A 254,062-nucleotide genomic window follows, 5' to 3' on the forward strand; every position below is an offset into this window, starting at 1 on the left:
TGATCCCTTCCTGCATAAGCACTTCCATAGTAATAATTTATTATGAATTCTCACGGTAAAAAAAAAAGGCCATTGAAACTGAATTTAATTATTAATATGATAAATAAAAATATATATCAAACTATTGTACATAAAGAAGCCTTTTGACTATATATAGGTATATTATGTATGCTAGAAAAATAGATAAGGAATAGATTCTAGTATGCTCTCACTCGGAAGTAGATCAACATGTCCAGTATTTTTTGCTATGTGAAAAGGTGATTTAGAAATTCTATCCGTTTATCAAACTATTGTACATAAAGAAGCCTTTTGACTACATATAGGTATATTATGTATGCTAGAAAAATAGATAGGGAAAAGATTCTAGCATGCTCTCACCCGGAAGTAGATCAACTTGCCCAGTATTTTTTGCTGTGGAAAGGTGATTTAGAAATTCTATCCGTTGAATATAAATTGTCATTGAAAAAAAAGTGAAAGAAAATTTTGAACTAATAATCATACATTCTCCTCTAAAAAAAAGAAAAAATACAATTATTCTGAGAAATATAAGGAGAAGATTGGATTATCCCTCTATGTATAAGCACTTCCACAATAATAATATTTTATTTATTCTCATTCTCATTTTTTTTGCCATTGAAATTGAATTTAAATTATTAATATGATAAAAATAGATATGAAAAATATTCCAGCATGCCCTCGCCCGAAAGTAGATCAAAATGCCCAATATATTTTGCTATGTGGAAAGGTGATTTAGGAATTCTAATTGTTTAATATAAATTGTCAATGAAAAAAAAAATGAATTTATTTTTAACCAATAACCTCACATTTCCCTCTAAAAAAACAAAGAAAAAAAATACAATTATTTCAATCAATATAAGAAGGATAAAATTGGATTATCCCTTCATGCATAAGTACTTCCACAATAACAATATTTTATGTTTTTTCATGCACATATTTTTTTTGCCATTGAAATTGAATTAAAATTATTAATATATATATATATATATATATATATATATATATATATATATATATATATATATATATATATATAAGACTATTGTATATACAAAAATTCTTTTGACTACATATATGTATATTATTTATGCTATAAAAAATAGGTAGGAAATGATATGTGAATGCCTTCATTCCGAAGTAGATCAACATGCCTAGTATTTTTTCGCTATGTAGAAAGGTGATTTAGAAATTCTATTCGTTGAATATCAATTGTTATTGAAAAAATGTAAGTGAAAGAAAATTTCGAACCAATAACCGTACATTTTTCTCTAAAAAAAAAAAGAAAAAGAAAAAATACGATTATTTTGAGTAATATAAGAAGGAGAAGTTTGGATTATCTCTTCGTGCATAAGCACTTCCATAATAACAATATTTTAGGAAGTTTCACACTAAAAAAGGAAATTGTCATTGAAATTGAATTTACATTATTAATATGATAAATACAAATATTCATGATATGTCTATTTTAAACTCTGGTATATACAATAATCCTTTGACGAGATACGAGTACAACATGTATGCTATAAAAAATAGATAAGGAAAAAGATTCGAGAATGCTCTCACCCGGAAGTAGACCAACATGCAATTCATTTTTGACTAGGAGGAAAGACTATTTTGAAATTCTAAAAGTTGAATGTAAATTGTCATTGAGAAAAATAAGTGGAAGAAAATTGCGAACCAATAACCCCACTGCTCGCTAAAAAAAGAAAAGGAAAAAATACAATTATTTTGAGCAGTATAAGAGGGAGAAATTGGATTATCCCTCCATGCATAAACACTTCCATAGTAAAAATATTTTATGAATTCTCCCTCTAAAAAAAAATGGTCTTTGAAATTGAATTTAAATTGTTAATATGATGTAAATATCTATTTCAAGCTATTGTATATACAAGAAGCCATTTAACTAAATATATAGGAAAGAAGATTCTAGCATTCCCTCACTCAGAAGTAGATCGGCATGTTCTGTATTTTTTGCTATGTGAAAAGATGATTTGGTAATTCTAACCATTAAATGTATTTTCATTGAAAAAAGCAAGTGGAAGAAAATTTTGAACTAATAATCACGCACTCCCCCCTGAAAACAAGAAAAGAAAAAAAATATAAATATATTGAGCAATATAAGAAGGAAAAAATTGGAATATCCCTCTATTCATAAGCACTTCACAGTAACAATATTTCATGAATTCTTGTACTCAAATCTTTTTTTTTTTTTACCATTAAAGTTGAATTTAAATTATTAATATGATAAATACAAATATTCACGATTTATCTATTTTAAACTATCTTATATACAAGAGGCCTTTTGATTATATATAGGTATATCTTTTTTTTTTTTGTTGGACAAAAGAAGGGCCCGTAGACCCAAATCAATTGAAAAGACGAGAAGTTCCTAACAATACCCAAATCAATTGATTATATATAGGTATATCATGTATGCTATAAAAATAGATAGGAAAAAAGATTCAAGCATGCCCTCATCAGAAGTAGATTAACATACATGCTTAGTACTTTTTGCTATGTGTAAGGGTGATTTGGATATTATGGCCATTAAATCTAAATTGTCATTGAAAAAAGCAAGTGGGAGAAAATTTCAAACCAATACCCATGTTACTCCAAAAAATAGTATAAGCAAAAAGAAATTCTAATTATTTGTGTAATATAAGGGGGAGAAAATTGGATTATACCTCCATTCATAAGCACTTCACATAAACAACATTTTATGATTTTTCACACTCAAAAATTTTTTCCCATTGAAATTGAATTTAAGTTTTTAATATCATAAATACAAATATTCATGATATATCTATTTCAAACTATTGTATATACAAGAAGCCTTTTGACTACATATAAATATATTATGTACCTAATAAAAATAGATAGGAAAAAAGATTATAGCATGCCCTTACCTAGAAGTAGATCTACATGTCCTATATTTTATGCTATGTGGAAGGGTGATTTGAAAATTCTAACCGTTGAATTTTACAAACAATATGGGTTGACCACAGGCCAAATTTTAGATTGAGACTCAATATATCCTGCAGGCATATCCTTTTGTTTATGTCCTTGCACCTGACATAGTATCTTGGTAATTCTTGATTTTTTTAATACTTTCTATTATCATTTGGCAAACTTGGATTAGACTAATACTTGATAGATGAACAAAGGACCTTGGAGTCTACCTATATACAAAATTTCAGCCCCACCTAGATTGCCAAATGGCAGTTTTTGGAGGGTAATCTATTCTACTTCCGGATGGGGTGTGTCGTTCCCCCGCTCCCAAATAGATACACAATATCTCATGATATAGTTGAGAGTTTTTTTTTTGGTAAGAATGATACATTTGAGAGTTGACCTTATTTATAAATGAAAAAAGAGATTAGGAAGTTACATGAAATTGCACTGCTCTAATTTGAATACTGGAAAAGGCTTAAAAATTAAAATGAATCATTTTCAATCAATTTCCTCTTTTTACTATTGATGAGGGTGAAAACTGTGGGGGGATGTTGGTCGTCCAATGGATGGACCTGCAACCAAAAGGATGAGCACAAGAGGGGATCAAAGATTATTCCGAGGAGATCTTTTGATGCCTAATTCAGTTTTCAAAATAACCAATCAAAGGTGAAATACTCAGTGTGAGCGAGAGAGTAAGAGAGTTCAAGATTGGATCATTTTCCATGGGGTCCTTGCTCCTTATTTGTAGAGGGATCAGAGGATTAGTCTGACCTGACATACTGGGACCATCAGAGTCTTTTGGCCTCTGCAGGATCGGTTCGAGCGTGCCAACATTAAATGCCTGGTCAGACCTGACAATGGAGACAATTATATTAAATGCTGGGTCAGGCCCGCTAATGGGGCGCCTGAGCTTTTTGGTGGGTGTAGGATCAGCTCGGTCGTACTAGCATTAAATGTCTCCATATCATATCATATCTTGGTTGTAGAGATGGGACGTACCAGGGACGTGAAAGGGATGGGCTCGTCTCCAAGCCTTCAGTAATAAATACTCTGCCCCCTGTCCCATCCTAACATTTGTGATAGGTGTAGGTCTGCAACCTATGGACTGGTGCTCCATAGCCCCTAGAAAATTGGCTATAATATCATGATTCGCTTTGAATTTGCCAAGTGTCGGTCATCCACAGATTGGATTATTCTTGGTATATCAACTATCATTTGGCTTTGGTGACAAATCTATTCTTTTTGGGGGAGCTCACTTCCTACATGCAGTGGTAGGAACTTTTCCTATACATCCCTACTCTAAAAGCCAACAATTACTACATGGTTGATCAAATGGACCACAAATTTTATAGATAGGTAAATCCCTAGGTCTCTTACTCAAATGACAAGTTTAAGCTCTATCAAACTCCATGTGGCAAACCATAGCTTTAAAATTCCAGTGTTATGGGAGAGTGCACAATAAATTTGAGAATGACTAGCTAGGTATCCATGGCTTTTATCCAACCACTAGAATAGTCACTTCAACTGTCCACGTGGTAAGGTGTGTAAGGAAAGGTTCCTACCATGGGGTCCAAAACCCCTTTTCTTTTTTTTCCTCTTTCTTTTTATACTTCTTATCTCTTTATTTCGTTGTCTTAAACTTCTTTAGTTTTCTTCCAATGCATAAGTTGTAAGTTTTTTTTTTTTTCCTCTCTTCTTTAAAAGAATAACATAATATGTATTTATGCATAAAAAATAATAATATGTATTTCAAAGAGACATTCATGAAAGTCTTTACAACCTTGCATAGTAGATTCATTAGTTTTAACTAACGAAGATAAAATTATTAAAAATTTAATACTTTTAGAAGGGTTTTTCCACTGCCTGTGTTAAAATAAGTTAATTTTATTTTTAGTTGCACCTATATTTGCTATGTGAAGGATAAGAGGTTGATGGTGTCATTTTGACCATTTGAAAGACAAGTATCCTTTAATATGTTCACTTGTACTTTTAGTGATTCATTTTTTTTTATGGAAGACACTTCTATGGGTGTATTTAAAAATTGACATCTTCTTTTAATTGCCCTTTATCTTATCCTCAAAAATTCCTTAAGACAGAGACATAAAAGGGGTTTTAAAAATAATTTAAAAGTGATATATCATTATGTCATTATCAAAATGTGTCATTGTTATGCACATTTTTCAAGTATACATCTGAATGTTACTATTACTCTTATTAGAAAAAACTGTATATCATAATACAACATAACAACTAAGTCTTATCCCAACTAAATGGGATTGACTAAAAAAAATTATGTATCATACTAAAAAGACAAATAAAAAAATTACAATTTATTTGAGACATTGAGGGGTGTTATAGGAAATTCTTTTTTCAAAAGACAAATTAAATTTACTTTAAATGGATCGATCCAATAAGTTTATTGGGGTGGCTCACCAATTTTAGCGACGTGGTGGGATGATGTGGCAATTTGACTATAGGTTAGATATGTATGGGGTTTGATTAGTCATGATGATTAATTTTAGGATTAATTTTATCAAATACTCTCCTGTGTTTTAGCATGCATCCTTCTATTTTTCAGTTGTCCATATATGCCCATGCACTTCTATCAAAAATAAAAACTAAAAAAAATATGCTCATGCACCCTCTTGCAATTCCTAGATTTCAAGGCATTATTTTGCCACTTGGGAATTCTGCTTGGATTGAAACTTAACATATTGGCTAGAGCCCCATTTGATATGTCAACAACAACAACAACAACAATAACTCAGTTTTATACCAACTAAAATGGAGTCGGCTACATGTATCTTTGCAAAGAAAAAATATTATTAATAAAAGTAAATAAGGAAAAGAACACAACAACTACACTACACTCAGTCATATACACACTACATGTGGTCGGCTACACGGATCCTTGCCCTCCAGTCAACTCTATTCGGCATCATACTTGAGACAAGGCCTAGCCTATGGATGTCTTTCCTCACCACTTATCATATGATCATTTTAGACTTGCCCTTAGTTCTTTCAGTACCTTCAATTTGAAAATTGGGATATCCAATTGCCTCCGTTGAACATGGCCATGCCACCTCAAACAACTTTCATGTAACTTATCTTGGATTGAGACTACTCCTAAATTAGCTCTAATATGATCATTCCGTATTTTATCCTTCATGGTTTGACCACTCATCCATCTCAGTATCCTCATATCCGCTACACTTAATTTATATATATGATGCTTCTTAACCACCCAGCACTTTGCGCCATACATCATAGTTGGTCTTATGACTGTCCTATAAAATTTTCCTTTAAACTTTAAAGGAATTTGTCAGTCACTTTGGATGCCCCTCTCGACTTCATCCATCCTACTATAACTTTTTTTGAGATATTTGCTTCTATATCGACTTCATTATTGATGATAGATCCTAGATACAAAAAATGATCACTTTGCGGAATCTCCATCTCATCAACTTTCATGCTCTTATTATTCGTCTAGGAATTACTAAAGTTACACACCATATACTCCGTCTCCGTTCTACTTGTCTTAAAACCTTTAGATTCCAAAGTTGATATCCATAACTTCAGTTTGATATTCTAGTTTTTGTCTCATCCACCAAAACAATGTCAACAACAAAAAACATGCACCAAAGATATTCATCTTGGATGTCTCTGGCTAACTCATCCATGATAGTGCAAACAAATAAGAGCTTAAAGCTGAATTTGATCTAACCCAACTATAATTGGGAATTCATTACCGTGACCCCCTACAGTTCTTACACTAGTCATCACACCATCATACATATCTTTAATTATGTCCGCATATTTACTTGAAACACTTCTCTTCTCTAGCACATGCCAGATTAAATCTCTAGGAACTCTATCACTACATTGAACCTTGATGTAACCTAACTGTAATTGGGAATCACTTCAGTGCCCCAAGACAGCTCGTCTTGATTAACTTAGCTCTTTTTAATTTATGTATCTTTTCAATCATTTTCAAACCTCCTATTATGATAATATGGTGAAGCCTAATAAAATGGAAACTGCCTTAATTATTGCATGTTAGTTACCTTTTGCATTTACTTGGTAACTAGACTCTAATTTTTATGAAAGCAAGTGTTCATCATATTCTTTCAATAAGGGTTATAATTTTATACTTTATTTGGAATGAAAGACATTTGGTTCTTCAAGAGCAAGAGCGCCCAAATCCTTTTACCTATTTTATCCAACATTAAATGTTGGGTCTGCATTCTACCTTCTACATCACCATCTAATCCTCGTGCACTTCCTCATCCAGATTCAGCGCTGTTACCTATCAAAAGTTTTAAGGACACTTGTGAGGTCAGTTGGGCAACAATTTTATCAGTTGACATCAGCATTTTGCCCCTCCTCCCATTTGATTATGGTTGTGTAGATCTACAGACGAAACTGAAGGAAAAGCTATTGAACAAGGATTACGAGCAACAACAACAACAGGCATCAATTACCTAGAAGTACAGACAGATTCTGCTTCAATAATGTTTTGATCAGTTTAAGAATGTAATTATTTAAAAGGTCACAAGGGAAGTAGTTCTTGCTTATGGGTGTCAAAACCAAACTGAAACCGTTTAAACTGAAAATATGAATCCTTTTAATAAATGTTTCGATTTTGGTTTCAAATTTGAGACTGTTTAGTTAAACGGTTTAAATCGAATTGAACTGTTTAAAACCAATTGATATATACATAATAAATTAAGTCATTTATGATTAAAATAAATAACTATGGTAAGAAAAAAAAATCCCGCTAAAAAATTAAGAGACATTCAAACCTTTTGAATAAAAAATTAAAACATACACAAAATTATAACCTTACAACTATTATAAGAAAACATATAACAATAATCAATTCGATTCCATGTTAAGTATACATCTATTTGTATAAAAAAATTAAAACAAATGCAAAATTATAACTTTACAATTATTAAAAGAAAACATATAACAATAACCAATTCAATTCAATGTTAAAGTTTACATCTATATCAATGAAGGGTGTTAAACGGTCCAAATCCAGTGTAAACGGTTTCGGTTTCAACGGTTTCAACTTAAATGATTTCAGTTTCAACGATTTTTTAGTTTTAGATGAATCTAAACGGTGTAAATGGTTTTAAACGGTTTTTTTTATTTTTTATTCAAACGACTTCTTTCTCTTTTACTTTTTTACGCATACTCTAATTGATAAGTCTCGAACTACTAAGACAGTTGCCGTGGTTTCGGACCAATTTCTGCATTTTGTAATGCTCCTTAGTTTTTAATATATTTTTCTTTGCAAAAAAAAAAAAAGATGGAAACTTTTTTATTTTATTATGAATACAAAAGATGATGAAGACATGTCTATCGAGGATTAAGTTCATGGTATTGGTCACCGGCGAAACCGATACATGTATCAAATAACTTTGCCCCCAAGGTTCCAATACATGTTTTTAATTATTTTTCCCTCTAGATTTTTGTACCACCCATCTGCTATTAGTCATGGCTGATCTGATAACGATTACTATATCTCTAATGTTTACAGAGTTTTTTGTTTTAACAAGAAAAAATCAATTCATTCAAACGTGACGAACACATAGTTGTTGGGATACATGATTTTATCAATCCAAGTGAAATTGGGCCAAACTATCATACACATCACCTACAAGAACTTCTTAACTAGGAAGTCTATAATTCTATTAACCTCTTTAGAAACATATTGAGAAGTTACAATCTCGAAAATAGTTGACTAGATAGAGAGGCGATGTGTACAAAGTTAGGTAGCCATGAATTTTGCTATATGGGATTTCTTGCTGGGCTAACGCGTGCTTTTATTTTATATAGGGGTAAGGCTTTTCTTCGTTTAGTAATTTTAGGCTTTGGGAGAATTTGTAGAAGGGAGATGTGACAACTACAATAATAAAAAACAATTTTGGAACACTCAATGAAGAATCCCCATTTACATAATTTTTTTTAGTAAGAACTAATATCTAATACCTCTACTAACTAATAAATATTTTTTATTAAACTAATAAATACAAGATTCTATGCTGTTTATTATTTATTTTTCTTAATCTCGTATTATGAAGATTTTAATTGAAGTTATCAATAGCGAAATTGGTCGTGAGATGCCTTGCAATAATTGTGCCCTTCTAAAGATACTTTAGCCTCAATACAAAGAATAGATCAAAGTTTAAAAATCAAATACACATTAGTAGGAAAGCTACCATCCTAGCTAGTAGGAATAGTCTATATCAAATGGTGACCTACTTGGTGCAACTAACGAATCCAAGACTTTCTAGATCCACTCCTCACGTGGGGACGGTCTCCGGCCACCCCATCCACATTGTTCAGAATTTAGCTCGTCTCCAGGGAGTTCAGCACACCCAGGGTGCTGTCAACCGTTGAGCTGTGCCGCATATATCCCTAGGCGTGCGCTGAGATGTGTGCGGCACAGCTCAGTCGTTGGATGCCCCTTGGCAACAACCTGGGCACACGCCTCCCTGGAGACGATCCTGATCCCATTGTTCATGGGATGTGGGTCTCGTGTGCCAGAGGTGGGTCCTACATCTCATGTACGGTGTAGTTTGGATGGGAATCGTCCCCATGTGGGGAGCGGATCCAAACCCGCTACGTACTGTTGGCCACTTGCTAGATCACCAAATTAATCAATCGGAACTGAGTGGAAAGAAATCTTATGATCCATAATCATTTTCACACTTTTAATGGACTGATAAATATTGCTTCACTTCAATGAAGAAAAACTTTTTCAATCTCTCTCTCTCTCTCTCTCTCTCAATGTTTGGGGGCACAGGAAGCGCTCAGACACATGGGGGTGGGCAAAATGATCGCCCCACCCCCTAAATGGTCGAAATGACTGCCACTTTCCGTCCTGCCCCATGTGTTTGGGTGCAACCTGCACCCCGTGTACTCCCAGGTAGAGAACATCGCCCAATATATATATCAAACCCTCATGTCTATTTGATTCCTTTGGGCTCTCAAAAATTTTATTTTCTAATCAAAGACAAATTTAATTTACAGAATTAAAATAGTGTATGCCTTGTTCTCTAGTCCTTCCAGTACTACGGGTGCTCAAATCCATTCTTTGGTTTAACTACTATGATTTAATTGGATATCTCCTCCAAACTTAAAACTCTCATTCATTGGGAGGGAATTCTTGCATTTCTGTTGCAGCAAATTTGAATAACATTTCACATTGGAACTCTTCTGCACGTGCTACACTTTTAGAACTGTTCTTGGCATTTGAGGATACTCTTCAGATTCGAAGGTTAATTATATAACCAATCAATGAAGCCCAAGTCAAATAAAGGGATAACAACTAATTAAGCACTCAACCAATCGGACCTGATGGAATAAGCATTTTAAGTAATGGAGCAACAAAAGTGGGTTCCCACTAGTAAAGGCAAAAGTGGATTCCCATTAGCAAAATCTGTGTAAGGCCTTGTCACCTTTGCATGAAATGGATATTAATACGTCATTTCCCATCCTAGCACAATACGTTAACATCTCCATAAAAGTCATAAGTTGATTATTACAGACAATAATTAAGCAATAGAAAGTTAACCAAAAAAGTTCTATAATTCCATAAAAACTTTAAAACACCTCCATGCTCATGTTGTATTTTCTTGCTTTGGAATGAGCTTCTTCATCCCCGCATAAGAGGTCCAAACTTCAATTACTCGGTGTTCCATCTGCAAACTTGTCTTGACTCTTTTTAGAAAAGAGAAAATTCGTCTTTTATTTATTTATTTATTTTTATTTTTACACAAATCATACACCAATCCCAAAAAATTAACCGACTTTTAGGATCATAAAATAATAGATACATCCGATATGGAACTAAACCCCATTTTACATTATGCTCTAAGCAACGATATATCTCATATAGGACTTTTGTTCTTTTTTTTGGTAAAACTATATCTCATATAGATACATTATATCTTTTTCTGTTATACAATTATAAGCTATAGATAATAGCATGGGCCTTGGCGTGGCGGTTTGGCAATGCTCACCTAAGAGTTAGTTAGTGGGTCAATAACTCTCAATGTGTACCCGCGCTTAGCATATGCAACAATTAAGTATTAATGTTTCCTGCTTTCCAGGAATTATATGTGGTCCTCTTGGGCCCATTTCTACTCCTCTGTGGGCCCCTTGCTCAAAAATAAATTCTCCCATATAGTAGTAATGAAAAGATGAAAATTTGATCAATGTTGAGCTCGTCTATCAACCATTGGATCAGCATGGAATCCACATGGCGGCTTGTGAGTTGAGTGTAGCACGATGGTCGCTCAACCCCAACCCACAAACGAGCTCAATCCATGAAAAAGGTTTTCAATAATTGCTAGCGCAATTGATTAGTGTTGGTAGGATGTCTTATATTCTGTCACATGGGTTTGTGGGCTGATTCTGAAGGACCGTTAAAAGCCAGTAGGGCCCAAGGGCCTCAAATTGGTTTGCCCTACGTGTTATCTTCGTTACATGGGATAATTCAAGAAATTTGTATCTCTTTGTTTCCCTATAAATTGTTGTGATGAGGTGCTATTAGAGTTATTGAGAATTCTTTGTATACAAAGAGGCATGACCACAAGAGGTTGTAACCCTATTCTCCATTGTTAGTGAAAACCACCCTCATCTCTCCATAGACCTAAGCATCTTAACGAACCACGTAAATCCATGTATTGTGTGATTATTTGTTTGCTATTTTCATCTGTTTTCTACATCGTTATAGGATTTTGTTTCTACAATTAGTACTCTGCTAGTAGAGTGCAGCATCACAGGAAGTCACAGGTTTGATTCTCCTGTCTTCACGGTGTGTAATTTAAGGTACCCCTCTTCCTACTTTGCGCCCCCCCCCCCTCTCTAGTCTATTTAGTCAAAGTCTCATTGGGTAATGATAGGTAGGTAGAACGAACAAAAGAAAAAATGGTTTCCTCCATAATAAAGGAAATCTTCCTTCACCATTGGTAATTTCTACCATAAGGAGCTGATTTGATCACTAACGATTGGATGCCTAGTACATCTCTTAGATGTTGTCAAGATTTTCTAAAAAAAATCTTGCAAACCCTAATCAGAATAACTTGTAAAGATCCTACAGAAGATCATGCCAATCAGCAAAATCCAATGATGATATGATTTTGGAGTCCCGATTCTTTCTGTACGATTTCGTAGCAACATGCACCATTTTTCTTCAACAAATGCCCCTTTAAACACTCTTATAATGACAATATGCATGGGCATTTATGGAAGAAAAAAAAGTCGTGTCATCAGGAAACCATACATAAAGCCTTCACATACGAGGAGCTGATCAGGGCTCATGATTTTGGGGTGCCCATCTGAGCATAAGCAGCCCGCTTGAAGGTTCTTCAAGTTGTACTGCTAGAACGGTTCTGAAGAAGATATGAATTAAGAATTATGATGATATTTGAGCCTTCGAGGTACTTGCATATAGAGCATTAATGTCCTCATAGTTCTGCTACATAGAAGGCCAGAATGTGAATAAAATTCGTTCCTAGAGGAAAATGCAAATGCATTCAAATGTGTGTGTGTGTGTGTGAGAGAGAGAGCATTCATATGTGTGTGTGTTAGGTACTTGATCGATAGGTTAAAAACTCCAGAGCTGATGGAACACGTTAAATCAAACCCCTTAACTTATCTTATACTAGGTTGGCTCAATTTAGCGTTCATACACTAGAGTGGGTCCCATTAGGAACATAACAGACCACCATGCTTCCGTAGCTGTCATCCTCCACGGCTCTCAATTTGGCAGTAGGTAGCCATTTCCAAGGGGTCCACCCTGTTCCAGGTTTTTTTCCTAACAGCAAGTGGCCCTTTCTTGACAGCTTTCACTCTACTCTAGGTAACCTTTTCCATGATTCGAACCCATGACATGGTGACTGGCTCTGATACCACTTGTGTGTGTGTGTGTGTGTACAAGAGAGAGAGAGAGAGAGAGAGAGAGAGAGAGAGAGAGAGAGAGAGATGGACTTATTTTCTGAAGTAAATTTGATGGGCTACACAATGATCTGTTGGTGTTTGGATTTACACTTGACAGGAGTCAGATAGCTGACTTCAAGAACGAATTTGTTGATAAATATTGAAAAGTTTTACACCAGCTGCTGCTGTCAATGAAGTATAACTGTCAGGGAATATAGTACATAGGATTTGGAAGCTTGAAGGAACGATTTGACATGCAATCACCTAGTAAATCACTCCATTGGTCTCCAGAGTTCCCCAGAATCCTATATCCTTCTTTCACCATCTCACTCCTCTTCTCTGACTTGTATAGAGTTGCAGTTTTTCCATGGTCCTCCAAGGCTCTACATAAGTAGGAAATGTAAATTAACATTCGAAAGTCTTGAATGTGTAGCATAGCACATCCATTTCTGAGTCTTAAATGCCATTAGAAATAAATAAAATGATGAACAGTGTCAAGATTTAGATCCTCAAAATTTCTGAACATCTAAAACAAAAATGCTAATCACAAAACCATTTCCCAAACATCAATACCAGATGGAAGAGGTACTGCACATTTATTTGTATGATAGAACTGTGACAAAATACGAATTTGCAATAGATATTAGACCAATATTGTTGAAGACAACTGGAAATTGAAGACCAAATCAAAGGGAACCAAGTCGCCTGTAAGTTCCATAACAGAAAATTTCTATCAAACCATAGCCATTGGCACATTTTAAGACTGTAAATTCTTTATTTTTTCCACTGGGAGAAATTGATTGGGAAACCTGCACAACTGAGGGAAGCGCATATACAGAGGGTGAAGCAGGAATTGATACCAGGTTGATCCTATGAGTAATAAACCTTGCCAACTGAGCTAGCCAGCAACCTCAAGACTGCAAATTCTTGTTTCTGGGGAGTTTGAAGAACTGAGAAGCCAGGAGCTCTGCACAAAAATTTCAAATAGACTTGCAACTGGAAATTATATAGCTTTGTCCAATGAATCTCTACATGAATCAATAATCCAAGGATGTCCTAGCTAGTATACATGCTCTGTTCACAAGCTATGACACTACATTTTGCTTGTGTCAGAGGAACAAAAGTATAAATATCAATTTCTAAATTAGTGAGATAATCAGTCTTGAGTGATAATGGTCACAATCTTAAGTATTGTAGAAGATTGAAAGGCCAAGACCATTCCCATATGACAATGATGATTGTAAATAATATCCTGGATTTCATCTAGTAAGCAGATCAAATTCATGCTGATACAGTTCATGTAACATTTGTAATAGCCAATTCAGTTTTGGCTTCCATTTCACCAAGACATGCAATATCCAACCCTTAGAATTTAGTAACACAGAAATACTTTGAAAGCAACAAGGGTTCTTAACAAGTATCCATTGGACCCCGAAATGACACACTAGAAGAATCTTTTGGGTCTTCCAATATCAATATGTTGATTGTTTTGTTCCTGTATCTTCCAAATGGGAAAAGATCTCTGAGAGCTGTTTCACAGATCTGAAAGAGAGTACTTGGGTTCTCCCCAAAACTTAAAAGTGTATCATAAATAACTAATCTAAACTTTCACATAAGATCCTAAATGAGGAGGGTCTTCGCATACTGAGTGTATGTTTACAGCATTCTATTTCACTAGTGTGGTGTTTAAACCTTTTGTGGTCAACAATAACGAAAGAACCAAACTGCAGAAAGATTCCAACGTATAATCCTTATAAATTCCTGAACTAATGTGAGGAAACTCAGATCTTCGAATAACCATTGTTACTAATCCTCATTCACCTCTATAGATAGGTACTACTTGGCCATCACCACTATTTGCAGCACAAACGCTTGATATGTAGTTCATTGATCTAATTGAACTCCCAATTGAGCCCCTAATGAAAATATCTTTTGATTCACCAAATGGTATAACCATTTATATTGAGTTTCATGACTAAGTTAAATCATTTTAAGCAACAACAAAAAATGTCCAATTGTTCCAACTTCCAACACAGAATATTCTACTAAAGGAGGCAAATTCCAATCGAAAAGAAGTTTCCTTACCTTAATATAAGCTTGTCCCAATCCCGAAATCCTGCATTTCTTAAATTCTCAACAGTAACAGTCCTCTGGCTTTCACTCCTCCCTGTCAACAAGAAGACCTTGAATCCAAATCCCAAGACCTCATCATACAACTTCAAACTTAACTCTATGGCAGGCGCAGCAGCATTTTGTACCCATTTATCAAACTCACGCGAATCAAAAACCTCCAAACTACATTTTCATCCAAACAGAAGCAAAAGAATCAATTTCTTGCAAAACCCATCACCTCAATTAAACAAAATTCACAGAAGCAACATCAGAAAAAATAACAGTTTAACCAAAATCTATTTCTACAAGTAAAGGTGAAGATTAAAGAATGAAACTCACCCGAACCCATGGTCGGAATAATACGGAATATTTGAGAGCAGCGTCTCATCGATATCGAAAACCCAGGCATCCATCCCATCTCCAGCAAGCTGAAGGCTCCTCGCGTAGCTACCCGCCTCCATGGAGACCCTTTCAAGATCAAACCTGTAAGCTTTGCTTGTCATGTAATCCTTCACATAGCCAGCACATTCGAGCGGTACCGTCTTCCATGGGTTTAGGTTATTAGCTTCAACTGCAAACCTCCAGCTCGTACACTGTAACTGCTGCTCATCATCTTCTGATCCTTTCAATTGGATTTCATGGGTTTCAGGGTATTCGAGGATTAACGGTCTAGGAAGAAGTTGGGAGTCAAATTTCTCTTCCGCAGAAGCAATTGAAAAGAGACCCAACAAGAGAAAAACTCCCAAACGACGATTCATGGAAGAAAGAATAAGGAAGAAGTCTTAACAATTCAAGGCCGTACAGATCAGAATTTAAGGAAGGATTCAACAGAAGAACAAAAGGAAAGAGTTGGGTTTTCAGAGTTGGTCTGGTTCAAGGCATTCGTTTCTTCATTTGAACAGTTCTCCCGTTCTGAATGCTTGAAGAGAGAAAGACAGATAGAGAGATAACGTAAGAGTAAAGGAAGAACGAAGGGATTGTTTCAGCCTTTAAAAGGTTAACGGAATTTGAATTGTCAGATAGCCGAGGAGGGAAAGGAGACAACAATTTCCCAGAACATGAAAACGTCCACGACAGAAAGAAGGAAAGATTCAGTGGAAACAGCTTTATGGTAGTTAGGCTCTTATGACCGTTAGATTAAGGATAGAAGTGTATCAGAGGGATTGTACACCAGTCAATCAATGCTTGGTTTTTTTGGTCAATCAATGCTTGGTAGACCCATAGAAAAGGGCGACGCATATTCTTGGGTATAATACAAATTTTAAGAGGGAAAACTACAATATGAAAGTAATTTATGGGGCAAAAGATAGATACCTGGTAGCGTAGCACCTGCACTAATGTGGGGGCCAATAAGAACACATGCAGGATCAAATGAGTATTTTTTAGTTCATTGGGGTTAAACGGTGTTTTTGCATGGTTTTGTGTCTAGACACAGGAATCATACGACTGATTAACATTCTTTTCCCTAATTTATGATGTTAATTAACTCTAGTGATGGATACCATTGATTGTCGTATAACCAGTGATTGGGACTACTGTGAGGGAGGGGACTTGATCATATCACATAAGAGAAAAGGGCATCTAGGGGCATGTATGACAATACTCCCATGTGTCAACAAACATTATAGGCAACCCCCTAAAAAAATGACAAAATTGCCGACAATTCATTGGTCCATTTTTTTGATAGTGGCTCTCACATTAGGATTTTCCTTTAATATATTTTTGGATGATGTAGATAGATATAATACATGTATGATAAGAAAAATACTAATTTATTGAATAATTAGGGGAGTTGTTAATTCTTAAATGCTTTAAGATAACCTAATCTTCTTTTTTTTTTTTTTTTTTTTTTTTATAGATAAGAACCAAGGATATTTAAACTCATGAACTCTTAATTATGAGGTACGGTGTTGGTCTTTGCCATCTGAGCTACCTCTTGGGGTTTAGATAACCTAATCTTGATAATAATATAACTTTTTAAGCTATGTAGAGGATTCATCTTCGAAGATCAATTGTTGAATTGGCTGTAAACCTCAATAGATTAGTCACATATCAAATTATTATGAGTGCAAAGTTTTCTTTACAACCCACTCTCACTGATTAATGGATAAATGTGCATAAAACCAGTATGAGCTAAGGTCAGGAAAAACTATACAAGTCCTCTCTCCATTTGCCTACTCTTCTTCATCATACAAGATTCTAGTGTAATCAGTTTTTGTTGGGAGTTACAAAGGTATAGTCTTATATCGGTTATTTAGAATCTTGAATGTGTCTTAATATATCCTCGATCGGACCATTTTCACATAATACCTAAAGGTTTTGAGTTAAACCCTTCAATGGTTTCCCTGATGAGATGAGGAGGAGAAGCATCAATCAAAACACAAGTGTTGAATATGGATGGAGAACCAACACCAGGTTAATCAGTTTCAATGGTCACCAACATAACAGACCCCTTCTCCATCACATATCCTTGAGAGGCCATCATGGGTATCATGGATATCACACATCTTTCATAGACTGGAATCTACTCTTCAATCAATAAAATTTCTATTAGGAAAAAAAAGAAAAGAAATATTGATCTTTTTATGAACTAAAAGGTTGGGTAGTTAGGGGATGATGCACTAGGGGCCACAAGGGACTTGGGTACCCCAGTACCTTAGGGTGGGGGGGTCCAGACAAAAGGGGCTTACCTTTTGTTGATCACAATGCCACTGTCTCCTTCTTACATTGTTCACTCATTCCTTTCCCTAATCCCCCAGTTGGAAAGGAATAAAAACCCGGAATTGGATTCGAGATTAGAATCGATCAGAATTATTCGATTCAAATCGATTAAAATTGGCATTTCAATCCAACTTGGAGGATTCGATCCTGATTTTTAAATCACTGCCTGCGGATCTAGGATTGTTGACTTAAAAGAAATAAAATAGTTTTTGAAACATGAGGAAGTTTGATATTGATCTCCTTTTCAAAGGAGGCCAGCGCTCAGGAGATGTCTAGAGGGATGAACATCTAACGATTGAACTGTATCGCACACATCCCAAAGGAATTGGACTCCCTGAAAAGGAGCCGGATCTGAAAGTTTGAGTCTAGTTAAAACATTGTTCTGAGGGGATGATGTCGATGACCAAATAATAGACAAGGAAAACTAGCTGAAATAAAGTCTCAGATATAATAATAATAATAATTATGATACAATCCTATTGATAATAAATTACACCACTATCACCGTCCATGATGATGGGCTGATGACTACTTCCCACCCACTTGGAGGGACTTTTGGATAAAGTCAAACATTGTGAGTGCTGCTCCACATCATTCACTCTCTGTCTGACTCTCTTCCCTAGTTTAAGTTTCAAGGCTTTAATTCTCTTGCAATTAACTTAAGACAGTGCTTAATAAAGCGGACATTCTTTTTCCACGTGGCCGGAAACTACTGGTCCTAGACTTCCCACATAAGAGAACTGGATATGTCCAGACATGACAGGGTTAGGGATAGAAAATGAAAACCATAAGTGAGGACTTCAGTAGTCCATTTCAATGTGAAATCTAGTTGAAGTTGCACCCACGGGTTACTACAAGTTTAGTAAAGCCAGACACTATGAAGGAACAACAAACAAAAAAAAAAGGCTTCAATACCATTCTGGTTGTTTCACAAGTGCACTTTTAAGGGATGATTTGGTATGATTTCTGTTTTAATTTCATGGGATGATTGCAGTGGAGTGATTTGACCGATTGATTCAAAATCTATTTCATTTCATTGAAATTCGTCTCGTCTCCCTTTTATTGTAGAAAGAGATTTCACTGAAGCCGGGGCTCGAGTGTGGTTAGCGAACTGTCTAAGCAAGTTCCATGTTGATAAAATTCTTAGGCCAATGTATCGGGATTTGTTATCCTAAATTTCAGACACATGCCGAGATTCTAATTTAGAAGTTGTTTGGTTTGGTTTCTACACCTTATTTCATGAAATTGAAATCAGATTTCAGTGAAATTCTGAAATAGGTGAGAAGCTTTTTCATATCGAAATTGAAATTACATTCACTCGTATTCTTTGATGAGCACATAGTTAATTTGATGTGCACAGTAGTAAACCACCACCACTACTGCCGCTACCACCCTCTGCCAAAGAAATATAGAGAATCTATTCTTAGAAATTGAACTACAACAGTTTTATTATTCTTGAAATATTTCAGATTGATGCAGCCAAAACAATTTCAATGTCTTGATAAAAAAAATCTATTAATTGATTATTTCAATGAAATCAATCTGAAATTGAAATCGAAATCATACCAAATCAGCCCTAACAAATGAGGGAAAATTCATTTACACAGTCCATTCAGATAAGGTTTAACATTTTGAGTCACGTGTTCTCGTGGATAATTTTATTTTTTTTAATTTATGGAGCTATATGGACATTTCATTTTGGTTATTAACACTGGAATTAGTTGTACACCTCATGGATTAGTCACATTTCAAATTTCAAATTCAATCAAATACCTTCTCATGTATGCCCATGAATCCTTGCATTTATCAACCATCCATGTATAACCATGAATTCTTGCATTTTTCAATCATCCATGTATGTCTGCACTCTCTTGCAGTCCTCAGGTTTTTAAAGTGTTATTTTACTACTTGGTGATATCCATTTGAGCTGAAACTTGACATGTAGGTAAAGGACCTTACCTTAGGATCTTTCTGTCCACAAATAGAGAGACAGATAGCTTCATGGATTAGGGCAGGTCCCCATTTCTTGCACTTAGATCAGGAATATAGTGCTAGATTTAAAATCCAGCCTGTCGCCATTCCTTTCATGGTTTGAAAAGTTAGAATCAGATCGGTCAAATCGGCCAAGCCCGATCCCGATCCTGATTCCTGTCGATCCAAATCAACCAACCCAAGAAAGGTTTCTACAGTTCCTAACAATTCCGGCTGACTAGAATCAACTGAGGCCAATCCCATTCCCAATTCCTCTTGAAGCTTGATTCCTTGTGACAATGGTCTTGTACAGCACAGGCAAGAAGTGAAAGGTTTCAAAGTTATTACTGCAAAGGTCATCGAAGATTATGGTTCGATTCTATATCTCATTGGACAAACAAGGCTAACTTTGAACTACTGCAACATTGGGCTACATAATTTCTTAATTATGTGATGATCAGAAGAAAAGGAAGAAGCTAAGAAGATAGAAAAATGATTAAAAATTTTCAGACCTCCCAAAACAGCAAGTTAACCAGGTTCTCACAACATGTTTCCATTGATTTGAAAGTAAGGGCCTTTTCATAGTCAAAACTGTGAGAGAAGCAGGGTAACAAGACAACCAGGCTCAGGCCGTGGACGGGTGAAAGCTGGCCATTCACATTAGTCTCTTTTTGGTTTCTTTCTTTTTAATAGCAGCTCTCACATTTGAAAGGGCAACCACAAACACATTGATTGCCATCATTTTGCTCTCTGCAATTTCTGACAGGTCATACCAAGAATCTTCACCTGAAATCTTTTAATGGATACCAATAAATCTGCATAGAAACTACAGTGGATTGTGTACAATTTTCTGTTTCTAAAATTTAAAAATAAAATGACAAGGAAAAAATATAGAGTGAATACAAATTCCAACAAGTTAGAACCATCCATCAAAGTTGGGAGCACAATTGCAATTACCCATCAGAAAATAAAATATAAACACCAACAACAACAACAACAAAAAAAAAACAAAAAACTGATGGCTATATGGGTTGAACTCGAGTTTAGTGTATATGTTTTATCCCTGTCTTTCGTCGATTCCGTCTCTTCTCAAAGTTGCGCATAAGCAATCTAATGGAAAGCTGCTACTTCTTCCTTAAAATGATTCAGTAGCTCCTCCATGCTTTTGACAGAATGATCTGCCTTGTCTCTAACCCTTACACTGACCTGCAGGCATCAGGAAGAATTTTATATAAAATCTGGAATCTCAAGCAATAAGATTATTGGGCTCATGTAGTTACATTTTAGGAAAACCAAGTTCCGCACCATACAGTTTATGTGCTTGAATTCTATGAATTCTATGAATTCTATGACCTAGTATTAACTGTCTATTCATGTCTTTCTACCATTTTTTGAAGCATCTCATTTTAGCAGCATACAGTCTATTCAAGTCTTGAAATCAGTTTTAATCTGCTCTCGTTCTATGTAATTGATTATCATTTTATTTTCAGATATGAGCCAAATGGAAAAAAAAGAAGTTAGTTTATGCTTTCCAAAAAAACAGAAGAAAAAGGGGGGGGGGGAAATAAAAGAAGAGATTAAAAACATAGAAGGGAGTACATAAAGTTCTCTTCCAGACTTTAATGCAGTGCCGATTAATATTTCTTATCGTATCCTGCCTACAGAACCAAGATAGAAAATGAAACAGTTGGATACACAGAACTGATAAGGCAAATTGGTTTGCCCCAAAGATTCCTCAATGCATCATGCAACATGTGAATCCATCAATGAAGTGAAAAGCACTAAAGCTATCAATGCATGTAATATCTTAAAACATATAAATGGCAGGCATCAAGGCAAAATAAAGGCAAGATTCTGTCCCAGGTCCGAGGAACTGCTACTGACAGACTTTACCAGCAAAACACATTGGCACCTTCTAACATTTTCAAAATGTTCAGGGGAGCAACATAAACACTACCCGTGCCCCATTAATATGTTAGACTAACACACACATATATTGAATCATTATATTAACAAACCAACATTTTGAAAGGAAAGAGTGGTGGAATAAAACCTGTCCAGTGTTTGCTTCTTCCTCGCCAACAACCAGGATATAGTTGTATTGTGCCAACTGAGCTTCTCGTACCTGCAAAGAGGCCATCAAGTACTTGGATGAGTCGAAAGATGCCTCGAACACCATTTAGAAAAGAAAAGGGGAGTGACAAAAAGGCATGTGGGGTTTTGTAAATAAAAGGCGGGAAAAGATTTTTGCAGCGGTGTTAAGATCCATAATCTGCATGGGGAGATGATTAGGATTTTGCATATCAACAGTAGTTAGTAGTATGGAGCCTCCAAGGCACCCCCTTGAGCACACCAGCTAATCAATTGGAAACCCTGTTTGTTTTATGTTTTGTAATTTATAGCTACATAAGACCTTACCAATCTGTAATGTTTTTGAAAGCTATATTCTTAGCTTTCAGATAGAAGGCCTGTAGGAGAAGCCCTTCATCAACAAATAAGGAATAATATTCAAACTGCAAAGTGGATTAGCTTTGTTCTATAAAATCCCTTATATGAGATGAATCACATCATAAGAACATCTCATACATAAGCACAAACATGCAGAGTACAAACTTGACTAAATTTCCATGTTTTAACATTTTTTTTCAAACTTAACCCACCCCCCCTCCCCTCAAAAAAATTGTTAAACTAAGTACCCAAACAACAATCTCTCCCCCAGTGAAAAGCACATTCAGAGGGAATCAGGGGGAAAAAATCTGAATGAATTTTAAATAAAATTTGATCCATGAAATTTTTCTTCACACTTATCAGAAGAAAAAAAGGAAGGAAAACAAATCCATCCTTACTAGTACATTTAACTCAACATTGGAATCTTTAAATTGTCATATCTAACACATTCAACTATTTCAGAAACATTTTTGGCACCTTCCATTTTCACTTTTCAACACTGAGTGGACAAATATTCTCTATCACTATCTATATTTGTTTAGGAATTAAAAGGCAAGAAATACAGAAAACAGAATCAGCAATGGAAGCAGGATTCGATACAAGATTTTGAAGTTAGAACAAAATGAACTAAATTTAGACCCACCTTCACCCAATGAGTAAATAATAAGTCAATTTACCTTTTTCTGAATCTTTCTATCTGTGGTATCAACATCAACATAATAACCCGCTCGATGAATGCTATCCCGTACCTACGAAAATATATCAGCCGAGAGAAATAATATCACTGAGAATTCTGGATCATACAAATAGTTCAGACAGAATACACAGGTCAAAAATAATAATAGCTATCCACATACATCTTGGCCATGGAACTACCTTATCTTCTGGTAGTTTATTTGCCTTCATAGCAATTCTGACAGATGCCAGAAATGCATATGTGCATGTGTGTGTGTCCACGTGTTTCAGATTCTGGTATGTTGGAGGTCCTTCTGGGTCACCTGACCAACCTCCAAGTCAGACTACCTGCTAACTAATTCAATGAGTTTGAGAGTTTGAAGAGTGGGTCTCAGCCTCTCAGGTTGGCGTTGGCCCGTCTATTTATGTGATTGGTAGACGGGTAAGTTCATACCACAATATTGGGCCAGATCTTAGAATAACACGTAGAGCTCCAATATTTTTCTCAAAGAAAAGAAATTACATTAAAGAAAACAATATTTAACTAAGGGAAAATCTGTTTGTAACCGAGGTGGTTACAACTGAAGTTGCACCCTCTCTTTCTTGTCCAACGTTAGATGCTCAATGCCTTTGCCACCTTAGGGATTAATAGATCATTGTGGTGTATGACAAAAGAAAAGGTTAAAACTCAAACCCAATGATATTCCGTAGGGGTATTTATGTAATTCTGTATTAACAATGAGCGGAGGCAGCAAGAGGTCATGATAGAGTGGAAACTGGCCAGGAATGGCAGGAAGTTATAGTTAGTGGTTAGAAATGGGGAATGAAAAATCTGTAATTTGGTTCTTGAAATTTCATTGGCTCGTTGAATATGGTGGTTAGTTTTGATGCTTTTGCTTTCCACCGTAGGAGTTTTGAGTTAAAAATGAAGAGCTTGTCCGTATGTATGAGAATAGGCTCACTGATGCTGGATATATCATTATCAAGCTTGTATCGACCAACAACCATGATGACTGTTGTAATCTTCTGAAACAGAAATGGTGAATGGTTCCCCAGAAAGATAGGTAAACAAGGTAACCCAAGAAAGAGGACTGTATGAGAATAGTCTCTCTCTCTCCATTAGCCAACACAGCCCAGATAGGTTCCCTTCTCTAACAGTCCTCTTTCTCTCTCTCCCTTTCCGCAGCAGAGCAGATCTCAGGGACGTCTCTTGATGAGTACATTTATGTGTGAATCTTAGGTACATAAAGCATGCATTTTCATACTTGGAACAGTGCTACTCGGGTGTTTTGTCTTTGTTTTCAGGTTGTAGGTCAATTCAAGTGGAAGAGAAGGACATTCTGGAAAAGAAGCTACTTTTGGAGCTAAAGTGTGAAGAAAGTCAAAAGTCAAAGATTGGTCAAAGATTCCATCCACATTAGCAAGAGACGTCAACTTCGAAGTCAAAAGTTCAAGTTTCAAGTTTCATGCACTTGTGCGGGCCGGGCCCCTGAGAAAGAGAGATAAGGGCATAATGGTAGTTTGGATGATTTTGGAAATCTCCGGAACATATCGAATATGGGGTTCGTTGTTAGTGCACTTTTTGTTCTTGGGTAGAGTCGTTTCGGAGTCAGGATGGAGAGATATAGCCAAAGAGAGGATTTTGACTAAGTTGGAATTTAGATTGACTTTTGGATTTAAATAAATCCAAAATTAAAATTTCACCCCAAATCACTCACGGTTCCCATATCCCACGATTTTCTCTCTTTCCTACAATCCCTCTCTCATCCCAACTCTCTTAATCCCCATACCGTATCTCTCTTCTATCCCTCCTCTAATTCCACCAAAGCCTCTCTCTCCCATGTCACCAATCCCTCATCTTTTCCTAACTCTCCATTAAATATCCGATCTCTCCTCCACGGTTGAGCTCTCTCTAGCGGATTCTAGTTTTTTAGTTTTTTTTTTTATTCTCAAGTTCTCATTCTCTTCCATAACCGATTGTCTTCTTTTTTTTTCTTCTTATTTTCGGCTTAGATATCTTATGTAATCAGGGTTCATCTTATTGTAACTTTAATTCTTAGATTCATTGTTAGGTTAATTTCATCTCCCTTTCCCCCCTTTGATCATATGTGTAATTTTCATTAAACACTTTGGTAATTTGTTCTTCAATATTGGATGCGGCTTCAAGTGATGGTGTTAAAGTGAATGGATTTGTCTTCATTGGAGTTATTCGAATCAGCTAAGTTCTTCTTCTTTTAAATTTCAGTTTTAGTAATTTCCATGTCTTTTTCTCCATCAATCCTTCCTTCCCTCTTCATTGCTTTCATGGCTAGCTAAACCCCTCCTCTTGGGAGTGGGTAAAACCGTGAGAGAAGGAAGAATTGATGGCTAGCATTGTTTATGTGATTAATGGACATGATCAATATTGGACTCACAATGAATGACTGCCCACAGCTTGTATGTCATTCCAAGGGGAACTATATACATGTTCGTTAGCTGTATCCATTGTGACACCATTATGTTCGTGTATTTTTTTATTTACATTGTATGTTGTATGAGTGCTATTTTCATAGGATATGTTAGCCGTATATGAGCCGCGCCGCATATCTTATAGACCTAGGATGTATGCATGCTTTGCCCTAATATGCTAGTCATTGATCTGCCCTAATTCTCATGGTGGAACCCATTCCCAAGTGACTTTCTTACTTTTAATTCATCCATTCCCTTAGCAGTTGCCCTAGTTTCTATTTTTAATTTGTTAACTTGGTAATTTAGTTGCTTCTATATTTGCTAGTTTCCATATATAGGTTGTTTCCAAATTTGGTAAGTTGTACACTTCGTCTTAATTAAAAGTGAAAATTTATTCAAGGTTGACCTCCTCGTGTTCGACCTGTAGCTACGATTGACCCGTACGCTTGCGGTATTATTTTAAACTCAAACAAGTTTTTGGCGCCGTTGCCGGGGAGGTGACGCTTGTTTAGTTTCTAATTTTAATTGATTCGTAGTGTTTTTCTTTTTTTATTATTTCTACAATATAATATTAAAAAAAAAACCGTGAGCTTTGAGGAGTGCCCTAACTTCGGATTGTGGCTTTTGTATGCTTGTTTGGGTGAGGAATTCTAAGCATTGTTTGGAAAGAGTAGAGGTTCCAACCATGGGTGAGGAAGGACAGAGGCAACCTATGACCCTTAGGGACCGCTTTTATCCCGCACGGGCTGCACAACCCTCATGCATTCGCTTACCTGCCGCCCAAGGAAACAATTATGAGCTTAAATCTAATTTCATTAGTATTGAAGATGCATATTTGTTTCTTAGAGAGTTTGAGGAGGTTTGTGTGCTCATTAAGATGCAACAATTGACTGATGATGCGGTTAAGTTGAGATTCATCACCTTTGCACCTAAGGATCAAGCCAAAAAGTGGCTCTATGATTTACCTAGAGACTCAATAATTACATGGGATCAATTCACAGTTGTCTTCCTAAAGTTCTTTCCCTTGCATAAGACCAATAGGATTAGAAATGACATTCTGCAGTTCAGACAGAGACCAAACAAATCCTTCTCCAAATTCATGGAGAGATTCAACAACCTTCTTCAAGAGTGTCCTCACCATGGCCTAGATACTTGGCATCTGTGCCAAATCATCTATGAGGGTATAGATTATCAAACCAAGCAGTTAGTGGAATCCATATGCCCAACTGGATTCACATCATTCACCGATGAAATTCAAGCTTGGGAGTTTTTGGTTGACTTAGCAGACAAGACCAGAGAGTGGGAATCCACTCAAGAAAATGAAAACTCTGGTAAGGGATTTTTGGTAGAGGAAACTGTAGCCAAAGAGGCTCAGTTGGACAGTCTTATTAGAAGACTGGAAGCCATAGTGAACAAGGAACCTTCCTCGATAAATCAAGTTTGTTAGACCGCCCCTTTGTGTAGTGGGTACCAATCCTCATCACATGTGATGGAGGAGTGTCCTAATATGTCTAGTGGGCATGGAAGCTCTGAGAGTATGCTTGTAATGAACAATCCTTATAGTGGAACCTATAACCCTGGGTGGAGAAATCACCCTAACTTCTCATGGAACCAAGGCCCCAATCAAGTTGGCCCATCTACATTCCAGCCTCCAATTGAAAGTCAGTTTGCTCCCCAGCAGACTAACCCTAGATTTGTCCCCCCTCCCAACAATCTCCGACCCACACCACCAACCCAATTGATGAATAAGCAACCACCTGGATTTCTGAAAAATAGTGGTGAGTATACCAGGATAAATTTCCTTGAGAAGAGTATAGAGCTTCTCATGAGCACATTCATGACCAGCCAACATAATATGGAGAGGCAAATCTCTCAACTGGCCAATACTCTCCATGAAAGGGAAAAAGGTAAGATGCCGAGTCAATCAGATCCGAACCCTAGGACATCTGTGCCCCATCCACCTTACACCCAGCTGAACTCTATCCATCAGAGTCCACACTACTCAGAACCCTCTTGTCAATGTAATGCCATATATGCTCTGAGGAGTGGATGTGAGTACCAACAAGAGGTTCCAATTCAACCAACTCCTGTAACTTCTGAGCCTCCTATTGATGTTGTGAATGTTCCCATCCACCACCCATTGTAAGTGCCCTACATGACCATCCCATAGTTGTGATTGACCAGCTCCCTGTCCAAGGTTCGTCTGATGAACCTATAGTAGTTAATGAAGAGAAACCTGAAGAGCCACCTGAGAAGACTTATGTCCCTAAGGCTCCATTTCCCAATAGGCTTAAAAGCAATAAAAAGGATGCAATAACTGAAAAGGTTTTAAATGTCTTAAAAAATGTGCAAGTTAACATCCCTCTTTTAGATGCTATTTCCCCGGTACCTACCTATGCAAAAGTCCTCAAGGACTTGAGTACTCAGAAAAGGAAAACCAATGTACCTAAGAAAGCCTTTCTAACTGCCAAGGTGAGCTTAGTTCTGTCGCAACAGACTGTGGCTAAGTATAAGATCCTGGTTGCCCAACTATCTCATGTATGATTGATAACACTAGAATTGACCATGCCCTTCTTGATCTGGGAGCAAGTGTCAATCTCTTGCCATATTCGGTGTACCAACAATTAGGGTTAGGAGACCTTAAGCCAACATCTATCACATTACAATTGGTAAATAGATCAGTCAAGACTCCCAAGGGAGTAATTGAGGATGTGTTATTAAAGGTTAGGGAATTTCTTTTTCCCGTGGATTTCATAGTCCTAGATACCCAACTTGTGACCAATATCAAAGGCCAAATCCCGATTATCCTTAGTAGACCTTTCTTAGCGACTAACAATGCTTAGATCAATTGTAGGAATGGTCTTATGAGGCCATCTTTTGGGAATGCATCTAGTGATTTTAATATCTTTAGATTGGGAAAGCAACCATGCTTAGATGAAGACGTGCATCTAATTTTTGAACCACCTGATTAGGTTGCAACTGCTCTTAACACAAGTATCAATCAATGTCTAGAGGACTTGCATCAATCCACGTATGGGGGAGAGCCTTCTAACTTGTGGACCAAGCCACCACCTGTTGAGCCAGATGGCAATCTGTCTACTTCTCTTCCCAAGTCACCACCAGTGGAACCGCCTGATAAGGAACAAGAAGTGTTGTCCCAACAACACAGTGGGGGCACTGTAATATTTGATCCAGGTAAGGATACAAACTCTACAATCTCTAGCACATCTCTTAATTCCTCTCTCATGTCACTTTCTTCACCACATTCTTACGAGGTCATGGATTTCCATGCACTTCCTTATTTTGAGCCACCATGATTATATATGGTAAGACCACCCCCCGTTATCCTTGTTTTTCTTTTTTTCATGTATTGAGGACACTGCATAATTTAAGTATTTGAATTTGTAGTCTTTACTTTGGTTCGAGATGAGTTTTGTAGCCTCTCCGATTTATTTTTTTTTAAAGACTTTGACAGCATCCAAATACCCTGCACTTTGAAGTAATAAAAATTCCCCAATAAGGAAGGGAGTTAGAATATATCTCAAGGTGGGATTTTAAAACAATTAAGTACAATCAAAAGCATTGTCTACTGAGGGAGCCGATTTTGTTAGTCGTCTTGTTTACACGAGTTTTTGTTAGGAGTTAAGGCTGGACCGTGGCACATTTGCATTATATATTTGATTGAAAACAAAAAAAAGAAAAAAACATTTTACTCTTTGATCCAGTCTTGGCTTGTAGCCTATTTGGCTTGAGTAAGTAAGCCCGAGGGGTGTTTTACACCTAATTCCTTAAAGCCGTCTGGTTTGAGAGTAATTGGCCTAAAGCTCACTACAAGAGCCACCTAGAAAGCTTAAGAGGTCAAAACATTGCACGGATTGGAGTAGTATGTGCTGGAAAAAAAGAAGAAGTTTGAACTCATACTGCATCAATTTCTAAAGCCACAAAGTGGCAATCAAAAGATATATGCGCAAAGAATCTACTCCAACACTGCTTAGTAACTTGGGTGTCTGGTGCAAGCCCTGCATGTCATTCAAGCCAAACGTAGTAGAGGAACATTTGAGTTCAATACTTGGAAATATATGGCAAAGTGAAATCAAATTGAAATTGAGATTGTGCATGTGCTTAAAGGTTCTACCAAAACTCCGAGCTGAAGTCTTTTGTAGCCTAGATAACCTACTCAATCTAATCTCGAGGGAAAATAATGTGACCAATCTAAATCCTGAAGTTTCCCTAATTTAGATGTGTGACAATTCTCCAACTCAGAGTGGGATAATAAAGTTCAAATATGGGGGAATATCTAAAAAATCTCAAAGTAAATTATTTTTATCTTGGAGCGGCTGCATTCTCTACCTTGGCCATAGCATGAATTTACAAATTGAATTTTGTGTGTATATTCACTGCAAACACTCACGAGACACAACTCGTCCACTAGGGGTAACCTAAGGATTTAAAGGCTTGTTGAACATGCTAAGTGCAATCGTGATTCTTACGAAAGTGAGTTAGGGCTTTTTGTTTTTTTTGCTCGAGGACAAGCAAAGTCTAAGTATGGGGGAATCTGATGAGCACATTTATGTGTGAATCTTAGGTACATAAAGCATGCATTTTCATACTTGGAACAGTGCTACTCGGGTGTTTTGTCTTTGTTTTCAAGTTGTAGGTCAATCCAAGTGGAAGAGAAGGAAATTCTGGAAAAGAAGCTACTTTTGGAGCTAAAGTGTGAAGAAAGTCAAAAGTCAAAGGTTGGTCAAAGATTCCATCCACATAAGCAAGAGACGTCAACTTCGAAGTCAAGAGTTCAAGTTTCATGCACTTGTGCAGGCCGGGCCCCTGAGAAAGAGAGATAAGGGCATAATGGTAGTTTGGATGATTTTGGAAATCTCCGGAACATATTGAATATGGGGTTCGTTGTTGGTGCACATTTTGTTCTTGGGTCAAGTCGTTTCGAAGTCAAGATGGAGAGACATAGCCAAAGAGAGGATTTTGACTAAGTTGGAATTTAGATTGACTTTTGGATTTAAATAAAATCCAAAATTAAAATTTCACCCCAAATCACTCACGGTTCCCATATCCCACGGTTTTCTCTCTTTCCTACAATCCCTCTCTCATCCCAACTCTCTTAATCCCCATACCGTATCTTTCTCCTATCCCTCCTCTAATTCCACCAAAGCCTCTCTCTCCCATGTCACCAATCCCTTGTCTTTTCCCAACTCTTCATTAAATATCCGATCTTTCCTCCACGGTTGAGTTCTCTCTAGTGGATTCTAGTTTTTTTGTTTTTCTTTTTTTAAATTTCAAGTTCTCGTTCTCTTCCATACCCGATTGTCTTCTTCTTTTATTTTCTTATTTTCGGTTTAGATATCTTATGTAATCAGGGTTCATCTTATGTAACTTTAATTCTTAGATTCATTATTAGGTTAATTTCATCTCCCTTTCCCCCCTTCGATCATATGTGTAGTTTTCATTAAACACTTTGGTAATTTGTTCTTCAATATTGGATGCGGCTTCAAGTGATGGTGTTAAAGTGAATGGATTTGTCTTTATTGGAGTTATTCGAATCAGCTAAGTTCTTCTTCTTTTAAAATTCAGTTTGAGTAATTTCCATGTCTTTTTCTCCATCAATCCTTCCTTCCCTCTTCATTGCTATCATGGCTAGCTAAACCCCTCCTCTTGGGAGTGGGTGAAACCATGAGAGAAGGAAGAATTGATGGTTAGCATTGTTTATGTGATTAATGGACATGATCAATATTGGACTTACAATGGATGACTCTGCCCACAGCTTGTATGTCATTCCCAGGAGAACTATATACATGTTCGTTAGCCGTATCCATTGTGACACCATTATGTTCATGTATTTTTTTGTTTACATTGTATGTTGTAAGAGCGTTATTTTCATATGATATGTTAGCCATATATGAGCCGCGTCGCATATCTTATAGACCTAGGATGTATGCATGCTTTGCCCTAATATGCTAATCACTGATTTGCCCTAATTCTCATGGTGGAACCCTTTCCCAAGTGACTTTCTTACTTTTAATTCATCCATTCCCTTAGCGGTTGCCCTAGTTTCTATTTTTAATTTGTTAACTTGGGTAATTTAGTTGCTTCTATATTTTGCTAGTTTCCATAATTGGTAGTTTCCATATATAGGTTGTTTCCATATTTGGTAAGTTGTACATTTCGCCTTAATTAAAAGTGGAATTTATTCAAGGTTGACCTCCTCGTGTTCGACCCGTAGCTACGATTGACCCGTACATGAACATAATGGTGTCACAATGGATACGGCTAACGAACATGTATATAGTTCCCCTTGGAATGACATACAAGCTGTGGGCAGTCATCCATTGTAAGTCCAATATTGATCATGTCCATTAATCATATAAACAATGCTAGCCATCAATAAGAGGAGGGGTTTAGCTAGCCATGAAATCAATAAAGAGTGAAGGAAGGATTGATGGAAAAAAAGACATGGAAATTACTAAAACTGAAATTTAAAAGAATAAGAACTTAGCTGATTCGAATAACTCCAATAAAGACAAATCCATTCACTTCGACACCATCACTTGAAGCCGCATCCAATAATGAAGAACAAATTACCAAAGTGTTTAATGAAAATTACACATATGATCAAAGGGCGGAAAGGGAGATGAAATTAACCTAACAATGAATCTAAGAATTAAAGTTACATAAGATGAACATTGATTACATAAGATATCTAAACCGAAAATAAGAAGAAAAAAAAGAAAAAGACAATCGGGTATGGAAGAGAACAAGAACTTGAGAATAAAAAAAAAAAAAGGAAAAAACTAGAATCCGCCAGAGAGAGCTCAACCGTGGAGGAGAGATCGGATATTTAATGGAGAGTTGGGAAAAGACGAGGGATTGGTGATATGGGAGAGAGAGGCTTTGGAGGAATTAGAGGAGGGATAGGAGAGAGATACGATATGGGGATTAAGAGAGTTGGGATGAGAGAGGGATTGTAGGAAAGAGAGAAAACCGTGGGATATGGGAACCGTGAGTGATTTGGGGTGAAATTTTAATTTTGGATTTATTTAAATCCAAAAGTCAATCTAAATTCCAACTCAGTCAAAATCCTCTCTTTGGCTATTTCTCTCCATCCTGACTCCAAAACGACTCGACCCAAGAACGAAAAGTGCACCAAATAATTCTAGGAACACATAGAACCCCATATTCAATATGTTCCAGAGATTTCCAAAATTATCAAAATTACCATTATGCCCTTATCTAGGGGTGTAAATGAATAGCCGAAATCCGTTTCCGTATCCGTTTAGCACTATCCAAATCCGTCCGAAAGCTAAACGGATGCAGATACGTTTACAGCCCTACCCTTCTCTCTTTCTCAGGGGCCCAGCCCGCACAAGTGCATGAAACTTGAACTCTTGACTTCGAAGTTGACGTCTCTTGCTTATGTGGATGGAATCTTTGACCAACCTTTGACTTTTAACCAGAAGTTTGACTTTTGACTTTCTTCACACTTTAACTCCAAAAGTAGCTTCTTTTCCAGAATTTCCTTCTCTTCCACTTGGATTGACCTACAACCTGAAAACAAAGACAAAACACCCGAGTAGCATTGTTCCAAGTATGAAAATGTATGCTTTATGTACCTAAGATTCACACATAAAAGTGCTCATCAGATTCCCCCATACTTAGACTTTGCTTGTCCTCGAGCAAAAAAAACAAAAAACCCTAACTAACTTTTGTAGGAATCACGATTGCACTTAACATGTGCAACAAGCCTATAAACCCCTAGGTTACCCCTAGTGGACGAGTTGTGTCCCGTGAGTGTTTGCAGTGAATATACACACAAAATTCAATTTGTAAATCCATACTATGGCCAAGGTAGAGAATGTAGCTGCTCCAAGATAAAAATAATTTACTTTGAGATTTTCTAGATATTCCCCCACACTTGAATTTTATTATCCCACTCTGAGTTGGAGAATTGTCACACATCTAAATTAGGGAAAGTTCAAGATTTAGATTGGTCACACTATTTTCCCTCGAGATTAGATCTAGTAGGTCATCTAGGCTACAAAAGACTTCAGCTCGGAGTTTTGATAGAACCTTTAAGCACATGCACAATCTCAGTGACACTTTGATTTCACTTTGCCATATATTTCCAAGTATTGAACTCAAATGTTCCTCTACTACGTTTGGCTTGAATGACATGCAGGGCTGGCACCCGACACCCAAGTTACTAAGCAGTGTTGGAGTAGATTCTCAGTGCATATATCTTTTGATTGCCACTTTTTTGTAGCTTTAGAAATTGATGCAATATGAGTTCAAACTTCTTTTTTTTTTTTTTCAGCACATACTACTACAATCCGTGCATTGACAGAGGGGAGGTCAATGGGGCTACCCCCAAGTTTCTCATGGCTGAATCTGACCACATTGAAGTCCTCACTTAGGCACCAGGGGAGGGATCCAACTTGTGGAGCAAGGACGAGATCAGCCCATAAGGAGGCCCTTTCGGAGACATGATTGAAGGTATAGACAATGGAAAGAAAGGAAGAAGAGGAGGAGTTGCGGAGGGAGATTTGGAGATGAAAGATTTGGGGGAGGGGGGGGGGGAGGAGGAGATAGAGATGCGAAGATTAGAGGGATTCCAAAGAATCCAAATGCGGCCATTAGGGCAGAGGGAGTAGTTAGAGAGGAAAGACCAGGAGGGGGCGATGGAAGAAGCGATGCAGGAGGCATTCTCCTAGAACTCTCGTTTCCAAAAGGAAACAAAAATCAAGATGGTAGGATTTGATGAAGGAGCGGATATCAGCATGTTTTGCCAGGGAATTAAGACCCCAGACATTCCAAATGATACCTTTAAACATGGAAAAAGGAGGGGAAGTTAAGAAACATACCCAGGTGGAGGGAGGGTGAGAGGGCGACGGAAAGCTTATATGCCGACAGTAGTAAGCTCAGAGTGGGACCAGAGAGGGAGAGGGGGCTGAGGCAAGAACGGGAGAGGTAGAAGAATGGTTAGGAAGGATTGGCAGGTCGGCTAGCCAGTAATAGGTTCAAGGTTGAGAACCGGGCCAGAAGGAGAGGGGTTTTGGATGGTATGGACCAGCCTAGAGAAAGATTGGTTCAAAGATACGAAGTAGGTTTGGGTCACATGGTTAAAAGAGGGGAAGGAGGTCAAGTGGTTAGACAAAGGGAGGAGAGAGAGGGAAGTGGAATGGGTCGAGGGGTCCGCCTGGGGAACCGGAGAGACAGGGTACAGGTTAGAATCTAGGGTGGGGCCAAAGGAGTGAGGGAGGGGAAGGTCGAGGGGATAAGAGGGGAAAAAGAGTTAGGTAGGAGAGGGAATAAGAAGGGCTAACAAAAGGGAGAGAGCTCAAAGTGGAATGGTCTGCAGGGACAGGCAGAGGACAGATCACAACAGAAGTTGCCAGGCTAGGGTCAGGTTCAGACGAGGAAGAAGGGTTAACCAAGGGAAAGGGGTGCTGCGATGGTAACAGCTCGCAGAAAAGGGGGAGAAGGGAGGCCAGGGCGAGTCAGCAAACAATTTCCTTCTTGGGAAAGGCTTTGGCGCAAGGACCAAGAGTTGGACAAACCTTCTGGCGTAGCAACGGGGACCTCTGGGTAATTTAGGGAAGCTTGAGAGGAGACCATTGGATTGTTTGAGTACGGAGGTTGCAAGGAAGTGACAGTGGCATCGATCTAGGGAAACTCTTCAGGGTGAGTAGTGGGGAGCAGGTCGGAAGTATGGCCAAGGGGAGAGCCAGATGCAGGTTTTTCTCGGTGACATCGGAGGCGGCGGCATTGCTTTCTTCTTCCTCTACTAGGCTCACGGCAACAGTCGGGGAGATGTGGCAGAGTTGGATACCTGGAAGCACCTGTGTTGAGGCAGTAGCTCAGGAACCAGCGTCTGGGGGATGGATGATTCTGCTGAAGTAGTGGAAGGGGCAGGGTTTTGAGCCGAGGGGATGCAGCAAGTCGCAGTGTTGGTGGAAAGCTTAGAAGAACAACTTTTAGTGGGGTGGCCAAAGACTTTGCATATGAAACACTGAGGAGGTAACCAGTCATAGTGAACCAGTTGTTGGAAGTTGAATCCATCATCATCTTCCAGTGATCGAAGATGGAGGAGGGCAATCTGCTGAGACTTCTCTGCAGATTCTAGCAAATCCGAGACGATCCATGTTTTTCGTATGATCATCAGTATAAAGGGGTTAACCGATAACAGAGCTGATGATGCTTACAGCATAAGAACTCCAAAAAAAAAAAAGAGAAATTGTCGCTCAGATTTCCATTTTTCTTTGCAAATTGCAACGAAATACTGTCGGGCGCTTGAAACAAGAAGAGAAATTGAAAGAGAAGAGGGAGGACCTGGTTGGTTGGGATGCGTAAAGTCCTTTTCTACCCTTTAAACCAAGGAATCTTAGTCATTTAAGTCATTTAACACTATTACGTGTGAAATGAAATCATTCACCCATATATTAAAAGTGAAACCAGTTATGTTGGGGGGCATATAAAATCCAGTTACAAATTTTGTTTGTAACCTGCTTGGTTACAAATAGACAAACTGATGCAGATCTTAAGACTTATGTTCGAAAGAAGAAGAAGAAGAAGTCCAAGCTTTAAGTAGTTATTAGAGCTGTTAGTAGTTAGTATATTTCTTTACTTAGTTTTATTTTGATGTAATTAGTGTTTTTAAATTGAAACGGGTCATATTGTTGGTTCAATTTGAGTCATGTTGGGTCAGTGGTCATGTGATCACTCGAGTGATCATGTGACTTAGTTTATTTTTCATATTTTAGTGGTCATGTGACAACTTAATGGTCCCCCAACTCCTCTCCACAGTTTTGGAGAGAGTAGTGTTGATGTAAGTAGAATCGGCCAGGGGTTTCTACTCCAAGGCTGAATAGGAAAAAGGCCTTTTGGCCCCGCATTATAAATAATGGGGCTCTTCTTTACATCACACTTTTAAAAATTTAACTTTTCAGCTGCCGCTGCAACTTGTCTTCTTCAAAGAGAATTGTCTTGCGTTTGATCAAGGCTGATGGAATCAGTGTTTGATCCGATTGACACCTTACGGTGGGAAGCCCGGGTGGTTCATGGTCATAGTTATCAAGGCGGGAAGGCGTCCATGGCGTTTTAAAAATCAAGCTGACACAGCAATGGCAAGGCGCCCCCCTAGGCGTCCAAGGCGACCAAGGAGCCTGGACGCCATGGCGTCGCCTTGATAACTATGTTCGTGGTTGGGAAGCGAAAACAGAAGTACAAAAGGATATAACTCTTACCTAGGTAAGCCTAAAACCTAAGCCCTAATGTCACGGCCTTAGACCTTTCTAAACAACCGCTCTGGCACTTAGAACTCACACCAACACTAAGTCAACATTACTTCACTCCTTGAGGGACTTGGGAAGAGAACTTAGAGAACACAAGAGAGAACTTGAAAGAATGAACTTGTATTGCTCTAAAGATTTGAGTACAATGCTTGGGTAGCTCACTTGCTTGGTGCCTTGGCCAAATGAAGCCACCTCTATTTATAAGCAACCAAGAACCCAAGGAATTCCTAAGATCTTTACACGTGTCATCTATCCAATGGTTAGGAAATTTCTAATCTAAGGGATTAGAACCTTCCCACCTCTTTTGTGGAGGATTCTAGCTACTTAGAAAACTCTAGAAGTCTCCTCCTTCCTTACCTATTTACAAGGTTTCTCTAGAAGCTTCTCTAGAACCTTCCTTAACTTTCCTTGCTTCTAGAGGTTCTAGAATATTTCTAGACTCTCTTCAAGTGTAGAGAGTTCTAGGTCATGGACTTGGTCTTAGGCCCATGTCCAAGTTCATGGGCTTGCAAGCTAGGCCCATGGGCCTTTGTTGAGCGGGCTGTGACACTAAGCTTTATAAGTAACCAAGCCCGAGAGAGAGTAATAAAGGTTAGACCTCAATCAGACAATAACTGAAAATAAAATAGAAAGAGAATATAGTCAAGAAAAATATAGTTCATGCTATTCTTGTAATCAAGATGACGAATGCTGAATTAGAAAACTAAGAAAGTTCAAAATAACATCCAGTAAATCTATTACTGATTCTCCATACCTGCAGGGCGTATGGTTCAGATTTCTGTGAAACAGGGCAAACAATTGCCTGGCGTGGACTAAGCCAGAAGGGCCATTTTCCTTTGTAGTGCTCCAAAAGTATAGCAAACATACGCTCAACAGAACCTAGGATGGCTCTGTGTATCATAACAGGTCTCTCCCTCTTAGTTTCATCCTCTGCTGAGAAAGACAAATTGAAACGAGCAGGGAGCTGAAAGTCCAGCTGCAACCAAATGATCCTTAAAAATAAAAAAACCAAGTATTTTTTTTTCAGATAAAAGTGCAAAATAAAAATCAAAACCCAATGTGCTATTGTTAGTAACACCTTTTTCTTTTTTCTTTTCTTTTCTTTTTTTTTGGATAGAGAACTGAAGAAATTTCATTAATGCATAGAAAACCTAAGAGCATAAGCATGCATTTTGTCAATATTCAGTAACCTGTAACGTGGCACACTGAAATTTCCTCTTTAGAGCATCGAAAACACTAATGTCAATCTTCGGCCCATAAAATGCACCATCTCCTTCATTGATCTGTGAAACATTGCTCAAATAAGAAGCTAAACAGGAAGTAATTCTAAAAATAATATATATGGGACAAATGTAGAAAACTGAAATTGCCAACCAAACTCCACAGAAATACCAATTCCATGATGGAAGTAGTCTCATTTTTTTTTTTGGGGGTGGGAGTGGGGGGAGGAGAGAGATGGGGTTCACAGGTTGGATTTGGGTCAACTAAATTTGGTGTCTTCACAGTTATCTTTGAGACAAAGAAGTGTCTAGTTCGAGCATGCCCAGGCAACCAGGATGCAGAGCAGCCTATACATAACATGCTTTTGTTTGGGTGCACAAATTGAAAGACATAACAAAAAGACTAGCAACATTAACAAAATTGACATTGGAGGCTAATATACAGCCAGAAAGAGGGCAAGGAATCAAAGATGGATGTAACAAATGCAAATTCAACTCTATATCCTAAGCAAAATGATGAACAATGTATATAATGTCCAAGCAACTTCGACAGAGAATAAAAGGAGTGCTATTACCTGCCATGGCCTACCAAACTCATTCAGTGCTTCTGACAAAGCTTTCTCAGCTAGTTCCCATGTTTCTAAATCTCCTAGGTATTTCTCTGGCCGCTACATTACATAAGAGTTGAGATTAAAGATCTGAAAAGCTTTAGTTATTCATTCACATCATACATTGCTTCTCTTTCTCAAATCATAATATAGGAGGATAAATGAGGATTCAAGAGGATGACATAATAAGTACCTTCTCTTTGAGGGGGGGGAGGAGGGGGGAGAAAAAACAAAAGCAAGAAAATTGTATCTAAATCGTAGTACTCAGTCAAGTGTTATATCTGAGCAGACAACACAATATGTCCACATATACACATAAATCTACTAGTACATAAATTTATGAGGTAAAAGAATCTAGCAATATTATATCTGAACAACTGTTTCTGCATGAATCTCAAGTCAACAAATTTTTGGCAAGTGCACACACACACGCACACACACAACTTTGAATAGTAGGCACACACACAACTTTGAATAGTAGGCCTATTCCACAATATGGATAGAAAGAGAAAGGAACAAATTTGGAATAAGCTGAACTAAGGCTATGTTTTGATGCCAAGAATAGACATAATAAGACAAAAATCATGATGATGCAATATGATTGATTTATGTGTCTATCTCTCTCCTCAAATTCGAATTTGTTTGAATTTTTTCTTTTCTTTTCTTTTCTTAACATCCAAACATAGCCTAAAAGAGGTGGAGGAAATTCCCTAAAGTTTGTCAAGTTAATGGTGAATAAGTAAAATTTCTTAAAAGAACTATATAAAAATAGAAATATTTGAAGTGGAAACTACTCCTATGGCATGAATGCAGCAATGAAGATGACTGTAAATGAATAAAAGATCAAGTAGTTAGAGCGAAAACCACCAATAGCATAACAGATCTTTCTAATCAATTGAAAGTTAATAAATGATGCACAACAAGGTAAAGACAAGGAGAAACTTTCATACCGTTGATAGCTCTAGCTCAAATGTGAACCCAAATACATCATAACAATAATTTATAAACTCCAAGACGCTCCTAACTTCATCTTTTATCTGAAAATTAGTCAAAGCAGTAACCCTGATCATTAAACAATAAAATAAGACTCATTCATAAGTAGACGATGCACATCAACAAACTTAAAGTCACCTGAGACTCCCTACAAAAGATATGAGCATCATCCTGTAGGAGAATGAAGGAGATTGTGTGTCAGACTCAATAAATTCAATAAAAAATCATATGATAAAATTGTTTGAAAAAAAAATTAAAAAAAATACATAAATTAAATATTAATGAGTGGTTAAGTTTGGTGACCAAGAAGTATGACAGAGCAATTCATTTTCATCATCATGATTTAATCATCAGCAAAAAAAAGAGAATTAATATGAGCACATAATTGAAGTAGAATGGACAATGAGGGGGTGATCTATGGATTTGGGTGATTGATGCAAAATTCCGTTAAAACTAAAAGATAAATTCACAAGGCAGCAATAAAACCAGCCTTCTTTATGAAGAAGAAGTCTGGCAAATAAAAGAACATACAGAGATGAGGATGTTGGATAATGAGTGGCAAGACTAAAATTAAAAGAAATGCATCGACCAAAAGTGAATGCATTTTCCTAGGAGTAGCAACAATTGGTGACAAGAAGTAGGACAGTAAAGTGGTATGATTTGACAAAATGCAAAAATGACTAATGCATGCTGCAAGAATAAAGAGCGACATCACGCAGTTCCAAGGTATTTTAAAAGAAAAGGAAATAGAGAGGAGAAGAATAACACCAAATGAAGTAGTGAAAAAAATATATTGTCTTAACTACAGTGGAGTGCAGAGCTGGATTTTTCGTGACTGACACCGGGCAGTGGGGATGAGAGTTCTTTGAATTGAGTTGAGGTGATATGAGAATCCTGAGATTCTTAGAAAGGATAGAAATAGAAACAAACACATTTGCAAGGACCGAGGAGTAACAGGCTAACAGCAATATGCAATAAGTAAAGGAAAGACAAATTGGTTAAGTTATGTACAACAAAATATAGCAAATTCACTTGAACAAAGTATTGACTATAATATGAAGATGATGCTGTTTCCTAGTCTTGAAATTAACTTACTTTTTACTGTATGTAGCAGTTATCCATTAGAAAAAGCAATAGTAATGACTCACTATGAGGAAATAATGATAATAATAATCAGATCAAACAAAATAGAAGACAGATGCGGAGTATATCAAGAAAGGAAAGAGGGCAGGAAGGGATAAGTAGCACACTATTATTGCTCTACTTAAATAAAATTGCTATTTAAAAATAAAAGAAAAATACAAGAGGAAGAAGGCTATTTGAGATTGGAGGAAAAAAGATATTCCTAAAATGTTCTAGCAACCAATATTAACAAAAGTTGAATTAGGGACAAAGATAAGTACATTATTTAGAATTTAAAATACTGAGAGAAGTATTCCCTCGGTTACTTAGGTGTAAAATCCCAATTCCCAAAAGACATGTCATCCTCATCAGTTCAATGACTAGTCGGGCTTAATATATGCGGCCAGTGAACTTCAGGATCTGAACAATTCAAAAAGAATTTCCCAACTTCAATCCAAGTGTACCACCATGTTATTAAAAACAAGACTAATAACAGTACCTGCTGAAATCTCCTGACACGTGTTAACCCAGTAAGAGCACCACTAGCCTCATTCCGATGCAGAACTCCAAAATCAGCAAGGCGTAGAGGTAATTCTAGAATACCATCCATAAATAGTAAAGGGAATTATTGGAAAACAGCAATAAATAAAGACATAAAGAAATGAGAATAGAGAAGTATCAAAGAAGGTTAATTAAAGGAAACAGAAATATTTTTTCATGCACATAGACATACTATCAAGTTAGATAACTAAAAGGATGTGCATACTAGGATGGTAGAATTATGCATGCCTTCATATTGCCCATATAATATTGCATCATGGCCGAAAGGTAAATGAAGGTGCAATTAAATCTTAACATCCTATATATACCATAATTTTTATCAAACTGACCAAAGCGAACTCAACTCATTTAAAAAAATAGAATTGTGTATTCAGTGTTTATCCATTCATATGATGGAAGACTATCTGATAAACCAGAATTGAAATCCACAGATTAAAAAAAAAAATTAGTGGTCCCCCCCTCCCCTCTTAGGTTTTTTTCCCATAATGAATACGAACTTTATTAGAAAGATGAACTGAGTATATCAGCCAAGGCAAACATAAAGCCCATGGACTGATAAAGGCAGCACATCTCCTATTACTTTTAGGGGTTAATTGTGCAGAAGTTAGGCACATTCAACTGCAAGTGCTACACTAATTACCATACCCAACAAAAAGGAAAAGTCTTACCACACAAGTAATAGAAAAATTCCATGTAGGCTGGCTACATAAAAGAATCAAGGTTTCACCCAATTGGCACCACACTGTTAAGATTGTCCATGAATGAGGTTAGTTTCAGGATTCCGTTGAGCAGCATATACAGGATCCCAGCAATTGAATCAACCAATCAAGTCCAGTTTAAAATGGTAGAAATCATGCACAAGTTAGTTCATAGATTTCAACAGTAAGCACCATGCTTACAAAAAAGCAATGCTGCCTCAGAATCCATAAAAAATATCACTGATAAAAGAAAGCTATATAATTACTTATCCCGGAAAAAAAAAGTGAATAATTATACTCACAAAGTCAACAAAATTTTAACAGAAAGTTTACCTCTGTAGGAACGAACTCTATGGTCAAACATCAAGCAGTGCCCAGGACAATTCATTGGCTTAAGTCCGAATTCTTGTTTCTCAATCTGCTCAAAACATGATACATTATTACACCAAAGAAACAAAATCTGGATAGGTAAAAAAACAGTAAACAGACGCTACCCGCAAGTAAGTAACAGAAAAGGCATATTAAGCAACTAGAAACAAATATTTGAACCAAGAATTAAACAAGTTCAGAAGTAGTAATATGAACCTAAAAAATACTTGAAGTTACTTCCTTGCAGCTAGGGTTAAAATAGATCCATTAAATTACTTGCAAGATGCATCAACCTAAAAAAGAATTAGCCACTGGACACAAAAGCGAAGTTTTTTTTCCTTTGGGGTTTGGAGAAGTAGAAAATATCAGGACTGTAAAACACTAAATCCTATTTTCATCTTCATTATCTTCTTTTCTTTCTTTTCTTTTTTTTTTTTTTTTTTTCCATCTTTGTGTTTCTCTTTTACGTTTCACTCTTCCTTAGAATGTGATGAAAGGATAGAGTATAACAAGTTCATGAACAAGTGAGTTCAGTATTCTGAGGGGACAAATAGAAAATTTCACCTCAAATAAGAACATGTTCTCTTTGTAGTTAGCAGCATGACCAGATGTCTCCCAAAGTTGCATATTGTACATGTTTGGTGTTAAAACCTGTAAAAGAGAACAATGCACCTAACATAAGCTTAAATACCTTTTAATAGATTGATAAAAGTGGACATTGTACTCACCTCTTGGTAACCTCTCTCCCTATACTGAGTACGTATGAATTCCATTAACTTGTTATAAACTCTAGTGCCATAGGGAAGGAAGAACCAACTTCCTGGGCTGACATGTCAAAGGAAATCTAATCAATGGTTGCCAACGACAACATCCACTCCATGAGGTATATTACAAGATAAACTAGGATTCGGTTCATCACCTAAGTGGATGACAAAAGAAAAGCTCTTGTTTTGCCCCCAATAATCTGTGGTCATACTTCTTCGCTTCTTCCAGTTGGGTAAGGTACTCCTGCATAAAAGACAACAGTTAAGGGTTCAAATGTGGAAAATAATAGAAGAGTCCAAATAACAAGACGATAACCATTATACAAAAGACTACAATTAATACCGTTTATGAAGTGTGTTACTTTAAGAGATGACAAAATTGAATAGCTGAATATGGTCATGGACAATTTTAAAGCTAATACTAATAGTTACCACAACCAAGGAGGGGGCGAGAAGCCGAGAACGTAGTAGAATAACCCAAAAAATGAGATTTTTTTTTTCTTTTGGGGGGGGGGGGGGGGGGGAGGAGAATGTACTAAAATAACCCAAAACTAAAACAATTGCCATGTAATGAAAAATTACAACAGAAAATTGACACTTGTGCACTATTGTGCTACTGTCAAATGCATGAAAATATATAATCGATGCCCCCACATCTAATCAATCATAGGCATTATGAAACAAAAACTACATGTACAAAAGACCAGCTTTACATTGATGTCCCAACATCTAAAAGACATGTTTATCCCAAGAAAACGTAAAAATACAACAAACCTTCAGACGCTTGGAATCTGGATAAGATATCCCATAAACTCTCTGTAAACTTTCACGCTCCTTTTTCCCCCTCCAGTAAGCTGAAGAAGCCTGGAGATTGCAACAACAACATTAACACAAACAGCATATGCACAAGCAAATAGCTAATGTTTCCACTATTCTATGTCAAGTGCTGTTCATCACCTTTAAACAAGCAAATGCCTTGACAAAAGATGTGTTTGGAATATGGGGTCCACGGCAGAGATCAACTAAGGGCCCACATCGGTATACAGTGATGGTCTTGTCTTCAGGCAATTCATTAATGATCTCAATCTGGATAAGAAGGTTAGTTTCTTAGCCTTGTCCACAAGAACATCCACATGGAAATACAAATATCAAGAAAGAAATATTTGCAGCATAATTAAAAGTGTCAGGAAAAACACCTTAAAATTATTATCAGAAAACAACTCAAGAGCCTGTTTTCGTGTCACCTCAATGCGCTCAAAAGGCTGTTTTTCCTGCAATATAGAGGATAGTAACAAGTAAATTTCATAGAACGCAAGCATTTAAAAGACAACGAATAATTCTTAAGGTACAAAAAAAATGATAGTTAGCCCATCAAATGCTCAGAATCAGAACTTGTGGACCAGTCAATGAAGCCAATTCTTTGGCAAGTTAAGTCAACAGTTCAGGTGAATTATCTACCTTAAAAAAAATCTTGAATCGGCCTATATTTTCAAGAGTAGGGAGTCTGTCACTGTAGGTATCAAAATACTGCATTCTATTAAGCAAAACTATCTGATCAACACCTCAATGATACCTCTATATCAGGCCATTAGGTAAAAACAATTACAATTACAATATTTTAGGCAAACATGCAAAAGGCATTCAAACCCTTATTCCAATTCTCTATGAACAACTAGGTAACCAACAAACAAAGCAACATTTTTCTACCAGGAAAAGGGGAGGGATCAAATCAATATAAAACTGAAAGCAATCACAGAAAATTGCATTCCTCTAATTTTTATCTTATTTTGGGTAAAGAAAGCAGCAATTTAAGAGCATGTATATGTGATTGAATTATTAAAGGTACAAAAGGGTGCACTAAGGACAGGGATGTCAGACAAAACAATATCCAATTAACTGCAACAAGGGTCAAATACTGAAGATAAAAACAAAAACAAAAAATTTGTGTTACTATTGAAGTTAAACAGTAAAGAATGAATGCGGCGAATAAAGGTACTGAAATAATAAGCCCTCCGAGAGAATACTTTAAAAGCTGCAACATTTTTCTTAGGCATCATAAATGAGGATCTACTAATTGCAATGAAAAGTATATCAATTATTTTCTGAGCAAGCCTTAGATAGGCTGGGATATCCAAGACCAAAAGGGGAGTCGTCCAATCCCTGGTTTTAAGGATCGGTGCATATCGTACCGTATCAGCTGATACAGATCAGTACCAGTGAGTATGGATACGACATGATAAGATACCAATACGATACTTAAAAACAATTGTATCAACAGATACAGATCAATACAGGTAAGATACACTCGATACACCCCCCCCCCTTGAAACCTGCAAAACAAAAACCGAGAGCAACCTAAGGCCTAGGCAACTTGTTTATCTCTTTGATCTGAGTTGGGAACATCATCTAGCATAAAAAAAGATCCTAACCTTCACCATTTCAACAAGTTTTGAGGATTTACAATACTCAAATCATGCATGAAAACAAATTTGCATGAAAAAAGTGTACTTTTTTTTTTTTTGGCATCACGAGATTTGGTAAAAAAAAAACCAACTAAAATCCTTGCATCAAACTGATATATATATAGAGAGAGAGAGAGACATTGCATGATTAGGTATTGTATGCTTCAAAATTGTCTTTTGCATGTATCCTAAGCACATTCATGCGTTTCTTGACCATTTCCATACATATCTTACGTGACTACGTCTTTCCAGTACGATATAATACGCTTCTTAAAATTACCCTTCCGATACGATACTTGATACAAGTATACAACAACAACAACAACAACGTAGCCCTATCCCAACTAAATGGGGTCAGCTACACCGATCCTTACCCTCTAATCAACTCTATTCAAGGTCATACTTGATACAAAGCCTCAGTTATACATGTCTTTCCTCACCACTTCTCCTAGGGTCATTTTAGGCATGCCCCTGACTCTTTTAGTTCCTTCAAGCTGAATCAAATCACTCTTCGGTACTAAAGCATCCAAAGGCCTCAGTTGAATATGAGCAAGCCACCTCAATCGACTTTCTCATAGCTTATCATGTATCGGAACTACTCCCAAATCAGCTCTAATATGATCATTCCTTACTATATCCTTCCTAGTTTTACCACGCATCCATCTCAACATCCTCATCTCCGCTACACTGAGTATATCTACATGATGCTTCTTAACTGCCCAATATTCTGTACCATACATCATAGCCAATCATATGACTGTCCTATAACATTTACTTTATGTTTTAAAAGAATACATCAATCATAAAAGACTCCAAACGCATCTCTCCATTTCATCCATTTTATTTTAATTCTCTATAAAGCATCATCCTCTATATCACATTTTATTTATGATTGAACCCAAATACCTAAAATAATCACTTTGTGGAATCTCCCTCATCAATTTTCACCACCTCATTATCCTTCCTAGTGTAACAAAATCATATACTTCGTCTTCGTTCTACTTATCTCAAAACCGTTTGATTCCAAGGTTGATCTCCAGAATTCCAACTTGGCGCTAATCCATCTCTTGTCTCATTCACCAAAATAATATCATTAGCAAAAAGCATACACCAAGGAACCTCATCTTGAATGTCTTGGTTAAATCATCCGATAAGCACAAACAAATAAGGGCTTAAAGCTGATCCTTGATGTAACCCAATTGTAATTGGGAATTCACTACCTTGACCCTCCACTGTTCTTATATTAGTCACCACACTATATCTTTAATTATATATCCACATATCTACTTGCAACACTTCTCTTCTCTAGTACTTGCTAGATTAACTCTCCAAGGACTTTGTCACAAGCTTTTTCTAGGTCAATAAAGACCATATGGAGATCCTTCTTGCAATCTCTAAATCGTTCAATGAGTATCCTAAGTAACTAAATAGCTTCTATCATGGATCTTCCTAGCATAAAACCAAATTGGTTCTCTGTAATAGTAGTTTCTTGTCTCAGGTGGAATTCAATGACCCCTCCCATTATTTCATAGTGTGACTCATTAGTTTAATGCCTCTAGTTATTGTAGCTCTGAATATCACCTTTATTTTTGTAGTGTGACTCATTAGTTTTATGCCTCTATAGTTATTGTAGCTCTGAATATCACCTTTATTTTTGTAAATTGGAACCACAATGCTTTTTCTTCATTCATCTGGCATCTTCCCTGTGCTCCTAATCTTATTAAACAACTTAGTCAGCCAAGATAAACCACAGATTCCTAAGCTCTTCCACATTTCCATTGGGACCTCATCCGGCCTCTGGTGCCTTGCCTATTTTCATCCTCCATAAAGCATTTTTTACTTCAGACTCCCTAATTTTTCATACATATCTACGACATGTGGTGTCTTGATGGGCAATGCAATCTTCCAAGACACTATTACCCAAAATGTCTTCACTTAATAGGTTATAAAAATAATCTTTCCATCTCTCCTTAATGTCCTCATCCCTTATTAGTACTTTAAAATCTTTATTTTTAATACATTTAACATGGTCAAGATATCTACTCTTCCTTTCCCTCATTCTAGCTATCTTATAGATAGCTTTTTCCCTTCCTTTATGCTCAGGTTGTTATATAGATCTTAATAATTCTCCACCCTTGCTTTTCCCACTTTAAACCTTGGTCCAATCTGCAAAAAGTGAGTATGCCAAGTTCATTTGGCACATAGCATCCTAAACTCATCCAGATTCACTGAGGAAGTATATGTGCGTGGGGTTCTCCCACAGACTGTCCAGCATTTCCTACAGTTTTATCCTTCTTACAAAGAATCGATCTTTGGAGAGTCCAATGGGTTTTAATTGAAAAAACAATTTAGGTTCAACATGCAAGTCTTTCAACCTTTTTTTTTTTTTTAACTGACAGATTAAATTGATCCTACAACAAATCTCAAAAGGCTACTAAATACAACCACTTCCTAAAATGGAAATATGGAATCGATTTCTACTCCCAAAATATGAGGAAAGAAGAGGAGATGAGAGAGAACAGTCCTCAATCGTGAGGGACTGTTTCTGCGCTAAAACAGGGGATGGGGAAAAGAAGACCAGATAAAAATGAATAAGAAGAAGAAAGAAAGAAGGAATAGGGAGGAGAAGGCCACACAGCCAGCACCCAAACAACTCAATACTCAAATCAATTCATTCTCAATCTCTAACTGAAATCCATCGTAGATACAAGCTATATAAAAGAAGAACACCCAACTAACAAAGGAAACCTATTTAACTAGGAAACTGGTGACCTACCCAAATAAAATATTACATGATTATCCCAATAAAAATAAATAAAAAAGGGCATACCAAGATCTAATTAGTAAAGATCATGTAAGTTATTTGATCTTACATCATAATCATGCCACAACAGCTACATCATAAGCTCTTCACAAAAAAAGGCAGACAAAAGTGCAATACAAGTTATTGCAAACCAAGATCTAATTAGTAAAGATCAGATTCACTTCCGATCCCCAAACAGAGGTCTCAGATTCACTCCTGAGCCCCAAACGGAGGTCTCAGATAAAATTATGCTGATAAACATGCAATATAAGTTACTGCTAACCAAATAGCGACATCAAGTTATTGGGGACCAGACATCATAAGGTTGTTGTAGACCAGATAAATTGCATTATTGTAGAATACCATCTTCATAGATAAAATTGTTGTTGAGAACACGAACATTACACATGGATAAATAATTTCAGAAGATCCAATAAAGAATATTCCATCAGCATATGGCAGCAATAACTAGCATCACGAAGTATGTGCATCACATAAATCTCATAATCAAGAACAGCTGCAAATAAGATCCCAATAAAATAATCTCTAGTCTCCCCCTCACGGTAGCAAATAATCTCCATGCAAGTACCAATATTCAAAAATTTTCAAATCCCAAACTGATGTGAACACAGGTATAGCATTGCGGAAACTACTATCTTGGGCTGCTGGTATTTACAAATCAGTCGAGAATCCAACTTAGACTACAACTCTAAATAAGAAGACAAAGTAAGACTTAAACAAGGAAACCAAATCACACTAAAGGGAGAAAGTTCTGTGGGGGAGTGTGCGCCCTACGCCCAGACACAGAGGGGGGCAAAAATGACTGCCCCGCCCCCCATGAAAGGCGGTAATGACTGCCCTGTTGATGCCGCCACGTATGCTCAATTGGCCCCCATGTGCACCTAGAGGCCACCTCCCCCACAGAGAACTCTTGCCCCCATACTAAAATAGTCTAGGCTAAACAACTAAGGACATATCACGATAGGAATATCTCCTATCATGATTACTTTAACATTCTACTAGACGACAAACCCAATTGGATCCAGTTCATCTCGGTTTGGACAGCCAAACAGGTCAAGCCAGTTCAACCACAAATCTGCATCACACATCAGCTAAAAAAAAAATTCATTAATATGAAGACATACCGCAACAGCTTTCAATGCCGCTGATTCAATTTTCTTGAAGTGATCCTCATTCAGACCTAAGTCACCATAAAATGCATCATAGTAGAATCCCTATCAAAGGCAATTAAACGATTTTGTAAGAGGACTGCACAACATATGTGTGACTTTTGAAACAGTGCATAGCAAACAATGCATCCAATAAAGCAAAATCAACCAAGATATTTTATAAGAAATAAAGGATGTTTATCCGGAACTCAAAAGCAACAAGAGCTATTACAACATCAAGTTGGCCAAAATCAACAAGCTTCATCAGCTTATATCATTGGTCTTCACAAGGGAGTGAGGGCAATGAAACAGATGGTCTGTCAGCATAGTCAAAAATCATCTCTTCCCATGCCAACCCAGAAAAACACACTCTCATCTGAGAAGGTATGCTTCTGAAAGGTAGAAAGGAATTTTCTTTGAAATTGATGAGAGTGAGAAAAGAAGCCATCATGTAAATTAAAAATAGGTAAAATATTGTCAATTGCTTAAAAAGATGAGGCAGGATAGGGCTTTATACTCTATCCAATAAATAGTTTTGGCAATTTGGTGAGGAAACTGTTGGTAACTGGAGACAAGTTATAATTGCCAAGTAAGAAAGAAGAAACCAATCAAGGGAAAGCACTACAACTTCATGCAGTTTTAAGGTATGTGTTTGGAAATCCAATCTTTTTTTTGCTAAAGATCAGCAATGTATATATTAATAGTAAGATGAGAAATTTACAAAGGAAACCTCAGTGACTACTGCACAGAGAAATACAGTAGTCACAAACACTAACCATCATGTACTGTCTAAAATCTATAATATGGACGGCATAATGCCTCCCATTCAATCGACTGAGCTATAAAGCTTGGTGCTGTGGACCAGTAGTGTGACTCTTTGCTCTTTGCTGCCTTTTTGGCCAGCACGTCTGCTATGGTATTTCCTTCCCGAAAGCAATGAGTTATTCGCCACTGAATGGAGTGTAGGTAACCTGCTATTGCCCACCACTGTTGCACCCTTTGCCAGGGCAATTTGTCTGCCAGAATAGAGGATACCACTGCTTCGGAAATCCATTCTCATACTGCTTGTGAATTCTCTAAAGGCATCAATCTCAATAAGCATATCCTGACCAAGAAAACTATGTAGAGACAGCTCTACAGTTAGCTTTCCTGGACCATCGCTGGTGAAGCAGCCATTAGCTGGTTTTGAGGAAAGCAAATAACTTCACAACACAATGAAGGAGACAGAAAATGCATATCACAAATCCCCATGAGTCTACACACCAGTATTGGACTGGTTAGATCCTCCAATCCATATCAGTAACGGAAGGGAGCAATCCAATCTATAACATGTTTAGGAATCGCCAATCCAGTAGCAGTATCGGGATTTTTTTTACTGGATCAGTGGATCCTTTTTTTGGATTGTGCTTTCCATAACGATCCAGACCAATATCACTGAAGAACTATACAGGATGACTTACCAATCTTTAAATCTTGGCGACCTCACGAAGGCACCAACACAGCTGGACCTATCAGGGAAGCCCATGAGTGGGAACAATTGTGCAAGCTATATTCTCCCTCAGCTAGGGTAGTTAAACTTATTTTCTCTTCTCCAATGTCAATTTTGTGACTTCTGGTTATTTTGTTTTAGTGCTTGTTTGGTACAAGTTCAAATCTGAATGGGTTTGAAAGAGCAGTCTCATCACTACTGTTACAACTACACCTCAACGATATTTTCTTGGAAGGGTTTGTAATACTTGATGAAAAGACCAGAACCAAAAGAAGAAATTGATTTGAGTATTCAGCAAAAGCCAAATACTGCATTTGAACTATTAATGTCTGTACATAAAAAGATTCTGAAATAACTATGTTACACATTACCTCCCCTCTAGTGGTACAGGGTCCAATGCAAAGTTTGCATCCATATTGCTGCTCAAGAGACTGCCATAAAAAATTAAAAAAAAAAAAAAAAAAAAAAGTAAAATTCCAGTAGTCCAATTAAGCCAAGATCTCTTGGGAAAAGAAACAGATTATTGAGACAATAACAAACCTTATCAAGATAGTAATAGAGAATATCAAAGTGTAAACACAGACAAAACTCATTGATATGGATTAAATGTTATATAGATAATCACAAAATAGATATTATTGTTCACACATACTTTCCTCCTACAGTTTTTTCCTTTTCACTGTCTGGATTTTCATTCCTGTTTTCTTACTGCTTATGAAGTCCTTCTGAGTTTAGACTTAACAATACAAGATAATCCTTGACTCAAAAGCAATAAGCATATTATACTTACATATGAATAATTGTGGTATCTGCAATTATCAGCAAGCTGTAAGGTTTTGTTCCCCCATTTTTCCCTTTGGGGATCCATAAAACTTACTGTTTAAACAATTTAAACATACGTAGAACTTGCTTGCCAAATTTTAATAATAGAAGTAGGAAAATACAAATTCTATAGCAAGTTCACCTCCCCAAGGATGTGAGCACTGGAATGCCAAAACGTGTCACGCCCTTCATCAGTCTCAAATGTGAATAACTTGAGCTCACAGTCTACCTCAAGAGGTCTTGACATGTCCCAAAGAACTCCATTAACCTACAACATTAATAGATTGAAGAGAATGAGGGCAAGAATTCTGCTCTTTACCTAACAACTAATGAGTAGGGTATTCAGATGTGCAAGTAAATATAACTATTCAAAAGTTGACAGCGTACATACTACCTTTCTTTATCCAAAAGTAATAGAACAAGATGCATGAATGAGAGTAGAGAAATCTATTAACTTGTAAACTAGAGCTTAAGTGCCATACAGAGGGCATTAAAAAAGAGAAACAGGTGGTAAAGAGAAAGGATTAGTAATAAGTAAGGGGTGAAAATTAGAAAACAAGTCAAAAGTAGGAAGAAAAAGATTCGACTATAACCTCTACCAATAGTTGACCCAAAGCAAATCCATCAAATTAGAGCAACGAATGACCGTTCTTCACAAAGCTATTAACCATCTTCACACAGATGTGGACATGAATGTAAAGGTAATGGACTCAGACTCCACAAATTTTAGCAATCGAAGATCCAATTATATAATATTACAAAAGGGTTCATAATATCAAACCTAAAAGAAGAATGGGAACATGCTAACAACATAAAACATTTAATATGCACCTGAGATATGATAGCATTTGCTGCCAAACTTTTCGATATCTCCTTAGCAATGTCCATTGGTGTTGATATCCATTTCTTACCTTCCTTGACAGTGCCATCTGGCAAAGTAATTCTACAAAATCAAAACCCAAAATTTAATTTTAGAATAGAATGCAAACTGGAGATAACAAAACAAGAAAAAATATCTTATTGCCACTGACAAAGAAAAGGATCTCCACGGATGGGAAGGAATTTAATACAACTATACAAAATGACATTCCCAACAGAAGATGTGTGCGTTTGATAACCCACCAATAAAGAAGTATATATAACTGGTCTGATTTGAATTGAGTTACTTCCGCTACAATCTTTATAAGCACATAAAACAGTAAACTTGAATTAAAATTTGGAGACTCATCAAATTTAGTCACTGTCCAATACAAACATGTAGTTTCCCCACTGGATGACGTGGTTGAATCAGAAAAATGAGAGTAACTCAAGAGCATATGAAATCAGAAAATCCAAAGCACTGAGAAGGGCTACGTGGGTATGGTTCTTACTTAATGGGTTCTCCTCCGATGTGCACACGCTCTGCGATTTGCTGGGCTTTGATTTCTTCGAATAGATGAATGCGTTTGGGGATGACTTTCTGAAGATAAGCTTCGTCCTTGGCGCAGCTGGGCGCAGAGGACTTGGGCTCGGGGGTCTCTCCCATTGCCGGCGCAGCAGTAGAAAAAGAGAGGCGTAAGAGGGAAGTGCGGCTTGGGTCCAACACAGAAGGAGAAACAACGGCAACTCGCCTACCAAATAAGGACAAGGGAAGCCTCACAAGGGAAGAGAACATGAAAAATCCTTTCGGTGCATCATTTTAGCTTTAACGCTAGTTTTATACTGCAAGGTTTATTTTAATGAACCAAAACCGGTTTGGTGGCCAACGGGTTGTTTGGTTTGGGTTTAATCTCAATCTCACTAGCAATTTAATATACCCCTAGCTTGTACCTTTGGGCCCTTGAGTAGGATAGACCAAAAAAAATATATTTAATATACCCCATTCGTTGGATTCCCAGCAGACCACGTGGCCGGTTTGGTTGGCCAACTGTTCATTCAACCTAGGCTTGTGGGCAGCATGATGGCCACTCACACCCAGGCCGCAGATGAGCCGAATCTAGTTTTATACTGGAGGTAGGGGTGTCAATCGGTCGGGCTCGATCGGTCTCAGTCGGGCTTAGCCGGGCCTCACCAATTTTACAAGCTGTACCGTGTCCGACCATTTAGGCATTCAGGCTTGTCTTGGGCGGGCATGGTACGGTTTCATTTTGGTCGATCGGTGTTCGGTCTTTAATCGGGGCAGCCTTATTCGGGCTAGACGGGCCTAAATCGGGTCCAAAACGGGCTAATGAGCCGTTTAACTCTAAACGGTTTCTAAATGGTGTGGGCTTACTAATTGACATGCAACCAGAATTTTAAGTTCAAACCATCACATTGTTGGGCAGTCACGTTACACCTCAACTCAAAGTCAAATAAAACTTATCCCAACTAAAATCGTAGCACAACACTGAATAGAAACACATCTAACAAAATAAGTAGAGGGAAATAAAAAAATAGAAGCACATCTAACAAAGTAAGATTTAAAAACTAAAACTAAGCCTCATCTCACCTACGTTGAGTGCATCTAATCAATAAATGTCAAAGACCAACAAAGAAACATACAAAAAAAGGAAATTTGGAGGGAAGGGGAGGGGAAGTTTATAACTTAAAGGGTCGGGCTGTAACCGGGCGGTCTAGGTCGGGCCTGGAATCGGTAGGTCCGATCGGGCGCCCAACGAGTTAGGACCCCACACCGGGACTACCCGATTACTAAACGTGTCGGGCTTAAGCCCAACACGCTTAGTAATCGGACCGGGCCGGGCTTTAACCGGGCCGGGCTTTAACCGGGCGGGCTAGGTCGGGCCTGACGGGCCGGGCCTGGAATTGACACCCCTAACTGGAGGGTTGATTTTTAATGGGAGCGGTGTCTCTAAGCGGGCCGGTCTAGAGAGGGTTCTCTGGGCGGGCCTTGGTTCTGACACCAAGCCACACAAACAAGCCATAAGAGATGCTTAGATCACCTGCTTGCATGCCAAGTTTTAGTTTAAAGAAAGTTTGTCAAGTGACAAAATAATGTCAATATACATGATCATATTTAATTTAGGGTTTCCTCTTTGTCACTATGCCTAGTGAAGAATGATGTTTAACTATTTGCCACATGACAGTACATGGGGTAAAATTTCGATTTAAAATGAGTAGAGGAAATAACTACAATTACATAAGACATCATGTTGATAATTTTACTAAAACTTTAAATCAAAGTTTGAGCAACTTGTCTTGTTTATTTTGGATTAAAAATTGGTCATTGAGATGTACGTGGGCCAGTCCTCTATCACATAGACTAACTCATGTATTGCCAAATAGCAAATAATAGTGAAATATTATACTTCACTAGACATAGTGATACCTAGAAGGACCCTTTCATGCTACTTGCTTATACTCGGATAATTATTTGATATGTCCTATTTTGACATTGGGGGACATAGTTTGAGCTTAAGCCCAATATATCAATAGTGGGGTCTTAAAGTCTATTATATCCACAGAATTATAGCCATGTTTGACTTGCCATATGGCAAAATCAATGCTAGAACCCTGTCTACTAGTCCACCTATAGGTTTTTTTTGTTTTATCAGAACGAAACCTTAATTGGGAGAAGAAGTGTAAAAAAGAACAAACCTTGGGCTGCACGGGAGAATAGAGAATTAAGATAGAAATTTTTGACTAACAAAGTGTAATAAGGAACAAACCTTGGGCTGCACGGGAGATTAGAAAATTAAAGTTGTATTTGTTTATTGAAAATTCTACGTTTCAAAACATTTTATTAACTCTCCCACTTTTTTTTTTTTGTAAAAACTCTCCCATCTTGTAGCTTATGGTTTGTAGTTTGTTGTTTTGGCAAGGAAGCAAAACAAAAAGGTGAAGTAACTTTTTAGTCTCACATTGCTCACAAACAAGTGTGATGATGTTCTTATAAGTATTCATAGGACTTATAAGGGATGTGGGGTTCAAAAGGGAAGTATCCTTGTTGGGGATGTCCAAGTTGAGTTTGCGGTGTCTTTTCACACACGCACGCATCTAGAGTCTGGCCAAGGTCAGATTGATTTAATTTTTTATATGTTACAATGTTTGAATTTGAAATTTAGATTTACATTTAAATTTTTTGAATTTAAAATGGTAAATCAAATTTCAACATAGTAAGGATACAACCCTTTGTAAAGACATACACATATGTACATGTACAGGCACCCATATACATACATGTACGTAAAGACTTTGAAATTCTATAATACTCCAACTCGGGTCTCCAAAGGTGATGAAACAATTCAAACTTTTGCTCACCTGTTCTTTGTTCTATTTTGTATTCGTACTATCATTGTATATTGGTCTACACTACGATCGTATATTGTATTGTTTCTCTACTATGGTTTAGTTTTACTTGAATAGTGTGGTCATATACTGTTCCTCTTCATTACATCATCTACTGAGTATAGCCATTCGGATCTCTATGTAATCACACTTGGGAGTGTAACCTTTGTGAGTAGAGAATTGTTTCATCTTAAAGGTATAAATGTAAGTCAACACTCTCTGCAAAAAAAAAAGGGGCATTTAAAAACCTTAAGGATTTACTAAAAAAAAAACCCCTTAAAAGAGAATATCATTTTGATAAGACTCAACAACTTGGTGTTACTCTTTATTTCAACTACAACGATTTTGGGATGGTACTTCGTCTTCAAAAGATAAGGAATTATATTTCTTCAAGTGTAAATCTTATACTGCCTATTACTACTTTGTGTTTTTTTTTTGGTGAAACGTATTATTACTTTGTTACAACAATTGAAAAGAATTTTTTTGACTAACAATGTGAAAAAGAAAGGGGAAATTTAGAATATCGATGAGTTATTTCAAAGTAACAAAATTAAACTAAATGTTCCACAATAAAATTAGAGAAAAATAGTAAAACTATAATTTTATTCAATATCATAGCTTTTTTTTAATGGTACAATACTATGACAATTTTAACGATATAAGACATATTTGTATATGAAAATAGTGTGGTCATATACTGTTCCTCTTCATTACATCATCTACTGAGTATAGCCATTCGGATCTCTATGTAATCACACTTGGGAGTGTAACCTTTGTGAGTAGAGAATTGTTTCATCTTAAAGGTATAAATGTAAGTCAACACTCTCTGCAGAAAAAAGGAGGCATTTAAAAACCTTAAGGATATACCAAAAAAAAAAACCCTTAAAAGAGAATATCATTTTGATAAGACTCAACAACTTGGTGCTACTCTTTATTTCAACTACAACGATTTTGGGATGGTACTTCGTCTTCAAAAGATAAGGAATTATATTTCTTCAAGTGTAAATCTTATACTGCCTATTACTACTTTGTGTTTTTTTTTTTTGGTAAAACGTATTATTACTTTGTTACAACAATTGAAAAGAATTTTTTTGACTAACAATGTGAAAAAGAAAGGGGAAATTTAGAATATCGATGAGTTATTTCAAAGTAACAAAATTAAACTAAATGTTCCACAATAAAATTAGAGAAAAATAGTAAAACTATAATTTTATTCAATATCATAGCTTTTTTTTAATGGTACAATACTATGACAATTTTAACGATATAAGACATATTTGTATATTAAAATAGGTTTCTATATTGCATATTTTCTTCTGTATATTTTAATAGTACATTGTGCTCATTAGAACTGTCATTTCGAGGTAATCAACATAGATGCGATTTTTTTATTTCATGGGGGCATGGCGAGAGTCTAAATCATGTCCTGTTTGTACAAGAGTTGCTGTCCTTGTTCCCTAATTAATTGACACATGGATTTCCATTAACTTGTTACAGTCTCTACCTCCACCCCACCATTTATTAAACACCTAAACCGACTCATAACGAGTCTACCCCTTTTCTCTCTCACATTTATTATTTAATCTCATTTCTACTTCTCTTTTTAAATTTTTTTTTATTTAACATCCATTATTTAGATTGTTTTATTTATTTATTTAATTTTTTATTTAATCCCATTACAACTCAGGTACTTGGGGTTTAACGGGCTTGGCCGATACCGATTTGATACGGTGTTTTATCTCTCATTTATTATTTAATCATATTTCTATTTTTCTCTTAATTTTTTATTTAACATCCATTATTCGGATTGTTTTATTTATTTTAATTTTTATTTAATCCCATTGCAATTTGCAACTTGGGTACTTGGGGTTTAATAGGCTCGGCTAATACCAATTTGATACGGTGCTGCAACAAATAGAATACCGCTAACCATACAAATAAAGATTGAAAAAATAAATTTGAATGTGACCGACTCACAACTAGCCTATCTCTCATTTATTACTTAATCTTACTTTTATTTCTCTTTTAATTTTTATTTCAATATCCATTATTTAGATTTTTATTTATTTTAAATTTTTATTTAATCCCATGGCAACTCTTTTGTTGATTAGACGATTTAGTAAACAATATCGAATATGGTAATGGTCTCGGCCAATACCGATTCGAGACAATGCTACAACAAATGGGATCACACCATGTGGTTGACGATACTAATAAAGATTAGAAAGGAGGTTGAGGTAAGGCACGGATGGATGGGACAGGACATGGTATTGATATCTGATCGTTTGAATTGGGCGATTCATATTGTTATCGATTGGAGAACCAATCCGATATCAATTTTAGCAATATTTACTTTTTTGAATCTTTATTGATATAGTCAGCCACATGGTGCTATTCTATTTGTTGTAACACCGTATCAAATTAGTATCAGACGAGCCCGTTAAACCACAAGTACCTGAGTTGTAATGGGATTAAATAAAAAATTAAACTAAATAAAACAATCTAAATAATAGATGTTAAATAAAAATTAAAAAGAGAAGTAGAAATGGAATTAAATAATAAATGAGAGAGAGAAAGAGAAAAGGGGTAGACTCACTAGAGTCGACTAAGGAGTTTAATAAATGGTGGGGTATGGATCATCTGCACGTACCAACAGGTGATCGTACATCTCAAAGCCAATGGATATTTTAATTTTGTTTTCATAGAAACCCCTCCTTCCCTTGTAAATGGCAAAAATAGGACTGACTGTTGGCTCTCACATGTACGTTCACTTGTTGGTACGTGCATAGCAACCGAACTCAAGGTAGAGAAGGTAACATGTTATTGGAAATCCACGTCTCAGCTAGTAAGGGAACAAGGACAGCAATTCATGTACTTGTACAAGGACATGATCCGGACTCCATGGCGGCACTTTTGCATGCTTATGTGTTTGTGCACTAGAGCCATGCAGCCAAATAGTGATCTTTTGCCCTTTCTATTAATAATAAGAGAAAAAAGCTAAGCACGTGGGGACATGCCCATCACGCTAGTGAGACTATGTCTATCTCTCTCTTCCCCTCGTTGAAATGACTTCCTACACCGCCTGTATCAGGCTGTATGGTTGTATGATGGCTTGTCTGGCGCCCTGATTGGAGACATCCACTAGCGTGCGGACGATCAATCCCCTTAATAATAATAAAAGTTACAGTTGGATACGTTGTTTGAAATAATATGTTTGGGATTTCTTCGCCAATTCTTCTTGCAACATCTCTTCAAGTATTATGTTGAACGAGATGCTTGAAGTAGAGATCTTAGGCTTTGAAATTTGATTCGGTCTTTTAGAATGTAGAAAAGAAAAATTCCTCCATGAAGAACAGGAAAGAAATGAAAAAATGGAAGATTTTTCAGATTTCCGTCACATAATGCCTTCACTTTTGCCTTCTGCTTCTACAGATCTTTGTATTCTCTTCCCTTTGGTGCGAGTTGTAGAGGGTGGTGGGGCAGAAAAGGGTAGGGGTGGAGGAAGAAGAACATAGGGCAATGGAGGTAGGGGAGAGAAACGCTGGGGTTGGGGTGGAGTGGGGTGGGTGGGGGGGTTTATGCTCAAACAGGTGTGAGGGCAGAAGCCAGAGATGGAGGCAGAGGTAAGAGTGGGGCCAGTGAGAGAACTGGCCATGGGTAAAGTTAGAAATATTTTTCATTTTAATTAGAACTAACTAATAAAGAACCCCAAAGACAATATGTAAAATATTAGATAACTCAAATTTAATTTGCTTAAACATTGGGTACCTCAGCTATAATTTACCGTAATAATAAGTGATCATTTTCCTCTGTTTTGCTGTTATAGTAATAACATACAACAGAACTGAACGAACCTCTGACTCGGCATTCTTCATCGGTTTCGTTTGAGATTTTGCGCAAATCTTACCCTTCTTTATGCGAGCCAAAACCTCCGTCCTAACTCTAGGATCTTCTTCTATTACTAGAACTACACATGCAACCATGGCTGCCTAAAGAACTTCCGTCTGGTTCCATTTCTTATTAAATTCTTTCACCATCTTGGTGGTAAATCTGGTGCTTATTGGTTAGTGTTTGTTTTTTTTTTGGATGGAAAAACAAAAGTTTTATTACTAACGCAAAGGTAGATATATAGTATTCTTGGATTCAGCATACTTAGCAAGGTTCATGGCTATAGCTATACAGAGAGGGTCTCCTTGCTTATCAAACACTATTTCTTGGGCTATATCAAAGATATACACTAAATCCTTAATACAATACTAGGGCCAAGAAGATTTAGTTGGAGATGGAAGAATATCAGTGATGTGTGGATTGGAGCACCATACTTCTTTAACCTTCAACCCCATGCTAGTAGCATGGTCTAGGCCTGATCGAATACCAAAAATTTCAGGTCCCATATCATTAGTAGTACTTATATAACCTGCAGTAAGAAAGGTGAATTTGCCATCTTTCAAAAGGATATAGGACCATCCTACCTGACTTAGTCCAGGTATGCTGTATCTTGCACAGATTAAAACAACAATATTGAGCACAGGTAAGGAAAAAGAAGAAGGTTCTAAGAAATCCTCCACATTACTAACAAGTACATCCTGGGATGAAACTGAGGAGGGGGGATAATTTTAAATCCACCAACCATTTGCAGATATGTTTCATAATCCAAATTGGATTAGACTTTCCTGACCCATTGACAACTTTGTTTCTAGTTGCCCAAATAAAGAAACAGGTAATAATAAAGACATTGAAAAACCAGATTAACGTTTGTTTATCTAGATGATGATTAAAGTAAAGTGCTAGGCAGAAATCTATTAGACTTTCATAAGCCAATAATTCGGTTCTCAGACCCAGAGGTCCGGCCACCCATATGTGTTTAACCAAATCACAAGATAAGAACAAATGCCAGGAGGATTCGATACAATTTCCACATAGAGCACAGGAAGAGTCAATCTAAAGCCATTTTGAGAGAGTAGCCCTGATTGGAAGTCCTGCATTTAGCAAACGCTAGAAGAAGAGTTTAAATTTTGGATGAATTTTGAGTTTCCAAAAGAAATTCCACCAAGATTTAATAAACAAATTATTAAGACCACAATTAGGAGTGATTTCTCTAGCAGTCAGTGTAGTACTGAGGGTACCATTTTTGGCCCTAGTACACCACCATCTATCCTCTGAGTTTGACAGATTCATTAATTGAATTCGAGAATAGATAGGTGTAGGTAACATAGAATTAAGTAAATTAGAATTACAGTTAGAACCCACGCTGAACCTATCAATTTTTTCCATACTTGTAGCAGAAGTAACAGGAGAGATGGAAAAGGAAGAGAGATTACCTGATAGAAAAGGAATCCATTTTTCAATCCAGAAAAAATTGGAATTACCATTTCCTACTTTTTTTATCACCATTTTTTCCAACGATGGAATAATATGGGAGATACTATTCCAAGTCCAGGAACCTTTTCTCACGCGAGTTCTTTGATCAAAGAAAGATAATTTAGGAAAATATTTAGCTTTGATGACTCGAGCCCAAAGCGAGGAAGGCTCAGTGATCAATCTCCACCCTAGCTTTATCAGTAAGGCCTTGTTATGGTGTTCAGCCTTACGAAACCCCAGTCCCCCTTTAGATTTGGGGGTGCACATTCTATCCCAGGAAATGAGAGAATTTTTTTTGTTATCTCCCCCAATGTTGCTCAACCAGAAATTGCGGCAAATGGAATCAATATTGCGAAAAGTTTTAAGGAGAAACAGAAAACAATTCATCAAATAAGAAGGGGTAGAGGCCAAGACCGATTGAATTAAAACACTATGCCCAACATAGGATAGAAAATTGGATTTCCAAATCGATAGTTTTCTTTGCATCCGTGACATTACTCCTTCAAGTTCCTTAACTTTGGACCTACAGTGAAAGAGATTAGTACCCAAATAAATAGAGTCTTTGGATAACTCCTTAATGCCAAGAAGGGAGCTAAAGGAACTTCTAACCGTATGAGGAACATTTCTGCTGAAATGGATCCCACTTTTGGATAGATTAATTTCTTGGCCAGAAAGATCAGAGAAAAGATCAACGATGGCCTTTATTGTCAGAAGATCATCTTGAGTTGCACGGTAGAAAATGAAAACATCATTAGCAAAAAGGAGATGCGAGATTTCAGGGGCTGATCTGAAAATTTTAACTCCCTGAAAGAGGTTTAAATCACGATAAGCAGAGAAGAGTCTGGATAAAACTTCCATAGCCACAATGAATAAATACGGGTTAAGAGGGCAACCTTGGCGAATACCCCTTGAAGCATGAAACAAGTCAAAGGGCTGCCTTCCAACTTGATGGAAAAAGAGGTGGATGTAATAAGAGAATTAATTAGAGAACCCCATTTCTCCCCAAAGCCCAGGAATTTAAAGACAGAACTGATTAAATTCCATTCAATCTTATCGTATGCTTTCGACATATCAATTTTGATAGTCACAAATCCCGTCCTTCCTTTAGTATGATTCAAAAAATGAAATATTTCCTGCACAACAATAATATTATCAGTAATCTGCCGACCAGGGATAAAAATAGCTTGGAAAGGAGAAATAAAAGAATGTAAAACACTTTTAAATCTGTTTGCAACAAGCTTGGAAAGTACTTTATAAGTAACGTTGCAAAGACTAATAGGCCTAAAGTCTCCAACATTTGCCGTCGCCTCAGTCTTAGGAATAAGGCAAATCAGGGTATGGTTAAGCCCATAAGGAATGAAGCCATTATCAAAGAAATTCATTGCTAAATTCAATAAGTCTGGGTATACTAAATCCCAGTATCTTTGAAAGAAGCATGTTTGGAAACCATCAAAACCAGGGGCTTTGTGAGGCCCAAATGAGAACACTACCTTTTTAACTTCCTCAAGAGTTGGGGGGGGGGGGGAAATAAAGGAAGGGACATCCTGATTAGAGAGGGTCAGAGGAAATAAACACTCAACAAAGCTAGCATCTAAAGGGTTTGAGGAGGTAAACACTTTCCTGAGATGTGTAGCAAAGATATGAGCCATAAGTTTGGGGTCCTCAACCTTCTGTCCCTCCACATTCCTAATGAAATTGATTTTTCTTTTCCTCGATTGGTTTTGGCAACAGAATGATAATACTTGGTATTTCTATCGCCAGCTCTGATATAAAGATGTCTTGACTTTTGTAGCCAAAAGGCTTCCTCTGCATCAAAAAACCGTCTTACCTTTCTATCAATCGAATGAAGAAGATCCTGATTAGGTACATGGGCATCAGAACAAGAAAGGAAATTAGAGAAGAATTGATTTTTAAGATCATTGAAATGGCCAAAAACATTCTTGTTCCTACTTTTTAAGGAATTGGAGAAAGAAGCAAGCTTGGAAACAATGGAATCTTGGGGAAGTGAGGTCCAGGAAGAGGTACAAAAGGAGGAAAACTCAGGGTGATAAGTCCAGGCTTCCTGAAAATGGAATAATTTTTTGTAACTAGATCGATTCCCAGAAGTGGTTAGAAGAAGGGGATATGGTCTGAACCCAGGGGAGAGAGTTTAGAGATTGTGGCATGGTGGTAGTGTGAGAACCAAGATGGAGAAACAAAAGCACGTTCAAGACATTCCTTGATAAGTTTAGGGGGTTTTTGTTTGTTTGACCATGTGAATTTGGAGCCATTGGGTTTCTCCTCCTCAAGAGAAAAAGAATTTATGATCTCTTTAAGTAAAAGAGTAGATCCAATGGGGTGAAAAGTGGTACCCCCAAGCTTCTCAGAGCAATCAAGAACTTCATTAAAATCCCCTATTATGCAAAAAGGCTCCTTTAGATCATTTAAAAATACTAGCAGTTGTTTCCGAAAAAGTGAACGGGTTGTCTAATGAGGGGGTGCATATATACAAACTAGCCAAAAAGTGTAAGAACTGCCATCATTAATTTTAATGCAGATAAAATTCTCATAGGTTTGATGATACAGAATATTAATGATGGGGTTAGTTAAGATCCAAAGTCCTCCTTTCTTTCCATGAGAGCTGGAGCTATTTATATAACAGACAGATCTATAAGATGAGATAGAATGTTTCAGCCTAATGCAGTCATGATCCAAATATTTAGTTTCACATAAGAAAATAACATCAGGTTTATACTTAGTTAGGTGAAAAGAGAGACATTTCTGAGTAAATTTGTTATTAAGACCACGGGTATTCCAAGATAATACTACATGGTGACAAAGAAAAAGAAGAGAAACCACGTACAGAAATGAAAACCACGGGGTGGAAAAAAACAATCTAAAAAGGGGACGCCGATTGATATCTCAGATACAGCAAGATAGGCTAAGCAGTATGATAAAAAGGACAAAATAGCAACGGATTGATCAAGGAAAGATCAGAAGAAGGAAAACAAAAGAGGGTGGGGTGGATGGAGTAGACAATTTTCTCATTTTAAGAATAGGTCCTCAAAATTAGGGATGTAAATGGATACAAACCGAATCGACGCATCCGTTCTTAGCATCCGTATCGTTAGAGATATCCGGAAATAATCGATTAAAATCTCGAAAAAATCCGAATACTTAATAATAAAAATTAAGTAAATAATGATTTTGAGGTTTTTGAAGATTCATAGGTTAGAATATGATGAAAGAGAATCTGATCAGAGATATGGATTGAGATGTATAGGTTACGCGAGTAAGATGGTTGAAAATCAATCGATCCCATCGAATCCGTTTAGAGTATCGATCGCGGAAATATCGCTCGATCCATCCGATCGATCGATCCGAATCCGATCCATTTACATCCCTACTCAAAATGGTCTCCCAAGAAGAGCGAAGTCCGAACGTCAGCATCAGGTTAAGAGAAAGCTAAAATGGAAGCAACACCAATGGATAGGTCCACGTCCAAAAGAAAAGACACCGAAACCGAGATGGCAGGGGGTATTACCGCAGAGATAGTAGGAGCAATAGCCTCATTCTTCTCAAAAAGAAGAACCACAGAGATAAATTCCAGTCTTGGTGCCGAGTCATCAGAGCCATTCCAACCAGAAAATTCCCAAACCATGTCAGCAGCGACAAAACCAGATGGAGCACCCGCAAAATCAGACACAAGAGGAACTACCGTGATAACAGGATCAGGAGGATCCACATGGAGCGGAACATCCAAAGGCAAATAAATTACCACCAACACTTCCACCAGGGACCAACTGGTTTCGTATTGGGAAGCCGGTGAAGTTCATCAGTAGAGGCAGGGTTAAGGCTTGCTCAAACAAATCCGAACTTCAGGTCAGTCCCACTCAAACAAGACGCACCAGCAAGAGTAGGGCCAGAGTATACTTCGTCACACAGTCTGCCGCATCTACCACACAATTAAACGGCCTCATACAAGATCACTCCGCGGTAATTACGAACCTTAGAGTGAACACAAACAGGGCGGCGCCATTCGATAAGAAGCAATTGTTGCAACATTTCGAGGCAGCCCCAAATCAGCTTTAAGGTAAATATCCATAACTTTACCCACGCACGATACGAAGCAAACAGGAGATCATCCATAGCATGAGGAACAAGATAAATGATGGCTTTTTCATAGCACCACGGACACCGAGAGAGTGATTTGTCACCAGCAGCCATAGAGTTGGACTCAACGACGAACAAACCTTCAGCAATCCAAGTGATAGATATACATCCAGTGGTTCCCAGAATTAAGCGAGGTGATTGTAACATAAGTCATTAAACGGTTTAGGGAAACCCCCAGAAAAACCAAAAAAACCGGGTGTTCCTTGTTATAGAAGCTACTGAGGTTTCTTCCATATAAAACACGAATTGATCAACTCCTGGTTCAGAGAAAGAGTACCCTCATTCCCAGCATCCGAGAGGCAACTGCTCAGATCATGGCAAGCTCAAGAACTACTCCTCCATGGAGTAGATCACAGGTTGTACAATAGATCGATAAGGTTCATTGCAGGAAAGAGGAGCAGGAGGAAGGGGCTGGCCTTTCTAAAAATAAAATAACTGTCGATTTTATCTCTCGTATTTGGGTCTAAAATGACTTTGGTGGTGTTTTCAATTATTTTAAATAAAAATAAGTTTAAAAAATGATACCAAACACATGAAAAAATAAACAATTGTTAGAAAAATGAAAATGAAAAAAAGATACTGTTTCTTTTCTTCACCGCCTCCTCAACAGAAACACCGCCCCCCCCCCCCCCAAAAAAAAAATAAAAAAAAATTCTTCCCCATATAGAATTTGCTGATCAGGATTCAGGACACAACAAACCATTCCGAAATCGGCTGATCATTCCCAACTTGTGACGTACCAGCCAGTATCAGATACAGGCCAATCCCATAGTTTAAGAATCTTATGCTTCAAAAACCTGTTAAATTTATCGGAGCATCTCTAAAAGAAAATCCAGAATCTACAAGTGAATCCATTCCCAATCAAAAGCAGTACATTCAGAGTCATCCAAACTACCTGAAACGGTCCCCTCTTCAACAAATTGATTCAGCAAATCAGTTATGGTGCCAAGCCTCCTCCCGACATCCCACCACACATTCCGCTACATCTGTACACTGCTTCTGCCATCCCCAAGTCTAACCAACATCAGAATTATAGTCTTGGGGAGGTCCCTGTGTTCCAGACTGCAAACCTATAATAACCCAATTGTTTCTGATTAGCAGAGCTTCACGCTTAAATTTTCCTTCTAGCAAAACTTCGTACTGTACAATTGTTACTTGAGACAGAATCTATGAAATATGTACACATACAACTCACTATAACTCAAACTTGGGGATGGGTTGCAGAAAAACGACCCACAACCTGTGGGCCAATCTATAGCTGACTTTGATTCCATGTCTTGGATTAACAATAAATACAGAAAGACTTTATTATTTGCCCGTCTAATAAAACAGAACCTGAAGAAGAAAAAGAAAAAGAAAAAAAAACCCTTTTATGAAATCTCTTTACACTTTCAGAAGCACTTCTCAATAAACGCGGATGTCCACACCAAGTCCTCGCAATTTATCAGCTACCATGGAACAGCTGCTCTCCCTGCTGAGCTTCTCACCCACCAATTTTGGTTGTGCATGGCATCGAAGCCACAGACATGAAAGCCTTGCCAGGGCTGCCTGACCAGCAAACTGAACCCTATAGACCAGGTTCAGCTCTGCCCACACCTCATTGCCAACAACACTAGAGTCATGGTTCTCATCATATCCATCAAGGTCAGCTTCCGTTATGACTACTACAGAGCCGTCATCAAACGCTGCAAAGTCCTTGCTCAAGGCTGGGGATGCTAATGTATTTACGATTGGATTGTACAAGAAGTGAGAGCCACCACAAGATTTCTTCACCCTGAGATGGTAGTACTCTTGAACAGCCTGCAACTCATCACCCCAATTATAATTAATAAGTAAATAAATGCCATTTATTGCAGTTTATTGGCTTATCCAATCCTTTCTATACCATCTATAACCTATACAAGTTCAAAAGATGGTCCTGACTTTGAAAATCCAAAAGTAACTGTCCTGATCAGAAATCAGTAAATAAGCCACTTCTTTCTTGGTATTTAGCAACCAAGGCACTTTTGATGCAACATAAAATGAAACTACCTCATTTTGAATTCCCACAGCATTATGCATATGGTGATGCTTTCAACAAGTCCTCATCTGGCTCACATTGGTTTGTATTTTTCAATAGTTTGTTTAAAACCTAGAAACAAGAATTACCTATCTCAAGAAAAACTACAAACAGGATAATTTTAGGTTTAAAGAAACAAAGCCACCTTTATTATTTACTCTTATTTTTAATGGAGATGAGCTCCTCTCCCACCAACACCAATTGCAGTTTGATTCAAAGGCAGATCAAAAGGAAAACATTTGATTCCAGGTGGTAACCAAGACAAGCCTAGGATTGTCACAATTGATCAGCCTGCTTGAACATGCACCAGTATACAAAAGGATGTACCCAGTGCAAGAGGCTCCTGCCACTGCAGGGTCTGGGGAGCATGGTTTGTAATCTCGGATTGAATCGGTATCGCCTGAGGCTGATCCCGAGATCAGACCGATCCCTTGACATTTTACTGGAACGGTACCTGGATCGGGATTCTCGTTTGGATCGGCCGATCCGATCCGAGAACTTCATCAATATTACTATATACATAACGATAATATTTAGTCCTAAAGTTCTGATTCCTGTCACTGGTCAGTGCCTCAGTGGTCACTTCAAGACTAGTCATAAAATGACTCATTATATTATTTTATACTTAAATCATGTCAACTTCACACTTCAATATTTACCATAATATATTATATTTATCATTTTTTTTTTGGTAAACAAAATTTTATATTTATCATGTCAAGTGTCAACGTCACTTCAACCCTCTGTAGTTCGAAAAAAGTACACCTACTCCCTCTAGGAGGTGGATGTAATTTTTTCAGGGAGGTAAGCATAAATTTTTTCAATTTTTTTATTTTTTTAAGTTTTTATTTTATTTTTATATATTATTTTGACCGATACTTACCGATACCTCCAATTCGATCAGAAGAATATCGGCCGGTCCAATCTGATATCACAAAATCTACCGATCCTGACCGATACAGGAGCCGATCCATAAAAAAAATGATTTCGAGTGTTTTTGACAGATCCGATACCGATCCGGAAAGGTTTTGGCCATGACCGATACCTGGATTTTGAACCTTGCTGGGGAGGCTCATAATGTACGCAGCCTTATCCCTGCTTTCACAGAGAAGCTGTTTCCCGACTTGAACCGTGACCTCTTGGTCACACTGGAGCAACCTTAACCGTTGCACCAGCCACCAAGGCCCGCCCTCACCATGCACCAGTATGGGTGTATAAAATATGCTGTAGTATATAACATGCAGCACGATACAAAAGTTAAAAAAGGGAAACCATTTCAATAAATGCGGCATCTTAAGCAGACTGATTTCATAAACTCACATATACATGAAACATCGTTCAAAAATATCAACACGAGAATTATGCCATGAGTATCATTTTTGAGTTGAAGGAAACCATACACTCTTCAGTTACATGCAAAGTGAGATTTGAGAATTCAGTAGAATCATCATACCTGCCACTGTGAAGATGCCAAGAGCACCCTCGGTCTAATAGATCTCACATACTTGTATGCAGCATCAGGAGTCATCTGTTTGTGCTGCACCTGCATATGCAACAGGAGAGTAAAATACTAAATATTCATACAGGAAACCTCAAATTAACTAGACATGTATATAGATTTTTAGGTATAGCACAGACCAGGTAACAAAGAACAATGGTTGTACTACGTCCCCGGCCTGCTTTACAGTGAACGTATGTCTTTTTCCCACAAGAAGCATTCTCTTCACAAAAGAAAAACAATAAAAAATACATTAGTAGGCAAACTTGGTGCAAAAGAGAAACCACCAAGAGCAATTTCAAAATGTGCATGACAATGACAACTTTTGATAATGACATAATGATAAGTAAATACTGTCACTTTCATTATTTTTGAAAAACCCTTGCATACCCTAACATAAAGAGCTTTTAGGAATAAGAATATGAGCAATTAAAAGAATGTGTCAAGTTCTAAATACACCTATCGAGGTGTAATTTTGACAGTCCTTCGATTAAAATCTCAATCCATAGAAGGTCGGTTCACTTATTTTCTCCCCTTTGCAAATGAGAGAGAGAGAGAATAATGAATAATTATAGCATGCATACTTAGGTGCAATTTAGGGTCACTCTGGATGTTCCAATTGTGGGACCCACAAGCGACCACTTCCAACAAGAACATGTCCACAGATTGATCAAGACAACGTAAATTAATGGTCTTCTGTTTAAAAATGCATGCCACTAAAGTGGTGATGCAGGAGATATTCCTTGGACCGACCCAAACCCGTTGGGTAATCCATATGAAGATGAACTGGGTCCAATTGGGTTTTTGGGGTTTAATAGTATAGCTTATTTATTTATTTTAGAGTAGATTTATTATTTATTTTAGAGTAGATTTATTCATTGGGTTTATCTTGTGTAATTTTTGTTTTAGCTCTAGTCGGCTAAATATTACAAGAGTTAGAGTCCAGTTTTGGTCTTAGGATTAGGATTAGATGGGTTAGTAGTCTTCCATTTTATCTTTATATACTCTTGTAATCTGTCTTTTATTTTTTCAGATCAGAATTAATGAAATTTGGTTTTCTATTTGTTACCAGAATGGTACGATAGTTACAGGTTGTGAGACCTTCTCCCTCTCTTTTTTCTCTCTCTCGTCTCACTATTCTTCTCTATTCTTCTGTTCTGAACCTTTTCTCCTCCTTTAGGTATCTTCCCACTGTGGAACCCAACCCATATCCTGACCTGACTGCTAAATCACTGCCAGGTTTGGTTTCAGAACTATCCGATCTCCCTCCTATATTCTTCTTTCTACCTGGGATTTTACACCATAATTCCTCTCTTAGGGGCGATTCAAGCTGCCAAGTCTGCAACTGTAAGCTTGTGTGTGCTGTGAGTCTTACTGTGAATATCAGGTCTGACCTGAAGTTTTCCGCCAGACACAGTTTTCATCCATTTAGTGGGATTTCGTCTCTTGTTATTTTGTGTGACCATCAGTTGGGTTCAAGTGGGTAGGAGATTGCAAATCATACCCTAGAGTTTCTCAGGATTTGGATTCAAAGAAAGAGAATCCGAGTGAGTCTTCTATTTCTGGGTTTACCGTTGGCTTTATTTCCTTTTAGAATCGTGCGGGTGAAGGAGATAGTGACAACTTTCTAAATATCACCATATCTCTCTCGTTCCATAAATTCAAAGTCAGTACATCTCTTATATTTGCTTCCAAGTGTGTCCTTGCACAATAAATCTAATTCCTATTACGTCCTATCTTCTTTACCTACCAATTTAACCCTTAGAAAATTCTGGTTATTTACAATTGTGCCACTACATCTTAGATTTGAGCTATCTATTGACCGGGTGGGCCCATAAGCGATCCAATTCGGGTCTTCTAAACCCCGGACCTGCATTAAGTGGTCTAGATAGATGGTCTATCAACAATTTATTTCCAGTGGAACTGTGACTACTGTCCATTCTGTCCTAGTGAATTCCAAGATTGCAATCAGGGATTCTAGTTCCTCTCCTAACTGTTAATTAATGGTGAAAAAAAAGTGAAAGTAACACCAATCTAATTTGGCAAAATTGAGAAATATATGTATGCAGTATGAATAAAACTAAAAGTAAATGTGGAAAGGGGTGGGGAGGGAGGAAAACAACTAAAGGACTTACTGTGTATGAAGTCTACAGCTTTGCTTATATCTCCAAATGATGGAGCGAAAAGGTAATCTCTTGTAGGAATTACCAAATGTTCAATGTCATGAGCCTGGAATAATTTATCAGAAAAACAAATGAATAGATGAACATAATTGCAGCTAGCATTACAGCAACAACAGGTTTCAAAGAAAAGATAAAACAAGACACTAAAAGTGGAACACAAGCAATATGTACATTATAAAGACTATCAAACTTCAACAAATCTCATACATCAACTAAGCTGAGCATCGCAATATGCATGTCTAAAATTTTCACACACTAAAATAGTTGCAAACAGAAGAAACTTCAACAACAATGCTATGAGAACCCCTGGGTCAGCTATCGAGAGGACCCCCAAATGAACTTGCACCACATGGTATCCACCATTTCAAAGTCTTCTTTTCAGGAACTTTTGAATCAATGAAGTCCTATCCAATGTGGAGGTCCTCTAGATGGATAACCCTGGGATCCCCTAGACATTTCCAAACAGCACCTCTAACTCTAAGGGTTATCCACATACTTATGCATGAACCTAGATATTGCAAGACAAATACCTACATATAGAAGGTTGGAACCCATATCTGTCTACGAACTTTACGGTTGGAAGACTCAGCACATTCATGATATGTGATGCATTGGTGCAGAATGGCTACTACATAAATCCCCAACAAGCATATGAAAAAGATGTGAGCTAATAAATATAAGCTATGGAGCTAATAATCAAGCACAAAACTTTGGACAATCATTAATGGTGGTACAACAGAGAAACCACAAGCACAAGAAATAAAATAAACAATAAAATATCAGGGCTAGCAAGACATCCTATCAATCATAACTAGATTGCAATTACTTGAAGCATTCCATAATAAGGACCAACCAACATTGCCCACCAGATGCATCAATGATGGTTAGTAATGTTGCATTTTATTAGATTTAAGCACTAAAAACAAGTACGTGTCACAAAAAATTGCTGATCTCTTTGCTTAATATGGTTGCAAGTTGTAACTTGTAAGAGGTCAGCTTGTCAAATTTAGCCAATAAAAGGCAGGACTCTACAACTAAGTGTTTTTTTTAATAAGTTTTTTAGAAGAAAAAAACACTTCTAAAAATAAAATAGTAACCAAGAAAAAGACCTGTAAACAGTAATTTATAAAGCCATTGCCAATGCCAGGTCAAATCCAAATGAATCATAATGACATTAAGCTATCACAAAATGATTTTACAAAATTTAAGCATTCTCAAAAGGATGGACATCATGAAACTTTTTCCCATCTACCACTACAAGAATACAGATTCTTTATTTGGAGGAAAGCAGTACACATCATCATGGTTTAAATATCAGTATTAGTATCCGTATCAGTATTGGCCGATACTGATACTGATACCGATACATAGCGGCCATATCGAAAGTTTTGCCCTCACTTTTGATATAAAAAAAAAAATCAATTTTTTTGGACAAATTTACTCTCACTAAGAACCATTCCACCAATATGGGATCAGCCAGGTATCTGTATCACCCTGCCAATCCAATATCGATATTTTAAACCATGGTACACATCATACTTAGAAGTAGGTAGAACTAGTTTAATAAAAAATTGGAACAGAGAAAACTGTGCTTCAGATAAAAATGAGATAAAATACCAAAAAGAAATACTCACACGATATAGTGAAGTGGGGACCAACGTCTCATATGGCTCATTTAGAGTGATCACTCCATAAACACCAAGTTGTTTCAGGCGGGGAACATCAGTAGGAAATGGAACAGCACCTAGCAAAATAAACTGAAAAATTCATTTGTTAGCAACCACTAAGAGATTGATGATCATATGAAACTGATGATTCGTAACACAAACAATGCATGAATTACTGAAACATCAAATGTCCCAAAAATAACTAAGAGTTTGCAATACTTAAACCTACTAAAACAGTAATCTGCACTGCAACAAAGTTTACGCTTGAAATCTTTAGACATGGAAACGCATAAAAGATGCTTGTGAGAAATGGATGCCCATTAGGAAAATCACAGATTTCAACCATTGATTGAATGCTAGAGTAGCGACCAAAAATACATTATTTTCACAATCAAGCTTCCCACCACATTTATTGGTAGCAAAGTTTGTTTTAATCATTTCACTAGCTTCATAGAAAGGCCAACCTTGAATCAAGCAGAAAAATCCTCATCAAAAAAGACAAGAGCTGTCAGCTTTTGATTTTATTGATTTGTGGGGCAATCTGTGGCAATAGACATGTTGACTCTTCTGCATACATAGTACCAGTACTAGCATTAGGCCATTAGCCTATTGTGCAGATCCGACCCATTACTTTTGAATTCCTGTCTTCTCTAAATCAACATGAACCATCATCTGGAATCGAATCCCTTAACTGATTTGCCCTCTATCCTCACTCCTTTACTCATCGTTTTGAATTATCAATACGCTTAGAATATTAACTTTTTCCCACCCCCAAGCCCTCTTCATTTCTCTTTCTTTTGAATAAAAATGGTTAGCCTGTAATTTCCCCCCTTTTTCTTCGCAAATCAAATACGAATTAGTAGGCCCTAAGGAGCAAATATAATTGCTAATTGCAGGATATACAGGAAATACCCGTAGAATAAGAAATAACTTCGAGACAGAGAAAGAAAAAAGGACATAGAGATAGGGTCTAATAACAAAAAAGAGGAAAAATGGCACGCATGTATCATGTACCTCATCAACCCTATCCCACCAACGAAATTCCGCCTGACACTTGTTCCGGACAACGTTATAAAACAGAGTTGGGTAGAAAAGAAAACGAGCTCCAACACCAATCAAAGCCCTTTTTGCATCCAAAACAGCAATTCCGCTGCGGGGAGCATCAGCAACCAACCCTTCCTCTCCACTTTCCAACTCCCCTTCCTTCAATTCCTCAATATACATGCCTCCGAACCAATCCACCGACGCTGATCAACCTCAGATTATCCCGAAACCAAAAAGTATTTATCCCTACCAAAGCCTCAAATTGCATGTAATCTTTAAAAAAAAATCCCACCTTCAGTAACAGAAAAACAATAAATTTTACAAATTTAATTTCACATATGTGTAGGAAATAAAACTCACAATTCCCAGGAACCAATAGTTTCCCCCCTCGAAGTCAGCTTCTTTTCTGCGTCAAAAACGTCACAATCCCCCTAGACCGAAGCCAAATCACAATGGAATCAACGAATGACGCCTACAAATTCGACAAGAGATCGAATTCTGATTCACCAAAGAGAGATCGAAGCGGAAACCGAGCATATTCGTCGCCAGATTGCACCGGATCTACCCTCAATCGAAGAAAAAGAAAGAAGTCCTCGTCAACAAGCGATGCCTTATCTGTCCTTCACCTGATCGAATCAAACATTCAAACCTCAAAAGCTTTTAAAGAAAAGAAAAAAAAAACCCCTAGCTTTCTTGGTCCGTCAGGTTCACTCTAATCTTTCTTGCTTTCTCTTTCCCAACAAATACTGAAAATCGAAATAGCGCTCCTCAACAACTACAACGCTCCAACTACACAACCTCTCTCTCCGAGTTCGACAAAGCAGGGAAGCAAAAATGATAAAATAAAGACAAACTGAAACGGAAAGGACGTGAGACTAGAAATGCGAAAACGCCATTCACTTTGAAATTACATTATTACCCCTTTGTCACCGCGTATACAGTTGGGTCCCACATTGACAATGTCGGAATCCAATTACGGTCATCGATAAAGAGGATTCCAGCTCCTCTCATGTGAGCTCAGCTACACATTTCTAACCGTCAAAGAGGAATCTCAGTGCCGACATTTTACCAATCTGATGGTTGCAAATTGTGATAGTAGTACGTTGAGTGTGTTATTACGCACCAACAAGAACATGACACGTGGCATTCATGCCTGATCCTTCCACGTGACGTACTGGGGTTTCGTCAACATAAAGGGTCTGAAATCTGAATGGATTAGATTTTTGTAGCCACGTGTCATACGCATGTTAGAACGTGGTGAGAGCGCTTCCCTACTGGATTTGTTTTTTCCACGGGACCATGTCAGTATAACATCAATTGGTGGGTCCCATGCTGACATCATCAATCATCATCGCTATCTGTTTGGTATTACCTCACTGACTTACATGGTTTTAGTGCACGGTATTGAAACGATTATCGATAACACGGAGAACCGATACCACACTTGGATCAGTTGTATCGGATAAAATTATCTTTTTGTTTTCTTAAAAAATGGATTTTCAAATTGATGAGGCATAAAACATCCCACCTATCAGAGGCTGCCACATGGCCGACCTGACCTCAGTCCGAGAATCGAATTAGGTTGAGCAGGAAATCGGGCCGACCCCATCTCCGATAAGTCACCTGACAGAACCAGACCCGCGCAAGCTAATCGGTGGCTGAGGCCGAGCTCTGAGCCGAGCTCATACAGGTCAGCCATAGACTCCTGGCCGAGCTTACTGCCGAGACCAACCTCTCGGGCCGACCTCCCAGGCCGAGGTGACGGCCAAGGCCGACCTACCATGCCGCCCTCCTAAGCCGACCTCCGAGGCCGAGCCCTCCTCCACTGAAGCTGCCATAGCTCCCCACCGAGGGTCTCCGGGCCACGTTAGCGCATCCCGAGAATCACGGGATAAGGATCGAGCCACGATCCCAGCGCAACACGAAATCACACTCTACATGGACTCTTACCTTAATAAGAACCCGACCCCGAAAATAGCTCTCCACTCCTCTCTACGCGAGAGAATCTTCCGAAAGAAGGACTCCTACCATACTAGGACTCTCCCAACCGTCTCATCTCATCCTCACTCTATAAATACCCAGGTATGGAGCACCATTCCTCATCTTGCTTTTCACTACGCAATTACGCTGTTGCACTGGTGATCTAACTTTAGCATCGGAGAGTCCTAGGCCGGAGCCACACCGACTCTCTTGTGCTCATCACTTGGTCTTCGCAGGCTCATCCGTGGGCGAACCAAGCATCGAAGATTTCCACACGCAACACAAACCATTTTACTCTTTGTCTGTACCGTGCTATCAATAAAGTATCGACACGGTATTGATATCAATGACTAACAAAATCGATACATAGCGGCCATATTGAATGATACGATATCGATACTTAGAACCATGCTGACCTACCAATTTCATTGGTAAAAGTACAAATGGTCTAAATAGAGAAAGCATCAGGTTCATACCACGTCGGATATGGACCCCACAAAGATCCATTTGAGTCATGAGACCAATTGGTAATGTGAAATGTAGATCGAGTCGAAACACACCTTCCCACCCAACTTCCCCCCTAAAATGAACGATACAATCTATTGTCATAAAACATTTAAATGTCGAACTTACTATTGATAACTTCATGAGACCTTGAAATATTTTAGGGGTTTTTTTTTTGGATAAAGTACACGTACCCCCTTATAATGCACCCAATATTCTTCGTACCCCCTAAGCGGCTCAATATTCTACGTACCACCCTTCGATTGTCGGGTTGGGTGGCAATGGTGGCAGTGGCGGTGGCGGTGGTGGTGGTGGTGGTGGTGGGTATGTAAAAGAAGATGATGATTTGGGGAAGAAGAGGGCATTTTGGGGTTTTTAGGAATAAATATTTAGGGGTAAAATAGTCTTTTCAAATTAGGTTAGGATAATACATAAATGAGGGCAATTAGGTCTTTTCATTTATAAAAATAAAACAAAGGGTAAATGGTCATTTTCAATTAGTTTAGGGCAAAAAATAAGTGAGGGTAATTAAGTCTTTTTAGATTTAAGAAAATGGAGCAAAGAGTAAAATTGTCAAAATTTTGGCATCTAAGTATCTAATGGTGGTATTTAACGGATTGGACCTATCTGGCATTTGGGGTGTAAAGCAGGGGTGGTACGAGGAATATTGAAGGGTGGTACGTGAAATATTGAGCCGCTTAGGGGGGTACGAGGAATATTGGGTGCATTATAGGGAGGTACATGTATTTTACCCTTTTGTCTTTGATAGAATATTTTAGGGTCTTTTACTATTAAGGCAAGTGTACCACTGATTTCACGGGCATCGGATGGACATAAGTGTTCAAGCGAAATAACCAAAACCCCCTATTTGACGCATCATCATTTGATAGAGAAAAACAACCATGCACGAAAACCTTTCTCTTATAATATTTTTTTTTTTTACCAAAATTATGAAAGTTTAGTATAGATCAACATCACATTTGTATCCACACAACCTTATTTGGAACCATTGGTGGGAGGGGGTTGATAGAAAAAGCAAGAGCAAAATGTGGGAGATGGGGGGTTAGCCACAAAAAATCTGGTGGTCCATTAATAGTTCACCATTTGGTATATGGTTGGTACTTGATTTGTTTAAGGGGTTGAAAGTTAGGTGGTAAATCTCTAAATTTTAAAATAATCCATTGATAATTAAGTGTGCCTACTAAACAATAGGAAACAAACTCCATTGTCACTTGATATTAGTTTTTGGTTTTTTATTTTTAACTGATAGTAGATCCTCTCTCTTAGATATTAGAGACTCTTGTTTATATAAATCATTTTAAAACTAATGCGTGATACAAACCATTTCAGTTTAAAAGGTGTGGCATAAACATCTTTGTACTATTTGTTTGTCATGGTTAAAAATTTTAATTGAATGTCACTATCCATATGTAACACTTAAAAAAATATTAAAACATTATAATTGAATCCTATCTTTACAATTAAAATCTTTTTGAAACTATCAAAGGTGTGGTATTGAATCATATTGCACCATAAGGTTGTCATGATAAGTGCAATATGAACAACCATTATCCAAATTAAATGTTAAAAAATTGTAAAAACGTAATGTTGAACTGTGTTTTTCAAATGAAAATCTTTTTGTTAGATATTAAAATTTAAGCATTTGGTCATTTCATTATCATATGTTAATTAACACCTCTTCAACACCATTTATGCATAGGAATCCCAAACATATATTTTGAAGCGTTGGATGCAATTAATCCTTATTATTATCATCAAACATGTTGTATTTAAATTATTTTTTAAACTAAAAGTTTCAAAATAGTTTTTTAGGACATGACTCGTGCACAGGAGATTCCTCCCGCCAACATTGTCCCATAGAAGTGGGGGTGTTTTTGGTCATTTTGGATGGGCATAAAGGCCTCCAAACTTCTGCCATAGTTTTTTAAACATATTTCCCCAAGTTTGTTGTTGTTTTGGTAGTATAGTGTAGTTTTTTGTAACCTTGAACAACCATATTGCTTTGTAGAAAGCAAAAAAAGCAAATGAACATGTTTAGTCTTACATTGCTCACCTACAAAAGTAAGATTAAGTTTATAAGTATTCATAGGACTTATAAGGGATGTAGGTTCAAAAGGAAAGTATCCCTTGTTGGGAATGTCAGGGTTGGATCTTGGATGCTTTTTCTCACACACATGCACGCACGCACACACGTATGCATGTACGCACGCAATGATAAATGTACATGGACCATTTGTACATGTACCAACATACCCATATGAACAAAGATCACATGTATTCATTGTGCTTGTATAGACCTATCTGTATACGAATACAACACACTCATACAATGGTGTACCTATATATATATTGATCAGAAGGCTAAGTGATTGTTGTTAAGTGTTAACTTCATTACAAAGAGTGCTTACTGTCTCTAAAACACTACATTATTATGTATTCTATCTAATTTTCTTCACTGTATTCCTTCTGTGCTTATGATAATCTGTCATTGTCATAGTGAGTTGTAAGTATAGCCTCTGACTCTCTCAATAATCACATTAAAATTGCATCTTATGTGATTAGAGAGTTGTTTTATCTTGGAGGTACAACCGTATGGACAACCCAGATTACACTATCAGGGCATTTAAAAACCTTGGGAAGAGTATATATATCTTCAATACGGCTCTACTCAACTCTACTACAATCTGCCCTAATTCAATTTGAGTAGCCAAATAGTATGCTTCACCATTCATCATTGACAAATGCACCCATTTCAGTGAGGCAGTTATCCAACCATGTACCTTTTTTATATGCATATCTTCTTATATCTTTAATGAGAACGACATACTCATAACTATGCACCGGTCACACACCAATTTAACTCATTTTAAGTAGCTAGTTGCAGTTGTGACCAAAATTTATCTTTTAAATTATTTTTGTTGGACCATTTTGGATATATGTGGTGAAAATTTTATTTCATAATAGGTGAAGAGAATCCCAGTACCATTGAGATGCTGTAATGACCTCTCCTTGTATACAAATATCCAAAGTACTCCTGGCAATTTTTCAAAAGTCCCATCCAAGTGTTGCGTGAAGAAAAACTCGGTCTATTGCAATAGAATTTTGAAGTATCTTTGTTTCTCATTATTGTATTTCTCTATTTTTGATGGAATTTGGTATATGATTTAAATTCTAATTGAACCAAATGTTCTCTCATGTATTGGCATGCATTCCCATATATGTTCATGCATGTCTATAATACTATGACCATTACCGTGCATTATACCATAGTCTTGAATTTTTAAGGGTTTTTTATTTTTTATTTTTTAACGTTTCGTAAATTCTATTTGGATTCAAATTTTCCATTCATAGTGGGTCATTTGGTATATAGTTGGTACTTGATTTGTTTAAGGGGGGTTAAAAGTTAGGTGATAAAATCCCTAAATTTCAAATAATCTATTGATAGTTATGTATGTCTACCAAATAATAGCATACAAACTCCTTTCTCATTTGATATTAGCTTTTGGTTTTTGTTTTGCCTAAAAAGCCGACATTGGATCCTCTCTCCTAGACACTAGAGATTATTGTTTATATAACCCATTTAAAAACTAAAGCATGATATAAACCATTTCACTTTTAAATGGTGTGGCATAAACCTCTTTGTGCAACATAAGTAGAAGCTAAATGAAATGATCCAGTCAAAGACCAGTCTTTAGTATTTTGTTTATTATTACATGCTAAATTAACGATCATAATATAAATCAAGGATCTAAAAAAATACAAAAATATAATTGTTGAATTGCATCATTTAAAGTAGAATGGTATAGAATTTTATGATGATCTACTCTTAAATTGGGTAGAGTTATTTGTATTTGTTACGGTTTAAATTTTTAATTGAATGTTCACTATTCAAATCAAATATTTAAAAATGTTAGAACATTATGATTGAATCTTATCGATATAATTAATTTTTTTTTTGAAACTATTGATGATGTAGTCTTAAATCATACTGCATCATAATATTTGTCATGATATTACAACAACCATAATTGAAATTAAAGGTTAAAAAATATAAAATATGATGTTGAACCATATTTTTCAAATTAAAATCTTTTGGGTAGATATAGAAACTTTACCAAAAAAAAAAAACACCCTCCCATGTATTGATACACATCCTCGTGTTTGGCTATGCATGTATATAGAACTTTGACCACTACTCTGCACTATACCATAGTTCTAAATTTTCAAACATCATTTTAACATTTGACAAACTCTGTGCGACCTCAAATCTTACATATAAGCAATGGATCATGGGGTCTACCCATCGACAAAGTTAGGCATCCAAGTAGTGGGATTCTCTTCATCTGTTGATAAGATTTAGGCATCCCAATAAAATTCTCTCTTCACTGTGGGTTTTACAATTCCACACCTCACTTTCTCTCTCTAAAAACATCTCATACCCTTCAAAACAAGTAATCAAATGAGTCTCACCATCTTTGTGAGGTATTAAATTCATAAAACAAAGGTTAAGTAATTCCACCTACAAGATGTTGATCATGAGAAAGTTTGAAGTAACTTCAACATAGTATGATCCACTATATATAGCCTCAAGTTCTTGAACATATTGAGAATGTATGGTGTGACTAGAAAACTTGTAACCGGATCGGGTTAGACCCAATTCATGCTCCCATTAGGGGCAACCATGGGTCCAGGGACCTACTAGGGTTATGTGTGTGAGAGGAGGGGGGGGGGGGGGCCAGTAGGTGGCCCCCTATTTATAGATGGAAGGGGAAAGGACTGGATATAACACATCAACAGCAGTCACTCCTCCCTCACGGACAGTGAGAGATGAGGACCACCTAATGGATCCAGATCTTCTACGGCGCGGGTTGCCTGTCTTGCCATGCTGCGCAGACATAAGGTGGTGCGCATTGACCACCTTACCTCTGCCCCAGCACCTTGCCCGAGTGGGGATAAGACGGTCAATGCACGCCACCTTGTGTCTGCACAGCACAGGCAGGACAGGGCAGCGCACCGTAGAAGATTTGTGTTGGAAATGTAACAGGTATGTGAAACAAGAAAAAGATTGGTGTGGTTCATTGGGTTCATAGCTACAAGCAAACTGATCTATTCCGCTGCGTGGGTTTCTTCCTGAGAGGTAAAAACCCTAACCCTTGTTTATTTCCTTCAAGACTAAATTGCATTCTAGTGTTTAAAAAATAAAGATATAAAAAGAGAGAGAGAGAGAGAGAGAGAGAGAGAGAATTATAAAACCCTTATTATAGAAGACATCAACAGAATAAACCTCTTTCCTCTTACTTTTATCATGCATTTTTCTTTTGTTTGACAATTGACATCATTCATTTGTCAATTTTCAATCTTCACTTCTCATCTCATTTCCCTTCCCTCTTTTTTAGTCTTTTCATTCATTTATTTTGTCTAATTCGTAGTATTACCTACTTTCTTTGTTTGGATCCATGTCACCGACCCCATTAAGGGATAAGGGTGAGTTTGTTGTTGATTGACTCAAGCTATGAACCATTGTTTTCGTATAATTTCACTATGTGAAGATAATTTCAAGTAGATCAAATCAAGGTATTCCGAAAATTCATTATAATCCTTATCTTATTATTTCTCATTTTTTTTTCTTATTGTACAGTTAATTCACGTCTAGCAATTGTTTATAATAGTTCATTTAAAAACTAAATGGAGATATAATTTCAAGGACTAAGTTTTCTTTCAGCCACGGTGAATGTGAATTCGTTCGTCACGGGTTGAAGGATAGGACGAGAAGGTATCACGAGCGTATTTTGGGATTTATACTAAAACCTTATATGGATTTGTGAACCTTCACTGCATGGTGAGAGAAAACTTTCGCTTAATTTCACTCTTCCCCCAAAAGTGCTACAAAAAAAAAAAAAAAAAAAGAAGATAAAATGTGTTTTATAGGTCCACTCCAAATAAAATTACATAATCATTTTAATTTGCTATTTTTTTTGGGGGTGGGTGGGTGGGTGGGTGGGTGGAGGTTGGATGATCGAGTGATTAAGGGAAATGTCATTTTTGCATGGTACTAAAAGATGGGTGACTTGAAGTCGGCCTTAATCTTTTCTTTTCTATTTTTCCCACTTTTCTTTTGGAGAGAGGTGGTGGAGAGGAGATGTATAATTCTAAAATAATTAATAGTTTTCATTGTATGACATACTTATAGCAATAACTCTTTTTTTTTGAGGTGCTAATAAGGAATTACTTATAACAACATTAAAGTCATCCTAAATTGAAATGCTAGATAAAAAAGAAAGCCAACAAGATTTCAACATGGCTTTACAAAAATGAGAAAATTTGGGAATGAGCATCTAGCTAAGTGGCGATAGCTAGCTAGTGGAGGTCTAACGTAAATCCAATGAGAGGTTGAGTGTTCGACCCTCCTACCCCAATCCTTTCTAAGTAATAGTAGTAGGTAGTTAGTAATGTAATAATAAGTGGCCCTTCAGTGGATTCCTTGTCTGGACCCATAGTGGGTCTTGCACAGAAAGGAAACAAAAAAAATTGGGGGAACACTTGTTGTAACCTGAGTTTGTGAAGTAGAAGTTGCAATTTTACTACTTTGCATTTTTAAGCATCCCATCATTTGTATCTGTATTTAAAAATGTACAAGAAAAAAAAGGAAAATCTATTTGTAACCAAAGTTTGTGAAGAAGAAGTTGCAATTTTACTACTTTGCTTTTTTAAACATCCCTATCATTGTATTTGTATTTAAAAAAGGGTAAATTACACATCATCCCTTGATTTTCAAATGAAACTCAGATCACCCCTTGGTTTTTGAAAAAACTCAAATCACCCCCCACAAGGTGGTGTAGGAGGGTCACAGGGATAGTATCGTGGCTGTTCAAAAGGGTTGGATATGCATACCACCAACTCATCCACTCTCCCTTGAGCTAGGGAAACTCCTAGTTTTTTGGAGGGGGAGGGGAGAAATCTAAGAGGGTTGGGCATCAGTTGTCATCTTTAGTACAAACATTATTGACATCTATTGTTGCTTGTATGAATTTCGGATTTGTAGGAAATGCTCAAGAGGCAGATAGGCACGGGGAATGCTCATGGGATTGCAAAAAGCAAGGTCTTTAAACATCAATTGCATCAACATTTGGACAGACTGAGAAACTGGTAACTTGGGTAAATAAGAATTCTTATCGAAGGCTATGGGAGGTGTTTACTGTTTTGTTAGATATTAAATCTATGGAAGAGGTTTTCATATACAATCGCATGAGAGGGGTGGGGATACAGTGGATCACGTAGGGGGGATTTGTCAATTCAACCCCTACTTGTGAGTTGGGTGACAGGACTGTACACGGTGCACGGCTATGCCCGATGAAAACCTTCACTAGTGTCTGTATTAACAAAAGGATAGGACCTATATTGAACCAGCACATAAGTAAGGATGTAAACGGATCGAATTCGGTCTGATAATGGCAGTGTCATATTTGTATCCGATTGTATTCGGACGGATTTGAATAATATCCTATTAATTTTTAGACAGATTCGAATAATATCCTATCCGTTGACATCTTTATCGTTTTGTTGATGAGGGTTAGGGTTGAGACATGAAAGTTTAGCAATTACCCTTTCTTCTACTCTTCTTAACCTTTGATTTTCTTGCGTTTTCTACTTTTAATTTTATCTTGTATTTATTTTAATAGATATGTGATTCCATTTATCACAATGCATAATACAATATATAAAAACCAATAGAAAATCTAGAAAAAAAATCACATTATCTTAACTTATAAAATTATAAAATTAAAAAAAATTTAATTGGATAGACGGACACAATGATATATTTCAGACGTTTTATTACCGTCAGATTGCTAAACGAATCGGATAATAATTGGTCAAATGGGGAGATTATCATATTCGTATCCGATTAATTTTCAGACGGATTTGAATTCTCCTAAACGGATACAAACATGAATCGAATGCAAATTTTCGAATATCCTTTGACATCCTTACACAAAATTGGCTGTGACAACTAGGTCTAGTAAAAGTAGAACAATAATGTATCTTCTTTCCTCTCCTTTTAATGCATGGTTTTTTTCTCACAAAGGAAAAAAAAATCCCAAAATTTTCCCCCCATCACTAAGAGGGTCCCCTTCCCACGAACTTTAAGGAACTGTAGATTAACCCATCATTTTAGGACAAGGAAAGCAAGACAATGGCCAGTTTTCAGGGTATTGGTAGGTTTTAGATTCAAGTCTTGTGGGAAAATGCTATCCCAATGCATGCATTTTCATTATGAAGGTGAGAATCCCAGCCGTGCATGAATCACTGCACGGTTGGGATATTCTTCTGGCATGATACTTTCCGTGCGTTTTGGAACTTGAGGGAGCAACTCCTGTTGTCTGTGGGAACAATGTCTGTGCCATGAGCCCCTACCCCCCAAAAACAGAGACAACTCACAAGCAAATCAAATAGGTGACCATGTTCATCTGGAATTAGTCTAATGAAAGGGAAATGTAAAATCATAATTCCTTCAAATAAATACTAAATACACAAGCAATCTATCCACGCAAACGAGGTTCTCTAAAAGACTCAAATTTAAACAAAAAAAATTGAAGTTCATAAACAGAGCAAGCAAACCCACATGAGTCTTTGATTATTGGTTTCTGCTGTTTCATTTGCTCTTTTGTTGTTACCTACTTTTTCTTCTTAATTGGTACTATCCTTTTTGCTTTGTCCCACCGAAAGAGCACAAATGTTGGATAACCGAGGCAAGTTTCTTGTTTCTCTTCTTTAATCCCCATTTCCCACAACCCAAAATATTGTAGAGTCCAAATCTGGACCCCACCACTTAATTTGGACAAATCTCCTTTTACTGTTTCAATATTTACACCAATTGCCTTGCCTCAGTTATGTAGTAAATCTATACTTTCTTTCTTTTCCTTCCGTGGAGATTCACAAATTTTCACATCAGTTATGTGGATTACAGCATAAATTGTATACATTCCAGAATTGCTAATCCAATCAGCCAAAGGTGTGAGACTACCCAATTTTTTGGTCAGGGTTGAGTTTGGTAGTTTTCTGCACCATGGGTCTTGCTTGGCCCCCTTGACTAAGGTGACTTGTTCTACTCCATTCCACTGACCAAGTTTAGAACTTTTTAAGGGCAGGAAAAATGAAATCTTTCTTATTTTCTGAGGTTGTTCCATGAGGACCTAAACTCAATGCCTTACAAGCGCTTCACAATTAATCACCTTCTTATCAACAATGAACTAAGTATGCTTGAATGATATTCTAACAAAATGAATTAAGAACCAAGTATTCTAAGGTTATATAGTTGAGAGACTCTGAATGATGATGAGAACCCAGCCACATAGGGAAATTGTAGCTTATCTGGGTCTATTCTTGATACTGCTAACCTGTTTGCTTTCTAGTCATAATAGGGGGAAAGAATCCCTCTTCCAGTTTTCCTGGAAGAGGTATGCATTCAAGCAGATCAGAGTATCAAAACTCTTCCATAGGACTCCATGGTTATAGACACCAATTGCCTTGCCTCAGTTATGTAGTAAATCTGTACTTTCTTTCTTTTCCTTCCACGGAGAGTCACAAATTTTCAGAATTGCTAATGCAATCAGCCAAAGATGTGAGACTTAACATACCCAACCCAATTTTTTGTCAGGGTTGAGTTCGGTTTGTTTTCTGTACCATTGCTGTGAGACTTGTTCTACTCCTCATACATATAAGAGACTTCTCAAGTTGCATGCACTATTCCATTGACTAAGTTTAGAACTTTTTAAGGGCAGGAAAAATGAAATCTTCCTTATTTTCTGAGGTTGTTGTTCCATGAGAACCTAAACTCAATGCTTTAAAAGCCCTTCACAATTAATCACATTCTTATCAACAATGAACTTAAGTATGCTTGGATGATATACTAACAAAATGAATTAAGTAACAAGTACTCCAAGAGACTCTGAATGAAGATGGGCACCTAGCCACAGAAGGAAATTGTAGCTTATCTGGGCCTCTTAGTGTTGATGACTCTTGATACTGCTAACCTGTTTGCTTTCTGGTTATAACAGGGGGAAAGAATCCCTCTTCCAGTCTTCCTGGAACAGGTATGCATTCAAACAGATACAGAGCATCAAAACTCTTCCATAGGACTCCATGGTTCATAGTGTTGTCCCAGCTATAATTCAGCACAAATAATGCATCACATACATGAGATTAGAAGAAAATAAGTGATCAAAACCAACCTTTCCTACAAAAGCACTTGTAATACCAATTCCGTTTGTCATTCCTTGTCATCGACCAAAAGGGAGGGGCGAGGGGGGGGGGGGGGAAGGATTGGTTCTAGCAATTCTGTTACACATCTAATGAAAATTGTTAGATAAAAGACTTTTTTGCATCAGTGAAAATACAACCAATTAATTGCATATTACATTTAACATTTGTCCCAGTGAATTCTCGAAGGACCAATGACTTATGATCCCAACTATATACGTCTATAACCTAATAACAAGTCATTTATGCACCCAGCCGATAGAAATTAAATGGATTGTCCTAAACATCAATTTTATGATAGTGACAGCTTCAGTTCTTCATTGTTCTTATGATATTTATGCTTACAATCTTAAAGGGATAATTCTTGCCGAAGATGCCCACTATTCAGATGGTTTTCGAAGTGTGCAACTGAATAAGCCACCACATGCTTAAAAAAAAGATGTGGTCTAGTTTAAGACAAAGATTGTAAGGCATTGAGACTGCCATCAACAAGACAATGAAGAAAAAACAGCAACCTTTCTCCAATGAAATTGCTGGTTACACAGGCTGTTTAGCCTGAAGATTCTCATATACCAATATACCAGATTGTAAATCCAAAAAAGACTTTGATACACAAGTGAGAGATGAAAACATAAACAAGAAAGGAAGTAAGAGAGAAATACCAACTACAAATCCCTCTTTGTTGAATTCTTTGAAGCAGAAGAAGCATTGGGTTTACCGTGATGTTCTACCACTGACCTTCCCATTTGCTCTCTTGATTGAGGCAATTCTCTGAAGCCTAATCTGCTCTCTAAACTTGGCTATGAACTCATCAGCCTTCTTATCAACCTCACCATCAACCACTGCATCAGTGACAGTATCGGAGGCAGCTTCTTCTTTGTCCGAGCTTCTTTGAATTTCATGAGTATCAGCATCAGCCTCAACTTCAGCCTCACCATCCGACTCTTTGTCAGTTTCTACAATAACCTTGTCCAAGAATTCTTTCTTCTCTTCCATCGGATACTTGGAAAGTGGTGACTTAGGAATTGGCCGGGAACTCTCTTGACCTGGTTTCTCATTGTTGATAGGCAGTTGCTTGAACCCTCCTGCTCTTCTTCCTGTTGTCTCCATGAACATTGCTTCAACTTCCTTCGACCTTTTTCCTGTTTTCTCCTCCATCCGCTCTCCATTGTATTCTCTGGTTTTCCTGGCCTCTGCAATGGGTTCACTCATTCTAAATGTCCTAACCGATTTGGCCATGGACATACCTTCAGTTATGGCTCCTGATTTCACTTCTGACCTTAAGGTATCCAGGCCAGGATCACTTCTTCTCCTCACACCCCTTCTACTGCTCCTCAAATCCTTCAATTCATCTTTGAAACTCTTCTTCATTCCCATATTTTGAGAAGAATACCCGTTACTAACTGGACTAGAATTTGATGCTATCAGTGGGGATGTGTGGCTCACCTGGGGTGAGGGTGGCGTAGGAGGGGGAGAAGATGTGGAAGAACTCTTCTTCCTTGCTGAGTCTTCCATATTCTTGGCTTGCAATTCTGGTGAAACAGAAGGGGAAGGAGAGAGTTTCTTCGGTGAGGGTGACATGGGCAACCGAAAAGACCGAGAGTGGAGCCCTTCCCTTTCAATTACAGCTTCATCAGCTGAGGGAGGAAGAGAATAAGGAGGAGGAGTAACAACTTCAGGTTCTTCTTTCATTTCCATCCTTCCAGATCTCGATCTCCATGGAATTGGAGAAGGAAGGACAACATTTTCCTGTAATCGCTCCTCCAAATCTAGAGGATCCACAGCTCCAATCTCCCCATTCCTAGTTTTGACAGATCCGTTAGAAGAACTTGAACTAGAACTGGACCTACTAAGAGAACCGGAGAACACACTGGATTCTTTAGTGGATTCAAGAGTCTCTGATTCTGAAACCCTCGATTTCAAGCTCCGAACAGGCAAAAGCAGAGGTTTGTTACTGATCCTGGTGACGATGCTACTCTGTTCATCAGGAACTGAACTTTCTTGTTCAACTACAAGCCTGGATTCCCCTCTAAAATAACGGGAGTTCCAAGTTTGGACCTTGCTGTTGTCATCATACCCAGATGGGCTATCGACATCATCGTCGAAAACCGATGATACCTGAAAAATTCTAGAGACATAGTTCTGTGCACTATCGAATTTCGGTGGATTTTCCTTCTCTGTTTCGACATTTCGTCGGCTGAATAGGCCGTAAGATACAGCAATACCAACGAATAGAAGATGAAAAAGCTCCCAGTTTCTGGTTAGTAAAGAATGGTTTACGAACTCAGGAGCTTCAGAAGGGAAAAGTGGAAGAATGACAAGCAAAACTGTAACAAGAACAGCTTTATACAGGAAATGCCAGTTGAACTTACTTGGGTTTGGTTGGGTTTGTGGAGTTAGAGAGCCCGTGTCTGAAACTAGCCGTTGGGATTTGCCATAATAGTATGCATCCTCCATTGAAGAACAGATAGAAGCTTTTTTTTATGTTTTGGATCTTGAAACTTTGCTTTCTCACTGAAGAATGAGTGAGGAGAAGAAGAAGAAGAAGAAGAAGATAAAGAAGACTTGGAGTCTAAGGAAAATGGAAAAGCATAGAAAGAAAGAGGAAAGTTTGACAGGAGATGAGATAGCAGATTTCAAGATTTGCTTCTGTTCCTTTTTACCGTTTGGAGCTAAATGACACAAATAACCTCTCTCTCTTCCTCTCCTTTAAGATAAGATCACAGATTTACTGTTAACAGGAAGAAGAAAATGAAAACAGAAACCCACTTCTCATTTCTTTTCATTCTTTCAGATCGAAAATCTACTCTACTCTCCTCTAACACTTATAAAGAGCAAGGAACAGGAGAATTTATTTACAAAATACCTGTTTTTAGAGCATATAATGGTGATATTCTAGATCTCCAACTAGTTGTCAAACATTTTTGGAGGAAAAAACTAAAATTCCTTAGCATATCACAAAAATGACACTACCCCTCAGGAATGTAATAAGGATTTAGTACAAATTATTTGGCAAGCTTTTCTATTTCCCAGTTCCCATTGGTTTATTTTGGAACCTGGTTCAAGTTCATAGTATAGGTTGGGTAAAAGGGATCATCAAAAGTGTAAAGCTGGCTTTGCTTTGATGACCAATTGAGAAGACCTGCTCTGTTGTTTGGTGTTTCTCATTGGACTAACTTTAGGAGTTTTTGAGTGAACTGAGCCTCTTCAATAAGGCTGTATGTCTGTATAGTTCTTATAACTAACTAAAATTGACATATCTGTACTTTATTAATACTCACAATGAAACAATTACCCTCTAGACATGTTTGGTTTAGCATTTTTAAATTGATTAATTGAGAAAGTGAAGTACAAATGAAGTGCTTAGCTCCTTGCCTCCCACTGTTGATGACTACATCTACATGATCAGCCTGGCCTGGCTCACATTGAAACAAGGAATCCAGCCACCCAATGTTCTCTCTATTCTGGTGTAGGTTTAAAATTGGCATATAACACTTTGGTCATTATTGGGGTTATAGACCATTTTTTGGTCAAATTACAAACAGGAGAATAAGATAAAAAAGCAGATTATTTGTTTAAGGAAAAAAGTTTCCCATGATGCCAAGTATACTATCACCCTCTTTTTTTATTGTTTTCTATCTTTTACCCTGACCATGTGGGTCCCATGTGACCCTTGCCCTTTGTTTAATTATTAGTTTTTTTATTAATAGCCATAAACCTGTCAAGTATACAGAAGAACAGGGATATAAACTAGGGATATGGGGAAAAGATAGGGGCAGTGCAGTCAAGTTGCATGAGATGTGGTGAGTATACTCTCTCTTTTTAGGGCAATTAGTTCTCAAAATGAAGGGTACTGTGCTTGCAGAAAACGCTTGTCCTCCCTTTCTCCATTTTCCATATGCATCTTTGAAATGGATTTTTGGGGAAGAAAGCATGTTAGATGCTCTTGAGAATTACGCAGTGACTCACAAAAATATATAGAAATCCTGAATACTGTTAGTTATCAGGATCAACTTTGGTTCTATACCTAGAATGTTTTGATGCCCTACTTGGATAAGTGAAGCATATCAGTCACCTCAAAAAACATTCTCAGAAAGGAAGACCAAGCATGAACATAAAAGGAGAGAGTGCAAGATGGTTTGTTGTTGTGTAGTATTTGGATATATATATAACCATACACCATTAGTTGTTCACTTGTACTTGGCAGTTCCAAAGAGTTCCATATACCTAATACCTATCCTCTCAGTCCTCATAGGGCATGAAGAGAGAGAGAGAGAGAGAGAGAGAGAGAGATTTTTGAAGAATTTTCGGATCGGTTGGACCGACAGAAATCAAACCGATCAAAGCGAAAGTACTTATTTGCCAGCACAACTTTGGAGAGCCGTAATTTTTTACTCAGGTGGAATTATGAAAGTCCTAATACCTTTTCGGAAACGTTAGCCAATTCTCTACGGGAAATTCAATTAATTTATTCATTGGACCACAATTTTTGGTGTTCAATTCGCACTTTTAAAGGACATGCTGGACCTCTAAAGTTTTGCGCACAATTTAGGAATCTTAGGTTGTGTTTGGTATGCACTCTGGGAATGCATTTCAAGTCAATTTCGCATTCTTGGGGGATAAAAACAATTATTTTTATCATCTGAAAATGCGGAATTGACTTAGAATGCATATCAAATGCTGCCTTAGTTTTCTATTTTATTTTTCTATATTAATTTGTTTCCTGTTTAATTTAGGTTTCTTTTTTCTTTGTAATCTGACCTCCTTATGTAAGAGTTGTTTTTTGACGAAATAAAGTATCTTGGAGTTTTAAATGAATTCAATTAGGGTTTGCGCTATGTTGAAGATTTGAGGGTCGTGAGCGTTAGAACGAGATTTAGTATATGAGATGGAGAGAGAGAGAGAGAGAGAGAGAGAGAGAGAGAGAGAGAGAGTAACGGTGAAAGGAGGGTGAAAAGGAATCCTCCTCAAGAGAAGAACTTTTTTGGGACCGAAAGTTAGGGAAGACTCGTGAACAAGAGAGTTGATTCCTTTAGGGTCATTTGTTCAGTTGTGTGCATAATATTATAGTGTTAAGAGATAGAGAAGCACATGATATTATCCACCTAGTACAAATCATCAACCTCTCCCTTAATTTTCTATTCACACAAGCACCGGCCCTTGCTTGTCTTCCTACAAGTTTGGATGAGATTCTGTAATTAGTTAAGGTTATCCTCCAACGCATAAATTCATTTTTTGGGTTGTCCCATTTGCCATTTACACGTCTGCAATTAGCTTCTAAGTGGTGGATAAAGCAAATACACAGACCAAAAGAAGCTTCTAGCGAATGGAAAAATGGATTCTCTTAAAAAGTCTAAGAATGCTGCGTCATTGAACATATGTGGTGTGTGTGTGTTGAATCAGAAATCTTGATTAAAAGCTTATAAGGATAAGCTTATAAATCTGTAGATTCAAAGCTTTGCAATCTGATGTCCTACTTAGAATTGAGCTTTTGGACTTTTTGGACAAAGAACCTTTTTTCAATTCTCTCTGTTTTTGGAGAGGAAAGTTGGAATTTGGCAGATCCCTAAACCTTAATAGAATTTGTTTACATTCTTTCTGACCCTCAATATACTTATCCAGACCTTGGTTTCAGACCTGGTTTCAGTTAGGACCAAAATCAAGATGTGTCGGATCTCATTTCGAGGTTTTGACATTAGGTTTTGATCTTGGGTCTCCCTAGGTTGAAACCCATGATGGAAACTTGGGTTTCAACCATGGGTTTTGTTTCGACCAAACTCGAAGATTTTAATCAATTTCGACCAAGATTTAGTTCGATGTTGAAACCCATCACAAATTAATCCTTAGTTTCAGTTGGTGAGATGATATTTTCTTTAAATCGAATTTCCCTCCACCCACGAGGAATAGGATCCCATTCACCGTGAGGTAGGAGAGGGTAGGAAAAGATATCAAGAGGGTATTTTGGAACATACCAAAATCATAGGAGGGGTTTGTGAACCCTAAGATGGTGTTAGAAAAACAATGCCCAGAATGCCGATTTTGCAGAAGAAAAATGAAGAGAAAGAGAAGACAATCATACAAGACAAAAATTTTATGTGGCTCACCCAAAAATAGGAAGGCTACATTCATGGCCGAGCGATAGAACGGTTTCACTACTTCTCTGAAGCAAAAATTACAAACCCTTAATCTCACCCACCTCTCAAAGAGATAAGAACACTTTATAAGAAAACCCTAATCCAGAAAGTACGACAGAACTGACCTTAGAGACCCAAAAGACCCACCTGGTCTAGTTCAGACCTGAACCCAACATATGTCGAAAGACATATCAAATCGAAGATCTTGACGTGCTCTGCAGGGATCAGTGCCGATGTGCGCTGTTAGGCCATTTTGACGTGTTTCAAAGGTGAAACGGCCTACCAAAGAATCATCACAACACATTTTGGACTGAGACCAGACTTCACCAATAACAGGATGGTGGGTGAACCTTCCTCAATGGGTGGAAGAAAACTTAGTTCTTTTCTTTTATCTAATTTTATGTAACATTTCTCTGTCTTTCTAAGTGGGTAATTGTTAAGGGTTAGGTGTCATCAATACTTTTTTTTCACTCTAATTTAATCTTTAAACCTTCATCTAATACAAGGAAGCTAGCGCAAAAGGACTGTGGAGAGTTTAGTTGTAGACAACCTCTTGGATAGTTCATTGGTCATGCTTGGTTCATGAATCAGATTAGTTTTAGCTTTTGTGTTAGTATTGAAATCCAATCCAAACTTCCCATTCACCAACCTAATTAAACCATGTTGCACTCACTGGCTTAATCAAATCAAGCTATAGGGTAGGTTGGTTGAGAACCTAAGTCTGAATCAGGTTAAAATTGGTCTTCTCCCTTTGCCTGATTTTGTGGAAACGTGATAATGTATGAACCAATTGACTTAAGAGTAACTTGCATTGTTTCTGTGGATGTCCAATGAGTTTGGGCCGCCTATATGGACTTTGAGACCCATGATAGACCATCAAATTTCATAGATTTCATATCACAACTGCATTCCCACAATCATATATGAGGGTACTCTATTTGATTTTTCAATTATTCTTGTTGGGTTCACTTCCTAGACTTTTCAAACTTCTTCTAAATTTTTTTAATGGTATATACGAATATTTGATTGGTCTGAAGTCTTAATTGGGAATAGAAGGACATGGAAAACTTCTCCACTAGACTGATAGCTACAAAATGGCAAATTATTAAGGACATCAAAGATCTCATCCCCTTCCATTTTACTTTCACTAAAACATATCTACCTGTCCAATTTTTTACCATTGAAATGGAATATGTACACTTCAAACTTTGGATTGTACAAAACCTAAAACATGGAAGTAAAACTAGAACAACATGTATTTGGTTATTTATGTTTGTACTTAACAATCTTTTATAGTGATCGCATTTCTGTTGATTTTTTTTTTTTAATACTTCTTACTTTTATCTTTGTGTGAATAAATTTTCTGCTAATACAAGTAAGATATTATGTTTGGATCAATTTGATTTCAAGACTTTGTACAAAGTCTGTATTTTCCGTCTTTATGTACTGATTAGGATTCAGCTCTCAATTGGCTATCTTACATATTTATGTCTAAATCATTATGTACATATCAACAGACCGAGTTTAAGAGAATCACTTCACCCTTGAAGTATTAGACAAGATGTGTTGCAACATTTCCTGATCAGCAAGGTTTCTTGGTAAATACCTTTTTTCTGTTCATCTATATTTACGTTTGCTAAATGGTTCTTTTGCTTCATCTATATCTCTTTCTCATAGTTTGGGTAGAAGCATGGAAACATGTAATTGGATGAAGGTACCTTCTTATTTTCTTTTTTGTGTTACATACTGCTGCAATAATAGTAATATAATGTAATGTACCAAGAGAGAATGGGTTACATGCATGCCTTACCTATTAGAAAGAATATCATCTATAGGAAAATAAAATCTCTGATATTGCATGGCCTCCTTGGAACAAATATAATGTTTATCATGTAATGTATCCAATAATGGCACATTGATTCTCTTTGCTTGTTATTGGATCGACTGAGGTACACACTTTACCTATTAGAAATTATCAGTTGAATATGAAAAATAGAATCTGTAATGTAGTTGGCCTTGCTGTGGACAAACATTGCACAGCTTAAATGAGTTAGATTAGGTTTACCCAACCAACTTATACCATGGAACCTACTTGGTTTAATGGAAAATTTTATTATATACAAGAGCTCATTCATTTTATGACATATTGATTATTGTTTGAGTTTAAAGAAGTAGAAGAGAAGAGAACAGAGAAGAGAAGAACAAAATAACGTACGTTTTTAATGTGGTTCGGTTTCACTGGAAACCTACGTCCACAGATCTTGTATTTTTCCTCTCTATTAGCCTTCATCTCTCCTTTCTATATATAGATTATTAGAGATAGGTTTGATGAGGTTACAATGGTTAATCTCATGAGATGGATAAGTACAGCAGGTCTTATAGTTAGGATGAACTTGGTCATGATCCTTGAGCTTGGAGGAGTTTGATTTAAACTCAACAACTGCAGCAGCCTTGTACGTTGAAGTAGGGATAACATCTGTGATGCTCTTATCCTTTGATCGGTTGAGTTCTTCAGGATTAGGTGATAATCCTTTGTGCGTGGTGGTGCTCTTATCCGTTAAGCCGTGGGACTCTTCTGGAGTAGCTGATAAGGAGAAGAGATTATCCTTATCTCTAACACGCCCTCGCAAGTTCAAGGGTTGTAGAACCTTGAGCTTGGAACTGAGATAGCTGAACCGCTGCCTTGATAGTGCCTTGGTCAAAATATCTGCGATCTGGTCCTTGGTGGAGATGAACCGGACATCAAGATCTCCATTTGCAACTTTATCTCTGACAAAATGGAAGTCAATTTCTACATGTTTGGTACAGGCATGGAACACCGGGTTTGCCGTCAGGTAGGTGGCGCCTACATTATCGCACCATAGAACGGGTGCATGGCTCATGTAAAGGCCTAGTTCACTCATTAAAGATTGCAACCAAGTGAGTTCTGCTGCGGCATTTGCTGCAGCCCTGTATTCGGATTTAGTGCTAGAGCGTGCAACTGTGGCCTGTTTTCTTGAACTCCAAGATATTAGGTTGGTGCCATGATAGATGGCATAGCCACCGGTTGATTTCCTGTCATCAGGGCATCCAGCCCAGTCAGCATCAGAGTAGGCATATAGTTGCAGAGTCTGTTGAGGCTGAAGATACAATCCATGATCAATGATAGATTTAAGATAGCGCAATATCTGTTTAACAGCAACCCAATGAACAGTGGTAGGCCGTTGCATAAATTGGCATACTTTGTTAATGGCAAAAGCTATGTCTGGCCGAGTCAAGGTTGCATACTGCAGTCCTCCTACAACACTGCGATAAAGAGTGGGATCTTCCATTGGTGTCCCCGCTTCCTTTGATAGGGAGTGGGTGGTGGCTATTGGTGTAGAGATCGGTTTACACCCAGTCATGTTGGTGTGATCAAGAAGATCAAGTATATACCGGCGTTGAGAGAGCTGCAGCCCAGTACTTTGTCTTTCCACACTAATTCCCAAAAAGTAGTGAAGTTGTCCTAGGTCCTTGATGGCAAAGGTGGCGGCAAGTGTTGCAAGAAAGCCTGCAATAAATGTGGTGTTATTGCATGTGAGGACGATATCATCAACATAGACAAATAAGAACATAGTAGTGCCGGCCAAGTTGTAGAAAAACAGTGATGTGTCTGTTTTGGATCCTTTGAAGCCAAAATCTTGAAGAAACATACTTAGTCGTTCAAACCAGGCCCGTGGAGCCTATTTTAGACCATAGATGGACTTATGAAGTTTGCAGACATGATTGGGATATTGTAAATCTGTAAATCCCTGTGGTTGGGTCATGTACACCTCTTCCTGTAAAACACCATGTAGGAAGGCATTTTGTACGTCAAGTTGCCGGATTACCCATCCCTTGGAAACAGCCAGAGATAGAATAAGCCGAATTGTAGTTGGCTTAACAACAGGACTGAAGGTTTCTGTATAGTCCAGACCCTCTTGTTGATGGAATCCTTTGGCCACTAAGCGAGCTTTGAATCGCTCTATAGCGCCATCGGCTAGGCGTTTGACCCTGTATACCCACTTACACCCTACTACATTCATCTTGGGTTGGTAGGGAACTAGAGTCCAGGTCCCATTGCAAATGAGAACATTAAATTCCTTGTCCATTGTATGACGCCAATTGGGATCCTTGGTGGCAGTTGTGTAGCACGTTGGTTCCATTGAGTGAGCCATGGATTCGGTTAACAAGGAGATGGGTAGAGGATGGCTGGTTGTGAGCAGGACTTTGGGCCGCCTTGTGCCATCACGGGTCCTAGTAACCATAGGATGTCGTGGAGCTGGTGCTTGTGATGGAGCAGGGGGAGAGGGCGGTGGTACCATGGTTCCACGGTATTGGTGGAATGTGTTGGAGCCTCGGTTCCTGCAGGTGGTGCCATTTGAGGAGCTGTAGTGGCAGTAGGTGAGCGTGGCGGTGGTGTTGGACCAGATGGTGGAGCGGTCTCGTGATGGCCTAATGGAAATAGTGGAAGTAGTGGTGGAGGACCTAGAATGGAGGAGGGAGGAGAGGGTATGGGAACCTTATCTGTAGCCTCCTTGAATGGAAACCGGTCCTCATCAAACACAACATGCCTAGATATGATAATTCCCCTGGTGCGCATATTGAGGCAAGTATACCCTCTGTGCCGAGAGCTATAGCCCAGAAAGGCATGAAGCTCAGACCTATAGTCAAGTTTATGCTTATTAAATGGCCGTAATAACGGGTTACATGCTGCACCAAAGACTTTCAAAGTCATATAATCCGGTTGGGTCCCAAATAGTTTGAATAAAGAGCAAACATTCCCAAGCACAACAGTAGACAATCTGTTAATTAAAAATGCAGCAGTAGTAAATGCATAGTGCCAGTAATTTTTAGGAATGCTGGCATGAGATAAAAGAGCCAGCCCTGTCTCAACAATCTGGCGATGGCGTCGCTCAGCTGAACCATTCTGTTCATGTGTGTGTGGGCAAGATATCCGGTGTTCAATGCCATTTGCATCAAGGAAGTGAGATACAAAGCGGTACTCACCCCCCCAATCACTGTGCAGCCGCTTAATTTTCTTGTCAAACAAGTTCTCAACAAGTAACTTGAACTTGGTAAATACAGGCAATACATTAGATTTTTGTACTATCGGAAATAGCCATATAAATTTACTGAAATCATCAAGGAAATGAACATAATATCGATGTCCATCTGAAGAGGGTATGGGAGAAGGGCCCCATACATCAGAATAAATAAGATCAAATGGTCCAGATGACCTGTGAGTAGATGAATAAAATGGTAGTTTATGGCTTTTGCCTTGTTGACAGGCATTACAAATATTAAACTCTATTTTAGTACTAATAGGTAAATTAAAATGACTGGTAATCTGACAAACAAGGCGTAGAGTAGGGTGCCCTAGCCTGTTATGCCACTGATTCAACGATGTCGTTTCACTAATGAACGCATGTGGATTCCTCGCAGCCTTATTTAGTGTGAACTGGTACAACCCATCCTTAGTGATGCCCTGAAGGAGGCACTTCCCCGTGCATCGATCCTTTACAAAGAAACGGTCAGGATGAAATTCAAATAGAACATTATTATCCTTGGTAAACTGAGAATTAGAAAGCAGGTTTCTTGTAATGTCAGGCACATGCAATATTTTAGGAAGAATCAAATCTTTGGGTGAAGAAATTATTTGAGTGGAGCCTGTGTGAAGAATTTTCAAACCTGAACCATTTCCGACTTGAACCTGATCTGTGCCAGTGTACTCTGTTGATAAGCTTAAGTTGTCCATGTCAGCAGTGATGTGATTTTTTGCACCAGAATCAGGAAACCAAGTATTGTCAGTAGCAATTGTTCTATTATAATCAACATTATTTGCAGCCAGTGGGGAAGCACCCTGAGTGGACTGGTAGGCATGATTAAAGCGTTGGTGACAATCAAGAGCTTTGTGGCCAACACGATTACAAACTTGGCATATAACCTGATTTGGAGAGTGGGGCTGTGAAGCTGCTGCCCCTTGATTTGGTTGACGGGGATAGCCGGATTTGTATCCTCCACGACCATTCCGGCCACTCAGGTATGGGAACCTGCCACCACGAGGGGTGGAGGCACCACGATTGGATCGCCCACCCTTATTATCAGCAGTAGTAATAGTGTTTACTGTGATATTTGTTTCAGATTTTTGGGCATCAAGAAGTCTGATTTCTTGTGTAAGGAGCATACCACGTAGGTCAGGGTATGAGATCACATCAGTGCGGGTGGTGATCGAAGTCATAAAGTCCTTATATTCTGAACCTAAACCAGCAAGAGTGTAGAGACATAGATCCTCATTACCTACAGGCTTACCAGCGGCTGCAAGTAGATCGGTGATTGATTTAACTTTCAACAAATATTCCTGTATTGTAGAGGATCCTCGTTTGGTTGTCTACAACTGATATCGAAACTGCAACACCCAAGCACTTGACAGACTATTGTAGGAGCTTTCGAGCACGCTCCAAACTTCATGTGATGTTGTGCACCCAATGATTTGAGTATGCACAAGTTCAGATAGTGATGAGATTAACCAGCTCATGATAAGCTGATCTTGTCGCTGCCAAGTGATGTAGGCTAGATTAAGTAGTGGTGTGGTTGTAAATGCTTCAGTCCCCTGTTGATCTATAGGAGACGTATTTGCTGCAGCAGGAAGATATTGAGGTGGGCAAGTGGAGACACCAATGACCAAGTCATATAGGTCATATCCTCTAAGAAGAGGGACGAACTGTGATTTCCTTAACAGGTAGTTTGAATCTGTTAATTTTATAGCAATGGCATGATTGAGAGATGGAAATTGAGAGAAAGATGAGGAAGCCGAGCCAATAGTGGGAAGATTACTAGCAGAGCCCAAAGAACCCTGGTTGAATGATACCATGTTTGAGTTTAAAGAAGTAGAAGAGAAGAGACCAGAGAAGAGAAGAACACAATAACGTTTTTAATGTGGTTCGGTTTCACTGGAAACCTACGTCCACAGATCTTGTATTTTTCCTCTCTATTAGCCTTCATCTCTCCTTTCTATATATAGATTATTAGAGATAGGTTTGATGAGGTTACAATGGTTAATCTCATGAGATGGATAAGTACAGCAGGTCTTATAGTTAGGATGAACTTGGTCATGATCCTTGAGCTTGGAGGAGTTTGATTTAAACTCAACAACTGCAGCAGCTTTGTACGTTGAAGCAGGGATAACATCTGTGATGCTCTTATCCTTTGATCGGTTGAGCTCTTCAGGATTAGGTGATAATCCTTTGTGCGTGGTGGTGCTTTTATCCGTTAAGCCGTGGGACTCTTCTGGAGTAGCTGATAAGGAGAAGAGATTATCCTTATCTCTAACAATTATAAGAGGGCTTACATGATCTGATTTGTAGGGACATTTTTAGACTTTAAAATAAATATGTGTTTACTTACTCGAGTTTAGAATTCTGTATTGTAGCCGTTGATATCCTCAAAGTTAATATTCATCCTAATGTTGATTGGGAAGCCAATAATCAATGTCAAATATCTTACTTTACCCACTTAGATTAATTGAAGTTTTTTGTAGGGTGTCTTAAGGTACTGATTTGAAATTTAACAAGAATCACTATTTATCAGTCCAACAAACATGTTTCTGGGTTCCAACTCAAAGGGATATGGTGATGATGCAAAGGGAACCTAGAGGATCATAATGCCACCAATATTTCTATACCAGCAAACAAATTTTGTATTCTTGATTTTGAAGATTACCTACTGCCACTTGTACTTCCATGCTTTGCTTACTCGTTTAGGTTGTTTTCTGATTTTCTAATGTTTTGCTTAATCAGCTTAACCTTCTACAGATTCGATTACTAGCCTTAGTTTCAGTCCCAAAGGAAATTACCTCGTTGCTACTTCTTGGGACAATCAGGTTTCTTGATCGCTACCACAATTGAAATTCTTCCTTATTCTTTTTTTTTCTTCTTTATTTTAATTAATTATTCCACCAATAGGTTAGATGCTGGGAGATTATGAAGACGGGGCCCACCGTCAGCAGTGTGCCAAAAACATCCACAAAATCAGGATCAATCGGTAATAAGCTGTCAATGTGTGGGATTTGTAGACTCCACTATTGCATTTTTTATATTTAGTATTAATTATGGTATATCTGTAGGTATTATGTTTGACCTGAAAGGATGATGTAACAACTATGTTTTCTAGGTAAGCAAGTTAAGATATGACCACAGACGTCTAGTGGTCAAGCCATGACCATGGCAATGCACGATGCAGCCGTTAAAGAAGTTGTTTGGATCCCACAGGTGAATGTTTTGATTACACGAAGCTGGGATAAGACCTTGAAAAGAGTTTTGATTTCTTCATAACAATAGATTTCTTTCTTGTCCAGGTAGTTGAGTGGCTTTGTCAGGATATTTAACTATTGTGAATTAAATGAATGTGAAAAATTTATTAATGTTTTTGTTAATCTGCTTACGACAACATAATCCAGTGCATACTCAATAATTCCCTGAACATTGCTATGCACTAACAGTTAATCATCCTCTGATGGTTATCGACACTACAAATCCAAATTTGATTGGGTTTAACTTGCAAAATCCTCAGGTATTGATTTAAATTCACTATTTAGTGATTAAATAATTGGTGAAATACTAAATTCTTATATCTAGTATCACCAAGTATAAGATTTTTTTTTTTGTTTTTCAATTTGTAGGGTTAGTCTTAGAGGGTTATACGTGAGCTCATGCAGATTCATGTCAAACACTTGATTTTAGGATTCAGAAAATTGGAAACCACAAGGCTTTGTCTGTTTATATTTTTATTTTCTAACCGTTTTAAATTTCTTTCTTCCTTTAACACCATCTCCCTTTTACTTTGTTAACTATTTATAAAAGTCTAATATGAGATACTCATTTTGTTTTATGTGCAAAACTTGATAAGTTAGATGCTGGGAGATCATGAAGAAAAGGGTCACCGTCAGTAGTGTACCGAAAGCTTCCACTAATCATGACCAGCCAGTAATAAGTTGTCAATGTGTGGGATTTGCAGACTCCACTCTTGCAGTTTTAATATTTAGTATTAACTATGGTATATCTGTATGTCTTGTGCTCGACTTGGAAAGATGATGAAACGATGTTTTTTGGGGTTACGATAAGCAAGTTAAGATGTGATAACTGATGTCTAGTGGTCAAGCCATGACCATGGGCAATGCACGATGCACCTGTCAAAGAAGTCGCTTGGATCCCACAAATAAAATTTTTTGGTTTCACGAAAATGGGATAAGACCTTGAAGTGCGTTTTGATTTCTTCATTTATTTTCTTCACAATAGTAGATTTCTTTTTCGTCCAGGTAGTTGAGTGACCTAGTTTGTCAGAATAAGCAACTGTTGTGAATTAATTAAATATGTATAATCTATTAATATTTTTGTAAATCTGCTCAGATACTGCGATAATCGACAATACAATCCAATGCATACACTACAACTTCATGAATGTTACTATGCACTAATAGTTAATCATCTTCTGATGGTTGTCGGTACCACTAATCTAAATTTGGTTGTGTTTAACTTGTAAAATCCTTAGGTATTGATTTAAATCCACTATTATTCTTATGTCTAGCACTACAACAAACTGGGTTTTTAGCGACAGAAAAATTGTTCCAAAAATTTATTTTCCATCGCTAAAACCAGCTTGAGATGGATGAAATTACAATCCCATCTGTTGCTATAAGAAGTGTCCCATATGCTAGCGACGAAAATAAGAATCCGTCTCTACATTAATTTATTAGGGACACTAATTATTCCATTGCTATATAAAATTCAATTGGGACGAATTATTTCTATCGCAAATATAATTATTTTAGGGACGAAAGTCCTCTGTCTCTTAAAATATTTTTTCTCTTAGAATGATTAGTTTCTATTGCGTAAAATGTTTAGGGACGCAACATTTTCGTCGCTACACCAGTATGTGGGGATGGTTTTATTGTCTAAAAAAATTATTTTGGGGACAATTATTTACCCATCGCTATTACTGTACTTTTTAGAGATGATAATTTTTTGTCTCTATTGTATTGTATTTTGGGATGATTATCTCCGTCTCTAAGATTATATCTAAGGGCAACTCCTTACTGTCGTTATATAATTTTTGCGACGGGTATTTTTCGTTTCTAAAATATATTTTTAGGACAGAATTTAACCGTCTTTAATAATGCAATGTTAAAGACATTTTGTTAGTGACGGATATTTTTCTGTCGTTAAAGTTTAAAGATGGTTCTTGTCTGTCCCTAAAGATCCATGATTGGGACAATTATTTACCGTCTCTATGTTTATTACAAGTACAAAACCTATATTTACCTTATTGTAGGGACAGAAATATCCATGGTTAAACGCACTTTTATATACATTGTACATTAATATCTATCTATTTAAGAAAAATAAAATAAAATAAAAGTACACAAATTTAATATTATCATAAACTATTCTGAACAAAAGATGATATCCAATTTTTATATTTACAGCATCCAAAAAGTGTAGCATTTTGTCCAACTATACAATGTCCTTCTCCCCCCTACTAACATCTTTCATTCTACCACAAAAATTTGTTTATTTTCTTTTATCAAAATAAACTAGCTTCTTTCCTTCAATAAAAATAAACTGACTTCTTTTCTTGACATTCAGTAGCAACATGAGCCTGAACATGTTATATGGCATAAACATTAGTACAATATACCATAAATGTTTGGAACTTAAGTAATAATAATTAAATAAACAAATAAAAAGCACACACACCTTGAGTTTTGAATCAACATGATCACATGATTACTACAACTGTGATGGACAATCTCTATGATTTGAAGCCTAAAAAAAGAAAAATTCTTTCAAACTTTTATTTTTAAATTGATTGTCTTAAAGATTTGTAAGATGTAGAGAATTAGTATGAAAATACAAACCTCTGTGGACTGTATGCTTGTTGAATTGTTTCCTCTCACAAATTGCATTAACATATTAATTTAGGATTGTATTGAAGAGATTTCTTTGCTTGTTGTACAAGCCTCTCTCTCAAATCTCCCATCTCATTCTGTAACTTGGCATTTTCCTCTATAAAGGCAATAACATTTCTATTTGATGTTCCTTCTGGACGTATTCCAACTCTAGCTGAGCGCACTCGACCATGTGTATTATCTCCCACTACATCGGTGAAGATCTCCTCATGCACTGCCTTATCCCTTTGTGTTTCCTCAAGTTTCTCCTTGAGTTTGCCTGACATCAGTTTTTGCAAGTCATATTAAATAATAAGAAGTGAGTAAGTGATAGAGATAAATTACAAAGTTCTGAATAAACATTTATAATCATTCTGAAAGACATTCATATAATCAAGGTAATGAAAACAAACAATCCAAAAAGAAATACAAATAAGGACTTGTGCACACACACACACAAACTACTATAATTAAATAATTCTAGCTTCTTTTCCACTAAGACCAAAATATTTCTCAAAATCTTGGTGGTTTTGACGTAGATTTAGAACTGTATTGGAGAACTACAACAAACTAATAACATGAAATGATAGAAAAAAACATTAAAATAATCAAGTTTCATTCTGAGGGCTTAGGGATTACATCTAGAAGTGGAAAGCATATCTTCCTTTCTTAAAATCCAGTTGCAGAACATAATCTATTGCTAAGAGAAATTTGAGGAATACAAGGGTGTACATTGAGTGTTGATTGTCCAGGCTTCGATGCCCTGCGAGTTGGAGAATATGTATGGAGTGTCTACCACTATGAAGAACACCAAAAATGCTCTCTCATTCCACCCTCGCTGTCATTCACCTGTATCATACAGTTTCTTATACATATCGGTACAAACATTTAAAAAGCATCTCCCTATTTCTCTCTCTCTTTAACAATATGAAGAAATATTATTTATTTAAGAAGGATATGTCAGATCGACTAGTTAGTTGGGTAAGACCTAGTTAAGCTGAGTTTGACTAATTAAATATTCAAAAGTATCAATTTTAATAAACACATACTTTCTAATGGAGCTCCCGGACTTTGGAACTTCTCAAAATTGGCACTGAAATGACTCAAGTTCAACCTGCCTCTAACTCCTGGCTTCACTGCATAGCTTGATTGTTAAGGTCTAGCCTTTCTTACATCAGCTAGAGATCCCAAAATAAGCTCTAATTTGAAAAGTCAACAAACAAATGAAGTTTGAAAGTCAACTCATAGAATAAACTTAATCCAGACAGTCCAGACAAGAGAGAGACTAGACTTACACCTGCCCACCAGATCAAGTATAAACCCCAAATTGGGAAATATTCCCGCTGCCCAATGAAGGAGAAATCAAGTAAACAAAAACCACCACCTTGATTGGTCCGACTAATTGAGCCAGCCCACATAATTCATGATGCCTCTCAATCCTTGTGGGTTCTATTCCCTAAGAAGTTTGTATTTGCCTCGGTTCATCATTGCAGTACCAAATCAAGGTTTGGGGCTGGCTATGTCTCTTTTTTTCTCTTTTAGTAGTGGCTGTAACTTATTAATTGATTGTTCAAAATTTTGTTATATCGATTGGAAATATTATACATGAGTTTCTGTGTATGATGCCTCTTAGCTTGATTCTACTACAAGTGTGCACTAGGAGTATTGCTACACAATATGATCTACTTTGAATTTCTTTTTCTTCCTACGCTGTCATGTATTTTGGACTGCTTGCAATTGCATAGGTCATGAACATTGGTGATTTAATTTGAATTTTGAACTCCCATTTTGGTTTGAGACACATTGTGATTACTTTGGTGCTTTAGTACTCAAGATCTCCTACTTGAGCTTGTTGATTTGTGCTACTTTAATTGGATTCTTAAGCATTCTTTAAAGCACACTAGAAATAGTCTTAGTTTATTTATGGATAATTGTGAATGGTTTAAGTGGTTAATATTCATAATCTGCACTTGTTGACTCTCCTCATCAAAATAGCCACTAGTTTCTTATGTGTCTCCGTTTGCTTTGACTAGTGATCACCTCAATTTTGTCATGGTTTTTCCAGCTAATTTCATTTATCATGCGCATATTTTATAATGAAAACAGACAATCCAAAAAAAAATACAAATAAGGACTTATGCACACACACAAACAACTACAATTAAATAATTGATCTTACAATAAGCAATGATCCGAAAGAACGTTTAAATATTGATTAGATGTTGCTGAAACTTTAGGTTTTTATTTTAAAGAATGCAAGATCTGTTAAAGAAATTTCGTAATTAGAGTAGCAATCCATGGAATGTGATCAAGTTATTGAAAGTACTCATCATTTTTTAGGTCATCTTTGTAATTGTAAGTACTCGCCATTTTTCACAGTCCAGTTCTCCTTTTAAAAACTATACACAAGTACACACTACAATCTTAATTTGTTGAGGAATCGGGTAGTGATCTACCCATTGACACGATTGAGTTGACTCAGCTGAACCTAAGAAATGTTTGTCAAGTGTATTAAGAAATTATTGCAAGATTAAACTGGTTATCTTTAACCTATCATTTCTTATTTTCTAATCACTCTTTCTTTTTTGATGTTTTTATGACAGGGCTTGGTCTTATTATCAATATCATCATACTTTTTCTTGGTTAAACCTAGTGGCTATGGGGATAGACAAACTCAATGGTACAGGTACTCACCTATCCATATATACTTCTTTTACATATCTATCTATCTGGTTGCCCTTGAAAATGGAAGGTACCAACCTACCATAGCTACATTTAGGGCAGACCAGTTTGATGAAGAGGACAGTAAGGAAGGGCACTCCCAAGGTATCCTTCTTTAGCTACTTTTCTTACTTGGCTTTGAACCTTAACTCCCTCTTCTCAAATACTATTCTGGGGTAATTTGAGGATGAAGGGATGTGGGCTCTAGGTTTTTGGGTATCTAGTGGCTCTGCCTTTGTGGCCTTGATCTTATTTCTTGTTGAGACCTCAAGGTACATGCACTTCAGACCAACTGGTAACTCTTTCTCTAGGTTATGCTAGGTGGTTGTAGTAGCATTAATGAAATGGAGGGTAGAGATGCCAACAAGGAAAGAGGACCTGTATGAAGTGGATGGAAAAGATTGTGCCATCAAAGGGGGTAGAAAATACTCCACACCCATGAATTCAAGTAAGTCTCAGGAGTTGGACCTTCATCTACATTATTTCCTTTTGTCTATAGTTTTCCTAAGAAATGTTTAATTTAATAACAAGTGTTTAAAGAGAAAATGAAGGATATCTGTAGATAGATTCTTTTTATAAGGGGGAAGGCATATCCAATACCAACTAATCAAATTGATGTACCACCATCACTTTTTGGTTCTAACATCACTATTGATGCTATTGAAAGTGCAGAATCTTGTTGGAAAGCACCATCTAAACTTTTTGGAAGGTCTGTAGTACCTAATATTTGTGATTTGATTTTGGCTAACCTTGACCTCACAGACTAACTCAATTGAACCATCTTTGGCTTTTCCCTTGTTTAAGTTGGGTAAACCAATCTAATTTAAGTTATAGTTAAGAGTTTGTATGATTGACAAAGAAAAAGTGACCATAGCTAATCCAAAAGAACCCATTTAACTAAAAAAATTTCATTGTAAATTACATACTTATAACATTTGATCGAATTCCTAACTGAAAATAGTCTATATTTGTGTAATGTGTATCGGTTCTTAGATAGAGCAGTATATAACACTTCAAAGGACATCTCCTTATAGGATCAATGCCTTCATATTCCATGGCATTTGGGCACAAGTTGAAGAAGTAAAATACATACTAAGACTTTTTCCCATTTGGCTATGCACCATAATCTACTCAGTGGTCTTCACTCAAAATTAGAAGTAGTAGTGCCAATAAATTATCATGACAAAAATAACAAATCAAAAGGATGAAATGATGAAGAATAAACCCTGTTTTGCATATCCAAAATAATATGAAATGAAAGCACTTGTGATCCTACAAATATGAACTTAACGCATCATAAACTAAACTGTTGGTTGAATAATCATACCATTTTCTCCTGTGATGTGGTTTACAAGAGATCCATCCTTCTTAGTATGTGTTTCCATGAAAAGCTCCAACCGAGAGGGAAGCAAACCATCTGGATTCTTTTTACGCTGAACAAAAGGTATATATTCAACATTAGAAGTTTGATATTTTACTAAATATATTATATACTTGTGAAGAATCAACTTCTATATTACCTTCCTCTCTCGTATTTGTGCAAAGCTTCTCTTTCTTGCAGTATGGTCCATTTTTAGTTTGGATATATTATCTTTATTACACGTGCATATGGTCTAAAATATTTGAACACATGCAAGTCTTAGCCATAGTTTGAGAGAAATATATGCAAATCTCATCCAAGTCTCTCATAATAAGAAAAATCCCAATTTAAAATTAAAAAAAGAATCAGTATTCCACATGCGGAGGAGATCTAGCCACTGCTCTAGCGGAACACTTTTATCACGATTCAGAACCCGTTCTTCATTTGTGGTTATATCGGTTATAGATCTTTGCCTTCAAGTCAAACTTAAAGTCTCTCCACTGATCATTCTACTTCTGTAATGCCCACGTCTTAGTATCATCTGAAAGATTAAATTTTTCTTGCAAACATATAAAAAAAATAGCAGTTACTTAAACATCGAATCTGTTGAAAAAAGTAATACAGGTTGTTATTTGAGTGTCATGTTACTATGATATTCTTCCATGCATCCTCTTTCTTCTCCACTGGAATCTTCCTCGAATCTGTATAATTGCACGATAAATCCGATGAAGAACATACAAGTGTTCCAATCCAAATCATCAATTGGGATGTTTCATCGTTGCACTGTTGCCTATGTTCATTAACAAAAATGTCCACTTTCTGGCTAGGGGCAATGAAGCAATTTTGAGGCCCCTTGCTAGTCCTTGCTTCTTTCTCATAATTGATCCAGAATCTACATGTCAAAAATGATCACTCAATTACCTTAGATGTCATGAAATTCCATCATTCTTTCAAAAAATATTATACAGATAGAGGAGGGATATATGATTATGATACGACAATAAAATCATTAACAACTCCTAATCAAACGTTGTCATAAATCAATCAAACATCAAAATAGGAATAATGAAGAGAGAACAGAACCCAATAAAGTCGAGTAAAATAATCAATTTTGTCAATGACGTTGGATGTTCCAGGTCTCGCCCCAACACATGGGTGCCCCATGACCCACTTATTCATTTACCAATAATTACAAATTGTCTAACTTGAATCCATTCCACTCGTACTAGCATCAGAGTGGGGGTCATCTTGGGCCAAGTGTGGATAAGAGGTTCTAGTTGGAGCTAGAGCAGATTATCGGCCATGTGATGGCTGATCAATAACCTTTGACTGGCTTTGTATCTCCTCTCGCGGGAGTACCTGGTCTCTTGAGTGTACCCGACTTCGTTTGAATTGTATGCTTCTCATTGTTGACACCTATTTTTTGACAAGAATATTAATAGATTGAACCAAATAATACATAATAATATTAAGAAAAAATAGATAATGTAACAATTGATAACAAATCATATTATGTTTACCCATTATGGTTGTTCAACTTGATATGTCGCTTCACTAACTTTCTATTGCATTGATAACTTTGATGGGGGTGTCTATTATCATTTCTTCCATATCAGACCTAATCCAACTAACATCAACATCATTTTCTCCAATTAAACTTGCCATATTTTACCCAAATTGTAATGTACTCTGTGATATCACCTGATTAGGAATATCAGTAGACTCCCCTTCCATGTCATAAATATCTATATTTTTTGTCCTTATGGCAACATGCCAATCTGACTTGAGGGGATCTGGGACATAAAATACCTACTCTGCTTGTGAAGAAAATACAAATGGATCGTCTAGCTCAAGTTGACTAGTATGCATTAAATGATTGAAATTTATAACTGTGAACCCGAACTCATCTTTCTTCACTCCTTTCTCAATATGAGCCCAATCTCACTGAAATAGCATTACTCTGAGATTGGCAGAATATTTCAATTCGATGACTTACTTTAGAATATCATAATATGTGACATTTCCCTCAATATATTATTTGTCTTTTCGACTTGATTTGTTGTGTGTCAATGCTGTTACTAGCACCCCACTATTTTGAGTTTTTCTATTAATCTCAAGTTGCTTAGTGTGAAATCGAATATGGTCAGACACCTCAATCCCACTCTGACATTGTTTCAATATCTGACAATGGAATAGTAATCGAAAGAAGATTAGAGACGTTCTTAACCATTTGAAAAACTTCCTAGGATGGATATCGTTAACTTTATCTGAGCGAGCTCTACGACCTAACTCATTTTTAATTTCCTCGCGGTGGAGTGTAAAATTGGAGAAAGAAAAAATTATTACACAATGTTGCTACAAAATAAATCCATAGAAACTAAAACTTGAACAATTCACATTTAATACTTACTTACGATATCCTTCTATTCCATCATAATGGAGCAACATATATCGATGTGCCTAATTCTTTTCTGTCATGTTTAGTCGGAACATCTCACACTTTCCTAGAGGCCTACCTGTGTTTGAGAATATAGAGGTTGGATCTTCCACTTCAATTGACCCCACATTCCTGGTAGGCCGATTTAACCTTGTTTCCACACCTTCGAAGTATCGAGAACAAATAGTTAAGCATTCATCCGCAAGGTATCATTTGTCTATTGATCCCTCTAGATGACTACTATTACAGGCATGGTCTTTGAGGTGTTTGAGAAATCTACAAAGATACAACATATTACAAAAGATGTCATCCCATTGATATTGGTTTTAATTTATAAGTAATACCTAATCAAGTAATTTATTCATCAAAGTACTAAGCACTAACATTTCAAATGGAAACATCTAACGTTATTGTATTGGAGCCGCCAATCTCACCTCGAATGTTAAATGAATAATCAGGTGTACCATTATATGAAAGAATCTAGGTGAAAAAATCATTTCCAGATTACAAAGTGTTATAGCAACATTTTCTTCAAGTCTCTTGAAGTCATCCTCTGTACTAAGTTTACTACACAGATCTCGAAAGAATCCACATAATTCTATTAGTACTAATCTAATATTTCTCGGTAAAACATTATGTGTAGCCACTAGAAGAAGTTGATGGATCATAATGTGGCAGTTATGACTATTCATTCTTGACATAATACGTTCTTTGACTTTCACACACTGTGAGATATTACTGACATAACTATCTGAAATCTTCACACTCTTTACAACTGTGCAGAAGATCTCCTTATCTTTGTTAGACATTGTGTAGCATGCAGGGGGTATAATCACTTTATTCTTATCTTCAATAATTTTTTGTTGAAGATCTACTTGTATGTTCATATCTTTCAAATCAAGACGTATATTCAATTTATCCTTTGTTTTATCTTTTAGATCCAACAATGTGCCAATGATACTATCACACACATTCTTCTCAATATGCATCACATCTAAATTATGACGGACTAGATTATCTCTCCAATAAGGCAAATCAAAGAATATACTCTTCTTCCAATTAAGTAGGTTCTTTGGCTGTTGTAATCCCCTTTTCCTTTTCCCCCTGTTTATGTCATTATCATCCTTTTCAAATAGGGGAAATTCAACACCATACAATTGTTCTAACACGTCATATCCGGAAGGTGGCTCCGATTGGACTCCTATGTTTTTCATGGCCATCAAAAGATCTTTTATCACTCCGAAATTTATGATTCCTAGGAAGGAATTGGCGATGGCCTAAGTAACAATTCTTTCTTTCATATTTCAACCAACGGGATGAAGTACGCTTGTTATAGCAAGGACAAGCCAAAGCATCTTTCATGCTCCAACCTGAGAGGTTAGCATATGTCAAAAAATCGTTGATGGTCCATAACAAGCGTGCATGCATCTTAAATGACTTATCCTTATTTGCATCTTAAGTCTTAACCCCAATATCCCACAATGTTTTTAGCTCATCTATCAAAGGTTACAAATATATATTTATATCATTCCTAGGTTGTCGTGGGTCAGGGATAAGCAATGTAAGAATGAAGAAGGGTTGCTTCATGCACATCCATGGTGGTAAGGCCATGTACTATGATCTATGGTCATCATGTTGAACGGATTAAATCCGTCACTTATGAGCCTAAGCCTTACATTACGAGGGTCCTCACTGAAAGTTGGATGCCGTTTATCGAAGTCCTTCTAGGCTTTGGAGTCAGATAGGTGTCGTAACCTCTAGTGGTCTGTACATTGTTCTTGATGCATCATATATTAGATGCGGTTTTTGATGACATGTATAACCTTTGCAACCATGGAATCAAAGGGAAATGACGTAATATCTTAACTGGGATTTTTTTGTCCTCTGATGTGTATCTTGATGTGCCACATTTGTAACAGAACTTAGCATTGGCTGCCTCTTTTCAATGCAACATACAATCATTTTGGCAAGCATCAATCTTGTTGTAAGTGAGTTCCAAATCCTTTACAATCTTTTTCACTTTGTACAAAGTTTTCGCTAATGAATTTGGCTCAGGAAGTGCCTCTTTCAATAAGTCAAGCAACATTGAGAATCTTTGTTGCTCAACTTACATAGGCATTTTATATGATAAAGCCGAATAAGGAAGGATAACTTGATAAATTTATTGCATCCTGGATACAACTCCTTCTCAGTATCTTCCAAGTTCAAACAACCGATCAAACTTTTCTACCTCGATACCCCACCCCTTTGTATATTCACTTGTGGCACTATCCTCATGTCCTTCATCTACATTTCTTTTCCACATCTCAAATAACATGTTACGTGTTCCATCATCCATATCACCTTCATCATGTAGGATAGGACTTACAAGGGGAGGGAAAAGAGAAGACCCCTCAGGCCTCTAGGATTCCAGTTTCTTCTTCTCTCCCCCTATAGAGAGATTGGTGAAGGGTTGTCTATGGATTCGATTGAAGCTGCTGCTTAAAGTCTTCACTTTGGAAATCGGATGGCAACAGTGATCCTTGATTCAAATCCCAATTGGTTCCCAAATGTATCCATCTCCACCAAACAGAAACTGGCCGATATCAAACGGATTTTGGCAAACCTCAAGTAAGGGCAGGAAAACCTTAAGCAAGGATAGGAAAACCTTAAGCAATTACAAGAAAACCTGAAGCAAGGGCTGGAAAACCTAAATCAAGGGCTGGAAAAAGTAATGGAGGACCAGGAGAAATTAATGGAGGTCCTGGAGAAGCTAATCCAAGGACTGGGCCATCTAGGGCAGGGCACTATAGAGAAGTTGCAGGCCAACATGTTATACCAGATAAAACATCTTAAGGAGCAGCAAATCAACATTAATGAGAAACTAGTCATGATTTAGGCGGAGCAGGCCTATTTTCTTGAGATTTTGGATGGTATTAAGTACGATCCCCGCACTAATCTTTTTACCTCAAGCTCAGGAAATTTGATTTGATCTAGGGGTTGAGTATGTTTTTAAATCTAGCAAGGCAATGATTTGGTATATATTTGTAGGTTGGATCCCCCTCCCTTTCTATCCAGAAATTTTGAGTTCCTATCAGAGATACCCAATGAATATCTTTTGGGTTTGTTTGTTTGTTTGTTTTCTTCAAATGCAAGATATTAAATCATTTGAAGCTAGGTCTTTCTTATAGTTTATTGTACATCCTGCAGATTTAGTGAATATATTTTCAGGTAGCATAAAAAAAAATAAAAAATAAAAAAAAACCTTACAAGGGGAGGTGTGTATGAAGATACATCTTCCCCATGGAAACTCAAAATTGTAATCATCCTTTGATGGGTGTCCGCACCACTAGTCAAAATTTTATTGTGTTTAACTTACAAATTTCTCAGGTATTGCTTTAAATTCATTTTTTAGCAATTAAATAGTTGGTGAAATACTAAATTCTCAAGTCTAGTATTACTAAGTATAGGATTACATTTTTGTTTTTCTGATTTTCAGGGTCTATCTTAGAGGGTTATAGGCTCCAATAGTTGATCTAAACATATATCCTGTTATGTGCTTCTAAACTCTCCATCTTTCACATCTCTTTCTATACGTGTGCTCATGCAGATTCATGTCAGACATTTGATTGTAGGATTCAGAAAGTTGGAACCCACTAGGCTCTGCCTATTTATGCTTTTATGTCCTAACCTTCTTAATGCTCCAAAATACTTTAGCAACAAATTACTAGTTCTTTAGTTCTCAATTGTCTGCCTTACATATTTATGTCTAAGTCATTTTATACATGTCAACGGACTGAGTTTAAGAGAATCACTTCGCCCCTGAAATATCAGATAACATATGTGTTGGAAAACACATTCCTCCATAAACTAATTTTGATGATAACAAACATTAAGATTAATACTAATATTCCAATCTTTAAGCAAACCTCATAGTCAGACGTTGGGAACATCAAGCATCCAGGAAAGACTTGATCAACGGAGCTCACAACAGAAGAGTTAAGGAAAAGAAGAAATTTAAAGATTGAGGAACATCTTCTAAAGGAAGCCAAGACAAAGACTCTCCAAGAAGATTCAAGTGCATTAGAACACATTTCATTACATGTACATATCACATCACAAACACATTGCATTCACATGTAAGAGACCCTAGGAGGAACTCATTCCCATGCCCTAGGCTCAAGAAACATGGCCATTAAAGTGTTAGACAAAAACCTATGAAGTCCCCAAGCAAGCCGGACCAAAAATCCCCTTGACAGACAATCAAAAATAGGATAACTGTCTGTCGGTCGACCTACAGACTCTGTCGGTCGACCTACAGAATATAAAAAATACAGACCTGTTTCCAGTAGCCTGTCGGTTGCAACCGACAGATCTATCGGTCGACCGACACTTGTAGGTCGATCCATAGGTTGACCGACAATCGACCTACAGCCCCAAACTTGGGCTCAACGGCTAGTTTTCAACGGCTAGATTTTTGATGATCGACCGACAACTTTTATAGGTCGACCGACAGTCTAAAAATATGACAGTTTTATATCCGTTGGAGAACAAACAAACTCCAACTTTTGGCTTTATAAAACACATCCAAACAAGGAACAAAACACATCTTTTGATTGAAAAAGTGCATTGTACATTTGAGAAGGTACAAAAGTGAGAATTTGTCATTGAGCTAAATTATTCAATTCAAGCTCTTCAAAGAGATATTACCAAGCTCTTAACTCTCCACTCTCTCCAACTCATGCCATCAAGGAGAGTCATCTAGGAGACTCAAGGTGCATCACTCTCATTCATATCATTGAGCACCATCACTCAAAGGGTAAAAGTGTCACTACTCTTTGATAGGTATTTATACCAAACTTCTATTGTATTTACTTGTTTATGCTTTTGATTTGATAAAGCATTGTTGTATTAATCTAGACTGTACTTAGATTAGTACAAGGACCCTCTCATCCTTAAGAGATTGAAAGGATACTCTTGTCCTGAAACTAAGATTATAAGGATCCTCTTATCCTGTTAAAAAGAGTTGTAAAGGTGTCATTTCCCCACCTATTGTATTGAAAGGGAAATACTAGTGGAATTCTCTCAAGGTTGAGAGGAGTGGATGTAGGCTAAGTTAGCCGAACCACTATAAATCTTGTGCCTCATTTACTTCGCTTTTTGTATTTAATATAAGTGTGCAACCAATCGAAAAAGAGGCAAAATCCACTAGTGGTAACCTATTCACCCCCTCTAGGTTACCCAACAATTGGTATCGAGCGGGAGCTCAAAACTAAGACCATATTGTCTTTATATTGTGCTAAAAACGATCCATGGCATCATCATCATCTACACACCAAATTGAGGGGCTCAACACTTCTAGGCCACCATACTTTGATGGTGAAGGATTTGCCTACTGGAAGTGTAGGTTCAAAAATTATGTGTGTGCTCATGATATTGATGTATGGACTGTGATTGAGGAAGGTCCCTTCCAAATCACAAAAGAAGTTGGAGGAAGAATTGTACCTAAGGAGAAATCCGAATGGACACCATCGGATAAAACACACATACAACAAAACTACAAAGCTATTGCATTCCTGCAATGTGCTCTTAGTGAAAAAGAATTCAATAGAACTAGTATGTGTAACACAGCTAAGGAGATGTTTGATACTCTTGTGGTTACCTATGAAGGAACATCACAAGTTAAACAACTCAAGATTGACAAACTTGTTCATGAATATGAATTGTTTAAAATGCTTGATGATGAAAGTTTTTCTAACATGTTTACTAGGTTTACTAACATTGTTAACAAGTTGAAAAGCTTAGGAAAGGAATACACCAAAGCGGAGAATGTAAGGAAGATCTTGAGATCACTACCCTCCAAGTGGAGACCAATGGTGACCGCCATCAAACAAGCAAAAGATCTAGAGGTTCTACACATGGATGAATTGATGGGTACTCTACAAACCCATGAAGTTGAACTCCTTGAAGATGATAAAGTCATAGAAGTAAAAGAACCAAGGAGAAAGTCCATCGCACTCAAGACCTCTTGCGAATCCGAAGAAGAAGAAAGCGATGAAGAGGATATAGAGAAAGAAATCTCTCTAATCACAAGGAAGTTCCAAAAATTCCTAAGAAAGAGAGGAGGAAGATTCTACAAAGGACAACCATCAAAAGAAAACAAAGGTAAAACATACACAAAGGAAAAACCCTTCAATACTAACAAGGACATTGTGTGTTATGAATGTAGAAAGCCCGGACACTTCAAAACCGAGTGCCCCAAGCTAAAAGGAAAGGAAAGCAGAAAGAAAAAGGCTTGCACCGCCGAGATATCATGGGATTCAAGTGATAGTGAAGAAGAAAATACTGAATCCGATGAAGAGACCGTCAACTTGGCACTAATGGCTCACAACAATGATGATGACGAGGTAAACTCTCCCTATCATAGCTCAGTGTCAATTTGCAATGATGATTTAGAATATGAAGAACTTCAAGAGGCCTTTGAAGAACTTTATAATGTAAGTCTCCAAGAGGAAGCTTATAAAAAGGCCTTAGAAAAAGAAGTAGCCAATCTTCTACACAAAATTGATGAGTTGACTTCACATGCACACAACCTAGAAGAAGAAAATAAGAATCTAACTTTCACATTGCACACCTTTACTAAGGGCCAAAAGACCTTAGATACATTATTAGGAAATCCACAAAAGGGACCTCATAATATAGAAGGTCTAGGCTATGATGGTAAAAGACCACATCAAGCCAAAGGAAAGGGAAAGATGAGAACTCCAAGATGGAGAAAATCAAACCAAGGCCAAACCTCACATCCCATTGTATGTGAAAAATGTCATTTACCCGGACATGAAACTTGCATCGGTGCCTATATTGATGGTAAGGTAATATATAAAGAACCGGATACAAAAAGGAAGCATCATGCATTCTACTATACTTCTCAAAAGAGGACCAACAAACCTCAAAGAGAATTTGTGCCCCAACGGCCACAAAGACAATATCCCAAGCCTAAGCCATTTCAACCATATAGGCAAAATGCTTCATATATGCCATATGCACCCCAAAGACCTCAAAATCACTATAGACCAAACACATACACTAGGCCCTATGATCACCAAAGGGCCTACATCAACAATAAGTCTTACACATCACAAAATTACTATATTCCATATAGACACTATGAATTTCAAGGGCCAAGAAGAACCCAAAGATCATATGGACATCGAAAACCTACATCTATCACACCTACAATACAAAGTCAAAATTCCAGAAGAGCTTGGATACCTAAGGGTATGATCGATCCTAACCTCAATGGACCCATGAGATTATGGGGACCAACATATAATTGATTGCTTTTGTAGGTATGCTTGAAGAGCAGTGAAGCAATTGAATGGTATATTGATAGTGGATGCTCCAAGCATATGACGGCCAACCCCAATCTATTCACCAAGTTAAACAAGTACAATGGAGGAATGGTGACATTTGGGGACAATAGCAAAGGAAAAATCATTGGCATCGGTGAAATCACCATTGGAGGTACAATCATATCCAATGTATGCCTAGTTGACAATTTAAAGTATAATTTGCTTAGTGTGAGTCAACTGTGTAATATAGGATATAGTGTCATTTTCAAAACCTCTCATTGCTTAGTAAAAAATTCAAATGATAAGACTATCCTGAAGGGAATTAGGAAAAATAATATCTATATCTGCTTATTGGATGAAGCAAATTCTAGTAATACATGTCTTGTGACAAATGATGTTGATCCCTACCTATGGCATAGGAAACTAGGACATGTTAATGTAAAAGTGATTAAAACCATTGCATCTAAGAATTTAGTTAGAAACTTACCCAAACTCAAATTTGGAAAAGACCATGTATGTGATGCTTGTCAAAGAGGAAAACAAACCAAGGTATCTCATAAATCAAAAAATGAAGTGTCTACCACTAGACCCTTAGAACTACTACACTTGGACTTATTTGGACCTATTACTACACCTAGCCTAGGCGGTTCAAGATACACCTTTGTAATAGTTGATGATTTCTCTCGCTTCACATGGACTCTATTTTTAAAACATAAAGATGAAGCCTTTGATGAATTTGCATCTCTATGTAAGAGAATACAAAACCAAAAGGGATATCTCATAACAACCATTAGAAGTGATCATGGAGGAGAATTTGACAATCTCAATCAATTTGGGAGTTATTGCAGTAAACAAGGCATAACCCACAACTTCTCCGCTCCTAGAACACCTCAATCCAATGGGGTGGTTGAAAGAAAGAATAGATCACTCCAAGAGACCGCTAGAACAATGATAAATGAATACTCTCTTCCAAAATATTTTTGGGCCGAAGCGGTCAATACGGCTTGCTATGTGTTAAATCGTGTATTAATTAGACCTATATTACTCAAAACACCCTATGAACTCTATCATAATAAACTACCTAAAGTTGATTACTTTAAAGTGTTTGGGTGTATATGCTATATATTGAATACTAAGGATAACTTAGGAAAATTTGATGCTAAAGCCGATGATGGCATTTTCCTTGGATACTCTTCAAATAGTCGAGCCTATAGAGTTTTCAATAAGAAAAGCTTGATTATTGAAGAATCAATGAATATAAAATTTGATGAATCTCTTCCTAAAGATAGAAACAAGCCATTGGTTGATGATGATGATACACTTGTTGAGATTAGGGAGAACATAGAAAATCTCTCTCTAAGAGAACCCGAAAACCAACCAAAGGATCTACCCAAAGAGGTTAGACCTTGGAAAGACCATCCCTTAGATCATGTCATTGGAGACTTAAACAAAGGAATCCAAACTAGATCTAAAACTCAAGACATTTGCAACAATGTTGCTTTCATATCCAAAATTGAACTTAAAAATATAAAAGAAGCATTGGAAGATAGTGATTGGATAGTAGCTATGCAAGAAGAGCTCCATCAATTTGAAAGAAACAATGTTTGGGAGCTTGTCCCAAAACCCAAGAATCATTCTATTATAGGAGCCAAATGGGTATTTAGAAACAAACTTAATGAAGATGGATCAATCATTAGAAACAAGGCTAGATTAGTTGCCAAAGGATATAATCAACAAGAAAGGATAGATTTTGATGAAACTTATGCACCAGTAGCAAGACTGGAATCTATTAGAATGCTACTTGCTTTTGCATGTCATAAAAATTTTAAGCTATGTCAAATGGATGTCAAAAGTGCTTTTTTAAATGGCTTTATCATGGAGGAAGTATATGTTGCACAACCTCCCGGATTTGAGGATACACAATATCCGGATCATGTCTTCAAACTTAACAAAGCTCTCTATGGACTCAAACAAGCTCCTAGAGCTTGGTATGAGAGATTGAGTGAATTCCTAATCCAAAGTGGATTTCAAATGGGTAAGGTTGATACAACCTTGTTTGTGAAACATAAAGGAAAAGACTCTATTATCGTGCAAATATATGTTGATGATATTATATTTGGATCCACCAATGAAAATCTTTGTGTTGAATTTAGCAAATGCATGAGTGATGAATTTGAAATGAGTTTGATGGGTGAACTTAATTTTCTCTTAGGACTTCAAATTAAGCAAACCAAAAATGGAATCTTTATATGTCAAACTAAATACACTAAAGAACTTCTCAAGAAATTTGATTTTGATAGTCAAAAGTCATCTAGCACCCCCATGAGCACCTCTCTAAAGCTATCTAAAGATGAGGAAGGTACTCCCATAGACCCTACACGCTATAGAGGCATGATTGGCAGCCTTCTATATCTCACCGCTAGTAGGCCAGACATCATGTTTAGCGTGTGTGCTTGTGCTAGATTCCAAGCCAACCCAATGCAATCCCACTTTAGTGCCGTTAAAAGGATCTTTAAATATCTTAAAGGTACTACAAATGTAGGATTATGGTACCCAATGAACCAAAATTTTGATTTAATAAGCTTTTCGGATGCCGACTTTGCAGGGTGCCATCTTGATCGCAAGAGTACAAGTGGCACATGTCACTTCTTAGGATCTTGCTTAGTTTCATGGTTTAGCAAGAAACAAAACTCGTTGCTCTTTCCACTATCGGCCGAGTACATTGCGGCCGGGTGTTGTGCCCAAGTCCTTTGGATGAGGCAAACTCTCATGGACTATGGGATACATTTTAGTTCATCTCCAATTAATTGCGACAATACAAGTGCAATCAATTTAAGCAAAAATCCCATTCTCCATTCAAGAGCCAAACATATTGATATTAGGCATCACTTTCTTAGAGACACAGTTCAAAAAGGGGAAATTGTTCTAAAATACATTGAAATCGAAAAACAACTTGCGACATACTCACCAAGCCATTAAGTGAAGAGAGATTCTGCTATTTGAGGAGAGAACTCGGGATTTGCAACCCTTTTGAGTAAAGTGAAATCCTCAAAAAGCCCAAAAATCAGGTTGTTAGAGAATTGGCTAAAATCCCATTAATCCCTGTTTTTGACTGTCGGTCGACCGGCGACTCGTGTAGGTCGACCGACACGGAAAAATTTCGTTTTTAAACATAAACCGAGAGGATTTTTCATTTCTCTCCTCTTATGTTCGAGACCTCTCCTCTCCAAAACCCTTTTCTCTCGAACTCCAAGGCAAAACCCCGCAAAAACCCTTGAGATTTCACCAAATCTAAGCCCCAAATCACTCTTCCTACACAATCTACCCACTTCCAACCCAAAAATCTCTATTTCTCTCTATTCTCTAAAGCCCTAGGTTTCAAATGGCTCCAAAACAAAGCAAGGGCAAGCAACCAAAGAAGAAAGCCAAAGTTGGAGAGAGCTCGCAGCATATGACAAGTCTCTCTTCATCTCGGAAGAAGCCTCCATTCTCCGGGAAGATTTGAGAAGAGAAAGGTTGACAAGGAAAGAACAGTAAGAGTTTCTCAATTTCTTGACTATGACATTGAAGAATATTTCAAATATTTGGGTTGCGAAAATACCTTAGTTTATGTTAATCCCTGCTATCCTGACCTTGCTAGACACTTTTACTGTAATCTGAGAACCCAAATAGTGGATGATAGGCTTGCCATCACATCCCTAGTAAAGGGTGTTCCCATCATGTTCACTTATGAAGATCTAGGAGAGATCATGGGGATTCCCACTGTAGGAGATATGAGCTATCTTCCTCCCAAAGGGGATGCCAAAACCTTTATGAATGTTGATGAAATTTATGGTGCCATCATGAAAGACTATGTTGGGTTTGAACCAACTGTTAAAGCTATAAAACTTCATGAACTACCCAGGATGATCGCTTCATTGTCGGCTACAACATCTTGCCCAAAGGAGGCCATAGAGACCAAGTCAATCCCTTTCAAGCCTACATTACTTGGTGTCTTGTCACCGCCAATCCTATCAATCTTCCATATGTGATTATGAAGACCATGGAATACTCGTGCGATACCTCATTATAGGGGAAACCTTCCATATGGCGGACTCATAATCGCCATCCTTAAGTTCCATGAAGTGGATCTCTCTGGGAATTCATTGACCCAAAGATGATTGACATCGACTCATCCACCATCAAGAAGATGAAGTGGGATTTGTTGCGGCTCCTCCCTCACACCAAGCCCGAAGGAAGCGAGCTACCCAACATGTCACGGTGTGACGGCGAGTCACAAGAAGAGGACGACGGTGAGGATGAAGACTATCTTGGTGAACCCTCAGGGGACTATGTCACCAGAGAAGAATTTTCAAGTTTTCGCCAACAACTTGACACCCGCCTGAAGGGCTTTGATGATCACTTCACCTCTATCCACAAAGATCAAGAAGAGATTCTTCGCATCCAACAGGAGAACCAAGTGATCTTACAGCGTCTCAATCGCATTTCTTTCCTCCTCCTCCCCAAGAGAGATAGTTGACATCATCGACTTTATATTAGAACTCTTGGTCTGTACTTTTATGGCATACTTTTAAAACATGGAACTTCTATTTTGAAGCATGTGATGCTTTTAAAATTAACACTTTATTGGGCTTCATATTATTTGCTCTCTGTTCTTCTAACCATGCAGAAGTCATTTTCTTAGGGGAGCCACCCTAAGATTGTTTTTGTTTGTTCATGGTTACCAAAGATCTGGCTTAGGGGAGCCACCCTAAGATTGTTTGTGCTTGTTCATGCTCTACACCTCCTTTTTGTGTTGACAAAAGGGGGAGAAGTTATTATGATTCAAATATTCATTTTATGTGATAATGCATACCTTGAATTATGATGTATGATAATAGATAATACAAATTCATCTTGAGTTACATGCCCACATGAATAATGCATATATTTATCTTGAATTGCATACATACATGAGTAATGCATACTTTGAATCACATGTTTGTCATCATCAAAAAGGGGGAGATTGTTGGAAAACACATTCCTCCATAAACTAATTTTGATGATAACAAACATTAAGATTAATACTAATATTCCAATCTTTAAGCAAACCTCATAGTCAGACGTTGGGAACATCAAGCATCCAGGAAAGACTTGATCAACGGAGCTCACAACAGAAGAGTTAAGGAAAAGAAGAAATTTAAAGATTGAGGAACATCTTTTAAAGGAAGCCAAGACAAAGACTCTCCAAGAAGATTCAAGTGCATTAGAACACATTTCATTACATGTACATATCACATCACAAACACATTGCATTCACATGTAAGAGACCCTAGGAGGAACTCATTCCCATGCCCTAGGCTCAAGAAACATGGCCATTAAAGTGTTAGACAAAAACCTATGAAGTCCCCAAGCAAGCCGGACCAAAAATCCCCTTGAGAGACAATCAAAAATAGGATAAGCGTCTATCGGCCGACCTACGGACTGCTGTCGGTCGACCTACGAAATATAAAAAATACAGACCTGTTTCCAGTAGCCTGTCGGTTGCAACCGACAGATCTATCGGTCGACCGACACTTGTAGGTCGATCCATAGGTCGACCGACAATCGACCTACAGCCCCAAACTTGGGCTCAACGGCTAGTTTTCAACGGCTAGATTTTTGATGGTCGACCGACAACTTTTATAGGTCGACCGACAGTCTAAAAATATGATAGTTTTATATCCGTTGGAGAACAAACAAACTCCAACTTTTGGCTTTATAAAACACATCCAAACAAGGAACAAAACACATCTTTTGATTGAAAAAGTGCATTGTACATTTGAGAAGGTACAAAAGTGAGAATTTGTCATTGAGCTAAATTATTCAATTCAAGCTCTTCAAAGAGATATTACCAAGCTCTTAACTCTCCACTCTCTCCAACTCATGCCATCAAGGAGAGTCATCTAGGAGACTCAAGGTGCATCACTCTCATTCATATCATTGAGCACCATCACTCAAAGGGTAAAAGTGTCACTACTCTTTGATAGGTATTTATACCAAACTTCTATTGTATTTACTTGTTTATGCTTTTGATTTGATAAAGCATTGTTGTATTAATTTAGACTGTACTTAGATTAGTACAAGGACCCTCTCATCCTTAAGAGATTGAAAGGATACTCTTGTCCTGAAACTAAGATTGTAAGGATCCTCTTATCCTGTTAAAAAGAGTTGTAAAGGTGTCATTTCCCCACCTATTGTATTGAAAGGGAAATACTAGTGGAATTCTCTCAAGGTTGAGAGGAGTGGATGTAGGCTAAGTTAGCCGAACCACTATAAATCTTGTGCCTCATTTACTTCGCTTTTTGTATTTAATATAAGTGTGCAACCAATCGAAAAAGAGGCAAAATCCACTAGTGGTAACCTATTCACCCCCCTCTAGGTTACCCAACAATATGTTGCAACATTTCCTGATCAACAAGGTTTCTTGGTGAATCCCTTTCTTCTGTTCATCTATATTTAAATTTGTTAAATGGTTCCTTTGCTTCTATTTCTCTTTCTCATAGTTTGGACAGAAACATGAAAGCATATTATTTGATGAAGATAGCTTCTAATTTTCATTTTTGTGTTACGTATTGCTGCAATAATAGTAATGTGATGTACCAAGAGAGAGGGGGTACATGCCTTACCTATTAGAAAGTATATCATCTACAAGAAAATAGAATCCGTGATGTTGCATGGCCTCACTTGAAACAAATATAATGTTTATCATGTAATATATCCAATAAGGGCACATTGATTCTCTTTGCTGCTTATTAGATCCATTGAGGTACACATTTTAGTTATTAGAAATTATCAGTTGCATATGGAAAATAGAATTTGTAATGTTGTTGGCCTTGTTGTGGACAAATATTAATCCACAACTTAAATGAGTCAGAATAGATTTCCAACCCTACTTATACCATGAACCTACTTTTTTTTTTTGTGGCTAAATGATCATTATATTGAAAGGAAGAGAACCAAAAGAATACAAATCAAAGGACCATAACCGCACCCCTGAAGGAGCTTAATGTTTTCCCCACCTTCGGCAAATCCATCAGTAGGGAGAAACCAAAAGCCACAAAATACAAGAAACACCAAAATCAATGGTAAGCCAATCTGAATCTCGATCTACCTTGCGCATCCAAAACAAGATCATCCTAGACCAGAGTTGGCAAAGGCACCATCACCGAAGAAACTTGCTGAGTCGCCGCTGGTTTAGCCAAGAAATCATCAATTGGGTTTACTTCACGGAAGCAGTGAGATATTTTCCAAACTATCGACTCCAGAAAAGAATGAAACCCATACCAACGCGGAAATGCAGTAAAAACCAAGGGACAATTCTCCGAGATGCAAGCAAGAAAACTGCAACTGAATCACACTCAATCCTTAGATTTGAATGGCCCTGAGCTTTGGCATATTCCAAACCCGGAATTAAAGTATGGAATTCAGCCTCAAAATTGTAGCCACTCCCAAAAATTCTCTAAAGGAAAAACCCACCTGAGCATCAGAGTTTCAGAAGACTCCTCTCGTCCCTGATCTGCCTAGATTTCCCCAAGAGCACCCATCAACATTAAGTTTGAACCAACCTGTGGGGAGGCGAACCAAAAAAATTTCTAATAATTGAGCAGGACAACAAGTCCTCAAATTAATATTCAGGACTCTCCCCCAACAAGAAATCTTGAATAAAGACCGCCGACAAGAGAACGATGGAGAGATAGCCATTAGCTCCCTGCCAATCAAACCCCACACCTGAAGATGACTGTTAAAATGCCCATCAAATCTTCGCTTATTCCTTTCAATCCAAATAAAATAGGAGATTAAGACCAGGCCATAAATCCATACTTCTTTTAGAGAAATCGAGATGGCTTTTCTCTTCCACCAAGAGCTCAATTCAACATAAGAACCATGTTGCTGTAGCCAATGTTGAATAAATTTGAAAATGAAGACCCCAAAAATTGAGAGAAAGTACACTCACAAAAAATATGATGCAACGATTCCTTAGTCTGACAACAAAAGCCGCATCTAGGAGGCAGAGAAATGCCAAACTTCTTAACAAGGTCATCGGTGGGTAGCTTACCATGGTGCACCCTCCAACCAAAAAGAGAATGGCGAGGTTGGAGCACTTTATTCCAAACTAAAGAAGACCATGGGGGCTTAGGATCCCTCCGACAAATCACCACCCAAGTTGATTTCACCAAAAAAATACCGATAAATTTCTGGGGCCAAAAACACCAATCATCCAAAGAAGAAGGGGGAATTTTTTTTCTGCTTCACCAACTCAAATATATCCTTTAAGAAAGTCGATTCCACTTGATGGAGAGACCAGTGATCATCATGAATAAAATCTGCCACCTTGCTTCCAAAGCCTTTGAAAACAACTTGGTCTAAGGAAGACATTTCAACAATTGAAGCCGGACCCAACCATTTATGAAGCCAAAAAAGAATTCGGTTACCATTGCCCATAACCTACCTCTCATGATTTGAAACCAAGTCCCAAAGACGTTTAATGCCAGGCCAGATTGAAGAGGACTTATAGCATCTCTTTATCGACCCATCTGAGTTCAAAAACCCTGCTCTCATGAAACGACCCAAACCCGATTGACCATGCTCAATATGTTAAACAAGCTTACACAGAAGAGCCTTATTAATATCTCGCATACGCCGAATACCCAAACCTCCCTCCAATTTGGGATTGCAAACTGAGTCTCATTTAATAGAATTTTTTTTTAATGGAAGCAGCATCTCCTGCCTAAATAAAATTCCTCATCTACCTCTCAAGGGTCTTCACTAACGATTCAGGTCACCAATAAATAGAAAAGTTGTGAACAGGAATACCCGAGATAACTGATTTAACCAGCTCCACACGCCTAACCATGGATAGCAACCTTCCTTTCCAACCCGAAAGGCACACCTTGATCTTGTCCATAAGATGTAAAATATGATCACGCTTGACACGACCTTTAAAGATCTCCACTCCCAAGTAGCGAGAAGGCAACGGGCAGAGTGGGTTGCTAAGATCAAAAGAGATCCTATTACGCCTCTGAATAAGGACTTTTCCAACAAAAAAGCTTGCTTTTCTCCAGGTTCACCCTCTAGTCCGAAAAATCCTGATTCTTTGAGAGAAAAGCTTTCAGATTAAGAACATACCCGCTAGAGCATTCATGAAAATAAATACTTCATTAGTCAAGACTAAGTAGAGTTATTGTAGTATTATAATGGTGACGTTTAAGGAAGAGGTTATAGGGATAAATTAGTGGGGAGTTATGGTGTTAGGGGTGATAACTACTTGGACCTCTATTTATGGAATAACGAAAGGAATGATATTAGATTTGATAGACTTGAGTTCCTACAATTTCTCTTTAGAAAAAAGAGGATTGACGACCTCCAAATTATGCCAAGACGCCAGGCTTCATCTGTAAAACCAATTATTCCTCAATTATCTCATTCTTATCACTTATTTATCTCTTCTTTATTTCTTTTCCTATTTTATCTCATCTCCTTCTCGTACATATAACAGGTTCTAACAGTCGATTTTTAGTCTAAAACCAAAAACCAAAACTGAACTGAACCAAATATAATTTTATGAAAGAGGGTTCTTCAAGCAAGTGGCATAGAGGTGCGACAAATTAGTATCCTACATTAGAGGGCATCAAGGTCATTTCATAGGAAGAAGAGATAGATAGACACAAAGGTGCTAGCATATCCTACCCCAACGGTTAAAAGAACCTTTCTCTAATTTTATTTAGGGAAAGGAGTTCATGCACGGGAGATTCTCTTATCAACTCCATCATATAGGGGGTGGGGGTGTTATTATCATTTCAGATGGGTATTTATGCCCATCTAACTACGCGAAATGTCGGCTGTGTATAAGGTTGTAAATTGGTCAGAAACTGGGTATTCGGTTCGATTTCAATTCGGTTCCAAGGAGTATTAGTGTGATCTAGATCCAGACCAAGTTCCATCTCGATTATGAAATTTGCTACTCGTACTGAACCTGTATGGTTCCGGTTCTCATACTTGGTTTATACTATAATATTGTATTATTATAAAATCTAATACTAGTAAAATAGATATTATAATATATTAGTATTATAGTGTATTAATATACTATGAGTATTATACTATATTAATGTACTATAATATCTTGGTATCCAAATTTGGTTTGATTTCGGTTCTAACCGCCGGTTCCTATGTTAGATCCTCAATTTCTAATTGTAACTAAATTCTATTCGGTTCGGTTCGGTTCTAGTTAATCGGTCTGGATTTGATTCCAATTTTACATCTGTATATATGCATGACCGTGCATACAAACTTTGGTCTTTTATTTTTTAAAATCAAAAGTAAACCAATTTCTTTTTCGATTTGATTTGGTTTGATTTTAAATGACTGATTTTGATTTTGATTCTAAATTGATACCCTTATCGGATGATGCACACCTAAACCTAAACGTGTCATATCTAGATTTGCCCCTTATAAAGTTATGGGAGAAAGCTCTCTGTCCGTGAGTGTGGCTTATGCCAGCACTCCCATGAGTCTATTTCTCTCTTCCCCATTTGAAAAGACACCGCTGCTTCCTTGTTTTGAGGAGAGAGATAGACACATAAGAGTGCTGACGTAGGCCACACTCCCAGACTAAAAACTACTTCCCGTAAGTTATATAGAAGATCTGATCCTTATAAATACAAGGGTCATATATTGAATGGATGGCCTTGTGGGCCAGCCCAAAACCTATTTTGGGTTCATTGGCTGACCCAAAATAGCCATTTTTTAAAAAAAATTTATCAAAAAATATATTTTAATAAATTAATTGAATCAATTTAGTTAGAGAAAGTTTTCATCCACCAGGTTGGAACATTCACCATGCCATTCTAGGGTTCACAAACTCCTATAGGATTTTAGTATGTCTCCTTCCACCACAAAACAAAAGTATTTTCCCAAAATACTTATCCAATACTCCCTGTGTGCATCTGAACCTGAGGTAGTGAATGGATTCCCAATTCACCGTGGTTGAAGGAAACCCTGGTCCAAATTAGAAAAACAGTGATGATCATTTTGGCAAACAATCTTCTCACTAATTAGATTGAATCAAAACAATTTAAACAGGGATTCTATATATTTATCGGATTTGGATCACTGTTATGTAAATCCGATGAGTATTCAAATCGGAACACTGTGGGCCGTGGGATGTGCGCTACACTCTGAGTCGCGCTACAGAGGAACCCAACGCCATTAATTCTTGGGTGGGTGACTGTATGGAAGGGGATCCGGTCTTTCTACTCTTTCAAGTTTCAACTCACCTGAAGAGGAGAAGAGAGAAAGAGAGAAAAATGGCAGGGCAAGAAGGTTTTGTGGAGGCAGAGAATGCAGAAGCAATCATAATTAGAATTGAGTACAAGTCCCGAAAGATCGATAGCTTATTCAAACAGTATCATTCCCATCGTTAGAACTCTCATATCTTCTCTTGCAGGTATTAGGTATTGAAATTAACTTACCAGTTCCTTTCTTCCTTCTCTCTTCTCTGAAATCCTTAATTGGTTTTTGTTCCAGGTCTAAACCTGTTGAGGCCTTCAAGACCGCTCTCGAAGGCTCACCCCCGAAGACCAAAGACGAAAGATACAAAGTATACAATCTCTATTCATTTTTCCATTCCCTCCAACCACCCCCCAAGAGAGTTTGGTTTTGGAATTTCATTAGGCGAATTGGAGAGTGTTGCATTGTGCAATGATGGCCATAAAGATGTTGACGGGGATGTTCTCTTCATTGGATCCTGAGCACTGTGACACCCTCATGAAGTAAGCCTGTTTTTCTTTCTTTCTTTCTATTTTATTCTTTGTACCATTATTCTGTATTGATCTGTTATTAGTGTTTTGGTGGTAATGAGTTATGGGTTTATCAGACAAAGTACCAGTTTTAAGAGTAAGTTCCTTTTATTAAAGTCTTTTCTAGTTATAGAGAGTTTAGCTGGTGAAATGTAACTGAGAGGTTATTTCTGTTGGTTCTGTTTCCAACAACGAATTGTGTTATGGAATTGTGGGGTGAAAGGGTGGGTGGTCAAGTTTATATTTGAAGACTCCTGTATATCAAGATCTGGACCTGTTATTCGTTCTGTTTTGCATGGTAAATTCTATTGCAATTGGCAATGTGAAATGGTTGCCAGTAATCTGGGGTCAATTACAAGAATCCAATTTAGTTATACCATCTATTTTAAAGCCATGACAGTCTTTAACCAAAAGCAAAATCTGGTCTTGTTCCCAACTTTGGGAGGTAATAGCAGTGTATCAACTCTTGGAGTATGGATCGAGTGAGTCATGAATCAGTCAATTGCTACAGCAAGTCAGTCACTTAGATGTGCTTAGTTGATGACATGAGTTTGGGTATGAATGCCCCTAAAATACAAACAACTATTTTGTGAGTTTACACTATGGTGTTCTTGCCCTAGTTTTTTTATTTAGAGTAAATTACTTGTACCAACCCTAACGTTTGGTCCAATTACATGTACCCCCCCCTGTTTGAACAATTAGTTTGGTTTCACCACTTATTGAACCATCTGGAAATGTATTATAAAGGAGCAATAAATTGGTTGCTGTGCACATTCGTACTTTTCTTCTTTGCTCTTCATTAGGGTGCTCTAGAGTCTATTATTGTGACCTCTCCCCCCCCCCCCTTGCTGCAAACCATCCATTAAGAAAGAAAACAGTACATAGAAACCCTGTTGAAGTTTCTCTAGTGACGAGCACCGAGTGTCTAGAGTGTGTGATTAGTAAAAGCCCCAAAGATAACTAGCCATTCTTATATATGAAAAATACCTGTAGAATAGTCCGCATAGTACAGGAGAAAGAATCAAGAGGGTTATTCTCTCTCTATGTCTCTATCATTTGCTTGGTAGGTGGGGCATGAAGTGTATTGAAGTGTATTAGGCACTCATTCTCATGTGCATCATCACTGGGAGGTTGCTTGATCCTTTTATAGTGGCATAGATGTATTTTTAGTTGTCTGTGATTATGTTTAGAGCATGTAAACTATTTTTTGGTTGTAAGATTTAGAGCATGCAAGCATATAAATCTCCAGCATGACAAGTAATTTTAAGCCCACAAACTCCAATAATGAGGTACAAAATACACCTCCTTGCCCAAAGATAAAAGAAAAGAGAAGGAAAAGAAGGGGAAATTTTGTGGTGAGGTGGATTGCTAAGATGTATTTTTAGTTAGAGGTTATTAAGCCTCGATAGAGTTTAGATGTTTCTATTAGAAGTTAAGTGAAATCGTAGCTATGTAACAAATTGCTTGTTCTTCTGATGTAGAGGAGATAACGGATGAGTTCTTGAGCCGGTTGGACCAGCAGAAGTCCACTAGGACTGGTCGGAGGTATTAAGCAATATAGGGAAAATTATATATCAAATCGAAGTTCTCATCGAGCTCATTTGGTACTAGAGCCTACGGCGCTGACGTATGCATTTTTTTGGCCATTTTTGCGCGTTTTAAAGGCAAAACAGCCACCCGAAGTTTTGAATTTTGAATTTTGAATTTCGAACTTCTGTTTTCTTCTTCTGTAAGCAAGCCTCTCTATATAAGGGCTTTGAATTCTCCTTTGTATCCAGTTTACATTCTGAATGGAAGAAATTTTCCCGCTTTTCTCTACTTGGATTCAAGGTTCGTTTGTGCTAGAACGATATCTAGCCCAGCTATCTTCTACTGCGTCACTTTCTCTGTTTGATATCTAAGCTTATTTGCAATAGCAACTTGAAACAATTCTATTACCCTTTTAGCTACCAAAGAAAGTATGAGGATGACCTTTATTGTAAGGTTAAAGCTTTGAGTAATTTACATCAGACACATCATCTCTTGTTTTTAACAATGTTTTTCAAAAGCCGTGGCATATTTTTCGATATTTTGGCTAAGTGCCCAGAGAAATGATTTAATGCTAACCATCTTTTCAGCTTTCCAGCTAGAGAGGCCATAGTTAATTTAGTAACCAACCCACATTGTGTAAGAATTCTATTAATATTTCATCTATATAATTTTTAATATTCTATAATGTAATCTAGGTTTAGCTTCAATGAAGTTCTAATAATAGGATTCTATTTGGTCTCCCTTCCCATTGAGTTCTGCACATATAACCTCTCGTTCTTCTCATTCTTCTCATTCTCCCATTGCTTCTTCTTTCTTTCACTTTTCCTTCTAAGGTAAAAATAGCAAAGAGAGGTTGATGGTCTAGGGAGGATCTGATATGAAACCAGTTGCCTATGGTCTAGGATCAACATCGATCTATTATTTTCAGCTATTTTGGATAGACCCTGATCTGATCCAACATGACTTGGTTGACAACCCTTGTGATGGAAGTCAGTTTTCTGGATATCCATTGTGTTTGGATTCAAGAATACACTGAGGAAGGTTCAAATTAAATATCAAGCTCGAGTTTTAAGTCCCATTTACAAGCAAGCAAGAACTGAACCTGCAGCTTTGGTCTTTGCTTGGCAACATGGATATACCTATTATGGAAGTGCTACGTTCCAGACTATGCTTTTGCAGGTTATTTTTTAATGCATTGAAATGAATATGTACATAAATATTCAAACGGACTATGACCTTGCCTGGGGATTCTTCTGTTTAGATTTAAATATGCTTATTTATGTGTATAGCCTTTATTACATAAATTTATGGATTATGTGTGTGTGTGTGCCTCACTATCATGGCATGAAGAAGGCATCCTCTCTGTCTCTCTTTTGCCTGTTCTTTGTTGCATAGACTGAGGTGGTTTGGATGCTAGTTCCCACAGGCAGATGTTCTATGTTTGGATATACTGATTTAGTCCAAGTTCTTGATTGGAGCTCCAAAACTGGTTCACAACTGGCCTATAAATTGGGGCTATTGAGCATCCTATATTTGGTCCTATTTTTTCCATATCAACCCTGCAGCTGGAGGACATATTTTTAGATTTCGAGTTGGCCCATGACAGCTGGTGGAGATTGAATTGAAGCCCAAAATACTGTTCACATGAACAGTGTCACAGCCCATATTGCCTTGTGTGGGAATGCTTCTAGAAGATCCTGTGAGGCCCAAGACCAGATTGCATGGAGAAGAAATAATCCAGCATGTCATCTACTTTCTATTTTTGTCGTTTCCCTATTCATGTAATAGCAAGTTAGTTAGGACTTAAGACTAGTTTCTAATTTCAGATTTGGAAAGTAGGCTCAACTTTTATTTAAAGTTTCTATTTCAGTCCTTTGTTTCCTTTAAGTTGGTCTACACTAGGTTAGACTTTTATTACTTAGGGATCAAGTCTGAATTATTTCCTTGTAAAAAACTTTCTAGATACTTTCTATTTTTGTAATCCATGCATCAATATTAATAAAGAGAAGGGGCTGGACAGAAGGCCACAATTTTAAGATTAGAGAAACAAGTTTGTTGCAAACTTTGGCTGTGAAATACGGTGAGGTGAGAGACCTATGAGGGGGTGTGAGGCCTTGGGAAGAGTGAGAGGCTCAACCCATTCTATTCCCCTTCTTCTTCCTTTTCTCTGTTTTAAGTTCTGAAACTGTACAATGCTAACCGAGTGCAGGAACTGAGGTTATTAATTATCCTTTGAGATTCAAAGTAGACACCACACCACTGCTTTTAAGTTATTGCTGATTTGAAGATCAAACCAGACCCTGCGGCTGGTTATTTTCTCTGTTCCTGCTGCTAGTTCGAGTGTACTGATCTATGCAACCTGAAGGCCCTTGCTGCTTTTGGGATTGAAATATCCCCCTAAGGAGTCACACTTGACCATCACTTGAAGGAGATCTGACCTCAGATCTGGGAGATATTAAAATCCCCCATCACTGCCTGTGGCTGACTTGTCCCCAAGTTTTCCTCGACTGCAACTTTGAAGAGCTATATCTTAGCAATCACCTATTGGAATTGGGTGATATTTGGATCCAAGGACCTTCACATAGAAACCAACACTCGACCTGAAGTTGGTGGTCTTTGGATCACTGCAAGGGCTGATGCCAGATTTCTCCTTTGGTGATCTAAATTAGGGAAGTTCTGCAACTACAGTTCCAGCCATCAATTGAACCTGATTTTTGAAGAGCTGATTCACCATATTATTCTTTCCATTTGATGGTAACTTCCTCCCTAATCCATTGACTGATACTGTGGTATTTAATTCCAAGTTTAAATCTGCAAATAGACTCTGTTTTGAGCCTACGACAGTAGTATGTGGTTTCTGTCAAGGGTGTCTATTGCTGGGGCTATTCCGTATGTATGTTGGATGTTATGGGATAGTCTAAGGGTCTGTTATGTCCTTGTTATTCCCTGTTTGAGTTTAGTTTTGTACTGTTACAGTTCTGAAACCAGTACCTAATTTGGGTTATATTTGTGATCCTGTCCGGGGTTAGGATGCTCCATTCCTACCATTACATTATATGTGATTGGATGAACTTATTCATCTGTTAGATCATTCTTTCTTCCCGTTTTGTGAATCTACTACTGTATCTCTCTTTCATCCAAAAGAATATGTCAAGTCTGATGATTGGTACAATCTGATGGGCTAACATTTTAGCCAAGAGGAATTTTTTTGAGTACTTTCACATTAAAATTATGAAGAAACCCTCCCCCCTCGGGCCCTATGTCAATGTGAGATTTGATCCTAGATCATGGTGACGACAAAGCATTGTTAACTGAGCTCACTGGCACCTTCTGAAGGCACTGGTGGAAGCGATTAGACGTTAACACACAAAATTTTCCAGCATAGGGATCTCGACAAACACAACCATTAAAACTAACAACTAGGAGTGGTGGTTACCTAGAACACATTGATAGTGTGTTCCTCCAAAGGAATGCTACACCTGGTGATGATCTTTGTCGACTGCTCCTTCTCCATTGGCAGTAACCCAAGCTTGAAGATGGAGAGACTCTCTTCCTCACCTCAAGTTTTTCTCAATAATGTGTTCTGCAATTAGGGTTTCAGCCTTAGCCCCTTTTTTATCAGAAAGCTAATGATGGAGATTACAGTCTAACGGACATGATCATCCCAAGTGGTGTGATCCTAGAGGGTAGTATTTAAGTTAATCCTTAATTGCACAAAAGGACAATCCTACCAAAGGTGCAACCTAAAAAACCCCAGTGGTTGAAATTTTTATTACATTTTCTCCCCCACACAACTAACATCAACAATGGACCTTGCAAGCGTGGATTTAAATCACTGCCATGAACCATAATCCATTGCACACATTATCATGATTTGTGACTGGACCCAAAAGGTTTGAATTTTTTTTTCAAATAATATTATTTTAATATGAATATAATAATAAAATTCTTTTATAAACTCTTTACAAAACGTATACCGGGCCCTGGATTTAATTAGTCACTGTCAGCCCAACTCACCGACTAGGATGTTTTCCTTAATGTGGAAAACATATTGAGTGTCACCCCCATTCGAGCGACCGGTGTATAGTTAGTCCTATCGGTAGGCATCAATCATTGATACATCACAAACGCACAACATATAAATGCAACAGTAAGTGCCTCTCAGATAAGGGAAAAAATAACTACCAAGATTCCTGTTACCATACACAACTAGCGGTGAACCATTTAGGAACCTCAATGGATCAGTGTTCAACACACACATGTGCCCATATCAATATTTCCATACCAATCCTCATTGTTGAAATATACAATTTGACAACCCTATAACAGACTGCCCAAATCTGTCCATAGTTGTTAACAAGTAAGTGGTACTTTAGGGCTGTTGCACATAACAAGATAATTAGAACAAGCACATAGTAAGAAACTGTAATTACTTTATTTAATCTCATTAAATTGGGTTTGATGGACATACAACTAATGTCAAAATATCTAACACCTTCAGACAAGAGGTAGTAGACCTGTTGTTTCTCTGTTGTGTGTGGACTGTGGAGGCTGTGGAGCAGCAGGAGGATGGATGCCAATCAAGGAGTTAGTTCTCAGAGTCAGGATAGGATTGTCCATTGCTGATCCCTAGTCGACTCAGCTGATACTTTCCTAGATTGGCTAAGTTTGGGAATGACAGATGTATCCAGGCCTATTACAATGGAGATCTGAGTGGACTGTGGACTCAACTTGATATTGGTCATGGCCATCCTGATATAATGCGGCGAATACAGCCGATCTGATCCCTACCTTAAATCTATGACACCAATGCATGTATATTTATTTAGGGAGAAAGTTCTCTGTCCGGGAGTGTGGCCTATGCCAGCACTCCCATGACTCTATCTCTCTCTCCTCTCCATTTGAAAAGACACCTCTGCTCCCTTGTTTTGAGGAGAGAGATAGACACATGGGAGTGGGGTAGGCCACACTCCGGGACAGAAAACTACTTCCCATTTATTTATTACAATTCAAACAGAATGTACTTGTTTGTTATTGTGACAGTGAAAGTTTGAATATAAATAAAAGAAAACTTTTTTATACTTGTATTCTGATCACGGATGATTACTTCTAAACTCAACTCTTGTACCTAACTACTTAAGTTCAGCTCACCATTCCTGTTCCATCATTCTTTTTTTATTTACTGATAGTTGCTTCTTCTGTGAATCATAATTCCACAATTAACCATTCGCTATCATTTCTATTATTTTTAGGTACTTGTATAAAGGTTTGGCTACGGCAGACCGCCCCACATGTGGACAGCGCCTGCAGATTCATGAAAAGCTAACCCAGAGAACTGGTTTATGTTGCATATCGATCACTTTCTGACATTTTTAACAGTGTGACACTTGAAAGCACTTTTGCATTCTTAAAAACAATGTAGATAAGAAAACATTTGTAGTCAACTCTCTCTCTCTTATATATAGGCTATGTTTGGATGCCAAGAAAAGAAAAAATTCAAAAAATTTTGAATTTGATGAGACAGATAGACATAAATCAAACATTGTGTCATCATGATTTTTGTGTTATTATGCTTTTTTCTTTTTTCTTTTTTCTTTTCTTGGCATCCACAAATAGCCATAGTGTTCGCTTAGTTGTGTCAAATAGGCTTGAATTTGAGGCTATGTTTGGATGCCTAGAAAAGAAAAGAAAAAATTCAAAAAAATTGAGACAGATAGACACATAAATCAATCATTGCATCATCAAGATTTTTGTCTCATTATACTTTTTTTTTCTTTTCTTGGCATCCAAACATAGCCTGAAGGTTGATGATTTTGTTGAAAATGATTTTAATAAATTTTTTTTTTCTATTTTTAAAATTTATACTTTGGTTACTCAGTAGATTTTGTATTCCCAGATAATTGCTTGACTTAATTTTGATTGTGATTTTTACTTTTAACACTAAACTCCTAGGTCAGTCAAAGTTACCTACTACTACCCTACAGCAGAAGATCAAGCAAGGAGCACAAGTACTCCATTGGGTTTGAAACAGTACATATCTTAGTGGGTCACACATTAATTCATTTCATAGATCTGAGTTAGTAACAGAGAGTGGGTTTCATCCTGTTTGATATGTGATCTCATCAACTTGGAGCTGCACATCAATGAAAATGTGATAGCAACTTGAAGGATGGATCCGACATCTTCCTACCATGAACTGGGTGTGATGTTGGTATGTGTCCAATAATTCAGCTCATCAATATCACTGACCCCATATCACTCTTGTGTTGTGGCTTTCCTCTTCTGGACATTTCGTCTTTCGGATTGGATTGGATTGGATTGGATTGAATTGAATTGAATTGGATTGGTTACTTATTAACCTGACTAACACAGCTTCCTTGAGTAATTGAATTTGTTTTTGTCTTTTTTGTGAATAGATTCTTTGTTTGAGATATTGAAGATTTGATTGGTAAGAAGAATCAAAGTAGTTCCTGTGGTCCTACTGTGATGGCACTTTTGATTTTAATGCAAAGGTGAATGATTAGTTGATGGATATCAATCCTTGAGGGTTGATATATGGGTCCTTTATTTGTCGTGATAGTGAGTGAATGAGTTTTATTCACTATTATTTCTATTGTCCACAAAAAAATTGTAGCAATGGCATGAGTGGAGGGGGCGATTTTTGGAATTTGAGTTCAAAAGAAATTATTTGGAGCTACAAGCCAACAAGGGTAAAAATAGAAAAAACAAACTATGCAACACCTTGTGAAGAGTAAAGATGTTCAGTCTTCTCTTTCCCAAGATTCATCTTCTTCTTCTCCATTTTGTCGTTGCAGGTTCAGTCTTCTCTTGCACAAAATGCTGCAAAATTGGCTTCACAGTTTTGGAGAGGAAGATATGGAGCTCCCCTCATGAAATTCTTCTGAAATCTTAATTCTAGTCTCCATTTCTTCTCAAATGTAAAATCTATGACTGCTAATGTTCTAAATTCTAGGGTTCCACGAGAGATTGTGTCTTTCCTTTCCGACCTTTTATTAGTGAATATGGGAGAGTTGAGAAAAGAGGCACCTCCAAGGCTCTGCCACTGTTAGGTGCTTAAGTGGCTCATGAATGAAAATGAAACTTAGTGCGGCTCAAACAATTTATAGCCATTGACTGTTCTTCCCCAACTTGCAGCATTTTCATGTGAAGCAAATAATGAACCTGCAATGCCATGAGGAAAATTATCCTCTCCAAGTCTCTATAGTTCGGCAGTGCAGCAGTGCTAGTGTGGATGTCTGACATGTGGCAGTTTGGACATCCAACAGTTCGAACTCATTGACTTTGTTGAGCTCAGACCGTTGGATGTCAGAGCGGTAACATGTTGGACATCCACACTAGCACTGCCGAGCTGTAGGGAATTGGAGAGGATAATAATATATATAATCATTTCAGGATCTTCATTTTGATACTCAAGAGAGTGAACCTTGGGGAAGTGATTGTGAAAAATGAAAATTTGTGAATTTGAATGTCCTGAAGCAATTGGGGCGTCTTCTTCACTGCTATAAAGTTTGGTTGACACCAAGGGGTGAAGTTGTGGGAGTTCTCAGTGAGAAACCATTTCCATTTCCAATAGTTTTACGTTGCTTGGAGAAATTCTCTCTGGTTGACTTGTGTTACCACTCATCATTGCTTGGAGAAGAAGAAAAGAAGGTGAGATAATCATGGTTGAGAAAATGCATAGAAAGGCCAAAAGGAAGAATTCCATCTTCAAAAAATGACCGTGGAAAAATAATTCAATACTGTTTCGTTGGGGTCCACAGTGAGAAACCATGTGCAATTCCAATACTCTTACGTTGCCTTTCGAAATCCTGTCTGATTGACTTACAGTACGTCAATCATTATTCCTTGTAGAAGAAGAAGAAGGCGAGATACTCATAGTTTGAAAAATATACAAAAAGTATCAGATAGAAATTTCGGCTATGTTTGGTGACAAGGGACAAATTGAAGGGAAGGAAAAATTTTTAAATCTAATAATGAACTTTTGCAAATATTACCCAATATGTTTAGTAATGATACTTTTCTAATGTAATTTTTTATTTTACTTTTTCAACCCAAGGAATTTAGATGCAAGGTCAATTGAATTTTTATAATCAAAATACCAATATGAAATGATTTTGAGCTAGTAATTTAATCATGTGACATGATGATTATAACATAAGAAAGTCCTTTGTGGGGGAGGGGGGGGGGGGGGAATATATTGCCCATGCCTAGACACAAAGGGACCGAAATGACTGTTCCATTTCTTATGAAAGTCAAAAATCTTGCTCCCATGATGCCAACAAACACGTTCTCATTTGTCTTTGCACATGCACAAGGGCCATGCTACCCCCATAAAAAACACCGAACCTTAAAAATTTTACTTCCCTTTCATATATTTTTTGCCTCTTTACTTGGATTTAATTTTTGTCCTTGTCATAGAATAGATGATGGACAAAAAAAAAAAAACACTCTAGTCTCACGTAGACCAGCACTCCCATGCAACTATCTGTATTCTCCCTAAATGAAAAGACATCTCTATCCTCTTGTCTTGAGGAGGAAATGATAGACACATGGGAGTACTGACAATCTGATCATAAACCACACTCCTAGACGGAAAACTATTTTTTGATATTTATACGAATTTATATATGAATAATTTACACATACCACCCCTGATTGTTATGGTAGATTTTTTGGTAGAAGATTGTTATCCGAAGTGGGAACCATAAAACAGATAGAGGGAGAATATTAACTCCTCTAACAAAATGAATATTATATCTAAACATAAACTTGTAATAAATGCCATAAACCTAACCCGTCTCATCTGAGTCCCTGCCCATCTTGATCTATTTGATGGGGATGATTACCTAATTTGGGGTGTTTCAAAGAATGTGATTTCTTGGTTAAAAGTGTCTACCATTTGTTTTGCATTGATTGGATGCGTTTTTTTAGACTTTGGCCATCAACAACCAGGATTCATTCTTGGGACTTGGTTCCAACACAAGCGTGGGAGTGGATGTGGAACTGTAATCCTACTCCAAAATTTAGAACCCTGCTATGATGAATTTGAACGAATGATATAGCTTGCTCAGCAGCCTTATGTTATAGGAAATTCCGGTGGATCCTCAATGCCAACGTTTTGGAGCAGACCTGGAGATTGCTGGTCATTTTTTTTTTCACTGTCCATTTGCGAAATTGGTTTGGTTGGGTTGCAATCTCTCTGTTTTTTTTTTTTTTTTGGAAGTTCAATTTCTCTTTCATTGTTCCAAGCTCAAGTGACTACTCGATGCATTATTGGATCAAAGAATAGAATTCCTTTTCTCACCATGACAAGAAGCTAGTTTTATTTGCTGATTCTTATGGAATGCTCGTAATGAGTTGCTATTTGCTCGTCATAAGTGATCTCCCAAATAGGTTATTAAAGTGGTGCAACGGGCATGGTTCAAGTTTCTTAACACTCCACCTATTCAAGGTTTGGTGGCTATGGTTTCTCGTTCCGCAGTGGCCTCATCCTGGCAACCAGTCTTTCCATAAGTTAAATTGTGATGCATCTATATTATCAAAGGAAAATCGTGGTGGGCTGAGATATCTGATTAGATATCATGTGGGGAGGTGTATCCCGGTGGATTCAAACCCATGTTCCCAAGGTAACGTTCTTGTGGGCAAAGACTTAGCAGTAAGGCACATGTTGTTGGAGGCCATATCCGAAAGCATTGATAATCTGATTATTGAAAGCGATAATTAGGAATTAGTAGTGGTGCTTTGGTCTATGTCAACCAATCCTCCTTTGACGATTCGATCTAGTGTATTGGATATTCAGTATGTTGAGAATTTATTAATCTTGTAATTTCCGTTTTATTTCAAGAGTTGCTAATGTAATAGCCGATGTTCTTGCCACGAGGGCCTTGTCTTACATTTCTGAATAAATTTATTTTTAAGCAAAAAATAATAATAATCAATAGTCTATCATCACTCCATTAAAGACCTTTTTTTTTTCTTCAAAGTTTTAGTTAAGTCGAGACCAAAATTCCAACGGCTGGAATTACTTGAAGGCTTATGCATGAGCAATAATCAAACTTCATCTTTCATTAAAATCAGAGATATATGTGGTCCTGCACTGCTCTAATCATAGGAAATAATAATGTTAAATTATAAAGGGAGACCATTGTTATCATTATCATTGAGGAATATTAACCTTTTTTTGGATTAGAGATCAAACCAATAGATTAAAGAAGAACTCCACAAATCTACGGAAATTTTGACCTTTGAAAGATTCCAATTCCATTCCCTCCACCACTCTTATACTGAAAAGCCCTCTTTTCTGACCTCTCTCTCTTCAACCCACTACCATTTGAGGAAAATTATTAGAACCACTTCAAAGGTCTAAGTTCTACACGTAATTAATAAAGCGGCAATATGCCACAAATAAGGGGAACTGGGGGAGTCCGAATATCATAACACTTCACTGTTCACCTAATCCCTACACCACTTTTTCCCAAGAGACTTCTTATCTTCGGGAATATATTTCCTTTTTAAAAACCCTAATTTTTTTCTTAGTCAAAGAGCGAGTGCGCGAATAAAACTGCTTCCTCCTCTTCCTTCCGTACAAAATCCCAACCACCCATCCCCACACACCTGAGGATTTCGAGATGACCACAATACCCTTCACGTAGAACCTAATTACGATCGAGGAAGAAGGGGCATCGAAGGGTCGGTAGTGGATGGGAGAGGCAGCCCATGGGTTGATGAGGATGGGACGATGGTGGAGCGTAGCAATCTGTTGTTGTTGTTGAGCGCCATCCACGGCGGCGCCGAAGCAGCAGCGGCGGAGGCGGAGGCGGAAGACGTCGATGAGACAGCAACGCGCTCACATGAAGGGCACATTGTGAGGGTGGTGGGTGGGGTCATGTGCATGTAGAACTGCGGGGACAGCTTAAGCGCCCTCAGTTCCTGCACCTCTTTCTGCAACCTCCTGTTTTCCTCCGTTAGGTTCTCACAGCATCTCTTCAAGAACTCACAATCTACCTCAGTTTGCTTCAACTTGGTCCTGTAAATTTACATATCACACGTCAGTACTCTACAGTTGTTGGTTTCTTCTCTTTTCACAGAGACACTACTCTGAGCTGATCAACTCATCAGATCCATATCTCACCTTGCTCTCCTGTTCTGGAACCAAACTTCCACTTGTCGAGCTCGAAGGTTCAGTTGTTTCGCCAACGCCAGCTTTTGCTTCTGTTAATGTCAAATAAACCTAAGGGTTAGACACGATATAGTCTTTCTACATTACGATCGGTATCGAAAGAGAAGCTGTACTGCTAAACAGGGGAACGGCTTTATACTCACGGGGTTAAGAGTGTTGTGTTCTTTGAAGCTCTCCTCGAGAATAGCGGATTGATCCTTCGACAGTCTGAGTTTCTTCCTAGATGTGTCGCCGTCTTCTTCGTCACTCATTCCACGAGAACATGCTCTCTCCATCTCATTCTCTTCTCCATTTGTATCCCTCTCGCTTCTCTTTCCACTCACGCTGGATATTGTACTGTTCGGAGAAGAGACACCGGCTTCTTCTTCGCATTCAGCGGTTGATGGCAATCTGTTCACATCAATTCCTTTAAGGAACGACCTTGCGTCCCCTCTGTAAATTTCTAAGTTCCGATCTATAGAGTAAGAAACAGAACAATGTTATCGACATGCAAATCATGTTAAATCTAAGAAATCTCCATGATTGAGTAGAAAATTGGTAAAATTAACACTATTACGGTTGGGAACTTGAAAAAAAAGAATAAAATTTAGCGATTAGGCCATAGATCTGATGAGAAAGGAAGAGACAAAGAAAACAGGGGATTTGTATCCAGTTGAAGCGAAATTTGTTTGCATGTAACATAGAGTAGAAAGAATAGAAAAATAAATAACAGAAACAAAGATCTAATTCAAACATCCGTGTGATCTTGAGATAAGAAGGAGAAAATCACAATCGCCACCAGATCTGAGATTACCAAAAAAAAACGGAGGAGTTTAAGGAGGTCGAACATGCATGCAAGGGGAAATTGAATCGATGGAGTTGAGAGTGACACACAGAGAGAATCCATGGATGAATATGATAGTACCTGAATGCGCAAACACTTCATTCCAGGAGTTCTTCTGAAGTAAGAACGGTGAAGGAGACGAAGATGAAACAGAGGAAGGCATGAGATTTAGCTGTAACGGATTACGACTATCCGCAGTGCTTAAGCTCAAACTCAACCCTAGATCTTCCTTCTCAACCATCATTTTTTTCCCTCTGTTCTTGATTCAACCCTAAAGATGATCTTCTTGTTTAGAAAAAAGGGTTAAGTTTTAGGTCTGAAATCTTAGAAAAGAGGTATGGAGGAGGAGATCTTGGGAACGATTTCAGCTTTTTAGGTGCAGTGGGGAAGAGTTCTTATATAGAGATGTCGTTCAATCATGAATTGTGTCAGGGCACCAATTATCTCAATCATGCCCCCCTTTACCTTACCTTTACCCATCCTCAACTTCCTAACCTAACCCAAGTACCAAACCATGGTTAATTAATCACTGGTTATGCTTTCTCTACACTCTCATGATGAACTCACTCCAAACCAAACCGGCTTCTCGCTGGTTGACCGTTGACTAGCAAGATTAGTGGACAAAAGAGTCTTAAATGACCTTTTCTTAAATTCTCTTCCAAAAATACCATTTATTTTCCAGTTTTATTTACTATTTAGATGCTTTTTAATGACAGGGAATATTGACATTTGTTAGGGTAATAAATTCTGCTTCAATAATTTTCCCTATGACGAAAGTAACCTCAGAACGGGAGAATAACTGGCACGGTTGAGTGAGAATTCTTCGTAAACCATATGGGCGATATGGTCATGTAGGATGAAACGATGAAAAACAGTCAAAACTACTACCACTTGTACAGCGGTACCCGTTGATCCGTTATCCAAAAGTTGTTAACTTTGTTGACTACACCCGCAAACCCTGTCCATGGATCTAGAATCTAGATGCTTCTCAGTTGGTGGGCCACCACTTCTGAGTTTCGCATAGTCCTTGTGGGACTTTATCAATCATGAACTGTTGATTGGACGGCTCTGATTGACACTCCCAGCGTTGGAGTTCGGTTGTAGTGGACAACCCGAGTCGCTTTCTACCCTCTTTTTTCTATATTGTATCTGATACCAATCTAATGGCTATTATTTCTGGCAATTCTCTGGGAGCCGAGCAAAGCCGGGAGCCGGGTCGAAGGGAAGGGACAAGCGGACAAGAGGGAGTGGATGTCACGTGGAGAAGGGGATTGTGGGAACAGAGAGAGAAAGAGATATGGGGAAAGGAAAATCAGGAAAACCCTGCCCCAACTCACGTGGACTGAGCGTGTTCTGCTTGACACGCGCCTACAGGATGTTCAAAAGACGTGACACGTGGGTCCCGCAAAGCTTACAGCCGTGCTTGTCATTTTGTCCCTCCATGCCCCGACACCCACTTCTCACAATCATTGGACTCCCACACCCCACCTTCTTCAATCGTCATCTCTTTCTCTCTCCATAGAGCAAGAAATGAAATTACTTTAAAGCACCCATGCCCAAGTTTAATTGACGAGATAGTCCCTAAGTAGGGATAATGATTGTTCTGTAAATAAAAACACTAAGTTTGCCCTCAAGTGGGGTAAGACACTTGAAATATTCCACGTGTCGCTCTCATTACCCTTGTGAAATAGGTAACAAAGGTGCTTTTGAGAAATAATTTCGTCACTAACAAATATAACTGGAAACACAATATTGGCGTTTATGAAAAGAGGGCAGGTTTGTGTCTGGCGGCATTTATTATTGGTGGAGAATGGAAGAGATCAATGATTAGGAGGGTAGGAGAGGAAAAAAAGGTATGTGTATATACGTAAATAAGGATGAACTAGACCCAGGCCTAGTAGGGTATGAAGGTTAGATTCTTTTTTCTAGTGGATTGAGATGGACATTAGTTGATTTTTAAATTATTTAAAACCGGCAACCTGTCGGGTAATGATTAAGTGTCCCTACAGGTGCGTGCTAGCTGTCCCACGTGTTCCCCCCCCCTCCAATTATGGATCACACCTTATAGCTATCTATCTATCCTATCCGACAACACCCTATCATGCCCTCCTCCCCCCTTTGGTCCCTTCTCCCTTACAGGCCTTACTCCCTTTTGCTACCGTACGTACGAGGCTCACCTCCCATGTGATTTCCACGTGACCTTGGTCCTACTCCCATTCCTCCTTCTTCACACTCTTCTATCTAGTGGTGTTGTCATTTACTGAATTACCCTTTCTCTTGGCCCCCTCATCTCACATGGATGGTTAGTCAATAGATACCCGTCCTAATCACCACACATCAATCATTAATAAAGGTTTTGCTTCTACGTGAAGATAATTTAAGATTTTATATTTTTTTTTAGATTGCAGAAGATAATTTAAGATTCAAATGGACATTTACGTAACTTGACTTTGTTCTTGGGGGAGGGCAGTCATGCCCACTTGCTTATTGTATAAATTTTCATTCATGTGGGGTGAGACAGACATACAACAGAGAGTCGAAGACAGCGAGGCGAACGTGTGATCTCGGGACCCGTACGTGTGCACATGCAAGTCAAAGTTTCCACTGTTTTTGCTGGATCTGGTCAACGGTCAGAACCCCGAATCATACGGTTCGAGCTTTTTTAATCAGAAATTACTTTATCGTAGGAGGCTTTCTTAACCGTCGGATCAAAACCTCATCGACGTTCCCTCCGCTCGTTACGTGATTTGCGTCACGTGCATTTGCCAAAAGAAAAGGAAAAGATAGGTAGATGGTGTTGAAATGGCCTACACGTGCGGGCTCAATCTAAGCTATGCACGAATATTCTTGGGATAAGTGGGACCCAAATACCTGGCCATCTGACTGGCTTAGCTGGTCATCATGTGATCGTCCGTCCTTCCTTTGACGCTTCACCTGTGTTATACACTTTAGGTTAAAGGTCGGTTAAGTGGTCCTTCCACCTAAGCTTGTTTGGGTGGGTTTTTTTAAATGTGTCATGTGAAATGATATGAATTGGTCATGTATCAAATTTTAATACTAATATGTATCCATGGGAACATTATCCTCTCAGATTCTTTGTTTGGTACAGTTCCTAGTGCCTCTAATAAGAGGGGGTGACTCCACCCGGGCAGTGTGTTCGGGCAGGGGGTAAGGTGATCATTTCCACCCCCTATGAGAGGAATCGGACGAACTGTATCGGACAAGGAACCTGAGAGGATAAAAATCCTGTATCCATGTCCAATTTTTGGGAGTCTAAGATTTTTCTATGCTTTGTTTTTGTTTATGGGCAATCCTTTGATTTAATTGAAACTTAAACAGTAAACAAGTGATTTAGAGGTCTACTTGTCCACCAAATTTTAGTTCCACTTCACGATATGTGACTGAAAACAGATAACCCACCTAGAAATACTTAGGTGGGTAGGCCACCCAGTCATAAGAGTGTTAATTAATTTTGTTCTCGTTAATTAGTTCGATTTCGATTTGGTTCAGGATATGATAGACAAGAGAAGCGCTATGACATCAAAATATACCAATGGATGGTTGGTATACTCGTTGTGGCTGCATTGAAACTATCTCTCATATTTTGTTAGAATGTTCCTTTGCACGGACGGTATGATTTGGTAGTGCTTTGAACATTGTTATACCACCAGGAGACGATCCGTCTTTGTGTTAGTGGATCCAGCTTTGGGACTCATTCGCACCACATGATAAGGTAACTCGTCGAGCTTTGGTTTCTGACAACACTTTTATTTGTTGGGGGCTGTGGAAAGCTAGAAACGATGTTGTATTTAGTTGGCGAGCATCAGAAGAGGTTATACAAGTGTCCCTTTCGACCTTCAATGAATTTCAAAAAGCACAATCTAATGCTACTATGCAACCAACTTCTATAATTACTCCTTCAAACACAGAATTGGTTTGGACTGCCCCGCCTATAGGTATGGTGAAGATCAACTGTGACGGCAGTTTACCTGTAAATACAACATCTAGTGAACCAAGTATTATTTGTCGTGATTGTCATCGACAACCACTACATGCTATGTCCATCCCTGTGACTTTCACTAACCCTAAGGTTGGGGAAGCTTTGGCGATTGGAGCATTGATGTTGGAGGCAATATCAAAGGATTTTGGTCATGTGCATTTGAAATTGGATAACAAGAGTGTGATCTCATACCTTCATGGTGGATTATTAACTTCATCTTTCATCTTGTGTTTTTTTTTTTTTTTTTTTTAGTACGAATCTTTCATACAACAACAACCATAACCTTATCCCAACTAAATGGGGTCGGTTACATGGATCCTACAGAGACTAAGATAGTAGAAGAGATAAGAGAAGTAAAAGAAAGTAGAAGGAAGTAAAAAAAAGTAAAAGGAAGAAGAATGGAAAATAGGAAAGGAAAAAGTCGAAGCAGTAGTCAAAGCAGCATCCCAATGAACATTCCCCTACAAGGGGTCGGCTACACAGGTCTTTGTCTTCCAAACAACTTTATCTGCAGTGATACTAGGGTCGAGCCCTATCACATGCATATCCTTTCTTACCACTTCTCCAATAGTCATTTTAGGCCTGCCTCTACTTCTTTTAGCTCCGTCAAACTAAATCTGGTCACTCTTTCTTACCGGTGCATCCCAAGGTCTCCGTTGGACGTGACCATACCACCTTAAGCGGCTCTCACGAAACTTGTCTTGGATTGGTGCAACTCCCAAAGTGGTTCTAATACAAGCATTCCTTACTCTATCTCTCCTAGTCTTGCCACACATTCTCCTCAACATCCTCATCTTGGCTACACTTATCTTATCTATGTTACTCTTCTTAATCGCCCAACATTCTGCTCCATAAGTCATGGCTGGTCTTATTACTGTTCCGTAGAATTTTCCTTTAAGCTTAATAGGCATGCGTTTATCGCATAACACTCCCGATGCACCTCTCCACTTCATCCATCCTACTTTGATTCTATGGGAAACATCATCTTCTATATCACCCTCTTTGTTAATGGTTGAACCCATGTATCTAAAGCACTCACTTTGTGGTAGCTGTCGCTCCTCAAGTTTCACCACTTCATCACTTCTCGTGGTTTGACTGAAGTTACACATCATATACTCTGTCTTTGTTCTGCTTAGCTTAAATCCTCGTGATTCCAAGCTTGATCTCCATAGCTCTAATTTTGCATTAATCCCTTCTACTGTCTCATCTATCAAAACAATATCATCTGTGAATAACATACACCAAGGCACCTCATCTTGGATGTGTATGGTTAAATCATCCATGATGAGTGCAAACAAAAAAGGGCTTAGAGTTGTTCCTTGGTGTAATCCAATTGTAATAGGGAATTCACTACTTTGGCCCTCTGCAGTTTTGACACTCGTCACTACACCCTCATACATGTCCTTGATTATATCCACATAGTTACTTGAGGTCCTTCTCTTCCCTAGGACCTGCCAAATGAGCTCTCTAGGGACTCTATCATAGGCCTTTTCTAAATCGATAAAGATCATATGGAGATTCTTCCTAAAGGCTCTACATATTTCCATAAGTCTTCTTAAAGACTTAGGAGTACGAATCTTTCATCTTGTTTTGAAACTTGTATTTTTATTTTTACTTTGAAGGAGATTAATTACTCGACAGATTAGGCAAGGAGGGTCTTATCGGTGAAAAATTGACTTAGAATCAATCGGTTTTTAATCGGTTTATTATGTTTTAATAGTTAATCAATTTAAAACTAACACTTAATCGGTTCAAAACGAACCAAAAGTTTTTCGATATCAATTTTCAAAACCAAAATCCAACCAATTATTAATTGATTTAGGGTAAATTATACATCACCCCTGGTTTTCAAACGAAACACAAATCACCGCCTGGTTTTTGAAAAAACTCAAACGTTCTACAGTAGTGTTAACTTAAATAAAACCCAAAAGTTAAATGACATAATTACCCTTAACTCATTCCTTTCCTTGTTTGAGATTTCTGGGCAGCAGAACCACCTCTCCCAGCTGCGACACCACCACCACAACTCACCACCGAAAAGTCATCTCTCCGCTTGGACTGGGCTGCATTAAAAAAAACACAAGAAGAACAAAAGGAAAGCAAAGGCCATAAGATTTCTGGGCAGATAGAGCACCTCTCCTGTTGAAAAATAGTTAAAAAAAACAGAGCATCATGGTGTGAAGGGGATCTGAAACCGCATGAAAGATTCTTGGTGGATGGCCTTCAAAATTGTATCGAATGGGTCCTGGGTAACATGCCATGCGTGTCCACAACAGGAAACGATCCAAATGGGAAAACCATTATTGGGTTCTTGTACAGGTACAATAAAACAGAAGTTAGCATCATGTGCATCTGCCATGGATGCTCTTTCACACCAGCCGAGTTCGTGAATCATGCAGGAGACACAGATGTATCAAATCCATTGAAGCACATAGTTGTGGTTCCATCCCCATTTTAATGAAAGATTGGTATTTTTCCATTTGGTTTTTGTCTTGGGGTTTTGTGGTGGGAGGAAACAGGGAAAGCTAATCGTGAGGTGCAAGGATCGTCGGAGATTGATGGCGTCTGACGCCCTGCAGCTGGTCGCCGGCTTATCACCCCCCTTCGTCGGGATTATTGGGCCGCCGTCACGGTGTTTTGGCCGCCATTCATGGCTTTTCCTTGAGGCAGAACCCTAAGGGCTTTACTGTTTTCTGTTTTGTCTTTCCGTTGATTTGGGGAAGAAGAGGGAATATTCCCCTCTGATTCCCCTCATCCTTATATATTAAAAAAAATTGGGGTTTTTAGATCCTAGGGTAAAAAAATAACTCTATAATAGTCAAAGGGTAGTTTAAAAATTTAAATTTATTTAACTAGGTGACATCATCACTTAACAGTATAAAACTAATGTTAGGGGCTAATTTTTCATTTTGGGGTCTAAAGCAGGGCTGATTTGAATTTTTTCAAAAATCAGGGGGTGATCTGAATTTCGATTGAAAACCAGAGGGTGATGTGTAATTTACTAGTTTTGATTTAAATGGTTCAATTTGATTTTGAAAAAAATGGTATCGGTTCAATCGGCTAACCAATTCGAAGTTGGATTGTTTAGTACCAAGATTTAGAGTCTCAAAATTACATCTTTAACCTTTAAACCTTTCGAGACAGTACCCCGAGGTACTAGGCCCATTTGTCAAATTAATTCATTAATTTGATTGTTAAGTATGATAGGGAGGTTTTGGTACTTTGCGGAAGGCATGTTTGGTAGATTTGGTTCATTAATTATAATACATTTTAATTTATGATACACCCCATGATATAATTGGGAATGATGAAAAAGCACATGAGGGTTTGAATGATTTATTTATTTATTTATTTCTAGAACTCATTCTTATCTAATCATTTCCTAAGCTTCTTTACGATCTAAGCTATGATATCCAGGTTTTTAATTAATTGGATTGTAATAAGTTTTTTTTTTTTTTTTTGGGTAGAAATTGGATTGTAATAAGTTATGGTAATAAAAGGGAACTTGATCGGATGTTTATTTAATGATAAGGGGCCCACATCGACCAACTACCCAATCGATATCGTACGATTTACAAATTTTTGTTTTTTTTGATGATTAACAAACAAAATACAGACTACAGAGGATCATCACGACAACATATATTCCTAGCTAAGTTATAAGCCAAAGTTAGGCACCACCTATTACCCGTCCGTTTAAACTGTACATTTTATGTCCTACTAGAAATATACAAGAAATCCTTAAAAAGAACCAAGGCCAAAAACAAGTGGATGGAGAAGAAAGAGATTCCGCAATCATCTTGTTATCAATCCAAACTTCTTTAATCTTTATCCCAATGCTGTCAGCACGATCGCACCCTTTGTGAAGAGCAAAAAGAACCACCTCCACCTCAGACCTATTAGGTAATGTCTCTGTATCAAAAAACTTAATTCTACCATCAATCAAAAAGAAATATGATCAGCCTGCTGTAGTTAATCCAGTCCTAGAGAATCCTGCACAAATTAAAACAGGAAAATTAAGAACAGGAATAGAAGGAAGAGAACATGAAGGTGTAAGAGTCTCCATAGTATCCATTACAAAGGGGGAGGAAATTGGGGGGGGGATAATTTCAAATCCACAATCCATTGTTGGACAAGCCTCATGACCCCAAATGGGTCAATGGGTTTTTTAGAACCAGCTACAATTTTGTTTCTGGCAATCCAAATAAAATAGCTAGTAATGGAGAAAACAGAAAAAACCAGGCGAGAAGAGATTTATCTGTCTTGAACTGTAGGAAAAAGAAAAGACATGCTGATTTCATATCATTGAGAGCTATGAAATCAGGTCTCAACCCCAGAGGCCCTGCCATCCAAATGTGCCTGGCCCAATCACAATCAAAGAACAGCTGCCATGTAGATTCGACACCAGTCCCACAAAGAGCACATGTGGAGTCCATCTGGATCCACCTGGAAAGGATAGCCCTAGTAGGTAATCCTGCATTTAACAGACGCCACATAAAAATCTTAAACTTAGGGTGAAGCTGTAATTTCCAAAGAAAGTGCCACCAAGCAACATCAACAGCAGAAGCAGCACAAATACCAACCTGAATAAATCGGGCAACAATTTTAGTAGTTAAGGAACCATTTTTGGAGGGAATACACCACCATTTATCTTCAGAATCAGAAATATGAATGGATTGTATCGTGCTCATTATAGATTGAGGAAAATAGTTATTTAATAAACCTAAATTCCATTGATGATCAACACAAAAAGACCTGACCACCTTTGATCTGTTAGAAGAACCTAGACTATTAATAGCATAAGCAGAAAGATTACCTGTAAGAGTAGGAAGCCATTTATCATACCAGAAATAAGTAGAGGCACCATTTCCCACTTTCCTGCAAACCAAACTTTCCAGCCGAGGGATGACATGGGCAATACTGTTTCAAACCCAAGATCCTTTGCGAGCTCGGACAGAGGGGTCAAATAGGGAACGATTGTGGAAATATTTGGCCTTGAGAACACGAGCCCAAAGAGCTTGAGGCTCATTGATGAGTCTCCAACTTAATTTAGTCAAAAGGGCCTCATTATGATGTTCAGTCATACGAAAACCAAGTCCCCCATATCTTTTAGGAGTACACATTTTGGACCAGGAGATTAGGGTAAATTTTTTCTTAGAAGTTTCATCCGCTCCCCTCCAAAATCTGTGATACAAGGAGTCCATCTGGCGACAGGTTTGAAGGGGAAAACGGAAACATTGCATCAGGAAGGCAGGAGTGGACGCCAGCACTGATTTTGGCGTCCACTCCCCTCCAAAAGCTTTTGTCATATGCTGGACGTAGTGTCTTGAACGATCTACAATTTTGGCTTTACCAATACATCGCTGTAAGAGATTCTAATTTGGTTGCTTTGGTTGGCTAGCACCCTGGCTGAATTAATTTGGGACCCACTTTGAATCCCTCTTCTAATCTGCAGTTGTTCAAATTTTAAATGCTCTTCACCTCGAACCGCCGCATGTACGGGTCGGGGATGATGAATCGTTATCGTCTATGGTTCCCTGACCGGTGCGGTTCCCTAGTTCCTCTCACAAGAGCGGGGTGGGACCCACCCGGGGCACCTGACCGAACACTCTGCTCGAGTGGGGTCCACCCTCCTCTTGTGAGAGGCACTAGGGAACCGCACCGGTCAGGGAACCGCATAGGAAAAAAATTCCGGGGATGATATATGTTTCTTTTGCTTCAATAAATGCTCTTTCATGCACTTTTATTGGGGGACCGGATCACTTGCAAGTATAATCTAGACGGTTCTTGATATTCGGGATGAATCTTTATTTTTTTTGATGAAAGAAAAAGAAATTATATTACTAATTAATGAGATGTACAACTATCATCTAACCAAGTATCCTTTGTAAGAAGGGTCAGCCGAGCGAGAGACTTAAGCCAAGACAGAATAGAAGGGTCAGGTGGAAACTTAAACACAATGTCAAAGGAGTGATCTAGTATCTTAAAAAAATAGTCCAAAACTTCTAACGGCCAGGGAGAACGGGATGGAGTTGGAAGAAGTCCAGATAGCACCTTGTTAAAGCACCAAACTTCTTTCAGCTTCAAACCTCTCGAATTAGCTAAATTAAAACCAGTGAGGATAGCTAGCAATTCAGATTCCAACTCATGTTGACTCTTAATTCTTCCAGCATTTACCAAAATGAATTTTCCATCTAACAGGATTCCAAGGGTCTATCCAAAATAGCCTATGTCCGTTGGATCAAGCCCTGCGCAAACCAAAATAGGAAAATCCAAAGTACGTAAATGAGGCAAAGTGTGCACAAATAGATCTTGATTACTAGATAATACAGCAAGGGAGTAGTCGGGGGGGGGGGAAATAGAGAGATCTTTCATCCAAAGTTCAATCCTCTTTAAAACAGATAGAGGATTGGGTTTCACAGAACATAATATAAATTTGTTTCTGGAAAGCCTAATAAAATAACATGTAATAATAAAAACTGAAAAAAACCAGACAAGAGAATGCTTATCAAGCTTGCGGTTGAGAAAAGTAGAAATGCAGAATTGTCTCAGAGATGGGGAAGAGATGAGTTCTGTCCTGAGACCCAAAGGACCAGCTGCCCAGATATGTTTGACCCAGTCACAAGAAAGCAATAAGTTCCAGAGGGTCTCATTACAAGTGCCACAGAAAGCTCAAGTTGGGTCGATTGGAGTCCAATTCAAAATAGAATCCTTAACTGGTATCCCTGCATTTAATACACGCCAGAAAAACATTTTAAATTTTGGATGGAGATTAAGATGCCAAAAAAATTTCCACCAAGTGGTTAAAGACAAGTCATAGTGTAAGTACCGTGGTCCTCGGGACGAGGGTTCCTCAGCCTCTTGGCGGCAAAGATTGGCTTCAATGAATAACGGTGTATCGTTCCGATATATCATCATGGGGATTGGGATCATGCTTTATAAAGAAATGGAGTCGTCACCTAGGGTTAGGGCCTAGAACCCAATGGGCGTAGCCCCATCCAGGGTTAGCGGAAAGGGCTACGTGATTCCATATGGTCTGGTCAGAGATTCAGAGTAAGTAGTCAGGTTACGAGGGTGGGAAGGTGTTAGGCACCCACCTCTTCCGGATAAACCGATCTTTCTACTAGATGCTGGTTTTTGAATATTTTCCCTTAATAATATATCCTATACTAACATATAAGGCTAAGTTATGATGCACTAATCATGATAAAGAAAGAAAAATCATTTACTATGTACACCAAAACAAGTTACTTTAATTGTCTACATTATGCCAACAATAATAAGAAGGAAAGATACAGATACTTGTCAAGAAATACACGAAATAAACGAAAGCGCTCCGAGTGCGAAATATATGATGTCCCACTGCTCAAGTGGAGACAGACTATCAGCTTGTCTCTCTCTTGTCGGACAGAGTAAGGACTATATGAGATGGGTTTCGCTACTCAAACTTCGGGCAAAGTAACGGCTATATAAGGGATTCTTGTTATCTGTATACAGATAGAATAACGGCTGTGAAGGGGGTTTTTCGTTATCCGTACACTGACGGGATAACAATACCCAAGAGCATAATTGCTCTATGCTTGGATGGGTAACCGAAGGATCTATCCACATCGAAAAACTCCACTCACTCACATACTCATGAGGGAAAGACGGAGGAAAAGAGGGTGAAAAGGGGGCAAAACAAGCCCTGGAAGGTCTCCTTGGTCGAGCAAAGCTTTAGAAATGAGGGAGGGGGACACTCACCCTTGGCCGCATAAGCCCTCCATGGTGCCGTGGGGGACTTTTCCATGGCGCAGTGGGTGACGTCAGCAGGCTGATGTCACACCCCTTCATGGCGACGTAGAAATCAAGTACACGGTGAAGTACACGGTGCCGTGGGAAGGAGCCCACGACGCCGTGGGGGCGCAGTACCACTTTTCCTTATGTTTTGGGTTTTTGGCTCCCTTCTAACTCTTCAGAAAATTTTCTGTCGGGGGGTTCCGCCCCCCTACACCCCCTGTAAGGGGGCTTCCTACCCCCTAGACCCCCACGGCTTGCTTACCGGCTAGCAGGACCACCGTGGTGGGGGAGGGTGAGCAGTACCTCCTTTAACGTTTAGTAAAAAGGTCTGATAAGTCATTTTAGGGATGTTAGGATGATTTGGTTCAGATGTAGGGACAAGAGTCCTTCTTGAGAAAGATACTGATGTTTGTCCGTGCTTTGTTGTCATCATCACCGGGGGGTGACAAAATTCAGTGTCTACACATAGCTAGTGGAGTTAGAGAGAAAAAGGTACGCTTTTTTAGTAAGAAAGCGTCTGTCTCTAGTGAGCGTGCACCACCAAAAGTCAGGGGACTCAGAGCAAGGAACAAGATGGATATGCGTCAAGTAACAGGGAACCGAAGCACCCAACAGGTCTAAATTCCAACAATTATTAGAAATAAACAAGTTAACCCTTTCAGGGAAAACCCTGAAAGAAGCATTAGGCTTAAGAGAGAAAGAAGGTAGAGATGGGATCCAAGGGTCCGTCCAAAAAAAGGTCTCCATGCCATTCCCAATTTTCCTAAAACAAATGGTTCGTAGGGACAGCAGGGTTTTAGCAATGCTGTTCCAAATCCAAGATCCTTTTTTAGTACAAATTCTAGGATCAAAGAAGGATGTGTTAGGGAAATATTTAGCTTTAAGAACCTTGGCTCATAAGGACCTGGGTTCCGCCAGGAGTCTCCAACTAAGCTTGAGAAGAAGGGCCTTATTTTGGGTAGCAGAGGGTCGAAATTCGAGGCCCCCACAAATTACGGGAAGACAAAGCCGTTTCCAAGAAATGAGAGATTTCCTTTTACAAGAATTAGACCCACCACACCAAAAATTATAGCAAATAGAATCAATTTGTTTACAAACAGATAAAGGAAAAGAAAAGCAACTCATAAGATAAGAAGGCATCGAATTAAGAATAGACTTAATGAGTACACTGCGACCTGCAAAGCAAAGAAGGTTAGCTTTCCAAAGAGGAAGTCTCTTACACATTCGACTAACTAAAGGGGCCAAGTGCTTAACCTTAGAATTAGATTGAAATAATTTGGTACCAAGGTACATAGCCTCAGCCTTCATCTCAGAAATCCCTAGTAGAGAACTTAAATGAGTTTTGTCACAATCGGATACATTGCTACTGAAATAAATCCCATTTTTAGAAAAGTTAATCTCTTGCCCAGAAAGATCAGAAAATAAATCTAAAACAACCTTGATAGTAAGCAGGTCCTCAGAATTGGCTCTACAGAAAATAAATATATCATTAGCAAATAGAAGATGTGTAATTTCAGGTGCATCCCTAGCAACTTTCACACCCTCAAACAAGTTGAGCTCTCTATAAGTAGAAAGAAGACGAGACAAAGCTTTCATACCAGTGATAAAGAGATAGGGACTAAGAGGGCATCCCTGTCGAATCCCCCTAGAACCAGTAAAATACCTAAAAGGACTTCCATTAAATTTGATAGAAAAAGTTGCAGAAGACATCAAATTAAGGATGAAGCTGCACCACTAAGGTCCAAATCCCAAAAACTTAAAGATAGTTGTAAGGAAAGACCATTCAATTTTATTGTAAGCTTTGGACATATCAATTTTTATGGCAACAAAACCTACCCGACCCTTCCTTTTATGTTTAAGGAAATAGAAGACGTCATGGGCTAACACAATATTGTTAGTGATTTGTCTACCCTTTACAAAAACCCCCTGAAAGGGGGAAATAAAGGAAGGCAGAAAACCTTTAAGTCTATTGGCTAAGATTTTAGCAATAATTTTGTAAACAATAGTACATAAACTAATAGGTCTGAAATCCTGCACCCTACAGGCCGTGTCACACTTGGGAACTAAACAAATGAGAGTGTGATTGATCCCCATCGGAATAGAACCATTTCTAAAGCAAGTGGTAATAAAGTCGACCAAGCTACCCTCAATATAATCCCAACACTTTTGGAAAAAGCAAGCTTGGAAACCATCAATCCCTGGAGCCTTGTACGAACCCAGAGAGAAAACAGTATCCTTAATTTCTTCCAGAGAAGGGGGAATACATAGAGAAGCAGCAGAAGAGTCAGATAAAACAGGGGGGAAAAGACATTCAACAAAATGAGTATCCAGAGGATCAGAAGAGGTAAATAACTTACTCATGTAGTCAGCAAAAGCAAAAGCAATAGAGTTGGGATTAGTAAGTTTGTCACCATTGTCAAGAAGAAGGAAGTCAATCCGCCGTTTACGTTGATGATACGTCACCATAGAGTGAAAAAACTTTGTATTCCTGTCTCCAAAAGTAATATAATTATGTCTGGATTTCTGGAACCAGAACCACTCTTCAGCCTCAAGCACCCACTTTAGTTTGTTGGAGCAAGTCTGCAAATCATCTGTAGGAGGGAAATCTGAGTCTTCCAAAAAAACATACTGAGAAACCAACTGTTGTTTAATTCTATCAATTTTACCAAACACTGCTTTATTCCACCCCTTAAGAAGATTAGAGAATGAGGTAAGCTTACAAGGGAAAGAGTCCTGCGAAGAAGAGTCCCAGAAAGAGCTACAAAAAGTGGAAAAGTGAGGATGGGAGGTCCAGGCCATTTGAAAATGGAACACTTTTTTAAATGAAGGCCAAGAAGGGTTGGTGTTGAGAACAATGGGGTTATGGTCCGATCCAACAGAGGCAAGCTTAGAAAGGGAGGAAAAGGGAAACCACAGAAACCAACTGGGTGAGCAGAATGTGCGGTCCAAACATTGTTTAATAATGGTAGGGGGTTTATGACGATTAGACCAAGTATAGGGTGATCCTTGCAGCCTAACTTCCTCCAAACCATAAGAACTAAAAAAGATTAGAGAGAGCAGAAGAAGATACTGAGGGGTGAAAGGGGGAGCTCCCAAATTTATCCTCAGCCGAGAGCAGCTCATTCAGATCCCCCATAATACAAAATGGACCTGTGATACTAGCAAGAGTTTGCGACAATGAGGTCCAGAATTTGGCTCTCAAATGTGTATGGGGGGGGGGGGCGTAGATGAAAAAGCACCAGAAATCACCCAAGTTAAAATCCCGGATTCGGCATCCCAAAAAAAGGAGATCAGAAATAGAATCAATGATAACCAAACCTTGCTTCACAAAGAGGCAAAGACCACCTTTTCCTTTGGAAACTTTAGGGCTATCCGAGAAAGCCATAAGAGAATAATCACTAGATAACTCAAGAATTCTCAGCCCACAGTGATCATAGCATTTAGTTTCACATAAAAATAGAAGATCCAGCCTTAATTTTTTAGCATGTAAAGTAACACAACGTTTAGAAAAAGCATTGTTAACGCCCCTAACGTTCCAAGAAAACACCAACATGATTCCCCAGAGAAGACAACAGGTCAAAAAACACATCACCCAAAGGCTCCTTACAGAAATTGAAAACGACGAGGAATACAAGATCGACGACAATAACGATAATTTATTAACAAAAAGCGAAACAACAAAGCAAAAGAGCAAAGTCACAAACACAATGCAGTAATTGAAAAACTCAGAGTTATCAAGGAAGAAAGTTACCAAGTTAGAGGGCAGTGACCCTAGCGCTTCACCAGGCTCAGCTGGCAAAGACGTGCCATCAGAAGAATCTACTGCCAAGGAAGAAGAGGGAGACTGCGTGTCCAAAAGCCACCTGCGAATCAGGCCCATCAGAGCATCAGGGTCCGGGGCAGCAGCCAGGGAGGATTCCAGGGATTGCCAAAAGGAGAGAAAAGCAGAAGTAAGCGACAGGGGGGATAACAGGTTCAGAAATCTTCCTTTTCTTACAAAGTGAGGAGGGGGTAAAGGAACCCAAAAAGACATTTTTCTCAAAAGGACCAACAAAGGGGGAGGCCGACGAACGAAACTCAGAACCTGGAGCATGTGGTGCAGCTACTGAAATAGACCTAAGAGAGAGGGGAGGTATCGGTGCAACTGGGGGGGTCAAGGGAAGGCAAAGACTCAGTATTGACCAGGTCCGCAAAAACATCACCAAAGAGCGGTAGGGGTTTAAAATCAATAAACAAAGAGGACAAGAAAGAATCCTCACTAGTCTGTGGGCTAGGGATCTTTGACTGGGGAGCCTCAGCACTAGAAATCGCATGTGCAGATGGGGGTGTAGAGGGGAGAGGCCTTCTCAACTACAAGAACCACAAGGTTAGGAGGGAGCACCGCCAAGGAGGAAGCCAACATCTCAGACTCAGACCCAAAACCAGGGATGAGGGGGTGCCCGTAATGTCCATCGAGACCGAATCATCAGGACTCACAATAGGCAGCACCAATTCATCCGAGGAGGTGAGGTCGGGTTCCAACAGGGAAATATCCATCACGAGGAAGGGTGAGCAATAACGGAATTAATAAATAAAGGGGTGGTGAGAGCTAAGTCAAAATTACCCCAAGGAGTACGACGTCCAAAAGGCTTCATAAAGGAGCAGTGGTCAACCACGTGGAAGAAACATCCACAACTCTGATAGTGGAAGGCAAACAAATTGTTGTTTCAACTTGAAGAGGACCTTCTCCCACACAATAGGGACAGACCCATCAGGATAGTGAACATGGAGGTCCAACAGCTTACCAACACAGGACACTGCGCACTTAACATCATCAAAAGAGCAAACCTCAGGAGGAACCTTACAGAGCTGCACCCATATGGGAAAAAGCTTCCGTTCATACTCAAACCAAGCATCATCCAGAGCATGCTCCACCAGATTGACTAGAGAATGGCCACACCACCAAGGACCAAGAGCCCAAACCATGTCACGCTCCGCACTGGAACCAAACTCCACCATGAAACCACCCTTCTCATAACAACAAAGATAAACAGTGCTCATACTTTCCCAAATATCCACCAACTTGGAGCAGAGGGTATCCTGGGATGGACGCGGGTACCCCAAGGTAAAGCCATACAACACCCTGGAAGTAAGGAGAGGTTTAGGGGTAGAGGACCGAGTGGTAGAGAGATGAGGTAAACGCCAGACAAAAGAAGGGAAATCGCGCGGTGTAAACCCACCCTCCGAACCAGCGTGGGCCTTCCCTCTGTCAGAAGAAGAAGAGGACGAGCGCCAACGCGACGAGCAAAGCTAAGACATACCTTCAGTAAACAACCAAATGACTTAAGCAAAGATCACCCCCAAAGTTGCACTGACAAAGCAGAGGGACGAACCAGGAAAGCCCAGACAATGAAACACCAGAACTAGACAGAAAGGAGAGATAAGAGTTCGAAAAAAGGAACAAGCTCCAGTAGCCGACACCATAGACAGCATCAGCGAAAAAAGCCTTCGCACCGATGAAACCAAAAAAAGCCAGACAAAGGAGAGCGCAGAAGAAAAGAAGACCAGAGACCAGCAGGGTAGAAGCAAAAAGGGAAAAAGAGAAGAAAAAGATTATAAAGATGGGAGTGGACGAAGAGGGAGGTGAAGAAAGGGAAGTGAAATAAAAGCAGCATTAAAGGCGCGTCTTGTCAAACTGAACCTTGGGAAGCCCAAAGATCACCTAGCTAGCCCGGGGCCCGAAAGGAAAACGTAAATGGAAAAGGCAGGTAAAAAACACGAAAGGGAAGTAACCTTAATGGGTGGGGGACTACAAAGGGAAAGCGGTTATGGGGAGACGAAAAGATTGCATCGTGTTCCCCTCAAAAGCAACTTACCTCCATGGGATACTACTCTTGGGGACGAATCTATATTAGTACTAATACTATTAGTAGTATTAGGAATTTTTAGTATTAGTACCCTGGGAAAAGGTATTGGCTGTTCGATTCCATCCTTTACTGCTGCCACTGGGAATCCCGTCCTAGAACTGTCTTGTCTAGGGTGTCAAACGGTTGCTTTGATCTGATTTTGTTTGGGCTGAATCGGTTTCGATCTATGGATTAGTGAGACCAAAACCAAACCGTTATGGAACTTCGATTTTCGATTTGTTTCGGGTTAATATCGGTTTGTTTTCGGGCTAGAACCACAGTGAAATCTTACATTCATAACCTGTAGTGAGGAAAGATTCGGTAAAAATAATTTAAATTAGGGAAATTATCAGTGACAACCCCTCCGATAGCCCGTCAAATTAATGCCACCCCAGTAAGCACCAAAATATTAATTTTGGTTAAAAAACTAACAGGGTTAGCTTAGTGTAATATAAATGACTAAAATACCCTCTAATTTCCTGTGAAGGAAAAATAGGGACCCACCTCCATCTTCCATCCTTGCGACACTTCGGAGAACCTGCAAGTGTCCGGCTAAATCCCAGGAACTCCACTTGATTCATGCCCCTGTGCTTCCTGAGAATGAATGAATGGCCTGCAACTTTGTATCTCACTTGTCTCATGTACTCTGCTCTCATTCTAGTTGGGGCTGTAGAATGATTTGTAAATTCCTGATAAAATTGTTGTTTTTATTTTCCTTTTGTTTCTCATTAATGTGATTAGAAAATAATGTAATTAGCGATTCTTGTTAAAGTTCTTGAAAAAAACGAAAACACAATTTAACAAATTTCTTCACTTTTAGTTCGCATGTGTGTGACTGGTTCACTTTGTTCCCCCTTTTTTTTCTTTTCGTCCTACAACTTTTTTTCCCCAACTGGGATAGTGTGGTGTAAAGGTAGTGTTTTCATTTTTTTGATCGAAAAAGAGAAGTTTGGGAAAGGTTGGTTGGGGAGCTCTGGAATGGTCCATCGGAATCTGATCCACCAACCACCCACTGTTTCGGCAATCTACATATATAGATTGCTGGTGAAGCTGTACTGTGTAAGGTTAAATTAGGATGTTAAATTTGGACTTGGAATTAGGGTTCGATTGGGAGAAGAAATTTGGTAATATATGGTAGATTTTTCTGATGAACTTTGAAGGCTTAAACCCTACTTGGGTATTTTGTCTTCGTTTTCAGAGCTAGGGTTTTAGATATTTTGCTCGAGAATGGGAACAGAATCGGAATGGCAGTTAGAGCCATATTATTGAAGCGATTCTTCTCTACTTGTGACCAAGTGAGTGTGTGCAAGGGTGCAGAGGTGAGAGACGGCAGTGATGACCAGTTGCAGAGATGGGAAGTACTCTTTATTCGACTGAGGAAGAAGAAGATAGGTTCAGTTACTGTAATGGGAAGGGCAAAATGTCTTTACAAAAATACTAACATGCTGACATCACTAATTAATAGTTTAAAGGCATTTTCCATTAGTTTTTGGGCCAAAATTGATATTTTGGTGTTTAGTGAGGTGACATTAATTTGATGGGTTATCGGAGGGGAAGATAACTAATATTGAATCAATGGATAACTAATCAAAGAGAAAAGATAACTAATATTGAAATCATAATTAAAATGAACTAACTAATTTTGTATAGTGAACAAGGAAATCAATGGAAGTATTGTTACAAATCAATTTCTCTATCCATATCCAGATAGTCATTGATTTGTAACAATTCCCTTTACAACCAGAAATATTCTCCAAATATTGAAATCAATGGATAATAAATTCACCTATTCATAACATCATATTCAATATTTGTTTTTATCGGTTTCATTCGGTGTGGTCCGGTTTCTAGCCAGTTTCGTCATACCCTAGTCCAAAACCAATCCAATAAGGATCGGTTCAGTTCGATCTAGATTTTATAGGTCCAAGCTAGGTTTTGACACCCCTAGTCTTGTCCCATTTTTTATTCAATATCAAAATCAAATTTCAATATCATCCTATTTATTAATGGCATGGTCCAGTACCTGGTTTTAGCAGGATGATTCTGGAATCATTTTCGATTCTAATCCTAAATCGACACCCTTAACCTTCACATACGTGCAAACTGCGTATACAATTAGGTGTCAACACCTATCCCTTTTGCTTCCATAAATATCCCTCAAAACCCTTTAATTAAATGACATTAAGTGGGACAGGTGTCCTACAAGTGATCCAAATTTTTTTTCTTTTTTCTTGTTAAGAGGATTTAATGTAACTTTTTGTCAGGTAAGACACTCAAATAAGTAAGTGATGGGTAATTAAGATAAGCAAATTATATGACTTAAGTGATAAGAAACTATAATGAAATCATAATGAAATCACGACCTATGACAGGCACATGCACATGCACACGCAAGTAGAGACATGACATGTGAGTCTGAGTGTTAAGAGGCAATAAATGGGAATAGCTTTGAGGGCACTACTTTGTAAGCATATGAGATTTTAATGGATTTGTACTTTAAAAGATGTGCTTTGAAGGAAGCTTCCTTCCATTCCTCTCTTGCTATGAAGCTTCCTTCCATTTCAGAATTCAATAATAAAAATGTAAGTAGCCGTTAATTTAAGATTACTTGTAAACATCTCTTCTAATTAGTACTTAAAATTTTAATAATAACCACATGTGCAATGCCTACTAAGGCTAGATATAAGACCAACATTAATGCTTTGAAATATATTTTTAATTTTTACTAACTTATAGCTAGCTTCCCATGTGATGGCCGGTATTCTAAAACTTACAAATGATTTCAATCATTACTTTAAATTTAATAAACTCAAATTAGAGATGGCTAATCAAATTAAGCTTCAATACTAAACTGAAAAACTAATATGTTATGGTTTCCAATGTAGTGGCATTTCCATAGATAAATCTCCATTTAAACTCCCATATGAGGATGTCAAACAATTGTTTTTTTTTTTGGTTCGATATCTTTGTATATATTGAGTCAAATTGAACCGAACCGATAAATGGAGTTTGGTCAAGATCGGTTCAGTTTTTCGGTATTCAATCTGATCGGTTTATCCTATTTGGGCAACATTTTGACACCGGTGATCCTTCTCCATCCTGTACTTGCCCACCTGAAAACAGACTAGCCAACGATTTTGAGGACTCCCCGCCACCTGTAGGAGGGGGTGTTGGAGTCCCATGGGCACCGAAGAAGGATCACCGGTGGCCATACCTAGTCTGACCTAGTCCGACCTATTTGTTGGTTTTGAAATCTTGTGAACTGAATATTTATAAATTTTAGTGACGTGATTGGTTTTCGGATGATCGATCATGTTTTAACTTTATATGGGTTTTGAAAATTTTCAGCTCTTGGTCGATGGATTAGGTTATTTATACACACATATATGTTATAATATGGTATCACTCTCATATCAAAATTGATGCGCAATAGCTTGATCTCATGTAGCATGAGACAGAAAAATAGAAGTTGTTTATTCTATTACTCTTAATCTGTTAAGACCCGTTAAGGTCCATTTAGAGTTAAACGTGCCTCCACTAGCCTGGTTAAAGTCCCTTTGAGGTTGAAGGGTCTGACCTTTTTATAGCTTTGGGAGGCATCTTTGCCATCTTATCTACAAGAGAAAGTAGTAGTGTTGTAAAAGTTGTATAAGATTAATGAGATTTGAACTTATTTGTTGTATAGAAAGTGTATGTGTCCTAAGTTAGAAAGATGTTGTGCGCTTGAATGTGTAACGAACCAAGTAGAAAGATATAGACTGATGTATACCAATGAGCACTTTCCTTAAGATTATAGACGCCCCCTAATGGTGCAGCCGAGTGAATGCGAATTGACCTCCAAGATACACTAGCCTTATGGTTTCCAGCAGTAGTGGTGCACTCCCTTGCTGCAAATTAACCCCTTCGAGTCCCACAAAATTGTGCTTAAACATAGATAGATAAAAATGTAGGAGGAAGAAGGTAAACGAACAAACTGAATGAATATTCAAATGTATATCCGAAACAGAGTTGGAGAGAGAGAGAGAGAGAGATCACGTGAAAAATCAGTTCTTAAATGTACCCGATGGAATGGGTGTGCCTCTTAATTCCAACGGATGGGATTTGAAAGATTCTAATCCTAGTTCTTTGAGTGTACCTTTTCATATAGACATATCCATTACGTATGTCTCTTTGTAGAGACATGTCTCCTTGCCACATGGGTCCGAGTCCTAGTCCAAAAAGACTAAGTAATACCAAGCCCAAAATAGGTTCAACAGAGAACAAAAAGGATAGAATATGGGCTGGGCCACCACATCACACGGCGCTTCGCCACAGCTCGGGTGTGTGAAAAAGCACCCCACCCGGCATATGGGAGGAGGGATACTTCCCTTACTGCAAACCCCTTCGAATCTCAATAAGTTGTGCTCAAATGTAAATAAAAACATAGGAGGAAGAAGGTAAACCAACAAACTAAATGTATGTTCAAATCTATATCCGGAACAATACGTATATTTATAGAAGGAAAGTGTCTCGTTGAAGGTACCCCATGGAATGGATGTGCCTCTTACTTCTAATGGATGGGATTTAAAGATTTCAATCCTAGTTTTGTGAGTGTACCTTTACATAGAGATATATCTATTACGTATGTCTCTTTGTAGAGGCATGACCCCATGCCATATGGGCCCAAGTCCTAGTCCAAAAAGACTAAGTATTACCAAGCCCAAAATTGGTTCAACAGTGACAAAACAGATAGAATATGAGTCACTTTGTAGAGACATGACTCCTTGCCACATGACCCCGAGTCCTAGTCCAAAAAGACTTAAGTATTACAAAGCACAAAATTGGTTCAACAGAGAACCAAAAAGATAGAATTATAGGTCTTTTTCGTAGAGACATGGCTTCTTGCCACATGGGCTCGAGTCCTAGTCCAAAAAGACACAGTATAACCAAGCCCAAAATTGACCCGAGTCCTAGTCCAAAAAAACATTCCAATCCTAGTTTTGGGTGTAACTTTATATATAAACATATCTATTAAGTATGTCTCTTCACTCCTTGCCACGTGGGCCCGAGTCCTAGTCCAAAATGACTAAATATTACAAAGCCCGAAATTGGTTGATCAGAGAACAAAAAAGATAGAATATGGGTCTCTTTGTAGAGACATGATTCATTGCCAAATGGGCCCGAGTCCTAGTCCTAAAAAACTAAGTATTACCAAGTCCAAAATTGGTTCAACAGAGAACCAAGAAAAAACAATATGGGTTGGGTCACCACACCACATGGCACCTGGATCCGACTCTTCTTCACTGAGTGGAGAGCCCAATGAGACATTTGACGGATGGATTGTGCCGCACACATTTCAATGCATGTCCAATCAGCCGTTGGGATGTGTATGGCACAATCTAGCCGTCGGATACCTCATTGAGCTTTCCACTCAGTAGAGAGGAGCCCAATCCCATGGCACCTTGCCATGGCTAGGGGTGTAAATGAATAGCCAAAATCCATTTTCATATCCGTATCCATTTAGCACTATCCTAATTTGTCCGAAAGCTAAACGGATGGGGATACGGATAGGCTATAGCTATCCGAAAAGCTATATTTACATGTAAACGGATAAAATATCCGATCCGTATCCGTTTAGCATTATCCGAATCCATCCGAAAGCTAATCGGATGCGGATGCGGATATAGCACTATCTGAGCCAAATCCGATCCATTTACATCCCTAGCCATGGCTCTATTCAGCGTGTGAAAAAGCACCCAGACCCACTTGGCACATTGGAGGAAGGATATTTTTTTTTTCTAGATGTCTTGTTCCTTATAGCGTAGGAGGCAAATGCATTAAAAAGTGAAAACAGGAAAATGTAGTTTATTAATTAGTTGAGAATCTGTCATATATTTTGTGATCGATTAGCTTCTTAAGTACTGTGTGTCCTTGGCTTATGTTTTCTGTTATGTGAGTATACTCGTGGATTGAGGTATCGGTATCAGATCGGCCGGATTGACACGGTATTGATCAAGGTCAATACCAATTTTTAGCCGATCTTGGGATGGGAATCCGTAACGGATCTGGATCGGCTCATCCAACCTTATCCGGATCACGAGTTGAAGTACTTTGGTTTTAGGTGGATTTTTCCTATAAAAATATACAAAAAACTTTTTTGTAACTATTTCTAAATTTTTATATTTTTATTGTACATTTTGTTTCTTATTTTATCCATTATTTAACTAAAATTAGGTTTTTTTTATTATATTTTTTTCCCATTTTTCTGAATTTTTTGAAAATGTTAAGATTTTTTACATTTTTGTTTTACTGATCCAGGCCGACATAGGGTTCGGTCCTTAAATTTGGTATTTTTCTGCTTTTTGACTGATCCAAGCCCGATACAAGCCGGTCCGGATCAATATTAGTCACCTACCAAACCGATACAATATTAGCACAGATCAGCCGTATTATACAAGTTTATCCATCATTTTCTTAAAAAAATGGGGTTTTTTTTGGGCTATTTTACCCATTGTCCATACCATTTCATCGATATAGTATTGACATGGTATCAAGATCGGTGACTAGCGATCGATAAAGATACGTATGGCATCAATACCTCAAACCATGGTTAAGAGTTGAGACTCGAGCAGATCTTAGGCATTTTTATGTGAGTGATCAAAACTGTCTGATCAAAGCTTTCAAATTAAATGGTGATTTAAATTAACGGGAAAATGTTCTCTGTGGTGTGGTGGGGGGGGGGGGCACTAGGTCAAACTCAGACACAATTGGGGGGTGGGGGGGTGCAAAATGATCGCCCTATAGCCCATGAAAGGTGGACAATCCGCCTCACTAGATGCCAAAGCATGCTCTCATTGGCTGTCGCACGCGTGGCCCTGCTCCCCACAGAGAATGCCCTCCCATGTCTAAAATAGGATTGGGACAAACGTGTCACACCATCCAAAAGAACTCGTTAGTTACCTATCAATGGGAAAGAGAGGAAAAAGGAAGTAAAAAGAATAGAACCACAAAAAAAAGAGGTTTTTCTCCCCGAGATTTCATCTACATCACTACCTTGAGAAACTGCTGGCTGGTTCTCTTCCACAAATAAGATGTGAAACCACTAGAAGTACTCCCTATATATAACTTCCCAAATCTCTCAATCTTCCACACCCCACTCTTCAACTCCATTACATTCAATAATCATCTGATCTCATCTTCTTCTTCTTCTTCTTTCACAATAACCAAATAAAGATCTTTATATCTCAATAAAGAAAGAAAGAAAGAAGAAAGATGGCCTGCAACAAGGTGATTGCAATGTTCCTTATCTCTGCATTTGTTGTGATGGCTTGTGTTGAAGTGGGAGAGTCACTCACAGAGTGTGGACATGCTGCTATGCCTCTTTGCATGAAACTTGACGGTACCACCCTGGGTGTCTGTGAGAAAAGTGTTGAGAAGATCTGCAAAGAAATCGGAGGAGATATTGAGAAGGTCAAGGCCAAATTCAATAAGGTCCTTGATTGATTGAAAATTCTTAAAATACCCCTCTCTCATGTCATCACATCTCATCTTATCACCCTTCAACCTTTTTTTATCTTGTACTTGTTGGAGTCTCTCTATGTATTTCCATTAATAAGATCTTAAATTTTAATCATCCAATTTGATATATTTATTTATTGTTATGTAGAGAAATTGTTTGCATGGCTGTGAATCACTAATTAATTTATTAATCCTATTTTAATCAATCTAGATAGGGCATGCACCTTTGAGTACCTGATTTCAAGTTTTCAATTTTGTAGCAAGATATCCATTAATACATTTGGTTATAGCTGATAATTAGGCAGGTAATTAATTAATAATGGATTTAGCTCAATGGGTTCACCCTATCCAAAGAAAATGAACCTAAGTAGCTAGTCAGGCAGGAGTGGATGTCAAACTGAAAAAAAAAAAGTTTAATACGATCTAGCATTGGAAAATCTTGATTTTAGGGTTCATCTTTCCCAAATGGTTTAGGGTTTGATTTTCAGTTTTAAACCCTAAATATTTTGGGAAAGATGGGGGCAATTTGGTCATTTTACTCTTTAATTTTGGTGAGTTTTTGACATAAGGGCATTTTGGTCATTAGATTCCCTAAAACTAATGTCTAACCTCTCAAACTAATGGATTGGATCAAAATGCTACACCGTTTTAAAAGTCGGGGGAGTTTGCAATTAAAAAAATTGTAGGAATGCATTTGGACAAATGGGTGTTTTTAGGGAGGCATTTGTAAAAAAATCAAAAAAAAAAAAAAAAAAAAAAAAAAACCATCCCATCTGCACCGTCCTTCTTTTCCTTTCCATTCCTTGTTTTTCCATTTTATTATCTTCCCCACTTTGACATGATAAATAAATTAATTCTTCTATTAGCAAGTAGGGTTTTATTAATTCATTTTAACATGGTCCATCATTTTCAATTCATACTTAAACATATATATTATGTAGATAATCCCAAGATATTTTACTTATTTTATGTTTGAAGTATAATGCAACAATTGTTTCTTATTAAATTAATTATTATTTTATTAATTAACTCAATTGATATGTGGGTTAATATTCAAGTAAGGTACTGATTTTTATTCGATTTAGAACCATCAATTTTATACTACAAATCATAACCGAACCGAAAAAAGAACCCATGAAATCAAAACCAGATCATTTTCTTTGGGTGCGATTTGGTTTGATCGTAAACCGTTGGTTTCATTCCATTTTGACACCCTTAGATACTTCTCATTTTATATTTTTTTTCTTTCTAGTTCTTTTTGAGTTCAAAATTCGAATTTGAAATTCAGAATATTAGTTTTTTTTTTTTTTAGTATTTACCCTCTCATAATTTTGATCTTTTTATTTTTTATAATTTCCTCCCTAACTCATAAAACATCCTTCCTGCCCCTTAAATGGGCTTTGAATTGGGCCTGGACACATGGGCCTGTCACTCAGGGGAACAGGGTGGTTATTATGCCCACCCTCATGTGCTTGGGTACAGCTTGCGCTGCGACACAAAGAACAGCACCCCTAAGAATAATAATAATAATAATAATAATAATATACTTCCCTTCCATGCCCTCCCATGCTTTCCCTAATACAAGGCATTATGGTTATAAAAATGAATCTGATTTTCAATTACTTTTTGTCCACACGAGAGTCAATGCTTGCGCACAATGTACAATTTCTCCTTTGTCAAAAGTTTCATCTGCCACATTACAACATCAACAACATTCGCACTTCATCTCGTATTCAATGTCTAGAAAACCATGTCAACACCGAAGTTTTCCTTTTATTTGTTTTTGCTCTTTTTTCGCCAGGTTGTTGAAATCCGTAGAGGTTCATACTTTGTATTTCAATGTTCTATTGATTCCAGCCCACAATACCTTGAACCAGCAGCTGGAGATTTGTTTAAGAAATTCTGAAACAGATTCTTGCGGACTAATGAATACTCAGACCTGGTAGTTGACGCAGTTATGACACTCCATGCGGGTAGTGATCACAAGACACCACAGGATAGGTCGCCCACCCTTAGGGTAAGTAGTATCACATCAAATCTCAAATAGAAAGTATTCGTGAAAACAATTTTGGCATACCCGATGGGACCCTCTTGATGAGCAGAGTAGTCACATGATCAATGTTTCGTAATGGAGGAAATAACGAAGAACACCCTTGTACCAGAGGACGGTGGTCAGCAAGAGAATACACCAACGCCACTTTCCGCCGAAGTAGGAAATGAATTTGCTCAGCAGTTGATGGCAGCAATGAAAGAATATTTGCGCACTTCGTCAGAAGAAAAAGAAACACTTAGCTTTGTCGAGCTTCTTCTCTTTGTCATAGGGATTTCTGGATTTTGCCTAAATGTTCTGTTCTTATTATAATTTCCTCTCTCTCTTTGATTTAGCCTCACATAGGTTCTTCAACATATGTATTCAAGTACCCCAAACTTGATAGCTGCTCTATAATAAGCACTGAAATTAAAAGAAATTTCAAGTCAATCAGGTGAACTCATTTTTAGAAGGGGAAACACCCAAACCCAAAGGAGTAGGGCGGACAGAAGGGCAAAGGGTTAAGGGAAGGGAATTGAGTTGAGGTTTTTACTTGACAACGTGTCAGCCAACCACCATATGTGGAGCTGATCGTGACTCGGGAGGGAGAGGGAGAGAGAGGTCTCCTTCCTTCCATTTTTGTCATAGGGAAGGAAACCAGTGTGTAGATTGACTAGCAAATCTTGTTCATTCTCCAACCCCTTCAGCATCTAATTTATAAAGATGTTGCAGGGCACAGATACCACAGAATGTAGTCCCCTTCTTTAGTGTTATATATATATATAAATTTTTCCATATTTTTCAAAAAAAAGATGTTTGATTTTGTAATTTCAGAACCCACATTTTACTCTAATGCCATGCGATGATGGGCAAAATAGTAGTCACAAATTCTGTTAAGACGCACCTTCTACAGTGCTGTAGAATTAAAATCTTCTTTAGTACGGGTTATCTTGCGGTGCACTGTTGTGTAGGCCTGAGAACTCAACATTTGAAAGAAGCTTCATCCAATAGTGTGAGCTCAATGCAAGACATTTTTTTTTCTTTCTTCTCAAGCTCAACATTATTGGATATCGCAACAACCCCGTGTCGAGCTCTTAAGCCCGCATTGCAGTGCACCGCAAGATTAGTTCACTGTTTATTGTAGAGGATTTTTTTTTTTCCGTGTATCATGTTCTTCAATTTTTTAAGAGAGAGAGACAGAGGGGTACTTCTTACCCCTCTTTTACATCTTTTTTTTTTTATTATTTTTGGGTGAAATTTTACATATCTCATTAATACGAGTTAAATGCCTTTGCTCATCCTCTAAAAATGACAAAATTATTTCTGGCTAATTTGATTCATAATCATGAGAAAAATATTTTTTAACAGAAACAAAATTAATAAGTAATCAAATATGAAGAATGAGAGTCACTTGGATTATCTTGTAATAACTTGAATGATGAAGAGAAGTAGGAAATTTTTTTTTCTCATAATTTTGGTGGAAAAAGGACAAGTCTCTTGGAATTGACAAAGATATGTTTTTATATAAAGATTGTAGTGTAGCTCTACAAAATTTCCGTACTATGAGCAATCCAATGGTGACCATGACATTAGAAAATATTAAAAACCCAAAATATCCACATGACCTAACCAGAAGTTCAATTTTTTTTTTTTTTTTTTGGTAATAGGTAAATCAATTTATTAGAAAAAATGGAAAAATAATTACAACTCAAAAAATAAATGATCCCTACTCTCTAATCCCGTTCAACAGAAACTACAAAAGAGAGCTACTAACAACTTACGCTTTCAAAGGGCGCAGTTTCTAAAGTAGCGACTTCGGTGTCTAATCCACTCCTCACCTTATTCCCTTCGTCCAACAAAATTTGGCTGAAGGGAATATCCTTCTCTACAGATTAATACAGAGGGAAGGGATGGGGAGCGAATCATACGAGGCAGCCATTGCAGGACTAAAGAAGCTTCTCAGTTAGAAAAGAGACCTGGAAGTGGTGGCCGCAGCAAAAATTGAGCAAATAACGGCGGAGCTGCTAACGGTGGATAGTATGGTGTTTAATCCGGTGGAGAGGATGAAAACCTAAATATGCTGGCGTTGGAGCAGCCGTCGAGTATGCTGTCTTGCATCTCAAGGTAGAAAACATCGTGGTCATCGGACACAGCTGTTGTGGTGGGATAAAGGGTCTCATGTCTTTCCCTGACGATGGCCCCACTTCTACTGATTTCATAGAATCGTGCATAAAAATCTGCTCACCGGCCAAAGCGAAGGTGAAGTCAGAGAACGGCAGTCTACCTCTCGTCAACTTATGCACGCAATGCGAAAAGGAAGCAGTGAACGTATCACTGAGTAACCTTCTAACTTATCCATATTCTTCGTGAGAGACGGTTTGGTGAAGAAAACTTTGGCGTTGAAGGGAGGATACTACGATTTCGTGAATGGAACTTTTGAGCTTTGGGACTTGAATTCGGCCTCTCACCCTCTCTCTGTATGAACATAGTCCGTGACCCTCCTTTGCTTTTTGTCGTCAAGGTGTTTGTATTTTTGCCTTTGATGAATAATAAAAAAAAAACAACTACTTAGGCTTTCACATCAGGGCTTATTCTCATGTGAATACCGAGCAATGTTGCTTCTTTCCAATTGCAACATTATTTAAAATTAGTATTTGTTAAGAAAATTTAAATCTTTTTTTTTTTTAATCTTAGTTGGCATGAATTTGAGCAGAGCAAAGAGAGAGAAACTCTTCGTGCACATAAAGATGTAGTTGTACCTATTTTTTGTCATACCCGAATTTACTAACTAGGTGTGGACATGGCTCCCCAATATCATGGTACTTCAAAAAAATCTTTCTAGTACATGATCAGCTACTTATATGGGGATGAGTGGGGACAGATCTGAACCCTCCATGGGGTGTGGATCCCACATCCTAGAGGCGAGTCCCACACCCCCATGGAGGGTTCAGATCTGTCCCCACCCATCCCCATGTGGGTAGCAGATTTGAACTCTTTCTTATTATCTATGCTTTTGCTTTATATTTTAAAGGGGACAGGAACACTAACCGGTGCTATATGTGGGCATGAACTTACACCCAGACATAGCCTGGCGCGAAAAGACCGCTATAGAGTTTTCAGGGGTTGTGGTGGTCTTTTTGCACAAGACTATGTCTGTGCGTAGGTACATGCCCACATACAACACTGGTCAGCATACATTCTCCCTACTTTAAATTAGAGTTTTAAGTAATGAAATAAGACACTACAATTCCATTTCATTTTCAGTTGATTATACCGTTATAGATCCTATTGTACTCATTAAGTTATTACTATTATTTCTACCAAAAAAAAAATTATTAAAGAAGAGAGAGATTGGCGTTAGTTCTACCTGTTTAGTTTTCTCCAATGTCTCAAGTTGCAGACAAAATCCGCCAAAGAACATTTTTCGTTTTGTTTCCTTTAGTGTTGTTTCTTTTTTACCAAATCAGATGAGACTTAAATGGGAGGGGCATCACAATAAATAATGTGTGAGAACTCTTCACATTATGATTATGACAATAATATGGTTCAAAAAACATGAAAGGGGTTTTCTTATTTCTTAGGTAAAATATCTACCCCCTCCCCTCTAAGTTTGCCTAATGTCAATCCAGTACCCAAGTTTTGAAAAATATCTACCCTCTCCCCTACTTTATAAAGATTATATCAACCGTATCCTAACCATGTAACGGTGTTAAAAAAAACCTGTGTAAAGACAAAATTATCCTTTTTAATATCTATGGAAAACATTTGTCTTTCTCCCTTGATTATGAAAAGACTATATTACCCTTATGTAGAGTTAAAAGACAAATCCTACACTAAGAGATACATTCAAAGCTCTATATGGACATGGAGATTAACCATCCAAGGCTGGATATGATGGTTACAGAATATAAAACATGGAAGAGGGAAGATGAAAGGTCCAGAATGATAAATCCTTACATGCATGTAAGGATTCAAGTTCCAAAGCTAATATTACATGAATATTACACTAAGAAGCATGATAGATCGTGGTTACATGGCAAGAAATGGAGGTCAATCAAGCTTAGAGTCTAGGGACAGGATGGAAACCATGGAGAATAAGCAAGGGAAGGATTTACCTCAAAGAATCACAAGCACCAAGAAGGTTTGAACACCTCCAAGCTGTCCTTCTTCTTCTCCTTTCTCTTTCTCCTTCTCTTTCTCCCTTCCTTCTTCCCAACTAAATGAATAAGAGAGGTTTTGGGCCGAAGGCATGTTTATATAGGCCCAGCCACTAAGGCTTGTTTGCCCAAATGTGTTTTATGAAAAACACATTCTTAAAACCAATTCTCCTATGCAAATGGCTTCAAAGTGGGCCCCACACGATCACAGTGTTATGGCAATATTTCCACGGGTCATTCTAAGTACGGAGAGGTGACCCGGGGTGCGAAACACTGGGCCCCATGCTTCTGAGATGCATTCTATGCAGTACAACGGCACTGGTCCATCGGACTGGTTGATCCAGATCGACCAGTATGGATGGACCAGTAGATAAATCCTTGCTGTTTTTGCATTTGGGTCCCACTGAGGCCTGTGCCATGCTTAGGGCATTGTCCTTGTACAATTTGTGGCCATTAAACCACGTTTAAACATTTTAAATTGAATTTAATCCTGTTTTGATTAAGCAGGGGTTATACCTTAGGTTGCTCATCAACTGGTGTATAGAATAGCAACCCAGGTCGGGTAGTTGCCTCCGGATTGGTAGGTATGACATCATTGGAGATTGCACCACAGGTTGCTAGTGGGTAAAACCCAGGATCCATCGGGTTTCGGACCTATATCCGAAAATTCAAATTAGCCCGTATTTTTTTTTGGGCACGGGTTTAACAAAATGAGTACTTCTCCTTCATCTTCTGCTTAGCTAAATTACTTCTATTAATTAAAGACCTGAAGGGTATAAAGATGAGAAAGAAAGAAGCCCATGATGGGGCATGGAGAGAATTGGATGGGAACGGTTTGCAGGGGAGGGAGGGAGGGAGGGAGGGAGGGAGGGGGTGGGTGGCGGTGGTGGTGCAATGTTGCAAATGAATTAACTAAAATTTCAATTGGGGGAGAATTTTCTATCAGATCATGAATTCACAATCGATATTTTTGTTTCAACTACGTATTTTTTCTGTTTTGAGTTCATTAGTATGGACGGGATTGGAAACGACCGTAGTTTAATCCGGGCTGCCCGTAGTGTTTAGATCAAATTGGCTTTTTCAATGGCTGGAGGATCAGTTCTATCATCAGATGCCGATATGTTGTATCCGTAGCTACCACAATAGCAGTTAATGATGTATTTCGCAGGTAGTTGCTCTTGCTCAACATTAGATTTTCGTGATGTGGGTTGGGTTTGCAGGGAGGAGGGTGAGGCAGGATTGCAGGAAAAGGAGGAGGGAGTGGTTGCCATGTTATTCTTTCGTCCGTCAACGAAGAAGAAAGAAGAAGGATGTTGGGGGGTATTTTTAGGTTTTCATTTAACTTTTTTTAACTAGTGTGGGGATTTAGTAAATCATTTCAACATCTTAAATTGTGTTTGTGAAATATAATTTTTATCTACTTATTTTGTAAATCTTTTTTATATTTAATAGATCTAAGCAATTCCCCCTTAAATAGGAACCCATGGAGCATTGCATTGCACGAGGAGAATTGGGAAAGAACGACTGAGGTGAGACTTTCCCTATCAAAAGTCCATGTCAGTGGTCTATAGATCTTAATATTTTACATAAAAGAAAAATATAATCCAGATTTAGTAGAGATGATGTAAATCGATCAAATACGAGTCTGATGTGATATCCTTTGACTGAACACGAACACCCTAAGCGGATATGGATGCAAATCAAATCTAGATTTTCAACTATCCGATTATATTTCATATCTCAGACATGTGTAATTCAAACCTATCCCCTAAGAATGTCTTATGTCTCAGACATGTGTAACTCAAACCTATCCCTAAGGGTGTCAACCGGCATGGTTTCGGTAATATGGTACGGTTTTGATACGATACAAAAAACAGATATCAGATTCCAATATTATACTGTACCATATAAAATACACATTTTTAATACCGATACCTTATCGATTCAGTATGGTATATAAATGGTATAAATTTGATACAATATAGTTTAAAATTCGATTTTTAAGAATTTGACATACTGAGGAGGAATTGAAGTCAGATATGCCACCAGATATCTCACTAGCTACCAAAAGCAAGGGGGCAGAACCTGTAGAACCTCGAAGGTAAAAGCCACTCTGATGTGAACATTTCTGGTGGATCTTCCATAGACCATGCCATACTCATCCCAACCACTCTTAATTAAGCGCAATAGCATCATAATCCACATTGATATTAGGGTCCTCAATGCACACATTGTCAGAATAATCTGAATTAAAACAAAATGAGATTCATGCACCTTAAATGAGGATCGGATAACATTCTACAAACCTTTCATGGATATATTAGTAAAAAATACAAGCCATTTGAATCCGCCAGAAGCAATGAATTAATTAAGGCTCTCAAAATGTCTAGGAGGAGGAATTGAAGTGTGCTTAATGTCTATGCATAAGGCAGCAAATGAAGCAAAACATTATTGGAACCTTAGATATTGGTAAAGATTTCGCAATAATCACATTAGAACTGGCATATGCTCACTACTATAGTTGGATTTCTTGTTAGCTCCTGCAAGATATTGAGCCAACACACATTCAGTACTTGATAATAAACCCATGGCTTTAAGTCAGGTTTCCAAAATTGTAGAGAGAGAGAGAGAGAGAGAGAGTAATGAAAAGCTATAGTACAATTTTTCCTATGCATTTTCTTTTCAATTCTGGTGTTGAAAAGCTTAATACAATCCATTTAAGTGTCTCAGCACCCAACAAATGTATCATATTTATTGTGAACCAGAATCTGATACTTTAACCCTTGCAGCAAATTCCAACATGGTGGAGGTGGTACTATTGGGCTTCACCAGTGGCTAGCTTAGACACTCTATTGCATTGTGGGAATAGGAAAATGATCTTGTTACACTCAATGGCTTGTGCTTCCCAAACCATTTTTATTCTTTTATTTTCATTTTTGGTTAAGATCATTTAATCTATTTTGACAGATTTCTATGTAAAGTACTAACCATGCTTTCTATCAAACTAATATGCAACAAAAGCAATATAATTGCAATTTTCAATACAATTCCCAAATGAGTTCGTAACAGTAGTGGGTGGTAATTAGTATTTTATGAGCTTTACATTTAATAATAGCAGAACCACACAATCCAAAAATAATTGTAGCATGCTTGAACAAAACTTTGACAATACCAAGGATTTCAATATATTTAAAGTATGGATGTAGGTTTTTTTTTATTTTATTTTTTGGGAGACAGGAGGGGTATCCGACTTTAGGCCGACTAAATCCCCCTTGGGCTCGTGCATGACCCCCGCACCACGCACGAATCGGGAGCTTCTGGGCCCTAGTGAGCCTCAGGCGGGTGGCCCCAAGAAATTATGCAGCGGCAAAGGTTATGGATGTAGGTTTTAATGCAAAGTGTAAAATGGATCATATGCATACAATCAGGTGATAGGGGATCTGAGTCATCTGACTATATTATATGTCGAAGATTGGTGATGTTCATTATTATTGTGTTTAGTAAAGTATCATTCTAACAGATTTCAAAGATTGGTGGTAGGGCTGCAACAGGGTCGGGTTGGGCCGGGCCTTTTAAAACCCTAGCCCAACCCTGAGTCCCCTTAGTTGGGCCCAAGCCCAACCTGGCCCTGACTCAGGGTCAGAAAAATCCAACCCTAACCCATCCTCAGGTTCGGGCCGGGCTAACCCTGATTAGCCCTGATCATAGGGAAAAGGGAGATATGCATGGGTTGGCCAGGCTGGGAAAGGGAGAGTCATGGGCTGGCCAGGTTGGGAAAGGAGATGCATGGGCTGGCTAGGTTGGGAAAAAGAAGAAGAAGGAGAGGAAGAGGAAGAACAAGAACAAAAAAATAAAAAGAAGAAAGAACAAGAAGAAGACAGGGTCAGGTTGGGCCGGGCCGGGCTTAGCCCGAGGCCTCAACCCTAACCCAGCCCGACCCGAACTCAGGGTCAGAAATTCCCAACCCTCCCTCAAGGTCAAGGTATCTCAACCCAGACCCTGTTCAGGCTCAGGGCGAACCAGGGCAGGCTCAGGCCGTCAGGGCCAAACTTGCACCCCTAATTGGTGGTGTTCATAATTGGGTTCAGTACAATATCATTCTTGCAGTCTAAGCCAAGTTCCAAATGGTGTGTATCAATTTAACTAATTTGATAATTCTTTTTTATTTTAAATGAAATGTGTTCAAAATATCTTTTTTAGATTTAAAGCATGCTAGTATAATTATATGCATACAGGTTCAACATCAGATTTCTTGCCAGAGTTATATGCGGCACTGACATATGTATTTTTTGACCTTTTTTCACTTGTTTCAAAGGCAAAACGGCCCACCAAAGTTTCAAAATTTGATTTTGATTTTAGTTTTCTTCGTCAATAAGCAAGCCTCTCTATATTAGGGCTGCTAAAGCTCATTTGTATTTAGTTTGCATTTTGAATAGAATAAAGTTCTCCATTTTCCCTACTTGTGGATTCAAGTTCGTCAGCGTTAGAACGAGACCTAACACCCCCCTGTTTCCTTCTGCGCGCTTCAGTAATGAAAATCGTAAATGAGAACCATTATGGAGAACAAAGTGGAACAAGAGATACCAGCATACATCGTTTCCCCAATCTGTCTTGTCCTCATATCCACAACTAATAACATGGATAGCTTCTTTAAGGAGAATATCAGGAGTCGCAGATTGAGACACCACCATTTTCCACAAGTGTAGAGCCAACAAAGGCAGCTGAATGACCAAATCTTTTCTCAAGGCTCATCTCTGACATCAGCAAGGACTTCTCATCATCGAATCCAGCACCTACATGGAGAAATACACACAAAAATGTTAGTGTAACATCTATCATGGCTGTATCTATTCACTGTTAAGCAGCCCCAGAAATGTGCTTGACAATGAGGACCCAGTGAAAGTTGAGATAAACTTTATCTATACATGGAAAAAAATACAGGTAAGGTATTCACACTTTGTAGGTGTATGAACAATCAATCTGTCATTGTTCCATACAGGATAAACTAGTAAAGCAAGGCTTGGTCAAAAAGAGGGATGGAGAAAGACACAACCAAGAATACATTAGAGGTAACACATTTACAAAGGACTAATAAGTTTAGTTTTCCAAAAACCTTTTCCAGCCAAGAGAATCCTATTTCTTTTTAGTATTCATGTTGTTTTCCTTGAAATTGTAAACAATATTAGAAAAAAATGAAAGAAATTCCTTGTTGTAACAACTATCTAATAAGAAAATGGAATATCTATGAGACCATTCAATTTGACAATTGGGATGGCTCTCCTTCTCGATCATATCTGTTATCCACAATTGAACTAGAACTCTACAAATAAAACTAGATTAAAGGCATATCACAGAAGAAACTATAGGAAATCTAGAATTATAAAATTATGACCACTTAATCATTTAATTCAAAAAATGAGGAAAAGTGAAAGTGTCATCACCTAAAAGAAAAAAACCCATTAAAGCTCAGAATAACTTTGATTAAATCCATTTCAGACCCAGATAAAAAAAAATGACTATTTGGCGCAGCCTTAGTGAAGGCTTGGATCGGGAGAATCGAGTTCACAAGGAGCGTGACAAGTGAGTTGATTAATCGAACAAGAAGAAGAAGAAACTTGCACAAACTCTAATGGAGTTCCAAGCTCTAAAGAGCAATTTCATTCAATATCCCCCATCTCCCTTTCTTTCCCTCTTGGTACATTTCATATAGACCAGAATTACAAGAAAGAAAAGAAAAAAAAAAAGGAAACTACAAATCAGCCCAATAGGTTGGGATTTATTCAAAATAAAATCAATCCTTATTATGGAAATCAATCTTTCCTTATTAGTGGAGATGTGATCATTGTCTATCCATGGGAAGATTGGTCTCCATGCTGGCCGAGTCTCTCTTTGATCCGGGCGGATCTCCACAGGGTCATGGGGTGTGATGTTGCGGCTTCCACCTTGTCACCTTCCACGCTGGCTGCATCATTCCCCCTAGGTTGAAAAGAATTCGTCCCCAAATTTGAACCCCCGTCGTCGGAATCACCCAAGTAAGGGGTTAGGTGGCGAACGTTGAACACATTAGCGGTCCGCATATGGGAGGGAAATTTCACTCGATAGGCATTAGGATTGACGCGTTCCAATACTTCAAACGGCCCGGCTTTCCTATCATTCAACTTGCTGTAACTCTCAACTGGCTGGCGTTCAGGGGGAATTAGTACCCACACAAAATCGCCTGGTTCAAAAATTACCTCATGCCGCTTCTTATCTATGGCGGTCTTGTAATTGGCTGAGGCAGTCTCCAAACAGGCCTGCACATCTTCATGGATGACCTGCAATTGGCTGATAATATCCTCGACTGTAGGAGAGGGCTTCCCTGGATATGGAATTGGCGCAAGGTCTAACGCCGTTTGGGGTTGTCTTCCATACACGACCATGAATGGGCTGAATCCCATGGAACGATTGATAGAACAATTGACAGCAAATTCTCCCATAGCCAAGCGGACATCCCATGCCCTGGGGTTGTCGTCAACCAAACTTCTCAATAAATTACCCAATGATCGATTGACCGCCTCTGTTTGGCCATCGGTCTGCGGGTGGAATACGGTGTTGAACCGCAGTTTGGTGCCTATGCCCTTCCACAACTGACGTCAAAAGTGACTAAGGAAGTTTGTGTCACGATCGGATGTGATGGTGCTTAGAATGCCATGGAGCTTGAATACCTCCTTGAAGAAGAGATCTACTATTCGAGAGGCATCCATTGTCTTTCAACAGGGAATGAAATGGGCCATTTTGGAAAACATGTCAACAACGATAAAGATGGAGTCCATTCCGCGATAAGTGCGTGGCAATCCCAAGACAAAATCCATAGAGATGTCTAGCCAAGGGGCCTTAGGGATGGGCAGCGGAAAATAAAGCCTTGCGTTGTAGTTGACCCCTTGGCGGTTTGGCAAACCCGGCAGCGCATGACAAATCATTCCATGTCACGCTTGAGGTGAGGCCAAAAATAACGGGACGACACTAGCTGCAATGTTTTGTCACGTCCAAAGTGGCCTTCATTATGCAACTCTGCTATTATCTTGAGGCGTAACGAACAATCAGGGATGCAAAGTCGATTTCCTTTAAAAAGGAACCCCTCACAAAGAGTGAAATCAGCACATTTATTATGTACACCCTCCAGATTGGTTGAAAAAAATAAGTCCTCCGTATAAAGCTCCTGGAATGACTCAAAGCCTAGAATGGTGGTGCGCATGGTGTAGAGGAGGGTGCGCTTGCGACTCAGGGCGTCTGCTACCTTATTTTGTGCGCCAGATTTATGCTTGATAATGAAATTGAATTCTTGCAAATATTCTTCCCACTTGGTGCATTTGGAATTTAATCTTTGCTGCCCTGCAATATATTTGAGCGCCTTGTGATCGGTGTAAAGCACAAATTCCCTGTGTATCAGATAATGTCGCCAATGTTCCAGAGTACGGTAAAGTGCGTAGAATTCCAGATCATAGGTGCTATAACACTGCCGTGTACTTGTGAGCTTCTCACTAAAATAAGTAACGGGCTAGCCTCCCTGACTGAGTACGGTGCCAATACCAGTAATGGATGCATTGCAATGCACCTCAAATAAAATATTAAAATCAGGGAGCACTAGAACAGGGGTTGTACTTAACCGGTCCTTTAACTCTTCAAAGCTTTGTTGTACAACATCATTCCACTCAAATTAACCCTTCTTCATGCATGCGGTCAGAGGCGCGGCAATGGAACTGAAGTGTGCAATAAATCGTCGATAAAATGACGCCAATCCATGGAAGCTTCTAACTTCGTGAATATTTTTTGGAACCGGCCAGTCTTGAATCACCCTGATTTTGGCGTCCTCTATAGAGATGCCCTCACCAGAAACATTGAAGCCCAAAAATAAAATCTGCTCCTTCATGACATAACATTTATCGATGGCAGCAAATAGTTGTTCCCTGCGCAAGACAGAAAGGATCTCCCGGAGGTGCTACAAATGATCGTCAGTGGACTTGCTAAAAATCAGAATATCATCAACATAAATTACGACAAACCTCCCAAGGTAGGGGCGCAAGATCTGAGTCATGAACCGCATGAAGGTGGATGGCATGTTTGACAACCCGAATGGCATAACCAACCACTCAAACAGCCCATCGCATGTCTTGAAAGCGATTTTGCCCTGGCTAGATGCGTATTTGGTGATAACCACTCTTCAAATCAAGCTTTGAAAAAATGGTAGCACCGAAAAGCTGGTCTAGTAAATCGTCCAACCTCGGAATCGGGAAGCGATATTTAATTGTGATTTTATTTATCGCCCGACTATCAATGCACATGCACCAGGCACCATTCTTCTTCGGAACAAGCAGGGCTAGGACTACACAGGGGTTGATGCTCTCCCATACGAAGCCCTTTTCCATCAACTCTATAATCTGATGCTGCTGTTCCTCATGCTCGGAGGGGCTCATGCGATAATGGGGCAAGTTGGGGAGGGATGCCTCAGGCACCAGATCTATCTGATGCTGAATATCACGCATGGGTGGAAGGCCTTGTGGCAACTCAACAGGGAACACATCGCAGAACTCCTTCAACAACGGCCTAACCGATTCGGGCACGGGTGAGGCAGGTGTCTCCTCGTTAGATATGTTCAATAAGATATAGATCACATGTGTATCATTCGTCATGCTGCGCAAATCTTTTAGAGACAATAAGTTAGAACTTTCGGCAACTAGAGTCGTAAGAGGCTCCTTAGATGGGGCTAAGACAATTTTCTTGCCATTATGTTCAAAGGAATAGGTATTCTTATACCCATCATGTATTGTCTTCCTATCAAACTGCCACAGACGACCCAGAATTAAATGGCTCGCATCCATGGGAAGGATGTCACACCAAACTTTGTCAAAGTACGTATTGGAGATGGATAACGCTACCTAACATTGTTTGTTCACGGTTACCTCAATCCCACGCTTTAGCCAGGTCATTTTGTAAGGTATTGGGTGGTTCTGTTGTTCCAATTGCAGATTGCACACCGCCTCTTCCGAGATCACATTCTCACAACAGCCTGAGTTGACAATCAACTGGCACACATTGCCTGAGATAGTACAAGCGGAGTGAAAGATGTTGCGCAGCCACTGGTTGCTGGTCTCTTGTCTAGGCATCAGATAAATCTTGCACATCATCAACAATTCTCCGGAATCCGCTTGCAATACATACTCACCTTCACTATCATACCACGGATCTCTAGCCGATTTATGATAGGATGGTTCCTCCTCGTGACCCTCTGAATCGTATTCCAACAAGAGGCCCTTCCCATTAGATTTCTTCTTGGGACAGTTGTTGGAACGATGTCCAAGTTCTCCACATGCATAACACCACAGCCCAAGAATCAGGTTTTGGTTAGTACCCCCTGATGGAGCAGAACGATTTAGTGGTTGGGACTATTGAGTTGGGGGGAGGGGGTAGCACATCCCCCTTGTTAGAACCGCCTGAAGTTGGGGTAATCCGATGTGAAGTTGGAAAAGTGGATTTCCTGGATCGTGCCTGTTCAACCTTCAAGGCCCTCTGGTGTGCATCCTCGAGATCCCAAATGTCGAGCACTTCGAGAACACTCTGGATGTAGGGCTGTAGTCCCCCCAAATATTTATGTACGAGCATCTCCTCCGAATTGGTAATGTTATTGCGAACCACCAAATCATTAAAATCAGAGGTATACTGTTCCACCGTGCGAGTTCCTTGCTGCAAGTGTTGGAACTTCTGGTATAAATCTCGGTGATAGCTGCGAGGAAGAAAATTCTTTTGAATTTTTTCTTCCATCTTACTCCAACGCGTGATGGGTGCCTTACCAGCATTGGCACGAAGCTATTTGTCACGCCTCCACCACGCAATAGCCTTCCCACGAAGTCTCATGGCAATGATTCCAACGTGTCGGTGCTCAGGAACCTCTTTGTATTGAAAAACCTCATTGACTAAGGCGAACCAGTCGATGATCTCATCAGGGGATGTTGTGCCCAAGAATTCGGGAATGTCACGACAGACATTTTTGTCCCGTTCAGGCTCGCGCCGATCCTGAGGGGCTAACCTGTTGTGGTGAGTCCTCCTCTCCCGCACAGGTGATGCGTCATTAGAAGAAGGCGAGTGCTGGTCAGACGTCTCCTCACTCGGAATCGGACATCAGACGGCATTCTTCAACGCTTCGTTCTCAAGACTCAAGGCTGCAATTTCTTGCTATAGGCGCAAGACCTCGTCTCTTGCATTAATTTCCTCAATAAGGACGGCGTGACCTTCACGTCATCGTGGTGGCATTCCATCTCTCGTTCTCTGCCAAAGCTCTGATACGAAAATGGAGCAGCCTTAGTCAAGGCTTGGATCGGGAGAATCAAGTTCACAAGGAGCGTGACAAGTGAGTTGATTAATCGAACAAGAAGAAGAAGAAACTTGCAGAAACTCTAATGGAGTTCCAAGCTCTAAAGAGCAATTTCATTCAATATCCCCCATCTCCCTTTCTTTTCCTCCTAGTACATTTCATATAGACTAGAATTACAAGAAAGAAAAGAAAAAAAAAGGAAACTACAAATCAGCCCAATAGGTTGGGATTTATTCAAAATAAAATCAATCTTTATTAGGGAAATCAATCTTTCCTTATTAGTTGAGATGTGATCATTGTCTATCCATGGGAAGATTGGTCTCCATGCTGGCCGAGTCTCTTTTTGATCCTGGCCAATCTCCGCAGGGTCTTGGGGTGTGATGTTGCGGTTTCCACCTTCTCACCTTCCACGCTGGCTGCATCACTATTCAATCAGCAATAGCAGAAATTTAATCCAAGAAAATGACTTCAAACAAAAAAAATAGCAAATGATATTATCATGCTCAATTTACAAAAAAATATAACAAACAAGACCATTTCTCATCCAATTTTGGGTATTCTAGAACCTTAGATTCGATTGAAGAAGAAGAAGAAGAACCCTTGTCGAGCAAGCTACACATTCCAAAATGTTTGTTCTAGCTAGTAAAAAAATAACAAATAACATCTATGATGATCATACGACAAATTTGGATTAATCAACTTCGTGAGACACTGTCGAGCAAAGAGGAGAGTTGCAGGTGAGGTTCGATGGCGGTAGTAGAGACTGTCAAGGGACGATGAAGAGTTGTAGGTCATGTTCGATGGCGGTAGAAGAGGTTGTAGAGTCAGCTCTTTCCAACCTTCGTGAAGATACTTGTTGCATGAGACACTATCGAGCAGAGAGGAAAGTTGCAGGTGAGCTAGATTTGATGGCGGTAGGAGATGGAGAATAGTAGGTCATGTGAGATTCGATGGAGAGTAGCAGGACAGGTTCGATGGTAGGAGAGGGCCGAGAGTCTGTGGAGTGTAGTGGCGATGGCAAGTTTTGCAGGTCAGGTTCGATTTCATCGGGTTTTCAAGGACCACATAATAGAGCTTGTTTCTTAAATTTGGTCTTGGGAGTGAAGAACATGGGTAACCAAGTTCTGGAAAATGTCATCTTGGGATGATTTTGGCTCCGTTTTGTTTCTTGGGCACAGAAAAAATATCCATGGTTACCAAATGCTTTATTCCATTTTTCTGGTCCCAAATGGAACAAAAGAACATGAAAAATGATCTTGGGAGCATTACCAAATGCGACCTTATTATCCATGCCTGTGCTTTATATTTTAGACTAGAGTTCTAAATAATTAAATAAGGCACTGCATTTCCATTTTATTTTTGTTTGGTTGTGAACTCTATTATACTCATCAAGTTATTGCTATTATCAAATTTGTAATTTTTATGGAGATTCAATTGGAAATATAAATGAAAAGGTTAACTAAAATTCATGCAAGAAAAACAAAGATGGGTTGTTGAACAAAATGAAATGCTTTTACGGAACCCAATAAAGATAAATAAATAGATAGTTAAGGATGAAAGAGGTTGCCACTAACTCTACCTGTTTAGTTTTCTCTAATATCTCAAGTTGAAGACAAATCCGCCATAGAACACATTTTTCTTTTTGTTCCATTTTAGTGTTGTTTCTATTTTACCAAAAGATGAAACTTAAATGCAAGGGGATAACAATAAACAATGTGTGATAAGTGTTCACATTATACTTATGACAATAATATGGTTCAAAAAACATGAAAGAATTCTCTTTACCAGTTTCATTGCTTCATGATATGTAAGGGCAATTATATGAGACCGGTAGCTAGGGTTTGTAAATGTAATTACAATGACCGTCTTCATCAATCGTAATTATATATACCTACCTACCCCACATCAATAACCCCTTTCTATCCTTATAAACTATGTAGGTGACAAGATCAACGAACGCAGATCTTCTCCAATGACATTTAACCACCAGAGTCTATCTCACACCATCCATGGGTTGTGGGGACTCTAATGGTTAAATGTCATTGGAGAGAATCCCAGTTCGACAAGATCCTCTGCTGTGGCCTGTTTGTAAGGGCCACTAGGCTCCCAATTGGGTCTCCAATCAGACCAGCTGGACTGGTTACGTGGCAGTCTGTAAGATAGATGCAGACGAGATTGCCCTGCCATCATGACATGATTGTTGGCTATAGAAGGACTGCCACTTGTCTTGAAATGCTTGATCGAGAATCTACACGTCATATAGGAAAATCTAAAGAATGGAAGGTGGTAGGAGGGAGGGACCCATCCACATCTCTCTCTCTCTCTCTCAAAAATATACTTTCATCTCACGTGATTGTTGTAGTTTCTTAATAAAAGTTCCTCAATAAGTAGAGCCACACGAAAGTATACTTCCAAGCAAGGAAGATCCTATCAGTAACATGTACGATGGTGTGCCCTAGTTTCAATCCATGGTTATTTGAATTAGGTAATCACAATCATGAGCTCTCACATTTTTTCAATAAATGATTTCCTTTTACTTAAAAAAAAATAAAAATAAAAAATAGAGCCCGACAATTACACTGTTCGAGTGAAAGAAAGAAAGAAACATAGATTAATCCCTACTTCAGCCATGGCTGTCAAGGATTAACAAATGGATGCCACGAGGAACACAATAGCATCTGAGGGGTCATTGCATAACGTACATCGTCGTCAGACAAATACAAATGCAATGTGATCATATCTGGATATCCTTTGACTAAACACAGATAAGGATGTGAATCCAATCCAGATTTTCAATTATCTATTTACATCCCTGACTTGTGTAACTCAAATCTCTCCCCCCAATAGATACGATCCGTTCTCAATACATGTCTTAGTTGTCTTAGCTATTTTCCTCATTCTCTATGACCTGCCAAATCTTCAAGGACCACAAGATCATTAGCTTTTATTCTTAGTTGGATATCTATTCGAATTAGATATATTCGACTAACCCTAAACGGTCACGGATGCAAATCAAATCGATCAAGTTACCCAACACCTTAAAAAATAGTAAATAACTAACTACAATATACCAAAGCAATAATCTAGTCTAGATGCACGTAAGTACAATGAGAACACCATCGGTGGGAGCTGGGGTGTGCCGCAAGGTGGCAATGGCTGGCCGGGCTGTTCATGTAGCAACGTGGGAGCGGAGGCAAAGTTGTGCAGCAGAGTGGGGGTGCAGCGTGCAATGTTGTAGGGCAAGGGGCAAGAGTGGGGTTGCTGGGGTGGGGCAAGGGTAGGGGTTGGGTGTTGCTAGGGAGAAACCTGCCCCTATTGGAGCTGGTAGGGGAAGGGTGGGGTTTTTTATATTATTAAAACATTGATATATAGCCGCAATTTTAAATCGTGGCTAAATATAAAATTGAAAATTAATTATATGAATCATAATTGGAAAACCAGGCTTTTCGCCTCAACTTATCTTCGTCAAAACCTGGTAACTCAGACGAATCAGACTTAACCAGGGCGCGTCATTGTAGGCACAGCGGACGAAGGGTCGCTGGGCGTGCACCCAGGGGGAAAGAAAGAAAATGGGAAAATGGAAGTCGCCACCTAGATTTAGGGTCTAGGACCCGTGAATGGTGTCCCTTCTTCGCAGAAGGGGTGCTAATTTAACTCCAATGACTCAATGGATGGTCTACCCCAGATCACTGGGTAAGTGTCAAGTTACGGGTTGGGAAGGTGTTAGGCACCCAGCAACCGCCCGGCCGACGGCCGATCTTCCTAGACCAAACTCTGTTGTGTACTGTTGTTTTATACATATTATGTACCTAATTAAACTAATTTTTTTTTCAAGATTTTTGATTATCTTAATTGAAATTTATGAACCTAGTTAGGCTAATTAAGTTTAATGTTTTAATCCTGATTACTATCACTAGGCTAGATGGTTATGTACATTATGCATCCTAGTTAAGCTAATTAATGGATTTTACCAAAATTAGAAAGCCTAACTCTATGGTCTAAAATATGGTTGACTGTAAAAAAGAAAACCAAGTCTAATTATATCATGGAGAAGGACAATTATATTGATAAGCAAAACAGCTTATAGGCCAAAATAGCCAAAATTATGAAAATGCCACTAAAGGGCCAAAATATGTACAAAGGCATGAAATCATATTTAAATGTTGTAAATAAGCAAAACATGATTAAATAACATTAACATCATGCATTTGGATCATCAAGAGCACATGAAATGGCAAGGAAATGTGGGGTGGTAAAAATTACCAAAATGCCCTTGTTATGGCAAACATGTAGAAAATGCATGATAATTCATGAAAATGCTGACTTATGCTTAAAACATGTTTATTAAATGTTAAAACATGCGGCAAAAGTAACAGGAGCCTTTCCGGGGTCCTAAGCAAGGTCTGGTCACAAAATGGCAAAAGTGTCAAAAGACACTTAGAATCATTGTAGGCATCGAAAGTGATGTTAAACATCCTAAAATGACTGAACACACCAAATGATATTTCCAGAATGATAGCCTAGGCCCACGTTTGGTAAATTACCAAAATGCCCCTAGAGGGCGCAAATGACTTTGTATGCATATCTATCAAGCATGATGGTTACGTATGCGTATGAAAACATCCTAAACCATTCTAAAACAGCATGTCATGCATAAAAATATTTTTCCCTATTTTTCCAGAATTTTTCATTATAATTAGAAAAATGACATTTATACCCCTAAATGAGGTGGGAAATGTATAAAAACTATCAAACATGCATGTCAGTGGATAATGATTCCATAAAATCAAGCATGATGAAATATGCATTCCATAATTTTTTTGTGAATTTTTATGCATTTATATTATTTTTAATATTTTCTGAAATGCTAAAAAAGAAGGGAAAACAAAGAAAAATACAAAATCCCCATCACAGATAAGAATTGGATCAAACCAGAACCCATTCCCTCTAATCAAAACATGATCTTTAACATCATCATAACACTTTTGTCCAAATACCCACCCACATGTTCAGAGTTTACATAATCCAAAATCCTTTACAGGGGCAAAAATATCACAAAAAAAATGATTTGGAGCTTGAGAAAATTAATGAATGTCAAACATAGGGACAAGCATCATCCCTAAAAATTTCATATTTTTATCACTCTTGAATTATTTTTAACATTTTTATAACTGAAAAACAACCTTTGTTGTAAAGAAAATCAAAACAAATACTTAGAAATAAGTAAAAAATATGGAAAAATACCCTTGAATCATGGAAGTGCCTGGGCTCAGCTTGAGTGACCTTTTTTTTTACCGTAAGTATCGGCGGAAACCTCCAAAAGCCGCTCGAAGTGTGGTTGCTCCGAATGCAAGAGTGGTGAAGAAGGGGTATTTACGGAATTTTATACACGTAATGGAGCATAACCTATGGATAAGAAAACCATGGATGGAAAGAGGGGATCAAGGACTACGTGAAGGTAATTTTCTTCCCAACATCTCCAATTTTCACTAATTTTCTTCTCTCCCCAACATCTCTAAAACACCTCCTATTTATAGGAAAAAAAAGTGTTCGAGGAAAGGTCTCAAAGACCCCTGGTGCATTAATGGCTAGAATAAGGAGTGATGGGCTGGCTTGCGTGTGGCCAGGCTTGCTGCGCAGCCTGGGCTTGCGTGTGCCTAGGCCTGCTGGGCAGGTGGGCATGGGTGATGGGCCTTGTGTGGCTCAGCCTAAATGGTGGGGCTTTGTCCCCTGCTGACAGTCCAGCTGGGCCGGGTCAGATTGGGTTGACTCGGTTCGGGTCAACTCAGTTTGACCCACCTTTTTTTTATTTTATTTTTTATTTTTTAATAAACCATTTAAAGATTCTATTTTAAAGGTCCACGTTCAAATGCTAATATCTCCCAATCCATGTGGCCGATTTTGACGCGCCACATATTTCCGCGAAGGTCTCAACCCGTACTTTTCATCCGTGTGACAGATATGGTCGGATTTTACCTAAAAATGGCACGGATATCGAGGAAAGCACATAAATGGTGTTTCACACCGATCAAGGTCCAAATGATACCAAAATTACATGAAATTTTACGTGTAAGCACAATATGACCAAATAAAGTTATCCAAATGATTTCAGGTCACATCGGGTGGCTCGGGTACCAAGAACCATACCAGGGGCAAAACGGTCATTTTCACAAAAGTTATCCGATTTGGCCGAAATTTTATGTGAAAACTTAATATGACCAAATGAGGTCATCCAAAGTATTTCGGACTAAATCGGGTGGTCCAGATACCGAGAACCGTGCCAGGGGCAAAACGGTCATTTTTATGAAAGGTGTTGGATTCGGGTGAAACTTCAAATGTGAACTTAAAATGGTTAAATACGGCTATGTTAAGGGTTTAGGCTCTATTTGGGACAGTTTGGTTACAAAAAGTGGGGTAGGGGCAATTTGGTAATTCTTGCCATTCAGTCACCACACGAGTTACGTCCTTAACCATCATTGCCAAGACATACTTCCAAGGTGTCAAAATGTGGTGTCCACAGAATGCCCCCATTTGACTGAGGGCATGCAGTGGACGAAAGTCAAATGAATGATTCCGCATTTTGTCACAGGGGAGCAAAAATACGACCTGCACCTTGCTCAAGGATGCAGGCGTTAAAATGAAAATCCGAAAATCGAAAATCCCCTCGGTAAACAAATTCCAAGAATTTCAAAAAGAGAAAAATAAGCAAGGTAGATCGGAAAAGAAGTTGTTAAAGATCAACAATATGAGATATCCAATAACCCAAATAGGCGGTTACCCGATTGAAAACCCGATAAATCCCTTAACTATTCTAAACGTCCAGCAAATCTTGATTAATTTAAAGGAAGGAGGTCAGATACTTACCTGAATCTCCGAAAGAATAATGCCTGATGAAGTGGAATCTTACAATTCTTACGCCAATAAAAATGAGTACGAAAGTTCCAAACTGCGATCAACTGCACCAAAACCCTTGCGGGCTAAAAACTTTGTTATCCTGGGACTAAATACCCAGAGGGTTAAATACCTCGTTGTTTTGGGACTAAATACCCAGAGGGTTAAACACCTCGTAGCTTTGGGACTAAATATCCTGAGGGTTTAATACCTCGTTATTTTGGGACTAAATACCTAGAGGGCTAAATACCTTGTTATGAGAGTTCAAGGCAAAATGCTACTTTTATTATTTTTATTATTATTTTTTATTTTTTATTTTGCAACCTCATGGCTTTAAACCAAAGGATCTATGGGTAGTCGTATGACTTTGAACCAAATGATCCGGGGGTAGCCACGTGATGTTGAACCAAAGGATCTGGGGGTGCAAATAGTCCATATTGGCAGCAGTGTACAGCTTTGAACCTGAGGATTTCTCAATAGAGGTGCAGATAGTCCATGTTGGCAGCGGTGTACAGCTTTGAACCTGAGGATTTCTCAACAAGGGAGTAGATAGTCCATGTTGGCAGCGGACAGCTTTGAACCTGAGGATTTCTCAATAGAGGTGTGGATAGTCCATGTTGGCAGCGGTGTACAGCTTTGAACCTGAGGATTTCCTGAGGATTTTTCAACAAGGGTGTAGATAGTCCATGTTGGCAGCGGTGTGCAGCTTTGAACCTGAGGATTTCTCAACAGATGTGCGGATAGTCCATGTTCGCAGCAGTGTACAGCTTTGAACCTGAGGATTTCTCAACAAATGTGTGGATTATCCATCTTGGCAGTGTTGTACAGCTTTGAACTTGAGGATTTCTCAACAGATGTGTGGATTATCCATCTTGGCAGCAGTGTATAGCTTTGAACCTGATGGAAGCGGAATCTTACAGTTCCTTCGTCTTGTTAATTAACAACTGGGGGATGAAGCCTCCAAACCACGATCACCTATACTGTTAGAACTTGGCCTAACGTGGCCTACAAATCATGTGGAAGATGAAAATTGGGCAGGAATCGAGGAACTCTAATCACTTGCCTTCTCCTTCCATCTAAGGAAGAGGACCGCGACGCTCCAATGGGTCGAGTCTATAAGGCTGCCACTCTAACGGGTCACCTATTGGTTGATACACTACTGGCACCTATTGGTTGACACTCTACTGGGTCATGAAAATAGATTGACACTCTATCGAGTCAATATAGGGTTGACCCCTAACGGGTTAGGGAAGCAGATTGACTCTCTACCATGTTAAGAGATGGATTGACGCACTACAAGGTCAAGAGATGTGTGACACTCTACTGGGTCACGAATGAATTGACGCTTTATCGGGTCAAGAGATGGATCGATGCACTACCGGGTCAAGAGATGTGTGACACTCTACTGGGTCATGAACGAATTGACGCTCTACCGGGTCAAAACATGGGTCGACACACTACCGGGCCAAGAGATGTGTGACACTCTCTTCTGGGTCATGAATGAATTGACGCTCTACTGGTCAAGACATGGGTTGACACACTACCAGAGGTCAAGAGATGGGTTGACACACTACCAGGTCAAGAGATGTGTGACACTCATTGCGTCAACACGCCACGAATGAATTGACGCTCTACCGGGTCAAGACATGGGTTGACGCACTACTGGGTCAAAAGATGGGTTGACGCACTACTGGGTCAAGAGATGGATTGACACTCTATTGGGTCAAGATACAAGTGTAAACATAATTCACATGCAAATTGGACTCGTTAAACATCATGCCAAGTTAAACTAAATTGGGAATAAGTACAAATGCAAGCATGAAATATATAAATGCAATCAACATGCAAGACTATTAGATTTAAACATAGAATAAACACAAATGCAATCAACATGTAGGCATGAAATAGGTGCAGATTAGGATAAATGATCACAATTAATAGTTAATTTATGGACACGGTCTAACAGCATGTTCATGTAGGAGAGCGTAATCCGTCACCAGGGAACGAGGATTGGAGAAACAAGAAGGAAACCCATCAATGAGTATTACCCCAGATCAAACTGCCTCCGACCTACTCAACATAAATTCAGAAAAATTCCAACTCCCCAATTTTGCTATGAAATATGCCAATTTTTTCATCAATTCCTCTATAGGGTGTAAAAACATGATTTTATTTGGAGTCCCTTGATTTAGATTGAACCAACAATTGAAGTAGGGAGACATGTGTGAGTCATCCGCATTACTCTGCCATAACCATTTGTCCAAAACATGCAATACTTGGTTCTCTAGCTGTCACCAATGGCGATCTCATCTGATGTCTTCAATTGCAAGGGCTACCAGTTGCCCCGGTTAATTTCCCACCTCACAATGATCCACTACATAGGGGTGAAACCAACTACACCATGTTGTGATCATTTTTTTGGAATTCTCCTCTTTCGTTCCTGTTTACATTCAAGGGTGATCTGTTCATGTTGTTATCATCAAGAGGCAACAGGCTATGTCTGGACCCACTCAAGCCTATAATGACTACAGGATACACTTTTGTAAGACACCGTAGAGAGGTCCGATGAGTCTACCATGGATGGAGAGACTAACAGGAATGGTGAGCTCGTGAGAGAAATCACACCATTAGAAAGAAATCAGTGGTTTAAAGGAAAAAGGATGGCGCGATTGCAAGAGCAAACCCGTCGACTCTAGAGATGGCAAAAACTCTTTGGGAATTCTGCTGATGAAGTGGGCGATGGAAAAAGCTCAACTAAGATGGTGAGAGGATTAGATGATGAAAATAGCGATGAACCCATCGTTCCCTTAAAACAGGAAAGTGGGAAATTCCTATGAAGCCCTAAAATGATGGGTAATGTGGCAATGATGGTTAATGAAGTGAAAATGATACTTGGTATGACCGAGCTTGAAAGCTGCCTACGTATCCCAAGTTGGGAATCAGGTCAAACGTAGTTCGTGGCTAATGATGGTTAAAAATGAGGTTTAATGGAAGATGTGATGGGTGGTGTGACCGAGCTTGAAAGCTGCCTACGTATCCCAAGTCAGAAATCAGGTCAAACGTAGTTCGTGCTGATGATGTGTTGGTGTCAAAGCCTTGATAATTAAGTTCCATCATAGCCGGGTGAGCTCAAAGCTGTCGAAGAAAACCTCACCGTATCTAGTCTAGGAGGACTTAGCAGGTTGTAATGGAGCTTTGGACTTGGTTGCAAAAGATGGTAATAGCTCAAATATGCCCCTAGGGTCTAACTAGAATTTGATAATTTTGGCTCCAACAAGTTAACTAAAAACTTAGCATTTCTGGCCCAAAGGTTTAATCAAGAAGTTTCTAACCATGTGATTTGTTGAATAGATTGGCAATTTTGCCTCAAAGGCTTAATTGAGAAGATTGGAAACTTTTGCCCCATGGTTACTTGCAAGATCTTTCCCAACGTCACTTGAACCGATGCATCTCATTGATCTTTGATTCTGTCTTCTTTTTTTCTTTTTTTTTCCTTTTTTACATTTTTTTTTGGTTTTTTTTTTGAGATTGCACCGGCTTGGGTTTTGAAAATCTTTTCTTTTCTCATTCCTGGGGGCCTCATTGCCTTTGTGACATTAGGTTTCAACACAGAGATTTTTCCTGATCAGACCCTAGAAGATATGGGGACATGCTACAAGTATGAGGGTATTTGGATAATGGGTTGTAGGTAAGCTGAGATGAGCTTTCAAAAAAAATGCCAAGGCACAACAGGGGAACTAGCGGATTCAAATGTTTCTGGATTCTTTGGGAAAGCAAGCAGCCAAAGATGGCCTCCCTTAATAGGTTCAATGCGGTGAAATCCCTTCTAAGCTCCACTCTCGTTGGAAGGGGATTAGATGTATGGAAAACTCAAGATCTTTTATTATCAATACTTTGACACCCAAAATGGACAATGAATGGTTGATGAGTTTTTTTTATTTTTTTTTTCTTCAGGAAAGCTAGGCAATGGGCCGTCGCAAGATTCATTATTAAAAGATAGGAAAAAAAAAAAAGGGAGAATAAACAATATACTCAAAAGAAGCTATTTATTGAAAGCTAAAAAAGGTTACATCAGACACAAACTCACTAGGACTGACACGACACAAAAAGGAAAGGTAACATCTTTCACAAGAGGAAAATGGAGAGGAAAAGAAAGAACAACAATATGACTGCCTACAACACTAACGAACTTAGGCCCAGACATGGCCAAAACCTTCAGATAAGAAAAGCAACCCCATAGGATGAACAAAATCATCTAGGAAGCTTCAGTCAAAAAAGACACCCATAGTAGGGTGGATCAACAGATGTGTGGTGGGAAACTGTTTCCTCTATCTCCAGCAACTTCTGTGTCAAAAAGCTAATGATGTCCAAAACCTTCAAATGCCCTAGTTGGGCCTGACATTGCTGCTTAAGAGAACTACTTATCCTGCTTGGGACGGAGTTCAAACTTCTTCGCATCCAACAAGTCTTACACTGCATATTTCACACTGCATATTTCAGGTTATAACATTTGTTAGTGGCATGACCTCTCTGAGTGTGGTAATGATAGTAGAGGTCCCAGTCATATCATCTCGGCAAGGGACTTGGGATTGGTCGAGGTCCCATTTCTGTGATCAAACCAACTTTGAGTAACCTGCTGAAGACCCTCCCCAAAGGCATCCTTAGGTCTGTAAATTGTCTCCTAGGGCAACGAGATGAAACTCGCTTCAGAATACATTGTGTCGCTGTCACTGGGAGTTTCGGAGAAAATTGTAGCTTTGGATCTCCTTATACATCTTGTTGCTGAAGCTTATCAGAGGATGATGCTTTCTTCAAATGGAAAACCTCGCTTGTGTTGGGGTCCTCTCCCTCAAACCTTTTTATGGAAGAATTTCTCCCAACAAGCCTAAACAAAGATTGTTTGCTGTCATCTCTTGAATTATTGAATTGATATGGGCTTGCATTTCCTAACTGGTTGCGCAAAGGAGGATTGTGCCCCTTTAAACTCTTCAGATGGCCGTCCAATACTCTTAGATGATTTGGTTCCTGGGGAGGCCTCTTTTTCAACTGCTTCTCCTTTCTCATTCTCGAGGGTGCGCTCTATACATTCCAGTTTTTCCATCAGTGCTTTCTCTAGTTGGGTTTCAAGTGTTTCGGGAGTGGGATCAGAATGCATCATCCAAGCACAATCTTCTTCCGAAGTTAAGTCATGGCAAGCAATCACAGGATTATAAAGACAATCTCGTTCAGGTGTCAGCTCAGCCAAATTCATCTGCTTTTGTATCATGATAGTCAGGTTGGACAACATCTGCTTTATATTGGTCACTCGAATCACCAATGAATCCATGCCAGCAAGTAGTTGATCTCGACTAGAACTCATGCTCAGGGGTCAACTCAAGATTGGTTCAAGTTTGGAATGATTCCCCCACCCCTTGAATTGAAATAGTGCTAGAAAACGAAAAAGATGAAATGGTGAGATGGTAACAGATGCACTCTCCTTTCTGAACATGACTATAGAAAGTAAGCTTGCACAACGAGATTCGAACACCCAAAAGTTAGCCCAAAAGAGCGTGCCACCAGCTCAGAGGCATATTGAAGAAAAGTGTACTCAAGCTTGGTGAACTCTCACCTAATAAATCAATCAATGTGGTCCAAACAAGAATTTCCATGTAGGCACAACTACCTTGAGACAGTCACCGAAACCATATGGTGGATAAGTTCGGATCTTCCCCTAACACCGGGACAACAAATGTAGAACCTTTACCAGGTTGAGATCTACGCCACACTAGATTGATTATGGAGGAGAAGGCATCACCCTACTGTCCCAATATTGTGGTGTGGACGTAAAAACCAACACTGATGTAGTTATAAACACTTGTGCCCTAGCACTAAAGTCAAATCCTTATTCATCCGTCTATAAACGGGAGACTGAAACCAGTAGGATTGGCTATGAAGGAATTCTGGAATGGACCGCAGACAAAGTACAGTCAATTGTGGCGCTCCTATGCATTGGGTCTATGTTCAGTACATGATGCATGCATAGGGTAGGCTATAGGACAGAAAAAGGTTACCCTTGATAGAACCGATATACCTATCGCTCGTATGTACAAAGCGAGTCAAGGGTATGTGGTTCCTTTGATATACCGGAGGTACGATATCAAGGGTTGTGGCTTCGCCATGGATTACCCATGACTACACATGGGTTCCAACGACTAACCATGAGGTTGAGTGATTCCATGCGGTGAGTGTGTGCATGAATGTGATGCAGAAAGTGGCTATCATTCGATCTCAGAGTACTTAGTATGATGTGCCCCACCTCCCCGGGGGTAGAGGCACAATAGGGAGTACCCTCATCGTTTGATTTCACTTCGAGCACGATGCATGATGCAGTTAGTACAATCACAATATATACAAACAATTATGTATAACACAACAAGCATACAACAAATTGTGGTCAATCAGAAGTCTGACAGTCCCCAGTGAAGTCGCCACTGTAGGCGCAGCGGACGGAGGGTCGCTGGGCGTGCACCCAGGGGGAAAGAAAGAAAATGGGAAAATGGAAGTCGCCACCTAGATTTAGGGTCTAGGACCCGTGAATGGTGCCCCTCCTTCGCAGAAGGGGCGCTAATTTAACTCCAATGACTCAATGGATGGTCTGCCCCAGATCCCTGGGTAAGTGTCAAGTTACGGGCTGGGAAGGTGTTAGGCACCCAGCAACCGCCCGACCGACGGCCGGTCTTCCTAGACCAAACTCTGTTGTGTATTGTTGTTTTATACATATTATGTACCTAATTAAACTAATTTTTTTTTCAAGATTTTTGATTATCTTAATTGAAATTTATGAACCTAGTTAGGCTAATTAAGATTAATGTTTTAATCCGGATTACTATCACTAGGCTAGATGGTTATGTACATTATGCATCCTAGTTAAGCTAATTAATGGATTTTACCTAAATTAAAAAGCCTAACTCTATGGTCTAAAACATGGTTGCCTGTAAAAAAGAAAACCAAGTCTAATTATATCATGGAGAAGGACAATTATATTGATAAGCAAAACAGCTTATAGGCCAAAATAGCCAAAATTACGAAAATGCCACTAAAGGGCCAAAATATGTACAAAGGCATGAAATCATATTTAAATGCTGTAAATAAGAAAAACATGATTAAATAACATTAACATCATGCATTTGGATCATCAAGAGCACATGAAATGGCGAGGAAATGTGGGGTGGTAAAAATTACCAAAATGCCCCTGTTATGGCAAACATGTAGAAAATGCATGATAATTCATGAAAATGCTAACTTATGCTTAAAACATGTTTATTAAATGTTAAAACATGCGAAAAAAGTAACAGGAGCCTTTCCGGGGTCCTAAGCAAGGTCTGGTCACAAAATGACCAAAATGCCCCTAAGGGCAAAATGGCAAAAGTGTCAAAAGACACTTAGAATCATTGTAGGCATCGAAAGTGATGTTAAACATCCTAAAATGACTGAACATACCAAATGATATTTCCAGAATGATAGCCTAGGCCCACGTTTGGTAAATTACCAAAATGCCCCTAGAGGGCGCAAATGACTTTGTATGCATATCTATCAAGCATGATGGTCACGTATGCATATGAAAACATCCTAAACCATTCTAAAACAGCATGTCATGCATAAAAACATTTTTTCCTATTTTTCCAGAATTTTTCATTATAATTAGAAAAATGACATTTATACCCCTAAATGAGGTGGGAAATGTATAAAAACTATCAAACATGCATGTCAGTGGATAATGATTCCATAAAATCAAGCATGATGAAATATGCATTCCATAATTTCTTTGTGAATTTTTATGCATTTAGATTATTTTTAATATTTTCTGAAATGCTAAAAAAAAGGGAAAACAAAGAAAAATACAAAATCCCCATCACAGATCCGAATTGGATCAAACCAGAGCCCATTCCCACTAATAAAAACATGATCTTTAACATGGTCATAACACTTTTGTCCAAATACCCACCCACATGTTCAGATTTTACATAATCCAAAATCCTTTACAGGGGCAAAAATATCACAAAAAAAATGATTTGGAGCTTGAGAAAATTAATGAATGTCAAACATAGTGACAAGCATCATCCCTGAAAATTTCATATTTTTATCACTCTTGAATTATTTTTAACATTTTTATAACTGAAAAACAACCTTTGTTGTAAAGAAAATCAAAATAAATACTTAGAACTAAGTAAAAAATATGAAAAAAATACCCTTGAAGCGTGGAAGTGCCTGGGCTCAGGTTGTGACCTTTTTTTTTACCGTAAGTATCGCCGGAAACCTCCAAAAGCCGCTCCAAGTGTGGCTGCGCCGAATGGCAAGAGTGATGAAGAAGGGGTATTTACAGAATTTTATATCAGTAATGGAGCATAACCTATGGATAAGAAAACCATGGATGGAAAGAGGGGATCGAGGACTACGTGAAGGTAATTTTTCATTAATTTTCCTCTCTCCCAAACCTCTCGAAAACACCTCCTATTTATAAGAAAAAGAAGTGTTCGAGGAAAGGTCTCAAAGACCCCTGGTGCATTAATGGCTAGGATAAGGAGTGATGGGCTGGCTTGCGTGTGGCCAGGCTTGCTGCGCAGCCTGGGCTTGCGTGTGCCTAGGCTTGCTGTGCAGCCTGAGCTTGTGTGTGCCTAGGCCTGCTGGGCAGGTGGGCATGGGTGATGGGCCTTATGTGGCTCAGCCTAAATGGTGGGGCTTTGTCCCCTGCCGACAGTCCAGCTGGGCTGGGTCAGACTGGGTTGACTCGGTTCGGGTCAACTCAGTTTGACCCACCTTTTTTTATTTTTTTTTATTTTTTAATAAACCATTTAAAGATTCTATTTTAAAGGTCCACGTTCAAATGCTAATATCTCCCAATCCATGTGTCCGATTTTGACGCGCCACATATTTCCGCTAAGGTCTCAACCCGTACTTTTCATCCGTGTGACAGATATGGTCGGATTTTGCCTAAAAATGGCACGGATATCGAGGAAAGCACATAAATGGTGTTTCACACCGATCAAGGTCCAAATGATACCAAAATTATATGAAATTTAACGTGTAAGCACAATATGACCAAATAAAGCTATCCAAATGATTTCAAGTCACATCGGGTGGCTCGGGCACCAAGAACCATACTAGGGGCAAAACGGTCATTTTCACAAAAGTTACCCGATTTGGCCGAAACTTTACGTGAAAACTTAATATGACCAAATGAGGTCATCCAAAGTATTTCGGACTAAATCGGGTGGTCCAGATACCGAGAACCGTGTCAGGGGCAAAACGGTCATTTTCATGAAAGGTGTTGGATTTGGGTGAAACTTCAAATGTGAACTTAAAATGGTTAAATACGGCTATGTTAAGGGTTTAGACTCTATTTGGGACAGTTTGGTTACAAAAAGTGGGGTAGGGGTAATTTGGTAATTCTTGCCATTCAGTCACCACACGAGTTACGTCCTTAACCATCATTGCCAAGACATACTTCCAAGGTGTCAAAATGTGGAGTCTACAGTCATGTATATTTTTTTCTCTAAATGTAATAAATAAGTATAATTTATTAAAAATCAGAAAATAGAGGAAAAAAGGAATTTATTTGCGCTTGATTAGCATAAATATATGAAAGAAAATATCAAAGCCATATGGACTCAGATAATGAATCATATCAGCCCTCCAATTTCTTTGTTTTGTTTCACTTGTCCAGAGGGCATCCATAAAAGCCAAACCACTGCAACAAGAAAATACTGACTTCTCTTATCCCTTTTAGTTGTAAGAAAATATAGAGAATAAAATTGCAAGTTGCAACCCTTTCTAAGAATATACAATTCAGAGCACTTCGTAAATTACTCGATGCTTTATAGATTCTAAAATATTCTAATCTGATTCATCCAAGAGTCCCTTTGCTCCCATAGTTTCCTTGAGAGAGATACCTTGGGAGACCAAAGACACAAAGGGAAGAGAGAGAGATTAGAGGGGCTTATGGCTTCACCGTTGTTGAAGTTGCAGGCCCGCAGCTGAGCTTAAAAGAAAGAGAAAGGGAATGGACAATGGAGTTGTAGAACCACAACCGAAGTCCCCCGAAAGAAGGAGAGAGGGAGTGGGCGATGGAGCTGTAAAAAGCCGCAAATTCCCTTGTCACTTGGCCCTTGCTCCGAAACGTAAAGAGAATACCAAGTGGAATTGCAGAAAAAAAAGGGATTAGGGATTGGAATTTTGGTTTCACCGATAAGAAAAAAATATTTAATAGGAGGGGCAAATGACCAAACTCGACGATTTTTTGTTGACTCGGATGAAAACCCAGAGTCACATAAGATTCGGAATGAGTTTAGTCATTTTTAACACTGGACGAGTCTTCAAGACTTTTGATCAGGTTTTTGATTTTTTTGATTTGACTCAACTCGACTTGGGCGACCCGTCCAAGTCAAAACCTGATTTTCCAACTATGATATGAATAAGAAACTGTAAGGGTATTTATGTAATATCCCTTTATATGTTCTAATATAATCCTACTTGTATTAATGCCCAGGCTGTGAGGGGCAATCTAGTAATTAGCCCATCTGACCTAAACCCTAGTTTTTCTATATATACTAGCTGGAGGCAGCAGTCTCGGTATTCCAAACTAGATACTCAGGGTGTAATGCTTTAAGCAACCTTATGCTTAAAACCCTAACAGCAACCTTATAATTTGAATGGTATGTTTAGGTTGAGTTTAGCTAATGAGACAATAAACCAGGTTAACCATAATTTACTTGATCCCAAAATACTACATTGTAGGTTAGGACATGTGAACTATAGGAAAATGCTCAAACTAGCTAAAACTCATAATTTACCATTAGACACTTCAATTAGATTTAATAGATGTGAAGTGTGTGCTCAAACTAAAATAACTAGAAAACCGTTGGACCGATTTCTAGGAGCACTCAACTTCTTGAACTTATACATTCGACATTTGTGACTTTAAAAGCTACACAACTAGAGGAGGTGAAGTATTTGATAACATTTATAGACGATTTTTCTAGATCGTCATTTATACTGTTAAAATCTAAAGATGAAGCTTTTGAAAAATTTAAAATTTTCAAGAATAGGGTAGAAAATCGGTTGAACTTGAAAATTAAAAGATTTAGAAGTGATAGGGGAGGAGAATACAAATTGTGAGTTCAAGGAATTCTGTGCCTCTGCAGCATAATCCTTGAAACTCACTCCTTACTCACCTCAATCAAATGGCATTGAAAGAAAGAACGGGACGTTAACAGAGATGTTAAACTCCATGTTATTGATTGGTATGCCCTCTTGCTATTGGGGAGAAGCGATGTTATGCAAATCACATTCTAAATAGACTACCACATTCAAAACCGACTTCTACACCTTATGAACTATGGCATAATCATCCTGTAGATATGACACTCTTAAGGTTTGGAAATGTGTAGCTTATATTAGGATACAAGACCCTAGGAGACCTAAGGTGGGAACTAGAACAAACACTTGTGTATATCTAGGTTGTGCGAGAAGACGATTGCAGACCAATTTTTGGATCTATCAACCAATGTGGTGATAGAATCTAGGGATGCTATATTCTTTGAGGATAAATTCCTCGAGATAAAGGCCGACCTTGCCTGGTTTGGTAAGTGGTTCTGAGAATCACCTTTGGAATCGAACCAATTGTTTCGACACTACTCCCACAATGCTCCTTGAATCGAGAATCTAGAAGAGTATCTACTAGAGATCAGTACCCAAGAATTTTGGTGAGGATTTTGTGACCTACCATTTAGAGGCTGATCCATCCACCTATAAGGAAGCGATGAGATCTAGGGACTCCCTGTTATGGAAAGAAGCCATTGATGAGGAAATGAGCTCTTTAATGCGAGAATGAGACTGGCACCTTGTTGATCTGCCTAGAGGGGCCAAGACAATAGGGTGTAAGTGGGTATGAAGAAGAAACTTAATCCGGATGGGTCTATAGCCAGGTATAAAGCACGATTAGTAGCTAAGGGCTATAAGCAGTGAGAGGGATAGATTATTTTGACATCTACTCCCGATGCGCCATTTGGCAACAATAAGGATTCTTCTTGCCATAGCATCTATTGAGCACTATGTTGTGCATCAAATGGATGTAAAAACGGCTTTCCTTAATGGAGACCTAACGAAGAAATCTACATGAACCAACCTGAAGGGTTTGTCATGGAAGGTTCGAAAAAAGAGTTTGTAAATTAAACAAATCTCTCTATGGTCTTAAACAAGCACCTAAATTGTGGCATGAGAAGTTTGACAAGACAAGTAAAGAGCTTTGGTTTTCAAACCAAGAACTCGGATAAGTGCCTTTATTTTTGTCCGAGTCAAACAAGGTCGCGATTATTTGCTTGTATGTAGACGACATGTTGATTCTAGGTTACGATCTCTCTGTAGTGAGTGACATTAAAGAAATCTTGTCCAAAGAATTCGACATGAAAGATCTTGGTGTGGTAGACACCATTCTTGGGATGAGAGTAAGCTCAGGTGAGCAAGGGATCACCCTTAGTCGGACTCATTACATTGAGAAGCTACTTTCTAGTTGGGGATACAAGTGATTGTAAATCGATTGAGACACCCTATGACTATAACAAACGGTTGAAACCTAACACAGGTGACATCGTGAATCGAGTTAGATTATTCTAAACTGATTGGTAGTCTCATGTATGCAATGAGTTGTACTAGGCCGGACATAGCCTTTACGGTAGGCATGCTGAGTCGTTTCACTAGTAATCTGGAAAAGAGCATTGGGATGCCCTATCGAGGCGATGAGATACCTTAAGGGTACTCAAGGTTATGCTTTATGTTATAATGGACATCCTCCAACTTTGGAAGGATATTCGATGCATCTTGGTGCTCAGATTTGGGAGACAGCGAGATCCACCGGTGGTTATGTATTTACACTAGGAGGAGCAGTGTAGCATGGAAATCCAAAAGACAAACTAGTATTGCTCTGTCATCTATGGAATCGGAACTTTATGCTCTAGCTTCAGGAGATGAAGCGAGTGGATAAAGGATCGATCATGGATATTCCATTGAGGAGTTTTAAGTTAAACTCTATATCTATATTCTGTGATAATCAAGCAACCAAGACGATTGTGAATAACTCACTCTTTAATGGTAAGAGGAGACACATCAGGCTGAAACAGGCTATGCTGAATTATAGAGAAGAACAAGGGATTATCACTTTGATTGATGTGAGATCGAAGGATAATACGGCAGATGCCCTTACAAAGGGATTGAACAAAGATCGAACATTCAAAACTACGGGGAGATGGGGTTAAAGACCATTTAGTCAGGTCTTAACCTAACCCAATATTATTTTGAATTATTGAATCTCATCTAGCCTTGGTAAGCATTCGGGACAGTTTACATGTTTCAGATAACTTAGTTAGGTTACTAAGTATGGGGGTTTGTGAAACCATTCCAAACTTGATGGTGTAGCAAATTTTTCATGTGAAGTCTCCTTACTTTGTTATTCCACAAAGGAATATGAAAAATGTCCGATATGTTTCAATGATATTGTGCTAGTCTTTATGTCATTCCAAATTTGATGACATGTCTTTCATAGTATGGTGTACCATTCCAAATTTGATGATACAACATAAATCTATGACTGATATGACGAATCTGATATTCCAAATGGAAACATGGTATGGTCCTCATGATAGAGACTATATAGGATCGAGTTCTTGTAAAGAAACTTGATGATGATGCTTATTGTTTTTTGATTTACCTTCAGCCATATATGAAATGTACTAAGTTCTTATTGTTGAACTAGATACTATTGTGCAAATGATTGAATTCATAATGTCTTATGAAATTCATATTTGACAAATTACAGAGAATGGCGAAGATGGAGGAGAACGGTTGAATCTAGATCTCGATGAGGATGACTTACTTGATGAGTAAAGTCACATGGATTGCAAGGACTTTTCCTTTTGATTATTTCTTTTGGTTTAGCCACTTGCATGTGGAACTTCGGATTTATTGTTGGGTTTAGTTTTGATCTAAAACCTTTGTTTTATTTCTTGAAGTTTACTTATTTCTTATTTGATTTATTGGATTATTGATATTCAATTTATATTGATTCAATTACTGATTGAACAATGGTTCCTATACATGTGTAATGGATATATGTAGAACATAGGAGGAGATTGTAAGGGTATTTATGTAATATCCCTTTATATGTTCTAATATAATCCTACTTGTATTAATGCCCAGTGTGAGGGGCAATCTAGTAATTAGCCCATCTGACCTAAACCCTAGTTTTTCTATATATACTAGCTGGAGGCAGCAGTCTGGGTATTCCAAACTAGATACTCAGGGTGTAATGCTTTAAGCAACCTTGTGCTTAAAACCCTAACCCTAACAGAAACAACAATTAAAATCGTATATTTTCAGTAGTTAGAAAATAAGAAAATACAAGTAATAATTGATTCAATGGGAAACCGCGGCAAAAGAGAAAGACGATTTTTCATTTGATGCAGTATTTTTTGCCACCCACGGTCCTGCCCCGGTTTTAAAAGCACGGTAATTTATCTTTAGCCATGGTTTTAGGACCTATGGCCGCGGAAAACATTCCTTGGCTTATGAAGTTCTTAACTGTATGATCTTTAAATCCTTTCTCCCTCAAATTGAAAACTTTAGAGGTCGTGAGGCCTGTGACAAGTGTGAGTTTGGGTGATTTTCAATAATCGTCGCTATCATTCTATTGGTAAAGGATGTGGGATGTTCCATCACCTTCATCTATTTGGGAGGTGGGGAAGTGCAAACTTAGGATATGGATGAAATTATGGACTACATTGACATTATCTGAACTCCAAACGGTGTTTGCCGAAAGAAAAAAAAAACAAAGGATTTTTGACAAATGCTCTCTGAAAATGCCTATTTGTCCAAATGCCTCCTACAACTTTTCTAATTGTAAATTTCTCTTTACTTTCAAAACTTTGTAACACTTTGGTCTTTGCCGTTAATTTAGAACGTTAGATGTTAGTTTCAGGGTATCTAATAACCAAAATGTCCTTCTAATAAAAATCCACTAAAATTTAAAAATAAAATGATTAAAATGCCCTCATCTTCTCCAAATGGTTTAGGATTTGAAACTGAAAATTAAACCCTAAACCGTTTGGGGAAGATGAACCCTAAAATCAAACTTCTAAAATTGAAGTTGTACTGAAGAAACTTGTAGATTAGGGCGTATTGATCAACATGGTCCTATCGGAACTCAATGGAACAGATTTCACTTTTAATGAGTGAGTGAAGGGCTAGAAAACTCAATCCAGCAAAGCTTTGGGAACCTTTCAAGAGTTTTGGTCTGACACCAACTGTTTCGAGATAGGGGGAGAGCAAGCTTGAGCCCAAGAAAAGCTTAGAACCAGGTGGGTTCCTGAGTTGAAATAAGCCAATTTGCCTCTTTCAATCATGATACTGTAAACCATGCGTTCTTTGTAATTCATGGTATCTTCTTAGTGCTGACCATTCATAAGGCAAAATCCTCCGGACATATTAAAGTTAGTGGCTCATCTGACTTTATTCCCAGCGTGAAGTATCTCTCCTCTCTTTGTAATTTCTTAACTTCTTTAATGGCTTGGTGTCCTTGTTGTGTTTCTTAAGTGAAATTTTGAGCTTTCTCTGTGAGGTGAACTCGGTTTCTTCTTTGGGTATTGACTTTGTTGCTGCATCTGTTTCTTTTAGTTCTTTCTCGGTACTAGGTTCACTGGATAGCATTGGGGTGTGGCTGGGCAGCATGGAGTGGAGAGGAAGAAAGGAGGATGGGATTGCAATCGGAGTGGCATGGGAAGGGTTAGATCAGGGTAGATAGACCAACAGGGAGAGGAGGAATTACTCATCGCATCTGTTCTATGGGACTGGAGCAGCTTCAAAGTTTGGTCATTTTGGAGGTTTGATTTTCAGTTTTGGAGGTTTCATTTTAGGGTTCATCTTCCCCAAATGGTTTAGCGTTTGATTTTCAGTTTCAAACCCTAAACCATTTGGAGAAGATGCGGGCATTTTGGTCATTTTATTTTTAAATTTTGGTGGATTTTCATCAGAAGGGCATTTTGGTCATTAAATACCCTGAAACTAACATCTAACGTTCTAAATTAACGGTAGAGACTAAAGTGCTACAAAGTTTTGAAAATAAGGGGGAGTTTGCAATTAAAAAAGTTGTAGGGAGGCATTTGGACAAATGGGCATTTTCAAAGGGGCATTTGTCAAAGCCAAAAAACAAAAAAAAAGACCCGAAACAGTCTTAAAGAATTTAACTACATTAAAACGAAAAATATAGCTGAAGGATTGTGTAACTTTAGTATTTGGAAAGGTGAGAAATATTTGGGATATGTACATGTTTAGGATTTTTATACAAAATAATTATAAAGGTTAAGAGAATGCTATTTGGTCACAGCAGTGCATGATCCCTATACCTAGACACATTTTCATGTGATGTAGCAGTCATTTCATGTTGTCTTATGTCTGGGCATAGGAATTGCACGATTAGATAGTATATTTCTTGATTGATACAAGCTATAACAATAGGAGATACAAGATTGTAACAAACTTCATCGCGTCTTCTCCAAACAATAGACAAGAAGATCGCTGAGAAACCGCACATCATTGGGGGAAATTAGAACACTTGACATCCACTCTTTACAAGAGCAAGCATATGATCTGATGAGGCATAAAACACCCCACCTATCAGAGGCTGCCACGTGGCCGACCCGACCTCAATCCGAGAACCGAGTTGGGCCGAGCAGGAAATGGGGCCGACCCCATATCCGATAATGAGGCCGAGATTATACGGGTCAGCCAGGGACTCCTAGCCGACTTCATGGCCGAGACCAACCTCCTCTCGGGCCGACCTCCATGGCCGACCCCACGGGCCGACCTCCATGGCCGACCCCACGGGCCGACCTCGTAGGCCGAGCCCTCCTCCATTGAGGCTCCCATAGCACCCCACCGGGGATCTCCGGGCCACGTCAGCACATCCCGAGAATCAGGGGATAAGGACCGAGCCACGATCCCAGCGCAACACAGAATCACACTCTACATGGACTCTTACCTTAATAAGAGTCCGACCCCGAAAATAACTCTCCACTCCGCTCTACGCGAGAGAACCTTCCGAAAGAAGGACTCCTACCATACTAGGACTCTCCCAACCGTCTCATCTCCTCCTTACTCTATAAATACCCAGGTATGGAGCTCTATTCCACATCTTGCTTTTTACTACGCAGTAACGCTGTCGCGTTGAAGACCTGACTTGAGCATCGGAGAGTCCTAGGCCGGAGCCACACCGGCCCTCTTGCGCTCATTGCTTGGTTTTTGCAGGTTCATCCACGGGCGAACCAAGTACCGGAGGTTTTCACACGCAACAGATTTGGCGCCGTCTGTGGGAACGACATCAGCAAGCATCGTCGTTTCTACCAATTCCAAGAGCAATAACAATGGTGCACACGAGGTCAGGGCAGCATGGCTCGACTTCCCGCACAGAAGTGCCGCAACCCGTTGTGCAGACGAGGAGATCGCCACCCCCCGAAGCCTCTCGGCAGGGGATAAACAGAAGACCCCCCAGAGCAGGTGGTGCGCAGCCCATCACGGGCACCATTCCACCTCCAGAAAGCGGGAATGGAGGAGGTGCACTAACCACGGCCGCGGCTAGCCGGGTACAGGCCGAGCCAAGTTTGGACGGGAATGTCTTACCTGCACCGCCACCTTTGCCGGAGAGTTTGGACCCAGAAGCCCCGGCAAATAATCGACAGGTTATGGATTTGCAGCTGCAGATGCTCCACACCAACGAGATGCTGCGCGCCTTCATGAACCAGATGGCCCGAGGCGGGCTGATGGGTCAGCTGCCGGCCGCGCTCCCTCCATCTCCGGCCCGCGCTGAAAGAAACTTGCAGCAAAATGAGGGCCGGCGTAGGGCCGAGCCGAGTCGGGCTGCGTCCTCGCATCCGTCTCGTCAGAAGACTCCACCTCCACGCCCCAGTAGAGGCGCTCGACGGGGTGAACAAGAACATCGCCAAAGCCCGCGAACAGGGCATGAAATTGAACCAGCCGGCTCTGTAGCAAGGAGGTCGGTATTTTCTGGACGGATCGGAGAGGACGAACCGCCGAGGATATTCCGAGAACAAAGGAAAGACCCGGTTGAAAGGCGCGCACCGAGACACGGAGAAGGATCGCGTCATACTCCCCGACGTCCGAGCTCACCTCCCCGAGAAGAGCAACAGGGGAGTCCCCGAGGGTCCAACTTCCAAGAAGAAAAAAGAACAAGGAAGGACGGTGAGGACCGAGCTGACCAGAATGGCCGACTACAGCGGGATGACCGATCCTATCAACCCCGGGCCGAGGAGCCGGTTGGCCAAGCACCTGAAACCGAGCTGGAGAAGCGGCTACGAGACTTGGCCGAGCAGGTGGAGGGGTTGAAGAAACAGGCGACCCCGGACGCCTACTCTTTGGTCGGGCGTCACCCTTATCCTCCCGAGATCATGACCGCGCCGCTACCACACGGTTTCAAACCTCCCCCGTTCGACAGGTATGACGGGACGACCGACCCGACAGATCACATTAACTACTTTAATGCGATGATGACCATGTACGGGGGAACCGAGATCGTTTCTTGCCGAGCCTTCCCTGCATCCCTCAAGGGCGCGGCGACCTCATGGTTTTCCTGGTTGCCGCCGAATTCCATAAAAGCTTCGCTCAACTCTGTCGAGCCTTTGTCACGCGCTTCCGAGAGTAGTATGAAACATAAGAAGACCACGGTCAACCTCCTTAGCGTGAAGCAAAGGCCCGACGAGTCGATCCGAGCATTCGTCTCCCGCTTCAACAAGGAATCCTTAGATATCAAGGATTTGGATGAGGCCACGGCCCATACGGCTATGAGCAACGGATTGGCCGACATGGACCTTATCAAGGACTTGGCCCGAAAGCCGACAAGAAACCTGGCCGAGCTCTTGGAGAGGTGCAACGAGTTTGCAAACATGGTCGAGGTCCTCCAAGCCCGGAAGGGCAACGAAGGTCGTACCGATAAGAAAAGGCCGACAACAGACGACCGAAGAGAAGACAAAAGGCCAAGGACGGATCGCCGAGCTGACAGGTCGGATCGAGCTCGGAGCCCCGACTACACGCCATTGAATGCATCTCGCAAGGAGATCCTGATGCAAATACAAGATGGGGGGTACATCCGCCGACCCCGACCGATGCAAGCGGGGTCATCTCGGAATCCCAACAAGTATTGCCAATTCCATAAGGACATCGGTCACGACACCGAAGATTGTTATCAGCTGAAAAGAGAAATCGAAGAGCTGATAAAAGCGGGCCACTTGAAGAGATATGTTAAAGGAGGCCGAGAAGATCGTGGAGGTCGGCGTCCGGATGACCGAGATCAGAGAAGAGCCGAGCCTAAGGCCGAAACCAGGCGAGTTGAAAGAGACGATGACAAGGTCCGAACCGAGAAGAAGGAGGACGGATCCGGGCCGAGCAATGACAAGGGAGCCCCCATATACACTATCCTCGGGGGGCCCGGGCAAGAAGGTACTCGAAAGGCTAAGGCAAACGCTCGCTTCGTCGGAGTAGCCGAGATGCCCGCCAAGAAACTCAAGCCGGCGGTGACGATTTCCTTCACGGAAGCCGACCTCGAAGGTATAAGTTTACCTCATGACGATGCTTTAGTGGTGCAGGTAGAAATCGCGAACAGACCCGTACACCGTGTATTGGTCGATACCGGCGCATCCGTGGACCTTATGTCATTGGAAGCGTACCGACAATTCGGCTTCGGCGACGAAGCGCTTAAGCCCGAAGGAACCTCGCTTCACGGGTTCTCGGGAGCGGCGGCAACTATCAAGGGCTCGATCGATCTACTAGTCACAATTGGGCAAGCTCCCTGCCAGGCGACGATCCAAGTCAAATTCATGGTGGTACGGTCGGTAGTGGCTTTCAACGCCATACTCGGCCGTCCGTCATTGACCGCCCTCCAAGCCATCATCTCCCCGACTCACTTGAAGATGAAGTTCCCCACCGAGAACGGTGTCGGCGAGGTCCGATGCGACCAAAAGAAGGCACGAGAGTGCTATGCTACCTTCGTCAAGCAAAACAAGGGTAATGTTCGAGGAATGGCCATGTGCGTCGAACATCTCCCCGAGGATCAGCGGGATGAGCTTATCGAGAGAAGAGGGCGACCCGTGGAAGACTTGACCCCACTTCATCTCAGCGAAGATGACCCAACCAAGGTGGTCCAGCTCGGATCACTACTAAATAAAGATCAAAGAAGGCGGCTCGGAGTTTTCTTGAAAGCGAACGCCGATGTCTTCGCCTGGTCGGCCGCTGATATGTCGGGCATACCCAGACATATAGCTGAGCACCGACTCCATGTGGATCCGGGTCAGAAACCACTCCGGCAGAAGAGAAGAAACTACGCACTTGATCGGCAAACTGCAATCAAAGAAGAGGTGGAGAAGCTTCGCCGATCAGGTTTCATCCGAGAAGAGAAATTCCCGACCTGGTTGGCCAACGCCGTCATGGTCCCTAAACCGAACGGGAAGTGGAGAATGTGTGTCGACTACACCGACCTCAACAAGGCCTGCCCAAAAGATGAGTACCCACTACCTCGGATCGACCTCTTGATCGACGCCACGGCAGGTCACGAAATGCTGAGTTTCATGGATGCGTACTCCGGCTACAACCAAATCATGATGCATGAGGAGGATGAGTCGTACACGGCCTTCCGAACTGACCAAGAGAATTTTTGCTACAAGGTCATGCCGTTCGGATTGAAGAATGCCGGAGCAACATACCAACGCCTTGTGAACCATATATTCCGCGAGCAGATCGGAAAGAACATGGAAGTCTACGTGGACGACATGTTGGTGAAAAGTTTGAAGGTCGAGCACCACTTGGCCGACTTGGAAGAAGCCTTCGGCGTATTGAGGAAAAACCAGATGAAGCTGAACCCCACCAAGTGTGCATTCGGCGTAACCTCGGGAAAGTTCCTCGGCTTCATGGTCTCTGTCAGAGGCATCGAAGCCAATCCGGCAAAAATCAGAGCCATCCAGGAGATGAGTCCTCCAAGGACGATTCGAGAAGTACAAAGGCTAAACGGACGTGTGGCGGCGTTGGCGCGATTCATGTCGAGATCGGGAGACAAGTGCCTACCGTTCTTTAAGGCCCTAAAGAATATCCGGAACCCAAAAGAGTTTATCTGGTCATCCGAATGCCAAGAAGCTTTTGAAGAGCTGAAGAAATATTTGGAGAACCCACCTCTTCTCAGCCGACCTGAACCAAAAGAGGAGCTTCAAGTCTACTTAGCCGCCACTCCCGTAGCGGTCAGTGCGGTGTTGATCAGGGAAGAGAGTCGAACTCAAAGGCCGATATACTATGTCAGCCACGTTCTTGTTGATGCCGAGACAAGGTATTGCAGGTTCGAGAAAGTAGCATTCGCCCTAATCACGGCTGCAAGGAAACTAAGGCCGTACTTTCAAGCTCATCCGATCGTGGTACTGACCGACCAGCCACTCAAAAAGATATTACACAAACCCGACGTTTCGGGACGGCTGATTTCCTGGGCAGTTGAGTTAAGTGAATACGATATAAGCTATCGACCGAGGACGGCGATAAAAGGACAAGCCCTGGCCGACTTCATTGCTGAATGCACGGGGCCCGAACATGAGGTTGGAGAAGAAACGGCAGTCCAAGAGGTCGGGGCTACGGCCGACCCGATTTGGACAATGAATGTTGACGGCTCAAGCAATTCCAGAGGAAGCGGGGCCGGCCTAATTCTTGTAAGCCCCGAAGGCTTTCTGGTCCAATATGCCCTAAGGTTCAAGTTTCCCGCTTCAAACAATGAGGCCGAGTATGAAGCCCTTCTAGCTGGACTTCGAGTCAGCAAAGCTATGGGCATAAAGCGGGTGAAGGTACGAGGAGACTCCCAACTCGTGGTCAACCAGGTCAACGGAGACTACGAGGCAAAAGACGAAAGGATGATAGCATACCTGGGTCGAGCCCGATATCTGATCTTCGAGCTCGACCACTTCGAGATGACCCGAATACCGAGAGAAGAGAATGCCGCGGCGGACTCCTTATCTAGGTTGGCCGAGGCCGACCTCCAATATCTGAGCCGGTCAGTATACATAGAAATATTGGAGAAGCCATCCTTACAAGACGAAAGCATAAAGCACATTGAAGAGGATGGGCCGACCTGGTTGGACCCCATTGTCAACTACTTGGAGAATGACCTGCTCCCGGGGAATCAAGACGAAGTAAGGAAGGTCAAGATCCGATCTTCCAAGTACACGATGATCGACGGAGTACTCTACAAAAGGGCAATCTCGGCCCCTCTTCTCCGATGTCTGGGACCGAAGGGGGCCGAGTATGCATTAGCCGAGGTGCATGAGGGAATATGCGGGAGTCACATGGGCGGCCGAGCTCTTGCATACAAGATACTTCGGCAAGGATTCTATTGGCCAAGAATGCAGGAAGAGGCCATGAAATACGTGAAGACGTGTGAGAAGTGCCAACTGTTCGCGCCAATCCCAAGCCGACCAGCAACAAAATTAACCTCAATGCTGAGCCCAATCCCATTCGCTATGTGGGGAATGGACATTCTCGGAGATTTCACCCCAGCATCGGGAAACAGAAAATACGTAGTAGTGGCGATCGATTACTTCACCAAGTGGGTTGAGGCCGAGCCCCTTGCCACCATCACTGAGAAGAACATGGAAAAATTTTTTCGAGATAAGGTCATCTACCGGTTCGGGCTACCGAAAGTTCTCATCACTGATAATGGCGCGCAATTCAACAACCCGGCCTTCCGAGAATTCTGCAAGCACTTCCACATTGACTTCCGACCCATCTCAGTAGCTCACCCACAAGCAAACGGACAAGTAGAAGTGTCCAACCGAACATTACTTGCCGGCATTAAGAGGAGGTTGGATGAGGCCAAGGGGAGATGGGTAGAAGAACTCCCAAGCGTCCTATGGGCATATCGGACGACTGTAAGAACTCCAACCGGGGAGAGTCCATTTCGCCTCGCTTATGGGACCGAAGCCCTCGCACCGGTTGAAGTTATGGCTTCATCATACCGAGTGCTCAACTTCGATGAGAAGACCTATGAAGATGGGCTGCGAGCCAATTTGGACTTCCTCGATGAAGTCCGAGAAAATGCCCTACTCCGAAACGCGGCGTACCAACGAAGACGGCAAGCTACTATGACTCAAGAGTCAAAGAGCGGCATTTTCGTCAAGGGGACCTTGTTCTCAGAAAACTCAGCGCATCTCAGCCGAGGCAACAAGGAAAATTAGCACCAAACTGGGAAGGCCCGTACATAGTCTCCAAGCAAATTCGCCCTGGCACATATCGCTTGCAGACTCCGGGGGGCAAGAAGGTACCGAGACCTTGGAACTCGGAAAATTTGAAAAAGTTTTTTCAATAATTCAACATGCTTGTATTCGGTTTCAGTTCCGACATTTGATTCAATAAAGTTTTTCCTCCAACACTCAACGTTTTTTCAAGCTCCCAAGTCGAAGTCATAAGACCGGTCCTCATAGACCAGGCCGACATCAAAGACCGACCCTCATAGGTCGGCAGCCAAGTCATAAGACCGGTCCTCATAGACCAGGCCGACATCAAAGACCGACCCTCATAGGTCGGCAGCCAAGTCATAAGACCGATCCTCATAGACCAGGCCGACATCAAAGACCGACCCTCATAGGTCGGCAGCCAAGTCATAAGACCGGTCCTCATAGACCAGGCCGACATCAAAGACCGACCCTCATAGGTCGGCAGCCAAGTCATAAGACCGGTCCTCATAGACCAGGCCGACATCAAGGACCGACCCTCAGAGGTTGTCAGCCGGGTCTTAAGACCTGTCCAAATAGACATGGCCGACATCTCAAGGGCCGCCATTCTTATTTGGCCGAGCCTAACAAAGTACAAAACTAAGCTAAGGCATTGGGCTCGGCCAGGAAGGATATTCGGCCATGCGTCCGCGTATATGATAGCCTCTCCAATTGGATCGAAGGAAAAGGCGAATTAAACAACTAAGGTGAGGATCACATTGACCTCGGCGTTGCATGGCCGAAACCGCCGACAACGTGGAACATGGATAAAAAAGAGACGAGTTCGTAAGCTCGGCTAGGGAAACAACTCGGCAGCTCGGCCACAAACAAAACAGAATACGCAAGGAAAAGAATATTGAGGGCACCGAGTTCAAATACTTAGACAAATTTTGACAAAAATAAGTTGTTTTATTCATTGAAAGCCGACTGATCGGCACGGTTACAAAAGGGGCAGCTCGGCCCCACCCATACAAAAAAAAAAAAAAAAAAAAAAAAAAGAAAATTTTACATCTCAGCCTCCTCGGCCTGGGACTTGGAGGCACCCTCGGAGGCATCCACGGTGTTGGGCTCGGCAGCAGGATCTTGAGGACCAGCTCCCAGAGGGACGACGTCGGCTGAAGCAGGTGCCTCCAGGGGCTGAGCTTGGGTGACCTCGGCTCCCTCCTCATCTCCCATCTCCCCTGCAAAAGTAGTCGCATCATCGTCAAAGCGGGAGAGATTGAGATCGGAGATCTGTGCCTTGATCTCGGCCAAAAGCTTAGCTCGGCCAGCTTCGAAACCTTCAGCGAAGGGAGGCTTCCTGATCTCGTGGCAGATATTGGCGTACTCCTCCGAGTGGAGATAGTCGCTAATCGCCGCGCTCCGAGCCGTGGCCAGATCTTCCTTGGCCTTCTCCTTCACCTCGGCGAGCCGAGCCTGCAGAGCCCGGACCCTCTCTCTCTGCCTGGCCACCTCGGCCTGAGAGCTCTCCACTTCGGCCTCAGCAGCGGTGAGCTTCTCTTGGGTCTCCCGACGCCTCTGAACGGCATCCTGGGCGTCCTGATAAGCCTTCTTGCACTGGACGTCCAAGGAATAGTTCTCGGTCAGGAGCCGCTCGAAGCGGAGCATGGTCTCCACTGCTTTGGCGAACCCCTACAAAAAAGCATGAGAACAAAGAATCAGGATAAACTACACATATCGGATCATAGGCGAGAGCCGACAAGGAAACTTACCATATTGAAATCTTGAAATAGGGTGGAGAGGAGCTCGGGGTCGGACAGCGCCTCCAGCTTCTCCTTGTCGGCTGGGAGCCGACTGGCATCCAGCCACTCCTTGGCGTGAGCGGCCGACGTCAAGGCCGAGTCCCGGAAGAGGCGCCAGGTCGGCCTCACAGGACGTTGTTGGCCGAAGCCCTCCCGGGGCGTATCGGGAGATGTTGGTGGGGAGGCCACGGGCGGAAGGCCGCCACTTGTCAGGTTAACCGAGAGCTTTTGGCGTTTAATGTCTCTCGGCGGGCTCCTCTCGCCTTTCGGCCTTTACCCTTCCTCGGAGACACGGCCGACCCGTGTTCTTCTCGGCCTCCGGGCCGACCACCGCATCCGATGGTCCCGGCATCACCCCCTTTCCCTTGGAGGCCTTGGAGGACTCGCCAGGGTTTCTTCTCGAATTTTTCTTCTTCTGTCTGCGATGATCTCGGCCCGTAGCCGAGCTGTGTCCATAGGAGGAATGTGGCCGACCACTGCAAGAGAAATCAAAAACACAAAAAACGAGTCAGAACAAGAAAAGAAAGCTAAGTAAAGAGGTCAGCTCGGACAACAAAGACAGGCTCGGCAAGGGCTCCTACCCGGGGTCATATGCCAACTCTGGAGAAACCCCTCATCCGGCCGGAGGACATCGAAGGGCGGACGGGGATCGATTCGAGCGAGGTCATCTCGTTCTCGGTCGGGGTAGTACCCTATTGACGTAATTCAGGTTCATCTCCTTCCACTCGGTTCGGAGAGGGCTGTTGGGAATGGAAGCGAAGAAAAAGCGAGGCTTCCAATACTTGTTGAAGGTCGGCGTGCCGACCAGAAATTTGTGGCCGCCTAGAGCCGCACTCTTCCCGGATCGGCGGAGAGTAGTACCACCCTTCTCGGGAGACTTCTTCAGGAAGAAGAGCCGAGAAAAAGCGCCACGCTCGCACCTCGGCCCATCTCGCAGAACAAAGAGTAGAAGCCATACACGGCCAGCCAAGAGTTCGGCACCGGTGACCAGGGGACAGGTGGAAGTGGTCCAAGATCGGTCCACCAGCCGTGAACGGGAGCCGAAACCCGTACTTGAAGGGCGTCTCGTCTGAGCCACCTCGCCGGGCCTGATGAAGCAGGCCATCTCCCGGGATTAGGAACTCGGAGCTGAATGTCCTCGGGGATGGCGTAGGTCGTCCTCGGATAGTCGAGGTCGGCCTCCGTCATCGTGCTCGGCAGTCCGACACTACCCTCCTCGGGCTCGGGGGCATCGGTAGACGAGCGGACCGAGCCAGCCCCCACCTCGGACGAATCTTCCTCACTTGACTCTTCATCGGATGAGGACGACCGGAGTTCTCGGCCCGGACTGCGGCCGTGGATTGGGCCGCGTGGTCGACTCCATGGGTAGCAGGGCTCGGCCACCTCGGCTGACGAAGCTCCACTACGTCGGGCTCATCGATGTCGAGCCATGAGTCTATGGTGGGAGAGCGAATGGGGAGTTCTCGGCTCGGACTCGTGCCCTCTGCCGCCACTGGCGAGCGATTCGCCCATAGGACTACTACAAAGCCGACATCTTTGGGCGGAGAAGACTTACTGGTTGAAGAAGAGCGAGCGGGAATGAAACGACAGCCGAGTTGATCACGAACGAAGCTTCGGTCGAGTTGATCGTGGACAAACTTGCCGAGAAGTCTACCGAGATCTACCGAGTTGACGGATCCAAACTTGCCGAGAAGTCTGAGCAAGCAAGCGACGAGATCTACCGAGGTGACGGATCCAAACTTGCCGAGAAGTCAATAACTTAAAGCAGTGAAGAATGAATAGTTAGGAGTCACCTATTTATAATCCTTGGGTCCTACGGATCCAACGGTCGACCAGAGCTCAACATGATCCAACGGCCCAGATCAAAGGACGTTTCGAATTCCCGAGCCCGCCATAATGACTGCTGACGTGACACTGACGCCCAACCGTCAGATCGTGCAGCGTCAAATCCGGAGCAGTAAATAATCTCGGCTCAACCGCAAGATTCTTCCCGACAAGTGCCCCGGGGAATTTTACTCATCAGCGCCGAGCCGACACCTGATGAGTGGGGGGGCCTGTGATGAGGCATAAAACACCCCACCTATCAGAGGCTGCCACGTGGCCGACCCGACCTCAATCCGAGAACCGAATTGGGCCGAGCAGGAAATGGGGCCGACCCCATATCCGATAATGAGGCCGAGATTATACGGGTCAGCCAGGGACTCCTAGCCGACTTCATGGCCGAGACCAACCTCCCCTCGGGCCGACCTCCATGGCCGACCCCACGGGCCGACCTCGTAGGCCGAGCCCTCCTCCATTGAGGCTCCCATAGCACCCCACCGGGGATCTCCGGGCCACGTCAGCACATCCCGAGAATCACGGGATAAGGACCGAGCCACGATCCCAGCGCAACACAGAATCACACTCTACATGGACTCTTACCTTAATAAGAGTCCGACCTCGAAAATAACTCTCCACTCCGCTCTACGCGAGAGAACCTTCCGAAAGAAGGACTCCTACCATACTAGGACTCTCCCAACCGTCTCATCTCCTCCTTACTCTATAAATACCCAGGTATGGAGCTCTATTCCACATCTTGCTTTTTACTACGCAGTTACGCTGTCGCGTTGAAGACCTGACTTGAGCATCGGAGAGTCCTAGGCCGGAGCCACACCGGCCCTCTTGCGCTCATTGCTTGGTTTTTGCAGGTTCATCCACGGGCGAACCAAGTACCGGAGGTTTTCACACGCAACATGATCAATGGTCATCATACCCATGAGATCGAAGTCATAATCATATGGAATAGGACTTGTCATAACCCAAAGCCTCTACTATGTCTATGAGGAGATACCTGTTTTATTTATAAGAAAAGGTTAACTAAAATTCATGTAAGAAAATAAAAAACTGGCTGTTAAACGAAATAAAATACTTCTACCTGTTTAGTTTTTTCCAATATCTCAAGTTGCATACAAATTCGTCATAGAACATATTTTTGTTATTTCTCCATTTTATGAATTGTTTCTTTTCTACCAAAACAGATGAGACTTAAATAGAAAGATGAAAAAAAAAACACACACACACACATAATATGTGATAAGTCTTCACATTATGTTTATGACAATAATATGATCCAAAAAAACATGATGGAGTTTCTCTCTTTTCCAATGTGCGTGCATGTAACAAAGGTAAGCCATGATATGTAACAAACGTGCATGCATGCATGCGTGCGTGCAAGTCACCGTTGTAAGAAATTGTTTTTGATTGAAGGGAACTATGAGGACAAAGAAGATGTCACAGCTATGGCGCATCAGCTTCAGGACTTCGGCCTTGAGGACAAGGCACCTCCTTAGGAGGGAGGAATTGTTGCATGCACGTATGCACGTGCATCATACACGCAGGAAATAGGAGGCAGTTATACTTTTGAATTTAAATATATATTATTTAAGTGATCGAAGTTGTAACAATATTTGTAGTTGGATGGAAATGGGAATCGTGGGTAATGGATAGGAGTTAGAAGGTCTTGTAGATGTCTCTTCGGAGACATCCAATAAAATTAGAAGGACTTGTAGATAACTACTTCGTAGTTACTGGTGTTTCCCTATTTATCTTTATTAGTAAATATGAAATGAGAGTTTTAACTAGGGGTGTAAATGAATAGTTGAAATTCGTTTCCATATCTGTGTCTGTATCCGTTTAGCACTATTCGAATCCGTCCAAAAGTTAAACGGATGCGGATACGGATAGGCTATAATTATCCGAAAAGCTATCTTTACATCTAAACAGATAACATATCCGATTTGTATCCATATCCGTATCCGTTTAGTACTATCTAAATCCGTCCGAAAGCTAATCAGATGCGGATATAACACTATCCGAACCGAATCCGATCCGTTTACAACCCGAGTTCTAACCACCTTAATTTGCTTATGTGAAAGAGGCAGAGCTTCCTCGATAGAGCTCATCCTATTATCTCTCTCATAACTTATCTCTTAACCAACACACCCTTCATTCCTTCCCTACAAAATAGGTAACAAGAAGAAGGAAACCGCGCGTTTATGTACCAACCTCGCACTGGTTACCTAACCGGGTCACCAAGAACCTCCACGCCATTTTCTGGTTAGGTTGGTAAGTCTCCCAATTGAGTCTTTAACCAGACCAAGTGTTTACCCAAAAAAAAAAAAAAATTTAAAAAAATCAGACCAAGTGGATTGGCTACGTGTCAATCTGTCATCATGCAGCAGATGAGATGACTCGTCTCGGTTGTTGCCTACAGAGGGACTACCAATTGTCTTTATAATGAACTGCTTCTTACCAAAAAAACATAGGGAAATACACGCAATGGCAATTTCATAAATAAATTATATTATGAATCCAAAAAACATAGAATTTACTGTCACAAAAAACATTTATGTGACATTGTGTTCCATAACATAACCATAACACATGCATTCAAATGATAAACAAGCTTAAACTAAAGTTTTCATGACGTTTCGAATCATCACGAGATGGCTAAAGTGTAATAAATATACTACATGTAGTGCTCCTTGACATATTTTGGTGTCACAAACTCTACGACACTGAAGAGCACATCAAAATATCGTAGATTGGTTCCAAAAAAATCACGAGAACGGCATGTGTATTATATACGTATTTTTGTTTTTGAGAAAAGCTTAAGAACCGAAAAATATATAGTGTTTTTAGACTGAGCATATCTAGCAAGGTTGGTAGCTAAGGCTATACAATATGAGTCTCCTTGTTTGTCAAAATATATGTCATGAGATATATCAGAAATATAGATTAAGTCCTTTACAAAATGCCAAGGCCAAGGGGAATTGGTTGGAGATGGAAGAACATCAGTGATCTGCTGATTGGAACACCACACTTCTTTTATCTTCAATCCCATACTAGTCGCATGATCCAGTCCAAGACGTATACTATGCAATTCAGATATCATAGATGTATTAGATGTAATGTGTCCTGCAGCAAAAAAGGTAAACTTGTCATCTATCATAAAGATGTAGCACCGTCCTGCCAAACTTAATCCAAGTATATAATATCCTGCACAAATTAAAACAGGTAAATCTAAAATCGGTATGGCCAGCGTAGGGGGTACAAATAAAGCTTCCTCAGTACTAGAATATGTATAAAGGGACGAAGTCGAGGGGGGGGGATATATTTAAATCTACTAACCACCGGTTGATTTGAGTCATTATCCATATTGGGTTTGGATTTTCAGACCCAATAACAATTTTGTTTCTAACAATCCAAATAAAATAACAAGTAATAATAAAGAACCAAACTAATGAATGTTTATCAAAATTATGGTTAAAAAAGGTTGGCAAGTAGAATTCTTTCAGAGTTGTATGAACCAGGTGTTCAGTGCTCATCCTCAGAGGTCCGGCCACCCAAATATATTTAACCCAATCACAAGATATGAATAAGTGCCAAGAGGATTTGACACAATTTCCACATAGAACACAGGAAGGGTCGATCTGAAGCCATTTTAAAAGAATAGCCTTGATTGGGAGTCCTGCATTTAGCATACGTCAGAAGAAATTTTTAAATTTAGGATGAATTTTGAGTTTCCAAAAGAATTTCCACCAAGAATTGCCAAAAAAATTTCGGTTACTAGGAAGGGAATTTAGCTCTCTTACAGCCAGTTTAGTGCTAAACAGACCATTGTTTACCCTAGTGCACCACCAACTATCATCAAAATTTGAAAGATTTAGCATTTGAATACAAGATAAGATGCTCGGAGGTAAGAAATTATTTAGCAAAACAGAATTCCCACCAAAATCCAATTTAAAGCAATCAACCATACGGTTTCGGGAATCAGGGGGCACACTTATAAAAGATGAAGTGGAAAGATTACCTGGAAGGTTGAACGAGATGGGATCCATTTCTCAGTCCAAAAGAATGTAGATTTTCCATTTCCTACCTTTCTGATCAAGATTTTTTCCAGTGATGGAATAATATAGGAAATACTATTCCAAGACCAAGAACCTTTCTTGATATGAGTTTTGGGATAAAAAAGGAGAGCTTAGGAAAGTATTTGGTTTTTAGGACACGAGACCAAAGAGATGAGGTCTCAGTAATCAGTCTCCATCCTAGTTTCATAAGTAAAGCTTTATTATGGTGTTCAGCCTTACGAAACCCCAAACCCCCATTGGCTTTAGGCATGCACATTTTATTCCAAGAAATAAGCGAAGATTTCTTATGTTTACCCCCATAATTACCCAATAAAAAATTAAGACAGATCGAATCAATATTTCGACAAATTTTAAGGGGAAACAAAAAGCAATTCATCAAGTGTATTACATGTTTTATAAGCAAAATAAGAATGAATTAATTAAGTCACCTAGTGTAGGACACAATTCTCTCCTACATAACAAATAGGAGTACAGATTTTTGTACTCCCTAATAGGACAATATTCTATCCTCCCACTAATGCATTAGATTGCCAGGAAGACTCTCCTTGGTAACACCCAAGCTGAACATATCCAAGAGAATCATTGGCCTTCGTGAGAGGGCTTAAAATTAATATTAATAACACTAAAGCCCAGCCCAAAACCCATAGAACTTAAGTCCATGAAATATATTTAAGACTGTTTAAGAGTAACCAATTGAAACTGATTTAGAAAAATCTCTCTCTCTCTCTCTCTCTCAACCAGCTGCCCTCCCCCCATTCCACAGAGAGAGAGAGAGAGAGAATATTTTCCTGTTTTAAACTTATTTTCTCAATTCCTTCCCCAAAATGCCTAGTATGAAAGATGGTAGAATAGTTGCTGTAACTGTCTCTCTTTCAAGGACCATTCCACTTTTAAGGAAGATGCTTTTCCCCAAAAAATTTGAATTGATCGGATCTATTATAATCTTCCATCAAATTAGGTTTCATTCTATTCAAAATTTAAATATACATTTTTGAGCAATATAGAATGAATCAATATTTTCTTTTTTTTGCGGTGATAATATTCAACAAATCATTACATTTGTGGTGATATGTCAATTGATTTACAATTTTATTATTATACCAACCAAGCAATGCTCTTTGTTTTTCAATTGTAAATAGAATTGAGTTTCCATACATGTTTCTCTACTTCCAAGATTTTAGCACGCACATTAGTTGAGTTCTCTATATAAAGCCATCCTTCTCCATAAACTATTCATAAGCGATTTGGATTTCAATGAAGAATTCTTGCAATTGAGTTTTTGGGGGGTAACTATTGTTAAAAGATATATATTTAAATTTTGAATGGAATGAAGTCAAATCCGAGGGAAGATTATAATAGATTTTATCCATTCAAATTTTTTTGGGGAAAACACCTTCCTTAAAAGCGGAATGGTCTTTGAAAGAGAAACAGTTAGGATTTATTAGAACCTTCCCTCAAATTAGGTTTCATTCCATTCAAAATCTAAATATATATCTTTTAAAAATATTGAATGAATCAATATTTTCTTTTTTGGTGATAGTATTCAACAATAATAAATTATGTTTCCATTCAAAATTTAAATATATATCTTTTAAAAATATTGAATGAATCAATATTTTCTTTTTTGATGATAGTATTCAACAACAATAAATTTGGGGTGATGTGTCAATTTATTTTCAATTTTATTATTAATACCAACCAAGTAATGTTCTTTGATTTTCAATTATAGCTAGAATTGAGTTTCCATACATGTTCCTCTACTTCCAAGATTTTAGCATGCACATTAATTAAGTTCTTTATATAAAGTCTTCCTTCTCCATAAACCATTCATAAGCGATTTGGATTTCAATGGAGAATTCTTGCAATTGAGATTCTTTGGGTAACTATTCTTGTCCCCCCTCCTTTTTTTTTTCATTTTTGCTTGATATTAGTATCATTTGTGTTCAATCATCATTTTTGTTGCTCTTTATAATGTTAGAATGTTCTATCAATGTATAAGTGTACGAGCAATTGCTAGTTTGTAAAATCAAGAAGATGTGATAGTTGGGACTTATTTCATTGATATCTTATATAAAACTATTTATATTGATAAATTATTTCTCTTTTTACTTTTTATTTATCAGTGAGAAAGATATTCATTAAACGAACACACATTGAAATAAGATAAGTTATTATAAAGTGTCCTTTAACTGAGAAGGAATGTATAGTCGACAAAAATGATCTACCTAAATTAAAAGAAATCATAACTGCCTGCTTATTGTGGTGGTAAATGTTACCGTATTACTTAGTGGAAAAATAAAAATCGCTAAAAAGAGATGTCTATGAAGAAAATTTTCGCACTGGTAAATATTACCACTGTTATAACAAAAGTATCAAAGCGATTATAGTAGAATCATTGAGATAGTTTTGGTGGCTGTAGAATATTACCGCCATGGTTTGAAGAATCGGTAACGGATCAGCCTAGTTGTATGATAATGATAGAGGCCAATACCGATTCCTAGCCGATTTGGAATCAGTAAGAACCATCGGTAAAAAGGTAATAAAATCTCATTAAAAAAAGTCAAGGACCTCTGCTTTTAAGGAAGGTGCTTTCCCCCAAAAAAATTTGAATGGGTAGTATCTATTATAATCTTCCCTCAAATTAGGTTTAATTCCATTCAAAATTTAAATATATATATCTTTCAACAATATAAAATGAATCAATATTTCTTTTCTGTGACAATATTCAACAAATCATTAAATTTGGGTTGATATGTCTATTTTTTTCCAATTTTATTATTATAATAACCAAACAATGTTCTTTGTTTTTCAGTTATAGATAAAATTGATTTTCCATACATGTTTCTCTATTTCCAAGATTTTAGCACGCACATTAGTTGAGTTCTCTATATAAAGCCTTTTTCTCCATAATTATCCATAAAACAATTTGGATTTCAATAAATAAATCTTGTAATTGAGATTCTTTGAGTAACAATTCATGTATATAAGGGATTTGGATTTCAATAAAGAAATCATGCAATTGAGATTCTTTGGGTAACTATTCCTGTCCTCCTTTTTTTCCCATTTTCCTCCAATATTTTGGGTTTCCATACATGTTGTTCTTTATAATGTTAGAATATTATATCAATGCACAAGTGTAAGAGCAAGTGCTAAGTTTGTAAATTCAAGAAGATGCATCTAATAGTTGGAACTTATATTCCAGATAAAAGTATTGGTTAGAGAACGCTAACCGGGCATCTAGGGCCTGCACATGCATGGTGGCCAGTAAGAGGGTGCTTGGAGGCATCATTGGGGTGGGATTTTCGCTTTTTCATGGGGGCGGGGCTGTCATTTCTCACCCCCATGGGTCTAGCCACAGGAATCATGGTTAGCGTACTTTTTCCCTAAAAGTATTTATATTGATATATTATTTATCTTCTTACTTTTTATATTATCAGTGAAAAAGATATTCATTAAATGAACAAACATTGAAACAAGATAAGTTGTCATAAAGTGTTCAATAGCCCGTAAGGAAGGTGTCTAGTCGATAAAAAATGATCTACCTAAATTTAAAGAAACAATAACCACCTACTTATAGACTTATAGTGGCGGTATATGTTACTATTTCCAAATTACTTAGTGGAAAAATAAAATTATTGGGAGGAAAACTCTTTTCTTAGATTCCAAAAGAGAATTTTCTTCCAATATTGTTGAGATTGATTTACATTAACATTTCGAAATTATAGCAAGTTTTTCAGACCAAATAGTTACTTAGAGATGCATCACATATTGCAGGCATCTTAGCCTTAGTAATGAACACTCAAGACTGACCTACCAAGCAGCTTGGTTCAATACTGCAAAACAGCTTTGTGGGTGTAGCCCATTGTAAGAAAGATATAAAAACACATGGTTGGATACTCTGGAGATAGACCTCACTTAACTAACCAGCAAAACCCATCATAGTCCTCTCTTTTTTCGGATTCTGTTATTAGGACAAAACAGGCCTTACGATGGGCTTGGGCATGCCCATAAACCTCATGATGTAAAACATATATTATTAATATGAAATGGACTACTTCATGCTATTCCTCTCGTTTGTGTTATTTAGTTATCATCTTAGTGTAACGTACAATTAGTACATGATGGTCTTTCATTTTGCCTACTACCTTGATGATGAATACTTTTATATTCTCAGTCAATATATTTTTGTTCAGGAATTTATTTTAAGAGTAGAAATGTTCCAGCACATGGTAAATGCATTACTAGAGAAGAAATTGAGGATTACTATTTCCAAAGGGTTAAGAAGCACGAAGAAAAACACGAAAAGCAATACAATCAGATCAATGATTTACCAGGTATGTTACATGAGTTTCAGTCTTTGTTATATTTACATGAGAGAACAAAAATAAATACACAAATAGACCAGAGGGTAGCCATCACCAGGTCTCCTTCAAGTAATGTTTCACAAATCCACAAGCAGGGAAGCCATTAACACAACAGAATTCCACTTCTCTTTCAGGTACAATGGCTGAAGAAGAACAGACATTTCGGGCAGCGGCTCCCCAACAGAAACCGATGCCGGGTCAAGGTTGTTGGACGACCGAGAGACCGACGTCGAATGGGGCTGAAACAGGGACTTGGATTTCTCAAGGGTAAGCGCCCAACATCTCAATTTCCAGAAAATATCTTATCTAAGTGAGACCATTATGTTTTTACAAATACAAGAAATGATTATGGTACATGAATTTAATAATGTTTGAATTCTTTACATTGCTCATATTGTCTCGTATAAAAGTTGTGTGTCTTCGAAAAAGAAAATTTCAATTCTTTACAACCCCCCCTCCTCTTTTTTGGATTTTAAATCTGCGCTTTGAGATATCTTCTATATTTTTATCTGAATCTCTTCTACAGACGAATGTATCTTTGAACAGTGTACAAGTCTCAAAATATGATCAGAAATTGGGTGAACTTATCATTGAAAACAACCACATGAAGCAAAGAATAGTCAGTCTTACAAGTTTGAAACAATCTAAGGAAGGTAAAAGGATTAAGAAAAAAAAATTGTATGCTTTACATAATATGAAACTTTTACAAACAACTGAGGTAAATAATCGTCTGTTTTGTAGTTCAATCTATGATGCTGACTGAGGAAAGAGATTGACTGAGGGACCTCCTTGGGCGACAGCAACAAGTGTTATTGCAGATGCAACCATCAATGTCCTTGCAAGAACTTTAGATTCTTAAACTTGACCATATGCAGAGTATATCATCTTGAAGTCAACTTGATGAAATCTTAAGATTCTAGATGACAGCATTTCTTTTGGGGGGGGGGGGGGATGGGTGTTGATTTCTTCTTTTAAGCTCTTATGTTAATACAAATTGCAGAGGTTCTTCTCTCCCTCAATGTCAAGAAATTGGTCAAAAAGATGTTATTGTTGCAGATGGTTCAAATAAAGGAAAAAAGAAGCCAATGAAGGTAATTTAGTAAAAATAACTAGTTATAGATATCTAACAATTTTCACTCACATTGTTTCCTTACTTGATGTTGAAATATTATGTAACGGGCAGTAGCATGAGACTTGTATGTTTGTATGGCAGTTTGTATGTCACCAAAATATCCTTGTAGGAGTTGCAGAAGAGATTGACAACACCAATATACGTCCTCTTGTATCACCAAACTACGATGCACAAAATAATGATTCCATAACGAACTCACATTCAGAAAGTGGATGCAAAACATAGTAAATTATTAAGTTCCAATAACTTTTCAATGAATTCACAATGTTTATACCCGCATTGTTAAATCCGTCCCCAAACCCCGATTCAAAGCCCGGTCTAACCGGTCTGGTTAAACTTGTGTAGAATCGGCGGTGGGGTACTCCAGGCAACTATGGGCAATGATTCTCAAACCGTCCCATAAGATCGTTAACTTTGAGACGGGGGAGGTCGTCGAGGATAGGTTCATCGACAAAGACAGGGGAAAGTTTGTAAACAAGGGAGTGATCTCGGCGTACCCTCCGCAGGCGGACCCGCGGGGCTTTGCCCGATTCGATGTGCCGCTTTACGACGACTGGGAGTAAGTCATTATTCTTATACTCCATTTTAAGCATAGATGATTGGGCTTGGGTGTATAGCACCCCTTTAATTTATAGATAGAGAAGGTTTGTGGGCCTCATAAAGTTGAGGCCCAATAACTTGAACTTGAAACTAAGATTTGGTGTCCAACCAAACAGACCCTAGAGCATTTAGGCCTAAGGACCAACATCCAGCCAAACAGGCCCTAGGGACCTTTTGGGATAGATAACACCAAAACCACTATTCTCATCTCATTCTAAACCTAAATTGATTTGGGGGAAAAGAAAAAAAGAAGAGAAAGAAGAGAAAGAAGGAGAGGAAGAAGGAAGAGAGGAAGGGAGGAGGATTCACTCCCTCACCATCTCCATTTGTTAAGTCCCTCACCTAACCACCATTACTTCTCTCATCTCCATTTAACCTCTCCATCCTTGGATTTTGAGTGGCGTCCTACCATTAATGGCTTCACCAACCTATTGGAGAAACCATTAATGGAAGGTACTAAAACCTCCTTGATGTGGTAAGTAAAGGCTGCCATCCTCCCCATTTGGTGACCTAAGCCATCAATGTCAACTCTAGCTCAATAATACATAAACTAGGGTTCATTGATTTTAAATCTATAACCCATCTCATGTGTAAGCTTGGATTTATAAACCCTCTTGTTTAGGAGACCTAAAACCCTAGATTTGGATGATAACTCTAACCATAATAGTATGGTATAACCCTAGGATATACCCATTTAAGCCATGAAACCAAAGCCCAAGCAAAATATTTCAATGTAGGTCTTTTCTGTAAAAAGGTAGATGCAGTCGGTTGAAAATGGTAGAAGCAACCCAGGTGCCCTTCTACCTTTTTCAGGTCTGCCTTTCTACCTTTTTCTCTCTGCCTAAAAAAGGTAGAATGAAAATGGTAGAAGCAACCTAGGTACCCTTCTACCTTTTTCAGGTCTGCCTTTCTACCTTTTTCTCTTTGCCTAAAAAAGGTAGAATGAAAACGGTAGAAACAACCCAGGTACCCTTCTACCTTTTTCAGGTATGCCTTTCTACCTTTTTCTCTATGCCTAAAAAAAGGTAGAATGAAAACGGTAGAAACAACCCCAAAACCTTTCTACCATTTTCAGATATTGCTTCTACCTTTTTGCAATATTAACCTTTCTGAACTCCTATTGATTCCTATCTTTTCGGGAACCTTAGTAGTAACCTCTTGTGTGTCTTTTTGTGCATCTAGGGCACCCAAACATGGGGGTTGACTCACATTCTAGCACGCCGGATCACCCACGACTCGATCAAACCAAAACTCAAGGTGAGGAAATTGGATACCCGAACCTATGTTTGAAAATGTGTTATGCTTCATGGTTGTGATTTACCTTTATTTACATGTATGAATGGTTATTGAGCATGGTTGGTTGATGGACCATGTGTTGTAAGAAATGTGTTGATTGAAATGCTTATATATTACATGTATAGCTAAGGTGCATTTTACTTTAAATTCTTCGATTGCGATACGACATTGGCATGAGAGCATATGGTGTGTGCGTTGAGATGGATAACATTATGTGACGTTATATTGAAATGTGAGAATGGTTAATGATGATGGAATGTGTGAGCGTGATGGGATCCAAGTACCGTAGTGTGCGCCGGGCTTGGGATCGATATCTGTATTGTGATTGTATGTGTGCGTGCAAAGCTGGGGGGAGCGTGATAATAGCGAGCCCGGCGGAGGGACTATGGACTTGGCCCCTGGCTTACACGTGTACATACTCACCTTTTCTAGGTACTAGATGTCGTTGGTTAGGTCGATATCGTACCCCATACTACGACCCTTGCCAACAGGGGTTTACATGTTGGATAATCCCCCACGGGGACACCAGTGTGTTCCGATTGAGGTGCTGGGAGCGGCGATTCCAACGCGAAGACTAGAACCGTGGCAGTAGGATTAACTTTGGGGGTTTGCTGGGTAAACCAGTGTGTACCGATTGAGGTGCTGGGACCGGCGAGTCCGATCGAGGACCGGGACCGGCAGGCTCCCTACGCAACTCGGGTTTGACATCGTCGGAAGGCCATCCGCATGAGAGAGATGGAGGGCCGGGGATGCTACCTAGGGCGTTGCAGTAGTACTATACCTAACTTAGATGTTAGAGTTAGGTGCACATGTAATTATTGCTCCATGCATCATAACGTTATCATCCATGCATATTGTAACCCTTTGCATGATTTGATTTACTCATTGGGCTCAGTGGAGTTCACCCCTCGTGGGAACTTCTTTTTAGATGATAATGCAGGTTTGGTGGAGCCTATGGCCCCTGAGGATGGCAGTAGCGAGGACTGGTGGGCCCCTGAGGAAGGGGAGCATGGACCAGACTGCTACTGTGAGACTTGCTACTTAGGAGAGTACCTTCTTGAGACATTGGGCCGATAGCCTCTTTTGGATATTACTTTTGGATATTACCTTTCGATACTAACTAATTCATTATTTTGATCCCGTCATGAAGAATGTATTATTTATATACTATGTAATACATAAGTCCTGATGGGATGTCATCATGGTTTTGAGTATGTTTGTGGCGGTTTATTGAGCAGGGATAAACATTGACCATTATGTTATTATAATATCATTTAGCTTCCTTTACTCTAATTTAATTATATATTATATTCTCTCCTGATCATTTGTGTCTTATGCGGTGTGGAAGAGTTAGCTTAAATACTGCATCTGTGATCCTGACGGTATTGCGAGAGCGTATTTGTATGCTTCGGTCACAAATTCCGGTGGTTCGGAATTCAGGGTGTGACACGCATTATCAAAATCTCACAAAATTTTTCTTTGCTCCTATGGGCAAAACATCATTATCAGTTATCACAATGTGTATAATGTAGTTGAGATTGAAAAATGTGCACCACAACCCTGTCAAGACTTTAGTGGACATGCGTATCAATCCACATTTTCCTTTCAAAATATTATATACAACTATATATTTACAAGAAAGTTTACAGGAAAATAAAAACCCAATCTTCAAGACCAGAGAAAGCCCATGGATCTTCAGCGGAAGGAGGGTCAGGTGCCATTATCTTCTGGACTTCCACTCCATAATTGCAGAGAGAAGACTATAATTTGGTAAAAGATCCTTACTGGGTAAAGATAAATTAGTCATTGGTGAGATATCATTCTCTTTGAGCCATAACTCAATCGCTTTGCGGTCATATGTATAGCCATCCGAAGCAACACAGGGATCATCCATTACATCCTGTATGAAAACAATAAATTTCCCACATCAAACTCCAATCAATGAATGCAGCTGACTAGCAATGAAATATGTATAGATAGATAGATATAAGCAAGAGGCATACTTGAAGTATTGGGCAGATGAAATGTTGTGGTGGGGATGATCTGAAAGTTGGTGCCATATCTCTGGCCTTATCAGCAATCCCTTTCAATTTCTCCAAAACTGGAAGGACTTGTGTCTTCAAATCAGGTCTATCAATACGTTGTAGTTCTGCACATCTCAATCCCAACACAACTAATTCTCGTGTTTCTTCAATTGGCCACTCCCCAGCCTCCGAATCTAAAATGTCCATCAAGTGACCAGTTTCTATAGCTTCTTCCACTATGCCAGTTAGTGCAATCGCAGGTTTGGCTGTTAGCAACTGCAAGATCACCATTCCAAATGCATAAACATCAGATTTGGGTGAGATCAACCCAGTCCGTTGATATTCAGGGTCTATGTAGCAAAGAGTCCCAACAAGGCCTGTATCTCTGTACATGGTAGCTACTGAAGAATGGTCTGAAGGAAGCAACATGGAAAGGCCTACATCACCAATCTTGCTAACAAAGTTATGATCAAGCAAGATGTTTGCTGGTTTCATATCACAATGAATAATTGGTTTTGGTTTTGAGTTATGTAGGAAAGTCAAGGCAGAGGCTACTTCCCAAGCTATTCGGTACCGTTCGAACCATGGGATGGGGGGTGTATCATCGTTTCGAAGCAACCTCTCATCCAGGCTCCCATTCTCCATGTACTCATAAACTAGGCAGCTGTGATCAGGACAAGCACCAAGAAGAAGAAGCAAATGGGGATGACGGATTTTGCTCAAGATTTCAAGCTGAAAGCAGATAAACAAAAATACATGAATGTATTATCCAATCAAAATGCTTAAAGAGGACATCTCAGTGCAGAATAAAGTAAAGACACTAAAGGTAAAGCCCTCAAAAACCTAAATAATTCGAGTCCATGAATCGCTTTCAATAATCCTCTGATGTTAAGTCTTGGAACTATAATTTATAGTTTGAATCTTGAATCTTATGATTAGAGCTGTAATATGTCGAGTAAAGGAATGGAAAACTTTTATCTAGATTATGAGTGCCATGTCATATCCTTGCTATGGACTTCTCTTTAAGAAAGAATACATTGATTGCTTCTCAAGTTGTTCTAATTTCCCTAATTTAGATATCTGGGGATTTAGTTCATGCCTTTTCTTGACAACCTTATATTGGAATCATATTATCTTAGATGATTCAAATTTGATTGGAATCGATTCACCACTCAAAGCTTTACTACTCTACTTAACAGTTAAAACATTGACTGTTCATTTAAACTTGGATGATCATTGAATCTGCAACTCTAACAGACATGACGGTGTGAGACAAAATGAAACATCATATGATTATAATAGAAGAAATAGGTCAATTTGGGGTTTTCTGAGAAGAATTTCACTACCTCTTGTTCGAATTGCTTGGTCCACTGACTCTCTTTGGAGTGAAGGACTTTCACAGCTGCTGTCGTATAATTCAAACTACACTTGTAAACAGTACCATATGCTCCCATTCCAATCCTCAAATTATCAGAGAATGATGATGTTGCTGATACGATCTCTTCCCATGTGAAAATCGCATATGACTGAACAGGAGTTATAAGGGCTTTCTCAAGCTTTTTCTTCTCTCTCACATCGCGGTTGGCTTTAATCTCAACTTGCTTCTTTTTTAAAGCTTCTCTTTCAGCACATTTCTTTATGTATTCAGCTTCCTTCCTTGCTGCTTCATGTTTCTCTTTCTCTTGTCTTGCCAATTCTTTAGTTTCCTCCTCCATGGAGGTGATCTCCTTGAGCTTAACTACTTCTTCCATCTGGCGTTTACTAAGGTCATTTAGCTGATACAAATCATAAACAAGAGCATAATTATACGTAAGACTTATGACTGATTCTTACTCATTCTTTATATAAATTTCTAAGGATTCAAACTTCCTTCCTATCAGTTCTTTCACCATAGGGACCTGAACTTACCTTTCGAGAAGCATCAATTTTCTCATTTTGAGCCACTGCATACATTCCCTTAAGATGTCTGAGTTCAATTCTCAGCCTTTCTAACTCAAAATTAATATCAACCTGCAAATAGATAAGAAATTTTTTTATTGAACTTTGATTATAAATGCAAGAAGAAGAAAGCGAGCTGGTTATGATTATCCCATTAATCAGTTTCATACACCTGTGTTCAAGTTTTCTGATGTTCTCATTGATAAGCTGGGTCAGAAAGATAAGGCCTACTTTTTCTTAATGTCTTCTCTGGTGAATATTATTGCAAAGAATTTTATACATAGAATAAAATTACCTGGGCTCCTGATGAATAAAAATCTGTTCGAGCTTCTGAGGTGGATGCACAAGCAGAAAGCTGTGAGCCATTATCTATCCGAAAGCTTTCATTCCTAGAAAATATACTTCCATCATTTCTGATGTCTCTGTCATTCGAATATGAACTCATAATGTCCTCCACATCATTAGTATCCAGAGATGAACCTCTAGAATAGTTTAGAGTTGATCCTGTACAGAGTTTGATCTGTTTAATAGTTGAAAAGGCTTGAAACCTCTGATTTTGTAGAAAAGGAAGACAGGAATGAGAACATGAAACTGTAAAGCCTGGGTCTTCCCATGCCAAATATAAAAAGAGCAGAGAAATGCTAAAGCAAGTTTTCACCACTACATTAAATCAACTTAACATTTATTCTTCCATTCTTTGCAGCTTGGTAACAAAGTCAGCATTCTTAAACACAAATCAACTTCGACAAGTTGTTTATAACTTTGAACAAAAGCTAATGTGTGTTATCTTAGATTTCAGAAGGCAATAATGCGTGTTATCTTATATTTCAGAAGGAACCAGAGGGGCTATATCTTCATAACTGAATAAATACTCCTCATTTATAACAGCAAGTAAAGCCAAGAGATTGTTAATGATGAATTTACCACTACAAATATTCTGGAACACTGTAATTCTGCAACTCCTTTACGGTGACTTGGATGACACAGGAAACAGGAAAATTGCCTCATAAACATCCTAGGGGGGAAAAAAGTGTACCTTCCTTCAAACTATGTTATGGACCTAATCATCTATATATAAAGTTATAAACAAACCAAGGAGATGTATGAGGGGGTCCGAACACAATTTATAACCAAATGAAAGGATGGTGGATGTTAAGGCTTCAAATGTGATGGGGATGAAAAGCAGAACACATTCTGGTAGCTACAACACAGACAATTGACATGCATTATGAATAGATACCAAGTATATAGATACATGTATATATGTATAATGATAACTAACAAAATTATATCTGGTTATCCAATATGAAGACATTAAGTGGGAGAGATAGATACTTGTCAGTAAGCTGGAAGCATAACTTGAACTGTTGTCAGATTCACTTGTATCACTGATTTCACTTTTGGTACCCATGTTTGCCACTGAAGTTGATGGACGCACAAATGCCAAATTTCCTTTTGATACAACGTAGACTGTACAAAATCTGGGAGTGCATTCCGAGATTCTTGAGGATGAAGTATGACCCTTAAGTTTCCTGTAAACATTTTTTTCATTAATAAATAGATTCATGAAGACAGAAAATCATGAAATTGAGAGAATACGGCATATAGAACCATCACAGATAAGATGTCGTGATGGGTCAGTGGTCAATTAGAAAGACAAAGGGAACAGAAGCACGAAAGTAAAGGGTGAAATCAAGAATTAAGGAATGAAAGCCATCATACGTCCCTAGCCCATTTTTATACCATTAGCAAATACTGTTTAAAGACATTTAGTTGTAAAGAGAACTAGGGTAAAGAAAATTTGGTAATTGACAACATACAAAAATAGCCCTAACATAAACCCTAGACTGGATAATTCTCTCCTTAAGTATAAGTGGGGATGCTAATTATGTCATCTTGTCACAAAAACCACCAAAAGTGGATATTTGCATGCTTTCTATTTCAACATATGATCTATAAATAATTCTTTCATTTAACTTCTCTAGACAGTGATAGCAAGCAACATCTTTTGTGTTAGTTCTGTGAAGATATACTGGACAAGAAGTAAAATGAATTGTAATCTCCATTGCCCAATTCTTCCATATTTACCCTTTAGCCTAACAAAATTTCCTTAATCCTCCCCCCCCCCCCACCCCCCTCCAAAAAAAAAAAAACAAAAATTTTAATATTTACAATTATGAGCAAAATATGTAGACTAAGGAGAAGAGAGAGAGATCAAAATAATGATGCGATAGGGTGATACTAAAATAACACAAGTGTAACTAATATTATGTAAAGATGGATATGATTATGATTCACCAAAAGACTTATACAGTTAAACCTAAAGAGGCACCAAAAGTTATTATTTACCAGCTTTGACAATAAAAAGAATTTACAGGTACCAATATTAATCTCTAACATCCTCTGCTACAAAACATGAAAATGGCTAGGCAGCTCTCATGAAGCAAATTATGAAATATTTTTCTTTTCTTGTGACGAGATCAAACAAGTAAGAGGAATGACTCTAGACTGGAGGGCTCAATAATGTGGCTCAGAAATATAAGGTAATGAAGATATCTTATTTAAAATAAATAAAAAAAAACCTATACAGAGATAATCATCTTCAGTGTTGCTTAGTCCATAAAATAGGGCCAATTTTCTAACAAACAAGTCCTGTGTTGTTACCTTGAGAACAAGCCAAGGGATGCTCCTATGACAAGCTTGCTGATTGTGAACTTGGAAACTACTTCTGAAACTGCACATGCGACATCATCTGCTTCAATCACCATGACATCTACTTGCACCTATAAGCATGACCAAAAAAGAGTAAATTTACACATTTATCATTCTTCCTGTGGAGAGAGAGAGAGAGAGAGAGAGAGAGATTTCAACCTTTCTTCTAGCACACAATTGCTTGTAGGGAAGAAGCAGCTCACTTGTTTGTCTTTCCACTACCTTTTTATATTCAGCAGCTAAATCTTCTCGTACTTGAGAAAGAAGTAGGGTTCCCACTGCCAAATTCCCACAAGAAATAAGTAATTTGAATTTAATTGTCTTATTCTTTGAGAACTTTTCAAGACTAGGACTTGTGTTTGTTGTATTAATATCTGATCTCTGGTCACAATTAGATGTGATTGCCTAACAGTAGAAGCAAATTAAAAGTATTAAGGATAAGAAACCAAGCCATACTTCAATTTTAGATCTCCTAACAATACACTGCATGTTGGTAGATTTCCTACTCTTTGAGATTGGAAACAGAACAGTGTGAGCACCTACATGGAAACAGGATCCTGGGCAGCTTCTTTTTAACTTTATGGTTGGCTACTACACACACACACAAAACCCTTTAACAGATGGGATATATTATTGCCCTTAACAAGGTAAGGGAAGTTCTGAAAAAAGGGGAAAAAAGAAAAGGTAATGTTACCAAATCACTATAGATAGCATACCCGTCTCTTAATCCCAAATTATTATGCTGCAATATTCGTTTCATCCATTCGTAAGAGGATTCTTCTCACAGTTTATATGCAATTGGATTATAGGTAATTTATGCAAGTCTTCTTATTGCACTGTAAATCTTTGCCACATACAACATCTTTGTGTTTGAGTGTTTTCAGGCTGAAAGTTCAGTGTGCAGTACAGACTTTGTTACCCAACATGCCTTTTCAGTGATGAAACCTAAGTCAACTTGTTACTGTTTCCACAAGTTCTCTTTTTTTTTTTTTTTTTTGGTAATCTTCTTCCTCTTTATTAATCTTCTAGTTTCAACAATTTTTTTTCAAACTGAGTGTAGAGATTGAACAGAAAATTTTGATATCTTATTTTTTATGGAGAATTATTACTATGAAGAATATCACTTACAAGGAGTAGGGATCACAGTAACTTTTGGACGAACATGCAACAGTTTGAATAAAATTCTCCCTTCCGGAATGAACTTCTCCAGTGCCCATCTGAGAATCCATTTACTTTGTTTACTACCACTGATAGCCACTGCAACAGTTAAAGGAGGAGGAGGTGGCAATACAAGACTGTCCTCTGCTTCAAGAATCTCCCTTTTTTCCATCATTGGTCCAGTTCTCTATAAAAAGGGGGTAAGGGAATGGAGGGAATGGGGGAAAGAATTTACTCAGAATCCAAAACAAAATTCACATACTTAAAAAATAAGTAATAAACATAATCTACATCTCTGTCCACATATTTAAGGGGAGAATCTCACAAAGTATCTCCTATGAGCCTTATGACAAATGGAATGGAAAGAAGTAGAAAGAATCAAAACAAATGAAATCATTAAAGCTGAGAAAGAATGGATGGTTTGAAGTCTTATAGGCTTATACTATCTCAAACAGGAATCCCAGCCATGACCAACCAAAGAAGAAGCAAAATCAAATGGGTCTTCTGCCATTGCCAGGAATAGAAGTACAGAACAGAAAACATAACAAAAACAGAGTAGAAGAAGAGGACAACTTCCTTTCCAGTATAGAGATAAAACCACCCAGAAAGGACAAAGTCATTCTTTACAAGTCTAATACAAGAAATGATTGTCATGAAACAAAAACATTCAATTCCATATAAAAGGTTTAAAGCTACTCTTGAGAAGAAAACAAGCACAAAACTACAACCATTACTTACAGCTTATTAGAGCTTCAAAACTGGTGGTGCTCTTGCAGAAACCATCTGATAAAAGAGAAACTAAAGTCTCTGTTTTCTCAATCAATCAAAGTCTCAAAAGAAGAGAGCAGCAATTTCCTTGTCAGTGAGAAGGAGAAGGAGAAGGAGAAGGTCCCAAAAAACAAAACGGCCGCAGAAATTTCAAAGACAGCTATGTCGTGTCGTGGTCGTTAACCCATTAACCATTCTCCGAATATCCCTCCATTTTTTTCGTATTTGATCGTTCTCCCACCGCCAATCTCAAATATCCTTCCAATTTCTGTATTTAATAGTGTGGGTCCCTTTGTTCATATGTCAAGCTTCTCTTAAAGAGGACTTCAGGTCTTATTCTACCAAAAAAAACCTAAAAAAGACTTCAGTTCATACCAAAAAAACAAAATCTAGGAATTTGAAATAAATGAAAGAGCCCGGGGTGCATGAACATATGTGAGACGATCTTTATCCTCTCAAGTCAAGTCTGATGCACCGCCCATTGCACTTAAAAGTAAGGATGTTAAAATAAAATCGAAATCGAATATCGGAACCGACCACTTATGATCGAATCGAATCGCACGCAGAAAAATGATTCGGTTTTGATTTTATAGGTTCTTTTTTCGGTTCGGTTTTGACTTTCACCGCAAAACCGCAATTCTAAATCGAATAAGAAACCGAAAAAATCGATTAGAAATCGATACCTCTTACTTTAATACTAACCCATGCATCAATTGGATTAATTAATAACATATAATTAATTTAATAAATATAATTATCGTATCAAATTGAAGCATAAAATAAATAAAATGCCATGGGTTAACTGTATATTATATAGTTCAAGTATGAATTGAAAATTATGGATGATGTTAAAATGGATTAACAAAATCCTATTTTTTAATAAAAGAAATAATTTGCTCATCATGTGAGTGAAGAAAAAAAAAATGAAAAAATAAAGAATAGAAAAGGAAAAAGACGGGTGAAGATGATAAGTTTTTTATTTTTATCACATAGACATGGAAATATGATGAGTGAGGGAGGCCGAGAGAGAATGAGGAAACACGGGAATATAAAGGCAAAGAAAACCAAGGTTGTCTTCATTACTGTTTCCCAAAACAACACTACACCAACCGCATGTAAACCGGTTGTGAATCGGATAACGAAAACCGAATAGAATTGATAAAATCGGACCGTATGCAAAACGATTCTGATTTTGACTGATTCCTATTCGGTTCGGCTTTGATTTCACCTTATCAAAATGTAAATCGCACTGCAACCGAACCGAATAACCAGAATCGCACTGTTTGACACCCTTACTTAAAAAGGTGCATAACATTAGATGAAGTAGATCTTTATCCCCTGTGATTCTTTGCATGGTACAATTCCTGTAATTCTTTGCATAGGGGGTGAAAATGACCATTCTACCCCTACCCGAACACATTACCCGGGTGGGGTCCACCCCCTCTTATTAGAGGCATTAGGGAATTGTACTGGGCAAGGAATCACAGGGGATATTTTTCCTAGATGAGACATAATTGAATGAATACGGATATAAAATTTGGCATGTGGTATATATCTAGATCATTTCTTCTTCATATGAATTCTAAGAGACTTCAACCTTATAGGTCGGCTTATTAGGTGAAGAAACCCAAAACCATATCAATCCTCACTAAAATGAATCTGGCTTCTCTCCAATGAGCCCACCACCGAGGGAGTGCATCGAGATGTGTGCCAACATAGCTCAACCATCGAATGCCTCATTAGACACTCATTGAGCGGATTCCTCATTGGAGAGGAGTTCGATGCTGCTAAATCCCTTTCGTGGCTGATATGGAATGAGCACTCATGACTGATATGAGATGGTAACATAAATATCCAATGCTTAGATTTACCATTTGATCCTTCTATGTGGTGGAATCAGGTGTTGTGAGGCTAAGGATCCTTTTGCCTAATCTGCCGATCAAAAAAACTTTGGCCTTATAATTATTAGCATTGTTATTTTCATATATAAGATAATTATTATTAGCATTGTTTAACTGATTAATTATCACCTAATGGATGTTAGTTGCAGATTTGGAATAGTGTGCGTCAAGTCCAATTCCCAAGACCCCAAGAGTCCGTTTGTTTTGTTGTTGTTGAGTATAGCATTTTATGTCGGAAATCATTCTTCTTTGATGTGGAAATAAAACCTAATTTTAAGTTCACTGTGGCGCAGAAAGCAGTAAGAAGCGGCCCTTGGTGGAAACAGTCTCTTTGCGAAAAAGAAGCGTAAAACTGCATACATTATGATCCTTCTAAGATCTTGAAATGGCGGGAGCCTGGTGCACTTGGTACACAGATTTGGAATCCTTCCTTTCTTTTGAGATTGAGAATAGCCAAAGTTAACATCAATGCATTTCAACATGAATCCCCAAACATTTTGGCTACTCCAGTAAATTACGGAAGGAAAAAACTCCTCTCCAGCGCGCACCAGCGAGTGCAGCATCTTACTGGTAGTGAATCCATGACTCACGAGCTTTATCGGCAACTGGCACCAATCCCAAAACCCTTAATCTTTTGGCCCCTTTCTTGTGTTGTGCGCGTGTCACGATTTGAACTAGAAAACCTAGGGGCCACTCCAACTGTCATAAGTCGTCTCTTTAAACTAATCAAGTAATTGTGATTCTAGATCTGTGGGGTGGGGTGGAATGGAATGTTGTGTTTCTTGCCTATTAGTAGTGTCTAGGTGGGGAGAGACAAAGGGTCAACCCTCTTCAGGGCTTGGTGACGATGTCAATCTTTTTTTCTATCAAAAAAAAAAAAAAAAAAAAACTTTATTTTTCTAACAAGTGATTGGATTGTGAGGCTTATGAATTTTTTTTTGATAAGAATTGTGAAGCTTATGAAGCTCACAGATTCTGTGAGATTTGCATGGAAAAGGATCTTATCCCGCCGTGGCGAGAGCTGCACCTGTGCAGTATCACTAAACGACAAGAAAAATAGGGGTAAGGTAGTCATTTCATAGGTGGATCCCACCTGGGCCCTACATGTGAAATGACCACCTCCCCCCTGTATTCAGGGTGGGTTTTAGTGCTGTACAGTGCAGCCCCCGCCATAGCTGCACAAGATCCAAGTCCGATTTGCATATATTTTTTTAGAAAAAGGAAGGGATATACCCTGATCATTCTGGGAAAAGCCTTTTTGTGGTTTACTTCCAGAATAGTTTACTTCATAAATCATAGAAGATTGTGACTCCTAACTTATGATGACCTAATCTCAATTGAAATTGTTTTAAAGGAATAATTATTATGGTGATGGTTAAAGTGAAACCCATTAAAATGTCAACACGTTATGGGAAGGTGAAAATTGTAGCCGAATTGTCTAAGCAATCCAAAATTTATTAATTTCTACGAACCATTACAAAGGTTTTTTCATGAAAGAGGATACTCATGCTTATTCTAGGTATTTGGGGATGCAGATCGTCTACGGCGCAGTTGCCCATCCTGTCTATGCTGCGCAAATATAGGGACGTGTGCAAAGATCACGTTACCCCTACTTGGGCAAGGTGCTTGGGCAAGGGTAAGGTGGTCTTTGCACACGGCCCTGTATCTACGCAGCATAGGCAGGACCATAGTTAGTAAGTTTGGGAACGGCATTAATACGAGAACGGATACGTACGACAGTCAAACGAACTATACGGCAATAATACTTTTAAAAAAATCCGTCGCAATAATACGCTACGGCAATAATATGATACGTGTTTAATGCGTGTATAATACGACTGTTCTGTAAAAATCCGAGAGTAAAAATACGGGCATATATTCACTATGCAACAGACATGTACACCTAATAAAAATAATAATAGTATTTACTGATGTGCCTAAATATATAGTTTGATTGGTTAGCAAGCCTAGATTCATTATATTCTTTATTGTAGGGTTTAAAATGATCAATCAAAAGGGATGATTGAAATGAATATTACTTATATCCCTGTTAAAACAATAGAGATGAGAGAGACAGAAGGGGAGCTGTTGGTGGCAAATGGCAACCGATGACAAATGGAAGGAGAGCTAAGGAAAGGTCCTGTGTGAAAGGAAGGAAGAAATGGCTAAATGGGTATGAGGTAAAGGGAGATAGATGGTTATTAACAAATCACCCAAAAACTAATAAAATTTACTACTTACAATTAAGAAGAACTTTTATAAAAATGAAAAGGAAAAAGAAAGAGGATGAGGTGGGCAAACAACCCCCAAATACGGAAAAGTGATGGTTGTCTGAAAAAACAATAGGTCATGAACCACCGTTACCATTGCAACAGAGACACCACCACCACTACCATCACTATCACCATCTTATTACTTTCATGTAACAGTTACATTTTTTTTCCCATTTCTTAATTTACTCTTTTAGATTTGAAAATTTGAAAAGGATTGTGGTGTGAATCACACCGTGTGATCATGAAGTGTAGAAAATATTGTCTATAACAAATAAAAATAAATGAAAAAATAAGTCAAGAAAAAAAAATTCTCTTCCATCTATTAGACTACAACAGCTTTTGACCTAGTCAGAAAACCAGAAACTACAAGTTTGAAAATAAAACAAAACAAAACAAATAGTCTTTTTCTTCTTCTGAAGCTTAGAGAAGAGAAGAGAAGAGAAGAGCATAAATCAAATCTTAAAAAACTAAATCAAAAGACAAAGGTTCTAAAACACTACGAGCTAATCAGGAAAATACCGTAAGGAATTGCCGCTACAATCGGCGACTTGACGAACGCAAGAAGCACCGCTGCAATCGCCGGTAGAACGCAAGAAGAAGAAGAGACAAAGAGGAATGGAGAACCAGAACCAGCCGCTGGAGAAGAGACGAGGGTTTGGTACGTGGTAGAGCTTAGGCTTTTTTTTAATCTAACGGTTAGTATTAGAATTAGTTTAACGGTTAAGATAGTTTTAGTTTTTTTTTATATATATATATATATATGTAAATGTATTATACGCGTTTTATTCGAGTATTATACATCGACTCTTAAAATGCATGTATTTTACCGACTCTAAAGTATTATATGTAATACGGAGTTTTTTTCATTCATACGTTTGGATACGCGTATAATACATGTATAATACGCATATTTACTAGGGCAGGACGGGCAGTTGTGTTGTAGACGATCCAAATTCGATATTTGGTTGGCGGGGAAGTAGGGAGAGATGTTGCATTTTACTACTATTTCAATTTTTTTTAGGAAGAAAATTCTTTGCAGGGGAGTGTACCACAGACGCCCAAACATAGAAGGGGGCAAAATGACCGATAGATCACCCATGAAAAGCAGAAATCCCCCCCCCCCCCAATGATGTCAGCACACTCTCATTAGCCCCCATGCGTGGCTAGATCTCACGCTCCCTCATAGAGGACACCGATCTTTTTTTTTATTTTTCTTATTGAGATTTTTGGGGTGATGAATGGAGTTCAGATTTGCTACCCACATGAGGACGGGTGGGGACAGATCTGAACCCTCCATGGGGTGTGGGACCCGCCTCTAAGGTCTGGGACCCATGCCCCATGAAGGGGTTAGATCTGTCCCCACCTGTACCCATGTGGGTAGCTGATCCGGACTCTGATGAAGGTTGGTGGTGTGTAAGTTTTGTTATGTGGTAAAGCAATGTTGATGCCACCACTCATATGCCTAGTTTGGTGAAGGAATTCCTCCTTCAACGTGACTTGAGGAAAATTGTCTCAGAGTCTTTTATTTTATTTTATTTTAATTTGAATTCTATGTTAATATAGTTTTCTGAAAATCAATATACATTTTAGTGAAAATATCATCTGATCAACCCTCTAAATATTAATTTGGCTCAATGGTAGATCTTATAACTATTCATAACTCTATCCGTTGGAGATATTTTTTAATTACTTATTATTACATAGCAAAAGTAATTGCTACAATAAGAGATGGTATGAGAAGAATAGAGAAAAATATTAATGAAATCGAAGGGTAAGCAACGAGTCGAGGACAAGGAAGATTATATTAAAGAGATTCTTATTGATACCCTTCAAAGTGTCAAATAATTTGTGTTTACTTATTACATGGTACAAGTAATAGCTACAATAGAAGATAGTATAAGAAGAATAGGGAAAAATATTAATGAAATCGAAGGGTATGCAAGGGGTCGAGGACAAGGAAGCTTATATTAAAGAGATTAATTTTCTTATTGATACCCTTCAAGATGCCATATATTTGTGTTTACTTATTACATAGTACAAGTAATAACTACAATAAAGATGGTATGAGAAGAATAGAGAAAATTATTAATGAAATCGAAGGGTAAGCAAGGAGTCGAGGACAAGGAAGATTATGTTAAAGATTCTTATTGATACCCTTCAGGCCTTCAAGATGTCAAATAATTTGCATGAAAAAAATCCCTAACACTCTCTCTCTCTTTCTCTCTCTCTCTTCCCCTGTCTTTGGCTTACCCAAACAACAGATTCCAAAGATGTCAAAGAAGAATAGAAAGATCATCCAACGGCAATGGAATTGGGAAAGATGAAAACTAGAAAAAAAAAATGTTTAACATGTAAGTGTAAGATTACTTTATGCGACACTTAATTCAAGTAAAAATATATTACGTTTTGGGACAAACAAAGTCCAATTATAAATTCTATTTGTGACCTTGGTTACAAACAGACACACCTATACTTAAAATTGGGTTTTCTCAATTATCTACCCAATATATCGTTATTTAGGTTGTGTATGGTATGTATTCTCATATTTGATCAAAATGTATTCTTTATTGTAGAATGCTTAAGCATTTCATCGAACACCTCATAGCCAATTACTAAATATTGAAATATTTTGACAAGAATAAAAGAAAATACCAGTAATGAGAAAGAAAAGAAGATTCATTATCATCCACATGCATAATAACTTTCTCCATTTTGGCACTATTGGCTAGATGGTGTGCTATCAAAATATACATACTGTTGCGGCCGGAAAGTCTCTTGGTGACGTGTACGACCTGCAAGGGGAGAAAGGACAAAAAAGAGGCCCGGAGTGGACTCCAAGGGGGGACTCTACGATACCAAAGTCAGTCCGACGCACAGAATATTTGTTAGAGAAGGGGTACGGAGAGGAGTAAGTGAGTGAGCTTGAGAATGTCGTATCTGGGTCCCCCCTCGGAGTCCACTCTGGGCCTCTTCTTTGTCCTTTCTCCCCTTGCAGGTCGTACACGTCACTAGGAGACTTTCCGGCTGCAACAGACTTTCCAGGCACCCAGTCGCACAGAGTCATGCAGCCAGGCGCCCAACCGAGCAGCCCCTCCGTGCAGGCCTGCCCTAGCAAGGCACCCAGCCGCGTATTGCCACGCAGCCAGACACCCAACCGAGCAGGCCCGCCGCGCAAGCCTGCCCAGCCAGGCACCCAACCGCGCAGAGCCATGCAGCCAAGCACCCAATTGAGCAGACCCAGTCGCGCAGACCCACACGACCAGGCGCCCAACCTAGCAGACCCCGCCGCACAGGCCTGCCCAGCTTGGCACCCAGCTGAGCAGATCCGCACGGCTAGGTGCCCAACCGAGCAGACCCCGCCACACAGGCCTGCCCAGCCAAGCACCCAGCCTCACAGACCCACACGGCCAGGCGCCCAACCGAGCAGGTCCGCCGCTTAAGCCTGCCCAGCCAGGCATCCAACCTCGTAGAGCCGCATGGCCAAGCGCCCAACCGAGCAGACCCCGCCTCTTAGGCCTGCCCAGCCAAGCACCCAGCCGCGCAGACCCACACGGCTAGGCGCCCAACAAAGCAGACCCCGTCGAGCAGTCCTGCCCAGCCAGGCACCCAGCCACGTAGACCCGCATGGCCAAATGCCCAACCGAGCAGGACCAGCCGAGTAGATCTGCCAGGCCAGGAAAAAAAAACAAAAGAGGCTCACTCCCCGGAGCCCCTATAGCGCCCCGCGAAGTGGGGGGCATCTGATACACCCAAAAACATTTGACCAACAAGCGGTCGACACATGGCAGGATCCTAACGGGTAGCCGACGAGACGGATCATGCACATGTATCCGAGCTTGGTTTGGGGGGCAAGCAACCACTCAGAGCACAAACCAAAGAGTCGTTCCCCTCATTGAGGCAAGTAACCAACCCCACTATGGCATGTGTCAGAAGGTGGGAGACTGGGAAACTACCAACCGCCTTGATAACCGTGCCAAGCATAAAAAGACAGGGGGGTGGGACCCAAGTACGACATTCTCAAGCTCACTCACTTACTCCTCTTCATACCCCTTCTCTGACAAATATTCTGTGCGTCGGACTGACTTTGGCATCGGAGAGTCCCCCCTCGGAGTCCTCTCCGAGCCTCTTCATTGTCCTTTCTCCCCTTGTAGGTTGTACACGTCACCAGGAGACTTTCCAGCCGCAACACATATGATCTTGTTTAACAATAGTTATATCTTTAAACTTGATCATACAACATTTAATGTCCATCAAATAGGTGAAAATCTCCCATGGCCATCGATCCATATTTCCTTCCAGTAGATCAACCGTACTATGGTAGTCAGTCCAGATGGTGGCGGTTGAAATGCTAAATGTCTTGCTTTTTATAGTCCTTCGAGCATTCAAACTCTGTTAGCAAAAACGCGTTTTCATTTTTTACCGTTTTTAAACATGTTTTTAAGTACGTTTCCAAACATACGGGAAAAAAAAAAAAGGCAAACGGCAAGCATTCCCATTTTAAATGCGTTTAAAACACGTTTAAAACACATTCCCCTTTTTTTGGCATTTTTTAAGACCTTGGACTTGTTGAATAATGGTTTACTTAACTGACCATATCTCTCTCTCCCGAACTCTGATCAACCTGATTCTTTCACCGAAGTAAAGATGACTCGAAGGGTTACATTTCTCATGATATTACCTTTAACTCAAGTTCAATACACGGACATCAAAATTAGAAGTATATATTGCAAATAAAAATTCCTCAATTTATATGAGAATAGTGTCGTTTCTTTGGTTTCCTTTTTTTGAAATATAACTGTTTAAAACCCATACCGTCCATTTTCCATTTTTTACCGTTCTCTGTTTCTTTAACCGTTTTATTAATATTGACCGTCCGTTTGTAATTTTTTACCATTTAAAACCCATACCGTAAGATTCTATTTTTTTTTTGTCGTTCCCGTTTTTGTTAACTTTGATTCCAACCCATTGCCTTCGACTCTTGTGTGGTCCTTGTAAATTCATAATTGAGAGTGATACCTACAAAATTTTTATCAATGACAATATCTGATGTCCATCCAACTTCATCATTATCTGTTACAAAACTCTCATCACAGATTATGATGCAATTTGAACTAGGAATTGAAAAACCTAATAGTATGTTCATAGGGATAAAAAAACTAGACCAATTATTGAAAATATAGCAAAACACAGAAGAATCTTATATTTCGTATGAAAGAAGATGAGCTGGGCTCAATCACTTTAGTACTCTTTTTTTTTTCTTCATTTTAGGAAAAAGTAAAGAAAAGAGATTGAAGCAGAAACCCAAAGGTCACTCAATAATATTCTCCCACTCCGTTGGTTTGGGGATGGTGTGATGTGAGCTCTATAGCTGCCACATGGCAGCTGACTTATATCTATGTAGTCGAGTCATCAGTCAAGCTTTACTGCATGACCCCCCCATCTCTCTCTCTCTCTCTCTCTCTCACACACACACACACACACTTGTATGTGCTTGCTTGAGGTTCTCCATTTTCGGGGGCAAGAAGACTTGCTCAACTGATCAAAGAGTCCAAGGGTGGCAATCACAACATCGATCAAATTGAAGAAGAGGAAGCTATAGCTTTGGGTTTAATTTTCCAAACTTATCATAATAGGCCACTCTACTACTGCAGCCATCATCCTGGAAGTTGGTGGAGCAATGAGGTCATCTGACTGGGATCATTACTAGTGATGAGTATATCATCCATGGAAACCAATACATAAATAGTAGGGAAAATTACATGATTAGCTACTTTTGGGTTTTCATTTACAAAACTGTCCACTCTATGTTTGAGTTAACAAAAATAGACAAAAACAAGTTAAGGTTTATAAAACTGGACAAAATAGTGCCTTTCCCTCCCAAAATTACTTTTTTAGATATTTCTACTTTTGTCATTGCCTTCTCGCCCAGGCATCCTCCGTTCCCTGCAACCCCACTCCTGTCCCTGCCACTGCCATTCTCTGCTACCCTAAACCTGCCCCTCCCTTCCCTTTCCTGTGATTACCTAGAATTCTTGGGCAAGAAGGCAATGGCAGGGGTAAAAATATCTAAAAAAATAAGTGATGGAGGGAGGGAGAGACCGAGAGACACTATTTTGTCTAGTTTTGTAAACCTTAACTTATTTTTGTCTATTTTTGTTAACTCAAACATAGAGTGGACAGTTTTGTAAATGAAAACCCAAAAGTAGCTAATCATGTAATTTTCCCTAAATAGTATCCATACCTTGCCAATAAAAAAAAAAACGAGATGGATCTCTCTGAGATGCACTAAAACCAAACTGAAGAAGAAATTGTGACGAACAATGTAAACAAGTTCGAAGAGTTTGCTTGAGCCCATAGAAAGACCGATGCATCTTGTAAGAATAAAGTGGCTTAATTGGAGGGATTTTCAAACCCAAGTGGCTAAGCCATGTAAACTTCTTCATTAAGAACACCATGGATATTGAAATGCATTATGAACATCTAATTGCCTTATGGATCACCCTTGAGACACTGCAAGAGATAAGATTGTCCTGATAGTAGTGGATTTGACTACAAATCTAAATGTATCTGTGTAGTCAATACCCTATTGTTGGTGAAATCCCTTGACAACAAGATGAGCCTTGTTGCTTTCGCAAGTTTGGAAATCGAGGAATTCTTTAGTTTTTTGGCATTCTAACCTTTCTCTTTTTTATTCTATTCTAGGCTAGGCTTTCAATCATTCTGTTGAGGAGGGCACGTTGGGTTTTTATAGGTACAAGATTAAAAACCTTGATGTTCCCATTACCTTGAACTTTTCTTTCTCTCCAATTTTCTTCCCATTTGAACATTTTTTTTTTCTTTTTTTCAGATGGTACTTGGAAGGTTGACTCATGTCTTGGTGGCGGGGGTGTTATGACAAGATCCCCTTTATAGTGGCGGAGACTTTTTTTTTGCATCTTCGATGGAAGTTGTCGTTATCCTCTCCTGTTACAGCACGGTGCTGTACTGCATCGTACGGCGTTGCAGAGGTCATGTGACACAGTGGACCCCACATGGTGCACATGGCCTCTGCAGCCGTCGCACGATGCATTACAGCACTGTGCTGTAACAGAAGAGGATAAAAATTCAAGGCGATTAGGGATGGTCTTCTATATTGGTGTAGCCTTAAATCTCTAACATATATATCACTCTATTTTCCTGATCTGATATGAACCTTTTGGGTGTACTCTTGATCATCATAAAGAAAGCATCCATTCTAGAACTAGTGGTACATATTGTCTTCCAGATCAAAATTTAAAAATATTGAGAACTAACTCAAACCGCAATCATCGTTAAAAAAAAAAAAAAAAAAAAAAAAAATCTCGTCATCGTCATACATGATACAAGTGCGCGTGGCCTACTATAATCTCGTCATCGTCAATGATCGTTAGCTTGTCTCTTAAGAATCAACATGGGATATGATTTTTCTTTTAAGAATCCTGTTATATTAAAAATCCAATATTTTATTAAAATCGGTAGTTTGAAGGTATCCATTAAAAAATTGGTAGTTTGCATTATAATCAATTAAATTGAAGTAATCTGTTTATTAGTAGAGATAATTGTTTTGTTGCACATTCATTGTTAGAAGACTAGCTCTTTCTTTTATTTATTTATTTTTGGGGAGAGGGCTAAAAAGCCTAAAATGCGGCTTGTTTTAGGCTGCGTTTGGAAAGCGATCTTAGAATGCATTCTAAAACTATGAGAATGATGTCTACTACGAGTACAACTTCAAGAAACAACCAAGTTTAAAACAGGCACCAGGTCGATTTTGCATTATGGGATGATAAAAACAACTAATTTCATCATCCAAGAATTCATACCAAATACAACTTAAAACGTTGACAAAGAATGTGGCCCATTCTAGAATGAGAACCTTGAAGCCCATTCTCAATATGGGTTCAAATAGGATGAACTCGATCTGATAAAATTGTGCTAAATTTTGATTTACATGTTTCCATCAAATCCATTTCAATAGAGATTGAATTTATTAATTTACGTTGATATTTTATGTGAGATGATTACCCTAGGGTATTATCAAAAAAAAAAAAATTACCCTAGGGTGAAATAATTGGGTATTCTGTTCTTATGTTTGTCACACCGTACATTCTCGCAATGTGATTGTGTAATATAAATGTGAGTATTTCATATGATATGTGTATTGAATATGATCATTCGAAATTCTTGTATTGAATATTATCAGTTGTTTGTGTAATATGAATCTCCAATATTTGTTTTGACCTATACTTGAGAGGCTTTTACCATTGCAGTTATGCATTTATGTGCCTGTGGTGTACCATAAGTTAATATCTACATTGATTATATATTGGTGCGTTTGACGTACAATATCATTTTGTACATGGAAGAAATGCTCAACATGGTGTCCACTTCCTGAAAAGGAGAACATCTTGAGATAGTTGAATGACTACGATTGGTTGGAGATTCCGGTACCAATAAAAAATGTTGTAAATTTTTTACAAAACTTTTAAAATATTATAGTAAACATATAATTATATCACTTGGGGGTTAAACACTTAAACAGTTGCATCTCATACGGATTGTCCATTTATGCAATAATGGACATGTTGCAAGATTATCTTTTTCGATCGCACCACTTGGTCCGATCACAATCGTTGGTTTTAAAGAGGCTAGGGTTTAGGTTAAGGCTCTTAGGGTTGAGCTAGGGTTAATGCCCAGCCTGGCCCATTGACACCCCCACCATGTTTGGAGCTTCTCCATTAGACGGTGATAGATACAACGCTTATCCATTAGGCGGCGTTTCCCATGGCTAAAGTTTGATTTGATATATTGCATCCCCAACATTGTATTGGATAAAATTAAGGGCATTTTTGTCATTTTACATTAAAAAGTACAATTTCCTCTGTTTATTTTAGGGGTGCAAATTTGGCCCTATCGGCCCAGGGCGGGTTTGCCCTGAGCCCGAACAGGGTCTAAGCTGATATATTTGGCCCTGAGGTGGGTCAGGGCTGGAAATTTCTGGCCCTGAGTCAGGGTCGGGTCAGGCTAGGGTTGAGGCCTCGGGCTAAGCTTAGCCCAGCCCGGCCCGACCCTGTTTTAAGTTATACCATAAAATATATGTTGATATAATATATATATTATAAACTTTAAAAGTCACCCATATTTTGTTATATAATATATTATATATGAAGATAATAAGTGATATAACACATTTTATTATAGTGTTATTTTATGTAAAATTAATAATTTTCTCCCCAGCCCATGCATTTGCTTTCCCCTCCTCATGATCAGGGCCAATCAGGATCAGCCCGGCCCGACTCTGAGGGCGGGTTAGGGTTGGATTTTTAAGGCCCTGAATCAGGGTCGGATCGGGCCTGGGCTCAGCTAAGGGGACTCAGGGTTGGGCTAGGGTTCTATAAAGCCCGGCCCAATTCGACCTTGTTGCAGTCCTAGTTTATTTGGTTAATTGACCATTCAAGAGAGAATTCGTCCCGAACGCTTTAGGTCCTGTTGTTCCTTCTCCAGCTCCAGCGATCAGCCATTTGAAAATTAAACCGTTTTCACATAGTTTTAAAACCCGGACCATACGGGACGTTGGACCAGGCTAGGCTACATTGGACCACCCCTTTTTGGTTTTTAACTTTCCCCTCTTTATTTTAATGGGTTTTTAACAAATGCCCCCCTGAAAATGTCCATTTGTCCAAATGCCCCTTACAACTTTTCTAATTATAAACTCTTCTCTACTTTCAAAACATTGTAGTATTTTGGTCTAATACGGTAGAATGGAACGTTATGTGCAAATGGCTGGACTTTTTTGACCATTCTACCCTTAATGAGGTAAAATGACCAACTTGCCCTCACTATTCACTAACACTCAACCCTGCAACTCATCTTCCAAACCCTAGCTATCTCCACCGTAATCCATGACCAGAAACCCTTCTTCCCCAAATCCATTTGTTTTCTATTATGTTCTAAGCTCCCATCTAGTTTCCTGTTCTGTTTAAATCTTCTCTTTGTGATTTTTTGATTACTTTTCTGTAATTAAGTATGAAAAGATTGAGATCCTATGTTGATGATCTCGATTCAGTTGGGGAAAGAGGGGTTTGCAAAGATTGGGTGAAAAATTGCAGGTTTTTCACTAAAATCGTTTAGGGAAAAATTACAGGTTTTGCAAAGATGTGACAAACTAGACTTTATAAGCTCCCATCTAGTTTTTCCTGTTCTGTTTAAATCTTCACTTTGTGATTTTTTGGTTACTTTTCTGTAATTAAATATGAAAAGATTGAGATCCGATGTTGATGATCTCGATTCGGTTGGGGAAAGAGGGGTTTGCAAAGAGTGGGTGAAAAATTGCAGGTTTAGTTTCCAGGAACTCTAAGATTTCAGGAACGAATTAAGGAACCAAGACTGACAGTTTAGGTTAAAACAATGGCAAAACTTTTCTCATGGACTCCACTCCTACTTGACTTCTTGAACCTGGATTACATGATATCAACATATGTGTGATTGGATAATGATACGAAAATGAATTAATTGAATCCAATTAAAGTGGATTGCAAACAGTTTCTTAAGTGTTTCCCTAAATGAAAACCTAACTGCAATTGACATTGAACAAAATTTTATAAATCGAGTCTCAAAGGTAATAAGAAGACATAGATGATGAAGCGAAAGCTATTTTCTTTCCTAGAGGCACATGCAACTAGGAATGGGAATGAATCTGAACAATCTAAGAACCTCTCTTTTTAGCGTAAACCAAGAGTGGCCACTAGAACCTATTGGAGCTCCATTTACAAGAACCTTAGGTCTTGCTCATCATTACTGGGGAATCAGCGAATTCACATTTCAAGAAACGAGTTGAATATCATGTATTAATATCCCATTTTCCATTACTTGGAATTGGAATCTATATTCCACTCATAGATGCATGTAGATGCAACATTTATACCTCCTAGCTAGGATAAACCCTAACGAGATGTTCGAGAACAAGAAGAGATTTTCTTCGCCCAATTCTATTGAGGCTGTGATAGAAATGTGAAAACCTTTGTCAGCAAAGTGGGAATTTGGAGAAACCGCATGGACCTTAGGGAGGGAAGAATCAATCGATTTAGGGAAGAAGGGTTTCTGGCTATGGATTACGGTGGAGATAGCTAGGGTTCGCAAGATGAATTGCAGGGTTGAGTGTTAGTGAGGCAAAGTTGGTCATTAAGGGTAGAATGGTAAAAAAAATCCAGCCGTTTGCACATAACGTTCCATTCTAACGGATTGGACCAAAATACTACAATGTTTTGAAAGTAAGGGGGAGTTTACAATTAAAAAAGTTGTAAGGAGGCATTTGAACAAATGGGCATTTTTAGGGGGGCATGTGTA

General features: G+C 38.9%; 7 protein-coding genes, 1 long non-coding RNA gene and 1 pseudogene across 10 annotated transcripts; 2 read left to right on the forward strand and 7 right to left on the reverse strand.

Annotated features, from left to right (window-relative positions):
- Window positions 1–13,001: 13,001 nt before the first annotated feature.
- On the reverse strand, window positions 13,002–15,983 carry LOC122643222 (acid phosphatase 1-like). Its single transcript, XM_043836869.1, has 3 exons — window positions 15,376–15,983; window positions 15,010–15,219; window positions 13,002–13,307 (listed from the first exon to the last, which is right to left on the reverse strand). The coding sequence occupies exons 1-3, from the start codon at window positions 15,792–15,794 to the stop codon at window positions 13,130–13,132; spliced, it is 807 nt and encodes a 268-aa protein (XP_043692804.1). The 5' UTR covers window positions 15,795–15,983; the 3' UTR covers window positions 13,002–13,129.
- Window positions 15,984–20,509: 4,526 nt separating this feature from the next.
- Window positions 20,510–67,712, reverse strand: LOC122643187 (threonine--tRNA ligase, mitochondrial 1-like). Of its 2 annotated transcripts, XM_043836843.1 has the most exons (22): window positions 67,707–67,712; window positions 53,050–53,059; window positions 52,511–52,622; window positions 51,822–51,947; window positions 51,229–51,288; window positions 49,345–49,434; window positions 44,131–44,205; window positions 43,892–44,020; window positions 43,709–43,798; window positions 43,090–43,178; window positions 42,899–42,995; window positions 42,735–42,821; window positions 42,135–42,219; window positions 41,042–41,136; window positions 39,559–39,591; window positions 39,378–39,464; window positions 38,395–38,487; window positions 37,790–37,882; window positions 37,354–37,575; window positions 22,854–22,925; window positions 21,782–21,853; window positions 20,510–20,934 (listed from the first exon to the last, which is right to left on the reverse strand). In XM_043836843.1, the coding sequence occupies exons 3-22, from the start codon at window positions 52,565–52,567 to the stop codon at window positions 20,839–20,841; spliced, it is 1,848 nt and encodes a 615-aa protein (XP_043692778.1). In that variant the 5' UTR covers window positions 52,568–52,622; window positions 53,050–53,059; window positions 67,707–67,712; the 3' UTR covers window positions 20,510–20,838. The 2 variants fall into 2 exon arrangements, with proteins under 2 accessions (XP_043692778.1, XP_043692772.1); XM_043836837.1 differs by lacking the exon at window positions 67,707–67,712 and having other exon boundaries at window positions 53,050–53,342.
- Window positions 66,701–74,718, reverse strand: LOC122643213 (phosphatidylglycerophosphate phosphatase PTPMT2-like). Its single transcript, XM_043836862.1, has 7 exons — window positions 74,267–74,718; window positions 73,877–74,152; window positions 72,830–72,952; window positions 71,148–71,241; window positions 69,153–69,235; window positions 68,968–69,057; window positions 66,701–67,255 (listed from the first exon to the last, which is right to left on the reverse strand). The coding sequence occupies exons 2-7, from the start codon at window positions 74,084–74,086 to the stop codon at window positions 66,860–66,862; spliced, it is 996 nt and encodes a 331-aa protein (XP_043692797.1). The 5' UTR covers window positions 74,087–74,152; window positions 74,267–74,718; the 3' UTR covers window positions 66,701–66,859.
- Window positions 74,719–87,165: 12,447 nt separating this feature from the next.
- Window positions 87,166–89,343, reverse strand: LOC122648764 (serine/arginine repetitive matrix protein 1-like). The gene has a single exon (XM_043841984.1). The coding sequence runs from the start codon at window positions 89,123–89,125 to the stop codon at window positions 87,383–87,385; it is 1,743 nt and encodes a 580-aa protein (XP_043697919.1). The 5' UTR covers window positions 89,126–89,343; the 3' UTR covers window positions 87,166–87,382.
- A 10,510-nt stretch (window positions 89,344–99,853) lies between these two features.
- Window positions 99,854–115,241, forward strand: LOC122653526 (annotated as a pseudogene).
- A 1,013-nt stretch (window positions 115,242–116,254) lies between these two features.
- Window positions 116,255–132,224, reverse strand: LOC122648585. Its single transcript, XR_006331100.1, has 3 exons — window positions 131,976–132,224; window positions 121,996–122,000; window positions 116,255–116,266 (listed from the first exon to the last, which is right to left on the reverse strand). It is a non-coding gene; the product is annotated as an uncharacterized LOC122648585 (long non-coding RNA).
- On the forward strand, window positions 128,887–136,309 carry LOC122648584 (actin-related protein 2/3 complex subunit 5A-like). Its single transcript, XM_043841801.1, has 4 exons — window positions 128,887–129,018; window positions 129,141–129,213; window positions 129,288–129,385; window positions 136,195–136,309. Exons 1-4 carry the CDS (start codon window positions 128,921–128,923, stop codon window positions 136,307–136,309), a joined length of 384 nt encoding a protein of 127 aa, XP_043697736.1. The 5' UTR covers window positions 128,887–128,920.
- A 5,275-nt stretch (window positions 136,310–141,584) lies between these two features.
- Window positions 141,585–143,253, reverse strand: LOC122648583 (homeobox-leucine zipper protein HAT4-like). The gene is made up of 4 exons (XM_043841799.1): window positions 143,047–143,253; window positions 142,286–142,596; window positions 142,095–142,174; window positions 141,585–141,989 (listed from the first exon to the last, which is right to left on the reverse strand). Exons 1-4 carry the CDS (start codon window positions 143,207–143,209, stop codon window positions 141,623–141,625), a joined length of 921 nt encoding a protein of 306 aa, XP_043697734.1. The 5' UTR covers window positions 143,210–143,253; the 3' UTR covers window positions 141,585–141,622.
- Window positions 143,254–231,399: 88,146 nt separating this feature from the next.
- LOC122656615 (U-box domain-containing protein 35-like) lies at window positions 231,400–238,652 on the reverse strand. Of its 2 annotated transcripts, XM_043851218.1 has the most exons (10): window positions 238,498–238,652; window positions 237,730–237,946; window positions 236,761–236,879; window positions 236,554–236,672; window positions 235,225–235,421; window positions 234,185–234,393; window positions 233,860–233,961; window positions 233,298–233,726; window positions 231,931–232,683; window positions 231,400–231,827 (listed from the first exon to the last, which is right to left on the reverse strand). In XM_043851218.1, the coding sequence occupies exons 2-10, from the start codon at window positions 237,932–237,934 to the stop codon at window positions 231,648–231,650; spliced, it is 2,313 nt and encodes a 770-aa protein (XP_043707153.1). In that variant the 5' UTR covers window positions 237,935–237,946; window positions 238,498–238,652; the 3' UTR covers window positions 231,400–231,647. The 2 variants fall into 2 exon arrangements, with proteins under 2 accessions (XP_043707153.1, XP_043707163.1); XM_043851228.1 differs by lacking the exon at window positions 238,498–238,652 and having other exon boundaries at window positions 237,730–237,992.
- Window positions 238,653–254,062: the final 15,410 nt, after the last annotated feature.

The sequence above is a fragment of the Telopea speciosissima genome, chromosome 1, assembly GCF_018873765.1.
Source record: "Telopea speciosissima isolate NSW1024214 ecotype Mountain lineage chromosome 1, Tspe_v1, whole genome shotgun sequence".
NCBI classification, from domain to species: domain Eukaryota; kingdom Viridiplantae; phylum Streptophyta; class Magnoliopsida; order Proteales; family Proteaceae; genus Telopea; species Telopea speciosissima.

Excerpts from the sequence above, each read along its gene's own strand:
- LOC122643222 (XM_043836869.1), bottom strand. The coding sequence starts at position 15,794 with ATGAATCGTCGTTTGGGAGTTTTTCTCTTGTTGGGTCTCTTTTCAATT. Across the intron at positions 15,220-15,375 it reads TATTCCGACCATGGGTTCGG|TTTGGAGGTTTTTGATTCGC; the intron begins GTGAGTTTCATT and ends ATGAAAATGTAG. Across the intron at positions 13,308-15,009 it reads TGGGACAAGCTTATATTAAG|AGCCTTGGAGGACCATGGAA; the intron begins GTAAGGAAACTT and ends CTACTTATGTAG.
- LOC122643187 (XM_043836837.1), bottom strand. The coding sequence starts at position 53,333 with ATGTTCTCTTCCCTTGTGAGGCTTCCCTTGTCCTTATTTGGTAGGCGA. Across the intron at positions 39,592-41,041 it reads GTGTCAGGAGATTTCAGCAG|GATGATGCTCATATCTTTTG; the intron begins GTACTGTTATTA and ends ATTCTCCTACAG. Across the intron at positions 37,883-38,394 it reads AGTTTGGTAGGCCATGGCAG|ATCAATGAAGGAGATGGTGC; the intron begins GTAATAGCACTC and ends AATGTTTCACAG.
- LOC122643213 (XM_043836862.1), bottom strand. The coding sequence starts at position 74,086 with ATGTATATTGAGGAATTGAAGGAAGGGGAGTTGGAAAGTGGAGAGGAA. Across the intron at positions 69,236-71,147 it reads AGCTGTAGACTTCATACACA|AGAATGCTTCTTGTGGGAAA; the intron begins GTAAGTCCTTTA and ends TCTTTTGTGAAG. Across the intron at positions 69,058-69,152 it reads CCATTGTTCTTTGTTACCTG|GTGCAGCACAAACAGATGAC; the intron begins GTCTGTGCTATA and ends TTGCATATGCAG.
- LOC122648764 (XM_043841984.1), bottom strand. The coding sequence starts at position 89,125 with ATGGAGGATGCATACTATTATGGCAAATCCCAACGGCTAGTTTCAGAC.
- LOC122648584 (XM_043841801.1), top strand. The coding sequence starts at position 128,921 with ATGGCAGGGCAAGAAGGTTTTGTGGAGGCAGAGAATGCAGAAGCAATC. Across the intron at positions 129,019-129,140 it reads ATCGATAGCTTATTCAAACA|GTCTAAACCTGTTGAGGCCT; the intron begins GTATCATTCCCA and ends TTTTTGTTCCAG. Across the intron at positions 129,214-129,287 it reads CCAAAGACGAAAGATACAAA|GCGAATTGGAGAGTGTTGCA; the intron begins GTATACAATCTC and ends GAATTTCATTAG.
- LOC122648583 (XM_043841799.1), bottom strand. The coding sequence starts at position 143,209 with ATGATGGTTGAGAAGGAAGATCTAGGGTTGAGTTTGAGCTTAAGCACT. Across the intron at positions 142,175-142,285 it reads AACACAACACTCTTAACCCC|AAGCAAAAGCTGGCGTTGGC; the intron begins GTGAGTATAAAG and ends TGACATTAACAG. Across the intron at positions 141,990-142,094 it reads TTCCAGAACAGGAGAGCAAG|GACCAAGTTGAAGCAAACTG; the intron begins GTGAGATATGGA and ends GTAAATTTACAG.
- LOC122656615 (XM_043851218.1), bottom strand. The coding sequence starts at position 237,934 with ATGATGGAAAAAAGGGAGATTCTTGAAGCAGAGGACAGTCTTGTATTG. Across the intron at positions 236,880-237,729 it reads TACTGTGATCCCTACTCCTT|TGGGAACCCTACTTCTTTCT; the intron begins GTAAGTGATATT and ends GGAATTTGGCAG. Across the intron at positions 234,394-235,224 it reads TGCTTCCAGCTTACTGACAA|GATCAACTCTAAACTATTCT; the intron begins GTATCTATCTCT and ends AACTCTGTACAG.